Raw genomic sequence first — 278,955 nt, 5'->3', positions numbered from 1 at the left:
ATATAATAAATAAATATAATAATTATACCCGGGAGTTAATCCTAAGAATTACAGGCCCACAATATAAACAAAAATTTCTACGCAAAAAAAATAGGATCACTTTTTGCATCAAAAAATGACAGAATTAGAACGCTAGGGGGGTTAATTGAGTTATTTTGGGAAACCATTTATGGTTTACATCCTGGCCCCTTAACTGGTCTGTCATCCCCATAATTAAAGAGAACCTGTAAGAATGAAAGCAAAGGAAGCTGCAAAATGTTCTTAGAACATACAGACCTTAGAGGTTGGGACAACGCTCTCCGAGCCTGCACCTCTTATTAAGGCAGCACTAGCAGCTCCAGTGGTTCTAATTCTTGCAGGTTTTAAAATGCCAAACTCCTGAAATTTCACTTTGTCCACCCCATGCAGTAGCTAGCCTGCTGTGTTTCCAATATTATAAGTAGCATTTAGAGAGCCTGAATGTTGTAGATTGTTTAAGATCGCCAGTGTGGGAAATTGGTAGTTCCTTTTCATTTGCAAGGTAACGAAAGCTTGATGTTGGTTTTTCTGCAAGCAAAATCAGGGACTCGGAATAAAATTAGTTTTACTCCACAGTGCTCCTACACCACCACTCATTGTGAAATGCATATTCATTGAATGCTGACCTATTTAGTCTAATCCTTAAGAGATTTTCTTGTGGATCCTCTGTGGTGGCATTTGTTTTGTTTTGCTCTGACAAGGTGATTGAAGCTTGTGTTGACATGATTATAGAAATGTCTCAATTTTTTTTTATATTGTACAACCTTTAACCTAAGAGGTCCATTCTGAATTTCCAAATTTAATAAATATATGTTTCAGTAGGTAATTTGTCCTGATACTTAACAACCAATAAATATTTTTTTGTTACAAAGCAGCCTAACCGTGCCAAATATTGCATAACAGAAGCAATATGCAAGCCTGTCTCTGTCCTAAGAGATGTCCTTATTTAGCTTATAGCCCAATCTGCAGTTTGTCATTCCTGGGAGCACTAAAGATTTACAGGGATTCCAACAGCTATTTGTAATAAACATTTATGTAACACTGTAAGCAGTATTAAATGTGTATTATTGTATGGTTAGTATAGATAAAGAAATATGAATTGGTAAACATAGCTCCATTAGTACTGTATTTTACTAGAACTTGGTAGGGCAGGAATTGTTCAATCAGATTGTAACATGTTTGCTTTTTGATAGACTGCTCAAGCTGCTTGAAGAGATCCTGTCACCAGGCTTCATTTCAGTACCCATACCATTATATGTGCATTGGATTCCATGTATTGTAGGCATGTTATTTACCCATAAAAGCCCCAAACTGGTTCACATATTTGCATTGCAGTTGGTGCAGAGCAGTGCCTTTCATTTTGAATAGTACCCCGCTGTACCTTGAATCTCTCTGGGTTGTGTCATCTTGAATGTGATATCTGAACTCTTACTCAAGTGACAAACTTCTCCCCTGGCTGTAACAATGAAAGTTTTGTAGAGAGACGAGGGGCTGGGGAGCTAGGCCAACACATAGAGTTTCTTGGCACACTTAGTGAGGAGAGAGCTATGATGCACAAGAAGGGAAGGGGCTAGGCCAGGGGTCAGCAACCTTTACTATCAAAAGAGCCATTTTGCCTCCTCTTCCACTAAAGAAAAATAGTCAGGAGCCGCAAAACATAACACAGTTTATAAACTTTTAAAAGTTTTAATATTTTTTTAATTTTACATGTTACAACAAGAGTGCATGTGTAGGCCTACTTTGAAATAAATTAAACAATGAACTATGCCCCTAGAAGCCTCCAGCTTCTAACATATCATCCTGTTACATTAGAAGCTGGAGGCTTCTAACGTAACAGGGTAGATTTTTTTGATGGGCAGAGTTCTTTATGTTCTGACGATGCCTTAGCGATGAAATTTTAAGGGGTGTTAGCCATAGGTGTCCCTCATTTGCAGCTTTAATTTTGTTCACCTGTACCCCCCAATCTTGAGTAATTGGGGTTCAGGCGCTAGAAGCCTCCAGCAATGTGTAACAGGGTAGATTATTTTGATGTGCAGAGTTCTTTATTTTCTGACGATGCCTTAGCGATTCAATTGTAGGTGGTGTTAGCCATAAGTGTCCCCCACTTGCACCTCTATTTTGGTCACCTGTACCGCCTCCCCCCTTTCCAGAGAAATTGGGGTTCAGATGCTAGATGCTTCCAGCAATGTGTAACAGGGTAGATTTTTTTGATTGGCAGAGTTTTTATGAATTTTTAGGAGGTGATAGCCACAGGTGTCCGGTACTTGCACCTCAAATTTTTTTCACCTGTACCTCCGTTTCCAGATAAATTGGGGTTTAGGTGCTAGAAGCCTCCAACAATGTGTAACAGGGTAGGGTTTTTTGATGGGTGGAGTTTTTAGGAGGCGTTAGCCACAGGTTTCCCCCACTTGCACCTCTAATTTTGTTCACCTGTACCCCCTTCCTGTTCCAGAGAAATTGGGGTTCAGGTACATCCAGCAATGTGTAACGGTAGATTTTTTTGATGGGCAGAGTTCTTTATGTTCTGATGATAGCCTAACAATTACATTTTAGGGGGTGTTAGTCACAGGTGTCTCCCACTTGCACCTACATTTTTGGTTTTGTACATCTCCCCATTCCAGAGGAATTGGGGTTCAAAGGAGGGGGATGTCATTGTACGCACCCATTTGTACACGCCCCGTGGTAGATTTATTTCACTGGTAGATTTTTTTCATTAGAACACCGGATAGGGATCCCCCTCCTCCGCAGTGTCTTGGGAGGAAGGGGATCCCCCATCAGAGATGGTGAGGATTAGTAGCTTCTCAATGACCAGCTTCATGTACCCTCTTCCTAGCTGAATTCCTCCACAGCTAAAATGCTTCATTGGTGGGGGCCTAGGAATGGATTTGAGGAAATAGGTAAAGTGTGGCTTGCTTGTTGAAACTTAGAAGCTCATATCATAGTTAATTGTAGAAAGTATTTCTATTAGGTGTACTAGTTCATTAGACTTCTAGTATTATAATGCTGTGTAAATGAGGCAAACATGATTTGTCAAAGTGTCTTAACTAAGAACTGTTGCCACAGATTGTACATATAATAGATGTAAAATTTAAATGTGATTGTTGATAAACAGTTCATATATTGGTTACAGACTCTGTCTTGAGAGAAGTTGCTGTTAGATTTTCATGTGGAAAGATAAAGTTGAGTGTCAACCAATAGAAAAGTTTAAAATAGAAAAATGTATAAATATTTATTTGAATTGCTTTTGGAACACCTATATTTACAAAGTATATAATGGTAAGGACATAGTAAATCAGCCTTTTAAAAGTCACCTTTTGGCAAATCTGTATGATCTGCTAAGCAGCCAATACATCTCTTTGTAAAATGATTTGCAATGTTTTCAATTCCCTTTCGAAGCCGTCTCTGTGGATAATGCCCCAGAACATTGTAAGTATAAAAATTCTAGTTGATTTAGATGTACTACGTTAGATCTTGTTTAAAACAAAAAGTACTTTCTATCGATGACTTTTAAAACCAAATGGGGCCCGGTAATGTTTGTTATTCCGGGCATGGGGAATGAAAATGGAAATGATTAGCACATCATTGATTTGCACCTTTTCAATGTTCTGATGCTGTATTCTATATAAGTAGTGTGACTGCCTTAAAATTATCAGGCAGTTAATGTGTGAGATTCTAATTTTAGACTTCATCAGGCAAGATTTATTAAAAGGCGCTTCCTGTACATCTGAGAACACATCTTGGTCTATGATTAAGGCTTTGATAAGCTCCATTGTATCTACAGCCCCTTTCACTTATCACTGCTCCACCATAGATACTTCCTACCATTCCTTAAAAACTACTACCCTATTATTTGATCTTCACCACAGCTTTTCACTGTATCAAAAAATATTTATATATACCAAATAAAATCACAAAGGGACTAGTTAACGAAAAAAAAGCCTGCAGATCCCAGTTGTGTAGGGTAGGGCCACAAAAAAAAAAGTTTGTTGTAAAACTGGTGTTTGTTTACCACTATTCTCTCCCAATTCCCAGGCCCAAGCATGGAAACTTTTTTTTAAATGGAACATGCCACGTGAATCCTGATCTGGCTCACAGTCTGTCAACTCTGTAAAAGATTTCATTCATCAGTGTTGAGCCAGCATTTCATTTGCTTTATCTTTAAAATTCAGGGTTTTCCCGAATAAACTTTGCAGAGGGTATCATTCATATCCCAAATTCTGGATTTTGTTTTTGTAAATTGGCTTGACAGATGTTAACATTTGACAGATGTTAACTCTAGTATTTGCCTTAGAGGCCCTGCCGGGATGCCACCAGTTGTATATCTAATAAGGTATTTTGCACCATAAATTATGAATCTGCCAAGGGTTATAAAGTGATTAAGAAAGGTAATACAATTTATTTATTTTAAAGCACCAACCTTTTACCCAGTCTTGATGGCTAATGTAAACTGAGTATCTTACACGTTTCAGCTAGACCAAATGATGTGCTGTGTAATGTAAGGACCTGTCCTGGCTAGATACAAACTCAGCAGACTGAAAATATTATAATCTGATTTTTACAGGCATTGCCAATTTATTGCATAATTCTTTGCAGTTGTTGCTAGAAATGCCTCTGCTTAATCTCCTCTCTCTCCTCATGCTGCCCATAAGATTTTGTACTCTGCTTTGTGAATAGAAGCAATTAAACCCTATACACTTCCATAGAAAGACTTGGAGCAATGGGAGATTTGACTATAGTGATTCAAATAAAGAATGGCACAGGGGTGTGTTTTTAAACTCCAATAACACTGCTGCTTAAACACTTGTAGATTTCTTTAGGTCATGCAGCCATATTTGTGTTGTCTCAAAATAGAAATTACATTGTAATTAAATGTTATATTACCCTATGCCAACAATGTGTAGCTACACTTTATTGTTTAAAGCAGTGCTATCAGTCTTGCCCGGTTGAATATAAGTCAGAATCATGAAATACTTTCCTGGGAAAATGCTGCAGTGAGCTCCACCCTGTGTCAGTCTTGTGACTTGAAGCCAAGGATTTGGTTCACAATGGCTCATTCTCCCCGCCCCTCCTTTTCATATATACAAATGTCTGGTTATGTGACCAGCCTTAGAGAAATCCTGTAGCACCCTTTAGCCTTTAATGTATTTTGATTGAACAAGTTACTGCCATAAGATATTGTAGATAAGGGCTGCCATTCTTATCTATCTTCCTAACATGCTAGTTGCTAGGCTTCAATGCTGAATCTGTGAGTTTGAACTGTTATGGTCCTGGAGCAGGTATGCTGTAATATGGAGCTCAGCGTGTACCTGTTACATGTTTGTTCCGAGTCTGTTGCTAGGAGTATTGAAGCTACAAAAAACGGATAACTAGCATCTTTCAAAGTATGCATCTTGCATATTTCTTTAATGCAGGTGTACTTGAATAAAAAGCCTATGCACATAAAAAGCAAACCTTTCCCAGCTATGTTCATATATTCAGAACAACCCTCTTAGGTGTTTTTGTGCACATAATTGTTTTGTTGAGCACATTTTTATTTTAACATTTTAAAAAATGGCATACCTAAGTCTCCGTAAACATACTGTACCATAATAATTTTCGATGAAAGGAAAATCATTGGCCCCTGTTTTGTTTGCAGCTGGAAAAACCCTTCAGATCTTTAACATTGAAATGAAAAGCAAAATGAAGGCTCATACCATGACTGACGATGTCACCTTTTGGAAGTGGATTTCTTTGAACACTGTTGCTTTAGTAACAGACAATGCTGTGTATCATTGGAGCATGGAGGGAGAGTCACAGCCAGTAAAGATGTTTGACCGGCATTCCAGCCTGGCCGGATGCCAGATTATTAATTACCGAACAGATGCCAAGCAGAAGTGGTTGCTTCTAACAGGGATTTCTGCTCAGGTAAGGGATGTGCTTCTACGGGTTTAACTATTTTTTTGGTGTAAACAGTATTTTCAGAAAATATTACAATTAGCCAGGCAATACACATGTGCAGGACAACGCACAAAGATGTGTCATGTAGGGGCCACATGCTCCTTTCCTTACATAAATGCTGCCTCCCTTCTCAGTAATGTCACAATGACTCATCCGCTGACAGACAGGGATGTGGGTGTTTGACACATCCATTCTTGTGAGCAAGTAATACAAATTCGGGTTGCTACTGTTTTCAGTAAGAAGTATGTTTGGATGCTTTAGGCCTACATTGTAAAATAAACACGGTTAGAAAAAAATCTAAAATATATTATTCATACAACAGGGAACTTTAGTTGGTAGAGCAGACTGTGCTGAATATGAGACTCCTGCTTCTGCTTGATCATTTTTACAGATTTGCTGGTAAAATGTGCACTGAACTACATGGATTATGGATTTATACCAAATCCCTACTTCTGTTTCCAACATTTTTCCATGCTCGCTACATGTGATTGTAATAGTTGATTAGCTCGTGTCTATATAATACTATAAGCCATAGTTAGGTTATATGTCTATGACACATGTTAAATGACTTGTTCGTCTACATGTTTCCCCTTGTATAGCAAAATCGCGTTGTTGGAGCTATGCAGCTGTACTCTGTGGACAGGAAAGTGTCACAGCCCATTGAGGGCCATGCAGCCAGTTTTGCTCAGTTCAAAATGGAAGGAAATGCCGAAGAATCCACTCTGTTTTGCTTTGCTGTTAGAGGACAAGCAGGCGGAAAGGTAATATTGTCCCCATGGTTTTATCTTTATTGTAAAAATATTAAAAAATAAAATCTGTGTTTTTTTAAATTTTTTTTAGGAAAGTGAAATATATCTAAGAGAATGCAAAATCAAACTAGCTTACTGGTTTTTATTGACTACAGTTTCCACACAAAAAAGGCTCTAATACCTTCCATGTCTCTGCTGTACTCTATTCCCATTTAACTATATTGTTTGCTATCACAACCATACTCCTAGCTTCCACAGCAGCTCGCCTCTCGGGCTATACAGCCGCTTACAACATCTGTTGTTTTCGTTTTAATTTACTGACATTTGCCTATAATGCTTGGAAGGTCAATCAATGGAATATTTTTTTTTTCCTTTTAACAACAATCTTAAGAATTGAAAAAAGTGACTCATATATTCAGTTTAGTACAGTGCCGTATAAAAAAAATATGATTTATAAAGAAATTGTTTACCAGGTGATCAAACCTTCAACCGCTGAGTTATAAACATTTTGATTATAGCTTGGCTACCAAAACCATCATTCCTGTGTAAGGATGGATAGTAGGAGAAATGTACGCGTTTCTTTCATATTCTTGCACAGTTTTCAATTACTGATTGATCAAAATACTTGATAAGCCCAACTGACATATTATTATAGAACTAAACCTATCTTTTACAGCCAAGGAGGGTGCTTTCTTGGCTTCAGTTTAGATTTTCAGTTTCCCTGGTACTGCATATGTAGCTAGGTTAGACACCAGCAATTTTCTGGCTAAAAAGTTTGGTTTGAAGCTGATATAAGCACACTGACAACTGTGAGTGTTATCACCAGAGATATGCCTTGAGTGGTAACTGCTTAGGCAAACAATTAAATCAATGGCATTTGTTACACTTTAATAATTTAGGTTTCAGTTTGCTTTTGTCAAAGTACTAAATTCATATGCTTTTCTGTAACCAAGGCAACAGTGGGGAACATTGTTGACCATACGGCCAAGAACTGTAATTTTGTGTTCATGTTGCTCAGTCACGGCTTGTTATGTCCGTGACTACTGCAGGCACGCCTCCTTTTTTAGGATGTCACTTACATTTTACATGTCTTCATTTTCAGTTGCATATTATTGAAGTTGGAACACCACCTACTGGAAACCAGCCTTTCCCCAAAAAAGCCGTTGATGTTTTCTTCCCACCTGAAGCCCAAAATGACTTTCCTGTTGCAATGCAGGTATGCTATCCTGAATGTTAACCACCTAATGGATTTATCAGCTTCAAAAACTGTAATTGTAAATGGGATAAGTAACTAGTGTTTTTTGCATGTTGTCATTTATTTGGTTTGTGTTATAATGCATGCATGTCTTTTTTATTTATTTATATTTTCCTTCCTAAAACAATAATAAAAAATTTTAAGCAGTGACCTGTTGTTTTGATTATTCATGTTTCAGATCAGTAGTAAACATGATGTTGTCTTCTTGATTACAAAATATGGATACATTCATCTTTATGACCTTGAGACTGGTACCTGCATCTATATGAACAGAATCAGTGGAGAGACCATATTTGTCACTGCTCCCCATGAAGCCACAGCTGGAATTATTGGTGTCAACCGAAAGGGCCAGGTAACCTACTTTAATATTGAGTAATAACATACCATGGTTTGTATCTTGAACCAAGTACTTTACATGTTTTGTATGCTTAGAACCATTGATTTTGGTATTTTATTTGTCGTTTACCCCAAATTAGCCCTGTTTCCTGCATCCCAGTTTTACAAGCCATGTGTACAGCAAAATGTCTACTTTAATGGATTAATCTTTACTTGCCTTCACCTTTCTAAATTGTTGGGGATGATATCACTGTCCTCCTCGGGTTAAGTTCCATGGAACAAAAACTTTCCTCAAAGGACAGTGGCATCATTCTTGCCTAGGCACAGTGAGCGGATGACAGGGGGAAGGTAGATAAAACTTTTAACTTTATACTTTACAGGTACACTTTCCACCCACATTCAGTAGTTGGTTTGGGGAAGAGGGTTCTGACCAATTTAAGCTGACCATCTTGGTGGAAGGTCTTCTCTACTCTCAACATGTGCTGTGTTTTGTTTTTAAATATTTTAATATAGTGCTGGCTCTTTCATGATTGTTATTTGCATTTGAGGTTCATCATTTCTACAGGCATCATGAAAATTTCTAGTCATGTATTTTATACCTTTATTGTTATTATTTTACTCTTGCAGGTGCTGTCTGTTTGTGTGGAAGAAGAAAATATAATACCCTACATCACCAATGTTCTTCAGAACCCTGATCTAGCTCTGCGTATGGCTGTCCGCAACAATCTGGCTGGAGCCGAGGAACTATTTGCTCGCAAATTTAATGCTCTCTTTGCGCAAGGAAATTACTCGGAGGCAGCAAAGGTGGCTGCAAATGCACCAAAGGTAAAGTAAATTAATTAATTTCTATTTTCCCAAGGGCTTTTTCAGACCTGTTTTGTCAAACCATGCGGCTCAGCGGGCCATGGTGGACAGCAAAGTGTGCCTGGCGGAGGCAAACTTCACTGCATGCAACAAGATTTGCACACAGCTGCGGTGCAGGTCCTCAGACCGTAACCACATGTCCAAGAATGACATATCACTTTTGCAAACCGTACCATGGTCTGCTGCAGCTGAATGCAAAAAGGGATCTGGGAAAATATTAGAACCACTGTCAGGGTTTTTGTTCTCAGGGAGAGCTATCAACATGTTATCTATAGTAAGTTTTCCAAGATGCCATATAGAAATAAAAATGGTAGTCTAGTTGCAGTTAGAGCAGACTGTTGTTAAATTAATAAATAAATTACAACCCTGCTTTTATTTTATTTTCTTACTTATAGGGTATCCTTCGTACCCCAGACACGATACGCAGATTTCAGAGTGTTCCCGCACAGCCAGGTCAGACCTCACCACTCCTACAGTATTTTGGTATTCTTTTGGATCAAGGTCAGCTGAATAAATATGAGTCTTTGGAATTGTGTAGACCTGTACTGCAACAAGGTCGTAAACAGCTTCTGGAGAAGTGGCTGAAGGAAGACAAGGTATTTGTAAAAGAGTGTATGGCTGGTTTAGATCACTGTAATGCTTGTCTGTCTTAGCATTTCTTACCCATCTTACCCATTTTCAATGGGTTGCCTTGATGAAACGCGTGCTAGTTAGTGATATAAGACTCGCTACCTCACATAATTTTAAAATTAGAATTATTTTTTATTTTATTTTTTGAAGATTGTATACCTTACGCCATATTTACTTTCAAACAGTTTATTTATAACTTTACAATGCTGAATTCACTGCACACAGGTGCAAAAGGCCATCCCATTGTATTTTTACATTTTGTTACCTAAAACAAAAAATTTACATTTTAATAAACTGTGTTTTTTACATTGACCTTTTTGTTTACATGGGAGCTAGGGGTGGGTTTTATTTTTTAATTTAGAAGTTTGTGAAACAAGTAGTCTAGAGCTGGAATGTGAAAGAACCAATGTAATAATGAATCTTGTTATATGTATTATGTACTTCATTGTATTCCAGGGATCCTCTTCTAGTGTTCTGTCACTTTCCTTAATGGGTGTCACTTTTGCAACTCCATGGTCTCAAAAGTGTTCAGAAACAGCAGAATATCTTGAGTGTAACTCACCTCCCTGTTGCCCCTAACATAACTTATCTAACATAGACTCCTTATAACACAAGCCTTCATATCCTATAAGGGGATTTGTAATTTAACTTAAGCTTGTTTGTGGCTGGTTTTACATGGTTTATGCAAACTATCTGAGGTCATTCTGTGCCTTTAAAAATGTAAATATTGTAGTTATGTTTGCATTGGTATTCAAATATGTATATATTTTGCATTCTTGCATTCATGCTGTGGTCTATAACTGAAAATTGCCTTTTTTTTTTTTAAATCAACTAGCTGGAGTGTTCCGAGGAACTTGGAGATCTTGTAAAATCTGTGGACCCTACACTGGCTTTGAGTGTTTACCTGAGGGCAAATGTTCCCAACAAAGTCATTCAGTGCTTTGCAGAAACCGGACAGGTTCAGAAGATTGTGCTGTATGCTAAAAAAGTGAGTTTTATACTCGTTTTAGAAGCCAATGATATCTTGGCTAAATGCTGCATAAATACGTAGTCAGATGCTAATAACCTGATTAGAGTGTAAATATACTCTGTACATGGCTCTAAACTTTCCAGTGCATTTTTCATGTAAGATTGATTCTTGTCACATATATTTGGTCATATATGGAAGCTGTGTGTATGCTCAGTTAGTGCCAGCATACTTATAAATCTGCATTCCTTCCAGTGGCACAGAATTTGATAAAGTACGCTAATTGCTTCCCTTTTCCTGCTTTTATTTTCAGATGTCTTTCATAATATTTCATTTTTTTTTGGGTGATGGGTATTATCTAAGTGATCATATTTAAATAGATTCGCTGTCTTTATTTTTTCTATATGTACTTTTTTCCTTCAGGTTGGCTACACTCCCGACTGGATTTTCCTGTTGAGAAATGTCATGAGAATCAACCCAGACCAAGGCCAGCAATTTGCACAAATGTTAGTGCAGGATGAAGAGCCCCTTGCTGATATCACACAGGTAAAAATCTTGCATGAAAAGTTTTAAGGCTATTTCCTCGATTAAAGAGTTTTTGCCTGAAAATGCGCTTTAGAACTGTGTGCTTTCATTATCATTGTATGCTTCTATCTTGACCAATCATCTTTTGAAGTTTGCCTTTAAAGTTACCCAGCCCTGACTATCCTGTCCAGGGGACCAGACACCAGTTCCTATTCTGTTTTCTGCAGCGTAACAGGTCCCCACAATGCATTGCTTAGTTTTAAAAGCAATGCAGCGGACATGACCATGTTGGTGCAATCCATTCAGTGGGTGTATCTATTATAATTGGTCATTTTCTGTCTAGATGAGTGTGTGGTCTGTTTAAGCACCATCAGAACACAAAATTTCATTGCTCCACCTTTTAAGTACACACATTATTATTTTAGCACAATATTTCACAGTGTATCTATATAAACCAGGAGCCTGCAGATGAATACCAAGTTGACATACTTTTACCTTTGTATCATGCATTGCCTATGGTAATAAATACCGATTTAATTATTTTTTTTCCTCCAGATTGTGGATGTTTTTATGGAATATAACCTTATTCAGCAGTGCACTGCATTTTTGTTAGATGCCTTGAAAAACAACCGTCCAAGTGAAGGTCCCTTGCAAACACGTCTGCTTGAGATGAACCTAATGCACGCTCCTCAGGTATATCCCTCTAGAGGATGGGGCTTGTTTTTATGTAAAGTATTTCAAGTTATCAAATAACTGTGTGGTAATTGTATTTATCAGCTATTGCTTAGTTATGATAATATTTCTGTTACACTCTAGGTGGCAGATGCTATCTTGGGCAACCAGATGTTTACGCACTATGACCGTGCCCACATTGCCCAGCTGTGTGAAAAGGCTGGTCTGCTTCAGAGAGCTCTAGAACACTTTACTGATCTGTATGACATCAAGCGAGCTGTTGTTCACACTCATCTTCTTAATCCAGAGGTAAGACTTTCATGATATAGTTCACCTTTTATAATTATAATTCTAAAAAATGTATAAAAATTTGCTCTGGTTTGTGTGGCAAGTGTACAGACTTTTTTTTTAATTTGAAAATCATTTAATTTTAATCTATTCATGGATGATTATAGGGTGCATCTGGACAGTGCAACTGAAAAGTCAAACTGTCAAACTTTTTATACCAACTGAATTCCAAACAAATCACTTTGCTACAAGGTAAAAATTTGAACCACCCCATAACCTGCGTTTAAAAATCTTTTTAAAGGATAGGAATAAAGTGTAGACTGTATCCAACTTCTAACTGTGCAAAAAACAACTGAACCTGTGAGGATAGAAAAATGGGAACTGCCTTGCGTTCTTGGCTTTATTTCTGATTCTGGTTTCACTGCCTTGTGATGTACTGGCCTGGAAAAAAGAGATATTAGGAAGTAACATTTTTGGAATGGCAACAGATTCAGATTCCACCTATGCTTCCATTTATTGATTGATCATTTTTACCCCTGTCATAATTTTGTCTTATATTTTTATTGGCGGTCTCGGCCTGCTTAGTGTGAATGGTATTGTAGGCTGAAAATACCATTGATAGTAATGGTAATAGTTCTACTTTTACTGATGCGAATTCCAGCTTACTGGAAAATCCCAAAAGAAAGCTGGCTCTGTAACATTTAATATTCTATTAAAAAGAATACACCATTGGTGTGTACTGAAATCCCACCTGACTTTAGGCACCTAACAATAGTCAATCTTTTCTGTTTTTTGAATTTGCAGTGGCTTGTGAACTATTTTGGATCCCTGTCAGTTGAAGACTCTCTGGAGTGCTTACGTGCAATGCTGTCTGCAAATATCCGGCAAAACCTGCAGATCTGTGTCCAGGTTGCTTCCAAGTACCATGAACAGCTCTCCACCCAGTCACTTATTGAACTCTTTGAATCTTTTAAGAGTTTTGAAGGTATTTTTATGTAACATTTGTATTTATATTTATTTTAATATACTTTTTTTTTTTTTTTTTGTAGTAAATAGGTGGTGTTGTCACAAAGACAGTATCAGCAATTTATTTTTCTGTTAAATGGAAAATTAAAAAGCTTTACTTTTTTAGTTTTCCACAGATAAACAAAAATATTCCTGCTTTCCTAAGTGGTTTATTACCAGTTGCATTGTAGTTGACAACATTTGTGATGTAGGTTGCTAAGAATTTTGAATGTGTACTTTTTGACAGTGTATGAACATGGTAGAGTGGTCATTACCTGTCAGTACTTTTCATGAGATTGGTTGGCCAGGAAAAGGCTACATTTACATATGTGCACTAAAATCAGTTACTGCCTAAAATAATGTCTTGCAATTGCTTGGAGACTCCGGCAGCCCCACTGTCCCACACAGGCAATGACACCAGCTCCTTTAACCTTGCTTATTCTCAGCAAATTGGAGAATGTGTGCCTCATTCACACCTTACATCAGGAAATTTATAAGAGGATGACAATGCTCTGACTCGTTTTGTACTAACAGTACTTGGTCACTGGCAGTGTTCTTCCTAGCCCCTTTTAGCCTGGTCCACCAATTGGCACTTTTCTGTTACCACCCCGGCGGCTTTTAGTGGTTACTGAAAAGTTGGGTCACAATGCAAGAACACTGGACAGCTGGGGTATATTACAGGGAGGGTAGAAAAATTTGACATTTTAAGTGGGTAAGCATTAGAAAGTAGGATCAAAGCATAGGAGGACGTAGAAAGCTGACAGAATTATAAGGGTTACTGGATCCCCATTTCAACAACAACTGGACAATTTGTCACTTGTTGTCTGCCCACTTTGTTACCACCTGTATTTTAATAAAATGTCTATCTTGCCTTGATGTATATGTCACTGAGGAAGGAATTTCTAAAGTACTTACAAAAGTACAATCATTGTTCCCCTATATTTGTATTACAGGACTTTTCTATTTCTTGGGTTCCATTGTCAACTTTAGTCAAGACCCTGATGTTCATTTCAAATATATTCAAGCAGCATGCAAAACTGGTCAGATTAAAGAAGTTGAGAGAATCTGCAGAGAGAGCAATTGTTATGATCCAGAAAGAGTGAAAAACTTCCTGAAGGTAATTGTGTGACTTAATTTATGACTTGACCTTCTTTCCTCCATATATTTACCAAGATAGGTTATGGTAATAAAAGTTTATCTATATGTGTATACAAGAATGAAAGCTACAGGAAAACACAATTGTCACCTTTGCTATATCAGCCAACATTTAGGTGTTATTTTTAATAGTGAAGAAAATTCATCAGGTTAGTATCAAAATATGCTTGAAGAGAGATAAACCCTCCACCTGTGTACATGGAAAATAGATTGTCTGCTTTACAGTCATGTGGGCTGTTATTCTTCTTGTGAGCAGGCTGTGAATTGCAAAACTGTGTAAAGATGCTGGTAATTGAACACGGTGGGGACCATAGCAGAGAATCGGATATTTACTGAAATCTAGGTCCATGTGTTTCAATAGTAGAAATTGATTCACCACCAGGGAATGATTTCAGGAAATGTCTGCTTCTCTGCTTTATAAATAGACCCTATTAACTCTCTGTTGATCACATTTTCATTTTTTTCAACCCAGTAATCTCAGTAGTCAGATGCAGAAAATTACTGTTACTGGGAAGGGATGATGCTATTATAGGAGGAAGGGAATCTGTAAAAGCATTTTGACCAGGTAAGACCTAAATGCTAATTTCCTGTGTCAAATTGTTGGCACGCATCAGAAGTGTAGGAAGTACAGGCAGTCAGGATAGATTACTGCTTCCTGACAGCTGGAAACATGGCCACTGGGCAAGTGCTTTAAGCAGTGTCTGGTCTACAACTCCACCTAGAGAAGGAATGGAGACAATTGCTGGGTGATGGTCAACTGGAGGCTAGTTAAATTTTGTCCAAGTGTGGTCATGTCTGTGCTGTTTACATTGAGCCCAGCCCCACTGTGAGAATTTGCAAACTGAACCAGTAATAGCATAGGTTTAAACTAGTCCAGGCTCCTTATATTAGGTGTTCAGTCAGAAAAACATTTTTGTTTTCATAACACTCAAACGTTGTACCTATTGAATAGAATAGTGCAATACTTTATACCATGATACTGTGATATTTTATTAGGCGGTTACCTTATCCTTGCAACTCGCATTATATGGTTAAAGAATTGTGAAAATAATTTTTTTTTTTTATCCTGTTTTTTTAATTGAAATGTTTTTAACCCTCATAGGCTTAGTCTACTTGGACGTTTTCCCCTAGGCTTTAAAAGCCTATGTTTGAAATTCCCATACATTCAAATGTGCTAATCCACACCAGGACATTTATGAGTATTATCTATAACGCTGCTTGCAACGTTTAAAAAAGTAAAAAGCGGTGTAAATGCTTTCATTAATTTCAATATGTTATATTATAAGCACTTGAAACGTAAACACTAGAAACTGCAGCATAGACGTTTTCCAGCGTTTTAAAGGCAAGCATATAAACGCAGTAGGAACGTTTAAATGCGTTTTTAGAAAACGTCCATGTGGACCGACCCAGTCTTGGGGATGCTTTACTTTGTTGCATTAATTAACAAAAATGTTACGCTGATTACAGCATGTTCTGATTTTATTTTTTTCAATCTCATTTGAAATAGAACTTGAATTACTGTCTAATTAGGGTGCCATGGTTACCAGGGTTTATGTTGGGATCTCTTCTTATATTACATATTCTGTATCAGGTCAAAATAATGATAGAATAGTAGATTCACTATTATCAAACTTCTGCACACTGCATAGGATAGTGAGGTGTTACTAAATTCTTCTGACAGCCTAATTTTGAAATTGTACATATAAGTTACCTTGTAGACTTTCCTAACTGGTAGGGTCTATCTCTGCTACTTAGTGTGCAGTTGATCTGTATTACATTCCTCTCAATCCATTCAACTGTTTCAATATAAAACCAGTTTTTGTCATTTACTGTTAAAAAAAATTAAAAAAAAACCCATCAAACTACCCAAGAAATTTTAGTAGTAGTAGTAGAAGACCATATAGAAACATTCTTCTGTTTTCCATTTCCTGATGGAAGTTATTATTCTTTTTGCTTTTCCTTTTGTCTGTGGAATGAGCAGGACATGTACAAGGTAAATTTCATGCAGGCTTTAAACCTGTATTCTTGGTGTCATTTGTGTATGTAGGATTGTCATGTGGAAAATTGAGCTCTTGCAGGATTCCCATTTTTTCCCATTTTGTTTTAAGAAATAGATCATAGAGTGCTGTGCTATTTCTGCAGCATCCTTGTAGCATGTTACAGCATACATTATTGGCAGTTAGATCTAATCCCTGTGTAGTCAGAAATTGGATACACAATACAGTCCTAAAACAGCATGCTTTGATATTGGAAATGTTAGATTTTGTTTTGCAGAACTGAAATTTATGGGTTTAAAAGTCCTTTGCTGCATACAAGTTAAAATATGATAAACTAGGGTACTACAAAATGTTTATCTTGTGCTAAGTTAGTTTTGCACATTGCGTAGAAGTTTATCTCTATATAATCTTTAACTTGTCTAAATGGATTTTTGCAGGAAGCTAAACTTACAGACCAGCTGCCTCTCATAATTGTCTGTGATCGCTTTGACTTTGTCCATGATCTGGTGCTGTATTTATATAGAAACAATCTGCAGAAGTACATTGAGATCTATGTACAGAAGGTAAGATTTTTTCCTTTCAAAATTGTTATCCAGTTTCTTTGTTGACAGTCTTTTTATTTATTTATTTTTATGTTTAATGTTTTTAAAGCATTTACTTATATTAAAAAAAAAAAAAAAAAAAAAATAAAGTTAGTAAACACTGCTGTGGTCAGATTTACCTTGTGACATAGCAGAACATTTATATGCTGTATGGTATGGCTTGACTTTACTAGCCATTATGTTGCACGTACTAAGAAAAATATATGGTTTCCAATAAAACCCATCCAAACTAACACCTTGATCTGCTTTTTGACATCCAATCGATTAAAATTGAAACAGAAGTAAGTAAAAGGGACTTCTATGTATGAAAACAGGTGTACCTGATTAGTGCCCGGCCTATTATGAGTACAATTCTAACTTGGGGATAGAAGAAAGTGATAAGGGAGAAAGTAGGCGTTTAAGGTGGCACATAGGGTTAAAATGCTGCTTTGTTGTGGTTCAAAAAAGTTATAAAAATTAATTTGAATAGAAAATCCGCAAATACGAAAACATATATATTAAAATATGTATTGCTGGACCTATAGGAATACAATGTATACTCAGTTCGTTCAAAAGGTATTTGATTATATATTCATTAATCTCCTGGCCCGACGCGTTTCGCCTCAAAGGGGATTTGGAGAAAGGTAGTAACAAACTGAAATAACATAATGTATAATTTTCTACATCATAACAATCATTGATATCATATAGCCATATGAACAAACCATATAAATTGTCATCATCATCATATCATTCCAATAAACAAGGAACACAAGGACACATAAATAGATTCTTATATTCTTATAATAACAACAAAGATGTAATGGCAGCATGATTTTATAAAGTTATATATAAGGCAAAGTCATGATTTTAAGAATATGGTTTCCAATAATAGTTAATAGATACAAACTTACTGTGCAGGCTTGAATTCTTATGAATTGGAAGTGTTTAAAAACAGGTCTAATTATCTTATTTGGGTGACCGCCCTAGAGAATGAAATATTGGTGAAAAACAAGTTTGTCATAGGGGGCCACTTATTTAATAGAGCTAAGTAAAAAGTATGAAGAGAACTTACATCAGTAACTATTATTCTGATACAAGTCTCTTGGGAACTCACGATGAGAAAAGGTATAGGTTGTAAGGAAACAAATTTAGATTGCACAGGAAAAAGGAATTCCACATCAATTAAATTGAGTGCAACAGATTGAGCCTTTTATACTTTCTGTTCACATTGAATTATTTTTTTCAGGTTACCCAGTTGATTAACTATTGACTTAAAATTACTGACCTGGTCTATACATCCTATCACCAATTACATATAGATATATAAGTGTAAACTTTTTATCTGTAGGTTCACTGATAGGTGTTTTAATTTTGTAGCTGAAGGTTCAAAACCGCCTTGGTTTTCTCAGTTTTTTATGTTACATAATATAAAGTATTTATGAATAGGAGGAGATTATTTCTTGATCCTGACATTTTCAAAATAATATGAGTTAATCAAAAAACTATACGGATTCCCTAAATCTGCCTAGTCAGTCACTGTCAAAGGTAGTCCTGCTTAAAGCGTACCTAAATGCACAATTTTCACTTTACATAAAAGGGTGGACAAACCTTTAATGTAAAGTTAAAATTCTGTTTGTTTTTTTTAAGTGCAACACCCTTTTTAAAAAAAAAAACAAAAAGGGTGCAGCACCACCCTCTAATGCGTTCAAGAATAATTGGGAGCGCAAAGCCTCCCGGGATACCTATATCATGCATCCCAGGAGGCTCTTGGGTGCTCCTTCTGCTAATGCCCGAGCAAGCATCTTTTTGTGAAAGGAGCCTTTTTGTGAAAAGTGAAAAAAAAATTCCGATCGCATGGATGCTGGGACATTGCAGGTCCCGATGGAAGAGACCTCTGGACTAATCGACTGCGCTACGGAATTAAAGGTAGTGAATATTTTTTTGTTTTAGGGGACTTTGAGTTTCGTTCCTCTTTAAACAAGTTTTTTTTTTTTTTTTTAAAAAAAAAGCTTTGATTTGCACATCATCTCCTGTCTGTATTGCCAGTCTTGGCAGAGCCTTCTTGTTATGGTCACATCAGCTGATCCTGCTGGCTGAGTGCAGTAGGGTTGTACATAAATTTTTGACCACCATCTATCATTAGTTGTTGACAATATTCTAACAGCCGTTTGTTTTTTTAAAGGTTAATCCAAGTCGGTTGCCAGTGGTTATTGGTGGCTTGCTAGATGTGGATTGCTCTGAAGATGTGATAAAGAGCCTTATCCTGGTGGTGAGGGGCCAATTCTCCACTGACGAGCTTGTAGCTGAAGTTGAGAAACGAAACCGGTAAACATTTGGTGTATATCAGATTTACGATGTGTGCAGGGATGCCTTACAAATGGGCATTTTATACTAAAGTGCAATGATAAATATCAGTTAGAAATTACTTTGAAATGGGACATAGCATATATGTCAAGTTGTGTATGCCTTTTGGTGTTTTTTGTTTTTTTTAAATCAGCAAGTAGCTACCGATGTCTGCCATAGCTAGGCCATAATAATTATGCTTGCTTTTAAAAGGAGCTTACCATTTTAACTGTACATTTATTTGGTGTTATAGAGGATGTCTTTAAAATTTCATTTTGACAGGAAACACTTAAGGTATATTTGCACTTTATCTATAGTGGTGTCTTCCATCTTAAATGCACACTGACATGAATGGCTCTGCAAAAAATTAATTGGAGTAGGTTTAGGAAGAGAGCTTCAATTTCTGTTTTGTGCATGCAATGGTCTATCATATAATAAACGTTCATACCTCTTCCTATTTTCTAAGATAAAATGGTCAATATCTGTTGTTCTCAGGTTAAAGCTGCTTCTGCCATGGTTGGAATCTAGAATACACGAGGGCTGCGAGGAACCAGCTACTCATAATGCTTTGGCAAAGATTTACATTGACAGTAACAACAATCCAGAGCGTTTCCTTCGTGAAAACCCATATTACGACAGCCGTGTTGTTGGAAAGTATTGTGAAAAGAGAGATCCCCATCTGGCATGTGTATCTTATGAGCGAGGACAGTGTGATCTGGAACTAATCAATGTATGTAATTTTCTGAATCATCCAGATAACTTTAAATGTAACTTCTCATAACTGCAATATGCATAAGAGATTCTGTGAAGGTCTGATACACACCCTACAGGTTTCCCGTAATGATCCTTTTTCAGGACTTTAGATCATTTTTCTTTTAGCTTTAAATATTTGTGTTTTAAATACCATGTAGACGCTGACTAATGTAGGAACAGTAATGTCTGAAGTTAAATAAATGTATTTCTGCTTTTCTTAGGTTTGCAATGAAAACTCTCTATTCAAAAGCCTTTCAAGGTATCTGGTACGCCGTAAAGATCCAGAACTGTGGGCCAGTGTATTGTTAGAAAGCAACCCCTACAGAAGACCTCTGATTGATCAGGTATGTAATAAAATTCAGTGGAACAGCCTGGACTGGACATAAAAAAATGAATGTCTTAAGTGTTGTCAAATAGTATCAAATGGTTAGAATTCTTGTTTAGATGTTTTACTGCTCCTGCTGTATTCTCATTAGGGAGATTCACTTTTTTATTTTTTTTTTTCCTCCCCCATGTCTCTGGGAAATGGAGAGCTCATCCATAATGTTTGTTTCCCTCAGGACAGAAATTGTGGGGGGTCCCTGTGACAAGTATCTGAGGAGAATTTTCTATCTTTGGAAAGATGACATATATATCGTTTATTGCTGTACTTGTCTATCCAAAATGGGGGGGGGGAGGGTCCCTTTAAAATCACTTTAAAGATAATTGTTTACCTCCTTTTTTTTTTTTTTTTTTTTTTTTTTTAAAGGTTGTACAGACAGCATTGCCAGAAACCCAAGACCCTGAGGAAGTGTCTGTCACAGTGAAAGCCTTCATGACTGCAGACTTACCAAATGAGCTCATTGAGCTGTTGGAGAAGATTGTTTTGGACAATTCTGTCTTCAGTGAACACAGGTAAAATAAATATCCTTTACCTACCAGATCTTAAAACCCATATATTACTTTTTTTTTTGTTGTTGTTCGTGGGTTTTGATACATGTTAACTTGGCTGTATAATTCACAGGAACCTCCAAAACTTGTTGATCCTGACTGCTATTAAAGCTGATCGTACAAGAGTCATGGAATACATTAATCGCCTGGATAATTATGATGCTCCTGATATTGCAAATATTGCCATCAGTAATGAGCTATTTGAGGAAGCCTTTGCCATTTTCAGGAAATTTGATGTGAACACATCTGCTGTACAGGTATGACACTTGCTGACTTTTCTTTATTTAGAGTAATTTGGTATGAAAATAATTTTTTTTTATCTTTTGTTCCTTAGGTCTTGATTGAACATATTGGAAACTTAGACCGTGCTTATGAGTTTGCTGAACGCTGTAATGAACCAGCTGTTTGGAGCCAGCTGGCAAAGGCACAATTGCAGAAAGGAATGGTTAAAGAAGCAATTGATTCTTATATTAAAGCCGATGATCCTTCTTCTTATATGGAGGTAGTGCAGGCCGCCGATGCCAGTGGTAGGTTACGATATTTAGTTGTTTGTTTGCAAATTCCCCTACAGTTACATGCATGATTTCATTTTAGGAATGTTAGTATTCCTAAACCCAAACTTTCTCACAGGTATTAAATGTTCCCTTTTGATCCAAAATAGAAAAAGAGGATGGCTATAGATGTACTTGGGATGGACGTGTGAAAAAGAAATATTAACTGCTTCTGCCTCCCTATTCCTGACTTCACATTGGGTTTTTTAATGACTAAATTCACATGTTGTATGTCATGAATTTTGGTATTGAAATTGTCAGTACCAGGCTACATCTGTACTGGCAGGCTTCCCCAATTTAGGATAAGTAGTTGCAAGAGTTCAGGACCATGATCATTAATTTAAATGTGTTTTTTGCCGTGTCTGTTATATGGTTGGTGTGTATTTTTTAAAAATATTTTTTAACTTTTGATGCTACATAGGAAATTGGGAGGAGCTGGTAAAATACCTGCAGATGGCCCGAAAGAAGGCGAGGGAATCCTATGTGGAAACTGAGCTCATCTTTGCCCTGGCTAAAACCAACCGCCTCACTGAGCTTGAGGAATTTATTAATGGACCAAACAACGCCCACATCCAACAAGTAAGTAATATATTTCCTTCCGATTCCCAGGACACTTATTTATACCCAAACTTTTGATTTGGCTTAAATGTCAGTTATTTGAGAGTGTTTAAATATACCCATTTTTGATTTGCTTATTAAGTATATATTCTTTGCTAATTTACAAAATATATTAGTCTTAATCTAGTCTAGAGGTGTGTGTGTGTGTTTTGACTAGTTTAAAATTCCTGAAAACCGGGCAGCAAATCTCCTTCTTAATAAATGCATAGTTCATGTAATCAAAATTCTTTTCAACGCTTTACATTATTTGGTGTTATGTTCATGTTTCTATCATTTTAAGATAATTTTGCAGGCCAACATTAATATATATGTATATATATTGTTTTAGGTTGGTGATCGCTGCTATGATGAAAAAATGTATGATGCTGCTAAGCTGCTCTACAACAATGTTTCAAATTTTGGCCGTTTGGCGTCCACCCTTGTTCACCTAGGAGAGTATCAGGCTGCCGTGGATGGTGCTAGAAAGGCAAACAGCACTCGCACCTGGAAAGAGGTGATTATATTATAATCTAATGTTACTTATAAGTTGGGTGCTAGTTGTAATTTGTATATGCTATGTTGTGTTTGACCACTGGCTTCTAAATTTAATATAATTCTGTCCACCTTTGGCTTGTTTAGAAACATGTGCGAAATTCACCTTTTTTTTTTTTTCCTTTTTGTAAGGTTTGTTTTGCTTGTGTGGATGGTAAAGAATTCCGTCTTGCCCAGATGTGTGGTCTTCACATTGTGGTACATGCTGATGAACTGGAGGAGTTAATAAATTACTATCAGGTAAGCAGGCAATGCAGTGGCGAACATAATTTTTTTTATTTTTATTTTTTTTTAAACATTCGTGCCATTAAATTTTATTTTAACAACAGGACCGTGGCTATTTTGAAGAGCTGATCACTATGCTTGAGGCAGCCCTAGGCCTGGAACGTGCACACATGGGAATGTTTACAGAGCTAGCCATTCTGTATTCTAAGTTCAAACCACAGAAAATGAGGGAGCATTTGGAGCTGTTTTGGTCCAGGGTCAACATCCCCAAGGTAGTACCAATTTCTGTGTTCAGCTTGATGGTGTAAATTTTCAGAGTATGGACTCTGGTCAAGATGTAAGAATTTTGTAAACAATGGCATTAACTCCTTTTTACAGGTTCTGAGGGCAGCAGAACAAGCTCACTTGTGGTCAGAATTGGTATTTTTATATGATAAATATGAGGAGTATGACAATGCCATTATTACAATGATGAGTCATCCTACAGATGCATGGAAAGAAGGACAGTTTAAAGACATCATAACTAAGGTAATAATCTATTTTACTATATTATGGGCATGTTTTTTATTTTAGTCAAAGCAGAACTTCCAATTTTTAAATCCTTCATAAAAATATTTGCAAGACGTTCAGTTAACATTTAAAAGTAAGTACTGCAAATCCCTTTTCTTTCAGTCTTTTTCAAAGTCTGTTCTTTATAGAGTATTTTAAAGAGTATGTGTAAACTTTGTTTTTGTTCGTTCTTTTTTTGTAGGTGGCCAACGTGGAACTGTATTACAGAGCAATACAATTCTACTTGGAATTCAAACCATTGCTTCTAAATGACCTCTTGATGGTGCTGTCCCCTAGACTGGACCACACTCGTGCAGTCAATTACTTTTCAAAGGTAAATTATAATCTTCTACTTCCTGCCCACCTAAAGCTAAGATTTTTGTATGTATTTATCAAATTATTTTAGGGAGTTTATGTAAGGCTCTTAAAAGATCTGTTTTCTAATTAAAGGTAAAGCAGCTTCCACTAGTGAAACCATACCTTCGTTCAGTGCAGAACCATAACAACAAATCAGTGAATGAGTCTCTGAACAACCTCTTTATAACAGAAGAGGACTACCAGGTACCAAGTGTTTTTGTTTTTTTTAATTCATGTTTGTACATTTCTGTTCTTTTCTACTAGATTTTTTTTTCCTTATATTTAAAAAATTCTTTTGTTTTTAAAGGCCCTCCGTACATCCATAGATGCATATGACAACTTTGACAATATTTCTCTTGCTCAACGTTTGGAAAAACATGAACTGATTGAATTCAGAAGGATTGCAGCATACCTCTTCAAGGGTAATAATCGCTGGAAACAGAGTGTGGAGCTGTGCAAGAAAGACAGACTGTATAAGGTGTGTTCCCAATGTCTTGATCTATGTGTCAAAATCTAGTCCAGTAAGGTTACCTTTGTGGCCAACAAGGCCACTCTCCTTACATTGGAGAAATGTGGGCTTGAAAGTTGAGAGAGGTTTGAACTTCTGGCTGTCAGAAGTTTTATTGCTTTAGGATGATTCAGAATATACATTACAGTATCTCTATATAGTTATTTATAGATTGACTATAAATTGTTTTTTTTGTTTGTTAGTTTTGTTCTATTCAATGCAGGCTTAGCAAATTGCAAAATCTCCAGTTTGGAGCAGCACCAATTTTAGAAGTTAAAATGATTGACTGCTTTAGTCTAAAGGTCTTTGAGGCTCTACAAAGGAGCAGTGGTGAAAACACTAAAAGAAATAAAGTGAGGGATTGTTTGTCAAATTGCTGTTTGATTTCACTATAAAACATAGGAATGTTTCTTCAGTTCAGGCTATTTGCCAACTGTTCTGATAACTAGCATTGTGACAATTTCTTTTATTTGTATTTCTTGTTTTATTGACAAGTATTTTTTTCTGCTGTAAGAATGTCCCTTGTAATTGTGATACAGTAATAGGGCACCATTCATACAGCAAAAATTGTATGGCAGAGAAAGTGTGGGTTGTGACCCCATCATTTTTTTTTTTTCTTTCAGGATGCTATGCAGTATGCTTCTGAATCAAAAGACACAGAACTGGCAGAGGAGCTTCTGCAGTGGTTTTTAGTTGAAGGGAAGAAAGAGTGCTTTGCCGCTTGTCTTTTTACCTGCTATGACCTGCTGCGGCCAGATGTTGTCCTTGAAACAGCATGGAGGCACAACATTATGGACTTTGCCATGCCCTACTTCATTCAAGTTATGAGGGAGTACTTATCCAAGGTAAGCATTAAAGAGCTGCTAAAGTGTAGTAATGAAGAAGCTTGGTTAACTTCTGTACACCATGTAACTATACTGTTAAAATAACATCTTTGGCAGACACTCCAAATTATTATTATTATTTTTTTTTTTTTTTTATACATTCCTTTATTACATGGGTATAACATTTTCAGCGATAGTCATAACTGAAGGTTCCATTTACAGAACTAACGAGCAATAGAATAAAAAGATAATTTTCTAAAGTAGGGAATTCAGCATGAAGTTGCCAGGAATATGATACTGAGCTCCTAAATTATATAAACTGAGTATGTATTTTGCATACATCATCAAATTATGAAATGTCTAGGAGTGTTAGATATAAGTAGTTTTAAATTTGAAAACGACTGAGGGCAGACCTCTAATAGGCTAAAAAAATTGAGGAATAACAAAAACAAAAAAACTAGCTTTGGTTAACCTACTTGGTCATTCCCAGCAATAGCAAGCAGCTTTTCATCAAACAGATTTGTATACCTATACAACAGTTTTAACATGTAAGAGAATTCACACTGCTACACTCAACCTGCATTATAATGTGTTCATATGTACCAATAAATTTAAGTTAACTTCGTCAATAAATATAGCCTTCTTCAGATAACTTGCACCTTTTTTTTTTATTGTTTAATACCATTTTCAACTTTAAGGGTCCTTACACAGCACATTTCACTTTTCAGTAGACAATCTAGAGATATGGAAATGGTCACATAACCTCCCAAATAGTAAGCCGGAGTGTGACTTGGAGTAAAAAAAAAAAAAAAACCTCAAAGCGGTAACCCCGAGCCACACTCGGGATAGCTAAAAAAAAGTAAAAAATAGACTTAGCTGGTCCCATCAGTGTCCACCAGTGTCCTGCCCATCCTCTGGCCGTGTCCTCTTTGTCAAGTGTGCTGGCGGTCCCCAGGAGTTCCCGGTGACGTTGGTGCGTACAGCCGTTGCTAGGAGCACAGCGGGAATTTCAAATTATTTTGTATTGCATTCAATACAAAATAACTGTATTGAATGCAATACTTTGGATTTATATATCTAAAAGCTATAGATTGTCTTACATGAAAATTTATTTTTACAGTATAATATATTAGTATGAGTATAATAAAGATTGAAACAAAATCATGTCAAAGTTTATTAAATGTAATAAATACATTTTTTGAAAATGTATTTATTTTATTATTTTGACATGATTTTGTGTTTCAAACTTTATTATACTGTAAAATAAAAAAATGAAAGACAATGTACCGCTTTTAGACATATCAGTCCAGACAGAAATGAGCTGCCCGGGAGGTTAAATGATGATTTTAACTGGCAACTCAGGCGCAATACAGACAAACTCCTTATTGCTAGAAATAGCTAACGGTAACAATCAATCTTACATGACCAGTTCTTTATAAAGGGATAGGTATGTTTACACTTTAGCTTTGAGTATTACAATTATTTTTGTATTCAAAAGAAATTGATTTTTTTTCTCCTTTGTGGTCTTAAAATAGAATAGATCATTACATTTACATAGATTTTACATACATGAAATTTTCAGGCTCCTACTACATGTAATACTACTGTATTTTTATCCAACACTAGTTGCTCTGCATTTTACACAGAGCTGTGACAAAAGCTGTAGGCCCAAAATGTTTTGCCAGTGTCTATGTACATAATTCCACAATATGGAAATCTCACCATACAATTGCCTTCATTTCTGCCACTTGCTGCCCCGCACACATAGCCAAACTAGGTTAACTGTGAATAGCACCTTTTTCTAGATGTTCGTTAATATCACATAAATCCCTTACTGATGTCATGCACATTTTATAATACAACACGGTCACAAATAAAATTAGAAAAACTTGAGGTATAGCTATCAAGAGAGTACTATATAATTTACTATTCTATGAGATGTGTAAGGTTTCTCTTCTTGCACAATATTTGTATATTACCAGAGGGGTTTCCATTCTCAGACAGTTCCAAGGTTTAGTCTCATTTCAGGAATTCACCTGCACTGCTATCTGCTGGTGAAAACCTAAGGATATATTACTATTTAGGCTGGGTCTACATAGACGTTTTTTAAAAACGAATGTAAACATTCCTATTGCGTTTATATGCACTTGTATTAGCTTTTTAAAGCTTGCCTATAAAATGCTGGAAAACGCCTATGCCGCGTTTTTATCGCAGTTTCCCACCTTTCAAAATGTGCATATTAAGTGCTCAAAAAAACCGTCCCAACATTCCATGTAGACTAAGCCTTAAATAAAGAAATAAGAAACAGGTGTTGGGGATATTTTTTTTTTGCAGTCAGAATAATCAACTAAATATTGCAGGCTTAAAAAAAAAAAAAAAAAGTTTTTTTTTTTTTTTTTTGGAGTGCAGAACTGTCATCCATGTCATTGCTTCATTTTTCAGCATGTGCAGATAAACTGATGCTACATTTTAAAATGATGATACTCATTTAGGTCTGAAGCTCACATCAAGCCAGCAATTGGCAGCCCTCTTGTTTCCTAACAGGGTTCCTTTACAGAAATGAATGCACAAACATTTTTGATAACTTCATGATAATGGTAATTGGTCTATTATTTCACCTACAAGCAGACAAGTCACTGTATATAGAAAAAGCTGCATGCAGCCATTGTTTGAGGTGTACAGCGCAGGAATGAAGATGTATATAATCGGTTTACAATCCACAGATTTCCATTTCAGATTTATGATAACATTTTCTTGGCTATTTCATATTCTCTGTACTAACAGTGTAAAGAAAAGCACTTGTCATTCCTAAAGCGCAGTGAGGTGACCACAGCACACCATTTCAGTTATTTTTTTGTGATGTTTTTTTTTTTTTTTTTACCCCCTTTCTTCTTTTTTTCTTTTTCTTTCTAACAGCTGCATTTTGTTTTCTTTGCTTATTCTTCCTTTTTTTATGCTTAATGTGAAATTTGATTTTCTAAGCTGCACCCTTTGAATTCCTTTGCAGGTTGATGCAATAAAGGAAAAGGTGAAAGTTGATTCTTGTATTCCATCTTTAAACCTGGAAGACTAAGTCTAAAGAATCTGCATGCGTTTCCCACTACCCATCCTTAATTATCACTACTGCTTCTACTTTCCTTCTTTCCTGACCTGCATTTACTTAAAGCCTCTGTTGGCATTTAACTAAATGAACTAAATTAGTTAGCACTAGGTCTCTTAGTGTGTCACTACTAATTGGCTAATCTACTGTAATCAGGAAAGGCACAAGGCATTGGCTCACAGTTGCTAATGGGAAAAATGGCTCACCATTTTAAAAATCTGAAGGATCTTAAATGCAGAAAGTAATTTGCTTTGGTGTGTCACTATCAGCATATCAAGAGATTTCTGATGTAACGCAGCAATTAAAATGTGCCATCAGTTCTCTATTCCATAGTTCTTTAGTTTGAGGATATGCTTTCTATGATCAGTCACAGCATTTAAATAAAAGAAAAATAATCCAATCACATGAACAGGAAAGGAAATTTCTGTGTAAATACTAGATGTACAAGATCATAATTATGACTATTGGTTGGCATGAAATTAATTTGGCAGCATATAGTAATTTATTTGATCAAAATGAAGTAGACAGAACATATTGCTTAGATTTACACATAACATTTTTACTTTATGTGCTACAGCAACAATTTTTAGGTTTTAGGGAACCCCTGAGTATAAAATATCCACAGCTCACAGTACATTCATTAGGTGGTTGTCAGTGAGAAGAATGTCACCCTGACAGTTAGCCAAAAAGATCATTGGTGCCTAGCAACCTCTGGAGGAACCCTGGTTGAATGTGCTTGTTTGGGGTATTCCAAACTCAGAATTTGTAATAGTGGCCGATTTTGCCATTTTCCTAGTGTTACACTCTTATCATTTTTTAAATCATATCAATGCTTAGGAAATGCTAAGCACCAAATGTGCATACCCGCGCAAAACTTGCTTACCCTTTACCTGACAATGGCTGAACGTGGCATCCAAAGTAGGTATATAAAAGTTGAACATTCCCACAGTGCTAGCCAATCTTTTCTTTATTCAATTATATTGTTTAGATTTGCATTTAAAAATAATTATCCTTCAGAATTGCCAGTTTTGCCACTAACCTTGAACTGTGATCCAGTTCCTAGTATTTTAATAATTTGATGACAGTAGGCAAAAAGTAGTCACAGAAGTGATTTTTTCCTGCTGTTATTTAGAAATGAACTTGGTATTATTGTCAAGTATCAGAAGTGTTATTGGCTATTCTATGTTATCTGGTAAATGTTTGAAGTCTCAGGTAAAGCTAACTTATTGTGAAAATACAACCCTCTCCTGACCACCTACCTCTTGCTGTTTTTTTATAATAAAAAATCATCAAAGAAAGTATTCACTTGGGAACTGTACCTCACATAATTCCCAAGGCAGCCATTTAGATTAGGCATTTGGGCACCAGGTCTTAGATGAGGGGGAGGATCAGAGTTCAGGCAGAGCTATTGATTGGCCACCTCTGCCTGAGGGTCATGACCAAGCTGCTTAATTTAAAATCAGGTGATCACATGCCTAGGCCTTGGAACTTTTGTGTTCTGTATGTTTGCCAGGGGTAGGGTTGGGAGTAAGTGGTTGTGTTTACACTGTAGGTCAGCTTTCAGGAGATTCCAGTCAAATTCTTGTGAAATAAGGTCCATTGTTTGGGCACAACTTTATACCAAACGATGCCTCTTTGGGTCGGAAGTTGAAAGAACAGATACTTGATTTAAAATTTGTTGCATAGATAATTTGCAGGCTATGACTAGCTGACAAGGGTACCAAGCAACAGATCGCCATACGACTGCCAGTCAGTAAAAAGGGATGTGATCATTTTGCTTTTTATAAGTTCACAATTGAATATGCAGCAGCTAATAGCCTGTTCGTTCTCAACCTGGGGATGCACGGCCTCACCACTTGTTGGCGTGTTTGTGATGCAACAGAGTTTGCTGGGATTTTCCCATTGGAAAAAACATAACTCTATATATTTGCAGTATTTTGAAAAAGGATGTTTGTTATTAACAGAGTAAAATGACTTAAAGTACATCAGGAAAACGTCCTTCTGTGTCCGGTCCTCCAATTATGAGCGTGTGTTTGTGTGAAACAATACTGACAATTCAACTGTTTTTTGATTTGCCCTGATGAGCATGTCTGACAGCTTTTGTAAATGCATCACTATGTTTTTGCAGCTTGGAGCAAGCATTGCTTTAGCCTTAGTATATTAGGAACATGTATGGCAAACTCCATGGACAGAATCCACTTCTTGCTTTAGTTTGTCGCCTTTTTCTTTTCATGCACACATTTTTACACCTAACACACAAACAACATTGAATGCATGTCTCACTAGGCGTTCTCTTAGCTCTGCAGCTTCTGTGGAAAAGCCTTTAACAGCGTGTCCTTACTAACCCTACTGGTAATCCATTTACATGGATAAAATATTCCAGGTTTCTGAGGAAAGGAAGGAGTTGGTGAAATTTTAGTAATTCAGAATATCTGCAGTTTGTGTGTACTTTTTTCTGTAAGGGTGTAATGATTTTATTCAGGTCACATAACCTAATACAAGTTTGTCACATGCTAGTTTGACCTCCAAATTTAACTAGCAACCTTTTGGCCACTGTTTACTATATTCTAAATAGAGAGAGAGTTGATTCTATGGCTGGTGTAATAGTGATGGCTGTTGTCATTTCATTAACAACTAGTAAAAAGTCCATAGTCCACAGAAGGAAACCTCACCAGTTGGGAATGCTTAACTACTGCTGATTGCTAACCCTTATACTGTCAATTTTCCTACAGCCCATTGAAATTACCTATCTATGTTCCAGCAGCTTTTAGACTTACGTGTTTACCCTGGCAGTATTTTATGACTGTGTGTTCCAGTTTGACCATAACCAGTCATTCACACTGAGGGTTACAAAACCTGTAGTTCATATTTGGATGCTGAAATAGAACGATCATATCAACCCGCTGGTGCTTTTACTCCAGCCAAGGCAAGCTACTGTTTCTGTTAAAAAAAAAAAAAAAAAGTCTAAATAAAACCAATATTTTCTTCCAAAATGCAATATTAGATGTTTCTCACAAAGTGCAAATTTCCTGAACTGTGCAGTTTACAAATGTTTTTAAGTTCCAAAATCCAGCCTATATTTTAAAGGGGCATGGTGCTGGTTTGCCCAGTGATGGAGGCACATCAGAGAAGGCTTCTTTCCTGTGTTTTTTCATCATTTCTTTAAGCCACCCTTACAGGTGTGCTGTTGCAGAATTTTTTTTAAAGAGATTATTTTATGATAAAGGAAAAGACGTGTTACATTCTTTTTATTTTAACAAGATGATTTGTGTGCATGGAACATCTTTTTAAGATTTTTTATATATCCCCCAAATGGAAATACCATGTTCCATAGTAAGTGTTTTCTGAGACATTTTGCTTGTCATGCATTTGAGCATGTTTGTGTGTGTTCATAAAATCCTGCAGCAAAACCTTGTGCTTATTGGGTCATTTTTGTCACCACTGGATTGAGTGATGTAAACTGCTGTACTGTGATAAAAGATCAGGATCATTTGTTATGACCTATCATTAACCTAAATAACATTACGTTCCAATGGTTGTGTAGAATGCTTTGCTTGCATAAGGTGTAGGAACACGCACACAAATTGTTTAGGTGGCGTCTTCCAGAATTTTTTCTCATCAAGTTTTGGAGAGAGTGGACAATGGTCAGCCAACAATGAAGATACAATACTTTTAAATTGTGGCACTTCTACCTACCTCATTCTTGCAGACCTCTCAAGATGAGGCTCAGTGTTCTAGCTGTTAGTGAATACTTCTGTAGGGATTGCTGCTCAGTTAGGTTTATATCGAACATCGCAGTGAAGCACACATGAGGCATGATCAGACAGAAGGAAGAATTTGACTTTGGACTGAGGTCAGGGTCATTTTTTTTTTTTTTTTGTTACGATGATGTTTTGTCTACAAAATAATCTTCTTAACAGTTGTTATTGTTTTTTTGTGACTGAAACTATTAACCATATTGTACAGTGTTTGAGAATTGCTTGCATGTCTTTTTGGTTTTCTGATCTTCCTTACGGAGGAACAGGTTTTAGAAAGCATCATATGGATGGACTCTGTAACTGAAGCTAGTTTAGAGAAAAGAAATTCAGCTCTTGGTTTTCAGTTACTGGTTTTGTTATGGCCAGTGATATTCATTATACTTTTATACATTCAAAACCTTATTATCTAAAGGAATGCCACCCATCCCCCTACTATTGCTTGTCTTTGTGATATTTTATTTTAGATTATTTACCAAGTTAGATGTTGGCATTGGTAAGTCATATTAAATGTTTTACATGAACATATATTTAATAATTGTTGTTACAAGACGCTGTAGTACATGCCTCCATGAGAGAGGAATCTTAAGGCTTTTCCACATTTTCTAGTCTTTTTACTTAGGAAGCACATCAAACCATAGAAACCCCGAAGATCTAACTCATTATTTTACCAACTTTTTTTTTTTCAAGGTTGACAAGCTGGATGCCTCTGAATCACTCAGAAAAGAGGAGGAACAAGCAACAGAGACACAGCCAATTGTTTATGGTAATTATCCCTAAAATACTATTATATTATTTTACTCCTCTTTTATGGGCTAGAAATAAATATTTTGATGGGGTTAATGTCAGCAAATTAGATGAATCTATTGATGACACTACTATGTAGTGTTGATTTTATATATGGCTAATTGATTTTCCTAAAACTGTGAGCTCCAAATGTTATTTTACAGACAAAAATATAACTGTCTAGGTCTAGCAAGAGATATAGATGAGGATGTGGTAGGGCTTTCCTGCCTGTGCAGGAAATAAATGAGGAAAGGACCTGATTTTTTGTTTTTGTTTTTGTTTTGTCATTGTATGTTGCAACCTAAAGCCTGGTAAATGATGCTTATGTGTGTTAAAGCAAAGCTGAAAGTGTAATACCTATATGCACTATTGTAAAATGGGGGATAAGAAATTAGTTATTGTAGCCCTGAATATTTTTTTGATAAGAAATGTTTCTGGTATATTGGCATTTTGAATCCTCACATATCTTTTTCAATTCTTCAGGCCAGCCTCAGCTAATGCTGACTGCAGGACCCAGTGTCCCAGTACCTCCCCAAGCGGCATTTGGTTATGGCTATACTGCACCTACATACGGGCAACCCCAACCTGGATTTGGATACGGCATGTAAAACAAGAGCTGCAACCTCTGAACCTGGGCTATTTTCTTACAGAAACTTCACCGTCCTCCTTTCGCCTCTTGACCCTTACCAGGGAAGAGCTCCAAAATCCCTTTGTTTCATGAAGGACAGTTTTATTTTCTACAACATATGGATCACACCACTTTAAATTCTTTTTGTTCACATTCCATATTCTCCAAATATATGATGATTATTTTAATGGGCATAGTACTTCAATGCTTTAAGTGGGCTTTCTATTTTTTTATTTGTGTTTTTGTGTTTTTTTTTTCCCTTTATTTTACTGAGGGCTGCTTGTAACCTTTCCAGTAACTGGGGATGTGCGTCTAGGATAGGTTTGGAAGCCTTGGCTATTGCAGAGGTTCGCTAACGCATTCTTCGCGACCCCTCACAGGACCTGCAATACATTCTAAAATATATGGTGTAGAAACACTGGCAGCAAAAGGGTTAACAAAGCTAACAGTCTATGTGAAGAATCTCTGATTTGCACTCTGTAGTGTTAGAAAACTTAATATTGAATCTCTCAAAATTGATGTATGTAAGCAGCTTATGTACTGTCTTATCTAAATACATATATCTACTTGTATATTCTGAAGAAAAAAGTTTCTATTTCCACATGCAAGACTGCCGATGACAAAAGAACACTAATCTCCATGTTCTATTACAGTTTTGTTGTGCAGCTCATAAAACTATTAATTTTAGCAACATACAAAACAATGTTGCATTATGGAAAAACCATTGGCGTAAGGGAATACTCATTTGCGCATTTAGATAATGCTAGTGTGTGTAGCTCACTCCATGATGAACAGATGGCCCTATGTTGTGCTGTATCCTGTGCTTTTTTTGTGGGACCATTTCATTCAGGAACGAAGAAGGCACCATAATTCCAGTCTGTGTACTTCCCTTCTCCTATCCCCTGAGGTTTATGTATGTTGGATATTGTGGTGTTCTTAGGTCACTGTTTTGAGTGTACAGAGGAGAGAATTTAAGCAACAACATTACAAATAAAATGCTGTTCAGTTTTGTTTGTGCAATTTGAGATGACAGATTTAAAAAAAAAAAATAAAATAAAACATGAAATAAAAATACTGAACTGTGGACATATTATACAATACCAGTTGTGATGTACGTTTATTTCTAACTGTACTTTTTTATCTGCTCCCATAATACGGTTTTGTTGACCTTTGGTATCCTATGTTGGTATAAATATGACAGACTATTCAGTAATGGAGGACATATTTAATCTTGCTGCTAGTGAGACAAGGTTTAGAAGACATAAGTCACGTAATGCTGACAGCAGTCCATAAACAATTGTCAATTCTGGGTAGATTGTCTGTGTACCTCCTGGGGAGCAACATAAAATTCATAAATTTGCAACAAATATTATAGCAATACAGTGGCTATGATTATAAAAGCAAAGATGCTCGCCGTTACTGTATAGTGTGTTGGGATGTACCATGCCACAAAAGTATTGATGAATTGGCATGTCTTAAAGTTGGGTACCACGATGTGTATGCTTGAATGGACCTATAACGTCTTGAGGATGCTGATATCCATGCTTGGTTCAGCATACCTGTTGAGACTTTTATAGGGGGGGTCTCGCTCTCCCTGTATAATAAATGTAACACAGAGTGTTGAAACATTTTAAAACTCCCAAATAGAAAAAAAATAAACTTTTTATGGCATTGAGATCGGTTTGGTTAATTCTAAGCTATATAAAAGACAAAGTTTTTCTCCAGCCAACCTAGTTTTTTTTATTTTATTTTTTGCTGCAAAAATGATTCCAGTTGGATGTCCTATACAGTCCTCATGCCAGGTCTTCTGACATATACAGTACATGTCAGCTGGATTCTTCATGTAAAGAATAAAAATGAATGTTCATGGTATACCCTATAGGGTAGGTCATCCTGCATTAATACAGTTTGAACTCGAGATTGGATTTTCTACATCACAAAACTAAGTTGGATGTGTAATGGCCATTCTTCTATGGCTAAAAAACTTTTATGGTTCCCATCATTTCTCCGAGGGTTTTTGGGGAAAAAAAAAAAAAAATGGTTGTATACTGTACAATGAGACATTTAAGACTGCTGGGTACATGTATAAAAATATCTGACTGATGGAGCTTGATACACTTCTGAAAAATAGGGAGACTGTGGTTATGTTCTACCTTCTCATTTCTGCAAGTAAATTATCAAGCATGAGTGAACACAATTATAAAGTGGTTTTAAGCCTTTCTAGTATACAAATATAAGACTAATTATGCACCCGAGGAGTATTGTGTGTGTGAAACTAGATGACATGAATTTAGAAGATATAGTGTTACTGACCTATATTTGCTGCCATAAGTAGAAGACAGATCATTTGCCTCCGCTAAAGCAGAACATCAATGATTAATGGGCCAGACCTTCTATTCACAGATACTTTCATTTTACCTTGGCAGTAAAGGCCAAAAGACTGGCGCCACTGAAGATGATAACTAAAAGTAGCAAAAAAAGCCATGACAACTATGAACGTTTGCTGGCACAATGGCACTGCAAGCATTTTAAACTATTAGCCCAGTAAAAGAGATGTCTGCCACATATCCTGCCTGTTTTTTTTTATCAAGCGGGATAATGCAGTACTAACTCTGGTACTGGTTATCAACCCTTTGGTTTTTTATGACATCTGGGAATTCCAGAAGTTTTTCCAATCAGAAGTTCTAAACACTGGTCAATAGCTCACTGATTAGCTGCATAGTGCTGCTGGTTCAAATTGATCTCTGCACTCATCAAACAGGTTTACCTGGATTCCCAGTATTGTCGTATAAATGATGTGAACAAGGTCTGCATACTGTGAATTAAGTTCAACAGACATTTCAGAACACTGGTTTTACACTATCAGAGCAACTACTGTGTAGAATGTCTGACATGAAGGGACTTTAATGGAGCCATGTAATGCTAATTATAATAAATTGTTTTGGTAAATTACACAATTTGTGCCAAATACACAGTACAGAACATATACAGTGGCTTTAAAAAGTATTCAGACTCCCCCTTCACTTTTTCAGTTTTGATATGTTGCTGCCTGTTGCTACAAATGTTTTCTTCTTTTCCTATTAATCTACACTCTGTAATGACAAAATGAAAACAGAATTTTAGACAATTTAGTAAATGTATTAAAAAAAAAAGAAACAAACTGAAATCACATTACTGAGTATTCAGACCCTATACATAGTACTTAGTTGAACCACCATTCAGCTTTCACGCAACTCTGACCAGTCTCCCAGTCCCTGCTGCTAAAAAAAAAACCAAAACACCTTCACAGCATAATGCTGCCACCACCATGCTTCACTGTTGGGATGGTATTGGGCAGGTGATGAGTGGTGCCTGGTTTCTTACAGGCAACATTTAGAATTGAGACCAAACAGAATCTAGTCACAGTCAGTCCTTTGGTTGCCTTTTTGAGAAGAGAGACTTCCATCTAACCACTGCCAAAAAGCACAGATCTGTGGAAGGCTGACGTTATGGTTGTCCTTCTTGAACTTAGTCCCATCCCCCCAGATGATCTTTGGAGCTCATTCAGATCGACCATCAGGTTCTGGGTCATGTCTTGCTCAGTTTGGCTGGGTGACCAGCTCTTGGAAGAGTCCTGTTGTGCTAAACTTTCATTTGAGAATTATGGAGGCCACTGTTCTTTTGGAAACTTCAATGCAGCAGAATCCTATCCCCTGAGCTCTGCAGGCAGTTCCTTTGGCCTCATGGCTTGGTGTTTGCTCTGATATGTATTGTCAGCTATGAGGACTTCTATAGAGAGGTGTGTGCCTTTCCAAACCATGTCCAATACCATTTACCATAGGTGGACTCCAACCAAGGCGCAGAAAGATCTCAGAAGTGATTAAGGGAAACGGGAGGCACCTAAGCTGAATTTTAAGTGCTGTCGCAAGAGGTCCGAATACTTCTGTACGTTTGATATTTCAGATATTTTCTTTTTATACATTTACAATATTGTCTAAAATTCTGTTTTCACTTTGCCATTATATTGAGTACTGAGTGTAGGTAATTGAGAAAACAAATGATTGTAGCATTTTAGTGCACCATAACAAAATTGAGTAAATTGAAAGGAGTCTGAATACTTTCTGGAGCCACTGTACATACATACCTACATACGTACGTACGTACATACATACATACGTATATTTATGTACTGATTTTGGGAGATGTATTTTTTACTCTAGGAATTCTTTAGGTGATTGCAGCCACAAAACAGTTGAGTAATGTCCATGATGTTACATACATACACACACAAAGTCTTAGCTGAATGTTAAAGGATCTGTAACAATCTAAAGAAAAACAATTACAATAATTTTAGTATTAATAAAAGTGAGAACTAATTCATGTATGAAGGTTTGGTATGTTCATGTGGCTCAGAATAAAGTCAAATTCAATTGTTTTGGCTTACAAAAGAGCTGCCTAATTAGTTCATGATTTTATGCAAGCTATATCTCATTCAGTTTTTTTTTGCTATTCACAGTAACTAACAATGGGAAAAAATGCAGAAACAAAATTTACAAAAAACAAAACATTTTATTTTACAAATGTAGCATTCCTAGAACTACCCAACCATTTAACTTCAAATAACCTTATCTTAAAGCAGCACTAAAACTGTAAGAGGACATGTCCTTTATTGCAGAAGGGAAAGGCTATGTCTTTTCTGCAAAAAAAAAAGATCTATCTGCAGTTTTTGTAACTGGAATCACTAGTCTTCTGAGGTTTATTTGGGGCAACCATAAGCTTTCAAATATATGTCTCATAGATAAACAGTGAACCCTTTGAAACATGAAATGGTGGTTTCTCTCTAACAATTGATGTACAGTTGTGGTCACAACCAAAGACTGCTCATTTCCGCTGGATAAGAAGCCCATCCAAAAATGTATTTAATAGCCAGCATTCTGTTGCTCTGAATTTACAGGATCTTGAAGGTGTCATCACTGTGCTTTTTTCATTTAGAAAGTAAAATTACCTTTCTTTTTGGATCAGAATCCTGCAGTCTCTACTGCCTGTCTACATGCCATAGGCAGATGCACAGCATTGTTTTTCCGTGGGTTGCCTAATATTGACAACAGAGGAATATACTTGTGCCTTTGGTTTATATTCTCCCCTAGAAGGGCAGGGGACAGGGTGACAACACACATGAAACACATATGAAATTGGTAAACTCTACATGGACCAACCCCATCAGATGATATACTAAGGATCTATCAATGTGCACATAGGAGGTTATAGGAGGGCATATAAACTTTTTGAAGAGCAAGTATAATCTGGTGTAATATACAATAAAATATATTGTCCATGTAGTTACCTGCCTTTGTCCTATGGTAATGTCAATGCACAGCATTGTTTTTCCGTGGGTTGCCTAATATTGACAACAGAGGAATATACTTGTGCCTTTGGTTTATATTCTGCCCTAGAAGGGCAGGGGACAGGGTGACAACACACATGAAACACATATGAAATTGGTAAACTCTACATGGACCAACCCCATCAGATGATATACTAAGGATCTATCAATGTGCACATAGGAGGTTATAGGAGGGCATATAAACTTTTTGAAGAGCAAGTATAATCTGGTGTAATATACAATAAAATATATTGTCCATGTAGTTACCTGCCTTTGTCCTATGGTAATGTCAATGCACAGCATTGTTTTTCCGTGGGTTGCCTAATATTGACAACAGAGGAATATACTTGTGCCTTTGGTTTATATTCTGCCCTAGAAGGGCAGGGGACAGGGTGACAACACACATGAAACACATATGAAATTGGTAAACTCTACATGGACCAACCCCATCAGATGATATACTAAGGATCTATCAATGTGCACATAGGAGGTTATAGGAGGGCATATAAACTTTTTGAAGAGCAAGTATAATCTGGTGTAATATACAATAAAATATATTGTCCATGTAGTTACCTGCCTTTGTCCTATGGTAATGTCATCTGTGTAAAAAGACACAACACTTATTTCACATTGCAATCATGCTAGAAGTAGCCACATTGCATGGCTACGTCATTTTCTGTTTGAAAGGAATATCTATAAGTATGAAATGGAGCATTTTGATTTTGCTGGCATGTCATCTGTCATTGTCAGGCTTATTTTTGTAAGATCTTCTTCCTTGAAGTTATATTGGTGGGGTATAGGAAAAAAAAATTTTGACTATACTTCTGGTTTTAAAAAACCTAATAATAAAAGTTATGTTTTACTGTAGTGGTTAATGAGCGGGAGCATAATACAGCAGGGGAAATAGATTATTAGGGTTATTCAGGTGTGTAGATGTGTATATGCGCAAAAGGAAAATCTGTGTTTCAAATAGAATCTCTCGAAATCAAAACATGTCACCCCCTGCCTGTTATTTTTATGTCATCTGCTGTTTATACCTATCCCGAATGATGTTCTTTGTACCTTCCACTCCTTTTTTTTTCTCAATAAATACATTGTTAAACAAAGAAATCAAAATACCTCCATAAATTAGGTTTTGTGTAATAAAGTGGAAGTTCTCCAGATGTGTCCAAATGCCAAAAGCCATAAGGGAAGTTAGTGCTGCAGCATGTGAAGGTGTTTCAAAATGTACCATATTCCAACTTTGGGTCCTATGCGTTTGCAGATTGGGTTTCTTTCAATGCTTCCTTTTTCAGAGGCTGCATGCATGGGGGTGTGTATATTGACTCAAGACATCTAATGTTGCAAAGGGTGTCTAAAAATGACTGTGCAGTATAATTGGCACAATCGTTGGACCAAGTGATGTCAATAACTTACACAGATCTTATCTAACATGATTTGTCCCTTCTCTCCAATACAGACACAATACAATGCCATACTGGAGTATGAGATCAGAAAGCAGGTATGTTTATTGAAAATGTTTACTGTAAGCATTGTTCAGTTCACTGGTATTCACAAGCAACTCACATAAACTAGGCTTTAAAGAAAAAAAGACTGAAAGGCTCTACTTCTCATTCCCTGGTAGCATCACTCATAAACTGCCATGTTATTTACTGAATGTTACTAAATGAAAAAAGAGCAAAACTCTCCTCCCCTAATACCTGCCAAATGATACACAGGGCTTTTCTGTGCAATGTGTTTTATGTAAACAAATATGCCAATAAGGCTGTGCTGCAGTACCATCCTAAGTAAATCATGTACTATTAGGGCAACATTTATATATTAGTGAGGCTGAACATATCGTACATTGTGTGACACAAATGGAAAGGGTGCTGCTTTTGTGCAAATACCTGCACTTGATAATTGTATCAGCTTTATTATTAAAAATGTTTTACCTTTGATAAATATGTATGTTTGAAATATAATTGGCAGCTATGAATAAGGGCAGGGTGGAAGAATAAATCTTTAGGTATAATGAAATATTGTGCAACTCTGAATCAAAACTATATTTTTCCATCCAAGTGCACCATTTAATGCTGTACACCGCCATGACACTTGCTGTATGTGTTCCAAAATAAAATGTATTTATAGACTTTTATGCATTTTGAGTAATGACGAATAGTATAGAACTGTTATATCCTTGTCTATGAAAACCGTATGGGACAGGCAATATGATAAGAGAAATAGAGATTTGGTGAGGAAGAACCACTTTAAAAAAAACAGTAATTTTATGAAAAAGCTAGAATACACTGCAACCACTGTGCAAGGAAATCAGCAGTCATCTTTATTGTTTTTCTCTGAAATTAGACTTGACATGTATGCTGCAGCCCATGGTTTTAAAACGGCTTAGGGAAATTACAAATCCAAAATATTCAACATGAGTATCAGTTATGAATATTGCTGCCTTTTTGTCTTAATTAAATTATGTCTTAAACTGTAAAAAAAACTAAATTGGCAATAAATGAATTAGGCAACAAAAACTTCAATAAAGCTTTAAATGTCCAGTCACTTTATCAATTAAATCACCAGGACCAGGTCCCACACCAAGGACAGTTCTAGAGCCTGGTGCTATTTGTGTGCGTCCTGCATCCTGAATCAGACTGACAGCCAGTCCTCGCTGTTTTGCCTGGGTGAGAAGCTCAACAAAAGCCTCCTCATCTGGAGCTTTCAAGACCACTTTGGGCTGCCCACAATATTCCCATTGCTTAAGTAACTCAGGATTTCTGTTAAGGAGCTGCTTGTAAGCAGATACTGCAGCATGTGAACACTGTGCAGCGACTTTGCCCTTTCCCATTTTCAAATCATTTCGGACAACTAGTACCATCTTGAACTCGCCACTCTCTCCCATTACACTTGCTTCACTTCCTGCATCGTTTCCTGTTAATTTTGTGACGTTCCTTGAACGGCCAAATCGACCGCGCAGGCTCCAGCCTAGTAAGACACCACAGGCTATTCCTGCTGACAGTGACAGACTTCCCGGGCTACTGAAGTAATCCATCTTCACTCACCTGCAACAAAACACAGGATGCGTTAACACTTAAAAAATAATATAGCTGAGAAAAAGCTGGTGGACCTCAAAAATATCTTGGATTTTGGTTTCTAAAATGTAATCTTAAACTACATCATATTACCAGACTGTATTGAAGAACAAATTGCAAACATGATATTTTACATTGCCATATATTTCTGTAGAACAAGTGGTTTTATGTGATTGGCATTTAATCAACTATAATTTAGTAAAAAGCGCAATAACCTCAAAGAGATAATAAAAACTAGAAGACTTCTACCCTATGCATCTTTTAATTCACCAGCAGAGGGCGTTAATTCACATTTTAATTGTGTCCATCCACAAATCCTGATAATCCAGACATCAGTAAAGCTCAGCATAGACAAAACAAAGAAAAATTAAATTGGATAAGTGAAACAGTGATGTGAACATAAAAATTACTTTTCTAGTGTAAATAAACAAAAAAATAGAGGTTCACCTACATTTGGAAATATAAATGAATATTATTAAAATATGACTATAGTGAGGACATTAGGTAGTAGGCCCCTCTGGGAAAGAGTTAGTGAAATAACCATGGGCTTAAAAGTAAAGAGCTGTGTAATATGTCAATGCTATACAAATACAAAATTGGACACCATGATGAGAGATGTATCAATCTATCTTTGCACTGGACGTTTATAATTCCCTGTACATGGGCACTTAAATTTCGGGAGGAGAAGTCAGAATATCCGCCCTAATTAACTGCAGTCTTATCATTGATTATTGATCACATTAACTATTTGTATTGCTGTGACTGCAGTAGATAACAATACACGGTTATACATTTGTGTGGTGTCTGGACAAAAAAAAGGTAAAACAAAGTTAATGATGGGGATTAAAATCTAAGTCTTAGGTTTTTAGTTAAATTGGTAATTGCTGTTTAGCTTTCCTTCAATCCCAAAATTACAATGTGAGCAGCCACCAGTGAGAGGAATCTGCACTGCCCTACATTATAGGTAGGTATATAATAAACGGTAGAGATAGGCATTCAGAAATATCCTAAAAAACCCACCAGTTATGTAAAGTTATCTTCTTGTAGACAGTCTGTTTATCGTCAATTATTTTTTCGTGTGATAGGTTTGCTGTAGAAAAAAAAAGTTAAAGTGTGTTGTATTCATCAGGTACCAAAGTGGACATAAACATTTAAATTACATTCTGTACCTTCCTTTCTGTATGCTTTAGACATTTTGGATTTAAAGTTAAATTTACATAGCAAGACTTTATCTAATAATTGTACCTTTCTTTTATGTTGTACACTGCACCTGAGGGAGACGACAGAGCAGCACTCCCCGCTGCACTTTCACCCCTTCACTTGCATTACAATTGCTCATTGGCCGTGCATCCGCCAGGACGGTCGTGGATGGATGATGAGCACTGTACACACGCCAGTATCTTGTCTGACATCAGCCCTGAGCCGATAATTAGGCGAGAACTATTGCACGTGTGTACGTAGCCTTACACTTACTCAGAGGGCGTTTGTAGGCACCAGAAATTATTATTTGCACCTAGGCAAAAACCTGAAGGGGTTGTTATTTAAAGCAAATGGCTAAAAAGATATATCGGACCATGAGTTTTCAGGCTTCGAGTCATCTAAGAAAAAAGAATCAATGCACAAGCACCTCTTGGTGGATATGAAATATTTGCTAAAATATATATACACGCATGCTATTGTATTTGATGTCATGAGCCAACATGTCATGTTTGCATGTACAGTCATAAGAAAAAAGTGCAATTCTAGGGTTTTATGAATCAGGACATTATAAAAAAAATCTGGTCCCCATGATTAATTAGCTTGTAGAAACTTTAGCAGCAATACTTGAAGTAATTGTTTTTTTGTATGACTTGATAATTGCCTGGCATCATAGGAAATTTGGCAGTCTTATTTTGCTGGTGTGCTTGGCATCATTGTCTTGTTGCATGACCCAATCTGGGCCAAGATTTAGCCATCACAAAGATTGCTTTAGAATACTTGAGTACAAGAAGTTTGTGTTCAACTCAAAGATTTCAATTGCTGTGCATTCAAAAAGGCCCAAATCATCACCTCACTGTCTTGTGGTTTTTCAGATTCAACTTTGCAAACCTAAGCTATGCAACCATGTTCTTTTTAGATATGAGGCTTTTCTATTCAATCCTTCCAAACTTTTACATATTGAGCTTTAACATGCTTTCACACTACCTGTTCCTGCAACAACCACAGCCTATCTTTCCCTGTCCAGCTGTTAGGCACAAGGCCCACTTTCTGCTACTGCATGATAAAGCATGCAGCTGTACTTCCTTGTTTTGCATGTCTATGGACAGTCATGCACACAATGACACAGCCCAGAGAGGCGGAGGAGCTCCATAAAGGGTCAGAGGATATTTTAGCTTCAGCAGTGATAATGGCTGGTGCTATGACTTTGCACCAGCTCCTTGCCCTGTCCTTCTGCCTGATCACTGACACCACCTTGTCTGCCACCTGCCCAGATCTTCTGCCTAAATATTAAGGCCGCCTTGCCTGAGTTGTGTTTCACCCACCAGCTGGACGCCTTCTAGTGGGGTGACCCCGGAGACCTGGAAGTATGTTGCACAAACGAGTCCAGTAGTCACCAGGATTACCGGCCCATCACCCATTGTAGGGTGCTCTGGCAAAGAACAGGTGTCACTTAGATTCTGCCCTCCAGGTGATCCTGCATTACCTGCCAGTATAAGGGATCATAACGCATGCTGAGGAATCTGAGAAGTTATCAGGTTTTTTGCAATTTCTCTGAGCATTGAAGAGGTTCACTTTTGGGTGAGTTTCATTAAAAGTCAGAAATGAGCCCTTGTAAAAATTGTGCGATTATATTACCCTTACTTCTTATGGACATACATGTGCTCTGCCTTTATTTGTATTCTCTTAAAGCAGAACTAATCACACCATTTTAGGCTTACCCTAAGAAAAAACACAAGTTAGAAGTGTTCAATAACAAACTAGTAGTGCATACGCTCCATTTACGCCTCCCCTCAGTGATAAGCACGCGGTTTATTTCTAGATTTGTCAGCCTATGTAGATTGTCAGCCTATAAGGCCCCCTAAAGATGTTTAATACCAGTAAGCGACGCTCTGCCTGGGCTGCCGGACAACAAAACAACTGGACTTTCAGATTAAATCTTCTGAACTTCATTCAAGGAGGAATACAAAGGTGTGTGAAATCTGACAGAGAATAAAGTCCTGTCTATGCCAGCATGGTGTAGATGAGGACTCTCCCTGTGCATTGGTCTCTTTGCAGGTAAGACACGCCCCCTGCTGGATGAAAGCAATCCAATCAGCAGATCTCTCCCCTCCCCTGCGGAGTTTCTCTGATTCACACAGTGTATAGCTCCTTCTCTGCTAGCAGGGGGCTGTCATTGTTTTCCAAAGAAAATGAACTGTAAACCTTTGCACTCCTTGATGCACCCAGAATGTGTTTAGCACTTTACACTGTAATGTTATTGGGCTATAAGGCCTTCTAACCTGACCGCTCTGACAGTCCATAGGAGTGCAGGAAGGCTGCACGACGAGGCTACGATTGTTCTATTGATATATAACACATCCCTATAGATGATATACAATGGAGTGTGTGAGGAGAGATCAGGGCATAGCGCTCACCAGCACACGTTGTCCTCTTCCTAATGGTCGCTGTGTGATGATGTCACAGCCGGGCGCTCGCCCCTGATTTCCTTTCCCTGTGCGCCCCTCTAGCTGTGTATTCTCACCCGCCCCGCACCGGTGTATTAGTCAGCTGACAGCCCGGGGTGTGCGGAGTACCGGGAGGCCAGCAGCGGAATCAGTGTCTGGGACTGATGACATCAGTGGGGAGGGGAGGTGTAGTGACAGGATGACGATATTTCCGGTGGAGTGACCCGGTGAGTGTGACAGACCGGAGAGGCTGGGAGGTGAGTGAAGATCGGGGTGTATGGGGACCTGTGTGTGACCCGGTGTGTGACAGGGAGGGGATCACCTTAATATTGCTGCCCCAGCACTGTGATCACATCAGGCTTGTGTCTTTGTGTGAGCATGGAGCCCACATCATAGCATGGCCATTCATTAGCATCAGGATGGTGGAGCATACCGGGACCTATATATATATATATATATATATATATATATATATATATATCACCATTGTGTATGTTACCTCAGGGCAGTCTGATGAGTGAGATTTGTCTGTCACAGTACCATCACAGATCGGCACTATACATATATACGTGTGTGATCACATCATTCTAATACATCCTAAGAAACAGACATTCATTTATTACCTTCAGACCGAGGATTTATATAGCGCCAACATATCACGCAGCGCTGTACATAACATATATATTATAGCCGGAATGGGCAGCCTGGGACAAAAAATATGCTGCACTTTTTATACTTTTCATGGGTTCAATTAGTATTTCCTTCAAGAGAACGAGTCACCCTGCTTTATATATATATACACAATCTCTAATTGCCATCATGTATAGGGATCACATTACCCTGGTCAGGGGCCCATGATCCAAATACAACTCAGGGCCCACTGTACACATGATCCACCTCTGCCTTCAGGCTCATTCATTTGTTTGTGGTACAGATATAACAATGTCCTTCTCTGTTTGCTCAGCCCAAAGAAGTATTTGGTACTTGATACACTTGCTTAGTAGATAAACATCACAAGATGTGACCAGATGGTGTTCATCAGTCAAGCATGATTCTTTTTCTTATCAGTAACACATCTCAAAAACTATTCAGACTTATAGGTTTGTTCTTCTTTACATATAGAAATACCTATTATCACATTATCCTTCATTGCTGTACTTTGTTTATACCAAAACTCCAGATAAGATACAAAATACACAGAATACATTATATATATATATATATATATATATATATATATATATATATAATTACACACACCGTCTGCATGTTGACCACCAGCAATGTTTTTCTCAATATACATTGAGCCGCACATGTATAGGATGCCATTCGTGCCATACATTTGTGCCAGTATAAATTAACTTGTGTACATGGGAGTTACATCATCCAGGGTTGGCCGATTAAAGCCAAGAACACCAAACCTGGAAGAAAATCAGGCAATGGTATAAGCATTGATGAGAAAGCCCAGATTGATAATTAGGAGGTGTAGTACAGTTCAAATAAAAAAGGTGGAGCACAATTTGGAGACATCGCTCCTTTCTTTTGTCATAATGTTTACTGTTTGCAGATCTTGGCTGGCTTCTATTGTAGCCCATCCAAACAAAGCCCAATTCTAGGCTGCCCAACTGCCAGCTACCTCATTCTCCAAAACATTACCCTCCTCATCCGTGTATATGAATGACAGGTGCTGTACAGATCACTCTTCAGGAGGCAGGTCCGTGACACGTCCTTAATCCTTTAAGTTGAATCGAAATTGTAAAACTCAGAAGACTGTGGGCATCTAGTGATGGAATGGGTTTATTACATAGGACAGTACCAGAGTGAAGGTGAACATTGCAGCCAAAGCTGGCCATTTTTATTTTAGAAGGGGATCTTTAAAAATAAATTATCCTAGCGTTGGGCCTAAAATTAGGCAAACAAATTTTAATGATTTTTTTCTGCAGTAATAAACTTTGTAATGTTTCTTTCTATTAAAAAAAAGGTTGCTTTTTTATGTGAAAAGATATCATATACAAGGAAGTGAGCCTTTCAATGCCAGCCTCCACATTAGCAGGATTTTGTGTCAGTTATCAGATATCTATAGTTTACTTTGCTATCATGTGTTTACACAGCAAAAGCATCATTAAATATTGGCACAAGAATCAGGTTGTGGGGAGGCAGACATCTCCCACGTTTAATTTTTTTAGATATCTATCTAGATAATCTAGATGTAATTGTGCATAAACTATTATTTTCTTAGTACACAGAATTATTATTGTAAGATACCTTCCAATCCTAGTTGTTATTATTATTATCATTAATAAACAGGATTTATATAGCACCAACATATTACACAGCGCTGTACATTAAATAGGGAGAGATAAGTATTTTCAGGGGGAGGTGGCCTTTAATAATGATAATCTGACCATTAATAACCTCCAAGGTTTTATAGTATTTCAGTTTATTTTCTCTGGTGATGTATAATACATTGCAAATGACTTGACCCTTCACACCCTTCAGCTAAAAGCACTGCCAGATGATGGTATTGATTCACTCCGAGCCTTTGTGGGGTTTATGGAGTGCAAACCAAAGCACAATTATGGCAGATTTACAGATTGTGTTCATTATAGAGAGTGTAGTGCAGCCCATGTAACACTGCTGCTCTTAACAATTAGAAGATATATTTAGGGATAAGTTTGATTTGTTGCCTTGATTTGCTGGCTATTTTTTCTGTAGTTGGTCTGTGTAATCATAAACCTGTACAAAGTGCATGCTTGGTGAACACAGGTCAGGATTAAGTGTTTAATGTCTTACAAGTCATTGATTAGGTGGACAAAGGTGGCCTGTGAACGGCAGTATAGTTAAAGCTGAAGTTTATGTCACCTTCCTTGGTTCCTCCATTTCACCATCCACAGATGGCTAATGAAATTTTAAATAACATTTTTTCTTTTTTACCCTATTTTAGACTGTGATGTCATTATTGGGTCTCCGTTCATCTGTGTGTAATGGAAGCAGATCAGCTTCCTGCAAACATCACAGCACTCTACTTTAAGAGCCCTCAGCACTTTCACAAGCTGGCCCTATGGAGAAGTTTTGCAAATATCAAAATGCCAGTGTGGGAAGTGTGGGTAAAGCCAATATGTGATTCTGAAATCTGAGAAATGAAAGGAGCTGGCTAGGGATAATTTGGCTGGGTAGGAAATGGCCAAATGAGCCCCAGCCAGGAAAATACCCTGACTTGCTTTAGCTTTTAATGCACAAAGTGAGAAACTCGCAGTGTGCAGTAAAATCAGAGTAAACCACAGTATAGAACAGGAGCCTTTACAACTGTATGAGAAGGAAAGTCCTGCTTACCTCTCACATTTGATGAATAGAATGGGTTATGTGTATAGAGTCACTGCCTATAGGGTCAGTTAAAGAAGTTGTGAAATGTTTAATGTAGTGTCTGAATGTGGTCACACCTGTTATTCTGCATACCATTATTATGTAGAAGAGAAAAGCATTTGTAGTGTGTAAGGCTAAGTTCAGACTAGCAGTTTTAAGCTTGCAAAAAATTGTTAACATTGGAACGAGTGGGTCCTTACTTTATCGTTTATTTGACTTCATTGCCAGGCCTAAATTAAAACTAGACCCCTTTTGCCCCCTTTCTTCCTTGGCATGCCACATTTTAGAGGTTCTTTTATGGCTAGGAGTGGGGGAACATGCTCGCCACCTTATTTCCTATCCAGGAACGTCAAAAGTCTTTTTTTTTTAATGCTTACAAACAACTGTACAGGCATTTGCAAACACTGACCAAAAACTATTTTTGCCTACAACCATTCTTGGGTGCCTAGTTTTAACAGTAGGTGGTAGTAGGCATCCATGAGAACTGGGAACACAAAATTTGTCATTTGTTGCCATGCCCACTTTTTGACTACCCAGCTATGACTTCTCCAGTGTTCTCTCAAGAATTTATTTTAGGCTGGTGGGAGGAAGCTGTAGAGGCGGCACTTTGTATTGTATTGTGACCTAACTTTTCAGTAACCACACAAAAGTAGCACCCAGCTAAAAGGGCAGGTTTTAGGCTTTACCATAGTCAATACTTGCCCATAAACTGGGACAACCAATGTTTTCATGGGCAGACCTGCTACATGAGCAAAGTCTAAAAGAACCCTGCAGGTATAAAGGCCAGGCAGTGCATATGCCACTCTATATGGGCATCTTAGAAGGTTAGAGGGAGGTGGCTGCTGGATTGTTTTTTTATTTTAAGGTGACCTTTGGTAAAAGTTCCATTTTTTTCTTCTTTAGGTAGGGCATTGATATTTCATACACACTAATACATTTTTTTTGTTTTTCATTTCCAATGTAATTTTTGCCAGTTTTCCTACATTTCATAGGAGCTACATTCCTTTATAGGTACCGCAGATGGAAAATGTTGTGATGTAATTGTGCGGTTTGGTCAGGAGTATCATATAACTTGTGACGTGCAGAGCTCCCTTATTTTGTATCTAGACTTTTCAGCGTAGGATGTATATTCTGTGTATTTGATTCCTAAACTAGAGACAGATCAGCATACTATAGTATTTGGTAAATGCAGAGTTTGTCTTTATTAGTTTTCTTATTGTCTGTGCCTCATCAATACTGCTATCTGAAGTATGAATTCATCTAACACTTCAGCTTCCTCTGCAGATTTTGTGACCTTGATATTTATTGGAAGTAGCAGTGTAAGGAAATGTTCACAAGCATCATGGTAATAAAATGGAGTGTCCACTTCTACTGATTTGCTTTAGGCAGACCTTTCCGCACCATTGCATGGATGCTTCTATTTCATTGATTTTAAAGATATAGTACACACCACTGCATTTTTATGAGTTTCAGGCTTTATTCCATTTTAAAATGGCACCTAATGTAAAACATAAATTAGAGGTTTGAATACAGTTAAATATAATGTATATATCAAAAAGAATGTTTATATCCTCTGTACCATGTACCACATCCCCAAATCTTACAAATGCAACATACAACCAAACATTTCAACTGTATACATAATAAACATTTTGAATTTTAACTGTTGACATACCATCAAACCTCCAATACCTTGCTGGTTGTATGTTGCATCAGCCATAGGATGTATTAATATATGTATGTGTTCTGTCCATTCAGTCTTTAGATTTACGCAGCCCCCTAATACAATACAGCCAGCTGGATGCCCACCACATTAATGGACAAACATAGCCACCAATAATACATTTGTCTTTTATTACTAAAATATATAATTACCCTCACTGGTGCCTATTGTGGATCATTAGAAAAATGTGTTTCTGGTGGCTGAAGTTGTCTTTTATAGAACAAGGTGTTGTCCACGCACTCTTCTCTTTTTTTTCCTTGTCAACAAATTCCAAGCTACATTTATTAGGGTATTTTTTATCTTCGCAAAGTTCATCTTTAAAATATTTGTACAAGAAATACATACATACCCTAGAAATTGCATCCTTGCATAGAAAATCTCATGTACATCATTACATATTTTGAAAAAAGCAGAAAACAAAAATATATGTTAAAACAGACATGTAACATTGCTCTGAATATTTAATAGCATAATAAAGAAAATATGTGGTTGAATTTCTCCATCCCTATACTGTCAATTATTTATATGTCCGCATGTACACAGTATAAGTCTGTTAGATTAATAATGAGTGATATGAAAACTGAGCAAGTCACGTTAAGCTGTGTCAGACAGGGTTGTCCTGCATTCATGGGGAATGATGTTGCTTTATCATCGTGAACCAAATATTAGCTGACTAGCCTAGCAGGATCTTCTTGTTCCTGGTATTTGTCACCTGCCTAAAGATTTGCTGTTCCCTGCAGAGTTGCAGCAAAATCCAAGGCATATACTGACAGTGTTACATGTCTTTCTTTTTTTTTTACATTTTTAACACTTATCACTTTCTAGCCTCACAAATATTTTTTCACTGAGATAATTATAAGCTTGCATTCATACTGAATTGCTGGTTATTTAGTTATAACAAGCAATGCAGTTTTAATGCAGGCTGGTTATTAGGACTTACATGTTTGCGTTGGAAGACTATACAAAACAATAAATCATATATTGCATAGAAATTATGAAAATGGTTTAATTTTAGCTCTATCTTATCTCATATAAATAAATATACAGTTTAGTTTTCATACTTTGATATGTTTAACAGGGAAGGCTTTCAGTTCACTATTTTCTCTATTAGGCCCCATTTACATTGTTGTGGCACAACACGTGTTACAGCCCTTTATGGTAATGTGTATTAACTGTTCTAGTGCTATTCACTCTGAATTGTACCTCAACGCACCCGTCAGATGAACCTTAGGTGCATCGCGTCACAACGCAGCACTCCCCAATGCTTTTTATGTTAGGGTTCATACACTTCAATTCATGTGGGCCCAAACAACAGTCCTCAGGTATTATTATAATATATAGGGTGTAGATCTCAAATTATTTAAAGAATTATATTAACATGGTAATAATATATAGGTTTTAGGGATTGAGTTTACAAATATTTCATATGTAGATTGTGTTTGTGCACATGTGAATTATTTACCATACTGCAGCTTACAGATGTCTATATAACGGTAGAAAACATGCAACACTACAGAAGTAGGAAAAGATTTATTTGTAAATGCCGATTGTATCCAGATTTGATGATTTGATAGCTTCTCACTTCTCTGTTAGTTATACTTGTATACCTTAAAGGAAGCCTGTCACATAGGCTGAGAACCTGTGTGATTATCCCATGAGGGACTTGAGTGCTGCTTACTGATTCTGGGGCAGAGATAGGTTTGTGATTTAATGATGGTGGCTTAGCTTCCAGTTACATAACTGACTTCATTTTTCTCTTAATTTCCTAGACTAGGGCTGGAGACCTCCTAAACTTGCATTGTGCTCGAGTTGATGACTCTGATGTGAATGACCCAGTCTCCTTTTTTTATTACAACTGGAAAACATTTTTTGAAAACCTTACTGGAGTATGTAAGTCAGATGCTGTTTTCTTATTACCTTATTGTTACATTTGTATTGTTCAGTAATATGTTTTTCCTTAAAGATTCTTTCCAGCCAAACCTTTGTCAAATGGGTTGGAACCTTAGGCTATGTACACACATGTAAAAATGTATTTTCATTATCCTTTCCAACAACTAAGGACTGCACGATGCATGAACGAATGCTGAATGACGGACAGGCACTCCGCTCTCTTCCCCTTTACTTCCATTACGATTGTTTGTCGTCTGTGGATCCGCCAGGACGGTCGTTCGGACAATGGACGACGAGCCCTGTAGGATTCTCGTCTGATATCAGGCCTGAACCGATTATCAGACAAGAACCATTACACGTGTGTACCTTACTGTCTCAGTGACAATATGACACCAGCACAGGATATAAGGTGAATTTTCCAAAATAAAGACACCGACAACAAAAAAATTGGTAGACTAGAACCCCTTTAAGTTTATTTAGGACCCCTTCACACTATTCGAGTGAGATAACTCTGTTGTCCCCAGAAATTTTTGTTTTCAGCGGGGTGGTCAAAAAGTGAGCTGGGCAACACTCAGCAAATGTAGTTTTCCCAGTTGTTGTTGCCATTGAAATCCAGTAACCCCTATAGCATGGAGGAGGTGGGGATGACCACTTCTGATTTCTATGTTCCAACGATACCAGAGGTGCTTAGTATTATTCTTTTATCACTCACCAGACACATAAAGTACAAATTTAATTTATTAAAATTCCTTACGTGCTTTAATGCTGTGTATCCCTGTTTTACCAGCTAATACTTTTACATATTTTAAGATCCAAAACCTTTTACCCAGATTTGTAGCTTTTGTTTGCAATGAACAGGTTTTGCATGCTCAGCAAAGTCTATGGAAATGCAAAACTTGCTTTGAAGCATGTCAAACACACCTGTCAATGAATTCTGATATCAAATTTATACCATTGACATGAACCTATAGCCTGTTACCCCCAGGTACTTAAAAAGGTAATCAGACATCAGTACTGATCTATTGTGATTGTTTTTTCATGCTGATTCACAGCTGTCTAAAACTTGTTTAGATATCTGCATATATTACCATATACTTACCTTATTTAGGACAACTGATTGGCACCCTGACTTTTGTGCATACATGACATTTTCTTGGTGTCTTGCAATTCAAAGTACTGATTGGAGTGTTACCATAGTTCCTGATAAAAAAAGGTAGAATTTTGTATAGAGTTAAGTTGAACCAGTGACCTGTTATATTTCTTGTGTGAAATTTTTTTTGTTGTTCTGTGTTTCCTTATTATTAGTGATTTGTTTATAGGAAAAAGTATACATTTTTATTTTTTGTAATAACTCTTTGAAGCCTCTAATTATGTGAAACTCCCACAGTCTCTAGAGCCTCGAAGATTACAGTGACACTGATTTATTAAAGCTCCCCAAGTCTGGAGAGGATACACTTTCATCAGTGAACCTGGGTGATCCAGCAAACCTGGAATGGATTTCTTCAAACTAATTTGCTTCTTGCTAGCAAATGTTTTGAATCCTGGACCAGATTCATTTCAGGTTTGCTGAATTACCCAGCTATAAAAATGAATGTTGGCATGCCACTGTATCTGTATAGTGAAGTTGCCTTCATAATAAATGGATACTAATAGATGGAAGATTAGTCTGCCTTTGCATATTATAGTCTTGTTGAAAATGGTTCCATTGCAGTTCAATTGCATGAAGTTGACCATATTTCACATATTTAATGTATTGTGCTACCAAATAAAACTTAGGTACTTTTTACAGTTTCAGTCTGATTAGTAATTAGACTTGCATAAGTGAATTACCAGTTAATTCTGAAACTACTTATGCTACAAATAATATAGTATTCAACTATTTTTTAGGATTATATTTTACCTTGCTTGGGTTTTTTGTTTTACTATTTTTTGTTGTCCTTTACTTTTCATATATGGTATTGGTTTTACCTGTTTAAAAGGTAGTGTGTTGGAGAAGAGTTCTGTTCATGTATACCTTGGCTTCTGCCTGTTTAGCTGGGAAAGGTGACTCCAGAGTTCTGAAGTGTACTTAATGGTTGTTTGCGTAGCATTCTGTGTTTATAACAGCTAGTTTTCAATTTCACATCTCTGGAAACTAGTCTGAATGTTAGAACACACTGCAGGGATTTACACACCCTTCCTGTCAAGAGTATTAACCGTATGATATTTCAAGTTGTTCTCCACATATCCAGGAATAAATCCCACTCAGTGTGTTCCAACATGTGCTGTGTTGTAATACCGTGATTGCACAATGTGCTTTCACAACTGATTTCTATCCCGTCTGCCTGGCTGGAGTGCAGCCAGTTTCATCCTTCATTTATGGTGCCTCGTTCTCTGAAATACATATGTCTCCCATGCATGAAGATAAACTGAACTGATACTTTTATTGTAAACATATATATATATAAGGTTAATGTGTGATGTGTGCAGCCATAACTGTGTCTTCTGCTTTCTTTGGAAGATTCTCAGCTGACATATGAAATGGCAGAGAATGGCACTGATTGTGAGCAACGGCGTGTTGGAGGTTCCAAAGAACAACACAATGGGAACTTTACAGGTATGTTGTTCAATTGTAAATAAATGCTGATAGTTTGTCCTGTGTTATATGTAACTTTCAGTTTCTTTGGACCTTGGAGCAAATCCACACAATCCTTCTACAAATTCTTTTGACACAAATCCTGCACCTATTTTTATTAATAATATTATTATCTTTATTACACTTATATATTTTTTTGATCTACATATTTACTAACTTATAAAAATTACATTCTGAATTTACATGAATAACTTATTGCAAATAGTAATACGGCCTTATTTACAAGCTTTTTATAGGTAAGAGCTATTTTAAGCAACATGCAGAAACAATTTACCCTATTGTTGGTTCTGGTCAATTACAAACGTCATTGCATGTCCTAGCTGCTGCTGTTTTGGTGAAACTAACATATGTTCCCACTCAGTTTGCAATGGGGTCTGTCTGCTATGATCACATGATCAGCCTCCGTGTTGTAAAGCCACATACACACGTGCAATTCTTGTCGTTGGAAAGGATCTTTCACGATCCTTTCCAACGATAAGAACTGCACGATGCATGAATGAGTGCTGTACATACAGCACCGTTCTGCTTTATGGAGAGGGGAGGGGGATAGCGACGGAGCGGCACCCTGCTGCACGCTCTCCCCCTTCCCTTGCATTAGGATCGCTCGTCGTTCATCGTTCGTGGATCCACCAGGACGGATCCATGGACGATGAACGACGCGGGCTGTATACACGCCAGATTCTTGCCCGATATCCGGCCGATGCCAATTTTCGGGCGAGAAAAATTTGATGTGTGTACATAGCTTAAGATGACAGCTTCTGCTGGGAAAATCAGTGAGCCAATCACACAATCATTCACTTCACTTTTTTAATTCTCTAAATAGAGAACTAGTCACAACTTTTAAGCTTATCTAGAACATTAAAATGTATGGAAAGGCACAGGTTTGTTTTTTAGTTTTCAAATAAAATAGGGAATGCCTTCTATCTTCCTTTTATTTTTGTCTGTCCATGCTGGGAAAATTCAACCTCAAATTTGTCCTGGAAACTATTGTCACATAGTAGGAAAATTAGGGCAAACCCATCATTGTGAGGGAAAATCCTTCACTGGGAACACCTGTTCTGGGGACAACACTCTGTGATGAAAATGTTATCTTTTAAAAGATTTCCCCTATTTCCTGTTGCATCTTTTTAGGACAGCAAATTAAAGAGGAAGTAAACTCAAAAGTGCCTAAAACAAAAAAATACACTTACATTCAATCCCACAGAGCAGTCAATCGGTACGGAGGTTTCTATTTGGTCCCGCTTCGTCCCAGTATCCGTCTTGGGGCCGCCATCTTCTTTTCTTCTTCCTACGTCACCCGACCAAGGCGCGGGATTGGGTGATCTAGTTTGGGAAAAAAACTTGTCAAAGTCACTGCACATGCGTGAGATCGGCTTTTTTTGCCCCCTTTTGACAAAAGGACCCCTTCTGTGCATGCCCGAGCACAGAAGCACCCAAGAGCCTCCTGGGTGTGTGACGTAGGTATCCCGGGAGGCTTTATTTGAATTTTCCTGTGTATCTGCATCCAAATCTTTTTAGAAATAGTGATGAGGCCTTCTCAGTCTTGCATCTGAAGAAAGAGAGCACCCTTATATGGCCAAACAATTTTTTTTAGTTATTCTCTCACAATATATTTATAAACATCATAGATTGATTTCAGTCTTAAAGTTTTATAAATGTGTAGGCTTAAGCTGTGTACATTTGCTAGGCTATTGTTGCCTAAGACAATTTGTCATGATCATTTGACAGATCAATGAATGGCCGATCAAGGATGACCGCTGTACTTTGCTGTAAAAGAGCACACAATAGGATGCAACTTGGTCCTCATCCCCTTTTCCTTCTTCATAGAACAGAATAGTGCTTTTTTACATTCTTTGGGCTCTTTTGAACTGTTATGCAAATGTATGTTCGGGGTGACAACAGTACTAGGACCCGATTTATGAAAGCTCTTGAAGGCTGGAGTAGATACACTTTCATCAGTGACGCTGGGTGATCCAGCAAACCTGCATTGAATTTCTTTAAAGTAATTTCCTTTTTGATAGCAAATGCTTTGAACCCTGGACCAGATCCATTCTAGGGTTGCTGTATTACTCAACTTCACTGATGAAAGTGTATCCTCTCCAGCCCGGGAGAGCTTTAAGGAATCATGCCCAGTATTTGGTAGTTTGCAAGCCAGCAACCTTCAAATTTCAGGTGACCTCCCAGCTCTTGACTCTAAATTCCAGATAGCAGCAGATTATAAAGATTTTAATATTTTATGGATTTACTTTTCACATTTCCAGCAAGTTCTACATAAATACTGTTCTTCATACCCCCCAGAGATATTGGTTAGTTTAGCCCAATGAATATGATGCAGACATTGCGCTGCGGCAGTAAGAGGGATTAAAACATTAAACCCCCAGGAGTTAGCTTTGAAATTGTATGCTGAGAAATGTGTATTCCATGGTTACAATCCTGTCTACATCAACACTGATTTCTGTAGAAGTACTTCTGAAAAGCTAATGTTGTTTTTTGTGGCTGAAAGAGGAAGCCATGTGCTGATCTGTTTGCACAAGAAAGCGTCTTCTATCAAAGTGATAGATATCTCTCTCTATATATATATATATATATATATATATATATATATATATATATATATATGCATGTTTTTGGTTATACAGTCTATGCCAGAAGAAATGCTTAAAAGGTAAAAAGTATGTTGCCACACCATTTATTTTAGCCATGTTATGTACCTGGAAAGCCTCTTGTGTAGACATTGAAATAGCTCGAAAGCAATGCCATCTTGTATGTGATGTCAGCAGTCCTGATCGATACCATGACGCTATAGCAGGGTTTCTAAACCAGGGTTCCTCAAGAGGTTGCCAGGGTCTCCCATGAGCAGTTTGTGCTTTTTGAGTCAATTTAACTGACACCAATGATCTTTTTGGCTATCTGTAAGGGTAACATTCTTTACAATGGCCAGCAATGTAAGAGGAATTCTATCTATTAACCACCACAGTAATATACTGTGAGCTGCGGCTTATTACTGTAATTCTAGCAGGGGTTCCCCCCATGGTAAAAGGGTCAAGAAAGTCTGCTCTGCAGTATCTTCCTTCACCTTTACTATGTCGGCTTTGTTAAAGAAGATGGGCAGAGATTCTGGGTGAGCAGAGATAGTAATAATTACACAGTATCAGAAGAAGAGAACATGTAGGGAGGCGGGTTACTATAGAACAGACTCCGCAAGTTCATAGGAATGTTGAATGAAAATAATAAAAAAAAGTATGAAAAAAAAAAACTGTGGGCATGCAAAATACCTGTGTTTTCTGTACTTGGACCTGCTTTTTAAGTTTCTGATTCCATTGTTTGTTGCACATACTATTTGAATATAAGATGCTTCTGATAGTCTAATCACTCATGACATCATTACTGTACAAAAACTCCATACTTCTAAATCAAAAAGAGGAAGGAACTGTTCCTCTCAAGTTCATTGCAAAAGTGCCTTAATATTTATAATGCATGCTCAATATGCTTAACTGCACTATGAAATTTTCAATTCTTATCACTTCTTAAGAATTTTGCTTTGTTGTTTGTTGTATATGCAACGTGGAAATGGGATTTTCAAGACATAAAGATTGTCTTTTGGGATTATAAAACCTAATGCTAAGAGTGAATACAGTCAAGTGATTTGATGGAGGTACAACATTATGATGACCATACTTCTCAGCAGTCCGTGTGGTTTCCATTGTCTCCTGTATAATAAAGCTTAAAATGCATATTGCCAAGTCTGTTCAAAACAAATGGCTGTACTAATATCTAGGCTGCTGTCCTGACCGAACCTTCAACTAGAACACGTATGCAGTGATATCTGTGTTCTTGATCGGCACACTTTTTGGGTAGTTTCTCTGAAGGCATTGTGAGTCAGCATGACAGTCAGACAGGTACGTTTTCAGATAAGGTAAACTTTGGCAGTCTTTGTATTTCGTTCAGCACAGAGGGAACCTCTCAGAGTATAAACATGGTACCTGGCATTGTTGACCTAATTTTATAGGTGCAAGCTGTAGAACATTCTTCCTTCCTTATTGTTACACTGCCTAATAAGTCATTAATCATGTCATGTTAAATATTTGGGACACCTTACAATGTCTTGCAAAAGTATTTATCCTGTTTGGTCGCATTACAACCTGAAATTAAAATTGATTTTGGGGGTTTGTATTGTTTTATTTACGCAATATGCCCATCTCTTTAAAAGGTGTAAGTAAATGTCATTGCAACATGAACAGTAATAGGACAGAATTTGTGAATGTGCATGGGTATTGACCCCCAAAGTCAATACTTAGTAGAACCACCTTTTTCTACAAGTCTCTATATCTCTATCTGCTTAGCACATCCAGCTACCGGTATTTTCTCACATTCCTTTAGATGTTAAATAGGCCATTCCAAGGCATTTACATTTCATCTTTTATCCACTCCATTGTAGAAGTAGCAGTATGTTTAGGGTCATTGTCCATCTGAAAGGTGAATCTTTATTCCAAGTCTCAATTTCAGATTGAAACTTTAAATTTTAACCTCCCTCTCCCAAAATGTTATCTTTTACCTTTCCCTTGTCACTTAACCTTCAAATAAGCACCTAATATTTAATTGCTTCCAACACTTACCCCTAAAAACTAAGCCTAAGTTAAAGGTATCTCATAAACTACAACCCCAACTTCAGTTAAAATTGTCCTGCATTCTTTCCTCTCTGCATTAAAAGCATACAGGTCCTATAGAGTAAGGGGATCTTGGCATCAGAATCATATAAATAACTATTAGTCTACCTAACCTATAGTATTATGTTGACTGATTTCAAATTTTTTTTTGATGAACAAATTTTCTCTTTTCAGATCCCTCATTCATGAATGAGAGAAAGAGGAGGGACCGTGAGGAGCGACAGAGTATTGTTCTCTGGAGGAAGCCATTCATTACCTTGCAGTATTTTTTCCTTGAAACCCTGATAAACTTGAAGGAATTGAGCTTAAAGTATGTATTGCCGTGTTTACCAAAATTCTAAAGTGATTTGTTGGCATGTTCACAATTTTTCAACGCAGGATCAATTATTTTTATTTTACTGATCTCAGTGTTTCCTAATACCTGAACCACTCACAACACATGAAGAAAATCATCAGGGTTCTAACATTAAATTGCCAAGATAAACTAAATTGCATATCTTATCATAGACAGGTAAAAGGAAGAACAATACAGGGGAGGACTCACTATTTAAAGATCCCTAGTACTGTACACAGTGTTTGAGTATACATTAATATAAACCCTTTACCAACACCCTTTATTCATTAAAAAAAAACATATACCTTGCTACATCTTGATAACTGACACTCAGAAAGTGAAGGCACAATGTGTAAGATTTGTTTGACTTTTGAAGGTCAACCTGATTAAGATTTTAATAGAGCAAGCCTTTCAAAAGATCTAAGAAGCTTTTATGAATTGTAACCCAATACGAAGTAGCAATCTGTAATGTGAGCGAGTTGTCTTAATTTCTGTTTCAAGCTGGCTTTGAAATTTCAAACCAGTTCTATAGCTTGAAGCTATTTAGAAAGAGCATATTAAACAAATATTTCCATTAGTGGCGTTTTGATATCATTCATTTAGAGCAGGGGTCGGCAAACTCCGGCCTTTAGGCCAGATACGGCCTAGCCGGTAGTTTGTCCTGGCCGATCCGGCCTAATGCCGGCCGGCAACCCGCGGCCCTAGAGGGGGCATTAGGAACTACCGGAACTCCTGTGCCGCCTCCTTGCTGTGGCTCCCCTATTTACCGCGGCAGGCCTGATACGTCCGACCCAGCGGTAAATAGGGAACGCTCCCTGAAGGTATATCCCTCTCCTCTGCAATGCATACGATTGCAATGCACCATTTCAGGGGGCGTTCCCTGTGTGGGGCGGAGTCATTAGGGCGGCCTAATGTGCTCCCGCCCACCCCTGAAATGGCCTAGTGGTCGTAAAAGTTTGCCGACCCCTGATTTAGGGCATAAAACTCCCTCCCCTACTTTTAGTCTAAAAATAATAAAAGTTGTGTTTCTTTCTATAAAAGTAATCCTTAATGTGTATTTAAATGTCTAAAATCCTGTTATTCAGACTGCATGGACTTTGATAATGATTTTATTTTCTCCATAGATTGTGGTACCGTCGTGGGATGGTGTGCACATTACTTCTCCTGGTTTCACTTCTTACAGTAGCGTATTATATTGAAGGAGCACATCAACAGGTATGGCTTGCATTTTATTTACTAGTAAACATCTTTTAAGACATGTTTGAAGATAGACTGTTATGTAAAATTTTGATACCTAAACTACCAGGATATGACGGTTGCGTAGTCTGGTGGCATAAACAGGTTTCGTCAGGCTTTCTTTCCTAACTGCTGTAGGACCGCTGTCCACTAGTCACCACTCAGGTAAATGTGATATCAGCTTCTGATTGCAACACTGCTTTAATGCTGTTGCAAAAATTCTTGTAAATGTTAATTTGTGAAAATTTTGTTTAAAAGCAGTGACCTTTTCTTTAATTCTAAAGGTCACTCCAGTGCACCTTGTCTGGGGACCTCTGGGGCTTAGCACTGCAACATATGTTACTGTATGTATGGTGTGTTGTTGGGAGATTGTAAATGAAAAGTGCAAGCAGTCAGATGAATATGGAAAATGTAAGCATTATATTTCATCCTGAATCTCTGGATACTTACTTACTTATTTTTTTTTTCAGTATGTACAGTATATTGAGAAGAAGTTTTTATGGTGTGCCTACTGGGTAGGCTTAGGAATTCTGTCCTCTGTGGGACTTGGAACAGGTCTTCATACTTTTCTTCTATACTTGGTAAGTTTCATAAGATGATAGTCTAATTAAAGTGCAGATGTCTGGTTTAAATTGACCTTTTGGCAATTGCCGTTTTTAAATATTTACTGTGAAATAAGCTGTAAAATATTACCCCAGTAACCTGTATAGCTATAGCTGCATGCACTGTAGAACCATTTAGCCTAGAACTTCACATGTTCTTACTATCTCGGCAAATCATGTCTTAGCAGTTTACCAGCTCTTTAATTTCTAATGCAAACAAATATCTGGTGCAGTGGGGGGGGGGGTCAGTTAATTGAATTTAGATGACCCCCCTGTTTCTTTTGTGTGAAAGTGCTACTGCTGTAAACATTCAGGTTTAATAACTTCATCCAGGCTGCACCTACAAAGGTTATTGTGGGCTTGCTTCAAACTCATTTGCTTACTGATTTAAATTTATTTCATAGGCTGGTAACAGATTCACTTCAGGCCATCTGAACTTGCAAAATATAGCAAGGCTTGTTCTGTATTTGTGTGTGCTGCTTATATATAGTTTGTTCTAGATAACCATTTTTGCCTGTTGAAGAAAAAAAAAGGTGACTTCTGTGATTCTATTTTGTGAAAAATGCAAAGACTTATTTTCCTGGTCCTAATATGAAGCTGCTCTGGCCGCAAAACTTTTGTTTGCAGAACTTCCTCTGCAGTAATTTCTTTCCACTATTAGGTACCCTCAATTGTTGATTGACACCTAGCATCAATCAAAAAGACTAAGGATGTCCTGTGATAGCTGAGTGTCATGGGTATTTTTTAGTGGCCTCTTTGCACTCAGTGCTTCTGAGTGGGGCTTAGTGCATCATCGAGGACCTCCCACCACTGGAGAAAGTTTAGAGAGAAAGTGGATCCTGTGTGTCACATTTTAAAAAAACATAGTACAAATACTCCAGAGAGAAACACAAGGAAGTTGAAGGCCAAAGTGGTGTTTAAATAGGGCAAGACTGGATTCCCAACTGGTGTGTGCTATTTATTGGTTGTAACGTTGCAACAGCACAATTTGTAAAAAAAAAAAAAAAGAACAATAGAGTCTATTTATGTGTGTCAAAATAAACACTACTTTCTTTAGCAAAACAAACACAATACTTTAGGATCACTTACATCCACCGGTAACAGAGTCCCACAGTCCTTTATTATTAGCAAATAATCCAATATTCTATGGTTCAACAAGCAGCCTTTAGATCAAAGAAATACAACTCCTAAGCAGAGCTTACACCCATGCTACTTGTTTGCAGCTTCTCTGCTGTTCTATATACCACATAGGAAATGTCTATAGAATATGTCATGGAAACCACTAATTTCACGTACTCTGGACCGCACATGCGCAGGGAGCTGCGTGTCACTCACAGGGGAAGAAACTTCCCCATGATGCCAGAACCCACCCACCTGCTCTGAGCTTGTGATTCATATGGGAGACATGGTCCGTGGCCCTCTCAGCAGGGTCCTTCTCCTGACTACGCTGGGGGGGAGCACCGGCCCGAGCCGTGGACCACCGGTTGGCGACTGCTACTCCTACTATCTGGCTGGGCCAAATACAAGTTTGTACCTGGGTGGAATGGGAAGGACCACCCAGACCAGAGCCTTAAAACAAATTACCAGCAGCAACCCTTGTTGCTTTCTACTACTTTTGGACTCTTTCCCTGAATACATCCTGCCCATGATCATCAAATGGTCTGTTACACATCACGCAGAATGGTCTGTTACACATCAGAATGGAGTATTTTTTTTTTCAGATGCCCATAAATTTACATTAAATTGACTTTCTGGGTTACCTTTACGGGTAGAGAGACCCCAGAACTCTCATCCTGATCTTGTCCTTAATAAAAGCGTATCTCATTCCCGCTTCATCCAAATCAATGACTTGCTATATAGGGATGCAAGAATAACTCACTGAAAGCTTTTTGTCTGTTTTTGGAAACAGGTTAGTCAGAATATTTAAGCAATAACCGTTGATATTTAATTGTAATTTTCATGTTGTTAATTAGAAATAAATTCTTTTACAGCTTTTTTTTTTTTTTTTTAACTGTTTTTATTGATTTTCATTTATACATATACAACCAAGACAAATACAAGCAATAGGGGGAATACAACACACAGGGGAAAGAAAGGGGAACAGTTACAATATCTTAGTTAACAACAAACAATCGCATAAATCAGCCAGAAATATTGGTTATGTACCATGTTGAATATTTGAACAAATCAAGGATCGATTTTCTGTCCGAGTCCGTAAAGGCATAAGTCAAAAAGTTATACCACTGCTGCCAGAAACGAGTTATAGAGTCATCTCCTTGCATTTTAGCTTTCAACATCTCTTTTACAGCCTTTTTTAAATTGAAGGATCGGTTTTGACTAAAGTTGAATATTTGTTGTTTTTCAAAGAATAGTTTAAGCACCTGGAATATGGCTAGCACTGCCTGGCAGCTTGGAGCTGTTTCCCAGGAGATCTATGTCAGTCCTGTTGCATCATGAAGAAATTCTGCAGAATACACTATTAATAATCTACTGCCAGATTTAGAGTTCACCCAGGCCAAGCCTTTCATTTGCTAGACGTGTACATATGAACATGATTCCACATAGGGATTATGACATTTCTCTTTTAACTTGGCTTCTTCCCAAATAACCCCTTCTTCCCTATAATAATAAATTATACTTGCTTGTCCTAGAGAAAATCTGTTCTAGGCTCCCCAACTGTTTTTGGGGTCTGTATTAAAGTTCCTTGGGATTCTAGGTTCTGTCCATTGTTGTGAAAACCTTCTGAGCTAATTCACCTAATAGGATTTCTGCTTAATCTAAAGAAATGCAATCTCCTCTTCAATTGAAGGGTGCTCATTTTAAGGATTTCGACGAAAATAGCACATGTTAATAGCATTGCTAAGACTCATGTAACTCAACCTGTCCATTTGTGTGGTCATTTGTAAAATTTGTGCTGTTGGTGCAATTTTGATAAGTTTGGGAAACTGGTTTAGTTTTAAGATAATAGCACAAGTTAGTTATTAACAATGGTTAAACAATAAGCCAATAAAAGCCAACCTGGGTATGGATAGATTATCTTGGTATGTGAACTGTGTATTCCTTCAGAGGTGAAGGACTGATGTTCACCATTAGGGATACCAGTTTTTACAGCTAAGGGCATTAGTTGCAAATACTCTTCCATGTATGGATACCTATAGAAATGCAGTGAAATAAGGGTAGGAAATGTAAGTATTGGTAGGAAATAAACAGACACTGTAAAGGTCTGTACTACTAGAATGAGATTTTATTATGTGAAAATGTAATGTCAGTACAGGTGTCATGCTGGAATATTGTAGTCTTTACAACACAGTATCTACCACTCATCCAAACCCCTTCCCTCTCCTTACAACAGAACAGGGTCCTCGTAAGTAGTCAAGAAGTCTGTCTGTGCAGGTATCATTCCCAAGCCATTACTGTTTGTTTCAATTATAAAAGTTTGAAACCTATGGCAATTATTTTAAAGCATCTTTACAAGGCTCAGATATATGTATTCATGAAGCCTTTTGTACGCTGGTTACTGTGAGTGATTAATCTTTGTAATGGTGGCATTAGCCATACCTAGGAAAATAACAAGGGCTCAGTATGACGGGAAACTAATATATTCAGAAGGAGAGTTTAATAATGGCAACAGCCATATTTCTTTTACAACGGGACCATGGCATCCTGTGGCTGGTAGCAATTGGCCAGCAATAGAATCCCAAAGATATCACTCTCTTGCTACTCTCTCCGAGAGTCTCTCTAGTCATAATGACATGACTATGGACTTTGTAAAGCACTGCATAATATGTCGGTGCTATACAAATACTGGCTAATAATAATACCTCTCTTACTATCTGAACTAGTGTTGCTTTAGTCTCTCTTTTTAGTGAGAAAGATTTTGCTGTTGCTTGTGAATTAAGGCAAATTAATGTATAGCTTTAAAATATTCATAAATGATTAAGATTTGTAAGTGTTTAGCATGTACACCATTATTGTGTACAGAGAGCCAACATCTGCTTCCTTTCTAGATCCAGACTGACAACATCACATATTTATATTTGATGTATAGAACCTAGGAGCCAGGAAACTAGTTTTTCCATTGACATCAGTAGAGAATGCTAGGGTAACAAGATACCAGCTTTATTATTTTTAAAAGAGTTATTTTAAGACAAAATACTGTGCTAGTAAATGTGTACCTACTTTGATTAGCTTTATTGGACCTGTGACCTGTATAACCTGACACAAAAAAACAAAATCCAAATATTAAGACAGCATCCAGTGTGCAGGCCTGTAAAATCTACTAATTTCTTATAACTGCAATTCCTGAGCTCTGCCATAAATCTACACATTGGCATCGGAACGTTTCAAAGGTGATGGTATGCCTGTGATCTTGTCCGATAAGAGGTTCTTGGACTGCACCACATAGTGTAATCTGGTTGAGGATTACTTTCAGAGAAAGGTAGCTGCATGTCAAAATAAGTAGATCCAGAAGTACAGCTGAAAATGACTAGAAGAAAAGTTAGGATTAACATACAAACTTATTTCTTTCTCTTTCCAATCCTGATTCTGCTTCTGATTAGTGAGTCAGCTCGTCACATTTATAAACATTCAGAATTCTCTTTGGATTACGGGTCTCTCAGGTGTCTAAACCCAAGAACACACACTTTATATACAGTTTACCAGTCCTCATAGACTGAGGGTCCTCTGCAGCCACTGCTAGGGGACAGGATTTACTTTGGTTGTGGCTGCTTTGAAAAGAAATTGTATTGTAAGAAATAATTAACATTTAATTCACCTGTGCTGGCTGCATTTTCTAGTCTTGTTCCCTTTATTTTCACCTGGTGATTTTGACAATACATTTAGGATCTGTTTATAAAACATTAAAACTAAGACTATGTACACACATTCAATAATTGTTGTTGTAAAGAAACTTTCACGATCCTTTCCAATGACAAGCGACTGCACGATGTATGAATGAGCCCTGTACATACAGCACCGTTCTGTTCTATAGAGAGGAGAGGGGGATAATGAGAGAGTCGCACCCCGATGCACTCGTTTGTTGTCTGTGGATCCGCCAGGACAGTCGTTCGGACGATGGACAATGAGCACTGTACACACGCAAGATTCTCATCTGATATTAGTCCCGAGCCTATTACCATACGAGAACCATTGCACGTGTGTACACAGTCTAACATGCTATTCAAAATTTCAGGGGTGGAATCAAGTAGTGTCATTGAAAAATATGCACCTGTACGATTATCCACCAGGAAAGTGAATGTTTCAGTGAAAGTCAGATTCACTGATTTATAAATGGACCCCTTTTGTGCATTAAACTGCAATACAGTTTTATTGTACTATTGTATGTCAGTACGTACGTATGACAATAGTACAGTGTTGTTTTTGCTTTCAACTAAATAACAGACTAAAATAAAGCAAATAAAAGTTAGTTGTTAGGTTTTACATAAATGTATATTACCTAAGTCTTTTAGTATTACATAACTTCACCACAGATAAATGTTAAGAATGAAGTTGTATTTTAAATCCTTTCAGGCCAGCATTAATTAGCCTGATATGTGTATAGGCAAAGTTTTTAAGTTTGTCTTAGTGATTTATGATTCTTTTGTTTTGTTTTGTAATCAATAATTATCAGTTTAAATATTGAACATTATGCAGCTATCATTTATATAATTTAAGATAATTGCTAAGATATATAACTGTGAAATGGAACTTTTTCATCACACCATTGGGTAGTGTAGTTTAAACTAATACAACACTGCCACCCTGTGTGATAGTTTGGTACTGCCATTGTATGATCGCTTGATGAACAGTAAATATTAATGGTATGTACATACCCTGTTTCCCCTATAATAAGGCACTGTCTTATATTTTTTGGAATGCCAAAATATGCCCTAGGTCTTATTTTCAGGGGGATGTCTTATTTTTCCATGAAGAAGACTACAGTACACATTTATTGTTCAAAATCACTCATGTGCCATTGATTGTCCCCTTCTGATCACTCATGTGCCATCGATTGTCCCCTTTTGATCACTCTGTGCCATTGATTGTCCCCTTCTGATCACTCATGTGCCATTGATTGTCCCCTTTCTGATCATTCATGTGCCATTGATAGTCCCCTTTCTGATCACTCATGTGCCATTGATTGTCCCCTTTCTGATCACTCTGTGCCATTGATTGTCCCCTTTCTGATCACTACCGTATGTGCCATTGATTGTCTCCTTTCTGATCACTCATGTGCCATTGATTGTCCCCTTTCTGATCACTACCGTATGTGCCATTGATTGTCCCCTTCTGATCACTACCGTATGTGCCATTCATTGTGCCCTTATGATCACTGACTCGCCCGGTAACAGACTCTGTTAGGGCAGGGATCAGCAACTTGCTTGTCTTTTGAAGTTACTTTCAGTTTCACTCTGCACTGCAGCCAGCATCGAGGAGTCACACAGAGGCACACAGTATCAGGTATCGGAGGATGTCTTATTTGCGGGGGGTGCTTTATTTTAATTGTTTGAGCAAAAATCGGGGGGTGGCTTATTTGATGGAGATGCCTTATCATCGGGGAAACAGGGTATATATTGATTAATACTCTGTAAGATTTAAAGTAGTTTAGTAGTTTTGGTTTCTTGGGTATATTTTTGTAATCTGTAAAAAAACAATAAAACGGTGACTACACTTCTCGTAAAATCCTTTTCTTGATATGGGTGAACTAATCGTCACTGCCACCTGGTGGCGTCACACTCTAAGCTATTATGCCAGTATAGTGTTTGAAACTGGCTTGTGTCCTTCATCCTAAACTACATAGGGGATTTGTAATCATTCAGTAATTTAACATTAATCATTAGTAACCGTTCTCTTGTTTGAAAGCTGTATGTTAAATGTGTCCAGAAAGAGGTTAATCTCAAGGCACTGTGTGATTAAAAGTCTCCTGAACAAAATAGGATTTTTAGTGATTTAATCCTGTGGTGCAGTTTAATTATAGCATACTTTTCACTTTATGTCTTTATTAATAGTTCAAAAATGTTCCAGACCACAGGGCTGCCTTGTAACTGTCTGATAAAATGAATATGACTAGTTGTGCCCAGCTGCATTTTATTTTCAGATTAATGAAGTTTTTGTCCCTCCCCATGATTTGTCATGGGGACATGTCATCCTCTGGCAGCTTTGTAGTCTGCAAATAAAAGTGCTTACACTGCTGTCTTTTAGATCACTCAGAGACCACTCACCCTCAATCAAGTACTTGATTTTCAGCAGTTAGAGTTACCCTAAATCTGTCATCTAGTCATTTTGCTCCGGCTCACTATTTTATGTGATGTTTCTCTGAGTTGCACTGTTTTGCTTGCATGTAGACCAGAAGTAGTTGCAAATCCCAGCAGTTCAGATAATTTTATTTAATAAACAAGTATAGGTGTTTATTATACACATTTCTTTAGCATACCCAATGTCATTAGGTTATGGGAACTATTTCATGTGTAGATTTTCTATCATAACACAGGATCATCTAAACCTGCTTAGCTATGCTGTAAATAATTTAAACGTTTTAGATATTCCCTTACATAACCCTGTTTTATCTAAAAAATCTCTGCCTGCTACACTGTTGCCTGTTGGTTCCAGGTGAGTGCTTTACTGCTTGGAGAATAGTAACATACCAGTGGTTTGCACCTTTAATGGCCAAGACCGCATAGGCAACCCCATGTTGCTGTTTTTTTTAGGAATTTACCATGGAATATGAAGTATGTGGATACTAGTGATCGAATCTGATTATGACTACAACAGAAAAATGTCATCTTTTGCTGTCTTCTGATGACCAGAGCCAAGCACCATTGTTATATATCTCTTTTTTAACAGCATGGTAGCATTTAGATAAAAAGCAAACTAAAAAAGCTTGTCCCAGTTTGCCATACTCTCATTTTCTAATTATAGAACATGAATTGTACTGTAATGGATTAAGCATCTGCTGGGGTCATATTAAGTGGAAAAAAAGAATGTATAGGTTGCAGTAATGTGTCCAAACACATGAGTCAGACGCACTGCACAGGAAATGAGCGTGTCATGGGTGCAGAATAGCATGGGAAAAAGCCCTGGTTTAGGTAATTCACTGAAGTCTGGTTTTAATGATTATTCATTTTCTGTTTACATTTCATAAAGGATGATGTTTTTATGCATTTTCTATCAGAAATATTTAATAGTAGTATATTAATAATAATAATAATAATCGTTAAAATCAAAACTCTAGACAAGATTTAATGTAAAAACAAAACGGTACATTAGCAGATAATTGCTATTACCACCCTCTGTCCCTGCACTCATTTTTCCTGCCTTTAGTCTTGTTGGGTCAACTGACTTCAGCATAATTTAACCCAGTTTTTTCTAGCCCAGGTTGTCACGGGCTCACCTCTGGGAGGCAGCACCATCACTTAGGTAAAAAGTATTGCCCTGAACACTTGGGTAACCAATAGAAGAATCGGCGATTCCAAGAAAAGGAATCGCCTGGGACAAAAGCACAGACTTTATTGTACGGGAAACTATGTTTTTGTATTAGGTTTAGAACCTTTGTTGTTTTTTTATTACTACCTGGTGTAATGGATTTATTTCCTAACATTTTTGGTGGCAACAGTTTCAACAGACAGATAAAAAACAGGCATGAATAAAAATGTTTTTTTCCAGTAGAATAGGGCAGGCTGGAACCCATATCAGCTTATGTGTTCATGTACGTAACAAATCTTCTCTCCCCCCAGATACCCAGATAGTATTACAAACCAAAAAAAAAGGAAAAAAAAAAGCCTAACATACACTTTTGTGAATTTGCAGCTTCAGTAACTTTGTCTGCAATCCCTCATCTCAGCAGGCAAGAATTTGTCAGCTTCCTTTAAAGCTGAGTAGACAGGTTTGTTTATTGCAGAATGGACTGTCAAAATCCTATCTGCAACAAAATAAACTTACCTGCAAGTTTTTTAAATTCACTTGTCTCTCCTCGCTCTGTTGAGGGAGCTGCCATCTTCACCTCGTCCTCTGTGGGTTCTAAATTCTTCAGCCATCTTAATAACCCAGGCTGGAATATAAAACCCTCTCATGCAGATAGGAGTTCATTCTTTCCCAGCAGCTTGGGGTATGCTGTGATACCCAGCATAATACAACACGCACAGCTCACTGTACATTGAAGAAAAGATTGCAAACAGACCATTAGAACTGTGTTGAATGTTTTAACATAAAGTCTATGCTGATCCTTAGTGCAATTGAAATAGAGCTTTGCTTTACCTGGAATGTTATTCCGTCATTGCACTTTGCAAACTGTGTTTTGGAACAGTATATAGTAAAGTTTTAGGTGGTTTTATGGTTAAGGACATCATGGCATTGTTTGAACCCAGACTCCAGTGTTCCTGGTGGATTCCTATATTACACATAGTCTTGTGCTGTGTTCCCGCCATGATCTGCTATGTTCTTATGCATCACTTGATCAGATGAATAACCGATGAACCTTGCCATCAGTAACACCACATTTGACATATTTGCTAAGAAAAGAACCAGGAAACATTTGAAAATAACTTAAGACTTTCTGGTCTGATAGGATTATAAGCCTCTATAAAGAGCAGTCAGTACTCATTAGTACTATACAAAGTCATTCATCATTCATGGGATTTTAAGTATGTGTGCTGAAAGACACCTAACGGCAAATCGTGATTCAGCATGAGGGTTTTATGTATTTTCTATAACAATGAAAGTTCTTTTGATAGCTGGATCATTATGGAAGCAAGGCAGTGGTATAATATAACCCTCTGGTCTTTTGTCTTTGGTGGCTGATGGCACAATGACTACAGAGATGAGTGTGCTGTGAGTCACCCATTTCCTGGCAGTGGGATGCCTGGGGGCTGGGGGTTGTGTTACACTCTTTTTACCTCCTATGGAAATGATTCTTTAGTTTCCCAGTAGGTTGTGAGACCTGGGTTTTTATCTGATTTTACTTTGCATTTGAATTGTTTGGTATCCTTCTGATTTTATAGATAAGATATATTATGTTTAAATGAATGAATGGTCGTAGCTTCCCGGACATAGGAAAGACATGCAGATCATACTGAAGTAAAATGGCGTACGTGTACTGGGTCAGTGATTAAGCAAGGCAGCCAAGCAACTTGTATTTTCAGAAGTTAATTGGGAAAGACCAGCAATGCTAATTCATAAATGCTTTTTCCGAGATTTCTTTTATTGGCTTTAGTATTGTGCAGAACATACATAGGGAGTGACTTTAAGCTAGAATAAACAGTGTCACAAGTTTAATAGAACACGAGCTTATTAATGCTAAAGCTATATGAGAGAGAGAGATAATGTATTGCTCAGAATTAAGCACTGACTATCATTCATAAACAATTAAAATTTTAGTTATTAAGTATCATATACAACACCCCTTGGGGGTTGGGCACAAGGAGCACCCGTGACTATGCAGGCTCAGACCTAGGAGAGAGTTGTTCCCCTATAATAGTAGGAACCTGACCAAAAACCTTCATTGTAGGATCACCAGATATTATTTTATTAAAAGCTGCTGTTTTAAATGTTGAAAACCATTATTGTTAAAATTATACAGTAAACTTACTTCTACTTTAAATAATGTAAGTTTCCTCTTATACCACAGTATTAATACATATAATAAATAATATACCTTTTTTTTATACTAAAAATGGTTTTATTGATGATGGTTTGCTTTTAACAGGCAAGCCCTACAAAATACACAGCAGTAGCATCACCAAGCTTGGATGATTTCATGTTGTATAAGAATATATATTGTTTGGAAATTGTAAAAATGAAAAAAGCAGTATTGTTTTAATAATCAAACAAATAAATAAATATATATATATATATATATATATATATATATATATATATGTCACTACCAATATATCAGATTTCTAGTTTTCCTTTGGAGACCTTTTCCCGTTTTTTTAATCACTGATTGGATTTGAAAAAATGCCACATGAATGAAAATATTAACTGTTCTGACAAATGACACACATCACATAATCCTATTGCAATGCATTAGTCCACCACAATGCATTCCATAGTAAGTAATCCTCCCAACAGTTTTACATCAATTATGGAATATTCCTAAAACTCCATAAAATATAAACCACAACTTCACTTTTAACCTTCTCACTCTGTTTTCTGAAGTGTTGTATACATTAAACATGTTTGGATATAAATATGGACTGTGTAGGAAACTGTAACAGCTGAGCTATAGTTATTTCTAGAAGCTGGGTATTTTTTTTTATTATTTTTGTTTTTTTTGTACTGCATTTTGTATGGTGTAATATATATATATATATATATATATATATATATATATATATATATATATATCTATAAGCCATTGTTTTACAGATTTTGTGCTCACTGTGAAGGGTGTAAGTGTACACATTGTTTGATTGAGCTAGCATTGTTTTCCTGCTCCATTTTTAATACTAAGTGATCAAACTGGTTCCCTGATTTGACTGATACTTGTATAAAAAAACAAACTTAAAAAAGGGAGTTGAATATTTAGGTGTTAAGAATAGGCAATTTTCTATCATTAATAATATTGTTTACTAATATTCAGGCCACATCATAATAAATAATGTCAAAATGTCTGTATTTTTCTGTAGATTTTAGTGATTTTGGTCCATTTAGGTAATAACATTGGGGGATTAAATGTAGTTCTTGATCCTTCTTCTCGGTTTAATTTATGTAATAAAATGTCATATTATGTGGCAGGCTTTTCAATGTATTTGGTACTCCACTGTTAAATCATTCAATTTATTGACCCTTACTTATCATTGGTTTTAGTATTTCTTCCTGCTCTGTTCTTGAAATGAATTGTTCTTTTGAAGGCATGTGAATTCCAATATTAGAGTATTTCTTGTATTGGTGGAATGCTAACAGACTAAACCATGTACACACCGATGTAATACAACTTACTATTTAGTCTAAGCATGTAAGCATTGGGGGCGAGTCAGACAGCCTGACTTATGCCAGTCATCCTAATGATCAGTCATTGCCTGGTTCCATTTATAAATCACTGTGGAATTTAAAGCAAATCACATTCCAACCTAACCGCAGGCTCCAGTGGGTCTCCAGTCCAAGTGTGGCAAGTAAATGTTTCTCAGGTGAGTCAGTATGGGAACTGGGATGTGTCCTCTTTGTTTAAACATGTCTGCATAATATCTAATTGATTCACTGCACACATTTGGACTAATATGGAGGAAATGTTAGTGGAGATCTTTACGATCTGTCTAGCCCATGTATGGCCAGCTTTGTATTTTCAAAATGGCAGGGTAGATAAGCGCTATAAATTGTTTCCACAAATATGTTTCCGTAGCTATTAATCACACTGTAAATATATTTATTTTAGTGATTTTATTAGAAAAAACTTCTACTGCGAAAAATGGAAGTAACCATCACTGACAAACTCCTGAAAATGCTACTTGCCTGCCTGCATTAGGGGTCAGGTAGCCTGAAACAGTTAGCATGAAACAAGTCAAAGAGAAATCAAAACTAGCTAAAAATTTAACAAATGGCCAAAAAGTTATACAACATGGGGATCAGTATATCAGTAGGGAAATTAACATTTTTAAAGGGAGAGCTGTCACCCCACATATATTCCCTAAATGAAAATATATGACAAAAGACATGAGACTTTAAAGGCATCGACTAAATACTTTTCTTAAAAAATACTTTATTTTTTTTATATATTTAAACATTGGATTAGTGTTGGACAGGAATGTACATATCTAAGTTAATATTCGAAGTTCACAAGCTTATGTAGTAATATAGATATTTATTTTAGGAGAAATTGTAGTCCGTTGTTCATATCCATCACAATTTGACGTGTTTCACAGATCTAGTCTGCTTCTTCAAGAAATGATTAAGGTCCTAATGTAGAAAACAAAAATCTATAACAAAAATACCACTATAATTTATATATATAATAGTCACATATAGAATAGTCCGTATAATGAAAATACAAATGTATAAACTTGACACATGGATCGCAGACAGATTGCAGCAGCCGCAGGACTCCCAGAAAGCAAAAGGACAGTAAAGGGACGTGGGGGAAAAAAAGGAATATTTAAAGTAGTATGCTCCTGATGGATGGAGAAGAAAATAGAATGATCAGGACCTTGCCCCTTTGATATGATGACACATGCACTTGTATGTTTTAAAGTTATAAATAAAGCTAGGTACACACTTCCAATAATTATCAGAAAACGAACGATTACCACCGATCAACCATTATGCACGATTGTATTGTGCACAATTCTGTACATGCTGTAACAATACGATCGTTCTAATATAATCCACCAATAGTGTACACACGTTAGATACAATTGTTTGAACGATGCAGGGAGTGACATGGAAAGGAGAAAATGTATTACAGAAACATGCAGGATCACTGAACGACCGTACACACAATAGATAGCGAACGATCATTAGCCAATCAGATCCTCCGTGACTGTCGTTAATTTCCAACGACAATCCTCGTTCATTGGTGTCGTTGGTCACCTTTTTTGTGAACGATTTCCGGTCGTTTGACGTTTGTTTCCAACCATAATTATTGGAAGTATGTACGCAGCTTAATTATAAAAATTTTTTTTATATAATGTATTTTTTTTGATGCCTTAAATTCCCATATCTTTTGGCATTTTTTCATTCTGATTATTATTGGGATGGGACGTTACTATTTATACTAGGGTTTCCCTAGGATCTTCTTTAGATATATATTTTCTCTGTACAGTTTTCTGTTAAATGTAATGGGTATCAACATAGTCACCAAATTACAAATGGAACCAAATCAGTTACAAGTTTAATGTTACTTAAAACATCTTTTAGTTTTATAAAGCTGTAGTTAAACATTAAGTGTGACAAAAGTTGGTATTTAAAATATCTATGTACGTGTGTGTTTGTTGTTGGGTGTTCAACTGGAGATGTAATCTCAAACATATTTCACAGCCTTCCAGGCTGCTTCTTGGGTTAGAAAGGCTGAATGTTTACTGGAAACGTTCTTGATTGGCACTTTTCTCTGACTTCCTTTTAGTAAGAAAGTCTTTTTAAAGTTCAAAAAATGTTTAAATCTAAAACATGTAGTGTAAAGTATTACAAGTTATCAGTCTGTAGATCAGACAATTACATTAGTTAACATTTTGCATCCTAAGAAGATTTGAACAAGTATGGAACATACCTGTTCATCTTGCTGGAAATACAGCATTCTTCTATAGATACAAGTTGATAATAAATCTTGTCACTTCATGTGAGGTGAGCCTAAAGCATAATTTTATCTTTCTTTTGTAAGCTTCAAATGCTATCAATTATGTAATGAAGATTAGGAGATATGTCTGAGGTCCAACTTGGGTGCCAGCCTTGGCTCCCCTCATGGATACAATGGAGTGAGGGAAAGGAAGTTTTTTTTTTTTTTAAGGATTACCAGGTGTAAATGCCTACATTTCTATGATATATATGGAGACTACAGTTATTTGAAAGACTTGGTATATCACCAAAGACTACTTTACTTAAATGGACCCAAGTCAAAAAAAGTCAATACATCTTTGACTAGATAAAGGTATAAATGACCTTCCAGGTGTCCGGATGAGTTTAAGATGATGGTATCACTGGATAGTTTTGGTTTTGTACTAAAGTGTTTTTTTCCCTATGCTTTTGGCACAAGAGATTGTTGCTTCTTTTAGGCATCTGTATAACATAGTCTAAGTCTGACTCACAATGATTACAGATCTACAAGTTAAGCTTTTTTTAATGGAATGTCCACTTGTGTTATGCTTTACATTGGTTTCTAACAACACTAGTACTATAGAATCTGTTCTGAATTTTGAAAGGGAAATTGTCATAATCGAAATTTGAAAGTTTTATATTGGTTTCTTGTTTTTCAAGGATACAAGCTTTTATTTTTAGCTCACTGATTGAGTCACTTCAGTGCTGATTTTTCTTGTTTAAAATAAAAAATAAAACAAAAAAACTCGGCAGTGTGCTTGGTTCTCCAGTGTTCTCCAGTGGTTTGACCAAACTAAAAGAAAGGTTTTAAAGGTAAGAAAAACAGGTGCTTCATTTCACTTCTCTCTCTCTCTCTCCCTCTGCACATTTTCCTGGAGTACACATACAGTGAGGGAAAGAAGTATTTGATCCGCTGCTGATTTTGTATGTTTGCCCTCTGACAAAGCAATGACCAGTCTATATTTAAAAAATTGGTAGGTTTATTGTAGGTGTATTGTAGACAGAATAGCAAAAAAAGAACCCTCAAAAACCCTCAAAAGTCAGAACTTAATGTTCATTGTAATGACTGAAATAAGTATTTGATCCCCTATCAACCAGCAAGATTGTTAATGATCTCAGGGCAGCTGGGACCATAGTCATCAAGAAAACAATTGGTAACACACTGCGCCGTTAAGGCCTGAAATCTTGTAGAGCCCACAAGGTAACTCTGCTCAAGATAGCACATGTACAGGCCCGTCTGCAGTTTGCCAATGAACATCTGAATGATCTAGAGGAGAACTGGGTGAAAGTGTTGTGGTCAGATGAGCCCAAAATTGAGCTTTTTGGCATCAACTCAACTCGCCGGGTTTGGAGGAGGAGGAATGCTGCCTATGACCCAAAGAACACCATCCCCATTATCAAACATGGAGGTTGACACATTATGCGTTGGGAGTGTTTTTCTGCTAATGGGACAGGACACTTTCACCGAATCGAAAGGGACAATAGACAGGTCCATGTACCGTCAAATCTTGAGTGAGCACCTCCTTTCCTCAGCCATGGTATTGAAAATGGGTTGTGGTTGTGTATTCTATCATGACAATGACCCACAACACAGGGCCAAGGCAACAAAGGAGTGGCTCAAGAAGAAACACATGAAGGTCCTGGAGTGGCCTAGCCAGTCTCCAGACCTTAATCCCATAGAAAATCTGTCGAGGGATTTGAAGGTTCCAGTTGCCAAACATCAGCCTCAAAACCTTACTGACTTGGAGAGGATCTGCAAAGAGGTGTGGGACAAAATCCCTCCTAAGATGTGTGCAAACCTGGTGGCCAACAAGAAACGTCTGACCTCTGTGACTGCCAACAAGGGGTTTGCCACCAAGTACTAAGTCATCTTTTGCGAAGGGATCAAATACTTATTTCACTCATTACAATGCACATCAAGCTCTGACTTTTGAGCACTGGGTTTTTGAGGGTTCTTTTGTTGTTATTCTGTCTCTCACAGCTACAATAAACCTACCATTACAAATATAGACTGGTCATTTCTTTGTCAGAGGGCAAACATACAAAATCAGCAGGGGATCAAATACTTCTTTCAATCACTGTAATTGTCAGGAATTGGGTGGGCTGCAGTGTTCTCAATGTAAAATCATTTATAAATAGGGCCCTTATTGTTTTAATTGGGACTTTGATTTAATTGGCTAATTACATAATAAAGGGGATCTAAATTTTTAAAAAAGGAAGATCTGCAATTTTAAAGAGGAAGGTTATTTTGTTTGTAAGCAATATCCTGAAATCTAACCTTTTGTAAATTTGCAGTGTGAGATCTAAGGCACTGCTGCTCCTGACTGCTAGTCTCAGATTTGGAGTGACATTTTGGTGATGTCACTACTATGCTGTTTACTGTTATTTGTATAGGCATAAGGCTGTAGTTTAAAAGCTGTCAGTGCATTGATCTTTACTGTTAAATCAGTAATCGGAATGTGATCTGCTTGCCTACAGGCGATATTGTTGACTGATCTGCTTCCAAATTTCAGTACTTTTTAGTTTTACATCAACATAAGTGTTTAAAATAAAATCTTCCGACATCCAACACACATATTCTTTGCTCTATGATCAAATCGTTAAATGGTTAATATGTGAAATTGTGTTTTTGTATTTGCTCATAATATATTCAATTTATATTTTATTCACAAACCTAGGTGTATGTCCCTGTTGAAAAATGATTGGAATATTACCCTGCTTGTTACAATCCAATCTCTCAGACAATAACATCTGCTGCATTAGTTTGCTGAAACATTCAGGTCTTATCGTATTTCTCCTTTTATTTTTGGCATATGATCAGATTTTAGTCCGTGTTTTTGTAATTGTAGGAGTTGTATTTCATCTTTCTTAGCATGATCATTTTTTATCAGATAGTCATATCTAAAACATTACTTCATTAGGAATGATCACCTGGATAGAAAATTCTGGATGTTGAAAGAACTATTCCACTGGTGTGTGTGTGTGTGTGTGTGTGTATGTATGTATGTATATATGTATATTTACAGTATGTGTGTATGTATATATACAGTATATGTGTGTGTGTATGTATGTATAAAATATATATATATATATATATACACATATACACACACACACACCATACAGTTGACAATCAAAAACCCGGCAACCTCCGGACATGAGGAGTGCCTGGTTTTTGAAGATTATACTCGCCTCCACACACAGAGCAGCCTTCCTCTCGCAGCACCCACGGACATGTGGCACAGTTGTATATTGTGTATTTATTGTAGCAAACAAGCTAACAGGTGTTTCTGGAGAACAGCGCCATCAAAACATAAGTGGCCAAACAGAGTACTACAGTCCTTGAATTGAAAATGCACTCCAAAATTCAAATATATATATATATATATATATATATATATATATATATATATATATATATATATATATATAGGGACATCCGACATACGGACGACTCCTAGATACAAACAGGGCTTCCCAGCTCACCTTGTTCAGGACTGAGGCTTGATAGGGGGGAAGGGCGGTTTACCTGACTTGCAGATGAAATCTTTTGCTAAACACAGCTGAGGTTGTGGTTGATCTTAGGGTGGTGAGCTCTTTCTGTAGCCTCTTGTAACTCTTTAATGACCAAGACAAACTCTGCAGTTGTTTCTTTTTGTATATCAAAAGCACAATTTGCTCCAGATTATAATGAATGTCAAGGCTCCATAACAATTTTTTTTTTGCTTTGTTTGTGATTAACTCACAGTGATTATTTTATACAATAACTGACACCACACTGCGTAATAATCTGTCCTAATTGCATTTATTAAAAAACAAAATGTACATGTTCTGACTTACATACAAACTCAACTTAAGAACAAACCTACGGTTATTTATACAGTTTTTGGGTATATTTATATATTTATATCATCAAGAAAGGATCAGCCTTATTAGCAATCACATGATGTATATAAAAAAAATGAACTTTCCACAAACCATTAAAATAAGACTTTATTTGGTCAAACAGTTCTCTATATAGGGTTTGGCAACAGGTACTAAAAGCTGACTCTAGGAGGATGAAACTGTGGCTTTTTAAACTGAACTTTAGCAGAAGCAGATGTCCTAAAGCAAATTCTGCTCATTCTGCCAAACCATAGGATGAAATCGCTCTGACTTCATTTAGGACAGCTGGCTGAAGTTGTCCAAAAACAGGCACATGATCTATTGACTCCTTGTGATGGTGGTGGGTGGGTTTTGTCTGAGAGCCCTTGTATGTGTTCTTCACAGTAAGCACAGCACATTGTTTTCTTTTTAGATTTAATAGAATCGGTCACAGTTAGGAGAACTTGACTACTCAGACGTAGATTATAGGCATTTTACTGGCTTAACTGTGAAATGTTTTATTTGGCACCTTATTTAGGATTACTTGTTCTGCGTAAGGGATGTGTTCTTAGAGCTGAAGACAACTTTGCCAGCTGATAAAATGCTAACTCACCATTCGTCATCCATAAAGGAGCAACATTGTGGCATTCAAACAGAAAATGTGTTAGAACTACATAATACTTTCTCCTCCTATTATTTTATCTCTTATCTTCTTTTTTTCAACTTATCACCCGCTATAACAAAATGCTTTCACTGGCATATTTACCAGAATTAAATAGAGCAAATAGCAGTGTTGTTTGGAATAGGTGATGAGATAATATAAAACTATGTTGTTTGTATTTGATACTGTATGGGGTGTTTGAAGTCAGAGGCATATGTAACCAAAGTAAAATCTAGTAGTTGACAGGCAGCTCAGCTCTTAATCCTGGTTCCAAAATATACTAAGACAAACTAATGTTAAATAGGTAGGTAAAAATAAATATTTTAAATTGATACATCTGCTGTGTAAAAGTTTAAACCCAGATGTGGCTTTTTATCTCTCAGGGTTTAGGGTTTCTTGGGTTGCCATAATTGTAACTTTCCATTCCAGCCAGTTAATGTCCTGATGTCTGTGTTTGTTATGCTGCAGAGTGATCATTGCAAAGTTTTAGTTTGTATAGTTGGCTTGTACAGCTGCATTTGTGAAATAAGGGATAGTGTTTTCCTTCTATCCTGTGTTTTGCACTGTAAGTCTTTTAGTCTTATGACTTGCTGTTTTCACATTCTGTTTTTACTGGCTCTGACTCAACTGGAATAATAGCCACCAAGACCTGTTACTGGAAGTAGAGCTGGGACTTGTAATAAGCACATTATTATCCCTACTTGAGGGTAACATAACCTTGTAAGACTGCTGATACATTACATTCACAATTACTTATCTCCCTCTCCAGCAACAGGCTCCCTCCTTTTTGAATCTTGGCTGTTCTGTAAACATTGTTTCTTTTGTCTGCATTTTGCACTTTTTCTTTCTCTTGTGTGAGCAGGTACTCTAGATGACATGTGTGTTGTTAGTATCAATGTTTTGTACATACAATTATAAACCTAGCCATTTCCAAATCAAATGGAAATTTGTGGTTGGAATTTATCAGATATGTCGCCAGATATTGACCTTGGTTAAGCTGCGTACACACGTCCAATTTTTATCAGTGGAAATGAATGACGAACGACCGATTGGCTAAAAATTGTTTGTAAAAAAAGTAGCCGACGAACGAGGATAGTCGTTGGAAATGAACGACCGGACCGGCGGATCAGATTGGACGACGATCGTTGACCATCTATCGCGTGTACGGTCGTTCATTCAGTGATCGTGCATGTTCTGAGCATGAGCGATGATTGAACGTTCGATCGATACAGGCTGTATTGTGTATGTGAGTGTATGTGTGTGTGTGTGTGTGTGTGTGTGTGTGTGTGTATATATACGTGTGTACAATATCTTTGAACGATCGTGTCGTTATCTGTATGTAGCAGCCGAAGGGAGCCACAACAAGGAGGCTGAAGAGGTGGACTAGGTGGATCAAGTTAAGATGGAAAGTTATTTAAAAAATTCCTTTATGCAAAATTTGTGTATAAAATGACCATTTATTATAACCATAGCAGAATGTTAGAAATGCTGCATCCCCTATTATAATATTATAATATAATACGATAATTATAAAAAATTTGTGGTCAGTTCACTGAGACGTGTATGCTCATGTATATATTTTTTTAACTACTTATACATTAATCTTTTCATTTTACAATCATTTTTAGGTTAAAGACTTAAGTACACAACTAAATCTTTGCATCATGCAATCTAAAGCATTTGTGTTCAACAATCATTTTGTTCCCATGCAAAGCTTTTCTGACTTTTGGTTATTGGATTAGGAGCGTATGCAGATTATATTTGAATTTATGCTTCTGAACAGATACCTTATAATATTTACAGTCAGTCAGTGTAGTTTTAAAGCCCACCTTACCATTTGCAAGATGTAGCCTGGGTCAGTGTGTTTATTGAACTGATAGGGGGCTGGAAACACAACGGTGGTTATGGTGTCTATGAAGCCTGAAGAATTTATATTCCAGTGGCTTGGATTGCTAGCACATACTAGTACAAGCACATTTGTAGGATATATGAAAAATGTAGTTAATGGATATAAGAAATGCTTTGGGGTACCAGATTTAGATTACAGCTTCTTTTCACAGCAAAGAAAGGAGATAAATATTTTACCTAGTTATAGATGGCTAAAAGATATACTTCTAAATTACAATCTGCCATTCTGTGTATATATTTACTCAGTAGTTATTTATTAGTTGTGATCCAAAGAAAAACAAGTGTTTTTTTTTCTCCTATTCAAGCAATCCATAGAGATCAATCTGTTCCTGATACAGAAAAACTGAACCTGAGCTGTAATATTCTAGGTCTATTGACCATTGCTCCAATCATTGTCCAAATTTTTGTCATGAGATATTCTGTGACACAAAGTAAACCTTTTTTAAATTGCGATTTCATTGTATATGCATACTTATGGGTTGTTCCTGTTTACTCAATCTGAGAAAATGAATGGTAAGAGTCTCAGCATCGAGCCTGCAGGAGATTTCCCCATTGGCTTGAATGGGTGGATGTAGTGTTCTCTTGTTGTATCTCAGTACAGTTAAGCATTGACTCACCAGGAAATTATTTTTAAATACTGGCAGCTCTGCTTCTTTGTTATGTATTTGAAACCCCCCCTGTGCTTGTGGTTCATAAAACTGTAGGAGAATGTGTAATGGGGGGAGGACTGTCTGCAATGGAAGATCATTAGGTTAAAAAAAAATGTACTTAACAAAACATCTATTTTACTTATGTTTTTCTTACACTAACTTTTTTTATTACTGTAAGTTTAGTAACAAGTTACCTTTCATTCTAGTTAATGAACTGAAAATTGTTTTGTTGCATCTAATTTTAACTATTAGGCACCTTCACAAAAGTTATGATCCTCTGAAGAGAAAGTTTCATTCCTCTGGGGATTAATATATATTACTATGATTGAGTAAATTGTCAAGACAAATCTTCTAATACAAAAGTATAATACAGGTTGGCATTTGAAAATCCGGCCATCGATAATCCGGATCCTTCAGTTTCTCGGCATGAATTTCGGAACGCATTTGCGTTCCTGCTGCCTTCTTCCTGAAACTGTGCCAGATATCCGCAGTGCTGCAAGAAGAAGGTTGGTCTTTGTGTGGAGGTTAGTATAAAAAAAAATCTGGAATTTTCAAAAATCCGGAAACCTCTGGGCCTCAGGAGTGAAGGAGATTTTTGAAAATTCCAGATTTTTTTTTATACCTACCAATGTATTTAAATATATTTAAATACCAATGTATTTTAAATATTAGGGTGACTAATAACTAGACCATTACTTTTTACAATTTTTCTGGTGACAGTGGGTGATCAGCTTATATGAATTCCTAGTACTGGACACCCTGAAAAATCTTTTGTGCACTCCCTCTCCAGTACATCACTAGAGGAAAATGACAAAAGATTTTATATATACATATATGGAGAACCTTTTTTATGCTAATTCAGATCTTCTCAGTACATGTAGGCAGGCATAGTCAACCGAAAATCTTATTTTTAATCATGCTTTTTTTGTGTATATGCATTAATAAATACTATAATAATAATACTTTTAGATTTTAGCTAAATGCTATGCTGTTAGACATTCCCAACCACCCCTCTTCAACTACTATGCTGACTTTGTTGTGCAGTTCAGTGGAGTTCTATCCACAAAGTTGAGAAAACTTGACTTTGTGGATAGAAGCGACTTGACACTTTCAGGAACCCCCTGGAATCCTCCGAAGCTGCATGCAAATGCTTGGATAAATTGGTTCCCAATAGCGTACTACCATTTTTCCTAGCATCAAACATTTTTTTTCATTGGGTAAAATTAAACAGGAAGAACACTGATATTTTCCAACTTTGTTTCTATAACCTTAAAATCAGTTTTTAGTTCATGGTGAACTGATAAATTGGACCTCCAATTTGTTACATTATTACACTATAATATAAAAAATACATTATTTACATTAACAAGGGATTTTTTTGGGAAGCTGTTTATGGTCTTGTCATGGCTTCAGTATTGCATACACTAAGAATAAGTGTTTTGCCATTTTAATCTCAGCTGTCATTGACACCTGAAAATATTAAAGCCGTGCACACATACACAGTAAAATTCTAGATATATGATTGTGATAATAAACTAAACTAGTTGGCTGGTTCATTGCTTACAAAACTAAAAATAATTTTTTTTAGCGTTACATTTAGAATCATTTGACTTATAAACTGTTAGCCAATGCTTAATCTGTTATCAAAAAGCCTTCTCTATTCTGTTTTCAGAAACCTAGTTATTAGCCTCCTAGGCCACTGCTGACACCCTGGTTGCTCACACAACACAGGGAAGCCAAATCCAGACTTTCAATATAGTCCCATTTCAAAGACATCATAGCCTGTCATGTGACTGCCATGTGTTATAACAGGGCCATTTATTAAAACAATAATAGCAGGGGTCGGCAAACTTTTTGGACTACTAGGCCATTTCAGGAGGTCAAGAAGGCACATTAGGCCAGAAGAAACAAGGTGTCTAAGGAAAGGTTTTATCCAATCGTGACTGCAAGCGAGCAGCCTCAGTCTTCTGCTCATCCGCTGTGTAGTCTCTGTATGTGTGCACGTGCTTGGCATCGAAATGCACCTTGAGAGTTGACCGCTTGAAAGTCGTGTTGGCCTAAATGTGTAGATAGAGTAGTTGAATGTCCTAATTCTATATTAAAGAATTTAAATACTTGCAACATTTGTGTTGAACGTGCAATACCGTGGACCTACACTAAAGATTATGTACTTTGCCATTGCATTGATCTGGTTCTAAAATATACAGCTTGGCTGGTTGGTGTTCTTTATCCTCTGACCAAGAATGAGCTCAAGTGTTCAGCCAATGTCTGGAAACATATCACCCAGTTTTGTACATGCTTGTTTTAGGTGGTTGACTGAAACTTTTGAAACAAAAGATCATCCAGGTAATTTGCTATTCTTTGGAAAGAGCTCAGCAATGTACATAATTATTATATGTTAGGTAAGTTTTAAGGTGTCATGCTAAATAGGATTATGATTTATAAAGTTGTCCATTTGGTAAACCATTTCTTGCAGAATGTGCTGCTTTTCTTCTTGGTGTTCTGTCTGCAACCCAAAATTATTTTAAATGTAACATTTGGTATTTGTATTTACCTTTAGGTGGTAGAACATTTATATCTCCTTTGGGATAAAGACTAATATGAATAACTGACTTTATGTTTATTGTAATATGTTTGTTCTAAATAATTGTCAGAAACAGTTTACAGAAATGAAATCAGCTGATTTAGTTGCAAATAGAGCAAATACGAAGAATCTTGTCATCAAATTTAATTTTTCAATTTGACTTTTCATGCGCAGATCTTTTTTGCCTGGATTTGAGAACACCTTGATTATTATCATTATATGTATATAAAAAAAAGTGATGAATCTGAAAAACATTCACCATACTTTCACTGATTGTAAATCAATTCACTTACCTCTAGCAATAAAAGAGTTAGGGGAAATACAAAAAATAAAGTTTGTTAAAGGATTGGCATGTAATATAGGTAAATTTGGAAAATCCCACTATGAGCATAAAGTAAACTTCACTGAGGAAAATTTGTTTTGATGCAAGTTTTTAATGACCCTCCCAACCCAACAGAAGGTCAACCTTCCGGATACTGGTAGCTGCTTGTTGCTTCTGGTCTTTAGGCATAGTAATTGGGATTACTGTGCATTAACTCGATGATATCAATGATATTGCGGGAACTCGCAATAAGGGACAAATCAAATAGGCCGGATCCAACAATAAATAACTGGGGGGGGGGGGCACGTGAGGCTGGACTGGAATACTGGCTAAGCCTTATCCGGCCTAAAGGCCGCAGTTTGCCTACCTCTGTGTTATAGCTTCCCGCAAAAGAGATTTCCAAAAAAGGTTAGCTGTAGATTAGTTTTTTTGTTGGTGGTTAAATTCTAAATTTGTTTATCAGTATTTAGTCCGTTTAGATTGGATGTTTTAGGGTAAAGGGGTTCTTTTTTAGCTGATGGAACAGAATATGTTGGTAATAGAATGTTTACATGCTTGGGGAATGGAAGGGTTTACTTTAAATTAGGTATGCAGATGTGATCATGTTTGATAGAATTTTATTCAGTGTCCATGTATACAAAAATAAAAAGATGCTGAACATTATGTTATAATCTGTAACTTTCTTTTTACCAGGGTCCACACATAGCTTCTGTGACACTTGCTGCTTATGAATGTAATTCGGTCAACTTTCCTGAACCTCCTTATCCAGATGAAATTATATGCCCAGACGAAGAATCTGTAGAAGGTGCCATTTCATTATGGACCATCATATCAAAAGTCAGGCTGGAGGCCTGCATGTGGGTGAGTGTAATGAAAGTTAAGATGACACTTGGGCTACTATTTACCATCCTATTAGAGAGTTGATCAGTAAAACTAAAAATCCCCACAAAATATGATGTTTTAGTGCAATAGTGGAACAATGCTTGTTTTTTTCCCATTGGGGTCTAAAACAGTATATAAGTAGACATTTATGGCAGTCCTGTTATTTACTTGGAGATTACAAACCCTCTTTTTTGCTACCAGGGAATCCCTGGGGATATTTGAATCTTGCCTAAACCTCCCTTCTATTAAAGCAATGGAAAAATCCATTTTTCTCTTTCTGTAATAATAGGAAGTGAAATCTACTTTGTGTGAGTTGCTATTGCTTGTTGCTCTGGTATGCTAATCTGGTCTCCTGTATTTGCACTCAATGTACCCATTAATATTTTTCCTCCTATAAAATGAGCAGCTTTAGGTTGTGTGTGTGTGTGTGTGTGGTTGTGTGTGTGTGTGTGCGTGCGCGCGCACACACACAATTGGGTCCATAAATATTTGGACAGAGACAACTTTTTTCTAATTTTGGTTCTGTACATTACCACAATTAATTTTAAATAAAACAACTCAGGTGCAGTAGAACTGCAGACTTCAAGCTTTAATTCAGTGTGTTGAAAAAAAAGATTGCATACAAATGTGCCTTTATTTACACAATCACGCAGAAGATGTTGCTGTGAACAGACAACATGCGGTCAGAGGAGCTCTCCATGCAGGTGAAACAAGCCATCCTTAAGCTGCAAAAACAGAAAAAAACCCATCTGAGAAATTGCTACAATATTAGGAGTGGCACAATCTACAGTTTGGTACATCATGAGAACGAAACAAAGCACTGGTGAACTCAGCAACGCCAAAAGACCTGGACGTCCATGGAAGGCAACAGTGGTGGATGATCGCAGAATAATTTCCATGGTGAAGAGAAACCCCTTCACAACAGCCAACCAAGTGAACAACACTCTCTAGGAAGTAGGCGTATCGATATCCAAGTCTACCATAAAGAGAAGACTGCATGAAAGTAAATACAGAGAGTGCACTGCAAGGTGCAAGTCACTCATAAGCCTCAAGAATAGAAAGGCTAGATTGGACTTTGCTCAAAAACATCTAAAAAACCCAGCACAGTTTTGGAAAAACATTCTTTGGACAGATGAAACCAAGATCAACCTTTACCAGAATGATGGCAAGAAAAAAGTATGAAGAAGGCTTTGAACAGCTCATGATCCAAAGCATACCACATCATCTGTAAAACATGGCGGAGGCAGTGTGATGGCCTGGGCGTGCATGGCTGCCAGTGGCACTGGGACACTAGTGTTTATCCATGATGTGACACAGGACAGAAGCAGCAGATTAAATTCTGAGGTGTTCAAAGACATACTGTCTGCTCAAATCCAGCTAAATGCAGTCACATTGATTGGGAGGCGTTTTATAATACAGACGGACAATGACCCAAAACATACAGCCAAAGCAACCCAGGAGTTTATTAAAGCAAAGAAGTGGAATATTCTTGAATGGCCAAGTCAGTCACCTGAACTGAACCCAATTGAGCATGCATTTCACTTGTTGAAGACTAAACTTCGGACAGAAAGGCCCACAAACAAACAGAAACTGAAAGCCGCTGCAGTAAAGGCGTGGCAGAGCATTAAAAAGGAGGTTTCAAGGGTTTTCAACCAAATATTAGAAATGAACATTTTATTTTCAGCTTTTAGTCTTTTTTTTTGTCCTATTACTTTTTGGACCCTGAAATGAAGTGATTGTGTTAAAAAAAGGCTTTATTTCCTCACTTTTTTATGCAATCTTTTTGTTCAACCCACTGAATTAACGCTGAAAGTCTGAAGTTCAACTGCATCTGAGTTGTTTCATTTAAAATTAATTGTGGTAATGTAAAGAACCAAAATTATAAAAAAGTTGTCTGTCCAAATATTATTGGACCCAATAATATATATATATATATATATATATATATATATATATATATACTTTTTGTTTTATTTAGTCAGTAGGGCTAGACATAAAATTATTATTATTATTATATATATTATATAATATATTATTATATTTTAAATGCGACAACTTGCTAGTTAGGGTTCATATAGATAGTAGTAGTTTAGAGTGTTTATTTTAGAGGGGTTTAAATACAGAAGTAGATCTTTGTATATTTTGGGGACCATTCTCTCCTAGACTGACAGTGGGGGAAAATCCAAAACTTGGAGTTGTAACTAGAATCTTTCAATGGGCTCATGTTCCAGTGACAACTGTCCCATCTTTACTGTTGGGTCAACCAGGCAGGACATTCTGGCAGGGGTTTACAATGAAAAACTTTCCTTATTGTTGATTGTCTTTCAGAATAATTTGATTAGTGTATATAGATGTGTGTCTCATCTTGAATATTTTCAAGAATCTATTGTAATTATGGTTTATGTTTTGTATCATTTTGGCTTCTCTTCATTACTCCAGGGTGCTGGCACTGCCATTGGAGAGCTGCCACCATACTTCATGGCTAGAGCTGCCCGTCTGTCAGGAGCAGAACCTGATGATGAGGAATATGAAGAATTCGAGGAGATGCTGGAACATGCTCAGACAGCACAGGTGGGGAATGGCACTTATTTATCTAATTCTCTAATCCTACATATCTTTTTGTGGTTGAATGGCAGAACATTCCTAAAGAAGTCATGTTAATATGCTCACCTATATTTGTGGTCTCTTTCAAATATGTTTCGCAATATTCTTTATGGTTTTATTGGTTTCTTTACTTATTTGATAAGGTATAATCTGTTTTAATCCACACAAATAAATTTACTTTTGCAATCTTGAAGTGCCCATGGGCTACAGCTCATGGTGCCAAACATATATTATTCCATTCAGACTTGGAATTGCAAAAACTTTCTTTGAAATGCATGTTTTTTTTCAATATACTAAGTAATGCATTGAGGTGCCATACATTTAGAATTACATCCCAATGCACAATAAAAGTAGACCATGCTTAATGTGCTGTGTTTTTGATATGTTGCTAAGTGTTTGCAGCTCATACCGAATAGGCTATCGTAATAATAATAAAAAAAATCTATTGCCTAAAAATATTACATGTTCATTGATGCACCATAACTGACTACAAAGATGTAAGTGCAGCGATTAACATTGTTTAGACAATTTTCAGGCGATCTAATTGAGCAATTATCAAAACATAAGAGAATTCTTGGTTCATCTGCTCATATGATAACCAATGCTGCATTGATTCACAGGGATTAGGTGGTGGTACCTATTCACATACAACCACTAAAAGAAGTGGATGTTCATTGTGAGTGAAGTTCTGAATCCCTAGGGTTTGGCCAGATGCTTGTATGCAAAAAGGGGTGCCACATCAGTAAAAGTACTTTGACCAGGTCCTGCTTAAATTAGATGGTATTGAATATTGACAGTTATACAGTAGTCTGTAGGAACCTTTCAAGAAGGAAAACAGAAATTGAACACAGACTTTCATATATTTAGTGCCAATGTGCAAGTTGCTACATTAAGTGTGCAATTGAAGTGGCTTGTTAGTATCTGCAGTGCTAAAGCAAAACTGCATGCCATTGTAAACATCACATGTATCCTATTTCAAAACCAACCTTGTGTTGTCCCAGGATTTGAATGTACACATGAAATACATAGAAATTTACATGTATGCATGTCCAAGATACCATGTATATTCTGCCATTAAGGTTGTCTTGCATAGATGTCCATGACTGGTTGTGTTCTTCCAGGGTGGATTGTAGTTCCCTTTTTCCTCTAAGCTATTCATAAAGAGGTGTAAAGTGACCATTAAACCCTGATTTATGATGGCTTTTATAAGGCTGTAGCTGGCAACAGGTCTTAGGCTTTTTCAAAAGGTACTTATGCTAAAACTATTTAAAGTCTTCTAAACAATCTTTTGAGACTTGGCTTTAAGGAGATTCTGACCTCGTGTTAGCTTTTTGGTACAATCACAGTTACTTTATCCATATGGAAATATTCTTTGTTCTCATATGCATTGTCTTTGTTTGCTTGTGTTATTTTTTTTTTCATCTTTCCGTGCATTTCTGCTTCTTTGCCAAGTACTTTACACTTTGCATTCTGCTGCATTACATCTGCCAAATGTAAAATGACTCGATGCTTGCATCTCTCTGCCAACATGATATGTGTTAGTGGCTACATGCACTGGGCCAGTGCCAGCTTTGTCTGCAATATCCCTTTTGTCCTGTTTACTTCCACACTAGATTACAGGATCACTATGACACAATGTCTTTTGTCTGCATTTTACATTTAAAATGAGGCTTTTGGGAAGAAAAGCAATAGTGTTAAAGGAACACATCCTGTCTGATTTTTAATGTTTTTCTTAGCCGGTAATATATTATACTTCAGTAAAAGTCTGCCTAACAGTAAATCTTAAAGATATAGTTGATTTAGACAGTACCCAAATTCAGACTGCAATCATGAGGTCATCTGCATTATGATGGAGGCAGACCTACCAGGATTATCATGGCAAAGATGTACAGAGAGCCATGTATAAATTATTGAACAATAAGTTTTTCAACTGAAGAAGGCCTTCAGAGTAATGATATTTAAATACAATTTCCTGTTCACTTGGCTGGATTTTTTACTGTAAAGTTTATGGATTTTAAAACTAATCTTTTCTTCTCCAGTCTTTACTATCCAATGCTTGCCCTTTTTCATTACATTGTCATTCATTTTATCTCAGTTCTAAAACTAAGAACAGTTAAAAGTGTGGCACAGACCAATCCTTTAATTGACAGAAACTCACTAACAAGAGTATTGCTAAATGAGAACACTTACCTGTTTCTTTGGCTAGGCTCCCCTGTTGGGTAAAATGTTGACGAATCCCCCTCGTAGAGGGAGCATTGTTGGAACAATGACTCTGGTACATCCAGCAAAGGAAAAACTTCCTAAAAGCTGCCGGGATTTCTTCTTAGCAATTCTGTCTCTAGATACAGTGCAATTAGTTTTGTGACAAGGAATTAGGTTTGTGGGCCAGCAAAGCAATTCAGGACAATAGCTGGAACCCGCTGGATATGAGGTATTGTATTGCGTAGTATATTGACAGGATTTAGGGAGAATAGTTATATGTTGCACACGGCCATTATATCCTCCTTACTCTTACAACCTCATGTAACCACAAGTTTCAAAGTTTCACAAAACTTCTTCCTCTGACACCATGGTAATGATACTAAGCCATGTCAGTAGGTGATTACGGGAAAATAGGAATGCGTTATTATACATAATAATGGCCACGACAAGGATGCATTTGAGGTGCTTACAGATGGAAATCTTTGCCAACTGGCAGTCCAGGGAGGCTTTATATAAAGTTTATATTTCCTTCTTAAACCTTCTAAAGGGTTAGCTGAGATGTTCAAGGTCCCTCTATGATTCACAGGTGTAGCACCTTGAAAAAAAAAAAAAAAAAAAAAGAGAGAGAACAGAAAAGGTGCCCCCTTTTAATTATTTCCCATACTTTCACTTTCTGTAAGCACATTGACAATTTTACACTGTATTGCAAAGCAGTGGAGCCTTCATTGGGTTAGACTGCCACCTACACCTCTTTAAATATGAGTGATGCTGTGGGGATTTCAACTGGGTAATGTAAAGAAAGATTCAAATATAATTACTATTATTTAAATTACGTTTATTTTACAATTATTTTTTTCTGCAGTTCCACTTTAAGCCACTGATGCATACTGAAAAAGTATAATGCTTACATTAGAAACGAGTCATTTCTTCATTCACTTTTCTGTATTCCAGAAACATTCTTATTCTTTACATATCTTATTCAGTGATATTACTACTAATATGTGAAGTACCGTATTTTTCGCCGTATAAGACGCTCCGGAAAATAAGACGCACCCAATTTTAAAGGAGGAAAATCTAGAAAAAAAAAATTCTGAAAGATTATTCCCCTTCTGATCACTCATGTGCCATTCAAATTCCCTTTCTGATCACTCTGTGCCTTTCAAATTCCCTTTCTGATCACTCTGTGTCATTCAAAATTCCCTTCTGATCACTCTGTGTCATTCAAATTTCCCTTCTGATCACTCTGTGCTTTTTTTCCACTGTACGGCAGTTAGGACAGGGAACAGCAGGTGGCGCTGTGCCGGCTTCTTTCGCTCTGCTTTACAGACAGGAGAAGACACGCGCTGGCAGAGGAGAGAAGAGACAGACGCTACATGCAGCCAGAGACACACGCAGGATCGGGTATCGGGTGAGTATATTATTTTAATTATTTTATAACACATTTGTCGTATAGGACGCACTAACTCCCCCCCCCCCCCCCCCTTTTGGGGAAGAAAAAGTGTGTCTTATACGGCAAAAAATACGGTATGTGGGGTAATTTATGAGCATGAAAACATGTAAGGTTGTTGCTCACATAGATTCTGCAGAAAGTAATATGAATTGGAAATTAACATTATTGGACTATCTTGCAGGGCCCAATCTCGGCCAAAGTGGAAAGATTTTAAACTGTTCATCATTGGAATGCAATAAAAATTGCAATGTGGAAAAAAAGAAAAAAAACTGAATTTGTTATAGCGTAGATGTAGAATTTCTATTGTATGTTAATTATTAGTTGGACGGCATTAGGGGGACAAATTTGGACACAATATTTTTTTTGAAAATAATGCTCCCTTTCTTGTGAAAAAGAAGGATTTGTGGTTGGTTTTGAGTGCATTTGCAGTCACTGAAAACCAAAACAGACAACCGTGTCAGTTATGCAAAAATATGAGACAGATTTTCACTCAAAAGACAAATCAAATTTAGATGCGGACTTGGAACAGGGGAATTTATGAATCAATCTGTGACCTCACAGTAAATTTTGTCTCATGACTTCTCATTGATCCGGGTTTTGAACTTCCTTTCTGTACAGCAACCAAGCATGACTAACGTTGATAATACTGCAGATGTTGCAGAAAATAGTGTTAGGATTTGGTACTTACACAACTTGTGCATTTTCCTAAAATGAAAAAGGAATTGGTCAGTAATCTGAACATTTGCAAAATAAGTTGTATGTTTTTAGGTGTTAAGTATATGCAGTTTGGAAGAAAAACGAGATGTTAGTACCTATCTGCTGCGCACAGTCCAAAAATGTTTACACTGTAAATCGAATGTTGATTATACAGTAAAAAGTGAAAAAAAAATAGGATTGCTTGCTGAGGGAAGGCAAGAATGGGGTCTTCTGAAAACATCACATTGTTGAAGATTACAAGAAATACAACAGGTTGATGACTGTTTAGTAGAGTTCACCTACAACTAGGAACTTATGTACATGTGTTTAGAGATGAAAAGCTTTTTGTATAGAGTGTAGGTTCAGACTGGGTTTTATGGAAAATGGAGCAGAACTGCCACACCTCAAGATTTGCTACGCACTTTGTCATGGTCGTCCTGGAAAAAACTAACAAATAAACAGCTTGTGACGAAAAAGTACAATATATATTACGCACAGCTACCGCGTACTAAGAGAAAAGTGCCTTTGAATGTAGTGTGCACAGTGAATCATTAAATAAGTAAACATACTTTCCTTAAAGGAAAAGGTTAGGAACACACATTTGTTTTCTTTCTGACAGTTTTTTCTTTATACTAAATAAAAGAAGAAGAATTCAGTTGGTGTAAAAGTAGAAAGAGAATAAGGGAAGGGAAACTCACAGCGCCCACACAATAGGATAGGCCATGGCTGCTGTGCTTATAGTTAAAATGCAACTGTTACAAGCCATATAGTGTTCTGATCTGTGCTGCACGTAGGTCAAAAGGTTTAAAGTGCACAGCTCCCCCATAAGCTACAAACTTTTCAGCAATGTAGGTTGCAGGTCCACTTATTACACCCCCATTCTGCTGAAGAGCCAAAGGCAGTCGCTTCTCTTGCCTATACCCCAGCTCGGCTCTGAGGCTGACCACTCTATGTGGATAATAGACCCAATAAATTAATTCATTTTATCAGGTCTCATGCCCTTTATTTATTTTTTCTATTGTCACACTTATGTTTACCAACTTCTAATCATAAATGACAATGACAGGACAGAGGTGGTTTGGTTCACTTTTTATTTACATGGTTATCAAAAAAAAAGAATGGGGCTGACGTGCTGGACCGCGACCACATCATGTATCAACTTTTACATGTAAACCTGTACCAATACATTGTTTATCCAGGACAAACTGGATACCTTTTTAGCATCTTGAAGGTTTTCCAAACTTCTGTGCCTGTCACTTTTCCTGGACAGCCTGCCTGTATGTAAATATGGAAATATATATGAATAAAGGCATGTGGAAGAAAAAATAATTTTTTCAGTCAAAGCTATTCATACATGTACTGTATGTAGGATTATAAGACTGGTAACGGTCTTTGTTAATTATGTAAAGATAAATTAAGACTTATGCACATGGGATCAATATTCTTGTCCCAACATCAGTTTGGGAACTGCTCTAAGTATGTGAAATCCAGTTGTTACACTGGGGTAATACATTCTTGCATTTTTTCTAAGGTTGACTGATCTTGAATAAAGCAAATTTTACAAGTATACTTTACTGCCTTGAGCACTGGGTCATTAATCCTAAATCAATAATTGTTATATCATCTATAAGCAGGACTGTCCAACAGCCAGGCCAGGGTTTTCATACAACATAGGCCTGATTTATGAAAGCTCTCCAAGGCTGGAGAGAATACACTTTCAGAAGTGAAGCTGGGTGATACAGAAAACATGGAATGGATTTTTTAAAATATTTTGCTATATTTAACGTTTTGAATCCTGGACAAGATCCATTCAAGGTTTGCTGGATCACCCAGCTTCACTTCTTCACCTTGGAGAGCTTTCATAAATCAGGGCCTTATACTTTGTAAACCACACCTACATTTATTGTGCAATTTTCTCAAATTTACTAATAAATGTATAGATCCTGGCCCCCAAGAAATGAAGTTGGTTAATCTAGATCTATACATGGGAAGAGGTAACTTTGTTGTATACAAGTGAGTTATTATATCCTTAAAACATAAATTTCCCATTGAGGCATTATTTGGTTTCTATTATGTGTTTTCTCCTTTTTTATGCTTTGTATATGATCATAGCATTTGCATTGAATAAGTTAGTATTTTCTTACTACCTTTTTTAAAGTAATAAATTGTTATACCTAGTGTACATGGGATTGTTTTTGTGTACTTGTTTAACCAAGGGTTACAACACATATATTGTTGAATGAGCTCTATGATTTATTAAAATTGTGCTCAAACTGTTATTATTTCTAAAGCATGCTTTATAGGAAATACAGCATTTGGTTTGATGAAGCTTTGTGGGCTTTTTTGGATTATAAATAGAGTAACAAGTCATATTGATTACTTGGTAGATTTTTTTTTGGTACATTTATATTTTCATGTAATTGATTTTTCATGGAAGGAATTGGATTACACATTTATCTCTTTGATAATATCTGCTGGGGTTCAGTCCGCAGCCAGTACACTAGATGGGTTAATCCTACCGTCTGCCCTAGTTCCTTCTGTAACCCTGTTCTCCAAATGAAATTGTAGTGATCCTAATGACTAAGAGGCCATGCACTCCCTGGGTGTCAGTTGCTGTCAGGACCTGTTTTTGACTCTGCTGAACCTATTCTGGTTATGGTTTGTCTGGCCCATCACATGACTTCTCTGAAAATTCCCCCTCCTCTCTATTTCCAGTAAACTGTTTGAACAGGAGTGACTCAGAGTGAAACCATCTTTCCTTGTAACCACAAAGCTTGTTAAAGAATTTGTCAACGTGGACTCTAGAGGGCTCATGTTTAAATGAGCTGGAGCTGCTGTGGCTTACACTTTTGTTAGGAGACCCATCTTGTGATCGGTAATCAGACGAGCCTTACGTGTCTGGAGAGTCCCAACTCCCTGTAGGCCAACTGACTGCTCATAAGCACACATCCTTCTAGTGTTTCCTAAAGGTAGTGTGTAGTCAGCTCATCTTTCCCATCATTTGTTTTACAGTTAGGACATTATGAACCAAACAGCAGAAAGCCTGTTTCATCACCACACCCAGCTTCAGCTTACTACAGACTACATCTTTTACTTTTCCCACCCATCACATCAGCAGAATGAGATGTAACCATTACGTAATGGTATAATGTTCACAGAGGTTCGGTCACACTGAGTAAATTGCTCCAACTTAATTTGGTGCTAACGTTACATGTAGAAGCCTAATTGGAAAAGCTCTATTACAGCCCCGTACAAAAAATACTGTGAGTTGAGATCGATGTGGATTATGCTGCACCTGACCCATACTCATGATACGCTTTAATGGTAAAGTCGGGAGGTGGAGGAAAGGAGCAGTTGACATTACTGTTTGTAAGGTTGTGTCAACCTATTGGAAAGTTATACAGTAAAACTGCCATGTGAGCAGTGCACATATTTACTTCCGTACTGAGGGATGCATATGTACCATCAGCCAACTCAGAGTGTAGTGCTGCTTTCTAAAGAAACAATGTAGGTGGCGCCACACCACAGAATATAGTAAATGAAGACAAAATACATACATGGTAATCCTAACAATATACTACTGGATTATAAAGAAGTATGGATTGAAAAAGAATATATTTAAAGGTAAAAATGGTAGAGAACACAACATCAAAAAAGTGTAAAAACACAATAGCAGATTGATCATAATCCAAAAAGTTAATTTTAGCATAACATGCTAGTGACCCAGAGTGAAAACCTGATAAATAGCTGAACTTTTATGTGAATATCAAGTGCTGTGACCTGTGATCAGTATTGGTAATTTCCTCTACAGTCATGTGATATCACTTTTTACCTGAGTCACGTTAGATGTCATTCCACCAGAGCCAACTGCCTGAATGCAAGTTTTCCTGTGCAGTTGTCATTACATTTCAAGGGTAACCCAGGGCTGCATTACACTGATATTGTATTACATTTCAATCTTTTAAAATGACTTTCCTGATATCTTCACCACATTTCCGGTATCTTACCGATGGGTTAGTCCTGTGTAACAGTCTTTAAAAGTCCCAAATACATTTACTGCATGATGCACAAACATTATAAAGTAAGCTAAAACTTTTTACCTTACCTGAATAAGACAAACCCACCTTTATTTGTGGGACATGTAATGCCCCTTCCTGATACTGCAGCTCACAATGGGAGGGATTCAGCAGCAACAACAATTCTGTAAATCCAGAACGCCATGGGCAGGGCTGAATGTGTCTATACAAGATGTAGGGTTTGAATCAGCAGTGCCATCAGTGAATCAGCAATGCCGTCTCATCCCAAATGTAGCGCTAGAATAAACCACTTACATGACAACTCTGCTGCATTGAGGAGCAGTGCAGTATTGTCGCCACATCATCATAAGAAGCTACATTAGTCAGACTTCACTGGCAGACTGACCAGGTATTTTCTGACATTTTCAGGAAACTAAAATCTTAATGCTGACTACTTAGTAGTCCCGTTTAGCACAATAGTGCTCCTCCAGGGCACCCACCAGAGAACCAAATGTATTTAATAGGCTTTAGGAATTTAAGAGATGATGAACCCTGTGACAGCTTATTTCCTTAGTCCTCAGGGGAATATTGTCAGGTATCAGCAGGGCAGCGTGCCACACATTGGTCTGACCTCCAGCTATGAAGATATCTAACATTTGGAGCAAGCTACTGTACCTGGTGTTCTAGGCTGGTAGCCCTGTGTGAGGTGGGGGCCAGACATTATCTTATTTGAATTTAAGAAGGGTTATCACTCCATGATGTGCAACTCTTGTCAAAATACAAGAATTGTGTGTACTCCTATGGGAAGCTTTGTGCTTTTTTTTCCAGATCTGTGCAGTAATCTAGTGTAAATCTTTTCCTGCTAAAGTTTCCTGTAATCAAGAACAATTTCTACTGCTTTCACCTTGTACTAGATGTCTGGACTTGTATCTGCCCTCTCTTGTAGTTTTCTGCAGGCACCCTGTAGTGGGTGGGTCTGCTGCATCCCTCCCATATCTATGCTCTGCACAGTACAGTGGGGGTTTCACCACTACTTTTACAAGGTAATCTCTGGTTTTGCAAAGGCATTTAGTGCTTACAAAGTTGTTAATGTCTTTTTGAGGAATATATGTAAATAGTTTTTAAAGTGTTGGGTTCAGCAGTAACATGTACAAGAACAGGTGCTCCTTTTTGGAAAATTTGCCCTCACATTTTTCTTCTTGTAAAAATGTAAAACTTTGGATTTTCATGTCTTGATAACAATATTCACAATAACAAATAAACTAGATGAGTATCCCAAGTATGTCCAATGGGGACACAGACTACAATAATGACTTGAAAGGGGTTCTAATCTTTCCCTTCATCGTCCAGAAACATACTTTAGCCTATTTTTTTGCATGTTTTAAAAATATCCAAACTCTGACTGTCTTATCTTTTAAAACAAACAAACTGAGGATCTTTTAAACAATATGAATAGTATTTATATGTCTTTTCTTCCCTATCTTAAACACTTTTATGTGAAGTTTTTTATACTTGAAGTGAGTGTGGAGCATGGTGTTCCTTAGTGCCATTATTCTTATTTAGTTTGAAGAATCTGACCCAATATATACACCCATTTAGAATATTTACCTGCATAACACGGTTGTAGATGACTGCAGAGAAAAGTACACAAGGTACATTCATTAACATTTCATTAGTTTAGTTCCAGGATCTGAAAAGCTTAGAATGAGTCAGCAAGAGTTAAATGCATTCAGCTGTCTCCAGTGACAATAGAAATTATGAGTATTACTGACAGGTTGTCATTTGTTAAACCTCTGAACGTTGGCTTTAGAGTGAATGCAGTTTTATCTGCATTGTTCTGTTATCCTGTGCACCTGTTGTATTCACAGTTATGAAGTGCTAAAATCTCGGATTTTACCTGCTGATCTCTATTGTCATCTAAGTTCATAGTGGTTTGAATATTCTGTTTCCTCTAGAAAAATCTGTTTTAACTTTTTCATATAATTTACAACAACCTATCCTCACCCAGGATAGGTTTTAACCATTGGCCTTAACATGAATATGACATATTATTGGGCATACATCACTGAGACACGGTGAATGATAACGGGGTTCACATAAATGCTAGCTCAGTGACCCTTTGCTAAAGCATATTTATCACAATTAGTTGCTATATTGTTGGCTTTTTTTATCTTTTTTTTTTTTTTCTGTGACATTTGTAGTCTCCACTGGGAAAGTGTGTGATAGGGTGAAAATGCAGGACAGCAATTTGGGTGATGCGGACAGATGGTTGGCACATGAAACAGGAAGTTACTTATTGTATAAACCAAACTTTTCTTCTTCTTCTTCAGTCTTGGATAGAAAAGTGGGAGAGAGAAAAGAGAATTTTTTTCCTCTTAGATAGTTGTCGCCAAAACAGAAGTTCTAAATCTTCCACGCTCTGTCCAAATGAAAAAAAAAATTTTTAAACATGTTAAAGCTTACATGAGATTTTAGTGATGAGGTTTATGTATATGCTTTGTGTACCTTGCAAATTTCATGTTCATTCATGGTTTTAAACAACCAACAGCTGGGTCTATCTAACTTAACCTCTCCCACCTCAACCCCTCCCATCCTAAACTACATCTTGACTATATATATATATATATATATATATATATATATATATATATATGTATTGTGTGTGTTACTAGCATTTGTATTACCTTCATAATTATTAGGTTGCTGCAGATGTGCATGGAATTGTAGGCCTGAACTTAAATAAATGGTTTAAAATATATATGTTCAGTCTAAATAAACCCACCTATTAATTTTCCTCTTTCACAGTCCCTACTAAAGCACATCAACACTTTGGCTAGGCAGATGTCACTAGTATTTGTTGTATTAATGGGAAAAGCATATGCAAGAATTCATTGATATTTACTGTTTTGCAATAATGAGTCTTCCAACATCATCCCAGTCTCTGTTCACTGTACCTAACATTTTTCTAATGGTTTAATCGAACAAACAGAAGATTTAGATCCTTTCTGTTACTTACTTATTAGCGTCATTCAAACAAAATTTATCTTTGCCACATAAGTCTTATCTTTCCCACAATTAAAATCCATACTTTATTAAGATAGACCACAAAATAAAAAACCTAAAAAATGCTAATGATCGTAAGAGTATTCATCTTCCAGATGTGAAATGATCGAAGTAAATATCAGGGAGGAGGTGGCGTTGCCTCTAGATATTAGGTGGGTTATAGTGAAAACCTGTGTATAACAGCTGTATTTAGCAGTTCTGAAAAGGACACCATAGAACCAACTCTGGGCGATCAGTGAGATATTTTAAATGGAACTGGTTTTACTTCAAGGCAACCTACAACGGATGTTTTGGTACTGTGTGGATTTAATTTTGGTACTGCGCACAAGCTAATTCAATTATCTTGGCAAAAACAGTCAATATCTGTTGTATTACACCAGCATCCTTTAAAATCCAATTTTGTTTGGGGTGGGTTTAGCCTTTAAAGGAGGAAATAGTCTAGATATAAATTGCATGTGAGTATAATTACTGCCAGAATATTTGCACTTTGGCTTTGAGTTAACAAATCAGCTCTTCGCTGCTCTTGTTAATTTTCTTATGAAGGTGTTTTGTGGATGGAGGTGATGGTTCATGGTTTGATAGAACTGCAGAAAGCCTGCAAGCTTCACTGTCATTGTGTCCATCGTTATTTAGCGATTGTGCATCTTTTGTGATTTATCCCTAGTTATACTAGTAATATGAGCTCGAGTACATCTTTCATATGTATAAACTTTATAGTGTCCAAAGCACAATAAGGTTATCGTTGAAAATTGTTATTTTCTGCTGTAGATTAATGTAGAATATTCTTACTTTGACATTTTCCTCATGGTGCTTTTTTTTCTGAATGGAAATGATCATTCAGCATTCTTGAACAGTAATATATGTGACTATCAGAGATAGCTTTTATACTGTACCAATAAACCAGTGCTTTATTATTTATGAACAGTCTAATGTTTGCTCTGGGGATGTGTCAGAAAGGGTGATAGTGGGGACTTGACCAGGAAATTAAATATTCAAGACATGATGGTAGATGTGCTTTTTTTCTTGATCGTCGTAAAAAGTTGAGGTTTTAAATTGTGTGGAAAATCTACTATTAAAAAAATCACGTTAAGTACATCACTCCTATATATTGTAGCTTAAAAAAAAGCCTTAGATATGTAGAGATTTGATTTGTCTTCCAAACACCAGGATACTGAAATAATTAGCCTACATTTCGGTGTTCTCTAGACTCATAAAACCCACTACGAGGGGACTACAAGGATGTCTGAGAAGCATTGAGTCATCTCATTCAATACGAAAACATTTAGACACTTCAACCTCAGTTTTTATAGCTTAATTGATGCCTAGGATAGGGGGATGCATATGCTAGACATGGTTTTATGCTCTCCATCTGTGCAGGCTATAAGCAAGTTGTTTGCTGCATCACTGTCTGCTCGGTCACATTCAGTAGTATGGCTGTGACCTCACTGATAGTATTCTCAGCCCTCAAACCGTCCTGTCTAGTCTAGGTCCCAGACAGTGCCCAGTGAGAAAAGGATCGCACATAAATAAAAATGACAGAAGATTACAAAGATGACCTTACTGTGAGCTTTACAAGGAGTTTCTCTATAACTTCCATATTTTGAACATTTAAATGCAAACCAGCATTTAAAAGTAAGAGTAAAAGAGTAACCGCAAACAGAATTGTGCAAATTTATTGTTACAGGATTTGAGCCATATACCCAGCCTAAAATGGTTCAAAACTTATTAGCACCTTTTATTGTAGAACATGGAAAGTTTGCCAAATTTTGTGTGGTAGTGCTTGGATTGATGTCTGAGGTGGATGTGGATTTTATTACTCTTAGTGGGATAAACTTATTTTTTGGCTGAGATTGGGATATTGGCTACACAAGTACATCCCAATTCCTGATCATTTTAAAATAGTCTCCAGCAGGACAGTAAAACAGAAAAAAGCATCCCTAGCTACAATACTCGCCTCTACGATGCCACCCCTATGATGCCCATATTAATAAGAAGGAAGCACTGGGGACACTCAAAACCATGAGAGAAATAAAGTGTACATGCAACGTGGTGGTAAAAACATTAAATAGCAGCACCAATCCTTCTCGCCTCATTAAAATCTATTTGCTAAACCTACATCTTAAATATTCTAATTTGAAAAAAAAAAACTTGAGGAATTAATTTACTAAAGTAGTAGAACATGTGTACTAATAAAAAGTTGTGCTGACTTTATTCATCAGTCATGTGCAAGCAAACATTATAGATTCATGTGTTTGTGTATTCCTTCTTTTTTGTGAAGATGCAGGTGTATTTGTGTTTATATGGGATTCGTGTATATCCAATGTATATGGGTTCTATGCCTTAGAATTATTTATTGTCATTAAAACACACAGAAAAGAAAAATTTCAGTTAATGTCAGATTTAAAGGATTTTTAGACATTGCTGTTGATGCTACATTTCTAATGTTCAAATTAACTAGCAACCTTCAGTTTAGAAGAGTCAAAATGTAGCATTTTGGACTTTTTTCTATGGCAATGCAAAGGCAGCACATGAGGGTGAACAGATTTATGGCCAGAACTTTTGCCATCACTGGAAAATACAAAATAAAAACAAAAAGAAATCAAATTTCAAGCAGAATACAAGAAATGTATTGGTTCATTTTAAAGTAGAATTGTATTTTTATTTAATCACCTCCACTCCAACTTCATTTTTTTAAAATAATTTGCTTACCTTTTTTTTCCTGGGGACTTCTGGCCAGTCATATGACGTTGTCATATCTTCTCCCTGTGGCGACCGTGGGCGGTCTTCAATACTGTAAAGAGCAGAGCTGATGTTAGGACTATGACTGGTATTCTATGAAATGAGTAACGTTCCTTTTGCACATTTATAATGTGGCAATTTGAGAATCCGTTGATGTGTTCATAACTATTCATATGCTTGTCAGATTCTGATTTTATTACTCATTAAAAAAGTGAAAATAACAGACCTCTTTGTATTGTTCAACTGAAATGTCACATTTGTAGAAAACCCACTTAAACGTTCCCCCTGCTTCAGCTTTTCCATAAAGAAACAACGATTCACAATTAACAAGTATGTTCCTTAGATATACTTTGCAAGACATTGGGCTTTAGAAGCTTTGAAGTTGCAGTGGACAAACTATATTACATCTAAACCAGCAGACAGTAATAAATTTGATTTGTAAATGTTTGATGATTTAGTACTTCAAATTAGCAGCAAGAGTGTTGAAGCAATTTTAAAAACGCTTGGCAATATCGGTCTAAACTCTCATGTGGAATAAAAGTGTGAACCCAGGATTTCAGGCACATGTCTATCCTTTTTCTCTTGCAGTGTGCTTTTACTTGCCCTATATGGATGCAGAAAAACAAATTGGTGGTGCTAAACACATGCATACAGCAGTCAAGGTTTTTTGGGTTTTTTTTTCAGTTGGGTAGAGTTGGGTAATGCTTGCAACTCTCTCAAACCTGTATTGCTTTGTCTCCCAACTTTTTCTCCAGGATAGGAAATTAGATGGAGGGGATACAGATAACAACTTATTACAAAATAAAAGTTATATCTTCAAATAGTTTCTATAGCCTTTCATTTTAAAGGATCTTTGGTCTCTGTAACCGTTTACTTTCTAACAAAAGTATCATTTTTGCATGTGACATGACAACAGCAACTCCCTTTCAACTTTATGGAGTTCTTCACTAGTTTGAAATTACAGGTCAGAGAATTGCTTTTTTTCCAGTTTGTTTGTGCTCTAATGTTATTTGATTATTATTAAATAAAAAATAATGTCCATGCTTTACTGCGTTACATGTCTTTGACTTCCTCCCTGATCCATCACCACCTGTCCTCTCCATTCAGAATGACACTTACATCATCCTTCTCATTTCCTGTGAGTCCAGCCTAATGTTGACACACCTGCCTGGAGGAATGGCTTCTGCGGGCTGGGCTCACAATACCCCAGAACAGAACAGTACTTCTCCTAATGCCATGTTTTGTCCATGGGGAATGGCTACCCAATCACCACTAAGAACAAAGAAGAAATGTCAATGACATCACTAGTAGATTACAGGAAAAGGATATTAATAGAGGTGTTTTGCTTAATAAAAAATATCCTGGGTGTAGAGAGAGGTACAGGGTTCAGAGTTTTCCTTAAAAAAAATTTTGTCATGAGATAACTAACACTGGCACAATACTTGATTGTTTTCAAAATAATAAATGTTATTAATTAATTTTATTAGTTATTAATTAAATAGGTGGTAAACAAAGTGTATTTTTGCCAAATTTGTGGTGTGTGTGTTTGAGCTTCTTTCGCTATCCTTTGTTATTTTTCATTTATATATGTTTGTCATTCCTTATATTTTATTCATGTGGTCACTTTATTGTTTCTGTTGCTGGGTTTTCCTTAAAAAAAAACAAAAAAAAAAAAACCTTCAGCTGCTCTTCCGTATCTGCAACCACTGCTGTCTATCACTTGTGTACAAGAAATATTGTACAGTTTGGCTGGAGCCCAACAATTCTTTCCTGTTATGGTGCCCAAATCCCTTCCTTCATCCTGGATATTTATTGCGTCTGGGCAGTTGGTCACTTGTACAGGAACAGGTGTGCGATGTTTGCAGTACTTACCCTAATGGCCATTATTTTTACAGATTATTGTTGTTGAATTTCATCCATCTTTACTTTAGTGATCTAAGGAATGTTCATTGTTGCAAAGTTTCCTTTGTAACAATGATGCAGTTTCCAGTGTCTAGAAAGTCATTTTTGAATTTGTATACTGACTATATTTTTTCAGTATGTAATGGAAAACACAGTTATAAGGAAATATGTCTTGGTGAATGGATTAAATGTCTATTTATAATGTATTATAATATGACCAGTTTGCTTGGATTTCCCATAGGAAAATACTTTTCATTATTTAGTAGTAAAAAATACTATTATACAGGTACACATTTGTTGTGCTCCTTACCTTGTCCTACTGTCTGCTTTTTTTTCCATCTTTACTATGCTTGTTATTTTTTGAATCAAGACATGCTTAGTGCATTGTGTTAACTTGTTTATTTTATATAGGCTGTCAGGGCACCAGAATGGAAGTAAAGTGTGTATGCACCTACAGTATTTTTTCTTCCTAATAAAAGAGTGTTACGATGGACTATGGACGATGGATGCTATAGGTGTGTTGTCAAGTTTGGCATGTAGAATGAATGGCATATCAAGGCACCAGAGCACATCACTGCAACCAAATGCTTACAAGAAGAATGGGTTAAAAAGCTGCTAACAATAACACAAAAGGGTCCCCTCTGTGGAAATGATTCTGTATCTTTACAAGTTTTTTGTTTTAATGATTATATTGGTGTGATATTAGCTAGTTGTATAAAATCTACTTTTACTGGGGAAGTATCTTATCTCCTTTGATTTTAATATGTGTTTCATGCAATAAGATTTAAATTTACCCTTTTCCAGAACAATGCAACCCAGGGTAGATAAAGTCCTGCATTTTCTTCTGTACATCAGAGTTTAGCAGTTTCACACCTCTCACAATTTTGTGGCATCTGAAAAGCCATAGGCCATTTTGATCTTGTATGTTTCACAGCATATACCGTATATAAACCTTAAATGATCATCTATCTTTAGTAGTGGATGAAATGAATCTCCTGATTTGCTCAGTTCATGGCTGCTGCAGCACTTTGTAACCTATAAACCTGAAGCGATCTGTAGTAATTTAAGTTTGTTTCATGCTCACATCCTGCAATCAGGAACATTTTATTCCACTGAGCTAATCATTTTCTATGCAATGGAGGCAGCAGACAACATTTTACTGCTTGACCACAGACAGCCTTTATCCAGCAGGCATGTTTGATTCCTTTGTACTGTCTTGGGGAAGGCAGTAGAAATGAAATATTGTCCATTTCATTTTTTGAATACTTGGAGCATTTGTATAAGGGAAAGTATTTTCATAAGCCCTGGTAACTTCAAGTTTAACCATTAGAAGCAATATCCCAAAAATGAAGTAGTGGAATAAGTATAGGGAAAAAATAAACTACTATTTGTATTTTTCCCATTTTCTTTAGTAGCAGTTTGTGGGTTTTAACCACTGCTTGGTATAAAAGATCTTTGTACACGTGAACAGGCCAGCCTCACACAACGCGATAGGGTAATTTCCCAGAACACTTATTTTATCGGCCAAACTTTTGGCTGATTTCTGGTTTGAACACGAAGCTCCCTTTCAGGAAATCTGACCATTAGTTTTCCTATGTCATAACTGTGTTTATTAATGACATTTTTTTTACTGACAGTCTCTATCCAAGTTAACAAGAAACTGACTAATCTTAAAAACAAAGGATTTATTCCACTGTTGTATGTAAACACTTGGGCTCCATTGTCCCCCAAAAGTATTGTCCCATTCAGGTTCATTGGTTATACATGCTGTTAAGATGTATAGTCCTTGGGGTCTTTTCAAGGCCCAACAGCTTTGATGGACTGAATGCTTAGCTTGTTCCTGCAGATACTACTCTTTATAGTTTTTCACCAAACTTCTAGTTATTTATGCAATATTTTAAAAAGAAAACGACAAAAGATATACTTATATATTATAGATATATTATTCAGTAAAAACTTATTCCCAGGCAAACACCTAAGTATACAAAAATATAGGATCCTTGTTTTACCTGACTTGGATCTCAGTCCATCAACATTTTACCATTCTGCTTGCCAAAGGGAAAGAACTTGAACATTCTGGAGTTTCACTTTCACATTCAGGTCTTCACCTCACCTCCACCCAGGAATTGGGCAATGAAGCAGTAATCTTACAATCACACCTCTCATTTTGCTGTCTTTTGCTATGTACCACGCCTCATCTGGTTGGCTCTTGGTGCTCCTCTTATGAGCACCCGTGCAGGGACTGTAGGAGGCTAATACCGTGTTAAATTTAGGTACTTGTGCTTCTCTAAAATAAAAAAGTAAGCATTCAAAAATGTGTCAAATCATTAGCATCTGCAGCATTTGACTTTGTTTTTGCAGAGCGTTGTGGGTTTTTTTAAAATACTCGGGATTTTTTTTTGTTTAAACCAGTTTTGGAAATGGTAGTGTAAAAAGTAGTTTGTGTACAGTTGTTAAAGTAGGGCTTCAGAAAGCAGTTCCTATGTGTTCAGCTTTGTGAAAAAAAAATCCAATATGGATTTCTTGATTTCTATATTTGCTGAACCTACTACTGCTGAAGCTGTTAGTTTGTGTTCTGCAGAACAGGCATTTGAGAAGTTAGACCTACCCATTGACTGTCCAAGAAAAGTAAGTTCAAGAAGGAGAGCTCCATTGGTTCTCTAACAAGTTCTTGACACACAACAATGTCTCCATCAAGTTTGAATGAACTCCTGCAGCTTGTGAGGCCTTATTTACATGACTGAATACCAACATGTGTTGCAGGATAGGTTCAGGGGAAAGACTGCTATGTAAGACAGTATTCGTTGTAGGATATTTTCAGTTTACATCTAAAGTTAACAAAGGCGGAAAAATGATTTTTTAGGGAGCTCTCGTTGCCTTCAAGTACAACACTAGTGCCCATACTAGCATAAAAAAACCAGCATGCAATTGTTTTTAAGCACACAGCCACACAAACTTTGGAATTCAACATTCCAACCAGCATTATCAGCCTGCCTGCTTAACTACAGAATTCCACCTGTCCCATCACTCTCTGTCTTACTCCACATTCATAAAGTGATTTACTTCCTAGCAAAACAATGTTGCTGCTTCAATTCCACCCACACAATGTGCATAGAAAAAGGGTTCATAGGGGGTGTACTTCTGATTGTCTACAAAACCTCAGTTGTCTTCCTAATCTAAATACTGTTGTGCAGTGTTCTATAGAGTGTTGTCATTTTTTAATTTGTGAGTTTAAAGGTTTATAGACAACTATAACACTGGTCAACAAAAATTTTTTGCCAAACAGATTAAAGTCATTTTGGGTTATGTTTGATTCACAGATTCTAAATATGGTATTGGTTTTGCTAGATTGGCTCTAGTTTAAGAAAAAATTACCTCAATAATAACCTCATAGAAAACTAATGAACCTTGAAAATTAAGGAGAATTAAACTAGATATGCCTACGTATACAAAATAAAATGTTTGAAATACTTAATGTCAGTATATTCTATATTCAGTATATTTACAGAACTAATCACATCCTAAAGTCATTGAAAAACTCTGTATGATTTCCTTTTATGCTGATGATAAGGACAATCACGTTGAAGGCTCCAGCAGTATTCTGCTATCATTTGTCCCATCTGCCCTGATACCTTTCTTCCATCACCTTTATATCTTGATGGAACCTCTCCCCTTGTTCCTTACTAAAATCGCCAAGATTTTCTGGATATTTTTGCAAATTGCAATGGAGATAGTGTACCTTTTATGCTCAAACCCATTACATTACAGGCAATGTAAGTAAAAATACTTTTTTTTGGCCAAGTAAAATACTTTTTACATTACTTCCTTTTCCGTAATTTCTTCCTTTTCCATAAAAGTTTGATTATATGCTTAATGCTCTAGTTTGCAGTTGACCAGTGTTTCTCAACCTTTTTTAACATAGGGTTATCCTAAAAAGTAACCTTCAGGTCTTCAGGGAATTCCTACTTTAATTACTATATCCACAGCTCACAGTACATTGGTATTCGGTAAGCAGAATACATCTTACATTGCTGGCCTTTTGGAAGAATATAACCCTTATAAATAGCAAAAAAAATTATTGGTGTCAGCTAAACTGACCTAAACAGTCCAAATTGCTGGTGGTATTCCCAAGTGTGGCTCGGGGTTATTGTTCAGTACCAAAAGCAGTAATCCTGAGCCACACTCTGGGTGGAATTGCAAGGGAGTTTTAAAACTTACCTCGTCCCCATGTGCTTACGGCGTCCTCCAGCCATGCCTGGCATCTGCTTCCCCTGGCCATGCCTGGCCAGCATCTGTGTCCCCAGTGTGCAAACGTTGGGGACGCAGATGCCGGGCGGGGCCATGCAAGTGTGCGGCTTAAGGGCAAGACAGGGCGGGAAATTAAAAATAGTATTTACAAATGTACCGCTTTGACATTTAAAAATAATTAGTATTCCTACGACATTTACATCTTTATGACTTTTGAGGGCTTTGCCATGAAACACCATATTTTTAGTCGAGGTGTATAGTATAGGAGTACCAGGCAGAAGTAGAATGAAAAGGAGAAAGACAGCAGGTAGGGAGGGTGATCTCCAGGCGTTCAACATGATAGTTCATTATACAATTTAACTTCTGTGGTTTTTATTGATCAATACTTTAGCTCCCAAAAAGTAAAATAGGAAAATAGGTTGGACTGGATATTTGGGAATTCCTTTGATATGTTTAATAAATAGCATTTGTATTGCAGAATTTTGAATAATAACCTTAGTCACTGAATGAAATATTGAGTACACATGAACCTATAATGGACCATCCCTTGTTTGGGACGTATGAAACAATGTTTTCACATGCCTATGGCACCGTAAATGGAAGAAACTTGTGGTATTAATAATAATTTAGCTACTGATGAGCCTTTGTACCACCTTATCAAGGCCTTACTTTGGAGTTTCAAGCTATATCTTGTTTGATAAATGCCTAAACAGAAAATTGGGAACCCCACCTATTAGGAATGCAGGTAGCAATAAATACACAACTTTCTAGTGACCTGAGAAAGGTCTTCCAGGATTTTATTGCTGTCTGTATCCCCATTAGTAGGATCACCAGTTTCTTGTCTAGCTGATGGTAATATGAGAGAATAGGACATGAGCAAAAATCTTTTCAGCAGGAGACCTACAGACTGTGAATCTATCCAAACCTTAAAACATGTGTCTGGGGTTGTCCTTTAAAGGGTATTGCTTTAAGTTTGTTGAAATGCTTTAAGAAATTTGCTTTAAAATAACAATGAGCTTGGTAGAAAAGGTTTTACTTCTTATCATTTTGTTGTTAATATGGTCAAAATTTGTTATTGTGAGTGGATGCACAGAATGCAGCTATTGCATGGCCACTCGTAGGGCTCTTTTTATAAAATAGAGAATCTGACATACCCTAGTGAGAATCAATGAATCAGTGAAATGTGTTATAGGTTAATTGAGATCTAAAAAAGCGAATCAAAGGTTCAAGATGATGATGTTTTTTTTGTCTAAGATTGGATAGTCTTTATGTAGATAGATTGGAATCTTTGAAGCTTCTATATCTATATATTATTTATCTTCATAGATGTTCTTCTTTATGGGTTAAACGTTTTACGTATCTAGGTAACATAGACAGGCAGCATTTTGGCTATTTTACATTTATTAAGCTTTAATTCAACATCATTCATTGATAATGAATCTTAGAAATCCTGAAGGACACTTTCTTGGAGTTGTAAGTTTGTGTTTTTTAACCTCTGCACCAGAATCAAATGGTATTGTCATATTAAATCTGTGCACAAGCTATCTTTTATTTCCAAAAAAGTATTTTTTTTTTTTTTTATCGCTGGGGGTTAAGAGATCATGCAGAGTTAAATGTATGACTAAGGGGTAGAAGTATTTCAGATGAAGCATGAACAAAAAGAACATGGTATCTCCAAAGAATCCAGATAACTGCTGTGCTAAATTTTGATGTTTCATTATTACATTGACAGGTGAAACTATTTCTTTCATTCTATGAACTTTTGTTTTTTTAGACTAGAATAGTAGCATTTTTGTTAGCTGTTGTGTTTTTATTTATTATATTTTTATAAGATAATGTTAAATTTACTCACCAAAGCTTAAATAATGATTCCCTAACAAAAACAAACTATCATAAAATTTTAATAATAAGGAAAAACCATAGCATTTGATCTAGGGATAAGGAATGATTGTTTTATTTGAATACATTTTATAAAAAGCAAATACACAAAAGAAATAAAACATATTTTGTTTAGTTATTTTTATACTTAGGTTAAAAAATATTTATGTTAGTGCTTATTCTATTGGTATAATTGTAATGTAAATGAATGCCATTTATTGTGTGTCTTTTATATACATTTAATTTAGTGTGGTTTATATTTTACCAGTTTGCAAAATTTTCCTTTTAAATCTCACAAATCATTTACCAGCAAAGTGAAACTGTTACAGGGGATTTCCATATTTTTAATCAATGTAAAATAAATTTTTTGAAAGGAAAAATGATAATAAAACCCTTTGCAATTGTTTAGTTTTTGCTCAGTTTAATTCATTATTGTTAACTGTATTATAGTTTCTAATATAAAACCATAAGCTGGTTCTAAAACACAAAATCACAGCCTAATTGTGTTTGAATTTGTATTTTGTTATGTATTGAAATATGAAGATTTTTTTTAAATAACTGATTCAATTTCATCAGAATATTTTATTACAAATAATGTATTTTTGTAATTTTTTAGAATGAAGTTCGTTTCCCCAGAAAGGAATAAAAGTGTGGTTTTAAAATTTAGTTATAAAAAAAGCAAAAAAAAAGAGGAAAAATCGTATTTTTTGTTTTAAACAATTATTCTTTAGCCTATTTTTAAAATTACACAGTTCACTTGTGTATTCCAATTTATGTTTCATTTACTTTGTTTATTTGTAGCTACAATATATTATTAAAATTTGCAAAATACCTACAACCACTAAGATTTGTATGCTGTGCAACCCAGTGATGATTTTTATTATATTTTTAATTATCATACAAAAAATAAATTATAAATATAGTTTGCACATTTAAGGACTTTCTTTTTTCTCTTCCAAAAATTCTGTTTTTTTACAAACTACACAAACACATGAGATCTTGAACAACCTAAAAGCTGTACATAAACTCCTGCTTATCATCTCTTATTTCCTATAAATTTTACATGTTTGTGTTCTAAGCATGTTTCCTATAAAATAAACGGTACTAACCTTGATCAATGAATGTTCTATTTTAATTATGTTTTAAAATGTTCCATATGTGAAACCTCAGTTTTTTATTCCAGATAGTACAAGAAATGCGACCATATTCTATACAATGTTGCATACACCATTATATATTTCTGTATAATCCTAATATTTTTTTTAATATTACTCCTAACAATAATCCTATGTGTTTAGTGATATAGATATATACACATTGTTTTTTACAGTATTTTTCCAGTAGACACTGCTCTGATAAAAACATTTTTTACATTTTGACTTTATCAGTAGATTATTTAACCTTTTTTTGGTGCTTTAGTTTGTGAATTTATAACAGTCAGCATGCTTCCTAATATTCCTTTATTTAATCAATATAACTATTGATTTCTGGCAAATTTATAGTTTGTTAACCTTTTTTTTACGAACGATAGTAGTATTTTGTTTTGTAAAACTTTTATGTTACATTGAACTTAAAAGATCTTTATTGTGTTAAAGAGGAACTGTAACAAGTGATTGTTACCAAAAGCAAATCATCTCTCTTTCTGCATTATTGCTCCCTTCTCCACCACCTCACAAATCTAGATGCCATGCACCAGCAATGGTCACCTTTTAGATGGTCTGTCCTCCCTAGATTTAGAGGCCAGCCAATGAAAAACACAATTCTGCATTTGCGCACAAATGTCAGGAATAAGGGTTGTTCTGGCTTTGTGCAGTATGAAGGGGAAAGATGTCCAGAGATGGAAATGATAATAAGCAGACTTTTGTTTTAGTTAAATAAGATACATTTTGATAATTATCACTTTCTGGGCATACCTTCCAAAAATGTTTTTGTAATAACCATTTAAATAATTAACCCTTAATTTGAGATAACCCTTTAAAAAATTAGACCTCCTGAAATCTTTATTTAGGCTGACAATTGATGAGCCATCCATTGCAACCCAATTTTTTTTTCAGAATACTGAAAACTAGGCTATTATGGCTGTTGAATTTTGTGTTGGTAAAGTATTCTATACATGTTGATTTTGATTATAATAATTGTGTCCTACAAATGATAATACTGTTGTGTTATATTTAATTTTTCGTTCTAAAATTATATGTTGATTAACATGGTCTTCCTTATTCTTTAGGACTTTGCCTCCCGTGCTAAACTCACGGTTCAAAACCTGGTGCAGAAAGTTGGATTCCTAGGGATTTTGGCCTGTGCTTCCGTAAGTTTTTTTTTTTTTTTGTAATGTCTATAGTGTTTTATAGACCTAGCAATGCACAAAGATTGTACAATTAGAATATAAAGGGAGTATATCTTAAAGTGTTAGTTTAGCAGCTTATTGGTTCTTGTGGTGGCTGCATTAGTTTCCTTTTTTAAGCAAAGGACATTTTTAGCTGGTACAGTAAATATCTACTATGGCTTCCCACATAGATATGGAATGGAAAAATGAGTGCAGACACAACAGGACAAAACGTGTGTTATTCACAACTTTGTCGGGTGTGGGGGGGAAATAAAGCCTGATAAAAGAAAACTGTGACATTTAAGTTTAGATACGCATCCTGTCTGATCTTACAGTTTTGTTTTACCGGGCAGGACTGTCTTTCCCTATGGTTTAATTTCTTTTTCTCATTTTGGTCATATAATATGATGTTTCTGTTTTGAGTCCAGTATAATATTAATAGGTTTTATTTTGACCTTGGCTTACATTTATGCATTACAGCAGTAAAATATATGGGTATATATTGCACTGTCTACTTTTTTTCCACCATTTTTGTAAACACATTTACATGTATGTTCTTATCATCAGATTTTCTAGTGGATAAACAGATGCATAGGATATAAACTCTGTGTGTATCTCATATGCTTGCAGGCCTATTCCCACAGTTCTGTGTTTGCACTTATGGCACCTCTTAATTCTAAAATGATAGTTTATTAAAAATTGAAAACCTTAGACACTTTATCTGCATTAGTTTTCTTTTTCATGCATTTTTCCACTTCATTTTCACTACTGTGAACAACATGTTTTTTGTTCCTCCATGGCAACTGAAATGTCTCCACTATATCTATAGAAGTAGCTATGGTGGTCCCACTCAAAAGACTTCAAACATGTCTGTGTTCCTTTATTTCCGTTATATTATAGATTGAAACTAGTCATTTGCACAACAAAGATGTTTTATACTTGTTTTTTTAGCATTTCTAGCAAGATATACATGTATTTCCTGTTCTTGCTGAAAAATTATATAGCTTAAAAAAAAACTTCTGCAACAAACCCACCAAAGGGACTTGTAAGCTGAAATAATGTACATTTTTAGTTTTGGTTTTAGATATACTTGGGTACAAGAGTCAATAGTATAAAGCACAATTCTCTTAGCACTGAATGTACCTAGTATTATTTTACACCTTCTCTTCCATCATGGTGTACCCTCAACATTTAATATCGCTTTTTTTTTTTTTTTTTTACAACCAGTTGCATAGCTTAACTTGGTACGGATTTTGGCTTTTTTGGTTTTTAGAGATATTGCCTTAGTAGAAAAGAAGTTGTAACCCAACCCATTGAGCAGTGGGTTATACACTGCTATATAAACAGTAAAGTTCCAGTATGCCAGTTAGCTAAAATAACTGCACTTTGTGTATAATTTAATTAAAATAATGTTAATTTTAAATAAACATTCTTGTACCTAAACTATACAGCTTCTGTGTAAAAATACCCATGTTACATACCTAGTTATTTGGTGCGTCATATGCAGGACATTTACTGGAATAGGTAAACAGTCCTTAAAGTTAAGAGGTCGTAACCTAGGATGTAAGCTAATTATCCAGTTCAGTGCAAGCTCCGTATTTGTTTTAAGGAAGGCATTCTTTCCTTTATCACTAACACATTTCCACCACATGAGCGTTCTCTTCTCTGGTGGGCAATTTGTGCATTTCTCATACGTCCTAGATCGATTTTCATTGACTGCACGTTTAATACTGCTCAGGAAATCGTCTATAAAAGATCTGATAAACAGATATTCCTTTCAAGTAAAACTAACAATGATGAGGGGTCGTCAGGAAGAAGTTAGTGTGTTGGGGCTCAAGGAAGTCCATAGGTGTCATCTGTACTGGGTAGAAGGTACTCTCAGGTTTTTTCAGTTTGGAGGGAAAAAGCGACTGCATAGTAATTATATAGCACCAACATATTGCACAGCGCTGTACATTAGATAGGGGTTGCAAATGACAGACAGATACAGACAGTGACACAGAAGGAGGGGAGAACCCTGCCCCGAGGAGCTTACAATCTAAGAGATTGTTGGAAGCTCCATGAACGACATTCAGCAGGTAAGGAAGCTCATCAGATCAGGGTAAGCAGGGTTACATTATTTTCATTAGTTCAGGGTATTCATTGGTCTCATAAGTTCAGGGGTTAATGGTTTCATAGATATCATCATTCCAGGAGGGTTAGGATCGCCTGGAATGTTTATGAATGTTTAGCAGTTTAAAGAACCAATGAGTAATAAAGGGGAAGAAATCTGGGATGTATTATAAATGAGACATACTGTGTGTGGGAGAGGGGTGAAATCATGGTGAGAACCATGCATGACAACCAACAGCCAGACGGGTTTAGTTCCCTTTTCCCTGACCTTACAGGTTTTTTAGGCAAGGTTCTGAACATGAATCTAATTATTGCCTAAAAGCATCAAGACATAGCAGTCAATGTACATTGCACATTCCACTGTTCCTGTAAAAGTACATTATAACTTTTTCGGCCATTATTCTCTTCGATTATTGTAGTTTTACAATCGCTGTATCTCCCACCATTTAGTTACATTTGTTAACGTGGTTACATCTAAATCTGTCTCGCTGACCCCAGACAAATAATAATTTATCAATAAAAAAGGAACAGTTATACAGTGACTGTTTGCATGCAGCAATCTGAGGAAGTTGTCATCAGTTTAATGCAGCTGCAGAATTAACTGATTTGGAAAATGCTTTATTAGGAGCCTTCAAAGTTTTGGAACACATAGAAGAAGAATATATCACTAATAGAACTTGCAAAATGTAGGAAAGGTTAAAATCTTTATTGATAGTTGTATCAGTAATCTGTCAGAAGACCCCTAGAAACACAGCAATAAAGGAATGCAAGGAGAGTTCAACACAAGAAAGCCAAGTGCTCCTTCCATCAAGAAAGCCAATACCCTCCTCCTTCCATCAATTGTCCATGACAACATGAAAGAGACTTGAGGCAACATCCTCTGCTTAAGCTAGTTTTAACAATGTAAATCCTACTACATATTCTCCAAATTATCTTTTGATTTATTCTCACACAATAGAATTTCCAGCATTCCGCTAACTCTGTTTTAAAGGAAAGGTAAAATGGGACACAATATGCACATAATAATAATTAAGATACCAAAAATACATTGAGCAGAGAAATTGTGTAGTACAGTTGTTGATGTTTTAACATTGTGTTTAAATGTTTTATCCATAGATTCCCAATCCCCTATTTGACTTGGCAGGAATAACATGCGGACATTTCCTCGTTCCCTTCTGGACTTTCTTTGGAGCCACTCTGATTGGCAAAGCAATAATTAAAATGCACATTCAGGCAAGTATATGCTTTTTGCTTTTATGCAAATGTTTCAGTTAAGTATTGTTATTTTGTTACGTGTTGCCTGTATGTGTACATAGGTCAGTATAGTAAAGAACCTGCTTGCAGTGTAAAAAAAGAACTTTTATTCAATATTTTGGTCTCTTTACCCAGTAGTATGAAAAATAGAACAATCTAAAATGTTTCAAAGTTCATAATGACATACTTTAAATACCTGTTCCTAAAATAGTTTTACCACTTACAGTTCTCAGGAAGTCAGTGGTTAACCTTGATATTTACCTATTGTTTTACCATATGCAAACACCTTTAAACTGTGAATGTGTGATGTTATAGAAATGTGCTTCGTAAGTTGTATTTCTAAAACTCCCCTATAGACACTAAACAAAGGTGGTCCAATGTGCAGACTTGTGCATTTATAACTATACGCTTGGGCTACTATTAGTGTTTAGGCCTATTGATAAGAACATTACACATGCGTCTCAGCTCCCAAGAAAAAAAACTTTGTATTCAGACAAGTTATTCTAATCTGCCCAATCTCTGATCCCCTGATAGGACTATCTGCATTTGGAGATGTCTTACAGACATAAAGCTGCCCATGCACATTATAATCTAATTCTACAATCTCATTTAGATCTACCATCTATCAAGTATATAGTACACAGCTCTGATTTAATATACAATAAATTCATTGTTTAGGTGGACACTTGCATTTTATAATTTTGGTAAAAATTTTGGTGGAATCTAAAAGATTTCAGGAGCATGTCAAAAGGATGCCGTCAGCACAAACCCAGAGCCAGTTGATAAGGTTCCTAATGTAGATTCTCAAAAATGCATAACATCTAATATAAATATAAAATATTTACCAAAATTTTAACAAATATTTTAATTCACTACAATCACTTCACCTTAAAAAATTTGGTTACTGAGTATTACAATTACGTTACTTAATACTGAGTATTAAAATAAATAAATGCCTTTCTATAATTCTATCTGACATTTACATGATCCGAGCGAAATAAATAGAGTTTAACCTCAACCACATTTTGTATGCGTTTAAAAGCAGTATAGTCCTCAGTATAATAATTTTACATCCAGACTGCCTTATGTAAACACAAGCTTTAAGTAGAATTATGGTTTAATTTCTGTTATAAAATAATGTGCAATATCCAACTGTGTGAAATAGTAAATTTTCATCTGAAATGTTGAATTGTTAAATAGAAATGTGTACTCAGCTGTGTATCTCCCTGTTTAGTATGGGGGAGTAGTTCAAGGTTTGCTTGAAAATATCTGTTTTAAAGTATTATAAATAAAATACCCTTTTTGTTGAAAGACCTTCATCCAGCTGTTAAAGGATAACTTAAAAAAAGATTTAGCAGGAGAAATTTTATTTAAAAAAAAAAAAAAAACATGTTTCTCCGTTTTTGACCTTGCTCACGTCACAAAATTGCACAGAGATAAAAATGTGTGATGTTTTGTAAATCCCCTCTGTTTCCAGGTGATGTACATGTCTGCAGCTGTGGTCTTTACTGGTACTTCTATGTTTAATGAATTTCTGGTATCATTGATATCTTATTAAAATTCAGTAAAACATAGGATGGCCATTTTATACCTTCTTACCTTAAAATATCCATTTCTCTAGAAAACAAATGAAATTGTCCACTGTATACTTTTTTGTATATTTTTATTATAATTCTTATATTAGAAATGACATTATACATATACAATACATACAACACTTGAGTGCTATTAATTATAAGAGGTAATGTCTTGTGCCTGTGTGTGAATTGGAGAATTTGATGCAGAATTTTAGCTTTTTTTGGAATGTACATTTTTTGCCTTTTAAATGTTTAGAATACTTTTATATACCATTTATTAAAGACATATACAATAGCAAACATCCAATCCAACTTACTTTCATACGATAACAGAATATCTTGGTTTGCCTTAACAGATCAATATTCTGTTTATCTTTAACACATACTTTTGTCACCTGACTTAAATTACATTACCTACTTTAAGAAAATGATTGGTCTTGTAGTGCTTGTCATAAGAGCATTTGTTAGTAATTCTACAGCCTCGTTCACATTATGAAAAAGTGCGTTGCTGTGCATTATACCACAATGCACATCCTTCTGTGTGGCTGTCCATTGTGACACTAACCCAATTCATTACACCTAATGGGGAAGCAAACTAAAACAAGACAGAAATGCGTGCAGCAGTGTGATGCAATAATGGGAACATCAGACATTGCTTTCTATGCAATGTGTGATGTCCTTGCATATCACACACTGTTAAGCGCAGTGAACTACACATAGTGGAAGCAGGAACTTATTGTACTCAGAAATTGTCCAGCAACATAATCTCTCTTTGACTGGAAACTAATCACTCAACTTTGTTTAAAGAATAAGTATTTCAAAACAGTTGTACCACTAATATCTACTAGGCTAGCTGGACAGGGGATCATGGAGGGTCCTCGTTACACAGGAACTGGTTTAAGGTTAGGCATGACTCCTTCTTGGTGACACATCTGTGTGTGACCAGCCACTTTCCTCCAAATTGATTGTGTTCTTTCTTTCTGGTTTACAGAAGCTCTTTGTTATCATAACTTTCAGCAAGCACATAGTGGAGCAGATGGTGTCACTAATTGGGTGAGTTTCCAAGTAACAATTGACTCCTACTTATCTGGGAGAACATTTCTGTTTAACCCTCAAATTGATGTTTTCGTTTTTTAAGATGTTGTTGTTTTAACAGTCATGTTTGAGTATTACAAAATGGCTATGGCATAAACCGGGAGAGAATCAAAGACAAATCACTTTTACTCAGCATGTAGTCATCCTAAATATGTTTTGCTACACAATTACAGAAGCTGGTAACAAGTCATTACAGGATATGTTTTTTTTTTTTGAGTCACTTCTTCATTGTTACATTACCTGAAATTTCCAATAAACAACAGCATGGTAGTTGGAATTAGCTGATGCAAACATTTTAGGTATTGATCATCCTTCTGTTCTTTGGAGGCTTGTCTATGAATCATTCTGCAGTCATCCTTTTCATTATTCGGGTGGTATGTTTATTTTCTGCAACTGGAACAGAAGTAAAGTACTGTGACTTTATAGTGTTCGATGTAAAATGGATAAACTATTTTTCTTTAGAAGTCATGTAGCTTCAATTGCTAGTAGATTAAATCATTTTTTTTTTATTTGGCCAATTAAAAAAAATGTAGAAAATATTTTATCTGTAGGGATTTTTTTTTTTATAACATATGAACAGCAGACACCTCCATATGTTTATATGCTACATGTGATCCTACATATTACTGTATACCTAGTGTAGAGCATGTTATATTTTTACCTACTGTCAAGGTTTGTAAAAAAAAAAAAGACAGCATAGGCTGAGTAATAGGATGAAAATGTTAGAGGGGGAGGTGTAGTGGACAGCCATTATCCATATACTCAGAAAGAATACTCAAAACTTGACATTTACCACATATACAATAACCCTATGTTGCTTGAGGTTACTTGACTGCAGAAATGTATAGTCATACAGCAATACATAAAAAACGACCAATTACATGCATTTGCCAGATGTCAAGGTCATATTTCAGATCTGGTCTATTTATTTACATTAAACTTCTTGTAATGTATCCAAAAAATATGGTACCCACATTTGGGGAAAAAAAAAAAAAAACAGTCCTTTTCATAGGCATGGGACTATCCTTGATAGGACATAAGGGAAAGCAAATATCTGCCCTCCCAGCCATGAATGGTTTCTGGCTAAAGAAGAAGAAAAAATGTATAGCAGCCTTCCTTTTGACAAAACCAGACCCTTCCTTGCCCCCATGTATGCCAGTCATTTGGGGAGTAGGCCTCATCTCCACAAATTTGACCCCAGTGTTGTATGGCTCTGCAGGTAGGAAGTTTATTGGATATGGAAGCTCCTTTTAATAAAACCCCCTTACCCCCAGATATCCTCACCTTGGGGAATGAGTATAGGGGGTACCTTATCTATTCTCATAAAGGGTTAAATTAGTCCTAGAAATAATAATAAAACATGATCATATTTAAACACAATAGAAAAAAATTGTCTTTGCTTAGTCTTAACTAATAATTTCGAAGATGCCAAAGATGAGTTCTTGCAAAGATCCATCCAGTACTGGCTTTTCCTGTTGCATATTGACTATAGAGTTTCACCCACCTGGGGCGGTTGGGGCCGTGACATATTTACATGTATTCAGCCATGTAAACCATTAAAGAATTTTGTCCACCATCTGGATTGGCTGGCTGGACCTATGCCCTACCTGTTGGTTAATCAGCCATTGACCGCTGTCAACGCCCGCTAGACTAAACCATGCACTAAATCTATCTCAGACTGGTACAGCTTAGGCATTTTAGCCAGCAGCTGTTGCCGTACACTGTACCTTAAAAGTTTAAATTGTCAAACCTGGGTCATTTAAAAAAAATTTTAAAATCAAGTTTATCTTGCTTGAAATTATTCCAACTTTGCATATTTATTTATTTATTTTTTTACTTTCGAGCCTATCTAGCAGAAAGCATTTATCATTTAATTGTACAAACTGTACAAGTTCATTTTTGAAAACACTCATGGTGTCTATTCAAGGGTCAGTCCACTCACATCTGATGTAGCAATCATAATTTCATTGGTGATTTTCTAGAATAAGTTATAACCTCACTGGCAGTGCAATACCACTATTTTTCATGTTCTATAGTATTTTTCAATGAGCTGCCAGATAGATAAATAAATTGTGAATTTTGCATCTTTTTATAGAAAATATTTTTGTGATTTATAAATTAGAATCTTTAAATGAGTGATGGAATGAACCTTGTAACCTGATGCAATATATCGCAAGGCAGTTCTGCAATGTGATGAATATAAGCTAGATGATCATATTGTGATTAAAGAATATTTCCTAATAGAGCCTGGGAAACGAGTGTCAGTCACACGTACCTCGAATGACAGTAAAGGGCTTGCACATCCTTTGAAGTCTTTTGCCTTTGGGAGAGAACATTTGAAATGTCTCTGAGCAACCTGTGCTCATACTGTGCAGTTGGCTTGTGATAGTTGTAGATAAGCAGTGGCTTTAGTTTGCAACTGAAGGGGTCGTTTTTTATTTGTCTATTAACTGTGATTAATCCTTTAATGGGGGATAGGCACAACATCATTCAACTATCAAAACCTTTCACAGTATATGCCAAGAATGTATTTATATTCCTCTGCATTTCCTGGCCACTCCTTTTTATCACATTGCTGAACTGGGTGACACTCACGCACAGTCACTGTGTTGCACAATTGCATGAATGAGATAGTTTTCCACCCACACAAAGTTAATCTTTGCTCTGAATGATAGGCTGTATCCACAGGACACGTCTCATGGTGTTCTCTGTGACGCTGGTTGCAGCAGCTCTACTTCAAAGCAATGCTATCTCTCTGTCTTTTGTCTTTGAATATTTGGATTCTTTCCAAAGGTGATGCCCAGTCCCATCATTTCTATGTAGTTATCAGAAGTATGGTAGCAGCTTGCTGTGTGATCAGCATTACAGTAAAGTTTCATCAGGCTCTCCTTGTGGATTTTCCACTTTAGCAGTCATTGACCTTTCACTGAAAGTCCATCTGTGTGGTCACTGGGACACCTATTTGGTTGTTTCATGGCTTACTTTAGCCTTCACTGTGTATTCCTAATAAATCTATGACTTTGTAATAATAATCAGTAAAGCAAGCATTTTTGAAGATATTTTGCTTACCAGAAAATTGTGAATCTTCCCTGCCCATGCATTGATGCATCCAGCATATACCTGTCCTTTACCAGCATGTAAAGGATAAAAGGTTGTTTTGTATCACGTTACTTTCTATAGGTATATTTATCACATACTTTTTTTTTTTAGTTTCCTGCTTAATAAAAGCACACTCCATCTCTCTAAATACTTTACTGTCAAATTTCTCTTGCTTAAGACAATAAACGTTCTCTTTTCAGAACATACTTGCTTGTAAAAGTTTATTCCCATGTACAGCATATAGAAATTATTTCGTTACAAGCCTTTCATGATCTCGTATTAGTCTATGTATTGTTTTGTCCTTAACTAGCATGCAGTTCGGGTGTTTGATATGTGCTTTTTCTGTATTAGGTAAAGGCTTATGTTACAGTACATTAAAATAAAAATGCAACACTTTCAATACTGGTTTGGGTATACTTTTTTTCCACTGAAAAGTGTAATATTAGTATGCAGAATGTATTAACCCAGCAATTAGTGTAATGAAAGAATAGTACTGGTTCATTTTTTTTAGGTTGCTGCACATTTCACAAATAACTGTAAATCAGTAGTTTAATTGGTCAGGATATGTACAGTGAAAAAAATAGCCTTCTAACAAGGTGGCTGTGCGTTACGGTATAATGCACAACAACACATGTTCTTATAGTGGGAACAAAGTCTCGTACCATAGTACTATACCCTTTTCACAGGTTAACCTTACCCAGCATGTATTTTGAAGCCATATTTTGTTAGCCTAATAGACTAACTTGGTCATTTTGTTTTATATATTTCAAGATTATTTGAGTTTGTGTAGCCCTTAGATGCATTTGCATTCAATAAGGTTTACATAACCCTTTTGGATCCTGTGTTTATTACAATATTAAATCATCATGCATATTATGTATTCATATATTCATGTTTGTGAACATACACACAAATGGAAAATTGTCATAAATGTTAGGACTACAAATACAAAGTAAATGGTAAAACCCAATTAGGAAATAATAAAGCACTTTGTAGCATGTTTAGAAAGCAGTGAATCGGACATTTTGCAGGTGAATGTTCCCGGTGAAGGTGTTTTAAATGGAATTGTTAAATTAACTACTAGAGAATGTTTGGTGAAAGTCCTATTTAGTGTTTTATACATAGGCCCTTTTATTTTTCAGCTGTTAAAATCTAACCGCAGAGCATAGTTTATTTGCAGAACTGGATTTACTTATTTGATCTGGTTTCTCTCCTTTATGTGCTTAACCATGTTGTCGTTTCCTTTATGGGAAATTTTAGTATTATTAGGATACATCACTCTAATGAGTGTTGCTCATTATCAGCTGTTCCAGTTTTGATTCAGAAGCTTCTTGACATTCTTTTGGCTCACACCCATTCATTCAGAAAATGTGCTGTACTTGTTTGAATGTCAGCTCTCGGTATCTCATTACATGTAACTTTGTTTCATTGATTTTATTAATATTTTAAAATGTTTAATGCCTTGTTAAAGATATTCACAACTTGCTCCGCAGGTCTAAAAGAGCCCCCTTATTCAACATGCCGTATTAATTGCTACTTCCTAGTACCATGCCAGAAAATGATCATATCATCATAGATACTGTGTCAGCATTTTACCTTCCATACAATTCAGGGAAACAAAACTGGTCTGTATTATTGAGTTTATAACTAAACTGCTTCAATTGGCCTCTTGCCTGGGTAAGACATATTTTGTAGTACAACTGTGTCTACTTATTTGTGGCATAATTATTCTTAAAGTGAGAGAAATTCAGTACAGTATATGGTAAAGGCATGTATGTTTTGGTTTAAAGCAGGGTTTTCTAAAGTTATCCATATTGTCCCAAAGAGTTGATGAGGCCATTCAAGTGGTCATTAAAATGGCTGGGGGTCAAAATGTGGTTAGTAAGGTGGTCAATAAATAATAGGATTATAGGAGTCAGGTAATTTATTGAGATCTAGCTAGACAGTGTTACCTAGAACTAAATGGTCAACCTAAGTTGTCTCTATCATCTGCATGGTGTTACTGACCTTGTTTTCTAGCCTGTGTTGTAATTTGTGCCTATGACCATCAATGTACATGTTCATTTGCCATAATAAGCATACTTCTCCATGTGCTTCAAGAGTGAGTATATCCACGTTAAACACTGCTTGCTGATAATTCAGTAATTACACCCAGTGAGTTGCACATCAATATTTTAATAGCATCTACCAGTATATTATTATTCTTAGTACAATAAGTAGTATTTATTACATTTATTTCACATAATAATATTTTTTTTTTGTGGGGGGGGGGGGGTATTAAGTAGCATGAAAGGAGCTGAAAAGTTTGTATTCCTGGTTTAAAGGAAGCAATAAAAAAATAATATAAACAAGATTTAGGTTCTGCTTTTAGGTTTATGGGCCATTTTACAATTATGTACTGTGATAACGTGTAACGTGGTGCCATTTATGGACCCTAAAATACCCTGCTACAAATGCTTCATACACCATTACAATGAATGGGTTGCCCTAACACAATCTCCTTAATACTTGGGTGTTAAACACACCAAAAGAATTTAAATGAGACATGCTTTGAGACAAGCAACTGCGTGTTATCAAGTAATGCAGTTTACCCTTTAGCTGCTCACATTGGTGTGACTGATAATAGGTGCCCACTATGACATGTCATTATTAAGTACAAATGCATGTAACATGTCAAAGGGGTCTTAAGCCGCATACAGACGTGCAATATTAGTCGTTGAAGAGAATCTTTCACGATCCTTTCCAACGACTAATATTGCAAGATGTATGGAGTGCTGTACATACAACACCGTTCTGCTCTATGCAGAGGGGAGAGGGAGAACAAGAGAGAGTCACCCTGCTGCATGCTCTCTCCCTTCCCTTGCATTACGACCGTTAGTAGTCCATCATCCGTGGACCCGCCAGGACAGTCGTTCGGACGATGGGCGACTGGCGCTGTACACACGCCAGATTCTCGCCCGATATCGGCCGTGAACTTTATTGGCTAAAATAATTACATACTTCGGTAATTTTATTTCATGTCTCCAAAAGCCATTCTGATTTCTGTTCAGATTGTGATCACTATTGTGGAAGTCATTGAAATTCATCAATCAGTAGCAAATGCAGCATGACAAGAGTTTTCTGTACATTATTAAGTACATGTACAGATGTTCCATTATTTGTAATACATTTGTGTGATGTTTTGTTCTTGTGTTTTTCCAAAGGGATTAACTATGTGGGCAATTTTAATCTCTTGCTATTGAGAAGTTTTAACCATTTGCTGGCACATTCGTTTAGAGCAACAGGGGATTTTTAATTTCTCATTTCTGCTGCTAAATGTATTGACCATCATTTGGTAAGATTAGGAATTGATCACTAAACAGCTTGAACAAATGGTTTCCCGTGGAATAAACTATACAAGCGGCATCTATCAGTGAACACTCTTAATGGAGCAGGCAAAGTTTTAATCATGTGCAATTAATAAAAATTATTTAGACAGAACATAATTATATTTAGACTATTCAATAGTCACAATATATGCTTTTTAATATGATATACAGCATTGTTTTTGGTCCCAAATGTGCGTGCTGTTTTTTGTTGCCATTTGATTGCTCTGCTTTTTTTTATTTATATACTTTGTGACTTATGTGGGCATGACTTGCCCTTTATGTGCTGATGATGTAAGCATAGACCAGACATACTAAGACCGATTACTGGAAAGTAAAGGTAAAACCCTATTAACTGGCAGAAGAGTGCTGCCCAAGAAATAATAAAACAAACAGTAAAACAACTGTAAATATTCAATGGTGAATGAACCGTTGACAGTAACTTAGGGTATTGGGTTTATTTCAAATTGAGCAACATCTGTAATACTTTTTCCTGCTTTTCAAACTTTAAATAATTTGGTAGCGCTGTCTTTTTTTTCTTTAAATCTTTGCTTCATTGGAGGCACACATGCCATTTTATTGAGAAATCCCAGCAGTTTATAATGTAATGTAATTTATGAGCCTGCATGCTGTTCTCACAAGTGAAGTGCGTCAGCTGCATACTCTATTACTGACAACACGTAGTATTTGTTCTAGGCAGGTTGCTTTGTCAGTATTCCCTTAAGCAGTTTAGAACTGCTCTGTCAAGTAAACTTCAGTAAATTGTTTCAATCACCATAATAAAGGACAATGAAATAGAAAAGACGTCCACTTTTACTGCCTGCAAGAAACACACAATATGCAAGTTCAAATGTATTTGCCTACCTTTAGATACTTTATCTTCTAAAATAGTTTTTAATTTATGTTGCTTCAAATACCAACACGTTGATAAAGGAGCAAAGCGTTGATAACATTACTGAAATAACGTCAGTAGATTGGTTTGTTCCAGAGACATAAGTTGTTACTTGCAGTTTCTAGTAGTACAGGCGCTTCACTAAATGCAACCAATGTGCCAGTAAATTTGAATGTCTGAATGGCTGGGACTTTCTGGAAAGATAAGCTGCAAAAAAAGACCGTACCCTTTCAAAGTAATTTCCTGGATGATATTATCCTGAAAGAAGATTCCGCCTGTCACCCTTCTGTCCAAATTGAGTTTCACTTGAATGATTACGGCACCATTTTCAGACAATGGACAAGAGGAAAGCCCTCCATCTATGGGAATATCAGTTATGTTGCCGGAGTAATATTACACTCCATCTTTAGGTATATATTACAGGACAACATACACATCAAATGCATATCAATAAAAGAGCACTTGAACTTTTAAAAGTTTAAATCAGCCAAATACATTTTATTGCAATAAAGGTGTAGAAAAATGTATTCGAAAAGCCCGTCCCTTTCCAGAATGCTGCAGGGAAGGATCCTTGTTTTCTGCATGAAAGCAGTGGTCTCTGTGTTCTGACATATTAAAGCTAGAGCTTTGTAATCAGCAGAGCTCATGATGCCTGCTATTTAGGGAGCATTCCCATGTCCAGTCAGCATGGGATGTGATGGACCTTTGTGACTTATGTGGGCATGCAGAGAGACCACCTCTTTCACACAGCAGGAGTCTTTCTTTAAAGCATGTTGGCAGGGAACATGCATTTTCCACTAAAATTTATTAAAGTCTTGTATTGAAATCCATGCTGTTACATGTATTCCTATTCCCCCTATTACCACAAATACACGTTGATTCTGACAGTGAGGTACACCTAATGTGTTGATGAAAACCTTCCTCTGATGGGGTGGCAATGATCCCGCACTGTTCCTGAATTCAGAGCAGAGCTGCTGCTCTTAGGAGAGGCCATGCCTGCTTGTACTAAATGGGATGAGAAGATGTTGGGGGGAGTGGGGGACTATGATCACTACTGATTTATCCCCCCCCCCCCCCCCCCCATAACTTGTTATTCAGCACCTGATTGACAGCACTGTCCCTTTTGGCTAAATCCTTCATATGGGGAGCTGTAGTGTCTGGGAGGGGGAGCGTATGGGAGACAAAATAAAGAGGAAAAAACATTTGTTTGCTTTGAGGTTTGTGCATCCCATGGTAGCAGAATTTAGTATTTTGTCAGACTGTTATTCAGAATCCTTTACTTGTACTAAGCAATTATGGGTTTTTTTTTGTTTTTTTTTTAAAGAAATAAATGACAAAACTTTGCACACCACAGGCTATTCTTAAATAACTATTCTTATGACACCACCTTTTAATCAGCTGTTTTTTTAAGCTTATTTTATTTTTTTTGTATTTTTAGCTTACTTTTTTAGATCCATTTCTGACCTACATTACAATGCAACAGAACATCATTGCATTCAGAATACAAAATGCAATATGCAGATCAGTCTTGTTTTGCAAACTAAACGTGTATTTTTATTGCATATTAGTGCAGCATTCACCTAAATCATTCAGTGTCAAATTTTTCTTCCCATTAGATGAAAGTTTTGCTATCCTCTAAACTCAATAATACAAAACGAACATTTTTACGCTCTTTTCTTATATTAAAGAACCATTGTTGTCAACTCATATCTTTTTAATGCAGTAGATTCTCCCCTCCATTTATAAATTGTCTGCGATAAGCTAATATCACCGCCAACGTACTTTTTTTTTAGTGTCTTATACCAAAGACTGCATTTTAGCTTCCAAAGCCCTGCCTGTAAATTAGGCTGAAGTGTTCTGTTTGTTGATTTTTGCAGCTCCTTTTAGCAGGTATCTTTTTTTACCTTTAAGCATCACTCTGCTGGGCTGTACAATTCAACGGCCTTCAGGCTGTTATAACAAATCAAACCATTGCCTTCTAACGGTATTGTGTTTTAGAAGTCTGTTATCTGAGCTAACATAGTAATCCAGATGATAGAAATGTACCTTGGTTTATCTGATTGTGGTTAATAAAGGTTTAAGATCTACGGAGGTCCTAATAATTGAGAAGTGAAATTACTATGCAGCTGTTAGTCCAGTACAAAAAGTTTCATAGTATGACGGAGACACACATTGCCAAATACTTGCCACTTGTGTAAACTGAAATTCTTAGTCCATTTCCCCTTTTTAAAGTACATTTCAGGGTTTCCCCTTACATGATTAATGCAGTGGAATGGTTTCCTGGTAGCATAGTACTGTGAGAAGATCACAGAAGAACTTGTGCTTTTCTGCATGCAACTTTAATGTGAAGCTCATTTGGAAAAATATATTTTTAATTTATGTAGTTTTATATTTAAATTTCAAGCTGAAGTCTCCTAAATCACTTTGTGTTTTAGAAAATCATTGGTCTGCAGGTATACAACACGGGGTACTTAGCCAGCGTCAACTACTTTTCCTTTTAGAATGAGCTGTCCCTAGCCACTGTGGGGGTATCTCACAACATTTACTGTGTTAATGACACTTGGGGAACCCAATAGGTTGCAGGCCCCATCTTTCTTGGATTCCTGGGTTGGATGGTCTTTAGATAAAAACCATCTTTTGGAGGAGTGGTTTTCACACGGAGCATAACAAAAGCACTTTATAAAAGTAAAAGCAATGTAGTAAAACGCTGGGAAATAAGGGAACAAAATAGTAGAGAGTAGAATATGTAAAACAGTATACTACTAAGGAAAGACAATGTGGGGCACTAGAAGAAAGCAGGAACAAAATAAAAATCAGAGAGAGAAGTGAAACAAGTGAATACAGAAGCAATTTATATATACCTTTTGGTAATCTTTTTTTAGAGGGGGAGGTGACTACACCTGTGATTTAGAATGAAGTGGCCCATGGACCACAGAGTATTAACAATCACTGTTTTAATTAATGTGTTGACAGTGCTTGGATGTGAATTCACAGTCTGTTAAAAAAATTTATTATAAAAGACCTCTGCAAAGATATACAAAAAGCAAAACAATTGATGTTTGGGCCAATGAGGAGATTTGGGACACTGTTGGGCATCCTTACTAGTGCAGGATATGTCTGGAGAGGACTGCATACAGATCCAATTGTAACTGGCTGGATTGTAATGACATACTATTTTGTTAGACGCCATTAGTTTAAATTTATTTCCCATGTTAGGCAAAACCAGGTAGGGTTTTTGCTATGAGCAATAAAGCTTTTGCTGACGTTTTGCTTGAACTTAATTTGTATAGAATCGTCTCTTACCAATAAATGATATATACTGGTGACACAGGGGTGTAAAGGTTTGGCAGTATCACTTTGTCTACTCACCTCTTTGCTGCAGTTGAGAAGACAAGACAATATGCTTAATTCGGGAAGATTTTAACACAAGACTACCTATCAAAATTTCTTGGACTTGGCTGAAAACAAGGATCGTTTTTTTCTTAAAGGATCCTTTTTCTGGAGTTTTGTCTTTGTGAATTGAGCCTCTTAATATAATTCTTAACATTCTTTATGTGAAGACTTGTGTATGTGCGTTTTGTGTGTGTTCTACATGAAAGCCAAAAGCACCTGGGTCTCAAGTTTCTCTCCAGGGCATTGCAACCTAGATGGGTGAGTCAAGCTATTGAATTCAGAGGTCCATTCTGAGTCATCCTGCTATTGGTGCAGCCTCAAGGAAATGGTTGGTTAAATAACATGAGAATCTTTATCAGAGCAGGAAATGACAAGTCATTAAAATACTAACCGTTGGTACTGGTGAGATCATTGCTTGGAAAAAAAAACTGTTCCAAAGTTCACAATTTCACATAGATTGAATGATAGTCAGTGTGTCTTCACAAAAAAACATTTGATCAATGTTTTCATATAGAACAATTTAGTTTAACCCCTCTGTTACTTATATGTAATGATTATGTGTATTATGAAATTATAAAAATGATTACATACAGGTATATAAACCAGAATGATGATATGATTGCATGGTATGCTTTTTGTCATCTTCCTTATCTCCTTTAACAATTCACCTCCTGAACTGAAAACCATTTCCTTATATTGATTTTGGAGTTGATGACCATTGACAATTGTGAAAATGCTGTATTCTGATAACTGTATGCCTGAAGCTGAAGAACTTTACGATAGTCAGATCACCTGACCATCCTCCTAAAGCAAACTTGTTGGAAAAATCCAAGTGGAAATACATGTTACCTGTACCTAACACCTCTGTGATGTAGATGTATCACCAGCTAAAACCTCTAAACAAACTGACAGCTCAGGATTGCTAATCTACCGTGTCCTTGCTACACTAAAGCTACTTACACGGCTGTGGTCCCCCCAAATCAGGGTGCTGCTTGCTTGTTGTCACCCCTTTCCTCTACAAAAAGCAGAATGGCCCTGTGTGTACAGCACTCGCTTGTTCATCTGTCACTGGAAAATTTCACTAAAAAAACAATTATCTGACTTCCGTATTGGGCCTAAGTGGTTACTTACACTAACTTCTGTGTCACTGTGTCTTGTAGTAACATAGGGGTCAGCAGGAAGAACTAAAAGGCACAATTGGGATCTTCTCCCCAATATGCTGATTTTTTTAACAGATTTCAGGGAACATTCATTTCTTCATTAGAGCAGAATTCAGCAAATCAGGCCATGGGAAAGGTGTGTATTTATCATCTTTACACAAAATATTTATTTCCATGTGGTCTTTTGTGACAGAGTCTATTATAAAAATATTTCCATTTGATAACTGTATACACTTGATAGAATTCAGGGTACATTTACACCTCTCTAGTTAATGAACATGTGCATTAGGGTATTGCTGTGCCAATAAATTTAAAAAGCATAGCAACACACTTCCATACAAGTGTCGTAGTGTACCACAATGCCTGTTAACACACTAGCACGAGTTGGGGTTCACTGCATCAGTAATAATGCTGCACGGACTGTGCAACAAAAGTTAACGCAACACACCAAAGCAAGCTAGAGTGAATTAGACCTAAATTAATTTATATCTTTCTCCATATATATGAAGACCAGGTTATTCTGCAAATGTAACAATGACAAGTTGGCACACAAATCTGCCAGGAGGGTTATCAATACTTTTCTTTTATCCACAAATTTTGTTTTTAGTCTCCTTGTAAATGGGTAGAAAATAATAAAGAAGCATGTGAAACAAAATTTTTATACAGATCACTATATTTACACATGAACTCCATACACTTATCAGTGCAATGTTTTGCAAATTGTGACAACATTTTACCATTAGTTATTTACATATTTTATTTTTTTACTATTTTTTTTTTTTACCCTGTAAGCACAAAAAGCCTATTTCACTGATAATGCAGAATTTTGTACAGAATTACCACCTATAGTTCAGCAGTTGTATGCATTTGAGTCTGAACTACCTGTCGGAGGCAGTGAGCTATGAAGTCTTTTAAAGGATAGTACAAACAATGAAGAATGAACTACAAATTTCCAAACTTTTTTCTTTCTAAACATCATTTATTTTCTTTATCTTTCAGTATAGCACCACTGAACTGCAAAGGCAAACATATGAAATTGTATATATGTATAGGATTTTTATTCCTATAAAACAAAATTACACGTATGTGTGTTTGCAGCTGTGGATTGTTAAACTTTAAAAGTAAATATCTGTGCATGACCCATCTGTTGCATTGTCATATTTACCTACTTTTTTGCTTTCTCAAACCTTTTATTCAATAGCCCAACAATATATTTACCCTGATGTGGTATATTGATTTTGTTATAAGCAAATATTTAAACCAGGTTGGTTTTAGGGTTATTTTTATTTATTAGTTGTAACAAAATATATATTCTTCAAAAAGATTCCCTTAGAAAACCATCAAGACATCTACACAATTTTACATGAATTGATCTGTGTATGAAATATTTTAATACATTTCAAGGATAAATATAGGTGATATTAAAGATAAATTAAGAACAGTATATTATTTGATCAAAGGTGAAATAGCTAAGATTTCTGAGTACATTGCTGAGTTTCTCCTTTGTAACTTTATCAAGTTAAAATGTAATTTGTCCTTTTGTTGTCCTATTGCCTCCAGTGACAATATAGTTGCCAAGGATTCAAATATTTTCATTACTTTATAGGTGTGGGGACATCTGCATATATATATATATATATATATATATATTACAATCTTTTTCCTAGATTTATTCTACAGTTCAGATTTTTAAAATGAGGAGGCAAAACATAACCTGCATGTATTCATAGAAAGTTTTAGTAGAAATAGCATGGCAGTGTAAATGGAGAATTCTGTATTACGTGATTGTCTGGTTATAATAATATTATAGTAAAAATAATCATACCTATTAATAAATATAATAATATTAAATATATACTATTATTAAACAGAAATTATATTTGTATATGTCAACATATTACACATTGATATACATTAAATAGAGGTTGCAGTTTAGCCCCATTTTATCAGCCAAATTTTAGAAGTGTTTGAGTTATTTTGGCTTTATTCTTTGTAAGACAAATCTTTCACCTTCAGCTAGCACATAGAACAATTTCACCAAAACACAAGCATCAAATCCATTTATCTATCTATCTATCTATCTATCTATCTATCTATCTATCTATCTATCTATCTATCATTTTTTGTTTTTACAAGTGGCAAATGGAAATTCAGAGCAAATTTTTATTATTTTCCAAAATGTGAAAATTTACTGTACATTTACTGTAGGTGACTTTAAAGATGTTTGTAGTACATTTAGTTTCAGAATTTTCCTCTGCATTGTCACCTGCTTTGTAATCGTAATGTTGAGTAATAACTGGGTAATTCTCTTAAGTGGTACACATTTTGAAATTGAGGGACAAATAAGAATTATAACAATTTTATTCAAAAAAATTGGATACATGTGTGAGTGTCTATATTGTGACTGTATTTACATAATAACTACACCCTATGCTGTTTTTTCATTCATTGCATTACAGAGAAAATGTTAGTCAAGATTATCTATAGACCCTATAATTCTCAAAAAATGTTCATAATGTGAGTGTTAATTTTAATACCATTAAATAAAGTTTCCATTTAAAGAATATGAAGTTTTAAAATAATAACTAGTCAGCTCTTGAAAAAATAGTTTTACTATACTAGTAACACAAAGAGAATTAGGGCTGCAAACCTAATGGTTTAGGGATATAGAACCTGATTGTTTGTAAAGGAGGCAACAAATGGTGTTAATGAAGTTGTGTAAAATATGTTTTATGTAGAAATATATATGTTTTAATGTGTAGCTATTCATTTTTTTTGCATTTGACTTTAAATGTATTCTTCAAGGATAGATTATAGATTATCTCCTAGCAAAGGTAGATTTTGTTTGAGGCAGTTTTTTCACATTTTTTTCTTCCTTCTTATTACATTAGAAAAAGTAAAGTTGTCTTGTTACAGATAAGCATCAAGGTCATGAATTGAAAGGGAACTTTTTACTAAAATCACTTAAACCTATAAAAGATTTACCTCAAAAGCCACGTGCTGGGTTTGCTAGAAGCTGCTTTAAACCTCAGCACAAATGTGTGAATTACACTTTCACTTATATATTCTTCATGTGTTTGAAAGCTAATATACTTGATGGTTTGTGTGACTCTTCTAAATTTTTTTGTGGAGTAAAATGTCAGTTAAATGACTGAGCAAAGTATAAAATGTTATGAATGAAACAGCAGGATAGTAATGAAAGAAAATAGTAAATGTTCTAGAAGTGAGAGTTTAGTGTCAAATAAAATAGAACAAAACATGTGCTAAATTAGGAGAGAAGGCTGTAAAGTGATTCTAATGTGTAAAAATATTTACCAGAGTGATCTCAAACTGATTATTTTTTTATTGTAGCATAAATTAAGGTCAAACCAACTATGTACTATGTTATAAAAACTACACAAAAACTAGAGCACAGTTTTTACCTTTGCAGCCGAATTGTAGGTTAGCCTTCCCAGGGTCTAACACAGTCATTGCGCGACATCAGCATGTTGCTCATACTGTTACTAAAAGGTTCTCAGACTGATTTTTTTCCTCAAGAAAAGCATCATTTCCAGCATTGCCTGATGATTCAACCATTTGCTGAAAGTGAACATTGTATTACTAATCTATATCAGTAAGAAAGCACAACCAATGTTGGTAGCCTTGATAATTGGCCATCAGTTGAATATCTACGGGCTTTGTTTTGGGTGGCTGTAGTTTCATACTGGAAAGAAAAATGGATTTGGAATTAAATCAGAAAGTATGTATTGTTCTAAATAGTGGCAAATTATTTATAGGAAAAATAACAGTTTAACATTGAATTGGTCAGCAGTTGGTACAGATTTATATATTTTTGTATATGTATATGCATAGCACATACATGTGTGTGTGTATATGTGTGTGTGTGTATATTATATATATATATATATATATATATATATATATATAAAATATATTTTATTTTATATATGTCTCAGGTTTATTGAACTCGAGCTGTTTTACTGAAGTTTTAAGGTCCTAAAGCTGGACTAAAGATTTTAAAAGCTTCTGGGTAATAAGCTGAATAAAATCTTTATTTCCAAATTACTGGTTTGGGAGTATTTTATTTAGTTTATTTCTATCACTTGTTTTTTCACCAAGTGAATGGGGGATCTGCTTTAAAATGTACAAGAATGCAGCACTGGCCCCCATTCCATCCACCTTGTCTGTGATGAAATATAATTATTTAGGAAACTTCTTTGTCCATTTTAGTTTCGATTTTGTTTTGTTTTTTCCTGATTTTACCTATTCTAGGTGTTTGTTCCAAGTGCTTACTACTATTTGTCTGGAGGCAACCTTTAAACCACTGTGTATTGTCTGTAAAGGACTGATGCTTGTAATTATATCAGGACAATCACTGTTTTATCTTCATATACAAGGTTATTAAATGACTTCAGAGGGTTCACTTAATGCATCAGTTATACTGCAGAATAAATGAGAATCATTACAAAGCACAATTACTTACTAATGTAACAAAATACTGTAATTGTGATGCAGATTGAAAATGCTTTAGTTCCTTTGTTTCTTGTTTTTAATCATTGACTTCTGACCAGCAGGGAGGTCCCATCAGAACTAGCTAATCCATTCTTTTGCAATAACATGACGCATACATAAGATTAATAACCCTTCCTGTACCAGAGGAAGGTGCTGTGTATGGTAAAATGTTGTGTTGTCTTCTCTCAGGCTGTAAAGGGTTAGGATACTGAGCCTTTTTTCCCTCTTCTTCTTTAAGAAAGGTACGCCTTTCTGAACACAAAGGGGCGAGTCCAGAAAAGGGTGGGCAGTTTCTGTTTCAAGTGAGGATGACACAAGCACCACTCATTTCCTTATTAATCGGTTCAAACCAGTTCTTACAGGAACCGCTGGTGATAAATGTGGGAGTTCCCAGAAGTCATTCATTTGGTTTTCTGCACTGCACCAGTGCACATAACCCAGCTAAGAGCCTCCCTCACTAGTCACTGCTGCCTGCACATCAGGACATTCAGATGTTCCATCCTCAGTAAGTCATTCTCTAACTTCTTTCCTTTTCCTTCTTTCTTTTTTTCTTTTTCACCCGCCTTGAAAATGGATCCAGGGCTGTTCCAAGTATTGGACCTTCTTTGCAAAAGCCGTTCCAAGAATACCTAGAGGCTCAAAGGAAGAAACTTCACCATAAAGTAGAAGAAGGAGCTCCACAGGTAAGAACACTGAACTTCTATATAGGGGGTACCAGACTATCTATGCAACATCACCAGTGTAATATTAGAAAATGTAGCTCAGTGTCACTTGATTACTTTAGTTTTACTGTTAAATTACCTACTGATTCTGAGACGTGTGTACATATATAAATATTTATTATTTTTTGAGAATATATTTGTATATAGAATACATCCATATTTGTAGCTAAATCGAAAATCATATATATTTATCTATATATATATATATATATATATATATATTTATATATATATATATATATATATATATATATATATTATGTGATTTTAGATTTAGCTACAAATTGGAACATACAACCCCACAGTAATATCTAATATCCCACCTAATCTAAATATTACAACAACCAACAAAAAAATACATGGATGAACCATTTTTTACTAACTTGCACTATTTAAACCATTCTCTTGTTTTTCACATCCATGTAATTGGCTTCTACCTCTCTGAGATCGGAATTCTCTATTAGTAAAGTACTTCTGCTACAGGCACAGTTGGCTGGTATTCCTAATTTATATGGGAAAGTATAATAGACAAATACCACTAGTGATCTGGAATTTATTGGTTGTTGGATAAGCAGATCCCTGATTAACGTGCCAATAGTTTACATCCCGAAGCAATGGGCAAGAATAATCTGTATAACCGGGTACCCAATGCTTGAAACTTCTATTTTATAGTTAAACACTGCCTCCTACAGGGCAAGCAGTGTTATGTGGGGTAATCATTATATATAAAATAAATATAAATTTATCAGTAGTTACTAAGTATTGATACTTTGTAAGATAATATGAAAAGAATTGAATGCAAAGACAATGTAATATGGAGTGCTTGTAATATGGAGTGCTTTTTGTACTTTGGCTCAGTTAGTCCCAGTTTATACTGACATTAGGTTTAGAAAGACAGTATGGATTAGGAAAAGGCAGCTAACATGATTCAGCATACAGACAGATAAGGTGGGGCGGATTTTGTCAACCCTTCTTATAACAACTTCACTATATTGTGTTGTGCCCTTTATTTCTACAGAGTGAAAACTGGTTATCATGGGCATTTGAGAAGCTGGTCATCATTATGGTGTTCTATTTTGTTCTTTCCATCATCAACTCCATGGCACAGAGCTACGCCAAGCGCGTTCAACAGAAAAAATTATCTGTTGAGAAGACAAAATAAGGGGGAAGAACGCTGGGAATAAATGGGCGGGTGACAAAAAAAAAAAAAAGACAAAATTCTACTAAGAACCTCATTTGACCTGATTAACCGTTAAAATGAAAAATTGGCAAATTTTGGACAATTTAAACAATAATGTTTTTTTTTTCAAAATCATATTAAATTATTTTTTTCTAATAATTTTTTCACTCTATAAAAATGGTAATATGTGGATAAGAAATGTCTCTGTGGCAAAAAAAGGTAATGTATGTCCTTTTCTTAACATCTTGCATTTCTTTTTTTTCATGGTGAGTTAGTTTTTCTTTCATTGTAGTTCATATCTTGGCACTCAGGGTACTGTTTCACAGTCTTTTTCTTTCTCCTGTGTTTTTCTCGCCAAGAAAAATGAAGGTATTTCTTTTCCTCCATGTAGCTGAATTGTAAAGGGTTAATTACATTAGGGAATCTTTACTGCTTGTGTCTGCAGGAAAGCACATGGTGAATTTTGAATTTCTTGACTAATATCTGTAGGAGTGTGAAAAATCACAATGTTACGGTACCCCTAGGTCTGTGGCACCTAGACTTTTGTGGAATTACATTGTTTCATGCAGTGCTGAAACCTGTAGTTCTGCAACAGCTAAATTGCCATAGTTAACCTATTGTAGCTTATTTCATCAAAAGCAGGACAGGGTGTTACAGTGCATAATCCCTTGGACTGATTTAGTTGGTGTGAAGATAAGTCAAGTTGTGACTTTCTGTGTTTACTTTGACTGGACGAACCAATTGGATATTCTGCTCATACTTTTGTTATTTGAGTGGTGGGAGACATTAACACATTGCTGTGCAGTGTGCTCCCATGTCTCTGTTAGAATAAAGACCTGTGGAGTTCTTGACTAATCTGTTTTGTACATGGACCATTTTACACAAGTTTGCCCAACTTTTGATAGGTGCACTGCTATTCTACAATTCCAGATATCCGGTTTACTTGTTTTAATAATAATTTGTCTATAACATTATGGGAGGGGTAAAGAACTCCATTATCCAATGCAGACTTTTAGTTTGCTTGGGAGGTTAAACCACTATAAACCAAATGGTTCTGATAGTCCTGGCGAAGGTCAAGCAATGCTGTCTGCCCGGCAATAACTTCTTGCAGATAAGGATTGTATGGTATTCAGTGTCCTTAACCATTGTCTCAGATGCCTATTAAAACCAGTAAACACAGTTGGTAACCGTCCAGTTCTTTAAAAACTGACTTGCTGTTTTTTTTTTTTATTCTGTACTTATAGAATGGAAAGTTGAAATTGAACTTTATAAAGCCACCTTTGATCATTCCAGAACTTCTCGTGTCTGTTTTTTACAATCCCTAAGTTTTATTTTCATCCTTCCTTTGTGATATGTGCTTAGTTTTATATTTCTCTTGCATTGATTCTTTTGTCTACTCCACCCCCGTAGCTGTTGGACCAAAGTCGATTGCGTGCGTGTTAATCCTCCCTGTAGAAAAACCTTTTGTCTGTGATTTCCCAATCATTCTTGCCTTCCAGAAGCAGGAAGAAGGAAGTGTGTATTTAGCTCTGGCGCTTCGTTCACTGCTGACTTAATATTACAGCTGGCTTCCTAGAAAACGTCTTCATGGTTCCACTTGTTTTCCTGCCAAGCCTGAGTCATTGGCAGCCGTGTTAACTCTTCAGAACACTGCTTTTGCTTTCATTCAATTTTCTGGGATTTAGCATTGATTAATAGAGCTACTGGGAAGTCTATCAGTGTTTGGATTCTTTTCTCAGTGCAAGGCTTTATTCCAGATTTTCCTGCTGGCTTAAAAAAAAACCAAGATGGAATATAATTATTTAGGGATGTTACTTCTTAAAGGCAAAGATGAAAGAAATCCTGGTGCTCACCAAGAAACTATTAGTAATGCCTAATCTGCTAAAGATGTGAATACTGGACCTAAATTTTAATGGATTGAAGGGTCCTGAATATGAGTGTTAGTTTCCAATCATTGTTAAGCACGCATTCAAAAGTCTAATCATGCCGTGTCCGAATCTGAGGGAGTCCCAGAGAGGTTGTAGGGTTGTGGAGTCCTTATGGACTGAGGTTGCAGCCAACACCCCATGGGAAGCAGCCACCGAAATTAAACATTTAGCAATATACTTACTTGTGTACACTCAGCATCAGCTGTCCTTAGGCCCTCATTTATTTTTTTAGAATTTTCTTTAAATGTTCAGTACACAATAGCAGCCATCTGCATGTGTTGCATATTTTTTTTTACATTTTGATGTGAGGAAGGCATTGTTACAGACAGTTGTCCTGTTTTAAGGTTTTGGCTTTAAAATGACTTGCACTTGGCCATATACATTTATAGATACATAATGTATAAGATCCAGCTGCTGTCATTGGGGTGGGGACACTTTGTAGCTGAGTTCTTAGAACTGACTCATCCAGTAGTAATACATCAGACTTTATCAAAGCACTTTATCTCTTAGCCCTAAAGCTGTATTGGCTTTTGTACAAGGAGGGAAAGAAGTATTTTATTTTCTTTTAATGTCAAAGTGACATTTGTAATCCTCTAAATCATTTCTTTATGGCGATTAGATCTGCTACATCATACATATACTTCATGTGTCTTTTCATTACACTTGTGTTGTCTTTACTTAACCAATAACGTCACTTGCACAGCCAGTGGAAAATTGCAAGTAATGACCAATAGCTGCTTGCCGCACTTCCCCTGTACCTGTTGGCTGATGTCTGAGGCTGAGAAGGATCCTCTGTCCCCTCTTGTGTGTTTTGTCAATCTTCAGATCCTTCTGTTCTCAGCACAAACATTCCAAGTGAATGAGTCAACAACTAATGACGCATGTTGGACCGTTTTGCAATCAAGTTTCTGCTTAAAAAGTGCATAGGCATTATCAGAAACAAACAGCAGAAAAGTACACTGTGAAGTTCAATGTTAAATCTATAAATTTCATTGTAATAACTTGATAATAATTTATGTTTTCTCTGTTCAGATCTATATTTGGGTGGGTTGGTTAGTTAACAAGTTTTGTTTAAAGCTAAAAGTCAGTTTTTGATTTGATTTACTGCATAAAGTTATATATGATTTAACTGTTTCCATACAGAGAAGATTTACTGATACGTATATATCACACGGTTCTCTCAACAGCTGCACTTTGCTCATGTTCCTTTTTGCAGAACAATGTAGTCACAGCTCCACCTGTCCTTCCGAATTCATTCATAAAAATGGGGTAACAGGAAGGGGCAGGGTTATGAGTCATATAAATCTCATGAATCAGCATGAGGACAGAATAGCAGCCGCAGGCAGGGCATGTACCAGTTAGGGCAATCAAGGTACGTAAGAGCATGGTATATGATTTTCTAGATTAAATCCCAACTAATATCCGGTGCTTGGTAAAAGTTTGTTATGTATTACACCTTCAATAGATTGTTTAATGTTAACCCTCGATCCGATTTTCAGCATTGCATGCTCAAAGCAAGTCACAACCATTGTCTTCAGAATCATTGTGTGCCAGAGCCTATTGTGTGTACATTACACCTTCATCTACCGTCGTGACATCTCCATGGCTCTACCATCCTGTCGGATAGCTTATCAGACTGATGTTGACTGTTGGATCTCATGGCAACAACAGTCGGTAGGCTGTCTGACATTTTGGTGTCGTTCACCTGACCAACCTTGTCTTAATCATAACTGTTTTTGTTATATGTATGTAACAATGAAATGCAATTCCACATTAGCCTTTGACATTTTTTTTTCTTTACATTCTCTTTTTTTGTGGATAGGATTATAATCTAACACAGTAAGATAAAGAGAAAAAAAATAGTCAATAATATGATATTTAAATAAATAATTGATTACAAATATTGCCTAATTGTTTAGATCCAGGGACTGCAAAATCTACATGGAAACAAATGAGTTTTTTAGGCTGGAAATCCTGTGATTGCATTTCATTTTCATACAAGTGCCTTTGTTACTATGTATATTTTTTATGTGCTGCTAGATTTTTAGCACATGTGGTTTTCATCTATAATATGGCACAACATATTGCATTTGATGCCACCTTAAGAAGTCCCCAATATTCTTTAGAGGTTGTATACTTATTCAAAGAAATGAAAAAACACATTTCCAGTTTTACTGTAATGTAATTGTAGTCTTGTGAGAAGCATTTATATGAATAGTCTGAGTATATAATATTCTGCTTATAGATAACACGGGCATGTGGAATTCATTGCATTGCATTCTAACCTGACAACCTTATAAATGGCATATTGCTTTTTATTTCTTGATAATACAAACATTTGGGTTGTCTAATATCTGTAAAGTTTGAAGTTTCTCCATCATTAAAGTATTAACTTATTTTACATACTTCTGGTTTAAATGGTTATAAAGTGATATCTGAATCTTTTATTAAATGTATACTAACCCAAATATGTGTGGAATATTAAATCCTACACCTACCACAAACTTCTTATTATTTTTGCACTTAAAAACACGTAAATAGGTGATCTGATCTGCTGCTCTTTATCCTGTATATATAAGCTATTTATCTTAAGTGTTTACACTAAAAATAAAATGTAAAAATAAAAAATAAAGGGGCATAGTCTTCAACGTACCCTGCCAGTGGAGGTAATTTCAGATAAAGTGGCCACAAATCTTTAGAGGTTAGTCAGATGTGCAGGCGTAATCCAGGTTGGGAAACATCTTGTTTTGGTGGTGTCAGGCATAGTAATCCATTTTTGGATCCCTGAACATGCATTTGTATGGCTGTATGGTACAGTGAATCAGCCTAGCCCAAAAAACGCCAGCACTAGCTTCTCTTAGTTTTTTTTTTTTCTCTTTAGTAGTTTGTGTCTTAATCCTCTCCTACAAGGCCATAGGAAAGCTGTTCCTGTTACAGCTGGATGGCCTATTTCTACATATTTTCTACAAAAACCATTATCGGCTGGTGGCATTATTGTTTTACTTTTTAGGTAGGTGTTTTAGTTGGACCATAGTTTAAAAATTCTGCTGTAAATATCTTTCCTCTGGAGGTCCCTTCTTGCCAGCGATCACCCAAGAGAAAAAGATAGGCTTTGGGTGAAGATGTCTTTTGTTTTTATTAAAAATAATAGTTAAACCAATAGTTCTCTTTAGGTGAATAGACAATTGGCTTTTTCGGTTCTCATATAGTTTATATCTCATTTCCTTGCACACAATTCTTGTAACTAATTATAATGTATTTTACTAAAATGTAAATATCTAACTTGTGAATTATCTACACATTCTTTATGGATAATCTGAATTTTACCTGTTCATTGGGGGAATGACTAAACCATTGTTTTTCCTTTGTTTGCTTTTTTTTTTAACAATAAACAAAATATTCTAAATATATTTTTTTCTGAGTGATTTTTTTTTATTATTGTTGTAAAGGTATTTGTGATCATGATTAATGATTATTGTGGATTTCTCTGGTTAAAAATTATGGGGTGGGGCTAAAGGTGTAAAGTGATGCAGATTCATCATCATGGGGATTACCTTACACAGACATGCTGCAAATAACCCTACCTGTTATTTTAAAGGGCACGTCAAAACCCTAAATGCAATAAATATTACTATATATGTTTCATTATTTTTTTTGGTTAAGAGACCCTGAAACTTTTTATTATTGTTACAGACAGATCTATTACAAGTTCATACTTATTAAATTGTCAAAATGTGGCTTGAGCCATTTGCAAGTAAGACTAGCCTCCATGTTTCTATTGATGGCCCAGCCTCCTAACCACATCATTGCAGTTTTTGACATCTTCTGGACAGCCAGGATCTTGCAGCGTAACCCTTGGTAATTTCAATTAATTGGCCTTCTCCTTACCATGTATGCGCCAGTGTAAGCTCAGCAAGATACTATTTAAAGCTAAATGTAAGCCTCCTAAATATTACAAGCAGTGTACAGTGTTTAGAGGCCACACAAATTTTCCCTGCAGCACGAAAATTATTCTGATCTAACATGTAAAGGTAAAATAGACCACAAAACGACTGCATTCCTAATGAAAAATAGAAATAGGAAAGTAGCCACAGTTTTCTTGTTCTACCTACCAAAATTAACAATATGTATAGCCTTAAAGTAGTTAGTAAACTGTAGCATTTGTTGAAAGAGGCCAACAATGACAACTCCTATAGTTCTTTTATCCCTGGGCCACTTTAAAACCCAACTATAGCAAAACTTTTTGTATAACCAACATAACAACAATTCCTAAAATTAAATATTTTCCAATGTTTCCAAGATTTAATTGTAACCATATGAATTCCATCAGAAAAGTAATACTGTCTATGATACTTTTTTGTGTGTTATTTGCACAATGTCTCAACTCTTTCTATGTCTCCCCACCCTCACAATTCTATAGCTCACTTTTCTCTACTCCTTATCTGACTTTTACTTTGTCACTTTTATTACCTTGTGTTTGTGTGTGTTTTTGATCTACTGATTGTGTTTCAGTACTTCATGGGCCAATCCATGAAGTATACTCCAGAAGCTTTTTTAGAAATATTTTATTGCAAAAAAAAAAAAATATCCCAGACTTTACTACTCAAATGGTCCCTGAAATCACTGTCATATGATCACATGTTTCTAGAAGTTTCTGCATTGTCATCTAGGCTTTCAATGAAGGCTACAAGAGTTGGTTTCAACAAACACAGGCATGGTTCATCGATGTCACCTGTTGAAACCGGAAAATGTCAAATGGTGTAATATTACTAAAGCTATTCATCAACAAGGTGAAATATTCTACAATGGGTCCTCTCTCATCATCTCTGTTATTAAGCAAATGTTTCCTACGTCCTAGAAACTTGTAAGATGGTGAAGCAGCTCTGCACCCACCATTGTTTATTGCTGAAGAGGCAGGAAGAGAAACATAACTTGTGACCAGGTGATTGGAAATATGACTTAGGGAGGCTCTTTGTCTATTTTTCTTTATTTCTTTTGTAACTTACCTTTAGGTAGTGATAGAGATGTCCTCTTTAAGACAGCTGTGCCACAACAAGTGAAATGTGACTGATCATGATCATGTCATATTTATCATTATTTTGGTGGAAACAACTTACAGGTTCAATAACCACGGTATGGTAGAAAAAAATCTATGTATAATTGATATGTACAGTTCAGTGCTTTATATGCTTAGGTTTCAATGTACACCTAACCTATTTAGAGAGCCACAATGCAAAGCTATTTATAACTGCTCCTATTATCCACTATTATTAATGGTCCCCTGCTTTGAAGTCGGGTTACGTTTGAATTTCAAGGTGTGGTAGGGTGGCACAGGTTAATATTTGATTTGGGTGTTCAGTTTCTGAATATCAAATAGAAAATTCCAAATATAAAAGTAACTGTATGTAAATAAGCTATACAGTACCTTATACAGCAGAAAATATTGTGATTTCTGTTGCCTGTACTTGGCATTAAAAAAAAAAAAAAAAATCACCTTCCTCTGGATGCAGTGTTGTACAGACTGGGCCCCAGTGGGAGAATGAGTGCTTTTGGTCGGTTCCACTGCCTTTTTCTGCCTAAAAAAGTTATTTTGGAAGTACCAAAGAGTTTATTGAAGGAACATGAAGTTTGTGGCTGACCCATTGGGCATCCACTGGGCCCTAGGGTCATATCTAGATTGACTTATTTTGTTGCAACTCTGCTTGGTTTGCTTTGAAAAATATCTGCTTTTTAAATATAAGGGAAGGGGCATCATGAAGGATGTCCAGAAAGCAGAAACCATAGACCCAAAAACATTATCTCCAGTGCAACATAAATTTGTCAGTTATATTATATGTATGTATATAATATATGGTATATTTTACTCAATGCCACATTCAAAATGTTTTTTCTTCTAAAATATTGTCATAGGTATAAAAAGGTATGTGTGGTAAGTAGGGTTTTCTTTTCTACAAACAGAAGTACCTACTTATGTTTGAATTATCTTCATTGGTTTTGTTAAGCTATCTGTTAAACCATATTTTATTTGCTGTTCCGTTCACACCAGTAAAAATAAGCAAAACAGTATATTTTCAGAAATGTCTTCTTGTTTTCTAAAAAAGTCTACAACCCCGTGGCTGCAGGACCTCCTATAGAAATCTATGCTTACCTGTAATTCATAAAGCAAGAAAATAAGGTAAGGATACTAATGCATTGCAGAATATATACACAGAAAACAGTCAGAAAATGTTGTATTAACCTGAGAACGTTCTCATAATCCAAGTGACTTGTTCTGTAGAAACAAAATCCATCTTGCTGCCTCTTCCAATATATATAAAACTGTCTGTATTTAAGAATCCTTTAAAAATAGCTTCACACGATTGCACACCAATTAAAATATACTTGAGAAGTGCGAATAGCCAGTTGAAATGGCTTTTATTTCTATTCTGTGCCAAAAAACTTTCATCTTGAGGAGTTTGAGAAAATGAATGAAGACATTCCAGCCAATCCCAGTCCTGATATAAAGTAGAATCTTACAAAGGCACTCATCCAAATGGGTAAAAGAGATGTAATTTATGTTTTATTGTAGCATGATGAGCACATCAACATGTTTTTATAGCTGCAAGTACTTTTACTGTAACATTGCTGTGTTTCTGCCAAAAAAACATGTTCAGTACAAATCTGTTAAATTTATGGGGTTTATATAAGGTACTGCTGCTATATTGTTTTACAATCTGTTTTCCTGAAATAGAAGTAAGGTCATTTTTATGTTAAGATTAATAGAGCCATTTCAGCCTAGTGCTTCAAGCATGTCTGTCAATTCTGTATTGCATTATATCAATGTCTGAAAAGACAGCTTAAAGAAGAACTCCATACAAACGGCTAAACACGCAACAGGAAGCAGTTTTTTTCTATTTTACAGCTCTGCTTCACAGCACACTTAGGTGAATGGCATCACTTGCAGTTATTATTATTATTATTAAACCGGATTTATATAGCGCTAACATTATTTAGTGCTTTACGTTAAAGAAGGTTAAGGAATATACCTTTGCCTTGTCTCTTCTCCAACTTCGCTGGACAGTAAAAGAGCAGCATCACACTGATTGGGTCTTCTGATTGCTCTGGCCTCCTTTAATTACATTTTTTTGCCAAACTATTTGCATGAACAACACTTAATTAGCTCTGTTTTACCTAGTCCTTTCCCAGTGCAGCTGTATAGGGGGTTGCAAAAAGCTGTTACTGTCAATATGTAATTTATTCCAGTTCCAAAAATACATTCATTGATTTACTTAAGAAGAACTGCATTTGTCTTTTATACCTGCTAGAGTCTTGCTTTAAAATCCTATTTCCTGTGTGTTTCCGATGCTAGCCTTATATATATCAGTTAGCATAAAGATTGCATATTTTAGTCAGATTTTGTGGAATTTCTCCTCTTTAACATGGCATTAGAGACTTTTAAATAAACAGGAGTCTGGCATTGCAGACTGTGGTTGTATTACAATTATTCTACCAAATTCTAATACCGCAAATGTGTCACTACTTCCAAGTAATCCTCCACTAAATTTATAAAATTATACTCATATCTTCCAAACACAATACGACAGTTAGTTGTTCCCAAACTCATTTCATTAAATGTATTTCTAAAACAATGGTGTATTTAAAAGATAGCCTTCATAATCTACATGATGTTTATATAAAGTTGTGTATACCCATGGAGTCCTATACTTCAGTTTTAGATGCAATGGGTCTGATTTATTATTTAATATGATTTATTAAAGTTCTCCAAGACTGGAGAAGATAGATTATTATGGGAGAACCTGGGTGATCCAGCAAACTCTAAATGAGTTCTTTTACTGCAACAATAAAATATATTACATTAAATCCTAAAGAGATGCATTGTATCTAAAATTGAAGCATTCCATGATTATAAGCTTTGTGACATGAATATAAACAATACAATCATGTGGATCCTGAAATGGATGGCTACTTTTGCCTTAGAGAAACTGACACTGACTTCCTTGCAGTCACCTCCTTTGTACCAACGTGGCACGGAGAGTAGTGGTATTACAGTTATCTCTATACCAATTAATATACATAATAAAGATGGTGTTCCTGAACCAGAAAACCCAAAGAAACTGAAATCTTGTATTTTAGAGAACATCCATAAATGTTGGAAATACTAAACCTTACACGTTTAAGCTGTAACCCTGATTTCTAGACATCATTTTATCACATGGTTTTCATCTAATTTTACTTTGCTGCCTAAACAGTTTCCCCACTTCTGATTGTTATGCTAATCGCTCACCATTGGTCCTGGAAACAAGACGGTATATTCTGTTTATGGTTCGCATTGTGCCAGGACATTTGGTTCCTTGTAACATATCCCAAGAATAATTACTAAGTGACATGATTCCTTTGGAATTTTTTTTAATGTAATCCACACAAAATGAAACAGCTAAAGGAAAAAAGTTAAAATTACAAAAAAAATAAGTATGTCATATTAAAGAGGAACTGAACTCAAAAGTGGCCAAACAAAAAAAAAATACACTTACCTTCAATCCCGCAGTGCAGTTGATCGGCTTGGAGGTCTCTTCCATCGGGTCCTGCGTCGTGCTGATATCCACCTTCAGGCTGGCGCTCCAAGCGCCGCCATCTTCTTTTCTTCCGGGTTCTTCTTACTAAGTCTCACCCTACCCAGGCTTGAGATCGGGTGACGTAGTTGGGGGAAAAGCTTGCGGATTTCACCTAACATGCGTGAGATCGGCTTTTTTTTCCCCTTTTGACGAAAGGTGCTCAGGCATGCGCAGAAGTAGCACCAAAGAACCTCCCGGGATAAAAAAGGATAAAAAAAGGGTAAAAAAACAAACAGAATTTTTACTTAACATAAAAGGGTTGTCTACCCTTTTATGTAAAGTGAATATTCAGAGTTTAGGTACGCTTCAAGCTACGCTTTGTGTCTGTGGACTCCCAGGTCATGTGAACAGGACCTTGTTCAATGTGGTTGGGAGATATAGTATTACATTGTTGATGTAATTTTAGATGGAATAGGGAAGGGTTAGAACCATATTGTGTTTCTATGTATATGACTAGGGTCAGGCCATTTCTTCCTCAGATAAATTATGCACACATACCCGACTATCCACCTGAACTTAAGGAAACCAGGACTCATCGGTCTACTTTCTTCCATTTCCCCACGATTCAGTCCATATTCTTACCTTCCTTATATTGGTTGTTTTTGCAGTGGACTGGGGTCAGCAAGGGCACTATGAAGCAAGTTGTGATGACAACTATGTTTCATGTACAATATAGTTTTTCATAAATTTGTGACTCAAAACTGTTTTATCAGGTAAACATTCTGGCATTGTAACACATGTCATAAATTAATAGAACATGTTTTGTACAGAAGTAGAGGGAAATTGTGGACATTGTCAATGATAAAGAAAATTTTAATGAATCTCCTGGTAATTTGCATTTCTGAAATAAACACATTTGCCTGTAGTTTTAACAGTAGGCCTGCAGACCTTGGTAAGCTGTCACGTTGGGCTGAATGGCAGGAGACATGGTCCCAACAAGAAAGCTGTCAGTTAAAACAATGAAACGCATAATAAAACTCCTTTAATAAGGTACTTCAACATGGAGTCTGGCAAAGCATGTTAGTTGTTCCCAGTAAGCTGTATCTAAAAGTTGAAGCAAGGACAAAAAATGGGAAAGCTTAAAAAGTGGAAACATAGAGGTAGACCAGGGACGGGGTCAAAGCATCAGGATAGAAGAAATGCAAAACAAATGGGCAGAAACAGGAGTTGGTGGTAGTGGATTTTTTTGGATTGATTCCATAATCTTTTATAATTGTTGAGTGATTTCATTATTTTCCCACTACAAAACATGTGTCATTAATTATAAACAATGTCATTGAATTTTTTGGAGATGTGTTTTACAAAGCCAGAATGTTTAGCTGGTAAATAAAATAATGTTGTGTCATATCTGTGACTGTTTTGTCCATCTTACAGCTGCATGAACATCCTCCAAGAATATCCATCATTTTTGCTAGGGGTTGTACTGTACAAAAAAATCTTTACATGGTCAGAGATTAAGCACGGCTGCATGTTATAAATTGTTGGAGGCTTCAGAAGAACATGGCCCTGTCATAGATCCCTTTATGATGGACCCTTTATTGAAATATAGTTATTGCTCCGGATGCACAAAATTTGAAGTATGCATTTTATAGAGGGAAAAAAAGGAAAGAGAAAAGGGATTGACAACATAAAAAAGTAGGAGAAGAAGGACCTATGATGTCATCAACAAAGAGCCACCTGGAATTTGGGAATGTGAACTTGGGGGCGGTAGAGGAGTTTCTGGGAAAAGGGGGGTGGTTTTGCCAACACTGCTTTAAGTTTCCCAGCCTAAAATGAAAAGCAACTTCTTCATGTTGGTGTATTAAGAAAAAAATAAACATCAGAAGCCACAAAAGTTTCCACTGACCATAATAGCAATGGGATGCTTAAAAAGAAGTCATCCTAAAAATAATGAGGTTGCCTTTGGTTATTATCCACAATATGCTGGTTGTTTGGCTGTCCAGCCTACCCTCTTACTTTATACTTTACTTTGGTTTTATTTGATTCATACTTGTTCTAGGCTGGTATCTTGGGTGGTACTGAGGCTAGGGACAGCCAGTCAAATGGTACATTCCACAATGTACATACTGGGAAGATTGTTTATATCACACAGCTCCAGTATATATTTTGTTGTACGCTTCCCTTATCTGATAATAGAGTGCAGGGTTAGTGGGGTCCTGTAATTCCTATGTAGTTCAGGAGGTGACAGATGGGACTATTTCCCAAAGAATCTCCGTCTGTGTACTTTATGAGAGTGACCACTTAAATCTGCAATTACCTACTTTATAACTAGAACAGTTTTCAATCTTACAGGAAAAAAGTAATTAAAGCATTCCAATGTGCTGCCTTTATATTCATCTTTTAAATAACAAATCAATCATTTCCAGGAGAGGGTCACAGACTTAGAATTCCTACATTTTTGACACGTTAGAAGATCGTACACCGAACTCATGACATTTAGTAATCCGCAATGTCCTACTGATGGTTTCCAATGATCATTATTGCGGTTGTTTGTCCAAGTTTTAGACTGAGAGAAGATATCCTAAAGTACCCACATGGATCTCATGGTATGTTTAGTGAATACTTAAAGGTTCTCTAGCAGAAAAGGAATATTCATGGCAATTTCAATTGTCCGGTCGCTTAAAGCGGAACTTTTGTTAAAATAAAAAAAATCACATACCTTCCGCAGAGCCCCTGATCCCTCCATAACTGGCCACAATTCGGTCCCGTACCGTCCTGGATTCTAGCTTTGTCCCCAGCAGAGGAAAATCTGTGTAACTGTGTAAGTGTGAGATCAGGTGATAGAAAAAAAGGGCCAATCTCACTTTTTTTTTCATTGCAAGGAATAGACCCAGAAGCCTCCTGAGATACATGACGTAGATATTCCAAGAGGCTCTGCACTCCCAATAAGTAGGAAAAATAATTGAAAAATGGAAAGACAGGAGGGGAGGGGCCTCCCTCTTTTTTTTTTTTAATAAAAAGTTATTGTTGGGGGGGGGGGGGGGGGGGGAACACACTTTTACTTTATGTAAAAGTAAAAATTCAGTTGTTGGGTCTGGTGAGATTTTTGGGACATAAGATGAAAAGCTATCAAGATTTCCACAAAATTACTCAACAATTTAGTCAACCACTGATCATAAACTGCCACCTTGATGATGATTCCTTGTGATCTAATGTGATTACAGTTGACCCACACCATGGCCCTTACCAATTCACAATGTCATTACACTATACAACACACTAATGACAACTATCATTTATTATTGGAGAGGACCCAATGGCCTGCCTCCTTGGTCTAGTCCCCCACTCCATAGAACTGTCTGTACAGTGAGCGTATGTTCTAACCAGGACCACCGCCATGTTTTAGGCCCCATACTATGTAAACTTCTGGGTCCAGTTCTACCACGTTACAGTAACAGTTACAGTATTGCAAAACTTAAGCTCTTGTGATTGGGGCCTGGTACACAAGTCCCCTAATGACAGCCTTGGTACTAGGCTTTACAGTGACAGAAAGAGTAATAAAATGCCAACACTGTGTAGTCCTGCAGAAAGCAAAGGCTGCATATATAATGAAAACTAAAAAAAAATAATATATACGTTATTCTTAAAAGATACCATTTTTTAAACATGAATACATTGATAGAATTTTCCTAGGCTGATTTGTTTTTAAATGTGTTTGCATATCTTCATAGAATACAGTCTCCTTCTAAAGCAGAACTCTACTTACCAGGCTGGTTCTTTATTGCAGAAGAGACAAACAATCATCGGCTTACTCTTTTTTTGTCAAACATACATTTAGTTCTGCTTTACTTTTCATATGAACCTTACACTGGTTAAAAATAGTCACAATGGTGTTAAAATGTGATGGATAAGTGCAAAAACCTTCAATCTTGTTAACTGATATCTTCCTGTATTCTAAGCCCATGCTACACTTTAATCAGCACTGTCCCAGCTATCTACAATAAAGAACCCCTGCACTCCATGCGTATAAGGGGGGGGGGGGGGACAGGTAGTCCAGTCTTAGGGTGACAACATTACTCCCTCGTAGATCATCAGGTGAAAATAAAAATATCTAAAGCCACCACCACATCTAAGGACAGTCCACTATGAGAACCTGAAACAATGTAACTGACAACTTTCTGTGTTCTCTGCTTTTGTTATTAGCTGCAGGATCATTGGCGATTTTTCACATTTGACAGATATAAAAAGTCACAGTGATATCATTATATTTTCTGTGCCTAGATTTACAATAGACATTTACTTTATTGCTGGCATTGTGCCTGTGGGAGCTTTCATCACGTGTCTGACACAAGCAAAGTGCATTGTCTATGGCACCTCCAGTGTGTAAATCCTGTTTCTCTGTAAGGGCTGGGTCGTGTTATATGTTACTTCAGTTCATGGCTCTGCTTTATAGGTATAAGGTTGTCTGTAAACACAATCTATTGACACAAGCATGCTAACCAGTTTGTACAGGGATCCGCCAACATTGTTCATCAATTGATGGAGGAAGTCAATCATTAATTGGTGGATTGATGAAAAACTGAGCACTTTATTGGTTCCCTATGGAGGAGAACACAGTGGGTTGTTGTTTGCTCAGAACAGTGATGTGTGTACACTGCTCATTTGTTCAACTGTAACGGTAAATGATCTGTTTATTCTGTAATAATGTTTATTTTGAGATATGTGTGAGGCTGTACTATGAACTGTTGATTTTTTGATCATCCAAATTGTGTAGAATTTGGATATGCTTCCAGCATTGGCTTTATAACCCCAGCTGCAGCAAAACAACACATTATAAAATGATAAGAACACCACCATCTTGAGGCCTTCCAGTAATAGAAAATGAGGCTCGAACATCTTTATTACATTGCATCAGCTCTACATACATACATATTGGAGCTGGTGAAGGCATGACACGTGCTCTGACTTTACACTGATACTGAATGGATGGAAGTAGAGATGGGGGACTTTCTGAGGAAAGGCAAAGGAAATGATCTAAGTAATTTCCTTCATGTAAGAAAAAGGGGAATTCCTTGTACGTGACCTCAGATTAGATTTACAGCCCACATTTATGTCAGACTCAATTACAATCAATGGCAGCCAGTCCTCTGCCTTGTACGGCATTAACCTCATGTTAAAGGAATGACTCTGTGTTTGTGTAAACAATTCTACATTACTGGGATATTCAAGAGTTAATCCACAAAAGTAATGGATGTGATGTGTATATCCTCCAATTATCAATAATGTTTTATTAGGCTCAGCTGCTATATTAGTGATTAATGTGGAATTTGTATTGTAGCTGGCACAAAGAGAATTACTATAAGACCCAGGCTGGCCAAACTCAGAGAGAAAGAAGAATTTTTTTCTAGATGGAAAAAAATAATAATCAACAGTTACATAGCCATTTCAGAAACTAAAACTGGTAATATAAGTTAGTGATGCTGGAACAGATTCAAATAATAGAAATATAATCGGCCTAGTTTATTAAAGCTCCTGGTGAAGAACCTGGGTGATCCAGCATACCTTGAAAAGATTTCCTAAAAATCATTTGACTTGGTTGGCAAATGTTTTCAATCCAGGTTCACCCATGAAAGTCTATCTTTTCCAGCCTTGGAGAGCTTTGATACATCAGGCTCAATGTATGTGGTTTCTCTTCCTATAAAGCTGAACTTGGCACTTGGTTAAGCAAAGGTTTTGCATTTGTGTCCATCATATTCTGAGATTTCGATAACTCTACCATACAGCATAACCCTGTCTGACAATGCAATGATTTGTCTTTACTGATGTTCAAATACACATACAGGTCTTGTCCCTCCCTCTGCCTGTGACTGGACAGTCAAAGAGAAGCAGCAGAAGGATGAGCTCATCTCTCTGTGCATTATACCACAACTGATTGGCTCTGTTTTATCCTTCTCACTCCCATTGTCTGAGCTCTGCTGTACAGAGACTGCAAGAAGCTGATGTTATAAATCCTGGTATTTACAGGTCTTGTGAAGAACATAACTATTACTAATACCACCATAGCAGATGACAAAAATACCAATAATTAGAGAACTTAAATATTAGAAATCACCCCCTTCTCATTTTCACTGTACTTTCTAGCAGTGTACATAATCCTGGATAACCTGCACTACCAATCAGAAGTATAGTAGTGGGTAATGCCTAGAATTGTATTGGTAAGTAAATGCTTTTGTACCATATTTGTGTTTTAATGCGAGATTTTCAGATTAGAGGAAGGACTGTTTTTCACTGTAAGAACTGTTTATATTTTGGCTACAATGTAATTTCAGTTTTCAGTGCCTAAAATTAGATTGCTGACAGGAAGCAGTTTAATCCACTTACTGTATAGCAATAGCAAGCAGGAAGCAGAACCTGCAGATGTAATAAACATGCATGTACATACGTGTACAAACTATACAGAGAAACTTTCCAAAATGTCAATACATTTGTGGTGCAAGCTAGAGAACTAAACCACATAATGATTGCTTTTCTCTCTCTCTGGAAAAGTTTTTGAATTAGAGTGCACATGCACAGTGGCCATTACTAAGGGGCTCCAATGAGATTTTCTTCTGTATCTATTATCTTAGTGCACTTTACCTTTGTCATCCCTTGTAATGGTAAAGCTACATACACACTTCCAATTATTATCGTTGGAAAACGAACGACGAACGTTCATGCACGATATATACGAACGATCGTATAGCACCGATCCTGCACATAGAGTTAACGATACGATCGTTCGTAGATATTGTACACACAATAGATACGATCGTTTGAGTGATAGAGGAACTATGTGCACGACAGGAAAGTGAACGGACGTTCGTTCATCACACATGCTCTGAACATGGACGATCAACGAACGACCGTACACACGAACGATGTTCAACGATCGTCATCCAATCCGATCCGTCGGTCCAAATGAAGACAAATTTTTTGCAGTAAATAAATCATTTTGGGACCAATTAACTGAAATTGGATAATTTCCCACGGTACACCCGAAGATCTCTCAAGGCACACTAGTGTGCCGCGGAACAGCGGTTGAAAAACACTGCAATAGACAATACTTCAAACTGTGTGTGTGTAACAAATTGTGATTGTTTTTTTTGGACTGTTACACCCTCTAAGCAATAATTATTGGCTGATATTGATGACCCCCAGGAGTTTCAGTCTTCTGCTTCTACTCCTAAATTGATGGAGAGCCTTTTGCCTCTTATAAACGTGGTTTGCACCACTGTAAAAAATAGAAGGCCAGCCTGTTACTTCTATCATTTATGTTTCCAATAAAGGGTCTAATAAAACACCTTAAGGCTTTCCCCTTTACACCAGAGTTTCTATTTTTTTCTCTATAAAGAGTGGCACTGAAAGCTGACATCAGAGTCCAAAAATTTGAGATGATCTGTCATTGCCTCCCCCCAGCACAGACAGTGCTTACTTTCCTCTGTCCATTAACAGACTATACTGCATTAGCAGTTTCTACACTTTGGCACCTTTTTATTACGAGCTTGTTGCCTTGGCCTTTGCCCGTTCCTCTGGACCGCAGAGGCACACCAAGGTGCTGTGGCTCCGATAGTAGGATATTTAGGTGAACGCCTGTTGAGGGAACAAATATTGAGGGTTCTGTCAGGCAATATATGTCTAGCATACCAGATGTTACAGAGGTTTGGATGGATCCTTCATTTTTAGAAATTGTTGTTGGAACAGTCATCCCCTTGATTATATTTTGTTTTGAACATGCAAGATTTTTGCTTCATTGGGACTTTAAAGGCATATACTATTCATTAAATCAGTACAACTGTAATCACAAAACCATAATTTATTGACCAAGTTTTTAAACATTTCATAAAAACATAAATATGGTCCAATGACTGGTCTGTGATTTTACAGATAGGCCTATGAAAGTTCAAAATGTTTCTTGGAACATAGTCCGCTTCGTCAGGAACTCATCAGGATCTGTCTCTACAATCACTTCCCCACTAGGATGCAGAGACCAGAGGACCTACCCCTTCCTGGGATGTTAAAACAGCAGACGGCCTACAAATAAGGGAAGGAGAGATACAAGCAGACTAATGGTGAGCAGTAGAAGCAAACCATCCTGAAGCAGGACCTATGCGGCATGCTAATAATACCTATGAACCCAAAGCACTGGAGTTAGATAGGGGATGGTCCTCTGGTCTATGCGTCCAAGTGGGAAAGTGATTCTAGAGACAGAAGCTGATGTGTTCCTGAAGAAGCGGACTATGTTCTGAGAAACGCATTGAACTTTTATATACCTATCTGTAAAATCACAGACTAGTCATTAGGCAGTATTTAAATTTTTAATAACAGTTTGTCAATAAATTATGGTATTGTTATTACTTTTGTACTGATTTAATGAATAATTTATGCCTTTAAAGTCCCAAGGTCAATGACCTAGTTGAAACAAAAATCTTGGATGTTATATATAAAGGAATGTGGCATATCTAAAACCATTTTTGAAACTATGGGGAACAGTCCTTAACCTACTAAGAAATGGTTTTAGACATGTCCCAGGTAAGAAAAAATCCTCTCAAAAGAAACTTCAGACTCCCAAGGGTAAACTAGTCTAGAAGTGGTGCAGTGCTCTGCTTCTGCATTGTGTAAACACTGCTACATTAATGTACCAAGTTACCATGTGCGGCATTGAGGTGGCCTGTTCACTTAGAATCGTCTTTAGAATAAACATCTGCATATTGGTATTGTTTTGTTTTCTTGCAATAAATGTATGCTATGTGCATTGTACCACCACAACATACTGCTGACAACATGCAAAAAATAAACCCCACACAGATGTGAATTGGTCTTCACACAAAAGCCTTAGGCTAGGTACACACGTGAAATGGTTCTCGTCTGATAATCGGTTCAGGGCTGATATGGGACGAGAATCTGGTGTGTGTACAGTGCCCTTCGTACATCGTCTGAACGACCGCCCTGGCAGATCCACAGACGACGAGTGATCCTAATGGAAGTGAAGGGGGGGAGAGCACAGCAGGGTGCTGCTCCATTGTTGTCCCCCTCTCCTCTCCATAGAGCAGAACAGTGCTGTATGTACAGCACTCATTTATGCATTGTGCAGTCGTTTGTCGTTGGAAAGGATCTTTCACAATTACTGTACATGTGTACATAGCCCAAGTTGAATTCATTGTAGACTAAACAAAAAAAACTCAACAATGAATGTTAAAATAATTTATCAGAAAAATAAATAAGATATATTTACAAATCCACAAATTTGAGAATTTATCCAATTTTCTTTTAGAAACAATTTTCACAAATAAATATTTATAAATTGGAATAGCTGGAAATCACTTGCTCTAGAGTTGTAAAACACTGCAGGAATTCTTCTTCATCAATGCCATATTTTGTGTATTGATGAACATATGCTCTGGAAGTAGAAAGAAAAGAAATATTACAAATGACAGTTACACTTGACACGTTTCTAATATTTAACATACATAGTAGGATACATTCTGAAAATTAGAAAGCACATGTAATATATTTTAGGTATGGCAAAAAAAAGGTATAGTGTTCCTGTATATGCTCCTTATGCAGACTTTATATTCTCTTATATATCCTTATATTCTAATATGCAAGCAGTGAAAGTGTCTATAGATAGAATGAATGGTCATAAATGAACTGGGGATAATTCATAAAAGTGATCACTTACTAACATACATACTTTTCAAATCATCCTATTCATAAAAGCACTTTTCTACTAATGGTCTTCTTCATAAATGAAAGTAAATAGGAATTTTTCAGGAGGTATCAGATCTGGTGACATTTAATGTATCCAGCCATGTGGATATGAACCATCTTTTGCTAAGATCATCAAAAAACAAACAAGTACATTGAAAAGAGAGATTGGCAGAGACCCCACTCCACCCAGATGTAATCCAAAGTGGACTTCTGAAGAAGAAGATATTATTTGAAATTTATTGAATTTGAGTGGTAATCACATGCAAAATTATAAAAGATCAAGTAAAATTTTAAAGATATGATAAATAAAAAATGCGCAAAAATACTTAAATGGAAAAAATCCAAGTAGATCTGGTAATGTGCGGATCAATACAGAGTAATAACTAAAAATTGGAAAAATAGACACACCTTTTATTATAGCCATATGGGAGATGGTGCTTACTGTATTATTTGCCCTATAAAACCCAACATTTGTCTAAAAGAAATCTGCAAACACACTGGGCTGGATTAGAACATTTGTAGAATGATAATGCCAGTAATTCCACATGAGGGAATGAGCCTGGTTAGGTTTTTGGAACATTCATGCAGTATTCTCCCAATTTATAGATATGTTTATAAACCATCATTAATAATATCATAATTTGTGCTTGACTTCCTGTTCATTTCTACTGATGGAAAGGCTGGGGATGGAACAACAATTACCAGTACATGGTTACCTGGATCCACTACAAGGCTCTGTACCGGAAACAACCTGTACATTAAAGTGAACTACTTTTGAACTACAAAAGGGTGAGAAATCATTTTATTCAATTACTTGCAATAAAAAAATCTAATATTTTGTATTTACTTCCTGGTAAAATACATTTATAAAAGCGCTTCTCACATACTGACCAGATTTACATATATGCACATAGCACATCCAGCCAGTGTCCAGCCGTTATACAATTAAAGTCTTTCATCTAGAACTATTTTGTTTTTGTAAGTAAAAGTTACCCAGTTGTGCTCTGCACACAAACCTAGATAATATTATTGACATAGAACCAGTTTTGAAATGTAACTATTTTGTTCTTTGTGCAAACTACTTATATGACATCTAGCAATACTGCATCCCCCAAATAGTAGTATCTCTGCACTATGAACCTATCATATTCTCTTTAAACCCCTCCAGGATTCCCAATACTACCAATTCTTACTTCTTAGAACAATGAGAAAAGAAAACTCTTACTTTGATGCAAACATATTCCAGGCTTTTTCTACAATTGCATCCAAAGGCTTTAACAGGCACTGACTATTGCTCACTAGAGTAGCAGACTTCTCATATTTGTTGAATGCTCTTGGCGTTTTCCAAGATGTAAAGGCTTCATCTGATGATAACCAAGATGTGTATAATGCTGACTCCCGGAAGCCATCTGCAATTAAAAGACACAGTTAAAAAAAACACAACACAAAAAACATAAATATAATTGAAAACATTAATTAGTAAAACTATAAAAGCACATATCATAAAACTACATGTATTTTCTACTAAAACAGAATGAAAGTGGGGCAGCAGTGATTGGTTACATACAGCTACCACCGTCACATCTAAAAAGGCTGGTTTCTTAAACTTGCTTTGTGGTGAGGGCAGCAGAGTGACTGGCAAGGTGCCAGTTGCCGGCAGCCACAAGGGAAAGGTTTTACCCTTTGTGGGTCTGAACCTGCCCTATGGATCAAAACGATCAGTAGATCCAGAAATTCAGGTACAGTTACCTGTAAAATATTGACTTTCGGGAGTCCCTTTAATGAGGTGTGTACTTACATTACGTACGGGTGGTGCAGTCTTGGTCTGCATTTGGATCTACTGATCACTTTGACCCTATGAATCCAGTATAAGAAGATTCCAACAGACAGACCCTTTCTCCTAACTGTACAACTGCCTTTAATTTAAAGAAACTATTCTATTGGTCTTTCTCTGCATCTGCAGAACAGGAGCGGGTAAGCATATACCATGATAAAGTACTGACAATCACATAACTGAATGTGAGAGGATTTTGATTTTTAGACAAATGTGGTGTTTTATATTAAAGCATTTACATTTACCATGTGGCATCACAGCCAATTCCTGGAATGCTACTCACCAGGAGATGCAGAATCAATATCCTTTCCTCGAAATATAGCAAGGTTAGCTAATGATCTATTAAACTGAAGTCCAGTTTTCAAAGAACTCTTCTCTGTTTTGGGGTGTAATGGGGGCTGAACTTGCCAATTTATACCTTTTAAACAAGATAAGAAAAAATGATCACAAAGATTGTAAAAAGAGTGTATAACAGCTCTGGCAATTTCAACCAAGCAACCTAAAAGCTACATTTTGCTTTCCCAAACATAATAAATAACTAATGTGCAACTTTAAGCAAACCTGGGAAATTCAGATTGTGCATCTGATAAAATACATGATCAAAGGGTTCCTTTCACTGAAAACCACAATGTCAAAACAAAGAACAAGCACCTGAAGTTTAATGCAAATACCAACTTTTCTTGTAAAAGCTGAGCTTTGCTACAACTTTTGAACTAATGAGTGGGGTCAAGATTTGCATACAGTACTATTTCACTTGCCAGTATCAGAATTTGCTATTTTTATATAAGGTTTTCACAGACTGTAACTTATGAGTATGTAATTTATCAGTCATATGTCTAGTTTGGTTTGTGACAAGTTTAATTTAAGTGAAAACCTTTTTAAATGGAATAAAAAAAAAAAACAACACAGAAACCAACTATCTCCCTGTCCTCTACCTCTAATCATTAATAGGAAATAAGTGATAAGTTGAAGCAGGTCCTACAGAAACATTGCTTTTCATTACTTTTTACATTGTTAAAAGTACCTTAATAATGGTAATTTATAGATCCTGAAGTATGAACATTTAATCTTAAGGATATTCAATGCAAAATGAATTCTCTTTTTTATGAAATATATCTGAATATAATTTTTCCATCGGGCAGAACATAGAACTACAGAATTCAAGATGACCCCAAACACGAAAGAATATTTGAAAACTGCCAAGTGCATGTCTGGTTCAAGACACAAATACTGAGAAAAGTCTGTTCATGTATGGGAGTCATTGGCCTCCCGTTTGGTGGAGTTCAGACTGTGGGTGCTGTGACCACACTATATGCCAGTAAAGATGCTTCTTTAGTGTGAGGGGAAGGAGAGGTTTTTCCACTGACCTGGCCAAAGTAACTAGATGAACATCCAAGACAAATAAAGTCATGCAACTTACAAGAACAGTTATTTTCAAAACTGCACAGTTATTTATATTTATTTTGAGCCGTACTACATAACTGCTCGCACCTTCTTCCATTTTTGCATTAGCAATGAGCATTTGTCTCAAATGCTTAATGAGGCCATGCCAAGTAAATGTGCTGTATGCCAGGGAGTGTTCAGACATTTGAGGAATGTTACGGAGACCCAGCATCTTAAATTCAGGGTGTGGAACCAAACACTCCATTAATTCCCCTGGGAAGAGAAGAAAAAAACATTGTATTAAACAAACCAGAAAAAGTGTCTTATGTTTATATAGTGTGACATTTTTTATTGATACAGAAAATCCAATGTTGTGCTGTTTGTTCCAGGCTATTAAACTTCATATTCCTAAGTCAGTTGTAAACTGCATTTAGTAGTTCAAGAATTTTGTACATTTGTACAGCTGTCAAGTGTCTACTGTTCAAACCACTTAATATGGGGAATAAGGAGTGCATGCTGACTAGGCATGACAAGAAGGGCTTATGGCCACTATGAAAAGTTATATTTAAAACCATTCCTTCAACTTTAAAAAGTTTCTTAAACAAACTACAATCTGTGTAAATGTCACTATTTTTCTCACAAGTGAATATTATTAACTGCTTCAGCTACTGTACCTGTTTACTCCTTATGGAACAGAGCAATTTTTACATTTCCACTATTTTTTTCCAACTGATTTTTGGAATTAAATTTGGACCCACTACAATGAAGGGTCTACTTACCGTTATGGGTCCCCTACATTTACCCTACTATGTGCTGGTGAAACAAGGTAGCAGTTATACTTACCCTATTCATGTCTTTTACCCACAGAGCCTAGGCAAGTTTGATGTTACTGCCCCTAGTCAGCATAAACAGGCCCTTAACTTTAGGTCATCTTTGAGCTAAAGTAATACATACAGTTGTTTTTTGTTTGAGGACAAACTTTTCAGCGATGTTTTCTACCAAATCTATAGACAAAAAAACAGAGCTGAAAACCTAATTCTAACCCGTACCTAGAAATTTGTATGTATGAAGGAAAGCAAATTAGCTGGTGGGGACAATATTAGAGCGAACATGGCAAAGCACAAACAAGTTCACCTAAAGTGAATTGAAAAGTCAAAATAAAATATGGAATTTGACTTTCTACTTATAATTAGAGTAATAGGAGAAAATAACTATTATTTGTTGAATTAGTTCCCATAAATAACTTATATCCTTTGCAAAGATCTGCATATTCTTAATGCCTGTGGCTACAATTCATCCCACATTCAATATGTCCTGAATATAGCCACCCCATTTGATGTAAAAAGTGTAAGCACGCACATCCATAATATGCATCGCCGGGAATCATGGGATATGTAGTTTTCTTTTAGGCAGAGAGCTGACTTTACAGCCCTCTAGTGTTTAGACAGAAAGCCCACCAGCAACCTACACATAGATTGACTGCATAAACAAACAGATTAGTAAAAAAAAAAAAAAAAATATACATATCATAAATTTCTTATTGTATATTTTACGTCCTTAAAAAATTCTTAATGCAAAGACTGTAACTATCAAGTTTCTTTAAAAGTATTTGACCTTTGGTTGAGTCAAATACTAGTTGCCCCCCTCAGGAATATGACATGACAGAACAGTGCTTATGTGGATTCAAGTTCTAAATTGCAAAGGACTGCATGTGGTTCCTGTGGTACAGCTAAGACACTCTGAAGATTGTACTAGTGTTTTATAGGTATGTGATGAGGCTTAATATAACATTATATTATATAACAACATATAAAATTAGCTTAATGTGTGCCTTAAATTTCCTAAAATATTTATACACACAAAGCCTCAGACCTGGACAACGGCATGCAGATGATTCTGGTAGAAATTCCAGGCCATGCTAGGCACTAATAAACCATGAATAGCAAGATTTATAAATGCCATAACATTTGGGCAATATGCCCTGAACTAGGGTCTAATTTGAATCATATTTTCCTGAGATGTTGTCATGTTACAGGACCCATTTACAGTTGATTTACAGCCTGCATTTGTGAAATACCATCTTGTTTAATATGACATATTGTTACTAGGAGATACAGGTTACTACAGATTCAGGAGCATGTACATAATTTAAACAGACTGCCTTAATAAAGAATTGACTTCATGTCTGTAATACATAATCTGCAGTCATGTAAAATACACAACTCAAAGAATGTTATGGCCTGGGTAAGTACACTGCTAATAATATTTAGTAAAACAGATGGTAAGTAACATTACATACCAAGAGGATTCCTACTGTAATATGAACTCTCTGTCGTATATGCAGGCTGAAATACACTTCCGAGTTGATGTGCAATGACTTTATTAACATCCTTAAAGGTAATGTGTTTAATATTCATCAGCTGGGAGCAGATTTTGTGAATGATGTCATTTTCATGAACTAGCAGTGCATCAGATGTTTGATAAAGGCGAGACAGAGTTAGGATGGAGTTGTAATTTTGAACAATCACCTAAAAAAAACAATTTTAAGAAAAAAAGTTTATTATTTTCCAGCAATTGTAGTTGGATTATTTAACAAAAACATAACAAAAAATGTTGTAGAAAAAGACAAAACGGGCAAATATTCACAACCTTGATAGGGTAATATTAGTTTGATTCAAGTTCTTATTGACCAGTAAAATTTTATAGACACTTGACTATATGGAACAGAAGAAAAATATTTTATCCCAGAAAATTGTTAATTAAAGTCATTTTCAGGTACGTAGTTACATACTTACTTCTCCGGTACCATACGGCCAAATAACTTCATTAAGTAGAAATGAGTTAGGATAGGCGTCACGTAAACATTTTGTGATGAACGTTCCCATGCCTGACCCAGTGCCGCCAGCCATGCTCATTATGTTGAAGAAACCACCCAATCGATCACATTTTTCTACTTGCTTTCTAACCAGGTTCATAACAAGATCTTCATATTTGGGACCATGCACGCAGTAACTACAGAGAAAACAAGTTTTGGTTTCAGAAATATACCTAGTTCTGGTTAAAAAGTCAGAACAAAGGATAGAAAAGATAGGCCACATCCCTACATATACAAAATATGGGGAGTACTCTGAAAAAAAAGTGATGGGACTTTGCACGGTGCATTCCTATAGGCCAGTATAGTGACAAAACCTTCTTTATATAAACCATAAAAAGAACAGATATGACTTCCAACTCCTAGGCTGGATATAACCACACAGTATTATGATATATTTTCTAGACTCCCATAAGATAAGGTGAAAACTACAATATGTACACAATGACATTGCTGGAGTTTTGAAAGTGGTGCGAACTGTATCCTTTAAAATTTGTTTTGGCCGCCCCCTAAATATAGTATAGTATAATTTAAATTAACTAGTATTTTGACGGAAACCTAATCAAGGTCCAAGATACTGACTGTCAAATGCAAACATCATGCGAATATTTGATATGGTTACACATGGATTTTACTATGTGACTGACTATATATGATTTACATTGTTTTTATATGTGTATTATGGTAATATCTACACGTTTATGGTAAAGCTTTTCATATATATACACCATGTCTATGTACAGATTACGAATGTTTTTCCAAATCCCCTAAAAAAGCCAAAAGACTTTTTTTCCCCCCTATTCAAATGTCACAATAGGGTTATCTCTGTATAATTCGCCAATTGCTCTTCCCATGAATTTGTGAATGGAAATGGAAAAAGACTGCATAGAACACGGTATTTTATACATACACTAATATTCTCTTTTAATTGAGCTAAATTTATTATTATTATACTATTTTGCCACACTAAAACCCTAGCTGTCTTATGTTCTCTTTTCTATACAATAAGATTACTGAGCCCTTTTCATGCCATTATGTACAATGGAACCTGCATTGTATGGGATAAACTCAGTGAGGTGGCAGCTGTCTGACTTGGAAAAGAGGAGCAGCTTCATGGGACCAATGGTCCATCCTGGAATCAGCAAGGAAGACGCTTATAGAAGCAACAAATAGGGAAACTACACATTATACGCTTCTAGACTAAATGAGAAGAAATTTATATAATGAATTAAGATATGGGAAAGAAAGCATCCAAACTGCTTTTTTTAACTGATTAAACTGTAATTCAGCTTTAAACAAAGTCATTATATAAAAAAGAATTGATCTGCCAAAGCTGTAGTAAAATTCACCATACCCATGTGCCCAGTTGTTCCCAGATCCTTGTTTCTGAGAAAACTGTGATTTCACGTCATACATCCATTTACCAGATCGGGCTGCCATTGCTAAAGTCTGTGTAATTACTTTGGGCTCCATGTCCAGAAGCACTGCTCTGCTTACAATTTCTGTAAAACAAATCAAAGTGCAGCTATAGAAAAAGCATACGACAAATATATACATATATATATATATATATATATATATATATATATATATATATATATACACACACACACACACACACGAGTATATGGGAACATTTTTAAAAATGCTTTAAAATGGAAGCATACCTCCAGATTCCATCTCATCAAAAAATCTTTCTTTGCAAACTGTCTGGTAATTGTGGTTTTCTTTCTTGGAGCACAGTCCATTGCTGTAGAAATCATTGCAGATGACATCAAACAATTCATAACCAATTTGGTTTCCACACTGGCCTAGTTGCAATGTAATTAATGCCATGATTATCACTTATCTGCACCAGGAAAACTAGTGAAACAAAAAACAAAAGAAAACTGTTGAAACATGAAATACAAAACAAATTTTCTATAATATTTACCTTTATAATCAGATACATTCTGAACTCAAAGCAAACATCATTTAGTGCAGTAGTGCATTCCTTTAAAGCTGATCTCCAGTAACCTTTCAAACTATTTATTTTCTTGGTTACTTGTTAATTTAATCTAGGGACAGAGGAATAGGAAGCCATACTTGTCTTATCCATGGCTTCTACAATCTCCTTGTCATAGTCAGATTTATTGCTGGACCAATGGTCCTGTGTTTTGTTTGAGGACATTAGAGAAGCCATCACTAGATGAGCAGGGAAGAGGACAAACTTTAGTGAACTAGTCACACAGCAGGGAGGAAGCCTGGGCAAGCACAGAATAAGACAAGTAATCCTCCTTAACCTGAAATCCAAAAATTAATCTAGCTGCTAACCCTTTCTATTTAAGGGGAAAGAACTAAATAGTAAAGTCTGAATGATGACTAGAGTTCAGCTTTAAAAAATATTTACATTTATCCCTTGAATCTATTTTTGTATCACTGTCCAGTTATCCCTTTTTGCACAGAAGTACTTAAAACAATTCAGAATGCTGTCCCCAAGACAATGGTCACCAGGACAAATAAAAGGAGGGATGATCTTCCAAGCAAAGACACAGATAGCAATAAAAAAATAAGGATTCTAACCCCTCAACACTTTATTCTGAATACAAAAAAAGGCAATGACTAACTTTTGCCACTAGATGTCACCAGTATTCCAGGGTGAATGGCAGCCACTCCATGGGCCAAATTGTAAGGTCTATTACACTCAAGCAGATTCACTACCAAACATTTCCTGTGTTCAAATGAATGGTCTGATCAGTTGGTAAAAGCTAGGCTGTCAGGCGGTCATTTTCTGATCAATGGGGGTGGGGACAAGGGGGCCAGCTGGTTTGGGATTTTGTTTGGGGTCAATTTATGCCAAGACAATGATAAGTTTTGGTGTTTTCTTTAACCTGTTCATGCACAAATGAGGATAGATTGGAAAACTTACATTTGAGCAAGCATTTCCAAAAAAAATAGTCTGAAATATTCCTTTTGATTCCACATTACTCGGCCTACAAGGGCCATCACCGTGTATCTAACAACATTGTGTAAGTTGGGGAATGGGAAGGTTTATGATCTGTCTTATGCTCTCATTAAAAACCCTGACAGCTTTCTATTGCTGTGCGAGATTTCCTCTTGCTGTGATGGTGGCAATTCTATGATAAATAAAGCAGGATGAATCTCCCCAAACAGAACACATGAAATAGGTTCCTAAAAAACACCTCAAATTAACAACCTGAATTCTAACTGGGTACTGAGAAGAACACGAAAGTCACAATTTATTTACTATCCAGATGAGATGAAAAACGGTTTTCCTTGTGACTGTAGACAAAACTCTGCATGTAAAACCTTTGTGCTCATAGTACACACAAGCCTACAAGCCAGTTATTCCACATTCTAGGTGTCATCGCTCACCCTAATGTGCCAAGCTGCCATTAGGAAGTATTTGCATCTTTCCAGAAAAACAAGCACCGCTAGTCAGACAAGACGATGATTCAATAATTAAAGAGGAAGAAAATACATTTCAGTACATTTATGTCAGCAAGCTTCATGTTTTCAAAACCAATAAATGTCAGCTCTTTTAAATGTAATTTCCACCCTAAGAACAGACACTGCAATATACATTTTATTACATTTGTACGCTAGTAAACCCTGTGCTGTATTCCTATGGTTCATTCAGTTACTAGAGACTTCATTTCCTCAACTTCATAAATGAAGCTGGCCGTATATTACCCTGTTCCCCCAAAAATAAGACAGTGTCTTATTAATTTTTGCTCCAAAAATGCACAAGGGCTAATTTTAAGGGCATGCCTTATTTTTCATGAACAATAATATTTATTCTTGCACAAAAAAAAAATCAACATTTATTAAAATATAGTCATGTCATCACATTCTGGAACATCATTATCAACTCTCCAAACCCTGAATTCCATCTTGAATATTTTGTGACTCCATTTCCTTTAGAACCATTGGCCCCAATTTCTCATGTCTAGTAATAGCGCTTTCCTTAAATCAGCAGCTCTTGTCCATGTTCTTATATACAGGCAGTCCTCAGGTTACATATGAGATATGGACTGTGGGTTTGTTCTTAAGTTGAATTTGTATGTAAGTCAGAACAGGTACATTATTTTAATAAATGCAATTAGGACAGAGATGTTTGTCTCAACATATTATTAGGCAGCATGGTGTCAGTTACTGTATAAAATCCTCGCTGTGAGTTAATCACAAACAAAAAGAAAAAAACCTTTATGTAGCCTAGACATTAATTAACTTCTGGAGCAAGCTGTTCTTTTTTTTTTGCAAAAAGAAAGAACTGCAGAATTTGTCCTGGTCATTAAAGAGTTACAAGAGACTGCAGAGTTTGTCTTGGTCATTAAAGATTTACAAAATAAAGCTTTGCAGAACATCAAAAATGTTCTTCTGTAAGTCATGCAAACCGCCCCCCTTCAAAGCTTCCATCCTTCACACAAACAAGCAGGGAAGCCCCGTTCATATCTAGGAGTCCTCCGTATGTCGGATGTCCTTAACTCAGGGACTACCTGTATATTTTTAACTTATATTTGGGGTATGGCTTATATTTCGAGCATCCTCAAAAATATAGAAAAATCATGATGAGGGTAGGTCTGATAATTCCAGGGTAGGTCTACAAACTTGCTTGTAAATCTAAATTTGCTCATACCTACAATGCCAAATGTAACCAAAATCTTTTCACTTTTCCACAAAACAGAAACAGAGGCCTGCATTGTTGTAGCGCTTGGAATGCAAAAATATTAGCACTCATTTATAAATGAATGAGCTGATAGGGGAGGATTTTTATAGCGCTTACACTGAACTTGGCATAGTCTGCAGTTATGTTTACAAGGAGTCCAGTGGCAATGTCTCATTACTGACAACTAGATACAAGTAAACCTCCCATCCCCAGCCTTCTAAGATATTCCATCCTAGAACCACTCCCCAAACCCAGTGCTTTCTTACCTTTAGAAGAGGTAATCTTTACAGTGTTCTCCCCAGCCCCAGTTAAGCTGGGTGCACCACCCGGCACTTTACTGAAGAGTTGGGTCACAATACAGGGGCTGCCACCCACCTAAAAATTCTGGGTTGAACACTGCTTTACATCTATTTATACATATATTTTGGTGCATAGGTAGCACAGATGTAACACTACATACATCCTTGTTGCTTTAGGGATTCAATGATCTGTGTCCCAATAAAAGGGAAAAATTACGAATTTCATGCGTGGACAGCCAGATCGGCACGTTTTTTTCCCCAATCTATGTCACCCGATCTGCGCCGGGTGACGTACGAAGAAGAACCCTGAAGAGGAGAAGATGGCGGCACCTGGTGCGCCGGCCTGAAGACAGATACCGGGACGAAGCGGTACCCAATGGAAGAAACCTCCTGATGGATAGACTGCTCTGCGGGATTGAAGTTAAGTGTGATTTTTTTGTTTTGGGTAGTTTTGGGTTTACTTCCTCTTTAATCAGATTTTTATATAAATGAATATACAAACAGGGGGCAACTGGGAATTTTTATGTATGCATCAGGGTTGCATTAGAATTAAAACATTTCCCACACTACACATCCAGATGGTAGGTGCATATAGATTGTGATTAAGATTGTGATAGATTGTGATTCTCAATGGATACGAGCCACAGGGCTTGTCTCAGACGAGAATCAGATGTGTGTACAGAGGCCGTCTGACGTTGTTCATAGATCCATCCTGGCGGATCCACGAATGACAGAAGACGAGCGACCACAATGGAAGTAAATAGAGGAGAGGCACAGTGGGGTGCTATTCGCTCGTTCTTCCCCCTCTCCTCTCCATAGAGCAGAAAGGTACTGTATGTACAGCACTCGTTCATTCAGTTTTCCGTCATTTGCTGGTGGAAACAATCGTAAAAGATCCTTTCCAACTACAAAAATCTAGCATGTGTACGCAGCCATTAAAAATGTAATCGTGTGATACCTAAAACAAAAATAGGTACCAGTCATACATTTTCACAATAAATAATTGTGACCAGACAGGTCCCTTATTGCAGAAAGGATAGGTGGTGTCCAATCTGCAATAAAATATCCTTACCTGCCTCGTCGCAATTTTGTAAAATACATTCACCTGTCCTGGTTCTGCCACCTTGTTCTGCTTCTCTTCCAAGTTCCTGATCTTGTGGCATCTTGCCTGGCTGGGCGATGTATCCTGAGCTGGGAATGCACAGATAGTGAACAGTCCGGGATTTTTTATTGCAGAAGGGACATTGCCTGTTTCTCCTGCCATAAAGAGCTCACAAATCACAATTATACTTTTAATTGAAATTTAGACGTAGACGCACTAATCATAGTGACACATAACTTGTCTCTTCACCTCGCCTCTCCTCTGCATAACTTATGTTCCCTACCATATGTTCAGTTTTACTTACCCGGGTTTCTGACACTTTGCTCCAAGTACAGAATACATGCTGTTTCTGATTGCTACATACACGTTACCTGGCTCCAATATTCTCTATTCCCAGTCACTGGATGATCAAGGCGTGACAGACCCTCATGGTGACAGAATTCTCATTGACACAGATCTGTCACAACCTGAATATATTCATTTCTAATCTGAGGGAAACTACCAAGCATGTAAAATATAATAATAATCTACAACAATATTAATATCTATGTACACCAGGCATCTAGCAAAATGTTTAGACCTGTCCAGGGCAGAAGCATCATTGTTTCCTTACCAGTAACCTGGGAACAAGACGCATTCCTAGTACCTGGCACTGCACAATCTACACCCCCAGGTGTCCTGTACTTCCTCCTATCCCCAGCCATACACAGACAGGTGCCCAGGGTTCCGGGTTTGGATATCAGACGTTTGAACTGCCCGCCCCCAGCATTGCTCAGCACTGGGGGGAAGCCTTTTATTATTTACGTCTCCATTGCCAGGCGCCATATTTGTGAAGCCGGCATCGCCTCAATATGAAAAAATATTTTGAAAAACACCGTGTCCATCCCTTTCCTGTATACAGGGAAACATACACGTCTCTCCATACACCTGGTAACTGTAATCGCGAAAGCCCTCGGTTTTATCTACAGATGAATTTAAACTCTATGGAAAAAACATCCGGGCACCTTGTGTAACCCGAGAGAAAAATTTTCACACACGATACCCTCCCTGTAACAACAAACTCAAACTGGTAGCGTAGCAACAGCAAACTAAGTTATTACGTGCGCGTGCGCAGTTTCTGATTCTCCCCCTCCCTAATTTGTGTGCGCGTGTGACGAGAAGGGAGCGCGCACGCACAGGACCTGGGAAGTGGCGACGTACGGAGGCGCCGCCGCGTTACAACGTCCGGTGATGGCGGCTGTGTGTAGGCTCCCATGAGGCGGGGAAACGGAGCACCGAATCGCGGTGGGGGGAAACAGAGAACGTCCGAGGCCATGGCGGGTGTGTTTGACATAGACCTGGACCAGCCAGAGGACGCCATTTCTGATGATGAGCTGGAGGACGGGGTGAGTGGGTAGCCTGTGGAAAGGGAACTAGAGGCCTGGAGCCGGAGGCCTAAATAGTTAGCAAGGTTCCCCTATTGGCCTGGGAATACGATTTAGTTCCTGACCTGGCATCGGACTTACAAGCCGGCAGCAGATAGGAACGAGAAACGTGTAATGAATTTCGGCTCGGAACTTCCCTAAGTTTATGACTTGGAATAAAGCTCCAGTCAGTGGCCGTGTGTGTGGGGGAAGGGGGTGCAGGATGTCACAGGAATGTGTCAGTACAGCTGAGGAATGCGGGAACCCAGCCAATCAGAACGGGTATTTTATGTAATTGTAGAAAGCTGCAATGCTGCTGTGTGCTGAGCCCCCCAGTATGTGGAGAGGAGCAGAGCTGACACATGGCAGCCACATCCTCTGTCAGCTGATCAGGACTACAGTCACATGGTGACATTCATGTTTATTTGGGCCCTAGTTGGATCAAGTGGTGATTTATAGAAAACATTGATGACATCTTAAGTGGAGTTATGTGGGGCGCACACTAAGATATTTTCACTTAATGATTTTTCAGTCGATTTGAAGGGATCTTAGATTGTAAGCTCTTCTGGCAGGATCCTCTCCTTCTCCTGTGTCTGTATCTGTCATTTACTACCCCAATTTAATTTACAGCGCTGTGTAATATGTTGGCGCTGTGTAATATGTTGGCGCTATATAAATCCTGTTTATTAATAATCAATGCCAAGTATAAGCATTGTATAGACTACCATATCCTACAATTGTTTCATAACTGGGCTGGATTCATTTCTATTAATCTAGTTAAAATATCAATCACAGATCAGATGATATCATCATTTAATGTTTGGGAAGGATTGGGACTCGCTTTGTAAATGTTTGGGTTAGGTCGAGCACTGAAATGGGGTGGCTGTAACCAGAGGCTCACCCCATCACAATCCTGCATCTGCTGGAAAGTAAGTTTTCATTTTGGACAGGTTAAAACAAGCATGCAGTTTTTGTCTTGTTGGCAAGATTTCAATAATAAAAATGATACAATAATAACATGTACCTATGTGATTACTAAGGAAAGGAAGAAGGCACCCAGAAACTTTTTGGGCACATTAACTCTTATACCGAAAAAGCACACAGATCAAAAATGCCACCGTGTTAGACCCATATCTAAAAAAAATGTAGACACAAAATTGCTGACCATTGAAAATGTTTTAAAGGACTTAATGCATAGTAACCAAGTGGGCTTAATCTCCCTGGTAGTAGCTAAAGAGAGTTCCCACAAGGCAGTTTCTGTCATCCATTGGGTTACATTGCACCATATTCCTTGTCTAATTTTCTCAAAAGACGCTGAAATAGCCATTCTTGAGTTGCAGCTTTTGGACTTGGGGTACAATATTCTCTGTAAGGTTTGCCCATTAGCACATCTTCCACATCAAGAAAACTGCTGTCCATTGGTGGCTTCAGTCTATCATTCCTGGGGAAGACTACCTTATACCAGCAGAATTTCACCAACACTTTTTCTCAAGGATCTCTAAACTCTGCATAAAGTTTCTGGACAAATAGGTTTATAATAAAATAGGAATTTTTTTCACTTTTTTTTAGGTTAGTTAGTAAAAAGAAGGTAGAAATCCTCTTACATTGCTGGCCAGTGTGAAGAATGTTACCCTTACATTTAGTCAAAAAGATCATCAGCTGTCACTTGAACTGACCTGAGAGGCGCAAACTGCTCATTGTTCCAGGAACCCCTGGCAACCTCTGGAGGAACCCTGATTAAGAAACACTGCTTTAGACATTCATTCATTCTTTTTTTCTGCCTAATCATACAACGGATTAGCAGATTGAAGAAACATTGGTCCCCTCCGCCAGCCCCTGGGCAGTCAGTGCTTAAGATGTGTAATCTTCTGATCTGTTGTTGAATTACATACAAAAAGCATGCATGTCCAAAGGTTGGCGGGGATGTGTTATTTTTATTATTCATGGGTTAGAGAAGTAATTGGAATAATAGGAATACGTATGTTATTGGAAAAAGTTACTTTCTGTCCTTCTAAATGAAGAGGGGAGAATGATTATAGTGAATGGTTCTGTTCTGCCTGCTATAAAATGGTTAACTTGGCTGGCAAGGTGCCAACCACTGGGGGCTGTTCAGGAATGTTTGTCCCCAGCTCATCTGAGAAGCTTGAGACTGCCATACAGAAGCCTTTAGTTTTACTTAAACAGGAACTAAACTCAAAACAAAAAAAAAAAAAAAAAAAAAAAATATATATATATATATATATATATATATATATATATATTCGCCTTCAATCCCACAGGGCAGTCCGATCCGTCGTGGGGTGTGATGCATCGGGTCCTGTGTCGTCCCAGAGCCAGCGCTCCGGCGCCACCATCTTCTTTTCTTCTGTTCTTCGTCCTAGGTCACCCAACCCAGACGCGAGATCTGGTGACGTAGGATGAAAAAAAATTTGCCAATCTCACTGCGCATGCTTGAGATCAGCAAATTTTTATCTGTAGGCTAAAAGGCTCCTTCTGCACATGCCCGAGATGCTCTGCTGACGATTCTGACTTTAGGTACGCTTTAACCTTAATGTGAACACAATAAGGTAAACTCAGCATCTCTTTTGACAAAACTGCAGAAACCGCAGCTCTGATTGTTTTTGCTTCTATAAAGGCTGTTTTTACATTATTTTGTTTAGTTGCTTTTCCTTTAATGCTGCTCAGGTATATAATGGCACCCTGATGTTTCAATTCTGCATCCTCACGAATTTGAGGAATTTCTTGTTGGTAGAAGTGTAGCTTTGTAGGAAGCATTTGATTATTTTGCTGTAAATTGCTACAGGACATTACATGTAGATCAGATGTACAAGATTGTAGATATAAACCACGCTGTCAGTGCTCAGGATTTTGCCCTTATGTGTAAATATTGAGGTATTTGCACATTGTCATAATTACCTGGCAAATGCCCCTTGTCAGAGCTTCAATAACTGCCATGTGCCATTGCTACCACACCAAAAAAGCAAAAAAAACGCTCAGACCTAGCATGACTTACTTTGAGCTACAACCTGCCTAGATGAAAGGTGCCCCCTCTGCCACAAATAACTATTTTTAAAGTATTACACTTAGTATGAGTTGACATTTCATCAAACATTGGTAGTTTGGCCGGCATGCCTCCTTCATGGTCTTGTAAAAGACTAAGTAATCCGCAGCTGCATATGTATGGGGGCATTATGTACAAGTTTTGTACTTATAATTTAAAGTGAACTAGTAATTGAATGTAAATCTACTGATTACATTTATAAGAAACTTTAAAATGTCATTAAGTATGGCAGTTCCCCTATGTCATTTGTAGTGCCCAAGGAGTCAATACTTCTGTATAAAAAAAAAAAGCTCTGCTTTTGTGCCTCCTATTGTAGTATCATAGCAAATTGATGAATCTATTATATGAACAATTGACCGTGATGGATTTAATAATAAACTATTGCTGTTTGATTTAATTTTTAATTTTTTTTTTTCCCCAGTTCAGTTTAAGCTACAGACTGGAAACAAAGCAGGCAGAGAGAAGGCCCTAACTACCTTATTTTCCTTATACTTGTTTCAAGTTCTGTGATTCAGTATGCTTAAAGCCATTGAATCAGTGTGACAGACAGGCAATTCTAATTTTTGAAGGAAGTGTCAGTAGTAATGGTTTATTTATTACCTTTATTACCCTCAACACTTTTGAGAGCGTCTTTGAGTCTTTCAAATGTTGGCTAATTGTCACAGATCAAAAGTTCCTCTTTTTTTTTTTTCCTTCATATTGAAAGTTACGTTTGCTTGATGCAACCTCTTATCAAGCATTTTAATTGTGTCGACCATTGTAATCAAATAGAGGGCTTTAATTGCAGTGTAGGCTGTATTTTAACCATTTTTTTTTTTCATTTTTTTTTCAGAGTGCCATAAGTGAATTTATGGACCATGGAAGCATATCATATGAACTGTAAGTTGTGGTATTTGCATTGTTTGATCCTAAATTTTGTTGAAGCTGTTATTTACTGGTTGTCTGTGACATCACTTATTAAACTACTGATTAGTTGCCTGGATTAGGGCAAACAAGTCCACCATTCAAGGTCAAATTTTACATTTTACAGCTGTATATGTCGTGGACATTTTAAAGATGGTTTTAATTAATTTTCTTGCATGCAAATTAACACTCTTTTTGCCCTATTTAGTGGTATGGAACATTGTGAGAAGTTTGAGATCTCGGAAACCAGTGTGAATAGAGGACCAGAAAAGATCAGACCAGAATGCTTTGAGCTTCTCCGAGTGCTTGGAAAAGGTGGCTATGGCAAGGTAAGTAAAGGAACAGAAAATCCCACATTTTGTTGTGAGACTGGAAGTGAGGAGAAATCTGCTTAACAGATAGACATAGACTGCAATAACATTGGCAGAACCTCTAGCACTTTCATGTGCTCCCTGAAAATTTGCAGATATTTTATCAGCAAATAGATGTCTAACCTTCTGCTAGGAGACCGTTAGGACTGCTATTACACAAGTTACATCTGTATTCTAGCTGTTGAGATTCTCTTTATTGCTCCCCTTTTCTCCCACATAAAAGTGCTACTACTGGAAATGAGAGCGCGTGACTTGCTACCTTTCCCTCCATGTGACCACACCAGTGCGTGGTTATTGGCTGCGACATAAAGCTGGGGGGAAACTCCTCATTATCTGCACCTTTTAAGTCACGGCTTGGAGCTCACAAAGGTGTCCTCTGTTTGCTTCACAGCTGGTGAGCAGAGGGAATTAGGTGTACAGCCAAGGAGTGAATAAAATAAACCATTTTGTCCTGTTTTGGGGGGGCAGGGGAATATTACCCTTCACTGATTTGAATCAAACATTGAAGAATTGCTGGGTTCTAGGAAATAAATAGGAATTGTGCCTAAGCAGTACTTTTTAGTCTGGAATTCCTTCTGAAAAATTGCAATGCACATGAGAGTTCTTAAGCTCTCCTCTAGCTATGGTCTCAGCTGTGTATATGTAGTGTGAGACTAAAGCACTAAACCTCTGACTGTTAGTTGAGGGAGAATTGGTAATTCCACTACAAGGCCACTCTCTTTCCTGGAGGCTGATGTGTAATTGTTCATCAAAAAAAAAATAAACACAATGCAAAGTTAAGAAAATACTACATGTGTGAACTTTATATTTGTGTGACGTGACCTGTATTTAAATTTCATTTGTCTTCAGGTTTTTCAAGTAAGAAAAGTGCTTGGAGTCCATACTGGAAAAATATTTGCTATGAAAGTACTCAAAAAGGTAAAGTTAGAAAATGGTTCCCATTCTATATAGATACATGTTGTAGGATGGGGAAATGCTAAATATACTTGGGCATAAAAATATTATTATTTCAGGTACATCAATAATAATAAAAGCTGATGATTTTGTTCCCTTTTATTAAACAGAATCTAAGATATGAGTCTATGCATATATTACAATATAACCAGCAGCGGATCAGAACATTGCTATCCAGAAGTTTGTGTCAATAAAAACCACACCTAATTGTGTTCACAGGAACATGATACCGAAAGAGTTCTATGAATCACTGTGCCAAACAGGTTATGTCTGCCTACTTTTGTGTTCCCTCATGAGATATGAGTATATATTTAACTCAACCTTTCATTTTGGCTCCAATTACCCAGTTATGTGTGCGTACATTAAAAAATCTAGGCATTTTTCACTTATTTTTTATTACGCATAGTCCTCTGCTTAAAGAAAATTGGTTTTACAGACATCTATAGCTGTACCAACAATAAATGACATTTTGACAGGTCAGACAGGGCTTTGCTTACACTGCCTGCATTCTGTGCTTGGCGCCTCACTGCTCGAGTAAATCAGTACATTGCTTTGCCCACCGGCTGCAGACAGGCTAATGGGGGATTCCCTGATGTGGAGTTCACCCACATATTTGCACATGAGCTGAACCAGTGTTGGTATTAGGAGGGGCTGGAGACTCCAAACACAGCACTCCAGCTGGTTTTGCTGGAGTCAAAGTCCTTATTTACTTTTAGCAAGACAGCTGATATTTGTGTTTACAAAGCCACTGAAAATGTGGGCTATTGACTAGCAACAATTCACTCCAGTTTGCTGGATCGTTGTCTACTAAATGTTTAGATTTGATGATATGTGGCAGGACTTCTTTTACATCCTCGGCTACGTAAATCCTAACTGTGGTGTCATTATAAAACAAAATCCCCCCCTTCTCTTTTTTCTCCTCTGTTTATCTTCTGCAACTCCTTTGCCTGCCCTCCTTTTTTTTCTTTCTTCGTGTATCACTGCAGTGATGTCTGCATGCCATTTGAAGTAGTCTTCTTCATGTTAAAAAAAATAATAGAAAGCAGGGCTACACCTGGTAGAAAGGGACAGAATGTCCAGGAACAGGAAGTCAATGAGCAAGCATTTTCATGGACAGATCACCAAGTGTTCTTAAAAGTAAAAGCTGAAGATCTGAAAGTATTTACCATTGTGATAAAATTTCAAAAGTGAAACAAAAATCAACTGGGCGTGCTTATGATTTCTAGCCTTTAGCACATGTATTTGCCATTTTTATTGTGTTTTAAATTCTTTTGTAAAACACATCTCTGACTACAGGTTGGGTTTTCATGTACACAATAGGTTTAACAGTTTGGATTGATAAATATTTTTTTCCCCAGGCTATGATTGTAAGGAATGCAAAAGACACGGCACACACAAAAGCTGAGCGAAATATCTTAGAAGAAGTGAAGCATCCTTTCATTGTGGACTTGATCTATGCCTTTCAAACTGGTGGAAAACTCTACCTCATTCTGGAGTATCTTAGTGGTCAGTTTTCTGAATAGTACACTTTATAGAGTACTGCCTAATATGCTTTACCTTTACACTGCTTACTTATTGTAAACAGTGGAATACATTTGTCTACACATTATCTCAATCCATGCAGAATAGTTTGTTCAAAATGATTATTGTATAAATGTCTTTATATTAAACTTAGGTGGGGAACTCTTCATGCAGCTTGAAAGAGAAGGAATATTTATGGAAGATACAGCTTGGTGAGTAAAGTACAGTGAATTGTAAATTCATTTTAGGTGGCACTTTGTTGCTGTTTTCTAAAATATTTATATACATATATATATAGTGAAAGAGTGAAACAGGAGGACATTGTTGTTTCGATTACAAGTTTTAAGGGAACCATGTTCTGATATGTTGGCTTTGATGTCTATGGGGGATTTATATCCAGGTTCTTTATCTTCTGGTTTCATAAAACGCCACCTTAACTGCACTTTTTTAGTGACTCTCCTTTTATACTTACATTACAAGGTTACTTCAAATTCCTGATTCCTTTTTTATCTAATTTTATTTATACCAGCTTTTACTTGGCTGAAATCTCAATGGCTTTGGGACATTTGCATCAAAAAGGAATAATTTATCGTGATCTGAAACCAGAGAACATCATGCTAAATCATCAAGGTAAAGACACCATAAACTGCACTTTTATTTTATACAGCATCATACCATCTTTGATTTATCTTGATTAAATTAAAAAAGCAGTTTACTCACATCCATTTAAGCTCATGCAAATGTGCTTATTTTTGTTTTTTATGGTTGGATGATCATAATGTTTCATTGCCTGACTACATCTGATTAGACTGATACTTTGGCCCCGATTTTTATTTTGTTTTTTTTGTTTTTTTTTAAAAGCTCTCCAAGGCTGAAGATGACACACTTTCATCAGTGAACCTTGGTGAACCTGATCCAGCAAACCTGGAAAAGATTTCCTAAAACTTGTTTGCTATTTATCAACTGTTTTCAATTCTGGACCAGATCCATTCCAGGTTTGCTGGATCATCCAGCTTCACAGATATGAAAGTGTATCCTCTCCAGCCTTTATTTATATTTTATTTTGTCCGTGCAATACCACACCTTGGATTCTGTCTGCTTCTGGTCATAGATTTCAGTGATTGATACTAACCTGTAATTAAATGGTGACTGGTGCTAGGTTTTTCCAGTAACTGTTTTAGTGTATTTTGATTTAGTAATGATTGAGGGTTACTCTAGTCTTTTGTGACTGTGGTGTGTCTCCGACCTTTGCAGTTCTAACAGGATAAGCTAAAGTGGATTTACTAAAAGAAGCCGTACTTCCATAGAATGGCTATATTATATGGGAAGATGGGTATAATATAAAAAAATGACTAGAGGAAGACAGGCAGTACCCCTTACTATTTTATTTTGCAGTGCATCCATTTTTATATAAAAATCGGCATGCATGCTATTTTAAATTATTTTGGTAAAAAAAAAAAAAACATTTTTTGATAGTGTTGAAGCATTTAATTCCCCTTAGTTCTTGCGCTACTTTAAGAATTTCTTCATCTGTTTTTATTTTTTTTTTTTTTTTTTTCTTTGCAGGGCATGTGAAACTTACAGACTTTGGCCTTTGTAAGGAATCTATTCATGATGGCACAGTCACTCATACGTTTTGTGGGACAATAGAATACATGTGAGTTGAGCATTCAGCCTTTTTTTTTTCCAACATTGCATTTTATATTTTGGAGAATAAAACTTCAGAACTGTTTAGATGGAAACAAGGGTACTTATAGGACATTTAAGGACATAAGTGATGTTTTAATCCAGTAGGTAAGAAATAGAACCCTTGTTCTGTTTTTTACTTCTAGTACTTCCCCACTCTATCCCAATAAAAAAAAAAAAATCTTTGTGCTCTCTTTATTAAGCACATTTAATGACTTGGTCATATATTGCTATTGCAGTAACGCATGATATTGAGTGCACATCCCAGGTATTGGTTAAATACAGTGCCATTCCTTCTGAAAAGCACATTAACCTCCCTGATGGTATGAATATTAAGAGTATTTAGGGCATCGCCAGGTTACACAGATGCCCACCCGGCATCACCAGAAGAAGAAGCCGTGGGCACCGCCCACCAGGTAAGCTTTTTTTTAACCCCTGGCAAGCCCACCCTGAATGTGGCTGGGGGATACCACTTCTGGTACTGAAAGTTAACCCCAAGCCACACTCTGGATTACTGCCAGGGAGGTTAAGGCACCTTCTTTAGTGCATTTCTCTGCCCAGCAGGGAAATTCTCAATAGAAAGTTGTGGCATGCTGCTTCAAAAACCTTTTTTTTTAACACTTGGGCTGCTCTAAAATACATGGTGTCAAACAATATGAATGTGCATATACACTTCAGCTGCCTTTAAACATGGTTTGAAGATGAAGGCTATAGGGTTGTCGTCTTAATCCTTCTTTCATTGCTGACAGGAAACTGAAATAAAACAAGTATAGCTGGTGCTCACTAGCTGTTCTGAATCAGTGTCTTAATGAGCATTGAAAAGAGTTTGACAAACATGTAGCTTGCACATACTGCCTAAGCACTTGTGTGAAACTTCAAACTATACTTCTGTGTTCTTCCATTAGTTGTCATTTTTATTATTTCTTTTTTGCTTAAATAAAAATTACTTTTTGACATAGGATATGGTGTAAGCACACTGATGCATCTGGGGCCTAGGATATTTACTTTGGCTTATATGTGAGCACTATGTAGGATTTTTACACAAGATGCATTTTTTAATTGGGGAATCCTTGGTGAGTTGTGTTTTTTTTTTTTTTTTTTTTTTTTTTTTTTTTTTTTTTTTTTTTTTTTAAAGCATTTATAGTTTTTGCAATCTTAGCTTATTTCTCTCATCCTCTATTTTTTGTTTTCAGGGCTCCTGAAATTTTAATGAGAAGTGGTCATAATCGTGCAGTTGATTGGTGGAGTTTGGGAGCCCTAATGTATGACATGCTAACTGGAGCGGTAGGTTTCTTTCTCTTGTTTGTAACTGATTTTGAATTCTGCAAATTTAGCATCTCTCTAGTTTAAACTCCAAAAGGTCCTTGTCAGAAATGTTCCTCATCTAAATTTTCTAATTTTCTTCTTTGTTTTAATCTGTGTCGTGAAATAATTCTCATGGAATGAGTTGTTTATTTTTTTTGTAAATGATTTTGAACATGGTTGTGTAGTTTACAGCTTTTATTTTTTTGTCACAAAGTGTTCAATTTGTTTGTTACTTTTTGCTTATTAATGAATAGCCTCATTGTCTTGTTTCTGCAGCCACCCTTTACTGGTGAAAACCGAAAAAAAACAATTGACAAAATCCTAAAATGTAAGCTGAACTTACCCCCCTACCTCACACAAGAAGCCAGGGATTTACTGAAAAAGGTAAGTAGCCAAAAGCACTACTGCCATATTGCAGCTCTTTCCTTCTCCCTTTCCTTACTGTTCTGTGTTCTGTTTAAAAGCTTGTCCCCTTATTTTTTTTTTTCTACTTTTTTTCTGGGCCCAAAAGGATGTGGAACCAGCTTCTTCCTTTTTTCATCCTAGATACCTCACATGCGCTGATAGGAAATTAACATAAAAGCAATAATGTTATATGGACTTTCATAATTTTTTTCAATAATTTTTTTCATATTTTAACATTTACACTCATTCGCATGGTAACATTGCCTGTACAATATTGTGCAGCTGTTCTTAATTCAAAGAAAAAATGTATTCATTGGGAGTAGGTATGCATTTCAGTTATCCTGTAGACGTCTTTAGTATAATTGAACATGGCAAGAAGCCATTTCTTCTAATAGTTGGTGTGGGATTAGATTATCATAAAATAGAGCACTCACTACTGCATGCAGTCTTGCTGCATAAGTAATTTAAATGTCTAAGTCTGGTATGAAAGTGTGTTTAATTTCTTCCCTTTTTTTTTTTTTTTCCTTCAGCTGCTAAAAAGAAACGCTGCCTCCCGTCTTGGAGCAGGAGCTGCAGATGCTGGGGATGTCCAGGTACATTTTGTATAACAGTCACTTACTCCTCAATAAATGTGGTCATTGGTTAAACCTGCCAATAAATATGCATAAAATTGTTCTTTAGCTACTTAACAAATTTACTGTTGCGTGCTTTATTTTGCTTTATGAATATTTTTATTTGCATATTCCAAGGATTTGCAGTATTGCTTATTATATTTTTCTGTGTCAGTGGTGTTCCCTACTTGCTGCATTTTAAGATAACGCCCATTGAAAGTTTTGTCTGTAGGGTCTTTGAAAACCTGAAGTTTGGTTTACAAGTTGTATTTCATATATATTACTTTGGTTGTAGTGACTTGAGGTGGTCACAGGGTCATAATCTTTTCACCTGTGCTCACTCATTTTCATTTCTTTTGCCACCTCATCCCCCTCTCGTATATTTTTTTTCATTTTGTGCAATTAGTTAGATCCATAAATATTTGGACAGGGACAACTTTTTTGTATGTGGAAGATTTTGCTGTGAACAGACAATATGCGGTCAAAGGAGCTCTCCATGCAGGTGAAGCCATCCTTAAGCTGCAAAAACAGAAATTGCTACAATATTAGGAGTGGCTAAATCTACAGTTCGGTACATTTAGAGAAAGAAACAAAGCACTGGTGAACTCAGCAATGCCAAAAGACCTGGACATCCACCGAAAACAATAGTGGTGGATGATTGCAGAATAATTTCCATGAAAAGAGAAACCCCTTCACAACAGCCAACCAAGTGAACAACACTCTCCAGGAAGTAGATGTATCGATATCCAAGTCTAACATAAAGAGAAGACTGCATGAAAGTAAATACAGAGGGTGCACTGCAAGGTGCAAGCCACTCATAAGCCTTAATAATAGAAAGGCTAGATTGGACTTTGCTCAAAAACATCTAAAAAAGCCAGGACGGTTCTGGAAAAACATTCTTTGGACAGATGAAACCAACATCAACCTTTACCAAAATGATGGCAAGAAAAAAGTATGGAGAAGCCCTGGAAAACAGCTCATGATGCAAAGCATCATCTGTAAAACATGGCGGAGGCAGTGTGATGGCTTGGGCGGGCATGGCTGCCAGTGGCACTAGGACACTAGTGTTTATCCATGATGTGACACAGGACAGAAGCAGCCAAATGAATTCTGAGGTGTTCAGAGACATACTGTCTGCTCAAATCCAGCTAAATGCAGTCACATTGATTGGGAAGCATTTCATAATACAGATGGACAATGACCCAAAACATACAGCCAAAGCAACCCAGGAGTTTAGCAAAGAAGTGGAATATTTTTGAATGGCTAAGTCAGTCACCTGATCTGAACCCAATTGCACATGCATTTCACTTGTTGAAGGCTAAACTTCGGACAGAAAGGCCCACAAACAAACAGCAACTGAAAGCCGCTGCAGTAAAGGTCTGGCAGAGCATTAAAAAGGAGGAAACCCAGCATCTGGTGATGTCCATGAGTTCAAGACCACAGGCTGTCATTGCCAGCAAAGGGTTTTCAACCAAGTATTAGAAAAGACCATTTTATTTTCAGCTTTTTTATTTGTCCAGTGACTTTTAAACCCCTGAAATGAAGGGATTGTGTAAAAAAAGGCTTTAGTTCCTCACATTTTATGCAATCTTTTTGTTCAACCCACTGAATTAACGCTGAAAGTCTGCAGTTCAACTGCATCTGAGTTGTTTCAATTAAAATTATTTGTGGTAATGTACAGAACCAAAATTGAAAAAAAAGTTGTCTGTCCAAATATTTATGGACCTAACTGTAGGTGAATTCAAACAATAAAAATGCAGAAGCACATCTAGTGGCACAAAAAAAAGTAAGATGGTAATACAAGTTCTTCTGTAGCTCAGACAGGTAGAGTTTAAGAACTGAAACAAGCATATGGATGTCCCACTTATTTCTGGAAGAGACCTCTCCAAACTTCCAGCCACATAGTAGTGAATGTGTGAGAAGACATTGCCAGAACAGGTAACTATAATTTCAGCATCATCCTCGGGAAGAAGTGTGGCATGGAACCCGCCTCATGGAATGCATAGTGCGTCCTTGGGAAGCCATCAGACCTCAATACCGGTTTTCAGTACCGCCACAATTTGGTAGCCAAGATTTCCACAATTCGTGCATGCTTATCTCCCATCACCATAGAGTACTGCAGTTTTAACACAGTCTCCACGTATTTGATATTGTTAAATGCTGTTTTCATATAGCAAATGCTTTCAGAGGCCAACTCTTCTTCTTCTTCTTTTTTTTTTTTTTTTTGTATTTATTTTGCTTCTGTTCTCGGACGTGTAAATACCTGAAATGCTTGTTACTGATTTTTAGAGGGTTTTCCAGTTTCTTGACAATCATCGTGCCTCACCCTAGATTGACTAAAAAGTAATTATATACCATTTTTCCCAAAAATCTAATTTCTATTTACTGCCTGAAATAGGGAAAACAAATACCAGTTTAGGTAGAACTTGAACTAATAACAACCAAAAACTAGGTCATGAGAAGACATCAACCGTGTAATGTAGCCAAAAGTACTACTTATATCTACAGTTGTGAAAAAGTATGCCGTGTGGGTTAATCTGATGTTCATACAGGAAACTGTTCTGTAACCTTGGTCAAAAGTTCTGAAATTGTGGTACTAATGTTGGGTAATTTATTATTTTTTTTTTTGTTACCTCTAGCCTGCAAATTAATGTGTTAAAGCTATCATTGTAATAGGAATATGCAAAAAAAATGGTATAAAATCCAAGCTTTGCTATACCCTGTGTTCATATTTGCTATGTGTTTTTTAGGCTCATCCATTTTTTAGACACATCTGCTGGGAAGATCTTCTAGCTCGTAAGGTGGAGCCTCCCTTTAAACCGCTTTTGGTGTGTATGAATATTTAATATTTTATAAAAACAAGAGAAATCTCCTATGAGAAAAAATCTTATTGCATTGACTGTTTCTTCGAAGAAATAAGTTAAATAGTAATGCATATATGAAAAAAGGTGCTCATTGGTCTAATAAAGTTTTTCTAATACTATTTAACAAATGCAGGGACACCAAAGCAAACTTACATATATATCTAAGTTATCACTGGCAGTCTTAAAGAACAACATTAACGGGAAAAAAAGCACACCTTGACATGACAAGCCCCCTTATATAAACCTTTCACTGAAAGTTTAAATAGAGCAATTCTTCTACACCAAAATTACTAGCAGTCCCATTCAAGTACTTAGACTGCTTACTGGTTGGACTAATACTGGTGATATCCCAAGGAATAATTATTTATAATATATATTCTAGACATATGGGAATAAATGTGTTGGTCACTACTGGACCACTTCCACAATTTTTATCTCAAGTTTAGATTTTTTGACTTGTAATATTAATATATGAACTTGCGACATAAAAGTATAATGTGGCACCTTTTACGCCATGTCTTTCATTTTAAGACTGATTGTTTTGTCTTTCAAAAGCAATCTGAAGAAGATGTGAGCCAGTTTGATTCAAAGTTTACACGACAGACTCCTGTAGACAGTCCAGATGATGCCACCCTCAGTGAAAGTGCCAATCAAGTATTTCTGGTAAGGCAACAGGTTTGAAGGCTTCTTGGATGAATGTAAACTGGCATCTATATTTTATCGCTAAAGCCTTACATAAACATTTTTTATATGTATTTGATTTTGTTAGTTGCCAAATAACATTTATTGTTGTTACCTCAGAAAGATTCAGACAATTTCACTCCGTTGGCACTTTTTGCACTTTCTTAGATTTACTTGCATTGACTTGTTAACACGACCTGTTTTCAAAGTAATAAAAGTTTATGGTTTTTTTTTTTTGTTTTGTTTCTGTGTTAGGTTTGCCAAAAACATAAAGTTCCCTTTTTAAATAAAACCCTATATGTTTTCAAAACTTCCATTCTCTATGCCCCCAAATATTTCTGCAATGTGGACCTGTTCCCCATTACTAGATCCTTCTCTCAGCCAGACAATCTTCTATATAGAATTGTAGAGGAAAGTTGGGGTGACTTTCTTGTTCATCTTTATAAAATTTTGCTGTTGTAATTTTCATTTGCAGAGCTAATTTTGTTATGTGTAAACCTACTAGATGCATGTTATGAAACTGAGTGCTGTTGTGATGTTTGATCCCCAGGGTTTTACATACGTGGCTCCGTCTGTGCTGGAAAGCGTGAAAGAGAAGTTTTCATTTGAACCAAAAATTAGGTCACCTCGTAGATTCATTGGAAGTCCCCGAACACCTGTCAGGTAATCCTACGAACCGGCTGAAAATGTTATGTTCACTTAACTTACTTTTGTAAGGGTAAAAACAAATATATGCAGAGTATTTATTTAGTTTGCAGAATCTGCTTTCTACCCTTTCTGTGTTGGGATGTTAACACGAAGCACTGTTGTTGCCCCAGGACAGAAAGTGAAGGGGACTGCATGGCTGAATACACTGCTTGAGCACTCCACCTGTAGTGTTTTTAAGGAGATGACTGTTTGTTGATAAATTTGTTTGTGGTCTTTTTTTCATCTGTTTTTTTTTTTTCTTTTAATAAAGTCCTGTGAAGTTTTCTCCGGGTGATTTCTGGGCAAGAGGAACATCTGCTGCAGCAACAAACACACAACCACCGGCTGATTTCCGAATGGAAACAAGTGGCGTGGAACAAATGGACGTGACTGTAAGCGGAGAGGCTTCTGCCCCACTACCAATAAGACAATCCAATGCTGCGCCATACAAAAAACAAGCCTATCCATTGATCCCTAAACGACCAGAACATCTACGCATGAATCTATGACAGTGCATTATTTCCTGATGCATTCAGACTATTACTGGTGATGATCCCAAGGAATATAAAATCTAGCTTACAAAAGCAATTGCATAGATTTTGGCTTCAAATCCCCTATGAGAGGGACATAAATATGTGCTCTCAATCACTGCATAAAGCAAACTGGACAAACTGTTGAACAAAGTTACACTTTTTTTTTTTTTTAAAGATACAACTAATATATATATATATATATATATATATATATATATATCAGTGGTGAAAAAAAATCAGATTGAGACTGCATTCTAGACACAGAGGAAATGTAATAAGTTCCTAGTACATATATTGGTTTTGTCTCCAGCTTTTCAAAGTGGGTGTGCACTTTAAAGCACTTTAAACCTTGATGGTGGAAGGGAGCTAGTAAATTAGAACAAAGTTACACTTTTTTTTTTTATATATATATATATATATATCAGTGGTGAAAAAAAATCAGATTGAGACTGCATTCTAGACACAGAGGAAATGTAATAAGTTCCTAGCATAATCTCTCAATGTCATAGAAGGAACAGAAACCATAATGTGTTCATGGATTTAATTTTAAGTTTACATTTTTTTTTCTATATCTCCATAAAACAATGGTTGGAGTATAAGACCTCAATCTGCAGGGACATGTACTGGGTCTAAAAAAATATTTAGTCAAAATCAAAAATACCAAATTGTCTTAATAGCTAAGGTTTGATTGCTCTAGGTGGTTTAAAGTTTATGATGGTGATCTTGATGCAGAAATCATTTACCCAATATCAGTGACTAACTGCTCTGTTTTTTACCTATATACCCAATTGGCAGTCTTCCATTATGTTTTGGGGACATTAATGCAATGGAGGTTCCCATCAGTGTGGTTGATTTGCGTTCTTGAAGTTAACTGTGCTATTTTGCTGTTCATTTTGCCAGCAAAAAAGATGATGAGTATTGAAGGCCGACAATGTATTTTAAGTGAATGCAAGGCATGTGTACCTTGTCGATGGAGTGTTACAATCGACCATACGTGTATTTCATAGTCATTCAATTTTCATTCTTGTTTACTGCTCCCACAGTCTTTGGTCTGGCAGTCCTTCCTGTTAGAACGTCAAATGCTGGGACTTAAAAGATTGTAAAAGTATTAAATGGCCTTTCTACTCATGTCTTCCATGTTGAGGGAATAATGTCCCTGGACCTAGGGAATGTTATCACAATGCTGGTCTTGTTTTTGATCCTGTATGAATGGCTTATAGGTACAAAAAAAGAAATAAAGGTAACTTTACCTTAACTGCCTTAACAAAGCAATTGCATGAAACATCACTAAGAGGGTTAACAGTAATCATTAATTTGTCATGGTGTATATTCTAAACTTGTCCTATTCACATATCATGTGTCTGTGTAACACTGACAAAATATATATATATATATATATATATATATATATATATATATATATATATATATATATATATATATATATATATATATATAATGTGAAGTATATAGACTGAAATATAGTAGCATTGGTCGGTCAAGGCAGCATTTTATTGTTTTAAAACTGATAAAAATCCATATGTGAGCCGTAGGAAACAAGCCATAGAAATGTTCATACAATATAATAGATGTAAGAAAAACCTTATCCTTGGAGCAATTGGCACTATAGTTGTTGCCACCACATCTTTTATAATTCGTGTGCTGCCACGATGATAATCTGCACAACTAGGCCGTAGTTGTAGATTTCTGCATTTGCATGAATGGACATTAAGTGTAGCTTACACGATGAGTGCAATGATTCAAAGCATTGGCAGGATTTCATGTTCCTAACCTCCCTAGCAGTAATCCTGAGTGTGGCTCCTGAGAGAATTATCCATACCAAAAGCGGTAACCCCCAGCCACACTCAGGGTGGAATAGCCTGGGAGTTTAAAAAGCTTACCTGGTAAGCAGTGCTTGTGGTGTCCTCCAGTGGTGCCCGTCATCTTCCCCTGGCAATGCCAGCCGGGCATCTGTGTAACCTGGCAATGCCCAGCTGGCATCCCCGGCGTGTAAACAGCGACGCGAGGCCAGGGGAAGCAGATGCTGACCGGGCATCTGCGTGTGAGCATGTGTCTGGGGGGCGGGACCTGGCGGGAAAATTTAAAATACTACGTATTTTTAAATGTACCACTTTAACATTAAAAAATACTTAATATTCAATCCGCCAGGGAGGTTATTGAACTGAAAACACCATGAAAATCTGCTGTAAATTGGAGCATACAGGTGAAGTTCCCATTAACGTTCTATCTTTGGCGGTCTAAATGTGAACATTAATCAAGGTTTACGGTTCAGCTTGTGTCACTGTCATCTGTTACACTCACATGGGTGTTAGGCTGGTATTCACCTCAGGGCTGATATCGGACGAGAATCTGGCGTGTGTACAATACTCGTCATCCGTCCTAGCGGATCCACAGATGGTGAACGATTGTAATGAAAGTGAAGGGGAGAGAGTGCAGCGGGGTGACGCTCCGTCGTTCTCCTCCCCTCTCCATAGAGCAGAACTGTGCTGTGTATGTACAGCACTCGTTCAAGCATCGCTCAGTCTTTTGTCGTTGGAAAGGATTGTCAAAGATTTTTCCCAACAACAATTATTGCACGTGTGTACCCAGCCTTAGGAGTGTCCAGACTGAAAACTCCTATCTACAGCAAGAATCAAACACTGATAGATAATATAAATTTGCTTCTTCACTCTGTAGGGAGAGGGGTTATGATGGGATCATGTATATTTGGCTTTTAAAGCTCAGTAAAGATAACCTAAAAATCATTGTAATTAAAGGTAACCTTTCCCACAGTATAGTAATAAATATCAGTATGAGCCTTATTCTTCAATCTTCCAGTGTTTAGTATGAAGCTACCTTTCATCAACCATGCTTTATTTTTTTTTTAATTTTTGAATATTTGCTTAGGAAGCTGTACTATATATTTAGTCATCTTGGCTTTCCTGAAGATTATTTTAAGAAAATTATACAGTACAACCAATGTTTAGAAATCTTCGCGCAAAGGTTGTGAAAAACATTTATTTTTATTTTTTTTTTAAATTTCCAATTTTTTAAATCGTAAGCAACAGAAGCATTTGATATTCTGAGTCCCATATTTGTTTGCTATGCATTATTTTAATAAATTGATATTTTTTGTTTTTTAAGATTTCCTAGGACTCCTCATCCAGTAAACTGTTTTATCTCTTTTCCATAATAAATGAGCTGAATGCCATGAAATATGGGTGTTTGAATACCTTTTTACGTATTTTTGGCATATCCTGTGCAAATACAGTTGTGAGAACTTTGTTAACATTTACAGATTTTTGTATGACTTGCTGCTAGAGGAAACTTTTTTTCTTTTTTTGGATAGTATAGGGAAGGGTTTAAAAGCAACAGGTTTCTTTTTCTATTGGTGAGATTTTTCTTCACTTTATCTTTTGTAGACCTGAATTAAAAGGGGAATCTGTCCACACTGAGAGCATATACATTACAATGACTACTCTTTTCCTTCACCTTTTAGTTCTAGTAAGTGGTCACCATCTACTTAGCTGGGACACACATGACATTAAGAGGCAATAAGTGTATAATCTTCCATCAATCTATATCAATCACCTTTAACATAAAAATTAATCAAATTTCCCTAATGTGGAAAAAGACAACTTCATTGTTGAATCTGGTTCTTTAACAGGTTTTTCTTCTTTTGTTCCATCTTCTATTTCTTCACATCCTTTATGCTGTTTTTCACCCTTTGCTTATTTCCGATTTCACTTTTTGTTTTGTGTTTAACTTTGTCTCCACACTGCATAACCTGATACCAGCACTTTAAAAAAAGCAAATACATTTCATTGGTTCAGTTAAATAGTGTCTTTATCTTCTCACATAGTCAAACTTTTTTTGATTGGTCTTCTGTCTCAATAAGCTTAGATTGCCAAAGGAGTTGGGACTCCTTTTAGTCAAATTGTAGGTGCATGAGCAATCGTGCAGATAAAAATCCATTGTAGCAAATTTGTAGTAAGTAGTAATTTGCTGTAATTTTCTTTTGGTAATTTAACAGTAACGATTCTCAACTTTTTTTTTTTTAATTGGCCTTTGCTATGTCTAACTCACATATGCCCTGGTTAAAAAAATTACTGGCATTCTTGGCATAAGAAAGTGGCCTTTCTTTCATGAACACTGAAGTCATAGCTAAATCGTGTTAAATAAACTGAAAAATTGACAGTTTTTCCAATATATAGAACTTTTAAAAATGTACCCAAGCCTCATGTCATATTTTACAACTACTGGGGCAGATTGTGAACAGTTGTAAGAATTATTTTGGTTCATGTCCCAACATTGGTATTCTAAAGCTTTGTAAACTGCCTATGCATACAAGTTGTGAATAGGATGAACAAGTTTAAAATCTTGCTAACCAAGATCCAAACCTGCTTGACTTACTTTCTTTACCGTATTCTCTTCAGGATCAGTAGGTATGTATGGCCTTCCAGAACCTCTGCTTCAATCTTATTCCCAAATAAACAGAAGTGGGCTCAAAAGAAAGAAAACAAAATGAAAATCAAAGCACAGCCTTGTAACCAGCATGTGATTCAGTATGGAAATAAATCGTAGGAAATCATTGCTATTATCAGACCCACCAAAGTACATGCCTCCCCCCATCTCCTTTCCTATCCCTTCATTTCTTGACATCCATTTTGGTCAGTCATTCAATGACCAGCCAGCATCTGTTTTGAGTAACACTGATTGTTCACTTACATAGGCCTTGCCCCGCACATATAAATGATCTCATAAATGAACATCTATCCAAAGCTGGGAACAAAAAAAAAGGGGTCTTCCGGGCAGGCTCCTTTCCTCCTCCTGGGTCATTGCTACCCCTATTTAATGTACAGAACTGTGTAATATATGTAAAGGTACTGGGATGTGCCTTACCCCCCTCTGTGAAGTATACTGATTTTGCAGGGTTCTCTTTTGGCACCAGTAATTGGAAAGTTCTACAAGGAATGCCCCAGACTGAGTTCATTTGGTAGGTGGTACAGGGTGCTAGGGCTTGCCAGTGTGAATTTGTTGCCTGAGGATTTTGCAGTTTGTGTTTTAAGTCCTGTGAAATCCCATGGGAGAGTTAATTCCTCTTCCAGCAAAGCATGCTAGTAATTTTATGGTGTAAATGCTGGAAAAAAGAGGAGTTCATTTGTTGTATCTCTGTTTGATCAACCCAGTGATAAGTGAATTGGGGGCAAAAGTAGGCCTGCATGTAGTCTGTGTCTAACCTCCTTGATGCCTATTTGTGTAGGTCTATGGTTATTACATTTCTTCACCATCAGATTCCTTGGAGCCTGTCTGTGACAATGCAGTGTGTGTAAAAAAAACTACATAAGGATGAGTTTTCTAGCTTGCATGTGTATTCATGTTGTGGTTTTGTCAATATTCTCCTCTGTTAAGACACAGTAAGTATTCATCTTTAGGTTATGATGTTTGTACATTGACCAGCATGGGGGGAAAATGTAAGCTAGGCCAGGTTTACTCCTTTTTTTACCAATGGTCTATCCTCAGACCTGAGTTCCACATAAGGTGCTTTTCACACACCCTTCTGTTCATAATCCATCTGTGGTTCACTTATGGTATAACTGCTATTTTTGCTTCCTGCTAGCAAAGCATTTTTATCTTTGCGTTAATAGCTTTTTAATTTTTACAAAATGTTTAAATTCTGGATACACATAACTCTAAATGTCACCAGGAAAGCATTTAGGCACAGTTATGGGCTTCTATATCCTATCAAACACTGCATCACAAAAAAAAAATATTGTCTGCTACTTGGTCTAATCCATGTGTCCTATACTAAAGCAAGTGATCTGAATCCAAATCTGAAGTCCGATTCTGCCTAAGACGTCAGGATCTTAAGTTATTAAAAACATACAGATGCGATTGGCTACATTCTCTCGTTCCGCAGTTACTATGTATTCTCTATACATAACTAACTTTTGCCTCATAGTTCCATGACATTACAAAAATGTAGTTTTATGTTGCAATAACATATACAATTACACATAATTCATGAGTCCCTGTTCAACACACATCAGTACACATCAGAAGTGTTTCAGACACTTGCATTTATGTTTATGGCTCTCCGCTGTCTCCTGTTGCAGAAACCAGCAGTAGTTGCCCATCATGTTGTGGTTGCAACAGCCTTGATATCTTGTTTCCATAACAGAAATGTCCTAGTGGAACCTCTTCCCCTGTTTACTCACATCACCCAAATTTTTTTGGGAGAAAGTCCAGATGGGAATGTAAGAAATTAATTTTAAGTGAGATTCGGCAGCCAAGTTGATGATATGCTGCTAGAATGTTGTTTACAAGTTTAGCATGATTTTCAGCTCGCTGGTTGCCCAGAAAATTTTGTGCAACTTGCACAAATGAATCCCAAGCAGCAAGTTCAAGTGGGTTGAGTTTGTCTCTGTATGTGGCATCACGCATCAAATTGTGGATTTAGGGACCAACAAAAATGCCTGCTTTCAGTTTAGCATCTTGTTATAACGTTTCCAAACTTGTCCTTCAGATACTGAAAACCCATACCATCATGATCCATTGCAACGACAACTTTTTTCATTATTCCAAGTTTATTATGAAGTGGCGAAAAGTAAACTTTCTGTGGATCAATGAGTGATTTATGCTTCACATTGTACTGGCCAACAGTGTGTTCAAGTCTGGGGGGCACAGGTCAACATGTCCTTTTAATCAGATATAACTTTATGTGGGCCTTGTAGTATTTTTATGCGGCTTTCAAATCTGTGCTCAGTTTTTCTCTGGCACATCTAGTTTTTATGATGCAGCTAATTATATATTGTGTGAAATTCGTTATAAGTAGCATTAACATATTACAACACTTAACAACAGTTTTTTTTTTTTTTTAAGGTTAGAGACCGCACTAACCGATTGATTTTATTTGTCATCATGCCTAGAAATTGCCTTAATGATCAAGACAGTTTCTGTTACATGTGTGGTTCATTCATGATGAAAGCACAATGTCGCCAAATTAGCACAGAACTTTAAAAGATATACAAATTATATTTTGGCTGTCCACTTGGTGACCAGGATAAGTCTTGGGCTCCACATGTCATCTGTACCAGTTGTTCCAACGGACTGCGTGACTGGCTAAATTGGCGTAAAGCAGCAATGCCATTTGCAATCCTGATGGTGTGGAGAGAACCGCGAGACCATCTAATCGACTGCTTTTTAAAATGAGGCACAAAATTAAGGCTGTTCCCCATGATGATTCATTGCCAGTTCCGGTTTTGGCACATGATGGATTTGCTTCTGTAGGTGATGAGGAATGTGCTGAAGTTGCAGCCAGTTACAACCCTGAATCATCTGATCCTGACTACTTGGCCAATGATTCAGAACCAGAGACCTTCACACCAGCAGAGCTGAATGATCTCGTTCGTGATCTCAATCTCTCCAAAGACAAAGCAGAACTTGTTGCTTTCAGGCTTAAACAGAAGCACTTGCTTGCAAAGGGTGTAACTGCAACTCGCTACAGAAAACAAAATCATAATTTGACAACATTCTTCACTAGTGATGGCTCACTGTGCTACTGTCATATAAATGCATTATTTAACAGTTTGTCACAAGAGCATGTTCCATCTAAATGGTGTATCTTCATTGATTCCTCTAAAAGAAGCTTGAAAGCAGTCTTACTGCATAATGGTAATTCCAAACCAAGTTTGCCGATTGCCCATTCCGTTAACCTAAAGGAGTCCTATGACAACATGAAGTTACTACTTTAAGCAATCCAGTATAAAACACACCAGTGGAACATCTGTGGGGGATCTAAAGGTCATTGACTTGCTGATGGGAATCCAAGGAGGATTCACAAAATATTGCTGTTTCCTATGGCTTTGGGAAACCAATATGTCAAGTGTGATTTGCTACCAAGAGATACCTATAAGCCCGGCACAAGCAGTGTCAATTTTCTGCCTCTTGTTGATAAGCATAAAATGAGAAGTTTCCAAACATAAGCACTGCAAAAATATAGGAAGGGATATTTATACGGCCACAGATCAAGTCTGTTTTGCAGGATGATGTTTTCAAACACTTTCTCTCAGCAGCTGAGCTAGAAGCTTGGGATACATTCAAGTGGCTGTCTGAAAATTTCCTAGGCAACCATAAGTCTTCTGCATACAAGGAAGGAGTTCAGAACGTTTTCACCAGGACATTCCGTTAATAGAGCACCCGCCACCAAGGTTTATGGAATGAAAGTACGATGGCTGACTACTGGTGGATGCTGTGCCGCAACAATCCAGACAAGGAGTACACAAGAAAATCAAACTCTAAAGCATTTCTGAAGAAAAAATGGTACCTGACTGACACTGTTCAGTAGATCTATACTACAGTGTGCCTGATTTTACTTTACACTTAAGATGTATTAAAATTCACTTTAATGGTGCTTATGTTTTAGTACAAAATACATGCATGTACAATGTTAACTATAATAGTACTAATAACTCAGGAACTGTACATGTTAGAGAAAAACTTAAAACAGATCTGAAATCTGCTTGAAAAATTGATTTTGGAAAGTTTGCTGTGGTTTCTGCTGCTTATCAAAACAAATTTTTTGTTGAGTTGTGGGGGCTATTCTTTCATTTTGTAATGGTTGCTGTCATCACGACTGTTCCACAGGCACAGAAAGCACATGTATTTTGTATATCCCAATTGCAGGCCAAGGGGTGCCACCACCTTCAGGTCACCACAAACGTTCCACTTGTGTTCTGAAAAGGTAATTTCAAAATGACCTCCATGGATTTGTATGTCTCTTTCATTCCCTCGGCGTGAGCAAGAGGAACAGAAGGTTTTTTTATTACCTTAATACAGCTTTCAAACTGTATTCACAACCTATCTCCATCATCGGACCACTCACGGACGATCCTGAAAGTGTGAAGTTGTCATTCCTTTTTGGTTTCAATAGTTTTTATTAAGGTTTTTTTTAAACAAATTTTGCATAACAAAAAAAAAAACAGTACAATGTATATATTTGAAGTCATAGCACATTCCTAAATGTACAAAAATACAATTTCCAGGGCAACTTCAAATGAAAAAGAAAACAATAACAATACAAATAAACTAAAAGAAGACGGGGGGGGGTAAGGATAAGGCCAAGAAAACATTGTGTAGAACACTAGTTAAAACATAGAGGGTTGTCTGAGAAGGAGAAGCAGGCAGCATGTCACATACCGCCTGCACGTCCACCATCTTGGATCCCTGCCGCGTGGACAAGGCACTCGCGGGATGTCTTGTCTGGGACTGGACTAAGTCTGATTTTCTGCCCACAGCGCCGTCACAGGATGAAGAATCCCATCCTGGGTGAGAACAAAGACCAGCTTATCCTGCTTGCTAAGGCAGCTCCACACTCAGGAGTCACTGAGCTCGTTCAAGATGTGACCATCTTGGATCTCAGCTGGCAAGCACCCCCGTTGTCATTCTTATTTGTAGTAAATTCCACTCCTTTAATGTGGAGGCTAACAGTTCAGACTTCTCTTTTGACAAAGACAGGTCCTTTACAAGATCATCTAAAAGTGATTGGCTTAAAAAATGTGGCTTACCGTCTTCAAATTGGTCTTCATACCATTCAATAACATCCTCCTGTTCCTCATCTGACATGTCACTGTCAGTAACAACAGATGGTGGAGGGACTGGCACTGGATTCTCTGCATCACGTGGCACTGGCTTCAGAGCAGATTCACAATCAGGATAGATGATTTTTGACTTCGTCCTACATACAAAAGTAGCAGTCCGAATGACGGTCTTTTGTCTCACGACAAACTATAGGCACAGCAAAAGGCATTTTATTCTTTTTCGCATTCAACCATTGTTTTAGGCCAATGTAACACATCTGACAGCAGATATGAGGTGCCCAGCTTTTATCCTAAACTCCAATTTTACATCCAAAATAATACTTGTAAGCAAATCTCACCCTCTTTATTAAGTTCTTGCGTTGATCACACAGGGTATATTTGCTACAAATGTAGCAAAAATTGCCGATTTAATAACACAGCTGCGCCTACTCATCTTTAGCTCAAAAAAGACTATGGCCTAGCTGTACTATCTAATAAGATGGGTTCGCACTAGAGACAAGCCCTCGGTCCATCTCTCATTATATACCTATTTGTGACGTCAGCTCACTAACTGGCGCGGCCGCTGCTGGAACATGCATGCCACCAGGAGACGTGATTCAGCTGAGCCAGCAGCAGGCATAGTGGTAGCTGCAACTGGTATAATGTTCCCATGTAAAAATACATTATCAAATTACCATTTGAACAGCTATAGCATGCCTATAACTTAAAATCTGTATGTGATAGGCCACTTCCGAGTTCAGATTTGGAGTCAGCACACTCGATATCATGTAAATCACATGTGTTATTTCTAGTAGCAAAATGGTTGTTGTGCAGTGATATAAAAGAGTTGGCAGCTGTAAATTAGCATTACTATTAGTCTTTTCAACAATTCATTTGATGAATCCTTGTAATAAAAAGTTTAATTTAACCAGTTGGCTTAATATTTACCATCACTATCAATGTGAGAATACTATTTGCTGTTCTCTCTAGCTTTCTACATCTGTTAAAGTGAGTAGTTGGCCCACCATTATTATTATTAATGACACTATAACGACTGGTATATATTGCTATACCTCTTGAATAGGGGGATAGTGGATCAATGTTAGAACAGCTTTTATCCAAACATTTTTCCCCTTTTTCTCTTGATTGAAATATTATTTATAATGACAAGTATATGACCCATAGGATGTGCCTGACTTACAGACCCTCATCCTCCAACTATCTTTATTGTGCCGGTTATGTTGGCCCTCGGGACTGAAGGAGCTGGTCTTCTAGTCCCTGCTTAATTTCATCCACATCCAAAGGGATGAAAAAACATGCAGGGTCAGGTAAAACAGACAACCTGTGTGTATATAAATTGGATTCCTGGCGGAAAAAAAGCTGGGTTGTATGGTAGAGGATGTGTAAAGTTAGAATGTATAATAAGATTGTCTCTTAATTTCTGAAAAAGAAAACCCTAGAAAGGATTCTTTAGTATCTCTGTTACCCATTAGGTAATTCCAACATCACCTACATGAACAGAGTTGAACTTTTGACATAAGCAGTAATTATAAGTGAGGTATAAAAGGTTGGCAAGATTGTCGACAGGTTTTTGCTGGTGCTCCTTATTTAGTTTAACTTTATAAATCCACTTCACCCCTTGCCCTTCCCATCACAAATATGTAGTCTTACAGATGCAGATTTATATTTAACAGCAGCCAATCTGGAATTTCTCAATTATTTATACTTTGCTGGGCTTCTCCTGCTCTCCACCTATTCTGTGTGAAATACTGGTCCATGCGTGGGGCATCATTCAATTAGACAGAGCAGCTGAGGTCAGTTTCATGTTTGCAATAAGAATGCAGATTTACACCTGAGATCAGTAAGAGGGCATATTTTTATATGAATTTAATTTTTGGCAGGGCACACTGCGGCTTCAATGAGTAAATACCTGAAAATGGCGCAGTACTAAATATATCATCTAGTTTATTACACCTTTGCCGACAGATCTTTTATATTAAAATTAGCAGCTAAAACCTTGGTTAAACATTTCAAGTAAAAAAAACAAAAAAACAAAACAAGAAACAAAAAAACATCCGTTACACTCTATAATTATTATAGAGTATTAACTAAAGTTGAGTATTCCTCTTTACTTTCAAACCATTTTATTTACATCTAAAAGGACCCATATGTTATAAAATAGTCTGGTAAAATCTTTGGCATAAATCAGGTTCTATAGTATCCAAACACCACACAACTGAGAAGAGAAAAATACTTTTAATAAATCTCATAAATAAACAGGATTTGTTTTTTTTTTTGTTTTTTTTACACCCCCCCATACATGCACTAAATACAGATGTCCATTTTCAGTAAATCATGAATCAATCAATGAAAATGTGTTTTTATGAGAATACTTTCTAGCTCAATATGGACAGCAAAAACTGTGGTAAAAACTGCAACCTCAGACTAGCAAAAAAATATATATCTCAATATCTTAGCTAAGAGTTGTGCTCAGAATATAAGATAGGTTCAGTATAGATAGAAAAAAATAGCACAATCAGTTTGGCTGGATGCCAGCTAGTAAAGCATGGATTTATACTATCCATTGCAGGCATTCTGCATGTCTGTGCAGAACAATCTCTTAAAATGCTGGTTTGCCAGAGTTGATAAGAAGATGAGAAACGAGGAACGTACACACACAAACACACATATAAAATTAAAATCTGAATGTCTGTGCTTTGGTTCTTCCAATAAATACGCATTCTAGTTGTCAATGACTGCCCAAACATTTCCACAGAAGTGGCTAAAAAACTGGATTAAGCAAATATATATTAAAAAATTTCCGCCAACATGGGGAAACGCTGCCTTTCAGTTGTACACCAACCCCATAGAAAGGTTTTTTTCCCAATAAAGTGCAAATTAGCTTTGCTGTATCTCAATGCAATGCAAGTCACTAGCTCCACTTCCAATGCCTATAACCTAAGAAAGTAAAAGCTAGTTTATACCATCATGAAGAATCTCACTTCTGGGCTTAAAAAAAAAAATCATAATATTTTTCTAGATGGGGTTGTTTCTGAAGTAAACCATTTTATTTACACCTTGATAATAGTAGGTGAAGTTTTACTTCAAATCAATCACAAGATTTTCTTTTGCACACTTGTTGATAGGATTAATCACTTCCTTGCACACAACAAGCCTTGCAGAATCTGCAAAAAGATACCTTGAACCCACCGACTACAAACCATCCAGCCTCCATCCTCCCTATCTGTGCTGACTTCAGCATAGGGTGAAGGATGTTGCAAATTCTAGGTTTGTTTGAGTTTCCGTATTAACACAGGAGAGAGGGTTGTTCTGATTACAGTACATGGAGGAGATAAAAGGTTGCCTGTACACTAATGTATAGAACAGCTGCAGAGTATGAGCTAGACATGGGTACGAGAACCACATACAGCACTAGAAATTAGAAGAGAGAAAGCCGTCACTGTGCTTGAATCTCTAAAACAGCTTACTGCTGTAGGATGCCAAGGTGCATAGACAATGGAAACTCCTTTTCTGGTTACCTACTTTGTTACACCCCTGCCTCAGATTTGTTACCAATAATTTGAACTCCTCCTCCTCCCCTTACAATACCAAGGAGCTAAGAGGGATTATATAGTGCAGAATTCATGTAATACCAAGCAACACTACACGGAGGGGGAGAGCGATGTTTGAGAGTAACCTTGCTCACAAGAGTTCAGATGTAAAAATATTTGAGAATACTGCTAGTATCAATTTATGATATGTATCTCTAGTTTCTTTTGCAAAAGAGTTAAGGGCAGGACTGTAAAGCAATCAGGCTATTTTGCCATTCACAATACTGCTATCCAACATGGAGTAGACACTTGACCCAAGGCTTCTATCCAGGCTTTCTGGATAGAAGGAGCACAACTAAGACTTTAGCAGTGACCATGACGCCAATAGGCACAGAAGCTGTAACAGTACATATTGTGATGATCCTGGCTACAGTATTGCAGGAAAACAAGATTTAAAAAGAGTTCTAAACAGAAAACTGAATAAATTATGGCAGGTGAAATATTTTAACTGAGCTGGAATTCCATTTTAAAGCAAGGTTCTACATGGGCTTTAAAATGTAAGATTAAGATGAATTTGAGATACTTAAAGTAAACCATGTCTTACATAAAAAAAAAATCAAATGCAAAGAAAATCCAATTCAAAAAAAGATCTATCGCTACTTACAAAAACAAAAACATTGATTGGTAAACACATTTTTGGTAAAACAAAAAAACCCAAGAAGAAGAACTCAGAAAATGTTCAGGAAAACAGCAGAGGAAGTAAGACTAAAACAGGCGTAGCTGTAGAGATGTGGCTCCATCTTTCCATTTGTGATTATGGCTAGATATTGCAGTACGGCACAAGGGGCACGTTTTCTCTCTATTAAACCACAACGAGATGCATTCTTCACAGAATATGTGCTAAACAAAACAAAAACAAACAAAAAAAAAACACTTATTATAATCCGCACTTTACTTCCAATTTTCAGGATACACTAAATCTCACAGTATATTACAATCACTTTTCAATCATTTTAAATTATTGTCACCTCCCCATACTTCATGTTTTTCCAAGTTCATGATCTTCAGCCTTCATGGTTGGCCAAACCAGAATGATGCATCTTTCATGCATGCAAGTTCATTCATTCTGGTACTAAAATAAGCTCAGTGTACATTATAGAGAAGACTGCAAATGTGCAGGCAAGTCAGTTTTACTGTATAGCTCGTTTCATTTGTAAAAAAGCCTGCCTGCAACTTTTTAATTTTGTATATTTAATTCTGCTTTAGCAGTGCCTGTTCACTAAATGTACTCTATTTGTTTACAAACGTGAGCCAGGTTTTTCCCTTAGTGTTTTAGTAATTTGTCATAACGCTATGGCAGTTTCATGCATAACTGAGGAACACAGCCGGGTAATGTTGTACCATATGTGATTAGTCACTTCACAGTACCAGAAGAAGCCACTTTATGGAATCCCATGATGCTGGGTCTTTTGTCATAGCACAGGTAAACAAAGTAAATGATACAGAAAGTTGGAATTTTACAAAAAATTACACTAACCTGTACATGATCCAAAACACTATACCTGTAGAGTATGATTAGCACAGTGCAATTTGCAAAACATTTGCATGTGATATGAATAAAATTTTAATTTTTATGAATCTCACTGACTATCTCTAACCAAAGGTGACATATTACCAAAAATAAATAAATACAGTAGCACATTATTTGTATCAGTAAAGAAACAGGGACCATAGTTACAGCCTTCACACTAAGGCGCAGGAAAGCTACAATACATTTAAAAGAAAAAAACCTTAATCTATTTTATGACCTTTAGTATCCATATGCAATCATTACAATAGTAAATAGGAGAATTGCCCTGCACAGGATGTTTATAGAATTATGGTTTGACGCTTACTGAATGGAAGAAATACAGTGTTGCCAACTAAATAATTGTGCATCAGCGCAATGCCAGTGAGCAAGCATGGAATTGTGCAGTGACAGCAAGTGGCAACGCACATCAGTGGCAACACAATGGGAGTTGTGTACTATGGTGTAGCAGCAGTGTAATTTGCATTTATGTAGTGGAGGTACACATTCACGTCCAGTTGCAAGACTGGAGGAGGGAGGAGTGAAAAAGTCTTTAATTTGTACTAATTGGCAATCCTCCCTAATTTGTACATTTAATTCTCCTTTATTATTGCTTGTTCACTAAATTTACCTAATTTAATTACAACAGTAAGCAGAGAAATTGCAAAGAACCAAGGTGCTACATCTCAGACTCTGCAAGCGTATTAAATGTTCAGTTAGGACTGAACAAGTATGGCTGGTTTGGAAGGGTTGCCAGGAGAAAGCCTCCTCTCTAAAAAGAACATGGCTTAGGTTTAAAGTTGCATATGAACAAACCATAGGGCTTTTGGAACAATGTCCCTTGGATATAAGAAAGTGGAGATGTAAACAAATGAATGCCTGCAAATCGCAATGAACTGAAGGAATGTTGTAAAAAGCAGACCAACATTCCTCCACATCAATGTAAGACTGGTAAAGTCATACAAAAAATGATTACTCCAAGTTATTGCTGCTTTTGTAGAGGGTTCTACAAACTAATAGATTCTGGGGTGTATTTAGTTCACACATGGCATCTCCATATTGGCTTCATTTAATAAATACAATAAGAAAGTTATAGCTACAATTAAGAGTGCAGTGTCATTAAACATAAGCTGATAATATTAGGTGAGCATAAAGCAAAATTAGGTGATCATAAATTAAAATGAAACTGTATTTTAGTATTCTTACCTGACAAAGAAGTACTGTTGGCTTTCTAAAATCAGCCCGACAGATTGCACAGATGTTGTCAACTTCTGAACACTGTCTTTTAGATGCAGCTACTCCATAACTCTGAAGTAAAGTAGATACAACATATGCTTAGGATCAGATAGATGCAACTATACCTTTACTTACTTTTGTAGGAGGGCTCAATGAACACAAACATAATTATTATTTTTCTTCAAAAAGTGTGCATTAAAATTGAGTTTCAGTCTACCTTTTCCCTTTAACATTTGAGTCATCTCCCGTCATGATTTTTTTTATTGGAACTCTTTTAGTTATGGCAGAGTTTCTATTTTATTTAAGCACATCCTATTTTTAAAATTAAAGAAAAAGGGTTTACAACAGTATACCCAAGGAAGGAAGACTTCCAGAAAAGTAGGGAGTTGTGTGACACAATAATCATAAAATATCAACGTTTATTTTCCAATAAGTAATAAAATCAAAGTCTAATATGGCAGCCACATGATACATGTGAAATCACAAAAAAAGTATCAAAATATCAACACAAAAACAAAATGTAAAGCATTCTAACAGCATATAATACACAGGAAACCCTTTTGGTGCTTGGCTGCAAAGAACAGAAAAAAAAGAAAGACCCAATCCTGGATCTGGAACCTGAAAACAGGTGGATATGGAACCCAATAAGGAACCTAAGTCCTGTAGCATTTACTTTTTTGTAAAGAGACACATCCTTAAAGGGGTTTTAATCCTAAGGCAGAAATATCTGAACTATACTGCTGTTAATTGAAAACTTTTCAATGGCCACCTTAATATTCCTCCTGTTTGTTAGGCAATGTGCAAGTTCCGGATTGTGGCCCTCACATGCAAAACCACTCATCAGAACAGTACAATTTCTACATGTAAAGATCTACTGGAGATGCAAATTACATTTTATTAATTTATTTTTTAAATAGAAGAGAGCTGACAGACTTTTTTCTTCGCTGTGAACAGCCTCAACTTAGATCCTTCCTCTCTTGGTAAAGCCAATAGAAGCTTGCAGCTGGGGGAGATCTGCCACCACTAGGCTTTCCCATAAATTTTAATGCAAAATGTCAAGCCTCAAAAAATAAAATAATATTGGTAAAGATATCCAGTAGGCTTCTTAATCCTTTTTAAGGGTTTATAAACCTACCAGTGGCTGTCTTGTATGAAACAAGGAAATTTCAGAAACACAAAGCAGTGTAACATTTTTAAAGCCTTACACCGGTGGTATGAATCATCTTGTTTGACTCACTGTGACTTTACACGTTGCCACACCATTCATTACAACAGATTATTTGTGCATTTATTTTATATGTCATTTCTCTTTAAAAGCCCTAAGACTACTGTTATGTTGGATGTGATGTCAGCACTCCAGCAAACCCAAGAGCTTTCAGTAAAGTGACACACTATAATAGTCTCCCTTGATCCTCCCCCTGTACAACATAAAAGCCTATTTGGGGTGGGGGATGACAGGAGATGCACAGGGCCTGCACAGAGAGTAATTAGGCACTAGGAAAGGTCTATGAATGAAAATTGTTTGCAAATTAGCATTTAAATCACCTGAATTTTCATCAGGGGCATCTGCCCAAGCAGTACACTAAAAATGTACTGTTCAAACATTTCTCCTCTCTAGTGCAGAGGTTTTAAGATTCATACTGCAAATACACAGCTATGAGGCTTTAGGAAGGGGGGGGGGGGGTTCTCTGACAAACAGACTGATAGTTTTACCAGATTTGCAGTAAGATTTAGTTAGGTCACTTATGTGCTACACCAGGGGTGGGCAAACATTTTAAGTCAGGGGCCACAATCTGAAAAAAATTTGCCAGAGGGGCCAGATCGATTATAGAGTGGTTATGTCATCATGACGCCCCTGAACGAGACATCATGATAGCATAATAACCCCACCCACTCTCCCATCGCAGATCTACACCTGTGATGGGAGAGTAGGCGGGTTATGTGCAGTGACAGCCCGCCTACTCTCCCATCGCTAGTCCAAAGCCTGTGATGGGAGAGTGGGCGGGTTGTGTCACTGCACACAACCCGTCCACTCCCCCATGGCAGGCTCAGATCTGGTGGACCCGTTTCGCGGCTCCCTGGTGGGGTCCTTCTCTTGACCCTGCACAGGGTGGCGCCGGCCAGAGCCGCGTAACACCCAAAGGGCCGGAGAAACATGCCCGCGGGCCGTAGTTTGCCCATGTCTGTGCTATACCAAAGCCTACCAAACATGTGCTCTTTAAAGGAAAAATATTTACATACATGTGACTTGCTAAAAGAACATTGCATTTCTCTAACACAAATGAGTATTTATATAGGCAAGTAATAAAACTTTTCGCTTAAAGTAAAGCTTAAATGCCACAATCACAGAAAAACAACTTGCTAAACTTGTTTTGGCAGTTACAGTCATGTGTCATTTGTGCCAAATACAAATTCCTCTCAGATTAGTTATCACTTTAGACAAATTTTAAAAGTATGGGATGGACTCAAATACTCCAGTGGTCTTTTATCCCACACATTTACCTCTACTGTCAATACAACGTAATCCTTTGTTTCAGCCTGGCCTGAAATCTCCCAGAGCTTTCCACTGGCGGGTAACCCATGGTTTCACCACAGTGCACTCCCTTTTAGGGAAAACAATCATATTGAGCTGGGAATCCATCTGCAGTGCCCACTCGGCTCCCAGCTCGAATTTGTATAGATACATTCAGTTGAAACATTGGATTTCTTCTTTAATAATTAATGGTATTTTTAAACTATCAATATTGGAGCATGTCTGTCTTAGAACTACACTGACCCTGACATTGATCTCTTTTCTGTATACTGAACTAAATAAAGTCACGAGATCTCATATCCACTCCTTTACGGTGCAATTGGAGAAAGACTTTAAAGGAAGTAAATGGGATACAGAGTAGTTTACTATGTGGGCTAAAGCAACTACTCGTTCACTGAATATTACTAAAATGGAATAATTATTTAAAGTAATGATGAGGTGGTAAATGGTTCCAAGCAGGCTGAGGCATATACCGGCACATCACATGGTCTTTGTTTTAGGGAATGCGGAGACCCAGGTACTGAATTGCATGTTTCACTGAATTACATACTGAGGTACTGAATTACATGTCCACTTATAATTCGATTCTGTGAAAGGGTCTTTAAACTTTTAAAGTACAGTGTTCCAGAAACCTATTCCAAGAGATCCCTGGTTAGCATTGGTTCATTTTAAACCTTCCACCTTAACATTGGGCCAGTTCAAGTTATGTTCCTTCATACTACTAGTGGCAAAACAAACTATAACTAAACACTGGAAAAAACAACTTGTTCCGTGCCATGAGGTGTTATTGCGAGTGATAACAGATTTATAAATCAAGTTATCTAGCACCCTAACTGATTCCTATGATAAATTTGCCAGATTATGGGAACCCTGACTTCAATAATCTCTCTCTGATACGACCATGTCTTCTTTAGCAAACCTATGGTAAATGATAATTAATTGGATTTCATATGAGATATCCTGTACTGTAACTAGTCTTATTGGACCGGAGACTTTCCCTTTCCACATTCCTCCCAATTTTTCTTTTTTTTGTTTTCCTCGTGATGTTCCCCTCCTACCAAATACCCTACTTTCCCTTTTTTTATATGTTACAAAGCTGTGGAGAACACTACTGTTATAAGATGTAAAAGTGATCTTATGCTACTGGTTATCACTGTTTATGTGGATTATTTAAGACAGAAAAATGCTTTTAGGTTTTTGTGTAAATTGTTCTCTGTACAATTTGTTTATATTTCTAATTTTTTACAAAATTTTCAATAAACGTTAAAACCAAATACAAATTCCAGTTCTTCTGTTCAATAAACAGAAATGGTGCCTTAAATCTGAACAAGGGCACGCATTCCAACATGGGATTTGCATTTGTAAAGAAGAAATGATGAATACCCTGCTGGACAGAACAAGTGTTAGTGGTTCAGCAATGATTCTACATAATAAAGACATCATTTCCACGTGGCTAAACACCAGCCTTGCCAGCAAGCTTTCTGCAACATACGGCAGCTAAAAAAAGGACTATGGCTACGTTTCACACTATCCGAAATGCTTGTATTTTGGAGTCCAGCACATAAATATTAACAAATGCAGGCATGGTAAAGCACTTTTAGAATAAACTGGTCTATTTAAGAGATGTCTTCTAACCCTTGCCATTCACTATTTACTAAATTTTGGCTGTGCTGGACATAACATGTTTTATTACAAACTGGGCAGCTCCTCTAACTTTTAATCTTTGAAGGCAAGGGGATAAAAAAGGATGAGTTATAACATTACTAAACAGTAAAAATATAGTGCCATTATATTAGGCAGCACTGTACATCAAATAGGGGCTGCACATGTCAGACAGTGACACAGAAGGAGGAGAGAACATGGTCTGAATAAAAAAAAAACTGTACCAGGGATTGGAAGAAAAACGATATGCTTAACTGGAAAAACTAATCATCTACCTGGAAAGCGGACAGTAAAAGTAAAAATGGACAGTTTCTGTAAACAGCCCAAATAACCTAAACATATGGCAATGTTTTAGGCTGAGAGGAGCAGACAATTTTGTAGATCTATGTGCTAGTCACTGGCTGGCAATATATATATAAGTCATTGCCATTCCACTGAAACACAACACCGGGATGTTCGATTACTTTTCATATATTCACTGTACAGTGTTTGCAGATTACTTACAGGCTGAGTTAAAAACAATCGTAAGATATCCACAGATGTTTTCCATTGTCCAAAAACCACAAAAAGCTGAAAAGAAACAAAAAGTAAACTTTTATTAGGTGCCATTTGCCATTTTAGTAACTTGTTTTATTTACTGGCAGCAACATAAAGCTCTCAATAAACAAGGTTTAAAATGGCCATCATAATTAAACACAGGGATAAGGGAAATATGCTGCAATCTGAAGGCAACAAGCTAAACATAAGAGTCAGCAGGATCTTTTGAACAAAAAAACACAAAAAAGTGAATGTGTTGATCCAAAAAGAAATTATATTTCAACGTTACTGGATAAGATACAGGATTACGCAGATATTTCTGTTTAAAGGTGGCTGCTTTGGGTGTATGCAGAAAAGCTGAATCATTCAAACAAGTAGAGACTTTGGAACTGAAGTCAGAAAAATGAAGATATTAAATGTAATAATTTACTCTATGATGTGAGATGTACAAAACTGTCCCCGTTTTGAATAGTATTCAAGGGTATACAGAATAAATACTTGTGTATTTGTGAACTCCCAAAAAGAAGAACAATATCTATTTAGCCAGTTTTCTAGTCCAGACAGCCCTTCCAGACACTAAATAAATGTCCCATCAAATTATGTTTTTCCACTGCAGTCAAAACAATAAAGCTTTTTTTTTAGTTTAGTTAATAGAACAGCAACTTTATGAGAACGTCCTTTCTGCTCACTCCCCTCTATTCAGGGCACTGAATTTTTTAGAACTACTGTAATGTGCAATACAGTGCAGGCTGACTGGATGACAATCCCCCCTTCTGAACGCGGGTATAGAATGGTTATTTACTACTATTAACAAATACATTTTAATATGTAGAAATTAACATAAATTGTGTTACATCTCAGCTACTAACTGAATGAGTACAATTTACGCATATATTTATGAAATTATACGCACATTTATTTATGAAATATAAGTTAGCAGACCAAATTTTAACATAACAAGTTATTGTCAGCTAAGAATCAAATGCATAGTAACATGGCAAGGAATCAGAAATTTTACTTACTTTTATAATGAGGTAGAGCAAGGCCAACAAAACACCAAAATGCCATTCCGCTCCACTGGTCTGGGCCCCATAATCAATCAAATAACGGAACCATACTGGTGTTAACACTAGCATACAATAATACTGTGCAATCTCTTCTAAGCACATGTACCAATAGCCCTGCAGAACAATGGAGATATTATTATGAATACACATTTACATTAAATACCAAAAAAACAAAATGGATATCAAAAGGAATTTAATTATAATAGCACATATTTATGATACTCAAAATTCACATTAAAAAATTATCTAAACATATATATATATATATATATATATTTTGTTTCACAGTTAGTCTTGGGCATGTAGACATCATTAAGACAACTTCCTGGAGTCCAAATTAGGAATTAGAATGGGGCATAATTTAAATTACGTGCAAATGCCTTAAAAAATAATCATGCCACTGTTACTTAAATTACATTTCTTCCCTATTATGACATTCAGTTTGAACAGTAGATCATCTTGACTATGCTGGCCAATTACAAATTTGCATTAACAGTTGAATGGGTGTACCTAAGAAACTCTGCTGTGTTTTTGACTTTATATATCAAAACATTAGTAAAATAATGAGTGCTACAAGCACTTAGCAACATTCAAATACTGATATAGCCTTACCTTACATTTATGGGACATTATGAAAGAAGGCACCAGTAGGACCAAACACTTGAGACCCATAAAGATAAACTTTACAACAAAGTCAGTGATACCAACAACCCATAACACATCCCAGAACTGTAAATGTCCAATAGTGGGGTTCATAAAAATCAAGCTGCAAAAAATAAAAACAAAAGTTAAATATCTTTACTAATATACATTGAATAACATATTGAGAACATAACTACACAAGAATGTTCAATGGAAACCAAAGTGATTAACCCACTAAGGGCTGAATTAAAAAAAAAAAAAAAAAAAAATCACAGAATGGCTAAACTTTTTATCACACATCATATTATGGTTCAGTATATTGTATGGTCCCCATGTGCCTGTATGTATGCCCAACGATGGCTACATATTGTCCCAGGGAGTTTCTATTAGATTCAGGCCTAGGGAATAGAGAAGGAGGGCTATCATCTTCCATGTACTGTGTTGTACTGCACCAGCGTAAAGTATTACTATGGGCTTGAGGATTTCATCCCCTTACCCAACAGACCACAGCATAGACAACATTAAATAGCACATGGCGGTCTGTGCAGCCTTCCAAGGTTATGCCCCTCCTGACCCTCACTGACCCACTTCAAAACAGGTCATGCTGGATAATGTTGCAGGCAGAATAATGTTCATCATGGTTTCCCAAGGCTCTGTCAGATTGGTCACATGTTCAAGCTGCACAGTTCCATGCTGTTGACACAGGGCCACATGTTTCTGATAGGTTGTTATATATTGTAAATATAGCCTGTCTTCTATGGCCCTATTCCAACCTCATTGTGTAAAGGCCTGTCCTCTGGTATCCCCTCCACACTCTTGAGGCTGTGTACAGATACATAGCGAACAACAGCAAACTGAGTAGGCTGCAGGTACCGTCTTATGCTACTGTACAGTACCAGCAGAAAGAAATGATGCTAGCAAAATGCTAGTCTGACCACAAAACTAAACAAAAAACAACCAGAAGGACCAAAGAGACAGAACTGGTCTTTGGTACAAAAAAAAAAAATGTTAAATTAATTCAAAATTTGGTGATAACTCAGAAAACCATGCCACAGGTTCATCAAATTTAGAAACCAAAGCAGTGAATAATCACACAAGCTAACCTAAATTAAGCTTTATATATATATATATATATATATATTCAAATATAACGCGCAAAATTTTATACCAAAAAAAGAAATCAAAGTTTGGGTGCGCGTTATAAACGAGGGCTTGGGTGGCAGTGGCGGCCGGTCCATTGAGGGCGTACGCGAATTGTGAGTTTGCACTGCGCCTTTTCCGGGCTGCAGCCGCTCACTGTACGAGACGACGTTTTTTTTTTTCCTTCGCCCTCGCGTACAGTGAGCGGCTGCAGCCCGGAAAAGGCGCAGTGCAAACTCACAATTCGCGTACGCCCTCAATGGACCGGCCGCCACTGCCACCCCAGAATTGGGTTTGCCGCTTCATTTTCTCGCCCACACGTTACGGTAAGCATTGCCGCTAATTTTATTTCGGTGTTGTGTTTATATCAGTTTAAGTTGTTAATAGATGATTTTTATCATGGCCGCACGTGTTCAATAATATTTTTTGTCAATTAAAATGCTTGGTGTAAACAAAATTTTATACCGATGTTTAATCGAAAATTAGGGGTGCGCGTTATACACGAGTGCGCGTTATACTCGAATAAATACGGTAAAACAATGATCATCCTCATTGGACATACCTGTGATAAAGTGCCTGAGAAGAAAACGTGTAATATAAAAGGACTGAGGAACCATATAAGAAAAACAACAGCCAAATACACTGAATTTTGGAACACTTATCCTGGAAGGGAAAACAGAAAAAACAGAAGGCAGGGTTAAAAAACTTTATTTGAACAAATGGCAGTAAGCTTTATTAGCAGTGATATCAAATGGCTAAAGTTATAAATTAACATGCTTGTTTAATTTTTCTGAAAATTGGAAAAAAAAAATGGAATCATCAAATACTGGTTGCTAGGTTTGTAAGCATCAGTAGTAGAGTTAAAAATCAAGGAACTGCATATATATATATATATATATAATAAAAAAAAAATATATATATATATATATATATATATATATATATATATATATATATATATATATATATTCCTGGCACTGGGAAGCATTGCTTTTTTTTTTTTTTTTTTTTTTACCCAAACCCAGCACAAGTAGCACTAGTTGGGTGCAGTGATCTCCTGCCCAAAAGTTCTGGTACAGCAAGATAGAGAGATCTGCTGGAACTTTGATTTAATTTCCTGGCCAGCGATCATTCCTTCTAACAAGTGCCAACAACAGTTGTTCTGATTGCAACTAAAAATTTACCAATCAAGGTTCTTACTCAAATTTATGATAACAGTCATTGTTCTGGTGCCAAAATTGGCTGAACAACATCTATAGCTTAGTCAGGCTCCTATCATTGTATAGAAGCAACTCCATATGGAGTAAGATGAAGACAACTTCATTCTTGTGTGATTGGCTGAGCAAACGTAAGCAATGAATGTAAGCTAACATCAGCCGTCCTTGGCTAGCCCTTTGTGGGATTGCTTCCAATAAATGATAGAAGAGCTCAAAGCCCTCCAACAACACTTGGTACAATACAGTATACATCCAAGCCTTTTTTTCATGTAATTTATTTAATTTACACATCTTTTAACTGTCAATGGCAGGCTGTCACTTTAAGCCCTAGCCCAAGTAACTCTCACACAATCCTTGTCACTGTCACTTTGATCCATGTTTATATTACTCAATTAATAATAACTTATCAACCAGTACCTGCACGTACTTTGAAATTTATAGTCGAGTATATACCATACGAGACCCAAACAAGAGCTTACTTACTCTTAGAAAGACCTGATTTACAATGCATTTGTTTGCATAGAGAAAAGTTGTTAGCAGACCAATTCCAACAGAAAAACCTATTGAAAAATAAAATAAAAGCTGTTAACGCATAAAAATAAATAAATAAATATAAAAAACCAATGGAATAAAAAAAAATTAAAACAGTTTGAACAAAGTAAATATTTTTTTAATAAAGTAACTCTAAACCCAATCTCATATCATATCAACCTCAACATGTCAACATACTTTCAAAATTTGCTTTTATTCTTTCCCAGGCTGCTCTCCTTAAAGTAATACCTGATAATTCTTCCAGCTGAATGTAAATTTCATCATCCTTTAAGAAGTGTAAATGCATCAGGTTATGGAAGCAGCCAGCTGCAAGCAGGTCTGCCATAAGCTTTGTTTGCTTGGCAATGGGTTGAATGCAGCGAATGATAACACCAAATAGACAAGCAGTATTGTTTAGAACAAGGTCAGAAATGGCAGCTTACCAATATAGGCGGCATAAGATTGTAGAACATTATTTATGTTTCATGCTTCTATGAGTATTTTTGTTGATTTTGGTATAGCTGTGTTGATTTGCTTTATTCTGATTCATGAAGGCTTTGACAGATTATCGCTATGTTTATCAGAGTATATGCGGTATCTAAGATATGTATTTTATGCTCACACGAAGCCAATGCCGTTAAGGGTTAATAGGATTTCTGTGTTTCATGTTCTAATGTTTGCTATGTAAGTTTGTTTACTTTTCTTGAAAACTCAATAAAGCTGATTGACACAAAGAAATGGCAGCTTACATAATCTCCCAGGTAAGGATCCAAAAAAAGCCTCTTTTTGCAGACAAAAATGCCGAACGTGAAGCACTGTGTTCTTCAACTTCTGGTTACCAGTCTGCATATTCACAGCTACTTTATGCTAAGCAGACATGCTTTGTAAAATCTACATTTGCCTAGTATCATAGCAGTCAGCATTGATGATATTGCAAAAGGGGAAATTATTTTAATTGGCAGCACCAAACTTTGGATAGGAGAGGCAGTGTTTTGCTCCCATTGATTGATTATAGTAACACCATAATTACAAATAAAGGTCAATTTAAAAACCTAAACCATGAATAATAACAGTGTAAACTGTTTAGTGTACAAATGAACTGGATGTTTAGAGAATTACTATGCATTGCAATACCCACATCATGGCCTAAGCCATCCAACAACCACATATTGCAACTATGGGATTGGACAAAAGGAAAACTGACTATAGGAGTAACATAAAGGTTGCGTTTGTTCCTTGTGCGTTCTGAAAATACAATATGCTTGTATTTACAACTGGTTTTTAAAACTTTCAGTCCATGATCACAAGTGTGCAGATATGTCCGTTTGCTGTAAGCTAGTACACGTCAACGTATTAGGCAGGAATCTGTCATCTTCAAAAACAGGTCATCAATTGAAGCCTTGATGCTTACAGATTTAAATCAAACCAGTCAAACATAAATTAAAATATTCCTGTCCCACCCACAAGTTGTTTTATACACCCTTAGGTACATATACTTACCCTTTACAACTAGCTCCCCCCCCCCAGATCTTGTGACAGGTTAACTGTAAGAGCCCAATGCGATATAAGTATTCACACACCGTTATGCAAGGATCGAAAAAATAAAAGATGAATAATTGTAATGGTTAGGATGAAGGCTGCTTTTAATTTAAACTAAACGTTACCTCTTAGGTGCTGAACAAAAAGTTTGGCACTGAAGATTAATATATATGGAAGGCTTTTATCCAGCCACTGGTAGACATGCAGGACCTCTGAGATATTGTTACTGTTTTCTCTATTGTCTGTGTTATTTGGATCATCTTGACCAGTCGAGTCATTAGAATTTGCATGCGAATGACTGTGTCGACTATGTAAACGTATGGTTGGCCTTGTATGTCGAGAGCCAGACCTTCCGCCACTCTCGGAATTTGCAGGGTGGAGATTTATTGCCACTTCTCCAGGACTGCAGGAACCTTCTGCTGGTGATCGTTCTGCTGGTAATCGGATAGTGGGAAGAGAAAGACTAGTCAAGGGACCATCAGTATTTCCAGCCTGATGAGCAAGTCCAGAACTTCCCTGCATGATTGGGGTATTCTGGTCTTCTATATTGCTGGTCTCACTGCTACATTTCCTGAATAGATAATAAAGAGAAAATAAAACATTTTTTAAAAAATATCTAAGTAGGCAAGTCTTTTATTGCAAGGGACAGGCGATGTGCTTTCTGCAATAAAATACAAATCACATAAAGAATAACCACAGGATGTTTAGTTTGTGAGAGGTATATGGATTCAAGGTTGTATGTATATAGTAGGAAAAAAATAAATAAACACTGCATAACAAACAACCAATAGACCAATCAATAATATAATGGTGGTCTAATGTTCAGGACTTCTGTCTGCATGCTTGTTACAGGTTAGTAACAGATTATGAAAGTAATCCTTGAAAATGGTAACAGCTGGTGAGGCTGTTAAAGCACCAGCTTAATATTTACCCATCTGACAGGTGCCGCTTCTATAGGACACTTTTGTGTGTGCATTGTATGAGATTATTATTAAACAGTATTTATATAGCGCCAACATATTACGCAGTGCTGTACATTAAAGAGGGATGTCTCTAGCCAGCTGCTGTGTCCATTACCAGAGGAGGATATGATATCGGACACATCCAGGAGTATGTGTATATGTCAAATCACAAAAGTCAATGGTATAGCTTATTGTTAATATTTGTAACATGTTTTGATGTAGTAGGTTGGGACATCTGTTAATTTGTTGGTACCATCAATGTTTCCATTTACTGCCAGTTATGTTTAACCACCTATTTACCTTATAAATCCCTTTCAGTGGTAACAAGCACCACTTATATTTTTAAATAATGTTAAATGTGTGTGGTACATAGGATGTATGTATATTACAGAAAGAAACATTGTAGTATAGAAACAAGTAATAATAATAAAATAGCACAGTAAAAAAAGAAAACTTGACCAATAAAAGGAACAAATATTAACTGTACATCAATAAGGGGAAACAATGGCGAACCAAACACATGGCCACAATGCTATGAAGATCTATTTTACAAGTGGTAAAAAAAAAAAATGTAAAAAGAGAAATAGGGACAAACTGTGAAGAGAAAGGTGTTAGGAAATTATTTTAGAGGGGAGGGATTATTATTAATATTATTATTATTATTAATAAACAGGACTTATATAGCACCAACATATTACGCAGTGATGTACAATAAATAGGGGTTGCAATGACAGACAAATACAGACAGTGACACAGGAGGAGGAGAGGACCCTGGATCGAAGAACTTACAATCTAGGAGGTGGGGAAAGTAACACACGGCTAGACCAGTAAAATGATAGGCATGCTGTAACCCTAATTACTGTGTTTGACAACTAAAGAAAATGAACGCTCCTCTGAATAAACACGTAGTGTCAACAGCACAGGAAGTGATAGCAATCCCAAAGAGACATAAGCAACAACAGCCCATCTTCTGAGTGAAGAAGGTTCTGGTAAGATTGTATTACTATTGCGAGTGACAGTGAGACTTTATCTATGGGCTTTTGTTGGTATTACGTGGGCCATGAATTTCTATACACGTTGATGGAAATATAAACCTTCCTTAAGCAAATCAAATGTCACCTAGTCAATAAATTCTGAATGATCTCAGATATATTGCAAAACATGGAAACGCTGGTCTGTTTGTCATCATGCCTCACTGTATAATTTTCTTATGCAAATCAAGCTGCAAAGTTTCTTACCTAAAAATCCTGCTAGCAACAGCACTTCTGGTAGTAGCCTGGCAACACTAAACTACAGCCTCCTCATTAGCAGCAGTGTTTTCAGCCTGTTTTGCTCCTTGGTTTGCCAACAGGTTGTCTATCATGTCTGTGCCAAGCGAGATCCCTTGGATGGTCACCAAGCTGTCTAAATCCTGTGCACACAGCAGGGTGACCACACTGACAGGCAGAGGGTTGCTGTTGTCAGCATGCTGTGTTAGCTCCTCTAGATGGCGCTGCTGCCCCTAATCCCCTACACCAGGGGTGTCCAACTCTGGCCCGCGGGCCAAATCTGACTTAGTTTATGCTTTTTTTTTTTTTTGCTCCCAAAATAATTCCTAATATAAATTGCAGCTGGCCCGCTCTATTGCAATCTGTGGTAACGGTGGGCCAGCTGCAATTCATATTAAGCTGTTGTTCTATGGACGCGAGTACAATGCTGCTACTACAATTCCCGGCATCACTCGCGTCTCTGGACCAGCGGCCATTCTGCCTATGCGTGGCCCCGTTTTATAGACGCAAATGATGCCAGGAATTGTAGTAGCGGAATCACTCATCATTAGTGTCTATTGAACAGCAGACTATGCGTGGACCCCGCAGAGTTTATACTGACAGGTAAACTCAATAATCAGGATTATCATTATCAGGAATTATCATAGAGCTATTGCTATATTAATTGTTATACTGTGCCAAAGAATGCAATGTGGATGCAGCAATTCATTCGGTTTCGCATTGCATCCTCTGGCAAAGTAAAACAAATAATCTCAATTGGAACAAGGAACACATGAGAAGAACATGCAGTAGATTGATCTAAATATTTTACATCAATCCACTGTATAATACTGCATGCTCTTTTCATTGTTCTTGTTTCTTCTTATTAGGAATAATGTTTTTTTCAATAATTTCAAGTTTGTCTGGTGACTTGGTCTAAGTTTTTGTGTATTTCAGTTTGACACCCCTGGCCTGCACACTGCTGTCATTTGGTAGGCGGGGGATTGGAGTTGTCAGCCCATAACAGGAAGTGCTAGCAGAATACTTGCTTTAAACAAGAAAGCATTATCTGGGTTTACGTTAACTCAATAAGGTCATAAAGTTTATAAAATAAAAACATGATGGGGTACTGGGCATTCCTGCACGGCAGAGACACGTCCCTAAGTAGAATATACCGGGGACTGGTGTTCTGTCAGCCCAAATATTTACAATGAGCACATCCTCACCTCTCAAAACATGGCCGGAGCTTCATGCTGTGCGGTGAAGCGGTGACCCCAGCAGCCCATGTCCGCTTCCCTGGCTCCGGTCACCCCCCGGAGATCTGCTTACAGCTGCTGCGCTTTACTTCAGGTTCCGGGTTCAGCGAGCCTGACCTCCTCCAGCACGGCACACGTCACGTGTAGGGCGGAGTGTATCGCCGCCTGAATACGGAGCGCCGCCGCACGTCAGGAGCTGTGTGCGTGGTTGCTAACGGGAGGGCTGCGTGGCGTCCATGTACCGTAGCAACCAAGTCTTACCTGGCGCAGGTAAGTGAATGGCCACAATATAGACGGGGCACCTCCAGCTGCTACTGCTTCTACCTTCATACATGTCATATAGGCAAAGGTCTGTACTGCGTGCCTGCCTATGTTCGCTTCATTGGAGGTGGTATTCTGTTATTCCATAGAGGTGGAACTTTACTTACAGTAATAACAATGCTGGCAGCAATGATTTCCTAATGCAGAAGATATAAATACTTTATAAGGTAGTGAATCTGATCAGTTTTGAATGACAGTGATTTATTTGATTACCAAAATGAAGATAATCACCAATAGTGTCTGAAATGTAAAATCTCCAGCCAAAATTCATTTTTACATTTTCAGTGTGAATGAAATAATTATGTATAGGGTTGTCTTGCTCGCCAACCTTACAGACCTCACAGACAACTAAGTTCATCATTTTAAATCATTGAATATTAATATGAATTTTTTTAAAAAAAGATAAATACTTTTGTAAAATAATGATCTTCCTAATGGTGCCTCTTCCTCAAGAACCTAATGGTTCTTCTCCCTCATTATGGTTTTATTTCATTTGAAACTAAGACCAAACAAGAAATGATAGTTATCAAAGTCAAACTATTTGATGCCATTAAATATAACAGGTAAATAAAATACACAGTTAAGATCATACTTACCTAAAAGAGTATCTGAGAAATACACCAATAAAATAAAACAATCAGATGAGAATCGGTATTGGCAGAGCAGGGTGACTGTTTTAATGATGGAACAATACTTAAGTGTACGGCTCGGCAACGGTTGTCTCATACAACTTAACACGACACTGACGTCACGCTGCGCCTCCCTTGTTTTCTGTCTCTAGTACAGTTTGTGAATTTAGTGCAAAAAAAATTGCAATAAATGACAAAAAAATTGTAATTCAGAATATAAGAATTTATTGTAATATTATTTTTGTTTTATTATTATTAAAAAATTTTCTGTGGACCACTAAAATTTTCTTGTGGACCACCGGTTGACGACCGCTGACTTATTTTATATATACTGTAAATACTCAAGTATTAACCAGTTTTTTTTTTTTCAAGTCAGCAAAACACTAAATATTTAAAAAAGATACAATCCTTGTCCTAATTGCAAGTTATCAAACCCCACAATGAATCCCTTGCTGGGTAAGCTGTCCTTCATCAGGAGACCTATGGCAAGATCTGACATGTTCCCCACATATAAATACCTCTATTTTATCCTGCAGTTAGGACACTTCTGGTCACTTCCGATTGGACTAGATCTTCCCATTGTAAATAAGACCAATTACTATGAAGACTTTGAGGATTACGAGCTAATGTATAAAGAATGGCTCCTATGTTGCTGGTCATTGGGAAGAATGTCACCCTTATAGATAACCAAAAAGATCACTGCTGCCACCTAAACTGACCTGAGAGTCACAAATTGCACAAGAAACCCCTAGCAACCTCTGAAGGGACCCTAAGGTTCAACAGAACCCTGGTTGGGAAACACTGATACAGTATATACAGGTACAATGCTACCAAGTGACTATAAAGGCAACTCCTGTGTTCCTGAAGAAGCAGCAGTTCAGTGCTGCAAAACACACAGGGAAAAGAGGTCCCTGTTATGTTTAGTATATTTAAAAGCTTCACAACCTCCAAACCTTTATTTAGGAATCAGAAGGCTTGTATTATATACAACTCATGGTACGCCGTTTATATTGACCTAGTTTGGACAAAGTTTTTTTGTATATTTATAATGCTGTAATGTGATTTGCACTGTTTTAGGTTTGCGCCGTGTAACTGTTGTTCAGGTAGTCCCCTGGTTACATACACGAAAAAGGACTGTAGGTTTGTTCTTAAGTTGAATTTGTATGTAAGTTGGAACAGGTACATTGTTTTAATAAATGCAATTAGGACAGATGTTTGTCTCAATATATTATTAGGCAGCATGGTGTCAGTTACTGTATAAAATCCTCACTGCGAGTTAATCACAAACAAAGCAAACAAAAAAAAATCTTTTTTAGCCTAGACATTCATTAACTTCTGAAGCAAGCTGTGCTTTGATATGCAAATAGAAACAACTACAGAGTTTGTCTGAGTCATTAAAGAGTTACAAGAGGCTGCAGAAAGAGATCACCACCCTAAGATCACTCACAACCTCCACTGTGTTTAGCAAAACATTTATTCTGCAAGTCATGCAAACGACACCCCCCCCCTTCAAGCCTCTGTTCTGCACAGAAGCAAGCAGGGAAGCTATTTAGGAGGTATCTGTTTACAATTCTTTTATCCTTATTGACAAATACTTTGAAAGTTTTGTATGTTTTTTTTTGGGATATTCTTTGTAAAGCCAGTTTAAAAATTCTATTTAGCCAGGTTCACATTGGAGCCTTGTCTTTAATTAATTTATTTTGGGATGTGGCAGCTGTTTGAATCCACTTTATATATACATTATTATTATACAGTATTTATATAGCACCATCATATTACACAGCACTGTACAAAGTCCATAGTCATGACACTAACTGTCCCTCAAAGGAGCTCACAATCTAATGTCCCTACCATAGTGATATGTCATTAATGTAGTCTAAGGTCAATTTAGGGGGAAACCAATTAATCCTATTGCATGTTTTTGGGATGTGGGAGGAAACCAGAGTACCCGGAGGAAACCCACGCAGACACGAGGAGAACCTGCAAACTCCATGCAGATAGTGTCCTGGCTGGGATTCGAACCTAGGACCTAGCGCTGCAAAGGCCAGAGTGCTAACCCCTGAGCCACCGTGCTGCACGTGCTACATCCTAGTTGTGTAACCTGCGGATCCTGCCAGTAAATCTGGTATTCTTCAGCTTTCTCTAACATGCTAAGCTTCACAAAGTTAGAAGGTTGAGGAAAACCATTTAACTTTGACAAGGAAGGGGCTTAAAATAGTCAGCTTTTGTTCAGTCCAAAAGGAAATTGCTGTAACTGTTTCAGACCTGTTAGCTGGAGTTAGGCTTCAATTTGTTATGTTTACATATTTGAATTTTATAGAAAGTCTACCAGTCCTATACAACACTCCCCTTTGCACAGGTTCTGCTCTCCAAGGATGGCTACATTCCTCCTCTGGACATACAGTACAGTGAGTGTAGTTACCCTATCGCTATGTACACACGTGCAATAATTGTCGTTGGAAATGAACGATACACAACTGATCGTCCAATAATCATTAACAAAAAAAGTGCACAACGTCAGGCCAAGCATGCCAATAAACGAGGAATGGCGCTGGAAACAAACGATCGCCCTGGGGGATCTGATTGGGCGACAATCGTTCATTATCTATTGTGTGTACGGTCGTCCAGTGATCATGGATTGTTCTGTTATACACTTTCTCCGGTACACATCACTTCCTGCATCATTATCATGTCACGATCGAATCTAGTGTGCATACATTATTGGTGGATCATATTTGAACCATAGTATCGTTACAGCATGTACAGGATCGCGCACTATACGCTCATTCAAAATAATCGTAAATAATCGTTGATCTGTCGTTAGTCATTCGTTTTCTTACGACAGGTATTGCACATGTGTACCTAGCCTAAGACAGGATGTCTTACTAGCAGGATAACCAAGTGAAAATAATAGAAAGAAAGCCTAAAAAAAACATCTATCATTCCTAAGGTATAGTTATCTGCAGTATATTCAATTTTGTTTCCTGAATTTTGAATGGATGGTAACTTGTTTGAGTCTGATATTGATATCTGAGGGGTGAAGCAGTCCTGCATTTGGGTTGTTTTAAGTCAGCCATTCACCAGACTGCTGTGTTTAAATATCCACATATGTACCACATCTGTTGCTGAGATTGGGAAGGGGACATTAAACTGGAGCTGTGTGAATTGCAGGTGGACATTGGCACGGCTTTAGGAATCAGGGAAAACAGAATGTGCCAGTGACAGCTCCAGCAATTTATGGACAGCAGCTGGTGATGCTTAAAATTGAAAAAGCTCCCTTGGCAGGGGTAATGCAGAGTGAAGCTGCCATTGTAACAGTTCAATAAAAAATAAGAAAGGAAAGCAGTGTTTTTTTGCGACGGATCAAAATATATTGTGTTTAGAACAAATAAATAAAAATATACCTTTCATACAGAAGTATAATACAATAGATTTAGTTTTTTGGTCTTTCCCATTAGCGTCACGGGATATGAGATCACATAACTAGTCAAAAATATTCCCTGGGCAATTAAGAGAGAACGTCTCGGTGACTGACTTTTTCAGGGGATGCGCAGAGACCATTTACATAACTATATATCAAAAAATATTACAACAACAAACATTCAGAGACAATCTATGCAATACAAAACATATATAATACAAGTATTCACAACAAAGAATGTATGTAAACGGTCTCTGCACATCTGGTATGTGGTCTCATATCCCATGACGCTAATGGGACAGACCAAAAAACTATATTGTAATATACTTCTGTATGAAAGTTATACTTTCATTTATTTATTCTAAATGCATTATTTTTTGATCTGCTGCAAAAAAACATGCTTTTCCTTCTTGCTTTTTATTTATCATATCTCAAGGGGGGCAGCTATTAATACATACAGTAGGAGGTGGAATTAGTAATATTCCCCATTTACAATTGAAACAGTTCAGTCAGGTTCTATGTTACAGGAGTGCTTTTAGTGATAAGAAAAATTGACAATTTCATTTTCTCAAAATTATTTCACAAAAATGGAGACATTTTGGTGAAATCCCTGGTGAATTGAAAATGTGAAATATTGCAATTTTTTACTTTCTTTAAGGGTTGCATTATGATTTTAATATAAAGGACTGTTGAAGTGTATTTCATCTAATTTCATCTAATGTTCATCTTTAAAATCATAAAGAAGCTCGGGGAACTTTACTATGGTCGGTGTCAGCAGAGAACTGAGTGAATTAAATAGTGGGGTACCTGTCATTACTGAATTCCTATTGTTTCCTTTGACTTGCTTTGTGCAACTGAACCTTAGATGGTGTCTGAAAAATTACCAGGGACATAGCTGCTGCTAAAGCAGCATTCAAATTAGCTATCATTATACTGTCCCAAGCTTACTATACACTATATAGTCTGATCTTTTAGTTGTTTAGGTTTGCCCTATTCATTTTATTAATAATATTATTAATAATAAAAAACAGTATTTATATAGCGCCAACATATTATGCAATGCTGTATATTAAATAGGGTTTGCAAATGACAGACAGACACACACAGTGGCACAGGAGAAGGAGGGGACCTTGCTCCCAAGAGCTTACAATCTAAGATGAGGGGGAGAAGGAGGGTAGGCAAATTTGAAATGGTGAGTTTTAAGTTTAAGGGCTCTTTTAAATGAGCAGAAAGTAGGAGCAAGCCAAATTGAATGAGGAAGACCATTCCAGAGAGTCGGGGCAGCTCTAGAAAAGTCTTGGAGCCGTGCGTGTGTTGAGGTTATGAGTGAGAAAGTTATTAGTAGGTCATTGGAGGAACAAAGAGAGCGACTAGGGGAGTATTTTTTTACCAGGTCAGAAAAGTAAAAGTGGGACAAGAACAGTGGAGGAATTTGAAGGCAAGGCACAGGTGCTTGAATTTGATTCTCAGGTGAAATAGAAGCCAATGGAGAGAACTACAAAGAGATGCAGCGGAAGAGGAGTGGAGGGAAGGATGGATGAGTCTGGCTGCAGCATTCATGATAGATTGTAGAGGAGAGAGTCGGGTTAGTGGAATACCAGAGAGAAGGAAGTTACAGTAATCCAGACGAGATATGATAAGACTCTACAAGGATTTTGGTGGTCTCTGGGGACAGATAGGGGTGGATTTTAGAGATGTTGCACAGGTATTACAAGTTTTTAGTAAAAGAATATTTGTATAGCAACTATAGTGTGGATGATGACCCTTAGAGGAAAACAAGGCACAAAACTAATGCCTAACACTGGCCATTTTAACATACTCATACAATTTTAAGGTGTTTTCTTATATTAAATCTTCAGCTTCCAATAGGGGAATTCTTGGTAATTCTTCCACTAGGGTCCACAATCAGACATAACACACATGATGAGTGTATGGTCCACTGTTAAGGAAACTCGTCCAGAGAAATTCCTTATATTCACAGTGGATGCATGTGGACATAAAAAGGCTGCAAAGGGGCTGAAGGAAAAAAAAATTAAAATAAGTGATGAAGGCAAGTGATACAGAGAGTAAACTAAATAGTATTCACTTGAAATCTCTATCTAATATTAGGGAAAAAAACCCAAAGGGAAAAAGTTGTAGCATTCAGTGATTACAAATGGACACACAGCGGGTTGCATGCATCTAAAATCACACAGTACAATGTGATGTAGTTGGTGTGTAACTTGATAATGGAGTTAAAAAAAAAACTAGAGGAGTAGATTTATCATTGCGTGCAGCTCAACAGCACACAGTAATGAATACAGAAAATTCAATTGGGATTTAACAACACATCATTACTGTATACATTAAATATTTAATTTTGGCATGGCTCTTTGTTTTACTCTTTATAGTGACCTGATAACAGTGAATACAATTGGTATATTTAAATGATGGATATTTTATTTTTTATAAAACAATATATTTATATTTCCAACCACCACTAGAATTGTTCTATTTAAAAAAATATTATAATATTTCATATCTTTTGGATCCGCGGGACCCCGGCGGATCAGGTAAGTGCTCTATTTAGTGGGGTTACCACTTGTAGCAACTTTTTTCTACTCCGAGTCACTCTCAAAGTTACCGCTAGGGAGGTTAATATATTATAATATGTTGTATTATTTGTATTTTGCTGCTTATGGGGTGGGGTTGTTCTATGCTACATAGGAGAATGAGGCCTAAAACACACTGTCCACTTTGATTGATTGATTTTCCAATTTGTAATCATCTTGTGTCCAACATCTCCTATGATTGGTTGGCTGCTGAATTCCCTAAAGCTACGTACACACTTCCAATTATTATCGTTGGTAAACGAACGACGAACGATCCTGCACGATATCTGCGAACGATCGTATAGCACCGATCCTGTACATACAGATAACGACACGATCGTTCGCAGATATTGTACACACAATAGATGCGATCGTTTGAGCGATACAGGAAGTGACGTGCACGACAGGAAGTGAACGAACGTTCGTTCATCACGCATGCTCAGACCATGGACGATCAATGAACGATCGTACACACGAACGATGGTCAACGATCGTCGTCCAATCCGATCCGCCGGTACGGTCGTTCATTTCCAACGACTTTCCTCGTTCGTCGGCGTCGTTGGTTACTTTTTTTACGAACGATTTTTGCCCAATCGATCGTTCGTCGTTCGTTCGTCGTTCATTTTGAACGATAAAAATTGGAAGTGTGTACGCAGCTTAAGTTTTAATAGATTGAAAATAGATTGATAGAGGAAAAAAGCTGATATGTACTAGTTCTTGGAATCAATGGGCCTGATTTATTAAAGCTCTCCAAGGCTGAAGAGGATACACTTTCAACAGTGAAGCTGGGTGACCCAGCAAACCTGGAGTAGATTTCTTAAAAGTAATTTTCTATTTGCTAGAAAATGTTTGGATCCTGGACCAGAACCATTACAGGTTTGCTGGATTACTCAGCTTCACTGATGAAAGTGTAACCTCTCCAGCCTTGGAGCGTTTTAATAAATTAGGGCCAAAGTCTGACAGTTTGTATAACGCAGAAATCATTTTATTAAAGGCACTCATGATATCCTAAACTTTTGATGTGTTGTTGCACTCATAATGTGCACTGTTTTATCATAAATATCTGCTTTTTTTTTACAAATATAGAGATGGAATCATTTCACAATTACATATCAGACAGCAGACAAAATTCACCGTGGCTGACACTATGCTTGCATGAAACTTTGTTACCAGGAAGCCCATGGCATAAGGTATGTAATAAAAAATGATTGTTGAAGTATATGCTGATTCAGCCTGTTAAAAGTATATTGGGCCACAAAAGCAGACCGTGGGTTCCACTGTCTACATAAATAAAATAACTTTGATATGATTTTTATACTTCGGCTCCTTGTGTTTTTCATTGCCATGTCTTGTTTTTTATTGTTATGTTTCTAAAAATGTTCATAAATTTTGTTTTAAAAAATAAATAAGTGAAACAATTATCATAACATTTGTTAAATCCCACTTATAACTATTGACATCAATCATGCCATGGGTGTCAGAGTAGTCGTTTTATTCTGGACATGAGGGACAATGTAAATTTTATTTGATAACAGCTGAACAGTGAAGTACTCACTAGCGCTTAGGATGACCAGGTCACAGGTATGTTAGCATTATACGTACCTCACTTGAACCGTCAGTGCTGAATCACAGACTGGTAATCTGACATCTGTGGTATAGTACCTGTATCTGCTTTAAACCTTGCTTGATGTTCAGCCTCAGGTAACTATGTTTGATATGTTCTACCTGGTCCCCAACAATTTTGGAAATTTACCACTGGTGCCAAGTGGTTTGTTTTACCTGGGTATAACAAAGGTTGGTTATGCAAATATAAATATATAAATATGGTTTACAATGTAGAAAGTTTGGTTTCCAAAACATTAGATGTGATGTACATTTTTCCTGGAAGGCTCAACCAGATGAAGAATTTGGTATGTGACACCAAGGAGCAATACCTTTACTGGATTTCCCTTATGTATTATACTCCATAAGGATTATTAGAGTCACAGATACAAAGTTTTTTAATGAAAAAAAAAATATTTTTTTACCTGTTTTTTAAAAGACAATTTATTTAGCACTTTAAAGTGTAGATTCAGCATTGGCCACAACCACATCATCACATAATCACACCTTCCCTCTTTGGAATGTATCCATGTGATGGCACCAGACTTCAACTGGTGAATAGACCTTATGTATCCTTTTTTATCCTTTTTTAGCTTTATGTCAGCTACCAGGCCCAACATGTGGACACTGAGCTAAATGTATACTGGAAGGTTCTACTGATACTTACCCTTACAGTCCACTATCATCAGATGTCTGAAGGGCAGGGGGACACATCAGTAAACCGCTTATATTGCCATTCTTGTGCTTCAGCCATTTTGTCTGAGCATACAGTTCCAATCTTGGGAGATGGTGATTTTGTGATCACCTAGTAGTTATGAAGCAATTTTTGTGTTCCTACATCCATTTAATGAAAGCTTCAATGAACCCCACATTTGGATGGAACATGTCCAGACCAGGAATGCCCCATGTCCTTCCTATTTTCATCAATTCTTCAAATTATTTTTTCAGCAAGCACACTGCAATCAAAACAAGATTTTCAAATGTAAATAATGTTTTAATTAATAAGAGTGTTTTTGTCGTGTCCACGTTTATTCCTGTTTTTGAAAGTTAAAATGTACCTAAACTCAGAATTTTCACTTTACATAAAAGGGTAGAGAACCCTTTTATGTAAGGAGAAAATTCTGTTTGTAGGTGCAACACCTTATTTTTTTTTTTTAAAAAAGGGTGGAGCACTGCCCCCTAATTCTCAGCCACCTAGGCGGTTGAGAATGAATGGGATCACAAAGCCTCCCGGGATACCTATTTCAGGCATCCCGGGGGGCTCTTGGGTGCTTCTTCTGCGCATGCCCCAGCATCTCGGTTGGGTGACGTAGGATGAAGGACCTGGAAGAGAAGATGAAGATGGCAGCACCCGGAGCGCCAGCTCTGAGATGAATGCCAAGATGACGCGGGACCCAATGCATGGACACCCCTGGAGTGATTGGACTGCCCTGCGGGTTTGAAGGTGTGTGTTTTGGTTTTTTTGATTTTTGAGTATAGTTTCTCTTTAATGTCATGGGTACATTCCCCCTCAACACTGCATTCAGTGCTCTATAGTGGGGCTGGACATAAATAGGGGTTGCAGCATCTTTCGGAAGACTTTACAGCTCTAATTAATAATTCTCTGTGAAACTTCCCAAGAAACTTTTCACTTATAGGTAACCTTTTTATTCAACATATCACAGTGGCATATAGACTTAACAAGGAGTAGAAAAAAAATAGATGGCCAAGCATAAATGGGAAAAGGGTTCATACTGTATGCTAATTCAAATATGTCTTCAAGAGTGCCTAGCAAAGTTTTTTGGAGGTCTCTATGCAGTGATTGAGGTGAAATTTTGAGGAATGAAAATCTCATTGTGTGACTTTTATTAACTGGACTATTTATGTTGTCTGTGACCTATTTCAGCTTTTATGCACAAAGCAATTGTTGCTATTGTATGAACAAGTGTATGTTAAAACTGAGCAATAGCAGTGTGTGCTTGTAAAAAAAAGCGTTGTTATTCACTTTATTCACTAGGGGGCAGCATTTGTACATGTAAATGAGCACTAAACAGAAGTTTGAACTGAGATTTACAATGTCATGATAGTATTTATTTTCTTATCATTATGTAATAAAATGTATCATCCTATAAGCTTATAAACTGTTTATAACTGTTGTCTGGTTTGCATTATTGTATATTACATAATACAATAAATAAAATGCATGTTGATTTTAAATGCAATTGTAACTGGACATTTTGGTGCAGACTTTGTTAATCTTTGTGCATCACAATAATTAGCAAAATTAGGCCACCTTACACTGTCCTAAAAAAACCACACACCACCGACCCAAGTATATGTCAAAGAGTTTTGAGGCTTTTCTTGAGCTCAGTTTTACATTGATGACGAAAAAGTTATACACATGTAGATAAGAATTTGGAAATGTATGTTGAATTTAGCTAGTTATAAAAGAAACACCTAGCTGCACAGCTGTAATCAGTAATGCATAATTAAATGTATTGTTTAAGCAGTGTAAATATTTAATTTTGCATTGGCATGAGGCTCTGGTGGTCCACAGTCTCTACAGTATACTTCAAAGATTCGGTTTGAGAAGCATCACATGCAGCCATTCATGTAACAGTCATGTTAATAGGAGGAGAGAACAAATTGGGGTGGGTGGATAGGAGATCTAAAAGTGAAAGTACAACATTACAGAAAAACTATGTCCCTGCTAGACAAACCCATACAATGGGGCACAAGTGTGCAAATATTTGGGCTGGATGAAGACAAAAAACAATCATCGGTGTGCTTAGATGTTTGTCTGAAGTTCTGATTTGATATATTTGGTTCTTGTTGAGAACTTTCCAGAAAAGCTCTAAAAGTTTTTTCTAAGCTTCCCCTTCAGTGATTTTGGAAAAGAACATGTACTTTTCTAACTACTGCAAAAGACTGAGAATTTACCCTTTTTACATTTGCAGGGCCTACCAGACTGTAAAACAATCAGAGAACATTGTTTCTGATACCCATGTAAAATTCTAGACAGATCTCATGTTTCCTTGTAATGTGTTTACAACTTGTAGTCCCTCATCTTCTTCTATGTGTGTTGTCATTTTCAGGGAGGATTAGCTGGGATGCAGGACACCAGGATGTCATAAAAGAAACCTGAGTCTTTATTTCAGCAATATACAATAAATGTAAAAGCGGCTTTTTTAGCAGCAGTATAAGGTGGACATAAACTATGCTTCTTTAGCAGCACATAGCCAATGCTTCTTTAGCAGATAAAGTCCTGCTCTACATGCTTGCTTACCTCAGCAGCATATTATCAACACAGTGTTACACAATGTCCAAAGTGAAACAAAAGCCCAAAATTAGAATAGCAGCAGCAGCAGCTATCAGATCTTGCCTAGCCATGCAGAGACCGAACCTCACCCTGTATGCTGATAGCAGGACAGGCAACACACACCTTTGACATCCTCTTCCTCTACTTGTCTCCTATTTTACCTGCTTTCCTATTTACCCCACCTTGGCAGGTAAAGGGTCCTCTCCAACTAATTAAGAGGAAATGTATCTGCCATCCATGATGTAACCCATTTTATTGCCACAGATTTAACCATTGTTCACAACCTAGGTCATCCTGTCCATTACTTTGCACGTTTTTCTATGCAGCCTTTAAGTATAGTTGTTGCCCACAGCTCAATAAGTTGCACTTTTTCCTAGGTTGTTGGAACAGTTGTCCATGTCACCAAACTGGTCCAAAAAAAAACTAGGTTGTAGAAATAACTGGGGTAAATTATAGAGAATATTAAAATGATAATATACAAAAATTGTATTTTTTCAGTGTTCAACCTCCTGGAGATTTGGACACTTAACATACAAGCATATATGTTCTGTGGGGGTAGGACATCTAACCCCAGCTCTGCTTGAGCTAGGCTTAGTTACTGAAGATTCATCTATCAAGCAGGCTTCCTAGATCACCAAAATATTGTTACTTCAGCACTCTAACCTTTTTATTGGCTATTCCAGACACAGTATGTTACACTTTTTAGACCTGGATACATTTCAGGTGGGAGCTAAAGACTTTTTTTTTAGAGGGGTCAGTAATTCTGGTCTCTGATCAGCACTTTGTCCTCACCTGGGGTATTTTTTTTTCTTAGGATGGAACTTCTCTTGTTTATTCTATACATGGCCCTGGGTTCTTAAGCTATTAAAGACCCCACTCCATTGACTACTTTGTTTGGATCCTGGATACTAGTTAGTAAAATTTTTCCTCCCCAAGAAAATCAACTGAATCCAGATTCTTTTGGATACATCCAGTCTTTTCTCTATTTATTTATGTAGGTTTTGGTCTTGTCCTTCAGGGCAGTCACCTTTACTCAGTCCCACACCAGATTCCTTTAATATAAGTTCTCATTGAAATAGGACTTGTCTCCATTTGCCTGGACTGGTAACATTTTCTGAAACTGCAAACCAGTGAATCCCTGTTACAGTGGCTGTGGTCTTGAATATTTCTTACTTCTTCCCTCCTGTTAAAGAGGAAATAAACCCACAAGACCCTCCTGTCTCCATTCCTATGACACCCGCATCTTTTCCTTTGCCTGAACACTATCTTTAGCCACCTTGATTTGCCGGGCAGGATGGTGTAACTCCTATTCTACAATGGCAAGCACTTCTAGCCTTAAGCCTCTATTTTTAGGCCCTGCATTCATGTGGCTACTTTCAAAATATCTAGCTTTGCATAGACCCCATTATTTTTTCATACTGCTTTTAAGAGTTGCCAAGACGCGTTTGCCCCTTTTTTATTGTCTTTGCATGCTCATTACTTTTTGGGATTTATTAAAATGCTTATGACTTACTATTATAATATGTGATTTCTGCATGGCACCATCCATTGCAGTAATTTTGAGCATCTTACTGATCATACTGGTAGTGATAAGTTAGGCTCAGAATTATGAATATACTAAGTACTAAAAAACAGCACGACTAATTTTTTGGTGATCACCTTGTTCCCTCTCCTAGTCAGTATATTACCTGTCTGTACATGCGCACTGAAGTAAAACCTAATTCTCTCATAGTGCTTTCCCTTCCTCTCCTAGTATAAAGCTAGGAATGTTCATAATAATAATAAATTCAGCATTAGGTGCATTGAAAAACATTTAGTTATTTCAACATACTGAAGAAACAGTTTAAATAGTATCTATAGCCAACATTTTTTTATTTGGAGTTTTGGGTAGAGTGGATTAGAAGGAAGAAGGTTGTCCCTACTGGGGAAGTCTCTAGAAACAACACAGACAGCAGTAAAAAAACATGTTTTCTTTTAGGTAGAGGAATGATAAAACTTCTGTTTTATTGTTGTCTGATTTCCAGTAAAAACAGACAGGGGTTCTAACCTTCCCAAAACTTTTTAATACTAAATATGGGTGTAGATACACCCATAGATTTGAAGGTTGTTTCCAGTCCAATAAAATGTTGAATAAATGAATGGCAGCATTTCCCTCTAGTAATAGCACGACAAACTGCACATTAGCATGTTTTAAACATATAAAAATATGGATGTCTATGATAGGAAATTCCTTTGATGCATTTAGAGTGGCTGTTGGAGTAAATTAGGCAGGTAATCATGTGAGGAAATGGCAGTGCTGGAGGAAAATAACTCAGTGATACTTATTCTACTCTTTCCTTCCCTGCAGATCAACATTAAATATTAATTCAATACATTAGCAGGCATTTCATGATCTCACACGGTTCTACCTGCTATTTTCACTAGAACTACAATAGTTTTCTGTGAAGCGATACCATGGAGGTTAATTATGACACTGGAAATGGAGACAGACTGTTCCAAAGTGATTGCTCCATAGATAAAGAGATAATATATAGAAATTTATGCGTATGAATATGCTGGATATTTCCCATTATGAATATGAAAAAATGACTTTAATGGTGTAAAAAGACCATGTAAGTTTAGTTTTTTTTCTCCAGCTTGTATGATCAGCTGTTCAAAATGTGCACACCTTAGATAGAAATATGTAAAATCAACAATGATTTTCTTTTTTTGGTTTGGTCTGCTAAATATACAGTTATATTATACAGTATAAGAATTTTTGTTACAGGTAGTCCCCAGGTTACATAGGAGATAGGGACTGTAGGTTTGTTCTTAGGTTGAATTTGTATGCAAGTCGGAACAGGTACATTATTTTAATAAATGCAATCAGGACAGATATTTGTCTCCACATATTATTAGGCAGCATGATTTCAGTTACTGTATAAAATCCTCATTGTGAGTTTATCACAAACAAGGCAAAAAAAAAAAAAATCCCCCCATCAAGCCTCCGTCCTGCACACAAGTGAGCAGGGAAGCCCCATTCGTATCTAGGAGGCATCTGTATGTCGGATGCCCTTAACCTGGGGACTACATGTGTATCTGTTTCTCTTGGTGTAATATTAAACACCTTACTTCATAAATAGTACAGTGAGTATACGTTCTCATCCTAGTGTCACACTAACCTGTTCTTCACTAAAGCACAGGCAACACTCTCCTGCGCATGCTTGCAGTTCTGTTGCTGGGTGTGCCTCTGTTTCAAGCTTTATCAACTCCGTTCAATCCGCTGGCCAATCAGGAAATAACCTCTTCATCAGCCCTGGCTATTTAGCTAGCTCACAGACTGTATTTTGTGTTCGTGCAACGTGTCTCGAGCCCCTAGTTCTGTGAGCTAGTTCCTGTTCACCTGTGGCTAAATTCAAAAATGTAAATCTAAATGTATCCTCTGTTCAGCTCCTACGTTAACCCCTCGTTGTCTAGTTTAATGTACAGCGCTGCGTAATATGTTGGCCTATATAAATCCTGTTTATTAATAATAATAATAATAATAATAATAATAATAGTCCGTTGGTTCCCAGTCAACTTCCCTGTGCTTTTCCAGTGCTCCTGTCTGTCTGTGGATATCCCTGAGTCTCCTGTGCCCCCTGTTGCTTTCAGTGTCTCCTTTGTTCCCTGTATCTGCAGTGGCCCCTTTGTCACTGGTGTCTGTCTCCTGGATCCCTGGCGTGTGACCTGACCTCTCTTGTTTGCTGCCTGTCTCAACCCCGGCTTTCCTCGACTATCCACCTGCCTTGTGATTTTGTACCGTGCTTGCCCACCTTAGTGTGCCCAAGGACCGCAACCTGGCCGTAACCAGCAGCGCAACATCCTCACCATCAGAGGCTCTGGAGAAAACCTGGTAACGGCTTAGACTCTGCACCTTAGCCCTTCTCGGGGCTCACACCACCTCCATACAAACCGCAGCACCCCCTAGTGGTCCTGTCTCTCCGTGCATGACACCTAGGTGAGGTTTGTTACAAAATCACCAGAATAAAAAAAAAAAAAAAGTTTAAATTAATCTTTGATGCAGCCACCATGCCTAGGAACTAATAAGCTGCAATATAATACATTTTTATTTTATTTTTTAAGCTGAATTTTTATTGAACATTTTTTTTTGTATATGTAACAATCAGAGACATACAATACAGGTATGAGATCAATACACAGAAAGAAAACCGCGTAGGTTACATAGATAAACAACGGTAGCATAACTTCAGAGTAGTGAACACAGTCCGATACAGTATCGCTGGTGATAAGCAGAAATCCAAAAGACACAGGACAAAAACAAAGAAAAATGAAACATTAATAGTGACAACTGGGTACGAATTTGGGAGGGGAGGGGGGAGGGAGAGGCTGGTGGGGCGATGATAGATTAATGACCCACAAAATCCGGTATTCAAACTAATGTTCTAAACCTGTAGCTGACGATAGTTGGCATCCCAGTTTTCCCAGATCCGTTCAAACTTATCAACGTTGTTTTTGAGCAGAGCAATGAGAAACTCTATTAAACAAACCTCCTGAATACAGGGTGCGAGCAGCTACTAAAAAAGGGTAGTAAGTTTGTAGGTAAATTTGGGGAGAAATTTACCTGAAACTGCCTGTGTGGACATGTGGAGGAGGTGGTAGATAGAGGAAATGAGACCCTTGGAGTATGGTCCATCCACACATATTGTCTCGAAAGAAGTAACTTCTGTGAATCTGGGTGTCTGTTTAAGGAAGGGAACATAATGTCTAATCTGTAGATACGCAAAGAAGGAAGCCTGCGGGAGGTCAAATTTAGCCTGAAGTTCTGGAAAAGAGAGAAGTCTCTTTTCCACCAGGTGCAGGATATTCCTAAAGTGGAATAGCCCCTTTTCTCTTCAGGGATACCACATTCCCCTGGAGAGACTATCAGGTATTAGGGGGGTGTGGACAATGGATGTCAGTACTAAGGCTTGGGAAGAGAGACCGTACTTAATCTTATATGTCCTCCAAAGGTACCTCATGAACACCGTTGGTGAGAGCAGATCTTTATCCGTTAATAACATGGAGGAGTTCCATAACAGCACATTAAGGTGGATTGGGGCAATCCAAGATTCCCCCAGCTCCCTACATATACTAGGCAAGGCTAACCTAGTCCATGAGGGCAGGTAACGAAAATGGGTTGCCACTTAATACTTAATCAAGTCTGGGGTCCCAAACTCCTGGGGTGTGCAGACTACAGATCTGGACAGTCTATGTCATTTATGTGCCCAAATAAAATTTAGGAAGTCAGCCTGCAATTTTTGGACAGGAACAGGAACCCGCACAGGGAGAGTCTCAAACAAATATAAGAGTTTAGGCAGAAGCAATCATTTTCATGGATGTTATTCATCCCAGAAGCGACAATGGGTGCATTTTCCATTTATTTAAGTAGTTATAAAGCTCCTGGAACAGCGGAGGGAAATTACATGAATACAGTTGGTTACACTGGGGAACAATTTTGAACAAGTTTTTGGTTGGCTTCAATTTTTAAGCTTATTTACCCTAAAATATGTATGCTGATTCTGAAAGTGCAGTTAGTTTTCTTCTATCACATCAGGTTTTTTTTCTACCCCTTAAAATATTGTGATTACTGTAGCGTGGATTTGTATAGGCTATTCATTTACACGCAAGACAGTGTGGTCAGAGGTTGTGCGCTGCTCTACATAGTGAATAAGCAAAGTTTATTTTTCTACACATGTATTTCCTTTCTTTCATATCATGTCTGTCTCTGCTGTTTCTCGTCGTAAGTGCCTAAACAACCCTGATTCATTTTGTAATATCTATGGCAGTTTCACCATTCCCAGTCAAAGGGCGAACATCAGCACATTTGTAGAGCAAGCCTATTTGGCATATTTCAAAATTAAACTTGGTAATCAAGATAAGTCTTGGGCCCCTCATAAGGTCTGCCAACAGTATGTCGAGGGTTTACGGATGTGTACAAAGGGAACATGTGATAAGATGCCATTTGGTAAACCTATGGTTTGGCGAGAGCCAGGAGATCATTTCAGTGACTGTTACTTTTGAATAGTAAAAACTTCAGGATATAACAAGAAAAATTAATGTAACATAGAGTATCCTAGTCTACCATCGGCTATACGCCCAGTGGCTAATTCAGATGAAATCCCAATGCCGGTTTTCGTTACACTACCCTCATCATCCAACTGACCTTCCTCAAATCCAAGGCCCTCAATTTGGAGCGGAGGGAGGTCAACTCCCGCAGGAGACCCAGCGACGGCCTTATAGTGAGCTTCTTTTCCTCTGCAATTTGTAGTGCCTGTTCAGTCAGAACACGCTGGAAAATGAAGTCCTGTTAGAGGCGGGAGCTCAAGGCCACACATTGGCCTCTAACGACCACCTTATGGGCCTCCCAGAGAGTAGAGGTATGTGCTACTGAGCCCTTGTTCTCATTGAAATAGTTTTGTATACCCACTGTGAGGGTCGATTTGGTGTTCAAATTTTTAAGGAGAAAATCATTCATTCACCAATGACAGACTTTAATTTTAGAGGGGACAAAAAGAAACTCCAAAGTGACCCAGGCGTGATCCGACTATGTAATGGGATGGATGTCAGCCGAGATGCTATTCCTCAGCAATGGAAAATAATGAACATGTAGTCAATGAGGGTATGGGTGTGGTGTGGAGGGGTGTAGAATGTAAACCTCCTACTCATGGGATGCTGGATTATCCAGCTGTCATACAGCTGATGACGTTTGATAAGCTGCCTAAAGGCCTCAGATTGATGCAGGACATTAGCTGGTGGATGGGATGTGAAGGTAGACAATCTATCTTGTGTAGAGGAGAATTTTGTATTAAAATCCCCTCCAATGATCAGGGAGGTATGGGTGAACTTCTCCAAGAGGGCTAATGTTTTAGAGAGGAATTGTAACTGTCCCACATTGGGAGCATAGATATTACACATGATTAAGTGGACTGTTTCTAGAGTATCATGTAATATGAGGAATCTACAATCAGGGTCAATAATTGAGCGGGTTAGGATGGACTTGAAGTAATCCCTAATCAAAAGGGCAATCTCCACTCTCTTTTTTGAAGAAGAATTAACCATGTAAGCACCAGGATAATACTTAGACACAAAACTAAAGGTGCCCATGCTGTCAAAATATGTCTCCTGCAGGAAAAAAACCTCCGCCGATTGGCGTTTCAATTCCCTAAGCACCAATTTTCTTGTAGTGTTGGAGTTCAGTCTGTTTACATTGAGGGATAAAATTTTAGTGGCCATTAGGATCTGTTGCGGTTAGGATGATGTGTGAGCCCATACCACCTGGGTAAGCAGATAGGTAGGTGATCCATAATCACCTGAGGTGTGATTTGGAGACAATGTAAAATGCCCCATGGGGAAGGGAGGAGAAAGCAAACGGTGCTGGAAGAGGGAGACACTTAAAAAAATGAAGAAAAACATATACAATGAACCAAACTGAAGCAGTCGCTTGTTAGCGACCAAGGGATGTTCGTCACCTGCTGGTCCCTGGGCCTCCCTACAGACAGTCGGGGAACAACAGTACCTGGCTAGCATACCAACACTTACAAAGGGATCGAGAACCCATCGGTCCCCGGAACAACTACCAAACAACCAATATAACATCATATGGCATTGTAGTCGGCTCTGGCTGCCAAGCAGAAAAGCAGTCCCAAGAGGAGATCCCCCACCACGGCCAGCAAAACCAGGCCCGGCACGGGATCCCCCAAGGGGTCGCAAGGCAGTTAAGGTACATCCAAAAATTATAGATTATACTACAGCAAATATAGGCATTACAATCAGGAAAAGAACAGTAACCTCCAGCAACTAGGCAAAATGGTAGGATAAAGTGATAGCAGAGTAAGCAAATAAAACAGCATTAATCCCTGAGATGAACAGCACTAACCCAATAAGTACTGAAAAGGATAAAAGGACTAGACCATATCAATGCTGTCCACTGTCCTGAGGGATTGGCAGCAGAGGGGAATGCCGAACCCTGCACCTGGATCGTTTCCTGGACATGGCCAGTTTGCAAGATGGGGGTGAGGGAGGTAAAGGATCCTCAAGCTCCCATCCTGGGAGCCTATTTAAAGCAATTCCCAAGTCCCGGCAAAAGACAGGGAGGTCTCCTAGGTAACAAAGGACAGCAGACTTCCCACCATGGCATGCCGTCAGGCTAAACGGAAAGCCCCATCTTTAGAGAATGTGATTACCCCAAAGTATGGTCAGAAGTGGTTGCAGTAGGCATCGTTGTTGCAAGGTGTGCCAAGATAAATCCTGGAAAAGCTGTAGGGGCAGCCCCATCAAACTCCAGATTGAGCATATTTCTTGCAGCAGCCATGATTTCATCTTTCAATTCTGCATCTGCGAGGTGACATAAAACATCCCACGGCCTTGTGGCCGAGGTAGGTTGCCTCGAGGCCCGATAGTCCATGATATTCTGATCCCTTGTGAAAAAGGGTGCCCCAGAAGGTGGATAAAAATGGCTTGGAACACTAGCTTCAGATCAGAATTTTGGGTAGCCCTGGGTAAACCACTGACTCTTAAGTTATTTTTGCGCCCCTTATTATCCATATCTTCCAGGTGACGATAATTGATTTTCAAATCCTGGGATCTATGAGTGAAAGCCTCAATATCTCCTTTGGCCCGCTGGAAATTCTCATCCAGTCTTCATCCTCCACTCTCTCAGCCAGGGACTGTAAATCTGTACATTGGACCCCTATTTTAGATCGAAGGGTTTCTGGAATGATGTAATTTGAACTGACAAGACCAAAGTGGGAATGTGTGGCCATAATGCACAGCACCCCTTTGGCAACACAGCTTATTAGCACAAACATAACATACCAACTGTCAGGCACAGTGTTGTAGGGGCAATGATTTGAGCTTGTTTCATTTTCTTTCAGCCACAGAATCTGAGCACTTTATAGTCATTAAGCAGACTATGAACCCTCTTGTATACCAAGGTATTCTAGGGTCACATTTGAGACCATCTGTACTACAACTAAAGCTTGGTCAAATTGGTTCATGCAAAAGGACATCCCAAATATATCAGCAAATCTACAACAGCCACAGGATCTGAGCACCTTGTAGTCATTGAGTAGACTATGAACTCCTCTGTACACCAAGGTATTCTAGAGTCACATTTGAGACCATCTGTACTACAGCTAAAATTGGGTCATGCAAAAGGACATAAATCCCAAACATACCAGCAAATGTACAACATTGCCTGAAAAAGAAAAAAATGAAGGTGTGAAGGTGACCCAGTCAAAGTTCACACTTGATTGAAATGCTTAAACAAATGCCTGCATAGCCTTGATAAACTAAAGCAATGTTAAGAAGAGTGGGTCAAAATTCCTCCACAGTCATTTGAGACTGATAAAGTCATAAAGAAAAGAGAATAGAGCCCTTGTTACGGTCAATTAAGGAAAAATTTCATGAGTCGTCCAATCGAACTCTTTCCTACGTAGTAGAGTTAGGGGGGGTTAGTGGGCTAGATTGAGTCTTTGTATTCTAGAACGACCAATAATAACAGTGGCCTAAACTTTTCAGACATTGAATTTTTAACATGTTGACTATTTTGAGATATCTGAAAGATTTGTTAACTTCTCTATGTAAATTTTTAAACAGTGTTTTTCTTGGCTTGCTAGCTGATATGCGTTCTGGGAATTTTGGATTGCGAATGTTCCATGAAAAACTCCACGTGCATCTTATTCTAAAAAGCTAGTTATAAATGATTTCAGTGGCTGCAATTTGTGTTCAGTTTGCTGGTTTTTTGTATATGAACGAGCCAACTTTCAAATGTAAACATTAAAAAATTGATCTATGACCAGCTTAACTAAGGTTTTAAAAAAGGTCACAAAGATGTTTGTACCCTGGCTTTTCAGGCAGGAAAATGTTCTATATTTCAAGGTAGTATTAGCAAATGCTTCCATTCCCCCCTCACATTACTATTGGCCCATTACTATGATAAGTTAGTTTACTGGCCAGTAATATTATGAACAGGGCAGTAAGAAGCAGGTAAATTTTAGTTATATATGAATCAACTTTTATTGGATTGTTTGTACTACCACACAATGCAAATAGTACACAGTCCATGAGTATAAAAGGGCATTGACGGTAGGTAAATCTGTGCATAATCCAAAAATCAATTAAACAGATATCGATTGGGATAAATAAAGACAACCATCAGATACTTGCATATTCAAGGAAGTATTTCAGACCTCACTTAAAGTCTCACTTAATAATCAAAGTATTTTTTTAAATTAGCAGATAAAATTTTTTAATAGATATATATTATTATAATTGATCACTTTTGGTCAATGAAATTCAGAATGGATTTATAGTTGATCTGATATAAAAGATCATTCTTACTGGTCAATTGAAAGGGAAATAATCAACCAGTGTATAACCAACTTAAGCTTTGTCACCATGAGGATATGAAGAAGTATTGTCTGTCAGATGGCCTTGCATTTTGCTAAAACTGCAGGATTTTGAAGTTGCTGCAATTACATACAGGCATCCCTGGGAATCTACAGTTATTACTGAAAGGAGTTTTTCTGATTTTATTCTAAAGAAAAAAACCTAAGTGTCCTAATAATCTTGCTTATAAAAATACCCTGAGTAGAAAACAGCTATGATATAAAGTGTGATGATTATAATGTGTCTATTTGGTTTTCTAGGTGTTAAACAGAATTGGTGCCAGCTTTGCTAAAAAAGTAGAACCAGCATTTAGCGATCCTAAGGAAAGGCAAATGATATTTAGGCTCCTGGGAAATGACTTTGTATTCAAATATTTCAGTAACTATCCAAACAATCCTAGTCTATTGGTAAGTAGCAATACATGTTATAAAAAGTGTTTTTTGTGTTTGCTGATATGATATATACATATTTCATACTCTCTTTAGCAATATATTTATTATTAAAACAAAAGTACAGACAAGTGGAAGTAATAATATTAGAACATGTGAAAAAGCTAACAAAACAAAGCATAATATAAATTTCCACTGTTACTTACAAGTTTAAACAATAATTTGAAAGGTATAAGACGAACATGGAAGAGAAACCCCCTGGAACTTAAATAATCACAGGACCTTAATAACAGACCCTGTATCATTATGACACAACATAATTCATTTTATATGGCAAGCTTGTTGAGATGTGTGAAATGTAAGACATTGCCATTCTGCTTCTAGTGAGGGCACACAATACAACTGGTACTGCAATACTCTGCTAGTGATCAATAGTGAATCCTGTTTAAGCTACAGTTATCGTCATATTCCTTTGAATTGAGGCCCAGTCCTGGTCTAATTAAAAATTAGGATGTTAGGTTACAACTAGGACTATTAAAATTGCAAAGAACTAATTAATACTTTACTAGTTTACATTAAGCTACCTGAATTGGCTGTGGGTTTATTTTCATACAATTACCTGATTAAATGACAAATTTTGTGTCTATACTCCTCTCCTCCACTACATTGTGCTTAATGACAACATATCTCTCATAGAGCACTATACTGTAAGTTCTTGTTTCATAAAATAGGATTACATTCTGAGAACAAGGAGGCTATACCCAAAAATGGGTATTTGAGTATCTGACACATAAGGCTGGGTACACAATATAAAGTATGTTTGAATGGAATAGTTGTAACTAGAATTATAGTTTTTAAAAAGGTTTTCTTTTAAGGGTAAAAACTAGTATAGTACAGTTATGGTTGAAGTCTTGGGGGCTTATAATATTTTTGGGTCCTCTAGCAGGGGGAAATCCCCTTAGGGGGCTCTGATCTAGAACTATGTTCTATGTGTTCTATTCCTGTTCTTGATGAGTAGGAGAATGTGTTCTATTGCTGTTCTTGATGAGAAGGATGCCCTAATGTACATCCTCCCATCAACAGCACCAAATCAAATGTCCATGTGATTTATAAAGCTCATACCATACCTTAACCTCATTTACCTTTACCTCTTTCATTTGCATCTTATGCACTGTCAGTCCTAAACACTTCTGTAGCAGAATGGCCTCAGCAAGGCAGTACTTCCATTCCAGAAGCAGCAGGCAGGGCTAGATAGCCATAGCCACTGCACCATTTTTTCCCACTATAATGCAACCAAGACAACCTACATGAGAATGGCAACTATGCTTTGTATTCAGGAGCAGTGCAGAATTGTTGACATACCATCACAAGAAGCTCCATTTGATGGACTGCACTAGCAGGCTTGAAAGGTAGTTGTGGGATTTCGCAGCAGGCCTAAGTGAAAACTATGGGGAATGCAGATGCAGTTATTAAATGCTGCAGCACATATTTTTTTCTGGTAAGCTATAGTTCTACATTAGGTTCACTAAAGCCTTTAGGTTAATATTCTAAAAATACAGAAAATGTGTAAACAAGCTTTAATACTATTGACTGAGAAATGCTAAGCCATTGGGTAGTTTAATTATCTTGTATTAACTAGAATAGAAATATTATAGGAAGCTACAGTAAGACAAATTAGGGTTCTAAATAAAGTTGGGCTGTTCCCTTAGCAAAGGTAATTATCACTGTATGGAATCATCCGCCTACCATACTGCCTTTACTAAGCTAAGTGAATTATTCCTTCCTTGTAGAAAGATTATTTACTTTGATATGTAAACCCTTTTTAAATCCGCCCCAATTTATTTTAAAGCACAATCTAACCAAAAGTAAGCATTAGTAATATTGGAACATATTAAAATCACTTGGACAAAACATCACAAATCCTAATACATAATATTAAAATGAAAGTTTCATATATATTTTTATTTTTCTAGTTAAAAGTAACAGTGTTAGAGTGTAAAAGTTTTATAGTCATCCACTAAGTCTGTATTCTTTCTGTTTCTAACACAATACCCACTATGCTACAGTCTGTGTGCAGTGTGTACAAAATCATGATTGATCTTCATCTTCTCTGTTCAGTTTCTACATCTTACCTTATCTTTCTACATTTAACCAAACAAAAGTATTTTGTTGCATTCAGTAAATTGGTAAGAATCCAATTCGTAATCTCCTGGCGGGATGTCTGGGTATATCTTTAGGTTTTTAAAAAAAAATGTTAAAAAGGAACTGAACGCAGTAACAACATAACAACAAAAATACACTTACGTTCAATTTTGCAGGGCTGTCCGATCCATCTGAAGGTCTCTTCTTTCAGGTCCCAGGTCATCCTGGCATCGGTTTTCGGGCCGGCGCTCGGTTTTCGTCTTTTCTTCCGGGTTCTTCATCCTACGTCACCTGATCCAGGTGCGAGATCAGGTGACGTAAGTGAGAAAAAAAAAACTTTTCTTTTCCTTCCTTGACAAAAGGGAGCACCCAAGAGAGTAGGTATCCCGGGAGGCTATGTGCTGCCATTCATTCTAGATCGCCTAGGCACTTGTTGCACTTAAAAAAAACAAAAAAAACTTTACATAAAAGGGTTGTCTACCCTTTTATGTAAAGTGAAATTTCTGAGTTTAGGTATGCTTTATGTAAAGATTACAATGCATAATACTTCAATACATTTTTGTTGATATTTCTAAACAGTCTGTGGTTATTCAGACACAGTTTGTGGAAATATATAATGCTGTGTGTGTCCAGACCAATGAACATAACCTGAGAGTTTTCTACAAACAACATCAAGGGTATCTGAAACTGGGGAAATTTACTTTCAATAACACCAGATTGCAAATTATTATTATTTTACTGTATAATATCTATTTTTCTCCTTTTTAAGCATCCTCCAAGCATAAGTAAAGTTGAATATGAAAAATTGGAAAAAAACAAACAAATCTGGCTGTTGGCTCTTTGGACAAAAACAGCAGACGAAAGAGGATGTTATCTTTCAGGTTTGAAAAACATGGCAAATCTATGTAGAGTGCATGACAATTCCTAATTATCCATTAGCAAATTTTTGGTTCCCCGAATATAAAAAATAATAATGTACGATGGTTTAGAAGACATACACAAAATCCCTATAAATAAAGCAGCTACCCTCCTTTTAGGACTGGTACACACTGATTGGTCAAAAGTTCCTTGATACTTGACTATTCATTCAGAAAAGTGATTAGAATGTCCATCTGATCTAATAAGTTGTGTACATGACACAATGTGCATTTTGATTGATATTTGACAATATTTCTAAACTACCCATGAAAGATGAAGGATAGAAAAATTGGTCTTGAGTAGATTTTTCTTTGGAATAATTGAAGATAATTCCACCCTTATGTACCCAGTTACCCAGCCTTGGCCTGATTTAAATCATACTCAAGCCATGGTACTTGCTGAAATAGCAGACTGGCAATCCTGTCAGATAATGTAGAAAAAACAACAACCAAACAGCTAATAAAATAAAAAATATATCCTCAAATTATGATTTCCTAAGTGATAATGTAAAAATCCTAAACATCTTCTAAAGATTTTATGGGGATGTCCAAGAAAACAAATATGCCTTGTTTTGGTCCCTCTTTTTACTCCACCTCCACACATACAAAGCCCCAATTCTTCAAAGCTACACTGTTACATATAATAAACCTCCTTCCCGTTACAAAATAGTATTGTGTCAAAATGTTGAGTGTCTGAATCCTTTATATCCTCTCTTCTACCTTACCATTTATGCTCCCCTTTTTTTTCTTAGACCTCCTTTAACCACTAGCCGGGATATTAGGGCATTTCAGACACTGTTTGATGCATGCAGAACGAAGCATTGTACAGCTGTTTGGAAGGTTAATTCAATCCTATGGAACAATGCATTTGTTGTACAGTCAGGCAGTTAAGTGAGAGAGGCTGATGTAAGTTTATCAGATGTATTCTTGTCCCTTGCATCTGCCCCTGTTTGGGAGTGCTTGAGTACATAGCGATTGTTCTGATTAGAAAGTTCAATGAGCCCTCAGACTTCATTGGTACTGGAATATACTGCAAGGGACAGCTGAATAAAAGCTTACAGTGGCAGTATAAATATTATCAAATATATATATATATATATATATATAAAAAAAAAAAAAACAATAGGCGTGTGCTCCTCATTGCATGGGAGCAGATTCAACTACTGTAGTCATGCACCATATAGAGGCAAAATTATGGATTTATTCATTATTCTTTGTTTTTTTGCAGGTAACCTGACTAATCTTTCAGAAGAAATGACACATTTTGTCAACCATACAAATAAAATAGTTGAAAACAAGATGAACTTTCTCTTGGCCCAATGTGATACTAAAATCATGGTAAGCAAAGTATACTTTACTTTCATTTATTTACTCTTTTGTAATTGATATGCAACAGTTAATTAGTGTTCCTGGCAAACAAATATGTACACATATCAACAGATATAAACAGTATTTACTGTTACATTTTCAGAAGGACTATTCTGGAATGGATAATGAGCCGTTAGCTTGGAGATCATTCTCAAGGAGACGGCCAAAATCTGTTGAAAGTAAAGATTTGTCTTTTGCAATAGACAAGACAGAAAAATTCAAATTAAACACACACAAAGGTAATCTATTTTATTTTGTTGCATTTGTAAAACTGGACAGATGATTTCATATTGCTGGAAATTTTTTTATTAAATCTGTTTATTAGTTTGAAGAAACTGTTATGGGATTTAGTCATCTACAACTAAATGGACTAGCAGCAATATATGCCTTTTTTAAACTGGACCAACTACATACCTATGTCATATCCTAATGATCTACTGTCATCCAGGAAACTACCTTCTGTTTTTTAAAAAAACCCTCCAGTAACTTGTACTAACAACAAGTAGACAATAAATCTGATACAATAGCCCCTTGGTGCGTCAAGCTGGCCTCCCAATAGCAGCATTTCAAATGGTTTGACAATACTTTCAAAGAACTGAAAAGGAAAGGGCACTGAAGAGCATAAATTCTTACTCAAATCAAGCAATACCATAAAAGATTTAGACTTTATTTCACAAACATAGCAGATGCTAAGAACAGACTCACTAAAATGTTTTGCACAGTGGAACATTCTGCAACATGCACTCTTTGGGCCTGATTTAATAAAGCTTTCCAAGGCTTCCACTTTCATCGGTAAATCTGGGTGATCCAGCAAACCCTAAATAGATTTTTGTTATTTGTTAGCAAATGTTTTCAGTCCTGAACCAGATCCAGGTCCACTGATGAAAGTGTATGCACTCTAGTCTTTGGGAGTTTTAATAATCAAGCCCCTTGTGTCTAAAATTTAAAATCATCACTGTATGGGATAGATGCGAACCAGACTGGTCTCTAAGCCCTTATATGATCAGAGTATGCTATAAATATTGAAATTATAACCAAAAGTCTCCGCCTAAAAACCCATGAGCTTGATCCTGGTCCAACTGGTTCCTCAATACCATGAACAATCTTTTAATGAAGCCAGCAAAAATATGGTCATTGCAATGTGGGCTTTACACAGAGGCACTGCAGTCATCAAACTTCTACTACTAAAGAGACATTCACTACACCATAACTGTGATTAATTACAAACTTGTCAACAACCTTCCATTTTTGTCAAACTTTATTGAAAATATAGTTGCAAACAAACTAGGAGCCAACTTAAAAGATAATAACATGTATAATTTCTTTCCAATCTGAATTTAGAAAAGAACACATCACTAAAGCAGTACTAATTCAAATAATGAATGACCTACTGTTAACAAGAGATAATGGTGAATGTTCAATCCTAATTCTGCCAGATTTGTCAGCAGCCTTTTTTGGGTGGACCATGGAATATTAAGCTTTAAACTTAGCCTAAATACAGTACAGAAATGGAACAGACCGCTGATGTTTCTTTAAGTAGAACTTGTCACCTGCACTATGCTGTTACATATTATCCCCATTGTGAGAGTAAAGTGAAGTTAAAAAAGGAAAAGAAAAGAAATTCTTAAAAATATTTTCTTTACACCTATATTCACATATATGCACATATGATGTATGAAGAAAACATACGAAAATGATGATTGTTTTTTCAAGTGTTGCTTTTGTGAACTTTTAAGTACCATAATGTTTTGATGTTTTTTAGGCCCACACAATTGTAAAGGCTAAAATATTTATATACTTTGCACAACTTCATCATTGTATAATGATAATACCAAAAATTAGGAAATAGATATATTTTTGTGTGAAATAAAATTATTTTAAGTATTATTTACTGAGAAATTTCAGGTTTAATAAATGGTTACACCTAAATCATTTGACATAAAAATGTTTCAGTGCTTTCGGAAAATTTATATTTTGGTTTTTTTAAGACCATTTCCTATAATAATTAAAGGTGCATTTTAACTTTAAAACAAATAAAAAAAAACTCTAGCACAAAACAGTTAATGTGTGATACATGTATATGTGTAAATCAAGATATTCAATCACTTTTTAGACACCAAATTTTTTTGAAATTTACAGTTATTTTTTATTCAATAGTTTTAGTTTATATATTCATCTAAACAAACACCAAGGTGAAAACTGACTTTTAAAAGCTGTTTCTACTTAACTGATTCAAATGTAAAATCTAATGTTTTTATCTATTGGTATTCATATCTTTGCTCTATGCCCTACTTTATTAAATAAGCTTAACTGAGCCTGGTTAATCATTGTTAGTTACCACTGAAGTACCGTACTGATTTACTGTGGTTTATATGTAGTACTAAAATTTTTTTTATAATGAGCGTTGTTTACCAGTATGCTGCAGATTTGTATTCTGAAAACATTGCTACCCTAGCTAAAATATCCATATCCATACATAGGAATGGTCATTTCTAACCATATGATTTCTGTAAAAAATGTAGTAGAAATTCCTCACTAGCAAATTTTAGATTTAGGGTTGATCTCCACAGAACAAGACTTTGGTTTATATTTGAAGCAATTTCAGCATAGTAGACGTGCAACTTTCCAATAAGCATATTAATATATATTTTTTTACTGGACCTGCAACTTTCCAACATGCAAAGCAACATTTCGTAACTAAACCAGCAACTTTCAACTATGCATAGTAACATTTAAATGCTACACCTGCAACTTTTCAGGATTTAGTTAAGACGTGCAACTTTCAAACATTAGAGGGTATATGTAAAACCAATTTGCATAACAATACGTAAGGACAGTTAAAAAATGAAAGCAGTAAGTAAGTCTTAAGTGGAGATAGATCAAATAAAGTAGTAAATAAAAAAATTAAGTAAAACAACACACGCACCAGTAAAGGAGTAATGAAGCCTAAAGGGTGGCCAGCTAGAAAAGGCATTGAACACTTCTAAACCTGTATTAGAGTGTCAATAAAAAGCAAATTTCAAATAAACCATAATGTCAGTTCAAAGGTTTGCATGATTTTTTTGTTTAGTAAGCATTGAAAATATATATGTAAATACTGGCTAATGCGTGATTCTTTCTCAATTTTTATTTGGAAAACATACAGATAAGTCCATAAATATTTGGACAGGGACAGCTTTTTTCTAATTTTGGTTCTATACATTACCACAAATAATTTTAAATGAAACAACTCAGATGCAGCTGAATTGCAGACTTTCAGCTTTAATTCAGTGGGTTGAACAAAAAGATTGCATAAAAATGTCTGGAACTAAAGCCTTTTTTTACTCAATCACTTCATTTCAGGGGCTCTCAAATTTCAGCTATTTCATGGGCTGGTGTGGGCAATTACTTTGTTATGTCATTATCAATTATCCTCCCTAGCGGTTCATTTCTTTCTGGTTTTACATGTCTGAAAGTGGTACATTGTTTTTCATGAAAATTTATTTTACAGTATAATATAATATGAGTATAATAAAATTTGAAACTCAAAATCATGTAAAAATAATACATTGAATAAATAAAATTAAATTATCTATTTATTTAAAAAAAAAAAATTAAATTTAAAAAAATAAATATACTCATACTATTATATATACTGTAAAATAAATGTTCTGGAAAACAATGTACTGCTTTTATACATAAAAATCCAATGTATTGCATTCAATACAGCTATTTTGTATTGAATGCAATACAAATAGATTTTGAATTTCCCGCCCCGCCCTGCCTCGCCGGCAACGTACACACGCACCAACGTCACCAGGAACTCCCCCGGTGACTCATCGGATGCAGAAGCCGGCCGGAGGAAGAGAGAAGAATGAGATTGCGGCGATGGACGGCGCGGGACGCCGGGGGATCAGGTAAGCGCTGTATTTACTATTACTTCTCATAGGTTTACCTACCCTGAGTGTGAGTGTGTTAAGCAGACCACAAACAAACAGCAACTGAAAGCCGCTGCAGTAAAGGCCTGGCAGAGCATTAAAAAGGAGGAAACCCAGCATCTGGTGATGTCCATGAATTCAAGACTACAGGCTGTCATTGCCAGCAAAGGGTTTTCCACCAAGTATTAGAAATGAACATTTTATCATCAGCTTTTTAATTTGTCCAATTACTTTTTAGTCCCTGAAATGAAGTGATTGTGTTAAAAAACACTTTAGTTAAATTTTTATGTAATCTTTTTGTTCAACCCACTGAATTAAAGCTAAAAGTCTGCAGTTCAACTGCATCTAAGCTGTTTCATTTAAAAATAATTGTGGTAATGTACAGAACCAAAATTAGAAAAAAAGTTGTCTCTGTCCAAATATTTATGTACTTAACTTTATTTGAGCTTCTCCAGAAAGAGGTTGTGGGTGGGAAGTTCGGAGTAGATCTATTTATGGAGGATAACATTTAATATATATTGAAGAGAAGCTTTTAACTGCTCATTTTATTATGACTCCAAAGCACAAAAAATATCCTATCCAGAGGACAAGGGAAGATAATTCACCAAATTTTCCACAGCATAAGTTGCATCATTTTTCCACATATTTTTAGGACAACTACAAAAACTAAAGTATAAATCTGTCTCAATAATACCACGTTTTAGACAATGGGAAGAAGAAAGACCTACAGTAAAAGAGAACTGTGGCAGACTGTACAACCGGGTTATGGGGAGTTTAATACCTGTGGAGCTTAGTATTGGGTTTCTGGGTCCGCATCTTTGGCCAGGAAGTGTCTCCTACTTTTTTTTCTGGCAACTGCCTGAGCTGTTATACCTTGGTACTGGGGTCAAAATAGGTCTCCTACGCTGAGGGAATGGGCAGCGGAGTTATCATGCATACAGGGTATGGAGGAGCTGATGGCACGACTACATGATCCAAACGAGGCTTTCACAACTACATGGTTAATGTGTAAATTTTGTAGAATCAGAGTTACGAATGCTGGTTGATTAGGAGTATTCCCTTTTACACATTCAAGCTGAAGTACGTAAATAACTGGTTGAGATAGACTTCTTCCCTTACTTTCCTTTGCCCCTTCAGGGACCTTTTGTCTCTTCTCCTCCCCCTTTATGCCCCCTCCTTTCTTTCCTTGCTCTTTCCCGTTACAAGTTATTTTGGAATTGTTTTGTGCTATGCACAATGACAGACACTTGATGTAGCATCAGAATATGTTGTTCCCCTCAGTTTATGAAGAGACTTGATTTATGGTCTAAAGAAAGAGCAATGTGGCAAGATATAGGCTTTAGTCAAAGGCTATTTATAAACCCCTGGGGGTTGTGGAAATGGCACTGGCCAAATGTTCTTAAGTTGAATGGAAACAGTTCTGTTGCATAAATGGAATATTGGTGGCAAACTAAATTGGGTGAACATTCTTTGAAGCTAGTTACATGCTCTTTAGAGTTGGGTGAAGGTTTTTTAAAGTTTAATAAAACTGATGTTTGAGTTAAACCCCAATAAAGTTCCACATGAAGTCTATGAAAAATAAATCTTACACTAGGGTATATTCTCTTTTGAGTGCATGTTCCTAAGTTATTTTTTAACATCCAGAATGAACATGTAAAAACTTTAAAGAATGTTTACCCAACATTTCAAATTTATTAGTAAGAACCCGCCTTGACAAGTAAACTGATAAGCTAACCAGTAGTTGACACATTTATAGCATGTTCAATTTGATATTTTAAAAATATATTTCTTTTCCAAAATTTGTGTTTATATTTACTACCAATTAAATATGCCACTGTTGTAACCTTAGCACAGAGGGCGTGAAAAACTATTTTTCTCTGTGTAAAGAGAAATTTTTGTCCTCTATACCATGAACATGACAGGTAAACTTTGCATATATCTGAATAAAACCTCCTACTTATATATGTAGGAGCTTATCAACAAGTAAACTTGTTTCTTGTGCTGCCTAAAAAAAACCCTCTGCACAAAACCATTAACTTAAAGGGAGGCATTTTACATTTTAATATTGGTTATAAATATAACCTTAGTATATTGGTAAATCCTTTTATAAAACATTGCTGTCTTTGTGTTATGCATTTTGTCCATATATTTTGTTCCATCATATTTATTTCTAAACACAGATGAGCATATATTTTAGTTGAAAGCTTCAATAGTTCTTTAATTCATTACATTCAGTTGCTAATGTATAACAATGTTGAAAATAAAATTCTGTTCTGTCAGCAGCATTAACTTTCATGTAGAAACAGAAAAATTTTTGCTTATGAAATGAATATTCATTGAAAATGTTTTGTTATCTGTAGAAAAGTGAAAGGAAAACAGTACCTCTTGATCCTTCTAGATCCTCATGTATGCTGTTCAAAATGATCTCAATCTCAGTTATGTGATCATTAAAAAAATAAAATGTATTTTATATAGGACTAGAAGTACAATAACAATGACCTGATATAATTTTGCTGTAATCTCCTGCACACCAGCACTGTTAACTCAGGGCTCTAAATCTTTATTCTAATTGTAAGACAGTTTGAATATGACTACAGAAGAGAGTAATAATATCATTGAACTTATGCTTTTTCAGTACACTTGAACCACAGACCAATGTCAACTGACATGTCTGATTGAGGTAATATTATAGGACTTACCGACGATAAAATACCATTGTAAAAGTTAAAATATGTACCCTCTTCTGATTAAGAAAATAATTAAAGTAATCTATACATGAGTTGTATACCCTGTGAATTTACTTTATTGATGAATAGACAAAATGTACAACTAATCAATTCTTCTGGTAACCAGAAATAATAGCTCCCATAAAAGTATGAATCTGTATTTTTATTAGTTTTGCCCATGTAGTTTAGACTGCAAGGCAACCTAACTGCAAAAACACTAAACTTAACATTTAAAAAAAATACTGATCTTAAAATATTTAGTTCCATTAGTATTGATGAATCAGTAAATAAAACATCCTGTAAAATTGTTGCCTTTTTTTGTTGACCATAGTGGTTAAACAGATTCTCTGCTAGCATTTTTTCTGAAATCTTTTCAACTGATAAGTACCTGTGCTCCATGTATGTGCTTATCAGTTACACTCTAAATTATGTCTGAGGACATCAGAACTCTGTCTTTGTTATGGAGAAAAGGAGGAGCTCTATGTAGCTCTGTCCTGATACAGTGGGTCTGATTTATTAAATCTCTCCAAGGGCTAGAGAGGATACACTTACCACAGTGAAGCTGGGTTATTCTGCAAACCTGGAATGGATTTCTTTAAAGTAATTTGCTATTTGTTAGCAAATATTTTCAAACCTGGACCAGATCCATTCCAGGTTTTCTGGATCACCCAGCTTCACTGATAAAAGGGTATCCTTTCCATTCTTACCATCCTTTGCCTTGGAGAGCTTTAATAAATCAGGTCCAGTGCATTGTTACCTAGGACAGAAAATGGGCCTGATTTATCAAGCAAGTGCACGTACGCTTGCCGCGCGTATATACACACCGATATACGAGGCGTATTCCTTCGAGCCGGATGTTATGCATTGATGTGACTTTGTAATCCTCATTATTGTTAGTTTCATCTGTGGCTGCAATGTTTTTATGCCTGGTTTGTAATGACAGTTTCTGTTGTTTGGCAATTCTTCAGCAATGTTTTGTCATTTTTTCCACAAATATTGAGTACAACTGTCTGCATGGTTTCCACTCCAAACTGCTACTTGAACCCCCTCATTGCCTTTCTCCCATTCTCAAAGTCACATTGTCACATATTGGTATTTGAATGTATTATGTACATATTTCTTTTATGAACAAATTGTTATATTGTTTTTATTTCTTTGTTTTTTTTTTCATTTTAATAGTCTGATATTTGCACTCATGTTTATTTTCTGCCACACAACTCCTTTGTTCATTTGTAGTAGTTTTAAAGGTTTGTTGTCATTGTGCTGTGCTGCCTGGTCTTAGCCCTATTGCACTCCATTGCTGTCCAAACTGGTTGTCAGTTAGCTGTCCAGCTGAGTTGCATACTCATTCTAACACACCTGATGGTGATGGAAGGAGGTCCAGGTTGCCAAGCACAACATCAAACCACATTGATTGCCAAGCTCAAAAGCAGGGTTTCGCACTCTTAGAAATGAACAGATGTTCTGTTGTTGCTCAACTTAATTTTGCTTGTTAACCTCCTGGGCGGTAACCCCGAATGTGACTCGGGGTAGAAAAATGATGCTGAAAGCAGTAACTCCGAGTCACACTCAAGGTAGGTAAACCTATGGGAAGTAATAGTAAATCAGTACTTACCTGATCCGCCAGCGTCCCGCGTCGTCCATCTTCGTGATGTTCGTCTTCTTTCTTCCTCCGGCCGGCTTCCTCTGCACTCGATGAGTCACCGGGGCTTGGTAGTGGAAGCACATAAAGGTGGATTCCTTCTTTTAACCAGAAGCAGTCTCTTCCATGAATGTTGCTTGGAGCCAAGCCCATGACATCAGAAATCATAGGAAGAAATAGACAATCTCTTCAATTTAAAGCATGTTAAGCAATATTGCCAAAAAATCCTCTTTGTCTATTTCTTCCTATAATTTCTCTTTTATATGTATATGTACACATATATATGCATGTATATGCATACATAAGTGCACATGAACAAACAAACAGTATACACATCAAAAGAAAAACTTATCAGAATGAGGATCCTTCTCTGGAAGATTTTCAACTGATAGAACACAGTATACACGCACATAAAGGTCCTGGAGATTGTAAAGGAGATCATGTAAAAACAACCCCCCAAAAAACAACTACAGCATTTTTCAAAAAACTTTATTTAAAAAAAAACCATTTGCTAAAAGGTCACATTAAAATATAGAGACCACACAGACACCACTAAATTTACATGACAAAATAAAAAAATCACATGTAAACCCACATTTCCATATGAAGCCAAATTAGTTCAAAAATGGCCCAAAAAATATTGCATTCCAAAAATACCAAACCAATATGCAATTTTGAACTATCAAGGGTGGAAAACTGGATTAGAAAATATTTATGCAGGACAAACATTTAAAGGTAGTAATAAAGACATATTATTAATATGAAACAATATGGCCACAAACACAATAACGTAGCATTACCATTGACTTCTAAATTGCAAAATGGACATTGAAACATTCAAAGTTTAAAAAACAAAACCAGCTATTGTGCTAAATGGTAAGCAAAGTATGAAATATAGCAACATAGGTTAGTAGAACACCAGAACACAAAGGAAAAAGCAAGTCATACAACACCCTTATATATGCCCTATGCGCACAGCCGATAGGAATTCATGTGTAATTGGGACATTCTATTGGGGCGCAGTCTATGCAATTTGGCTGTTTGTTTTTTTGTTTCAATCAGTTTTATTAAAATTTTTAAAAGATATTACATAACAGGGAAAGAAAATATCACATACATAAACAAAGGAAAAGGAGGGCCGGAAATCTCCCGGCACACCATTTACATACAGTAGAATAATACAAGTGATATTTTACAATTGTATAACAGTGGAGAATGGAGTAGACAGGCCTCCATTGACCCGTACACGAGCCGTAGGGGATGAGTATAAAGCGGCTATCCTAGCTATCATCAGTGGGCCCAAACCAATCTGACGTAATGATTGGTACATAAAAGCCCAGTTCACCCTATCAAACACTTTTTCAGCGTCTACTGAGAGCAGACACATAGGGGTTTTGGCCTTAGGGTTTTTTAGCAGCGTGAGTAATCAATATAGTCTTCAGTGTATTATCTCTGGCTTCTCTACCGTTAATGAAGCCTACTTGATCTGTATGGATCAGGGTCGGTAAGTGTCGGGATAATCGATTAGCTATTAGTTTAGAAAAAAGTTTTGCGTCCACATTAATTAAGGAGATTGGTCTGTAATTTGAACAAATCGAATGGTCTTTACCAGGTTTAGGTATGACCGTAATATGTGCCTCCAGGCTTTGAGGAGGAAAAAAGGAATCCCCAGAGATTGATGAAAACACCCTTGTCATAAACGGGGCTAAAAGTTCAGCAAAAAACTTATAAAATTTGGGTGTATACCCATCTGGGCCAGGGCTCTTACCAGCCGGAATATTTTTAATTACCGCAGATACCTCCTCCACTGTGAAGGCAGATTCCAAACTTGCGGATACTTCCGGATCTAGTTCCGGCAATGCAGTGGATTCTATATAATCAATGAGAGAAGAAGGGGTGTGCGGTACAGCTTGAATATTATACAAATCAGCATAGTATTGTCGAAACTCTGATAAGATCTCCTGGGGTAAGGCCGTAAGTAAGTAAGGGTAAGTCTAGACCCCTGTTGGATCAAGACCCCACGGAGAACTGCCTTAAAAGCTTCCCATTGAAAGGGCAGTGGAGTCTCGTCTGCCTCGTGATCTTTTAGAAAATTTTTTATAGTATCTGTGACCGCTCGCTCACATACAGAATCCCTAAACAATGAATCATTGCATTTCCACGTCCACTCCTGTGAACCTATCAAAGGGATTTGAATGGATAATGATACTGAAGCATGGTCAGACCATGGACAGCTGTCAATGCTTGCCTCAGGTTGCCAGTCTAAAAGTCTATGGCTGATAAAAATATAATCAATTCGGGAATACGTGCAATGGGGGTTGGAATAAAATGTAAAATCTTTGTCGCCAGGGTGCAGGGCCCGCCACGCGTCAATCAGTTGCAAACATTTTTTTTTAGGGCTATGGGTAATGTGTGTGCCATTAGAAAGAATGATTTTTTAGGGGAACAGTGACTTTTAATGCAAGATCGCCAGTAAAAAGCTGTCGGATAAGCGCGGCTCCGTGCGCTTTTTCCGTTGCTGAATAGCGCGACCGTGTACGATTCCGGATCGCTAATACGAATGCGCGACCGATAATCCGATTCTGCTTGATGAATCAGGGGCACTGTCTCTGGTAACCCACGGATGCGAATATTATTGCGCCTGTTACGATTTTCAACGTCATCCTGCATCAGATAGAGCATATTAATTTGTGCCGCTTGGCGCTCTAACATAGCGTCGTGCGAAGTCAGGCGAGAAGAAAGTTCTGAACAAGTATTCTGTAGTACAGTGGTAGCAGTGGACACCTGTTGCAGGGATTGTTGAATATGATGAAACTCCGTTTTACAACTCGCTTCCAGCCCACCGATACTATGATCCAGGTCAGAGCGAGTAGGTAGTGCTCTAAGGTGGGCCTTCCAATCCCATGTATCCTCATCCCTCTCCTGGGTGAATAGGGGCCTGGAGTAATCATCTGGGCAAGATAATGCACTGGGACTCAATTGAGTAAATGCAGGGGAGTCAGTTACCTGCTCTGGAGAGGTCCCTGCTGTAGGGCTGCTGGCTGCTGGCTGTGTGGCTGCTGGCTCCATTATGGATGCTGTAGTCGCGGGAGGGCGCCGATCCGCGTCATCCTGCGATCCGGATCCCGCGGTAAATTGAGGCCGCGGCTTTGCGGCCTAGTCGGTCGCGGCCTTAATGGCGGTTTGAAACATCCCGGATATAGGCCTGGACGGCGGTATTTCCGCACCGGATCGTCCCCTCTGGCTCCCCTTCGGTTTGGGACCCATTGTGGATGAAAGGCAGGCGCTGCAGCGCTAAAGAAGTGGTTAAATCCCCCTGCTGATCGCGGAGCTAGGCTACCACGCGTCTTCCTCCGCCATCAGTCGGACACGCCCCCCCGGCTGTTTGTTTTTTGACAGTTTGACATTCCATAATCATTTATTGGTATGATCCTTTACATTTGTACATCAGTGAACAGCTATCTAATAAATAAATTAAAACAAAGTAGGCTTTAATGTTCAAGTAATTTATTATTGTGTGTGTTTAGTGTAACTTTTAACATTTTTGGTTATTATATTTTATAATATATTATTATTTATATATATATATATATATATATATATATATATATATAAAGATATAGATATATATATCTATGGAAGCAAAGAAGAATTTAGTTGGATGATCAAGTCTGCTGGCAAAAGCGAGGTCTCGTCTGCCCGAACTCGCAAGTATTTATTACCAGCTGGGCGTTTAGGTAGGCACCTATGTAAACAGCTAAAACCAGGTAAACCTGAAAATAATAGGTCATTTTAAAATATGCCTATTTCTTAGCTAATATATATGTTTGAGCATTTGAACAGCGCAAACATTTTTATTTAGGGCCAAGTGTAAGATGTGTGCCATTTGAAAGAATTATTTTTTAGGGTACAGTGACTATTAATGCAAGCTCGCCAGTGTCAAGATCAAAGAGAAGCGAGCATTTCAGTTGTTAAATGCAGGATGAATACGCCAGCGTATTTCTCGATGGCTGAAAATGGTTGATAAAAAGGTTTTTGGTGTCTGATTTCGGATCGCGAATACGCATGCACCAGCGAGCACTTGATGCACCAGCTTTTGCTTGATGAATCAGGCTCCATGTGGTAATGACAGAATCACTGAAAAAAAATTAAAAAAAGCTTTAGATAAAGAAAACTAATGCAGTCACAACATTTAATGACTGTTGCTGCAAAATGTAAAGTTGTTGCTTGTGGGGTTTTGATCTGCTTTAGACCAAAGGGGACCAAATAATAGTGGTTCATTGGTAGGGGTTAAATCCCTTAACCTAATCCTTTTCTAGCTTCTAATAAGAAGTAAGGACATTTTCATAAAGCAGTACAACCATTCATGTGTTTATGAAACCCCGATAATGGACATATATAAAACATATACATACATATACATGAGCCTATGGGATCCAGATAAATGTTAGAATAAAAAAACCTGCAACACAGCTCTTCTTTCTTTCCCTCAGATTACATAAATCAACCACTATGTTGCTATGACAAATTGTAGAAAATACATTACATAAACTCTTTTTTCAATGTCACTCCTCCTGATTTCTGCTGCTGGTGTAATATCGGTAAATTGGAAATATGAAGATGTGTAAAATTAGTAACTTCTGGTGACAAATCTGACCCAGTTTTAGTATATATCCTTTCAAATCTAATCTGTAAATCCTTACTCTCAGCAGGCAAGCATTAGCATGTCACCAAGTTCTTTTTAGTTGATCTAAAAAAAGGCTCTCGAGCTGAGCACAATATTACAGATGACATTGGATGTTATTGTGGACACGCTTACGTAAGACAATTGATGTCACTGGAAGATAGAGCACATTGAGAAATGGAAGAACAGTGGAATAATATATTTCTTTTTAGCTCTACTTAGTTACCAAGTAAATTAACTAACATGAGCATTTAACAGATTGTCTAATTACATTTTATGGTTTGATACATATTGAAAGAAACTCATTAGTGTTTTTTTAATCAGTTGTCATCTGAGGAGTCAAACAAAGTAATTCAAACTGATTTAAAATATGATTTCAATTTTGTTATTTATAGCATTACAATCTACCTATCTTAAAGCAGCCAGCACAGAGGGGGTAATATGTAGGCTGCCATTAATGATTTCTTCTTGGTAATATATTAGTTGCATGGCTAACATAGTGATCTAGTTGCTTCAATATTTTTCTGAGTCTGAACAAGCTTGCTGATCAACGGTTTCATTTAACTTGCAATGTGCTTGTTTTAGATAAGTCTCAAAGACTTTATTTAAGCCATTAGATAGCCACGCTAGTAGAATATTTAGAAGGTGGTCAGAAACAGTCCCAGCATACAAAAAAGTCACTATTCATCAGGAAACATGTAAGAGATGGCTGTGGATCACAATTCATATCGCTATGGCCATTGACAGATTGCTTCCAGAGTCAAGGTGCCTGAGCATTCCACGCTGCAGGTGCCCATAGACATGAACGCGCGGCTCCAAAAAGTTGACAGCTGGGTGAATATTACTGTCCCTTTCTGCAAAAGCCACCTGCCTGTTCAAAGTGGCACATTAGTTCCAGTTTAACAAGAAGATCAGTTATTGTTGCTTCGTCTCTTTGACTAAAGAGCAAAAGAGGTATTAAAGGTCTAATAGGCCCTAATGCCAATTTTTTCTTTAAAGTGTTTTAATGTAAAATACAATATACAGGTTGACATTCAAAAATCCGGCAACCTCCGGACCTGAGGAGTGCTGGATTTATAAAAAAAGGTTATACTCACCTCCACAAACAGGCCAGCCTTCCTCTCGCCGCACCTACGGACATTTGGCACAGTTCCGGGGAGCAGGCATCAGGGACGTCTCAACATGTATTTAGTGTAGCAAGCAAGACCTAACAGCTGTTTCTGGAGAACAGGGCCATCAAAACATAAGTTGCTAAACAGTGTAGTGCAGTACATATATTAAAAATGCACTCCGAAATTCATGCCGGAAAACTGAAGGAACCGGATTGTCATTGGCTGGATTTTTGATTGTCAACCTGTATAAAATTATATATTATTATATTATTAAAAAAGAATCCCCCAGCCACAACCCCAAGTACACGCAAATTTATATGCAAACATAGATGCAGTGCATGTAGTACTATATTGGTATTTAGGTATCACAAAATTATTTGATAAATTGTCCTATGAATTTTATTTTAATTTTATACTAAAGAGTTTGATCATTTTCACCATTTTGCAACTTTTGGGAGGTTTGCAAAGTCACCAGACAATGGAGCTCACTAAGTACATAAATTCAATAAAATTGCTATTGTCACAGATCCCCACAGGACCAGGGGATCTGTGCCTGTGTTACCCACCTCACATTCCTCTGCAGCCAGCAGTAGCAGCTGACCTGCTCAGGAATCCTGTCCGCTGGTCACTTCCTGGTCTCAGTCATGTGATCCTCTGAGAGCTGCCCCTTTACACCAGAGAACCAGCATATTCCACAGAAGCACTCCCTCTGCTGGCAGAAGTGTAAACACCACCTGAGCTGCCTCTGCTTCAGTACTCCCTCTGGTTTCGGGTTCTATCGCTGGTCACTGGTCATGGGATTCCCGTTTGCCACATGAGGAAGTAACTGGCAACAGGAAGTTGCCTAAACAAGGAGTTCCTTTTTGCTCTATTCCCAGTTTTCAGTTGTTCCAGTCTCTGTTTCCTGCTGCTGATTCTCCTGTGTATCAATCCCGGCTTTGATCCCTGACTACTCCTGATCGCTGCCTGCACTGACCTTTGGCGATTCTCGACCACTCCTGTACGCTGCCTGCCATGACCTCTGGCTTGTTTTACCATGCTTCTGCCTCACATTCTGGCACCGATCGTAACATCCTCACCTTTATAGGCTCTGAAAAAGACCGGGCAGTTGCTTAAGCTCTGTGCCCCATGCACATCTCTGCCAACTGGGCTGGTGACACAGGGGGTCCACCATCCCGCCCTGTGGCACCATGACAGCCATAAAGGTTATTCACAGTAATTTGAAGGTCTTTTTATTGGAATGAGATTTGAAGAACTTTCTTTTCCCAATTGTCAAAATAAAACATGATGACACCTTCCATTTTCTGGACTTCAGAGGTTATTGTAGACTAAAGGTTAGGAGAGGGTGAGTCTATTTGTTTCCATGAGACTGATATACATTATTAGATGTTTAACTAGTGAGTGTTTTTTTCCCTTTATACATACAAAAATGTTGCAAAGAAGGTAGGCTGAAGGGGCATCTCCCCGGTCTATATAGTTTTTTGTAGCACATCACTCACTCATGTCACACACATGTCAATAACTTTTGGGACAATCACAAAAAATGTGCAAAACTATGCTCTTTTGTTCTGGCATTTCCCCTATAATGGGGAGATTTGTGGGTAAATTTGGTGTCCCAACATAAAATTTTCATATTTGTTGACAAGGAAAAGAATCCTTTTCCTATGTGATTGCAAAAAAGAGGACCTTATTCCATTTTTGTAAGTATGTGGATTATCTTTAAGAATTCAGAGATTTCAGTAATCCATTTATTGCTGAATTGGGTTGACAGTTCCACAAATTAAAAGCAGAATTAAACTCTGCTACTGCTCAGGATTTTGTCATAATGTGTAGGTATACAAAACATTTTTGCACATTATTGCAGACCTCCCCCCAACAATGGCCTTGATTTCCTTTTTTTCTGCACTGCTGTTACCTAGCTTTTACAAGTCCTTGTACCTTTATGTATCTTCAGAATGGTGCGACTTCCAATAATGTGAACAAAAATTTCTTTGCCACGCTACGAACGGTAATGCTTTGACTGTACTCTAAACTCTACATGTGTAGCTCGGTATGCAATGTTAAAAATGCAGACAGCCTGCTGGTCAGGCTCTGTTTTTTAAGCTTTAAGGAATCTGCCAGGAACGTAGAAGCCCATCACCCTAAAGATATCTTGTTGATAGTCTTTTGGACTATGTATCATGTACACCTCGGGAGAACTTAGATGTTTAAAAAATTGGGTTGAGAGGGGAGGGTTATGGGTGGATGCTGGTAGTTGAGGACATATTATATGTAAGTGGCCTGGTGCTATCTGCATTGATAAAGGAATGCTATGCAATCAAAGGCTCTTTTAACTGTATTTCATTATAAATGTAGAGTCATATTACTGCTAAATAATTGAAATTAATGGTAATTTATAACAAAAAAGGTAGCATTTCTATGATTTCATGAAATTACCATACATCTGTAATGTAAATGTGATTTGATTTATTATTTTGTAGAAACTGCAGGAGTACAGCCAAAGACCCCACCACCTTTAAGCTGTGCTGGTAGTGAAGCACTGGGAAACGCACTGTGTACTATTATTTCATCAGACCCATCTACTGTGGCAACAATATGTAAGAGACTCAATGGACATCTTCTTCCCAAAGCCCTTCGACAATTTATATGGATGGATAAACTTCTGAGATCTGAAAAAACTTTAAAAGGAGAGAAAAACGAGTAAGCTTCATTTACAATAGAATTATTTTTTTCAAATGTATTGTCAAAGAAAACTTGTAGGTAAACAGGTATTGTGTAATGTGTTTTCTTTAATATGGTCAAAAATAGTAAATAATATTTTTTACACATGAATTTAAAGACATAAAGACATGAACTTAAAAAAAAAAACAATATAAAAACAGTTTCTCTGCATTGTTACTACATTTTATGGGAATGTGTAACTACCATCTATGCTGACCATATTTTTCTGCCCTTTTCTTTCCACATACCCTTTTATATAGCTGCCAATGGAGGGGTGATGGGGAAAATATTACTTGAGTTACAACTCCTAGTCTGCTGTAGCTGGTAACATGTTTAAAGCAGAACTAAACTGAACAATAAAAAAATCACATTGATCTAATAATTCCGCAGATCCCTTGATTGCGCTGGAGCTTTCCTCGATCGGCCCCACTCTGTCCTGGAATTCTCCTACATCCCGGCGCATCTTCAGCCTTTTTCTTCCTTCTTATAGCTACATCACTTGATCTCACACTGTGCCGGTGCAAGATCAGATGATGTAGCCTGCTCTAAAGGGGGGAAAAAAAGAGTGCTGATCCCATTGCGCATTCATGAGATTGGCATCTCTTTCGCCTCAATGTAGGAAAATCTGCGCATTCCTGTTCTGGATCTCTATCGATTCGTGACGTAGGTATCCCAGGAGGCTCTGTGCTCCCATTCAGATAAGCTTTTCCCCAAAAAATATTTGTTGAATCTGGACAACGTGGACTAAATGCCAAAAAAAGTAAATATTGTTAGTGTTTTGTTTCACGAAAAGATTTTTACCAATCCACTTAATTTAGAGAACAAGTGTAGTTTTGTTGAAAGATGACTAACCCTCCCTTCTTGGCTTTTCTAAATTATTCTGTTTTATAACCCCTATTTTACAACATACCCCAGAATGATATCTACAATCTGACCTGAATCAATGTTTGTTCGCTCCATCCTACTTGAATTCTCTCCTGTGCTGACCACACCTGCACAGTAAGCAGTCATAGAGTTGTATGGAACTGTTAAATACATTGCTTCATATAGTAATTTAGGTTGAAAAAGACACATGTCCATTGCATTTAGGCACAAAAAAAACTTGCACAACAAGCCTATAACTTGCCTATCACACCTTAGTATTTGTTAGAGAGCAGATTTAGGATGTTAGAGAGCAGACTTGTAGATTGGTATATTAGCATATTTGTGTACAGAATCAGTACAGCAGTTCAAAGTTAAGGCATTATGTAGACATTTTGTTTTATGTCATGTACTCCCTTGCTGAAAACCTTTACATTTATTCAATATTTTAACCTGTATTTTTATATTGTATAGGAGTACAGTTTTGAGGTTTAGGTAAGCTCTAACAATTGACTTCTTCTGTTTTCTCCCTTTGGTCTCCTTTAAAAGTGTTTTGCTATAAGCTGTACCAAAAATTCAAAAATACTTGATTCTGCCAGAAATTCAGAGCTGTCCTGTGCACATGTATTTTGTTGTTTTTTTAACTTGTTTTCCTAAACTACAAAATAATGTTGTAGGGGTAAACACAGTGAGCAGGATATATTTTGCTAAAATCTAAAATAAAATTACTTTACAAAAGCTAACAGAACAGAATAAAAAACAGGATCTATGACCACAATACTAGAATTTAAACCTAACCCACATGGACCAAGTGCCAAGGGACATGTTACTTTAGTATAAAAACAATAGGACAGAGCTGACACCATTCAATCCACATTCAGTAAATACTGTGTATAGACTTTAGGATTTGAGTTCATTTCTGGCATGTCAAATAGTAAAATTAGATTTAAAATTCAAAAGTGATTTTTCAAAAAATAAAAGTACTGTAATAAATCAGTGTTTGTGGGAAATATGGTTTAGGAACCTATTATCATAAATCTATCATTAATAACAATTTTAGATAAATATAACATATGTCACTTGCATCAGATTAGTAAAACAAACGGAATGCTTTTTGCATTTTCTTTAAAAAATATAGTGTTTGCACAGCAATGCAGTTCTTTCCTGTGTAGTAAGACATGTAAATTGCAGAAGATATCTTTTTCCTTTTTTTCTGCACTGAAATGCTGGCAGCTAGTCTTTTGTCATTCCCAGGGGAACATTATTTCCAGGAATACAATTTCAACATCTGCTGAATCTGATTAGCTACTTCTAAGGAACGTCTCTGAGTGTATAGACAGGTTTTCCAAGAGGCACAGTTTTCTTGGTGTATGGCTGATTTACATTAAGAAAGAACAATAACACAAAAGGCATGTATATACATGCTCTTTGAAGGCATATCACCTTCTTTCTTATCTGAACAAGTAATAATCAGGCTCAGACTGTTATTTCACCTTTTTGCTGCTGCAGTAACATTCCATTTATGGCCAAGAATTGAATCCGTATACATGACATATTTCAGACCATTGACTGATAAAATAATTTATTTATAGCACATTTAGGGACACTACAGACTGAAATTTACTGTTAGTTAAATGAAATTAAATTATAGTTATTTTTGTTATTTTTATGGTATTTCCTATTTTAGGGTATGATTGGTTTTATTGCAGCGCCTTGAAAAATCCATTTATGGATTCATGGTCACTTGTTATACCTTATTTTTTTTTTGTTCTAATTACTAAAACACATACTAAATACCATCTGAACACAGATGTAGTTTGTGCAAAACATACACCTCTACAAGTATTGATCATGATAAATATGACGTTCTACATTTGAATATGTTGCAATTACAATTTCAGACAAAAAGACAGAACTATAGGTTATTTCCACATTTCTAGTAGGGATGGTCTAACTTGCTGGCTTCAGTTAGGAAAGATTTTAGGAAATGTTCTTGATGTTTAGGTCTAGGGGAAACTAACCACTTAAAATTTGGCCACTTAGGGGCAAATAGTAAAACCACTGTCATAGAAAAGTATGTGATAGGTTTGCATATCAACACTTGAAAGATCATTGTTATTGGACTGGATATACATTCCTGAATGACATGAACTCTAACATCATTAACATCAACTTCTGTTGACATAAATAAACATTACTTTTAAAAATCAGTAATGTGTAGGTGTCTATTTTTTTATATACTTTTACCTTTTAATCTGGTAAGGACCCTTAGCTGTGTAAGGACCAAAGCTGTGTTTCTGAATCTTTGGTTAAAATGTAAGAGGAACACCACACTTCACAACCCCACATTAAAAAAAAAAACTCATGTCCCTTTGTATTCCCAAATATTCCTATAATAATCAAAACATAAACCTTATATAGTGTAGTGTCAGTACAGTACTTATGTACTTAAATAAGTAGAGAGAAAGATAAGTCAGATTTTGTCTTGCAATAAAAATGTATTTTTTTCTTTAAAATATTGTTGTTTGCCTGGATTTTGTGTAAGTAGTTGTTTGGCCACAATTTAAGCATAACAAGAAAAACCTGCGGCTCTATTTATAAGAGGAACCTGACATTTTCTCAAACATTCCCCCATGGGACTCTTCTGGGTCCATGTGTATTATAAACAGTGCCCAAAGTAAAAAATTTTTTTCAATAAAAACTTTAGTGTATTGTCCCAGGGAAAAAAGCCTCCAATGTAGTTTGACTAAATGTTATGTAAACAGCTTTTTAAGTCATAACGTAAAGAAAAAAAAGTAGTGTTTTATCTATTATACTATCTGTTAACCCGGCTTTGCCCAGGTATTTATTTTTTGCAATCTTCTATTATACAGGAAAAGGAATCAAATAAAGCTATAGTGATTTTCTTGTCCACGGTATTGTTTAATTTTTTTGCCTTTGATTGCACTCACCCAATTGCCTTTCGTGTTCTTGAAGGCGTTATTACTAGCCAGAAATGTGAAAAAGCATAAAAAAAAAAGTATGTACAAATATAAGCAAAAGGCACACTGTCACTGAGCAATACATACACACATTCATACTGTACATACATACATGCGAATACACCTCTGACATATATCACAGCGCTGTACAAAGATTAGCGGTACACTCACATGAGTCTGAGTCATATGTCTAGCAATTTTAGTTTAAATGTCTTGATGCGTTTCCAAGTGATGGTGGAACATAGGAAGTTTGCTTGAAATGTCTCCATGTGTTTCCTAGTGATGACATACACACACACATACACACACACATACACACATACATACACACATACATCCAAATTTTTATATATAGAGTTATATAGTTCTGACATATACCATAGTGCTGTACAATGAAACACTGTGCTAGACCCATCAGTTTCTGGACAGAGGAGCTGAAACTCTAATTTACCCCCACAGTCACACACAATTATTATACATTTAAATACCTCAGACATATACCACAGCGCTGTACCAAAATCAGCGGTGTCATATGTCTAGCAAGTTTGGTTTAAATGACTCTTTGCGTTTCTGAGTGGTGGTGGAACATAGCAAGTTTAGTTAAAATGTCTCCATGCGTTTCCTAGTGATGACATACACACATACATACATACATCCAAATATAGCTCTGACGTATAGCACAGCGCTGTACAAAGATTACTGGTGCACTCACATGAGTCTCAGTCATATGTATGTCAAGTTTGGTTAGAATGTCTTCATGCGTTTTGATGGTGATGGTGGAACAAACACACACATACATACATCCAATTTTATATATATAGATTTAAATAGCTCTGACATATATCATAGTGCTGTTCAATGAAACACTGAGCTAGACCCATCAGTCTCTCTACAGAGTAGCTTACACTCTAATGTGCCCCCACAGTCACACACTATTATTATACATTTATATACCTCTGACATATACCACAGCGCTGTACAAAAATCAACTATGTCATATGTCCAGCAAGTTGGTTTAAATGTCTCTATGCGTTTCCGAGTGATGGTGGAACATAGCAAGTTTGGTTGAAATGTCTCCATGCGTTTCCTAGTGATCACCAAACATAGCTCTGACATATAGCACAACGCTGCACAAAGATCAACGGTGCATTCGCATGAGTCTGAGTCATATGTCTAGTAAGTTTGGCTGAAATGTCTCCATGCATTTTCGAGTGATGGTGGAACATACACACATACATACAGACACACATACATACATACATACATAAATCCGATTTTATATATATATATATAGATGTAGTGAAAATAACCAAATATATTATAAAACGGTTTCTGGGACCTCTCAATTGATTTCTGGTCATTTTAGTTTTAGAATATGTGCATATACACCTTTCTTCTATCACTGAAAGATTGATTGAGTCAAAATAAAGTGATCAGTTTGAATTTCAGTTAGTTACAAATCAAATTGAATTTCAAATCATTACAAAAAATTAATAATAATAATAAAATAAAATTGTGCATTGATAGTGGTGTTAGTACGATTCTTTTTTTATCATTTATCCTATAAGGGTCAACATTTATGTCAAACAAGTCAATAAATTAACAATAAATCAAACTAAAGCAGCTTTTTAGACCATAGTATAAGAGGGAGACAACTGGTAGCAGTTTATTTTTGCAATAAAAAGTTGGGGTGTTATGTAATATACCAAATATATAGTTTTTTGACTGGACAAGTATGTAAGCAGCTTTAAAAAATCACATTATAGGAGGGACAGACCAGGCTAGCAGGTCTTTAATTGCTAAAAAAAATGGTATATATTTAAGACAATGGACCTGATTTATTAAAGTGCTCCAAGACTGGAGAAGATAGACTATCAAACATTTCCCTCCTGGACCAGATCTTTTACAGTGTGCTTGATTACTCCAGATCCCCATGATAGTCTATCTTCTCCAGTCTTGAAGAGCTTTATTAAATCAGGCCCAATATCCAGGTGGCTTCACAGTCGGTAAATATCTTTAAAAACATAATATAAAAGGTAAAAAAACACAAAACAGGCAATTTATTTTTCTTGTAATCGAAATATAGTGTAATATATTTGACCCTTCCACAAACATTAAAAATATTCGCAACTGTTGGCCCAGAAAAGTTGTGTTTCACCTTTACAGTGCTGTAGCCAAAAGTACTCTCTAGGTAAATCCTGTTATATTTTTGAATGTTTTAAGTACCTAGGTTCATTGATATATGTTGACCATCTCATGACATCTCTCATGTCCCGACTCAAATGCAGTAATATTTATGTCTAGATTTCACTCTGATACCTCTTCAGATCTTTTATTGGTCTAAATTTCAATTATAAAATGACTGTTGATTTATTTGTGTGCTGTTGTCAGTTCTAATGAATAGTCCACTATTTGTACAGAGACAGTTTCAGGTAATTGTGTATCTAGGTGTATTCTAAGACTAGTAATATAAATAGAAAAATATAGGGATATATATTTTATTAGTTCATTAGTGAATTTTGGTAAGGCTGTAGATCCAGTTTACATTTTCTGAGACTTTGCACATTTTCCAGCTTTATTCCTTCTTATGCATGCAGCATGTACAGAAAAATAACTGTTCATATTCCTGAAATATAGTGTGCTCTTTCCTTTACTGTTTGAGTTGATGACACATGTCTTATGAACTCCAAAATCCTAAGAACAAGTTGTGCCCTGCATACTTAATTTCTGATAAATTACTAAAGCCCTATCCTGATCCAACCCCCTCTCCTACATATCCCCTACCTGTGTACAGTATATTATCATTTTACAAGATTTCTGGCAGAATCAGCGTCTTTTTTTTTTTTCCGTTGAATAGATATAACAAAGTTATTTCAAGGATATATTTAGCAGACCTAAAGGAAGCAAATAGGGAAATGTGATTGCTAGGATTTACATACTTGTTAAGTAGTAAGGAAAAGGTACACACTTTTAAAAGCAAGTCAGCCATGTCAATGTAAAAAATTTTAGAAATCTGGGATTGCCACAAAAATCATATTTCTATCAACATTTATTTCAATAGATCTCTACCTGTCAGCTGTAAGGAAATTATCTTCTACTTAACCAAATGACTGATATGACTGATATGATATGAAAATAAATCTCATAATTTTCTAATTGCTACGTTTGTGACGCTCATTGAAGACATGTTCACAGGGTTATGCCGTCATACACAGCCATTTAAATTATACTCTGAATTTTACTTTTGATCCTATTTAGTTTTAAACATGTATCTCTTTTTAAACAATGCAGTTAAGCAATAGGAAGTTTAGAACCCATTGCGTGTAAATGTATTGTGTAGATATAGTTGGATTCTTTAGATGAAGCTACATCTTCAGTTGCTTTATGTATTAAAATAAAGTTTAATCTAATATTGGGTAAACATTGTGATGTACAGTGTTTGAAAATATAGCAATCTAGGGTCTCAAATAAAGGCATATGTAAATGTTATAGAAATAAGCTATTTTTTGGACTTTTAGAGCAGAACTTCAACCACAATAAAATAATCCAAACAATATAAAACAATCCTATTTTTTCTAGTTACATACAGACATGCATATAAATATTAAAAACAATTAGTTAGCCAATCTCAATATAGTCCTTGATGCATTTCATTGAAAAAGTCAACTTCCTCAGGAGTAAATTGAAATCTATAAACATATATATAAAAATCAAAGTTTACAATTTAACAAAATATACCCATTTTTAAAATAATCATCATTTTACATCAAATACCATTATATGTTTACCCAATTTGTATATCAATTTCTGGTGACGATGGCCTCCCTTATCAAATATTGGCATAGGGAACCCATACATGACGGCAGCTAGCTTTTATCAAAATCTAAATTTCGTACAGCAATTCTCTTCAGGTCCCCTAGAAAAAATCCTAAAAATTTAATAACAACACAATTATTCCATACTCTTAAACTTATTCCACAATTCAGTATTATTAAATGTCATGAAAACCATTCACCAATTTAAAAGAGTCCACCACCAAATATAGTAATAATAAATATTATTGGTACATTTATGAATATGTAAATCTTAACAATTTGTTAAATCTTTAATTTTTCTCTCTTGGTCTGTTAAATATATACTTGCCCTTTTAGTCTGCTAAATATACCATTAATAGTGTGACAATATCTTTACCTCTGCTGCTTGTTTTTATGTTGCATTCTAAATATGCTGTATCCTACCATGAAAAACAAAGTCTTCCATAGATAATATGCAATGTGTAAACATTGTCACCATAAAACAAGGAGTATTTTAATGGCAGCATAACCACATGAAGATAAAGAAAAAATTCCTGAGTGTAATAAATATTTATTTAAAAAGTCTGCTGATATATTACATTACTTACAATATTTTGCAGGATAATGGAAAAAGGGGCAAGAAAAAGGTACGGCAAAATACTGGAACACAAATGTGTAGAGTTGAAGCTCAGAAGTGCAACACGATCTCCAATTTCAGGTCTTATTGAACATGTTGTGCTTGAAGTAAGTGAAAAAGTCTGTTTTTTGGAGTCAGCATATTTTCTTCAGCTTCTCCTAGATAATACAGCTAATGATATTGTTGGTTGTATTTGTTTCAATGATTGGCTCACTATCACTCGTCTGCTAGATAGGACTACTTCCTGGATTGCATTTCCATGCTACTTTGCCTGCCACATTGTATTACCCAATTTAGCTGAAATGCTGTCAGAAATGCAGTCATCTTTATGTCCTGTTGGGCTGATGACACACAGCATTTTTGTAGATTGACTGTGTCAGCCTTCTGCAGTATTCTTTTGCTAAACCTACCTACTATCCTGTTCTTATTAATCATAGTTCAAAGCTAGGTAGGCTAATTAGACCATTTGAGATAACACAGGAAGTGTACACAGAACTGCTTTGAATACATATTTTTGGACATTCTATTATTCACACCCCGTGCAAAAGAAAAAATTGACTAGGATAGGAAAAACGGGTAGTATGTGAGAATAAAAAAATATTTTACATATTGCCCATTTGGTTTTGATGGTGGGTGGCTTAGTGGAACTTTATTATTTCGTCAAGGAAGTGTTGTTAAAAAGAAGGGTGTTTTTGTTTAATTAGTGAATCACTGCTTAGGATGTGCATCATGACACCAGTTCAGAACTCTCATTAGGTGGGAGGCAGCTTGGTAATTAGTGATTTCAGGTAGCATGAGACATAGTATATGAGTGAAGAAATATCATTTTAGTATACTACATCTACTATAAGAGGTTACCTATGTTTCAATGATTGAGGTCGTCTTTGATTTTTTAAGGCAGAGGATGAAAACTAATCATGAAGATGGAGGATAGGTCCTGCAGAATTGGTCAATTATGAATTGGTCTGTAATTGATTAGGCAGCTTTGGGGTTAATTAAATGTTTACTACTTTCAACTTATGGTAATTTAAAAAGTTAAATAATAATACATGAAGATAAAATTCTGAAAGAAAGGAGCTGTAAAAATGTTTGATTTATGACAAAGAAGAGCAGATCATCAGTGTGTGATGCAACTTTTTGCCAATAATGCCCAGATTTGTCCTGGTTCTAATTTTAGGATAAAAATAGGAATGGAGAGGGAACAACCCTTATTGGTACAACTTGCTTTAGAGAATTGGAAAAGAGGGTGCTGTTTACTTTGATTAGAGAGTATGGGATGAAGTAAATGACTTTAAGTGAGGACATAATTATCCCTTCCATTACTCAGTGTTGTAATGTTAGTTCCATAAACGTCCAGTCTACTCATTTGAATGTCTTTTTTGATAGTGTAACAACTTCCAACAGACTTTTAGGCTGCAACAGCAAGCAAATCTGTTGAAGTAAACAGGTTGGATTTGGTAATAGGGGATCTAGCAAAAGTCAGAAGCCAAACGTATCAAGTTTGAAGTGATGAAGAACAGTTGAAGCCATGAGTAGTGGGATAAAAGGACACAATGTAGCATACTAGTCTGTAAATGGTGTATCAGAAAGGAGTCCTTTACTTAATTTTCTTTAAGGAGTCTTGTGTAACTTGTGTTTCTAGTCTCAGCGAAAAGTACCCTTGCAAGTAATGTGTTGACAGAATATGTTTTGAATGTTTTTTAATAATAGAAGAGTGAACCCCTCTGGGCCAGGGACGTTTCATGATTGGTTTTGGGCTATAGCCAATGAGAGTTTCCCTTTTTCCTTAATGTCCAAAAATGTCCCTTCTTGACCAAGATAACTGCAGAATCAAGTATACATGCCTAGGTTTATGACATGCAGTCCAATTTTTGGGGGTCTCTATCTCAGGCTAACATGTTCCCCCCAAAATAAGCCATCTCCTTGGGATATGTTCAGATAAGCGGTTTTTGATAGCAGTACCACAGCAGTGGTTCTTTCAGTGGTATTTGTGCCAAAGCCCTGGTTATTATTAAATTGAATAGGAGTCGTTATTAAAACCTACTAGCAGTTTAAAGCATGTTACCTCCCTTATGGTGTTACACACATTACCTAGATAAAGGGACTAACATTATCATATATTCACTGACAACCATTAACCATTAGGCACAGTATGCTTGTGCCTAAAGATATTAAAGAGAAAAAGGTAACGTTTTCCTGTACAGCTTTCATCACTACTTGTCTTTGGTCTCATTTACATTTCTTAGAATCTTAATGCTGTATCTCGAGTAAAAAAGAATAAAACATTAGATTGTTTTGCTTAAGGGACATGCTCCACTATCAGCATTGTAGCAGAGACTTGTGGAAGCTAGAAATCTCGCCATTTATTTCTTCTGATAATTTGTAGCTGGCTATAGAGTTACTGTTGTAGCTGACTACATTGCTCAACTAGACAACTAAAAATCATCGGTGTGACATGGTCATAAAAAGCTGCATATAATAACACAATTGGCTGGTACAGCTGGCTTTAAATGCTGAAAAAAAGTCTATAGCTTAGTACCCAAGCTAAAAATTATTTGGATTTTCTGTGCAACAGACATATATTGTCCGTAGTTCATTGTTTAACAGAAGAATGGTTCCTTAGGTTCCAATAGTTGTGTTCCTAATGACTCAGCTGAAGCATGGGTCTGACCATGAACATGTATATCTGTAATATTAGAAAAAAATGTATAAAATAAGTTAAGAGTGAATGGCTTTTTGTTTCCTGTGCCCCAAAAGAGTTCATGGAGTTACTGAAAACTGCCCTTTAAAATGTATGGAATTTAGTAATTCCCCTTGATAAAAAAAATGTTGATTCTATTATCTATTGAGGGACACAAAAATCTTATACTCTTAGGTTATGCTTCCACATTCAGGCAGATAAGACTATGAAAACCAAAAATCTTGCTGGCCAGTCCTATGACCCCCTGTCATTAATCAATCATCAATAAGTAATGCTAGGGCGCTAAGCACTGACTTTATCCTCTAGGTGGATGTGTTCTTTAGTGTTGATGTTCGAATTCGGGTTGTCCCCATATTCGACCCGAACATGGCTGTTCAAATTCGGGTAGACCTGACCCGAAAATCACGGGATTCAACAGCAAAAATTCGGGAGGAAAAAAAAAAATGTTTTAATTTATTTAATATTTTAATTTTTTCTTAAATTATTTATTTCGTATCTGTTTTTTATTTAAACTTGTTCTTTTTTTATTTTTTACAGGTTATCCGACAATGACATTATGAATCATAATGTGATTGTTGGATTCCTGGACCGTGGGAACTGTGCGGTCACAGCTAATTGAAAGCAGGTGCCTTCAACTAGCTGTAACCGCAGGCAATAGGAGGGCAATAGAGGTTGAATGGAGATACAATCTCCATTCATACCTCTACTGCTCTGTGATTTACTGAGAAATAGGAAACCCTGATGACAGCTCAAGCATCATCAGGGTTTCCCTTTCCTCAGCCAATCACAGAGCAGTAGAGGTATGAATGGAGATAGTATCTCCATTCATCCTCTATTGCCCTCCTATTGCCTCCAGGATCAGTGGAGCAGAGCTGTCAGCATAGTAAAGCTCTGCTGATTGCTCTGCTTTTTACAATGTATCTTTTTATGTATCCTTTTACAGTGTATCTTTTTACATCTGTTTGGAGGCTGTAGAAGCTCTACACAGTGCTGAAAAAAACCCCGAATTTTCCTCCCATTGACTTTAATGGTGTTCGAATTCGATGTTTGACCACCCAAATTTTTTTGCTATATTCGAGCGAATAGCTGCCGAATCGAATAGTGAGCTATTCGACCAACACTAGTGTTCTTTTTCTCATTGGTCAGCATTGAGAAAGCACTTTCTCGTTGCTGTTTTTGTTTTGCAGAGCTATGTGAATCTTCAATGCATGGTTTGATTTCTACTGCTCAAAAATTGTGACCTTTTGGCTGGCAGAACTACTCAGTATTATCTGTTTGAGGTTACATGCCAGCCTGAGGTCTTATCTTCCGCCCTAAACCTTAGTTGCCTTACTACAACATGGCTGCTTCCTTAGTTGCTTGTATATTATATATATTATATTTTAAAATATATTATATTTTAGAGTCTTTGGAGGGACACAGGTCCTGTTCCTCCGACCCAAATGTTTTTGGGTTTCCAATGTCCAATTTGCCTGAAAGTGGAAACATAATCCAAATGTATCTGATTTTAATGTCCAATACAGGACACTTGGAAAACAATTTCATGGTAAGTTCAAAAATCTCCTTTTTACACTATAATGGGACAAACTGACATACCATTCAAATTTAGTGGATGGAAACTGAGCTATTTTTAAATTTTATAGGATTTCAGTTTATGTTTCTTGTTTAACAGAAGTATGGAAGTACTCCATCTATGTATGAGTTTGCATCAAATGAACAAATGATTGATGAGGCCAGCAAGTCTTTAAATGTACTTTATGTTTACAATGGCATATATGAGCCATTCCTTATCCACCGGCTTTTTCCACTCCAGATTGCATTCAGGCAAACAACACCTACAGGTAATGCTAAATTAAATTTACATGTAAATACATATGCTCATGTAATTAATTGTGATATTTTTGTTAATTAAATACTATGTTAATGCTCAATGGTCAATTTTATTTTACTTATTTTTAAAAACACTTTTAAAACAAAAATATTTAGAATCTGTTTTTTCTAATATGTTATATCATTTCACAGTTTTACAAATAATGGTTATTACATGACGAAAGTAAGACTAGCTAAAAGGAGAACACAGCATTTATCCTCTTTATTCAGACAAGTTGTTCTCATTAAAATCTAACAGAAAGCTCCTTGGTCAGGGATAAATAGCTGAGAATATTTACTGTACTGACCCATTCATATGTGTTTGTACATTTCATCTTGAGTTACTGACTTTGTAAACAACAGGATTATTTACAGCAGGAAGTAAACTGCCTGGGGAACATGGGAAAAAAGCCTAAAGCTTCAACTGCTAGTCTCCAAAAAGAAAATATAAAATATTAATATACAAAATATTTTTTGTACCTGATTACTGGTAAATTTTTCCTTGATATTTTCTGGGGCTCTACAGGTAGTCCCCAGGTTAATGACATCCGACATAGGACGACTCCTAAATACGAACGGGAATTTCCTGCTTGCTCGTGTGCAGAACCTGGGGCTCTACAGGTAGTCCCCAGGTTAATGACATCCGACATAGGACGACTCCTAAATACGAACGGGAATTTCCTGCTTGCTCGTGTGCAGAACAGAGGCTTAAAGCGGGGGGGGGGGGGGGGGGGTCGTTTGCATGACTTGCAGAAGAAATCTTTTGCTAAACACAGCTGAGGTTGTGGGTGTTCTTAAGGACTGATATCTTTCTGCAGCCTCTTGTAACTCTTTAATGATGAAGACAATTTCTGCAGTTGTTTCTTTTTGCATATCAGAGTACAGCTTGCTCCAGAAGTTAATAAATGTCTAGGCTCCATAAAGGTTTTTTTTTGTTTGCTTTGTTTGTGATTAACTCACAGTGAGGATTTTATTCAGTAGCTGACACAATGCTGCCTAATAATATGTTGAGACAAACATCTGTCCTACATGCATTTATTAAAATAATGTACATGTTCCGAACTACATACAAATTCAACTGAAGAACAAACCCACAGTCCCTATCTCGTATATATTACCTGGGGACTACCTGTATTTATAAATTATTCTCCTGTCAATTCGCTCATAATATTAGTTTATTTTCTATTCATTTCCTATTGTGACAGCCATTGTTTTAATGGGAACTGAATTGAGAAGAGTAAACCATCTGTCAGTGAATTTCAGAGGAATTGACTGTGGAAATAATTCATAAATTGAGCCCCTGATGTTAGTATATGTTATTTTACATTACTGATTATAATACAGACTAAATGGGTTGCTTTTTTTATCAAAAATTTCTCACTGAAATTTTTCAATCAAGGGTGCAATATTATTGATAAATAATAATATAAATAAAATGTAGATTTTGGAAAAAAAATATGTACATTTTTAGTTGACATCCTGGGTGTGGTAGATTGTGAAGCAGGGTGCTGCACAAAGCCCAACATCACAGTCAGGACAGTAGAACCTGGTTTCTTTGCGTTTCTTCCTTCCTCTGTCATCGGTCTTTGAGCAGCAAACCACCCACATCCTTGTAGGTGCTGCCTTTTTCTGGGTTTGTGGGATGTATTCAACAAAGTGACGACCGGTCAGGCGTTCTGGGTTGACAACGGTGGAAGCACGATGTCCAGGTCTATTCATAGCCACTGATGGTGTTTGGTGGTTCTTGACTATGGATTCGGAAACTTGCAAAATGAAGTCTGAATGATTCACAGGGCTCTTGACTATTTTTTTTGTACAGAATGTAGGCATTCCATAGGCACTGCTTAACTAGATGCCTGAAAATCTTCCTTTGCTGTTTCCTCATCGCTGGGTAGAATGTCATGGCTTGGTCAGCTCTGTCGACACCTCCCATGGTGTTGTTGTAGTCAATCACCACCTGTGGCTTCATTACTTCTTTCCCACGTTTTGTGTGTACCAGAACCATGGAGGCATCATGGGCAGTACTCATCAGGCACACATCTTTCTTGTCATGCCATCTCAGGGCCATCATCTTTTCTTTCTGCCAGGCAACAATTTCTCCTGTCTTCAGCTTCCCTTTTGCAAACAATGATGGCAGGTTGCGCCGGTTAGCCCTAATGGTTCCATAGGCATCTGTTCTGTGTTGCAGAAGGAACTCATAAACCTCAAGAGATGTGTAGAAATTGTCAGTTATGACACAATGGCCCTGATCTGGCCCAATGAGGGATAGCACTGAATATGTTGCCAATCCATAATGACTGTATCTGGGGTTGAACTGTGTCCCTTTTCCAGTGTACAACACCGTATTCCAGATGTAGCCAGATGAGGATTACTTGGTAATCTGCTTTTAAATTTTCCCGCCCGGCCACGCCCCCCGGCATCACAGCGGGATTGTCTGATCGCCGCTGGAATGCGGGGCTGAGGTAAGGGGACCCCCAAAGTTACCCCGAGTGTGACTCGGGGTTACCGCTTTTTGCAGGAAGTTTTCCCACCCCGAGTCACACTCGGGATTAGCGCTAGGGGGATTAATTAAATAAGTTACTCAATGTGTATCTGTTTCAGCTTTGTATCAGTTGTTTAAAAACACCATTCAAAAGCATGGTAGTTAATTAGCATTAACATTTTGTTCTAGTTTGCTTATTCACATTGTGTTGTTGGTTTGTGTCTGTGAGGAATACTTATAAAGTTTGTGAAATGTTTCAGCAGTACAATAGCAAAAGCAGCCTGAATGTACGTAGACAAGTCAGTTTTATTTTATTGGAACACAGGTCTTTGTGTGTGTGTGTGTGTATGTGTGTGTTTGCTGTTTCTATAGATTAATTCCTCTATTGTGAAAAAAATTACTTTGCTTTTTCAGCAGAGCATCCTTATGAGTTATTCATGTATCTACATCTTCTGATTAAAAACATATTCCCTTCATGGCTGGAAATATTTGCAATGGCTGAACGGGTTATGGACACCCTACAAACTGAAGATATGGAGCTGTTTACTCACCTTCATCACAGTTTTCAAAGAGATGTAACTTCCAACTCAAGAGTGAGATTTTTTTTTTTATGTCTTCATCTTTAAAATTTTTAATATGCTGTGCATTCTATAACAACATTATTTACAAACTTTGTTTGTATGCTTTTACCTACTAGACACTGAAAGAATGTTAAATATGTATTACCTGTAGCAAACAATACATTTAAAACCTCAACTGATTACACCAGGGGTGTCCACACTTTTTTTGGCTTGTGAGCTACTTTTAAAATGACAAAGTCAAAATGATCTACCAACAATAAAAACTTGTACCTAATAACTCCTGTGCGCGGTGGAGTTTATTTTGAAAGGCAGGGCTTCGCGATCTACTCGTGTTGCCTTTGTGATCTACCAGTAGATCGCGATCCACCTGTTGGGCACCCCTGGATTACATGTATTAAACGTGCATATATTGTATGAATGTTTTTGTCACTGCAAAGAACATTATGGACATGTGGGCCTGCTGCTGTTACCCTCATTGTGTAACTTATCTGCCGCTGAACAGGAAAAGGGGTTACATGGACTGCTGATTATTTTACTATAGCACCAAAAAAATGTTAGGAAAACAAAAAAAAACCATATCAGCAATCTATATTGGTTTATAGGAATGATGATGAATTGGAGAGAAATTAATGAGGCGATAGAAAATATAAAAGAAGACAGCTCTGGGGATGTGACCTGGAAAGGCTTGAGCACTTGATTCAGTGGGGCCACTGCTTTGGGAAGTCTTTTTCCTTGCTTTCTTAACACCCACTGTACATGCCTGGGCAGAGAATAGAATCCCTGTTTTGAGCTGAATGTGGGGCACAGGAATTTGAAAGTACATGTTCCCCCTAGAGCCAACACTACAGGATTCTGGCCTAGATACCGTGTTTCCCCGATGATAAGGCAGGGCCATCAAATAAGACAGCCCCCCCTTTTTAGGGAAAAATGAAAAATAAGCCCCCCCCCCCGCA

At 36.7% G+C, this 278,955-nt stretch overlaps 7 protein-coding genes across 9 annotated transcripts in view; 4 read left to right on the top strand and 3 right to left on the bottom strand.

Moving 5' to 3' along the window:
- Positions 1-34,540, top strand: part of CLTC (clathrin heavy chain) — a 52,113-nt gene extending 17,573 nt beyond the window's left edge. The window contains exons 3-33 of one of the 2 annotated variants that reach the window (XM_072417334.1): positions 5,654-5,922; positions 6,555-6,716; positions 7,807-7,920; positions 8,138-8,311; positions 8,923-9,120; positions 9,555-9,755; positions 10,625-10,777; positions 11,180-11,302; positions 11,837-11,974; positions 12,098-12,262; positions 13,046-13,226; positions 14,200-14,363; positions 16,836-16,961; positions 19,165-19,307; positions 19,821-20,055; positions 20,300-20,422; positions 20,827-20,972; positions 21,082-21,265; positions 21,343-21,535; positions 21,981-22,138; positions 22,506-22,670; positions 22,841-22,948; positions 23,038-23,205; positions 23,312-23,461; positions 23,685-23,816; positions 23,933-24,043; positions 24,147-24,317; positions 24,971-25,192; positions 28,179-28,199; positions 32,717-32,792; positions 33,296-34,540. In XM_072417334.1, the coding sequence (XP_072273435.1) occupies positions 5,654-5,922; positions 6,555-6,716; positions 7,807-7,920; positions 8,138-8,311; positions 8,923-9,120; positions 9,555-9,755; positions 10,625-10,777; positions 11,180-11,302; positions 11,837-11,974; positions 12,098-12,262; positions 13,046-13,226; positions 14,200-14,363; positions 16,836-16,961; positions 19,165-19,307; positions 19,821-20,055; positions 20,300-20,422; positions 20,827-20,972; positions 21,082-21,265; positions 21,343-21,535; positions 21,981-22,138; positions 22,506-22,670; positions 22,841-22,948; positions 23,038-23,205; positions 23,312-23,461; positions 23,685-23,816; positions 23,933-24,043; positions 24,147-24,317; positions 24,971-25,192; positions 28,179-28,199; positions 32,717-32,792; positions 33,296-33,420 (4,799 nt within the window). In that variant the 3' untranslated portion in view covers positions 33,421-34,540. The remainder of the gene's footprint in view (positions 1-5,653; positions 5,923-6,554; positions 6,717-7,806; positions 7,921-8,137; positions 8,312-8,922; positions 9,121-9,554; positions 9,756-10,624; positions 10,778-11,179; positions 11,303-11,836; positions 11,975-12,097; positions 12,263-13,045; positions 13,227-14,199; positions 14,364-16,835; positions 16,962-19,164; positions 19,308-19,820; positions 20,056-20,299; positions 20,423-20,826; positions 20,973-21,081; positions 21,266-21,342; positions 21,536-21,980; positions 22,139-22,505; positions 22,671-22,840; positions 22,949-23,037; positions 23,206-23,311; positions 23,462-23,684; positions 23,817-23,932; positions 24,044-24,146; positions 24,318-24,970; positions 25,193-28,178; positions 28,200-32,716; positions 32,793-33,295) is intronic. The other variant, XM_072417344.1, reaches the window with a different exon arrangement.
- A 6,562-nt stretch (positions 34,541-41,102) lies between these two features.
- PTRH2 (peptidyl-tRNA hydrolase 2) lies at positions 41,103-45,634 on the bottom strand. Of its 2 annotated transcripts, XM_072417315.1 has the most exons (3): positions 45,494-45,634; positions 42,900-42,969; positions 41,103-41,849 (listed from the first exon to the last, which is right to left on the bottom strand). In XM_072417315.1, the coding sequence occupies exon 3, from the start codon at positions 41,837-41,839 to the stop codon at positions 41,324-41,326; it is 516 nt and encodes a 171-aa protein (XP_072273416.1). In that variant the 5' UTR covers positions 41,840-41,849; positions 42,900-42,969; positions 45,494-45,634; the 3' UTR covers positions 41,103-41,323. The 2 variants fall into 2 exon arrangements, with proteins under 2 accessions (XP_072273416.1, XP_072273425.1); XM_072417324.1 differs by lacking the exon at positions 42,900-42,969 and having other exon boundaries at positions 45,494-45,630.
- Positions 45,635-45,648: 14 nt separating this feature from the next.
- On the top strand, positions 45,649-143,906 carry VMP1 (vacuole membrane protein 1). Its single transcript, XM_072417305.1, has 13 exons — positions 45,649-45,780; positions 52,379-52,499; positions 55,000-55,095; positions 59,976-60,111; positions 61,260-61,350; positions 61,842-61,952; positions 86,897-87,064; positions 89,525-89,656; positions 114,111-114,191; positions 117,438-117,554; positions 120,144-120,205; positions 137,249-137,351; positions 138,409-143,906. The coding sequence occupies exons 3-13, from the start codon at positions 55,020-55,022 to the stop codon at positions 138,550-138,552; spliced, it is 1,221 nt and encodes a 406-aa protein (XP_072273406.1). The 5' UTR covers positions 45,649-45,780; positions 52,379-52,499; positions 55,000-55,019; the 3' UTR covers positions 138,553-143,906.
- Positions 143,907-158,275: 14,369 nt separating this feature from the next.
- TUBD1 (tubulin delta 1) lies at positions 158,276-171,912 on the bottom strand. Its single transcript, XM_072417292.1, has 9 exons — positions 171,570-171,912; positions 166,554-166,749; positions 166,241-166,388; positions 164,810-165,026; positions 164,314-164,542; positions 162,123-162,287; positions 160,915-161,049; positions 160,023-160,206; positions 158,276-158,486 (listed from the first exon to the last, which is right to left on the bottom strand). The coding sequence occupies exons 2-9, from the start codon at positions 166,720-166,722 to the stop codon at positions 158,384-158,386; spliced, it is 1,350 nt and encodes a 449-aa protein (XP_072273393.1). The 5' UTR covers positions 166,723-166,749; positions 171,570-171,912; the 3' UTR covers positions 158,276-158,383.
- A 232-nt stretch (positions 171,913-172,144) lies between these two features.
- Positions 172,145-188,115, top strand: RPS6KB1 (ribosomal protein S6 kinase B1). Its single transcript, XM_072417286.1, has 15 exons — positions 172,145-172,341; positions 176,253-176,299; positions 176,532-176,652; positions 177,544-177,612; positions 179,007-179,154; positions 179,324-179,381; positions 179,699-179,799; positions 180,736-180,826; positions 182,049-182,139; positions 182,437-182,544; positions 183,096-183,158; positions 185,927-186,004; positions 186,596-186,703; positions 187,272-187,384; positions 187,680-188,115. Exons 1-15 carry the CDS (start codon positions 172,210-172,212, stop codon positions 187,915-187,917), a joined length of 1,566 nt encoding a protein of 521 aa, XP_072273387.1. The 5' UTR covers positions 172,145-172,209; the 3' UTR covers positions 187,918-188,115.
- An 11,644-nt stretch (positions 188,116-199,759) lies between these two features.
- On the bottom strand, positions 199,760-218,324 carry RNFT1 (ring finger protein, transmembrane 1). The gene is made up of 9 exons (XM_072417275.1): positions 218,177-218,324; positions 214,867-215,312; positions 213,155-213,231; positions 212,017-212,117; positions 210,285-210,438; positions 209,628-209,786; positions 208,573-208,638; positions 203,844-203,945; positions 199,760-201,970 (listed from the first exon to the last, which is right to left on the bottom strand). Exons 1-9 carry the CDS (start codon positions 218,200-218,202, stop codon positions 201,836-201,838), a joined length of 1,266 nt encoding a protein of 421 aa, XP_072273376.1. The 5' UTR covers positions 218,203-218,324; the 3' UTR covers positions 199,760-201,835.
- Positions 218,325-226,256: 7,932 nt separating this feature from the next.
- LOC140328092 (uncharacterized) overlaps positions 226,257-278,955 on the top strand; it is a 101,088-nt gene continuing 48,389 nt past the window's right edge. Inside the window, exons 1-9 of the mRNA XM_072407472.1 lie at positions 226,257-226,358; positions 240,739-240,885; positions 243,779-243,890; positions 245,155-245,264; positions 245,398-245,533; positions 261,856-262,075; positions 270,353-270,476; positions 274,743-274,911; positions 277,836-278,014. Of these exons, the coding sequence (XP_072263573.1) occupies positions 226,257-226,358; positions 240,739-240,885; positions 243,779-243,890; positions 245,155-245,264; positions 245,398-245,533; positions 261,856-262,075; positions 270,353-270,476; positions 274,743-274,911; positions 277,836-278,014 (1,299 nt within the window). The remainder of the gene's footprint in view (positions 226,359-240,738; positions 240,886-243,778; positions 243,891-245,154; positions 245,265-245,397; positions 245,534-261,855; positions 262,076-270,352; positions 270,477-274,742; positions 274,912-277,835; positions 278,015-278,955) is intronic.

This window comes from Pyxicephalus adspersus, chromosome 1 (genome assembly GCF_032062135.1).
Source record: "Pyxicephalus adspersus chromosome 1, UCB_Pads_2.0, whole genome shotgun sequence".
NCBI classification, from domain to species: Eukaryota; Metazoa; Chordata; class Amphibia; order Anura; family Pyxicephalidae; genus Pyxicephalus; species Pyxicephalus adspersus.
Note: the sequence above shows the minus strand (reverse complement) of the source record. Positions and strands in the feature narration are given on the sequence as shown.

Coding starts and splice junctions, on each gene's coding strand:
- PTRH2 (XM_072417315.1), bottom strand. CDS start 41,839: ATGGATTACTTCAGTAGCCCGGGAAGTCTGTCACTGTCAGCAGGAATA.
- VMP1 (XM_072417305.1), top strand. CDS start 55,020: ATGGCAGAGAATGGCACTGATTGTGAGCAACGGCGTGTTGGAGGTTCC. Junction 61,351..61,841: donor TTGAAGGAGCACATCAACAG/GTATGGCTTGCA, acceptor TTTTTTTTTCAG/TATGTACAGTATATTGAGAA. Junction 120,206..137,248: donor CAGATGGTGTCACTAATTGG/GTGAGTTTCCAA, acceptor AAATGGATCCAG/GGCTGTTCCAAGTATTGGAC.
- TUBD1 (XM_072417292.1), bottom strand. CDS start 166,722: ATGGCATTAATTACATTGCAACTAGGCCAGTGTGGAAACCAAATTGGT. Junction 165,027..166,240: donor GGGAACAACTGGGCACATGG/GTATGGTGAATT, acceptor TTTTCTCTGTAG/TTACTGCGTGCATGGTCCCA. Junction 162,288..164,313: donor TTACAGTAGGAATCCTCTTG/GTATGTAATGTT, acceptor TTCTCTTCCCAG/GGGAATTAATGGAGTGTTTG.
- RPS6KB1 (XM_072417286.1), top strand. CDS start 172,210: ATGAGGCGGGGAAACGGAGCACCGAATCGCGGTGGGGGGAAACAGAGA. Junction 172,342..176,252: donor ATGATGAGCTGGAGGACGGG/GTGAGTGGGTAG, acceptor TTTTTTTTTCAG/AGTGCCATAAGTGAATTTAT. Junction 186,704..187,271: donor GTGCCAATCAAGTATTTCTG/GTAAGGCAACAG, acceptor TTTGATCCCCAG/GGTTTTACATACGTGGCTCC.
- RNFT1 (XM_072417275.1), bottom strand. CDS start 218,202: ATGAAGCTCCGGCCATGTTTTGAGAG. Junction 210,439..212,016: donor TCTCAGGCACTTTATCACAG/GTATGTCCAATG, acceptor TATTTTTTGCAG/CTTGATTTTTATGAACCCCA. Junction 209,787..210,284: donor TAATGTCCCATAAATGTAAG/GTAAGGCTATAT, acceptor ATTGTTCTGCAG/GGCTATTGGTACATGTGCTT.